The 288,358-nt window shown below is 37.8% G+C and overlaps 1 protein-coding gene, 1 non-coding gene and 2 pseudogenes across 2 annotated transcripts; 1 reads left to right on the forward strand and 3 right to left on the reverse strand.

Annotated features, from left to right (window-relative positions):
- Nucleotides 1–10,839: 10,839 nt before the first annotated feature.
- LOC132542902 (small nucleolar RNA SNORA36 family) lies at nt 10,840–10,961 on the reverse strand (annotated as a pseudogene).
- A 28,438-nt stretch (nt 10,962–39,399) lies between these two features.
- DOK5 (docking protein 5) lies at nt 39,400–226,158 on the forward strand. The gene is made up of 8 exons (XM_007532952.3): nt 39,400–39,894; nt 127,422–127,529; nt 158,872–158,986; nt 159,074–159,193; nt 162,936–163,125; nt 180,289–180,424; nt 216,749–216,869; nt 225,280–226,158. Exons 1-8 carry the CDS (start codon nt 39,829–39,831, stop codon nt 225,342–225,344), a joined length of 921 nt encoding a protein of 306 aa, XP_007533014.1. The 5' UTR covers nt 39,400–39,828; the 3' UTR covers nt 225,345–226,158.
- On the reverse strand, nt 45,425–46,038 carry LOC103122342 (large ribosomal subunit protein eL15-like; annotated as a pseudogene).
- LOC132542740 (U6 spliceosomal RNA) lies at nt 83,240–83,345 on the reverse strand. Its single transcript, XR_009553715.1, has one exon. It is a non-coding gene; the product is annotated as a U6 spliceosomal RNA (small nuclear RNA).
- Nucleotides 226,159–288,358: the final 62,200 nt, after the last annotated feature.

The raw sequence follows: 288,358 nt of genomic DNA on the forward strand, positions 1-288,358 counted from the left end.
CAGGACTTTATCATATAATTTGGAAGGATACAGGCTCAACCTTTAACAGCAGGGTTCCATATTTTCATTTTATTTATGATGATAAAATTTCTTTCTTAATAAGGGTGCTAAAGGGAGGATAATGAGATTCAACCTCTTTGAGAAAAAAATACTCTGTAATTATTAAACATATCACTACCAGATTGATCTAAAAGATGAGGACATATCCATAGGACAGTCTTTATGAAGTCTAGAGTTATTTTACTACGGATGAAATCAACTTCTTTTTTTTTTACAGGAACTGAGTATTTCTGATAAAGGGACACAGACCTTTGTGGTGTAAACTATACTCCCATTAATTTATACTCCTATTAATCTTATAAATCACTATTTATTCACTATTTCAGGAGACAAATAGGTTGAATGTTTCAAGTTTGTTAACTGCCTAGATTTTAGTTCTGAGAATATACTCCTTTAGTCTAAGTATTAAATGTATCATATTTGTAAACTGGTTGAGTTTGGACACTGGACTTAAGTTGTTAAAGAATTTCTTAAAATATTTTTCAGATAATAAGTTATCTATGACTTTAGACTAGAGAGATCAAAATAATCAGATACTATAAACACCTAAGATATAGTTATTTATTGATAACATTACATGACATAAATCAATAATGAGGTCAAGTATAATACAGTAAATATTTTTATTTATAAAAAGGAAACACTGAGAAAACCATAGGATAAGAGGGATGTAATTCTACACATTTCCTACCTCCCCCAATAGCTTTCTTATTTTTTAACAGTAAATCTCAACCATAGGATCTTCAAAGTAAACCAAACTCCCAAATAACTTGGCTATAGTAATAATAATATATTACCTTCTTAAACTCTAAAATTTCAAGGAACCTTTCTCATTCTGTTTAAAATTCATCTTTTTCCTAGTCCTGGAAATGCTGGGACTCTGCTTATATTTCTTGATACCTCTCCTCTTGATCCTTTACCCTGTTATACTGTCTCTGCTGACCTCAACTAAATCAGTGCAACCAGTGCTACCATGACACGCTGTGCCACTACTGCCTTCTTACTCTAGTTTGTACCCAGAGATGCCAAGCCTGAGATGTCAACTTTCCAACTCCAATAATCTGGTGAGTGTTTCCTAACACATGGGACTACCTAGTTCCATTTCAAATGATGCACTCTAACAAATTTACAGACTCTACAAGTGTATACATGTATCCATAAGTTAGGGGAAAGTATATACATCAAAGTAAAAGTACTTAATAGTCCTCTGTGATTAGACTTAGACTCAATAAGCTTGGCAATCAAGTAGAAAGGTCAAAATAAGACACCATAAATTGCCTATTCAAATATTTACTGCTTAGTCCTAGAAACCCTTCTCTCAAAGCCCCTATTTCACTCCCCTCAAACACTCTTATCCACTTAAATAGCTACACAAAAGAAAGTGATCAAGATCTATATGTCCTAATCTCTTCTGACAGTATCAGCAATATTGTCATACCTTGATAATCCTCAGAAGAAGCACTACATAAAATTTTCCAAGAGATATACTAGAAAAAATATATATCAACTAAAAGGCAATTATAGTCCCTATGAAAACCTTTATTAAAATCATCAAGCAAATGCAGTAAAATTTAAGGCTAATTTTGACCCCACTAAAATCCTAGGTGTAGTTTATTCCTAACTTGCAGCCAGACCTCATAAACCTAATATCAGTTCGGGTACAACAAATAACATTCAGCATTTCAACAACTGGAAGAAAGTCTAATTTCATCAATAAAGAAAGTACTACATAAGCTGGGAAAGGTCAAGAGACTGGCTTAGTTAATGATGGCCTTTTTGATCAATACCAAGCCACCGCATCATCTGGGGCCCTAGTCATAGAATCCTTATATTCCCCCATATGGGCCTAGACCTCTAATAGATCCTACTCTCTACCACTATTTGTCTCTCTACCATTAGGAATGTCATCTTTAATTTTTTCTATGTATATTTCCATATCATCTGATGGTACTGACAGTTTTTAATTCTTCATTTACAATATGTATCCCCTTAATTTATTTCTCTTGCCCAATTCTATGGCATCGGTTTTCCATCCTTATACTTTGAATCTATTTGTCCTGATGAGTTGTTGGATTCCTAAAGACAACATTTGTTTGGGTTGTGTTTTCTGGTCTTTCTAATCTGTTAATTTTTATGGCCAAATTCAGACCCTTGACATTTATTGATAAATAGATTTAAGAGGTTTTAATGCTATTATTCTTTTTTCTCATTTTTTAAATTTATTATTACTGGATGGAGGGAATTGAGAGGCTAGGGAAAGATAGAGAGGGAGAGAGAGAGAGAGAGAGAAACATCTGCAGCCCTCCTTTACCATTCATGAAACTTTCCCCCTGCAGGTGGGGACTAGGAGCAAACTACACACTGTGTGCTTAACCAGGTGTACCACCACTTGGCTTCATTTTAATGTCATTATTCTAAACTTGTCCTGAACTTGTTTCTTCTGATGTTGTTATTAGTTATAGGAGACCTTTTAGAACTTCTTATAGATCAAGACCTCTGTCCACAAATTTCTCTGAAAGCAGTGTACCAGTCAGGTGGGTTTTTCCACTCAATCCTGGGTCAGGTTTTAAATTCTGTGTATAGAAGTACAAGATGCTGCCATTATGCCAACCAAACCTCCCTGGGCAGACAACCCACCAATGTGTCCTGGAGCTCTGCTTCCCCAGAGCCCTGCCTCACTAGGGAAAGAGAGAGACAAGCTGGGAGTATAGATCCACTTGCCAATTCTTATGTTCAGCAGAAAAGCAATTACAGAAGCCAGAAACTTCCATGTTCTGTACTGTTGGTATGCTTCTAGTTCTGCTTCTGGGATCCCTTCTGTTACATTGCTTGACGTTGTGGTCTATCTACATGGTCATTCTGTTACATTGGTTTGGTCTCACTCCCCTTGCCTCTGGGAGATTTTAGTTTAGTCCTTGCTAGTTCCGCGCTTCTTACTTCTCCCTTCCCCCTATCTGACTTACTTCCTGGGTTCCTGACACTGCCACAGGAGGAGAGAGAGGAAGGAAAAAATTGTGTGGTGATTAGATTGGATTAGTTTCTTGAACCGGTCGCTCGTGAATAAAGAAATAGTGTTTCTCCGCTCAGCCGTGTGTCCCTGGTCATCTGTCTCCCGCCGCAAAGCTAGCTGGGCATACTGGCGCCCTGAACTTTGACGACACTGTACCCCTTAATCATGCTGGGTCCATACTCCCAGAGGGATACAGAATAGGGGAGCTCCATACCTCTGGACATCTAATCTTTTATAAGGGGGCCCAAAGTATTAAAGGAAGAAAGGCAGCTCTCTTTAATAAATGGTGCTGGGAAAACTGGGTTGAAATATGCAGAAGAATGAAACTGGACCACTTTATCTCACCAGAAACAAAAATCAACTCCAAAAGTATCAAGGACTCGGATGTTAGACCATAAACTATCAAATACTTAGAGGAAAACATTGGTAAAACTCTTTCCCACCTAAACCTCAAGAACATCTTTGATGATACAAACCCAACTGCAAGGAAGACTAAAGCAGAAACAAACCAATGGGACTACATCAAATTGAAAAGCTTCTGCACAGCAAAAAAACTATCACACAAAGAGACCCCCTCACAGAATGGCAGATCTTCACATGCCATACATCAGACAAGAGATTCATCAACAAAATATAAAAAAGCTCTGCAAGCTTAGCAACAAAAAAGTGTATGATCCCATCCAAAAAATGGGCAGAGGATATGAACAAAACTCACTACAGAAGAGAATCCAAAAGGCTAACAAACACATGAAATATTGCTCCAGGTTACTGATTGTCAGAGAAATGCAAATAAAGACAACATTGAGATACTACCTCACTCCTGTGAGAATGGCATACATCAATAAGTACAGCAGCAATAAATGTTGGAGAGGCTGTGGAAACAAAGGAACCCTTCTGCACTGCTGGTGGGAATGTAAATTGGCCAGCCTCTGTGGAGAGCAGTCTGGAGAACTCTCACAAGGCTAGACATGGACCTTCTATATGACCCAGTAATTCCCCTACTAGGGATATACCTCATGGACTCTATAACACCCAACCAAAAAGATATGTGTACACCTATGTTCATAGCAGCACAATTCATAATAGCTAAAACCTGGAAGCAACCCAGGTACCCAACAACAGATGAGTGGATGAGAAAGCTGTGGTATATATGCACAGTGAAATGTGTATGAAGCTATTAAGAACAATGAACCCACCTTCTCTGACCCATCTTGGATGGAGCTAGAAGGAATTATATTAAGTGAGCTAAGTCAGAAAGATAAAGATGAATGTGGGATGGTCCCACTCATCAGTGGAAGTTGAGAAAGAAGAACAGAAAGGGAAACTCAAAGCAGGGTTTGACTGAATTTGGAGTAGGGCACCAAAGTAAAAGGCCTCGGTTGAAGGTGAGGGTGGATGTTCAGATTTATGGGGTGGGGATGGGGGTCATAGAGGAGGGTGGGATGGGACAGAGTCTTTTGGTGGTGGGAATGATGTTTATGTACACTCCTATCAATTTGTAGTTATACAAATAAATAAATAACTATTTAATTAATAAGAGGCAAAAAACTGATTGAATGTCTCAAATTTTTAATGTACAGACTGAATCTTTTTAATGCATGGGCTGAGTCTTTGATGTGTTGAATCTCTTAAAAGCTTAGACCAGGGAGAACAGAAGCAACCAGTGGCACAGCTATATACAAATAATGTCAAAGAAAATAAATTATGGTGATGCTGTGTATGATACAGCAAATCCTAACAAAGGGATATTTCAAAGTTAACACAATTGTCAAATAGTGTGATCATAGCAATAACTATCTATTGTCTTCTTAAACCCTAAGACAGCCGGAACCTCCCACTACCTCTATAGAGCCTATATTTCCCCCAGTCCTGAGACCTCCAGGGTGGGGCTCACTTTCCCTCATGCTTCTATCAATTCATACCAAATGATATTGCATCTGCTGATCCCAACCTAGTAAATGCAACGAGTACCACCTCAGCATGTTTCACTTCACTGTGTCCAGAGAAGTCAGGCATGGAATGTCAACCCTTCACTCTGATTACTCGAGCGAGACCTTTCCTTTCATAGGATTCTCTAATTCCATTCTAGGAGGTTCACTTCCCAACAAAGTCCTAAAACCTAGATATAGACCAGGTCCTTTGAGATAGGGCATATGTTCACATGCATTCATAAATTAGGACAAAATATATACCTGAAAGTAAAAGTATACAATAGTCTGCAGTGAGTCAGTATAAAGTTCATAATGAAGTAGTGTCTAATTAGACTTAGATACCTTCCTCACCTACTCCCTATTACACTTCCCTCACTCAGTCCAAAGCTAATCTTATCAAAGCAAGTATTGCAAAATCTAAATAAGAGCAAGAGACTGGCATACATTAATGATGACTCTTTAGTTACTATCAGGCCACCCCATCAGCTGGGACCCTATTCTGGGAGTCCTGAGACAGACAGGATGGGTCTATACCTTGAATAAATCCCTCTCTCCATTGTTACTGGTCATCTCCATCAAGAACAACAAAATAGACCCCTTTGTTGGCCCCCCATAGGACCTTGCCCTCAACTTGGATCAACAACAGTAGAGAATGTTCCATCCTCCAAAGGGAGGATGGATAACATACTCAATGCTACACTTGAGGACTATGGGTAATATTGGGGCAGCTTGGAATGTTCCTACTCATGACCACAGAATATGAGCTCATATCTATAGGCCTAATAGCTATCTACAAAATGGAGACACCCCCAACTCTTCATCTGTATGAATCCAACCTTTAGGTTCATGATTAGTCAAAAATTTGTTTGGTTTTATATGTTAACTCTCTTTTCAGAGAGACTTCCCTGGACAGACAACCGCACCAATGTGGCCTGGAACTCCAATTTCCCAGAGCCCCACCCCACTGGGGAAAGAGAAGGCAGACTGGGAGTATGTATCTACCTGTCAACACCCATGTTCAGCAGGAAAGCACTTACCTTAAGCCAGACCTTCCACAAAAGACACTTTTTATGTCATGTTGCCAATCCATTTCATCACTGTATTCTATTTCTTTTCATACCAGAATCCTACAATGTTAAAATCCAGAATTAAATAAATTACAACTATTGATTTAGAAGGAAAAAAGAGATTTTATAAAAGCAAGACTTTGGGCCTAAGCATATAACTATTCCTGTTATATGGATAGTATATCCATATAACATATTCCTGTTATAGGATAGTAGGCAGATATTTTCCACCTGCAACAAAAATTCTGTAAACTTAATAACTTCTGCTATTACTATTTGACCCACTACTAGTGACAGGTCCTAGTTTTTGAAACCTGATGTTTTTACAAGTATGAGAACCCTCTTCCTAAGAAGAAATGATATGTAAAATTATGTGTATGTAATTAGGCACAGATAAATGCTTATTTTAAATGACAATATATCACAAAATGAATTATTCCTTTAAAATCATAGTAGTTCCAAAGCTGATAAAAGATATGTCATAAATTCCAAAAAAGAGTAATATATATATACATATATACATATAAATATATTTAACTGATTCACATCTCCATAATATCTTTTTCTCTACATGTTTTGTAGGCAAAGCATATAATATTTCTTTCATGTGATAATGACATTATAATATTGTTTTTAAAGAGAGAATTGAATGATAGATAACTCTTCTCTCTTCCACTTCGCTTAGTCGTTTCTGTTCTGGGAGAAATTGTATGTGTTGTTTAGTCTATATAACCAGATCATCAAGACAAAATGTGTCAAATCAAATAAGATGGAATTTGATATTCTGCTGCTAACTTTTTGCACATTATACACTTTGAGTTCAAAAAATTTGAAGGTTTTTTTTCCCCATGGTCTCTGTCAAAAAAGAAATGAAAATGTTTGTGGCTTTATTGTTAGTTATGCTGTATTATCAAGTAGAGTCTCAGTCATAAGAGAATTTTGGTGAAAGAATTTCCCTGCAGTGGGTTAAGTGCATGTGGCGCAAAGCACAGAGACCAGCACAGGAAAGCTATCAGGGGAGGGGATGGAATACGGAGATCTGGTGGTGGGAATTGCGTGGAGTTCTACCCCTCTTATCCTATGGTTTTGTTAATGTCTCCTTTCTTAAATAAATTTAAAAAAAAATTTTAAAAAGATCCCAGTTAGAGCCCCCAGTTCCCCACCTGCAGGGGAGTCACTTCACAGGCAGTGAAACAGGTCTGAAAGTATCTTTCTCTCCCCTTCTCTGTTTTCCCCTTCTCTCTCCATTTCTCTCTGTCCTATCTAACAACAGCATCAATAACAACAACAATAATAGCTACAACAACAGTAAAAAACAAGGGCAACAAAAGAGAAAATAACCATAAAAATTTTTAAAAAGAATTTCCCCACACCAAATATCAAAGCCTTCTTTTTATTCCATGACCCACATCCTTGTGCAATCAGAAATATATGTCTGTTGTACCCTTGTATCTTTGTATTATAATACCAGAAAAGTAAACACCACTGAGATTCTCTTAGGAAGTGATTCCTAAACCAGAACAGTTAGTAAAATTTAACTGAATGCATTAAAAACTATAATTCCCATGCATAAACACATCTGAAACCAAAAGTCACATTTCTTCTTTCCTTTAGCCATGTCCAAAACATCCATAACCACTCTAATACTACTGGATAAAAGCAGAAGTTGGTGGTGAAAAGAAGTTAGCAGTTTAAATTAATTGTACTTAGATATTTTTCTCTAAAAAATTTTATAAAATTGTGTGTCTATGTGAAAATATAGTGCAGTTCTCATTATATCTTCAGTACTTGCCCACGCCATGGATTATAAAAAGTACTTACTAAATCAGTGTTTAATGGTAAGATAAATGCTTGATGAAGCAACATGAAAGGAAGGATATATTTATGTGACGATTTTGCCTCCTAAAGGGTATTTGTGCACATAAAAATACTATTCAGGAAGTTTGTTTAAAAACTAGTTCTTGATTTAGTAAAGTTTAAGTGGAAAAACATTAAGTTTTCCTGTGGTTTTAAGTGTAACGCAAACATTAAATCCACTTATTCGAATGAATATATGACATTTATTTCATAAGTTTAAACACCTAAGTCATTTAAAATAATTTATTTTTCTTACATTTTTGTTATCTTTATTTGTTTATTAGATAGAAATAGAAATCGAGAAGAAAGGGGATGATAGAGAGGGAGAAAGAAGAGACACCTTCAACACTGCTTCACTGCCTGCAAAGCTTTCCCCTTGTAGGTGGGGACCAAGGGCTCAAACCATGGTCCTTGCACTTTGTAATATGTGTGCTTAACCAGGTGCACCACCACCCTAATTTATAAATTTTATATATTTTCTTTAAGTATTATAAGATGGTAAATTGAAAACAGCTTTCTGGAATATTTACCACTTTCTGTTTGCTAATGCTAAAAACCAAATATTTAATTTTCATTTTCTTAAAATATTTCAAATGCATAAATATAAAGTATGTACAAATATGTTATTTGAAGAAAATGTTCATACTGTGATTTTGCAATTTAAACATATTCTATTTGGGCCTGGGTGGTGGTACACCTGGTTAAGCACACGATTCAATGTGCAAGCACCCAGGTTCAAGCCCTCACTCCCCACAAGCAAGGGAAAAACTTCACAAGTGGTGAAGCAGGTCTGCAGGCATCTCTCTATCTCTTCCTCTCTATCTCCCCCTTACCTCTCAGTATCTGGCTATCTCTATCAAATAAATAAAGATAGTTAAAAATATATATGTATACTTAATTTTATTACCTTTATTTATTATTGGGAAGTTGATGGTTTACAGTGCAGTCATTGATGCATGGGTACAATTTCTCATCTCATTAAATAGACATCTTTAAAGCTCCCTTTACAGATGTAGATGTCTCCCAAAACCCCTCCTTCTCCATCGCCTTTCTGCCTTCCTTCACCAGAGTTCTTTGCTTTGATATAATATACCAGCAGTCCAAGTTTTACTATGTGTTTTCCATATGGCAGAAAAAAAATGAATTATATTTATTTAATTCTGAAGTTCAAAAGGTATGTTACCATATAAAAATGATAGCTGTTGTTCCAGTTTCATGGATCTATTCATGACCAGAAATTTCATCCAATTGATTGTCTGGATTTTTAGGGATTTTTGGAAATTACTGAATTTTTATTATATAGTTTCTCGGTCATGTTTTTATAATTTGATGACGTGGTCAATTAACCTAGTTCTCTAAATTCAGTTTATACATATATGCTAATTAATATGTGTATTTATAAATTTTGTAATTCTCACCAACCCAAGCTGGTCACTTTATTTGATTTTTGTTTTTGTTCTGGTCATCTTAAATCACATTATATTGATCCTTAGTAACTCAGAATTGTGAATTTTGTCAATTTTTAAAAGCATATAATAACTATAATTCCTACCACTAAGAGACTTGTCAGTATGAATATATACATATTTTTTCACATAATTGATTAAGATGTTAGAAATTATACTTAGATGAACTTTTATACCTCACGTAAGTTTTGTCTGTTGTGTATATAAAGTCAAATGATCATTCTACTAGCAGAAAAATATAAGTAATTTTAAAAAAAAGAGATAACCTACAGCTATTCATAAGAAAGTATCATAAGACCTGTTGATTCTGTGCTATCTGGTCTAACCATCCGTTCCACCCCGGTTCCATGGCTGCCAGTTCTTAGCAACATCGCCCCGCCAGATATTCGTCGGGATGCGGCATCATCTAAGTTCATTTCCCACGTCTACGCTCGACCGGACCTGCCAATATATGCGGATATCTTCGCCCACCCTGTCCAACGCTTGATGTCTCGTCACCCAATCTGGTCCCCTATGCCTACACTGAACTTCTCTGTTCCAGTCTTTTGGAAACAGAGTTGGCAGTCAGCTGAGGTAAAGAACAAACACCTCATCACAGACCCCTGCAAGCGTCAACCCGGCTTTGACCTAGCACATTATGATTGGGCCCTCCTCAATCGCTATCGAACAGGCCATGGCCAGTGCGCAGCTATGTTCCATCGCTGGGGAGCCAGAGATGACCCGAACTGCCCCTGCGGCTACAGACAGACTATGACCCACATAGTCAACGACTGCCACCTCTCCAGATTCAAAGGAGGTCTCGAAACTTTACATCAGGCTTAACCTGACGCTGTTTACTGGCTACGGAAGAAGGGCAAACGCTAGAAGAAGAAGAACCGTGTAGGTAACTTAGTATTTGGGGGGGGGAAAGTTATTTTTAGAAAAGCTTTAACAATTTAAGCCCACTATCAGAATTCAATCAGTTTACAGTTTTGAAACATTAGGTGCTTAGATTAAATAAATATATAATCAAACTGAAATCTAGGCAGTTAAAAAACTTGTGATATTCAATAAGGGGGTTGGGCAGTAGCACAGCTGGTTAAGTGCCAAGTGCAAGGAGATATTCAATATATTTTTCCCCTGATGTACTGAATAGTAATTTATAACATTATAAGTTAATGGGAGTATAGTTTGGTCCTGTCAGTATCCAAGATACAGTTATTTTGTAGAGGCTGAATATATAGCATAATGGTTATGCAAAAAAAAAAAAAAAAAACCCTTTCATTACTAAAGCAACAAGATACAGTTAAAGATATAGCATTAAATGACATAAATCATGGTAAGGTCACATATGGTATGGTAAATTCTAACTGTAGAATTTTCAAAGTAAGCCAAGCTCCCAAATAAGTTGGTTATAATAATAATAATATAATTATTATAATTATTATTATATATATTTTCTTTTTTATTGTAGTAGGCTGAGAAGTACATGAGTAGAGTAACATTTTCAACACAGTCATCCTCCCTAGCCTGTATTTCAATGTTCCAAAGTTTAATTAACAGAACAGGTAAAAAATAATTATTATTATAATTATAATATTATTATTGTCAATTGCATTCTTAGACTCTAAGACTGCAAGGAACCTTCTCCATTCTCTTCAAAAGCCACCATTCCACTGTTATACTGTCATCTTTGCATCAAATTGTATCCAGAGACACCAAGCCTGAGAATTCGTCTTTCCAACTCCAATAACCTGATGAGACGTTTCCTAACACATTGGACTACTTAGTTCTATTTCAAATGGTGTAATCTTTAATGAAGATACAGACCCTAGGTATAGGATAAGAATAATGGACTGGATTCATGTGTACACATACCCATAAGTTAGGGACAACTGTATACCTCAAAGTTAAAGTGATTAATAGTCCTCTGTAATTGGACTTTGACTTAATAAGCATGGCAAGCAAGAAGAAAGGCCTATAGAAGGCACATAAATTGTCTAATCAAATATCTGCTACATAGGATTAGACAACCTCATTGCATACCTCCTACTTCATTTCTCTCAAGCACTCCATCTACTCAACTAACTACATGAAAGAAAGTAATATATATCTCCTAATCTCTTCTGACAGCGTCAGCATTCTTGTCACCCCTTGATAATCTTTAGAAGAAATACTGTATACAATTGGCCAAGAGATACACTGGAATATATATATTAAAGGACAATTATTGTCTCTGTGGCAACTTTTATTAGAATCACCAAACAAGTAAATGAAGTAAAATTTAAGGTTAACTTAGACCACACCAAAACCCTTATTTCCTTCCTAACTTGAGGCCAGACTTCATAAACCAGTAACGATACAACAAATGACACTCAATGCTTTACTGGGAGAAAGTCCAAGAATGCAAGTGAACTCATTAGATAAAGAAAGGACTACAAAAGAGGGAAAAGGGGAAGAGACTGGTTCACTTTTTTGGTCTTTTTCGGCCATGATCAAGCCACACCATTATCTGGGCCCTTAGTCAGGGACTCCTTGGATTCCCCCATAGACAATATGGGCCAAACCCTCTAAATGGTAACTCTGTCTCCACCATCGGTGGTCACTTCCATCAGAAAAGTCATTATAAGACTTCTTTTGGGCCTCTTCAGGACCTTGCTTTCACTATAAAGCAGCAATGGGATGAATAGCCCCACTCTGAAGAGAGGCTGAGACATCCTACCCAAGGAAATCTGGTCCTGAAATGAGTACAGACTAGATTATTTCCAGTGACCATGGACTGTAAACTCAATCTGATAGGGACTCGGAGGTTACACAGGCTCCTGTGCTAAATATGAATATACATAGGCCCTGAGTCAGATCAATGGGATAAACAGATAATTGTATTTATATTCGTTCTTCAAGTTTGGGAGCTACTCTCTGCCTTAATTCTGCTTTCTAGTTCTATTCTTTTTTTAAAAAATTTTATATTTATTTTCCCTTTTTGTTGCCCTTTTTTAAATTGTTGTTGTAGTTAGTATTGTTGTTGTTATTGATGTCGTTGTCAGACAGGACAGAGAGAAATGGAGAAAGGAGGGGAAGACACAGAGGGGGAGAGAAAGAGAGACACCTGCAGACCTGCTTCACTGCCTGTGAAGTGACTCCCTTGAAGGTGGGGAGCCTGGGCCTCAAACCGGGATCCTTATGCAGGTCCTTGCGTTTTGCAGCACTTGTGCTTAACCCGCTGAGCTAACTCCCAACTCCCTTTTTAAATTTTTTATTATCTTTATTTATTTATTGAATAGAGACAGCCAGAAATTGAGAGGGAAGGGGTGATAGAGAGGGAGAGAAGCAGAAAGACACATGCAGCCCTGCTTCACCGTTTGTGAAGCTTTTCCCCTGTAGGTGGGGGTCAGGGGGCTCAAACCTGGGTCCTTGCACACTGTAATATGTGCACTCAACCAGGTGCTCCACCATCTGGCCCCTCTAGTTGTATTCTTAATTGTAACACTATCTTCCCAGACAAAATTTTTGTCACCTTCATGTAAGCTATCAAACTGAAGCAAAAATTACTAAAGACATGGCCCTTTAGGAAAACACCTAAAATTAACCTCCTAGCTTCTTTTTTATCCCAGAATTCCTAATCTCGTCATCTCTATTCCTTATTTTTAGTTCCTTGTTATTAAACACTTTTTCCTGATTTATATTTTACTGGCGTACAGCCATCAAGTTGCAGATGCTACTAGAATTCCACCGTGATATCTGTGGGCAGACAACCTCAGCAATGTGTTTTGGAATCTCACTTCCCCAGAGCCCTACCCCACTAGGGAAAGATGGAAATAGGCTGGGGGTATGGAGCCACCTGCCAGTGTCTATGTACAGCTGAGAAGCAGTTACAGAAGCCAGAAATCCCACCTTCTGCAACCCATAAAGAACTTTGTTCCGGGCAGTAGGGCGTTAGCGCAGTGGGTTAAGCACATGTGGCTTAAAGCTTAAGGATCGGGTAAGGCTCCTGGTTTGAGCCCCAGCTACCCACCTGCAGTGAAGTCTTTTCACAGGCGGTGAAGCACATCTGCAGGTGTCTATATTTCTCTCCCCCTCTCTGTCTTCCCCTCTTCTCTCCATTTCTCTCTGTCCTATCCAACAACGATGACATCAATAACAACAACAATAACTACAACAATAAAACAGCAAGGGCAACAAAAGGGAATAAATAAAATAAATATTAAAACAAAAGAACTTTGAGAGTCGGGCGGTAGCACAGCGGGTTAAGCGCAAGTGGCACAAAGTGCAAGGACCTGAGTAAGGATCCTGGTTCAAGACCCTGACTCCCCACCTGCAGGGAGTAGCTTCACAAGTGGTGAAGTAGGTCTGCAGGTGTCTTTCTCTCCCCCTCTCTGTCTTCTCTTCTCTCCATTTCTCTCTGTCCTATTCAACAACAATGACATCAATAACCACAACAATGTCAAACAACTAGGGCAACAAAAGGGAAAATAAATAAAATTTTAAAAAATGAAAAAAAAAAAACTTTGTTCCATACTTACAGAGGGAGAGAAATGTAAGGGGAACATTACCAGAGGGTTCAGAGCTCCAATTCCATCAAGACCCAGTAAGAGAAGAGGAAAATAGAATGACATTTAGAAAATAGGTGTAATTGTGATTTAGAAAGGAAGAGAAGGCAGAAATAAAGGGGGGGGAGAGAGAATATATATATATATATATATATATATATATATAGAGAGAGAGAGAGAGAGAGAGAGAGAGAGAGAGTTATAGAAATTATAATCAGCAACCCACACCAGTGATCTTGGGTGAACTACTGCAGTTTCCAATGGAAGGAATGAATGGTGTGGAATTATAGCCCTGTTATCCCATAATGTAGTATCTGAGCCAAATATCAGGCTCTTTAAAAATGAAAGTAAAGAATGGGGTAGATAGCATGATGGTTATACAGGGACTCTCATGCCTGAGGCTTCAAAGTCCCAGGTTCAGTCCCCTACACCTCCATAAGCCAGAGCTCTGGTTAAAAAAAAAAGTAAATATTAAAATCCATACAACAATATTTTATAGTTGAAATTAGAATAATCAATCAGTTTTTTTAAGCTTTTGCTTTGAAACCATTATTAGAACTACAAGAAAGGCAAAGAGATAGAGTAGTTCTTTATATCTTCCACCCAGTTTCTGCAGTGTTACCTACTTGGTTTCAAAATTTGTAATTTAAGAGGTCAGCAAGATGATTGTTAAGAATATACTAAGAAAATTGAGTGGTCAGGCGGTGGCACACCTGGTTATGCACATACATCACAGTGCAGAAAGACCCAAGGTTCAAACCCCTGGTTCCCACCTGTGGGGGGAGGGGGGGCTTCACAAATAGTGAAGCAGGGCTGTCTCTTTCCCTCTCTACCACTTCTCTTAATTTCTCTCTGTTTCTCTAAATAAATAAATTATATACATATATGGGCAGAGGTAGATAACATAATGTTTATGTAAAGAGTTTCTCAATCCTGAGGCTCCAAAGTCCCAAGTTCAATCCCCTGCACGACCATAAGTCAGAGTTGATGAGTGCTCTGATAAAATATTTTTTAAAAAATAAAATAATTAGGGATTTCCCAGAAGATGGCAGACTGAGAAGCTGCTAGTGGCTTGAGCTCTGACCACATCCTCTGGAAATGGTAGGATTTTCTGCCTTTAGTAGGCCACTCAATAAGGGGTCCTGGCGGTGACACCAAGGAGGTGACTAGAACTTAATTTGGGTTAAAAAATAGAGTAGAAAAAAGAGAAAAAAATTTTTTCTTTTAAATTATTATCTCCAAAGCACACCTCCTCTCCCTTCCACCCCCATAACTAGTCCCTGGGACCAGCTCCTAGCAGGCTCCCCTGCTGAGCTTCTTTCAATACCAAGATTCCTGTCCCACCAGAGAGTATCATTTATTCTAAGTCTAGTCCCTTCTGAAACCTCTGGCCTTTTTTCTTTCTAAGTAGCCAACCCCGCCCCCGCAAAGCTAATTAAATAATTTTTTAAATTTTTTAAATAAAAACTCTTTCCTTCCACCGCTCTTTTATTACTCTTCTTTTTCTTTTTTCTCTCTTTCTTTTTTTTTCTTTTTCTCATTCTTGTGATCCTTTCTTCCTTAATCCTACAGCTTCTATAGTCACAGGCCCCATCCTCCACACCACCAAACAGTGTGCTTTCACTGATTTTCACTGATACACCTGTGGGAATTATTTTGGGGAAGAATTCTGACTCAGAGTGGACTCTCACTGTGAGTATCTTTGCTCAAGTTACCTTCCTTCTTTAGCTACCCCTAGAATATACAGTGGATAGTAGATTTGCATAACTGTCTATTACAGCTGTCCTTGTCTAGTCCTGAGGTTTTTTTTGTTTGTTTGTTTGTTTGTTTTCTTTCTTAACAATCAGCTGCCACTGCTCACGAGGTTTGAGGTAATCTGGGACAGGGTTTTTTTTTTACCCTGCTCTATTTTACTATTAATATTATATAAAGGCATATATCTTCGCCCCCTTTAGGTTGATCAGGATTAACTCTTAGGGTATCTTTCATTACTAGGGTAGTGGGCATCTTATCTATTGTGGGAGGAACTTGTCTTGTTACTCCTACCTCCTCTACAGACTCTCCCCTTCCTCCTCCTAGCTAATTAAAAAAAAATACAATTAAATTAAATTAAATCAAACATAAAGTAATAAAAAAACTTTCCTTTCACTACTCTTTAATTAAAGCTCTTTTTCTTATCTTTTCCTTTTTCTCTCTCTTGTTTCTTTTTTTTTTATCTTGTCATAAACTTCTTCCTTCCTTCTTCTTTGCCTTTCTGAATTTGTGAATTATTTTGGGGAAGAAATCTGACTCAGAGTGGACTCTCTATGTGTGTATCTCTGCTCTACTTCCCTTTTCCCTCTAGTTACCCCTAGAATATACAGTGGATAGTAGATTTCCATAACTGTCTATTCTTGCTATCCATTCTTTCTTTTCTCTTTCTTCTTCACTGGGATTTGGTTACTATTTTTTTACAGACTGGAGACATTGTTTGGCTAACTGGTAGTGATTAAACTGCTTCAATACTTGCTTCAGTTGCTATTGTAATTCCTGAGGTTGGTGAGTGCAATTGTCATAAAGATATTTAGTACAGTGTTACTTGTACTCAGGACACAACAACTGAGGAACAAAAGAGCATAAAAAAAAAGAAACACATGAATCAAAAAAATGGGTAGATAAAAAACAAATAAAACTGCTACTCCAATGAATGAAGACAAGAGCCCAGAAGAAACTACAAATCAGTCAGAAGTAACCATAGATAAGAAAAGTATGCAAGCAATAATAAACTTATTAATCACAGAAAGGAAAACAACATTGAAGGAAAGGAATGGCAGTATTAGGGAAACAACAGTTGAGACCCCCAAGGATAATACTGATTATCTTGAGGCAATTAGAGAACTGAAAGCTGAAATAGCTGTAATGAAGAAAGAAGCTGAGGCAAGGGAAAGCAGAATAACAGAAGCAGAAAACAGAATTAGTCAGACAGAGGATGAGTTAGAGAAAATTAATAAAGAGGTGAAAGAGCTTAAAAAGAGATTGAGAGACACTGAAAACAACAACAGAGACATATGGGATGATCTGAAAAGAAGTAACATTCATATAATTGGTCTGCCAGAGGAAGAAAGAGAGGAAGGAGAAGCAAACATTCTAGAGGAAATAATAGAAGAAAATGTCCCAGACCTGAATAACAGAAAGGACATAAAGATTCAAGAGGCCCAGAGAGTTCCAAACAGAATCAACCCAGACCTGAAGACACAAAGAAACATCATAGTCACAATGAGAAGGAGTAAGGATAAAGAAAGGATCCTAAAGGCTGCAAGAGAGAACCAAAAAGTCACATACAAGGGAAAACCCATAAGATTATCAGCAGACTTCTCCACTCAAACTCTAAAAGCCAGAAGAGAATGGCAAGATATCTATCGAGCCCTGAATGAAAAAGGGTTTCAACCAAGGATAATATATCCCACTAGATTTTCATTCAAACTAGATGGAGGGATCAAAACCTTCTTAGACAAACAACAGTTAAAGGAAGCAACCATCACCAAACTGGCCCTGAAAGAGGTTCTAAAAGACCTCTTATAAACAAGAACATCACTACAATACTGGCAATATATCAGAGCAAACAAAAAAAATTTTTTTTGAATAATGGCACTACAATACATTAAATCCATAATATAAATAAATGTCAATGGCTTAAACTCACTAATCAAAAGGCAGAGTGGGGGGATGGATCAGAAAACATAGCCCAACCATATGCTGCTTGCAAGAATCCCATCTGTCAAAGCAAGATAAACACAGACTTAAAGTGAAAGGATGGAAAACTGTCATACAGGCTAATGGACCATAAAAAAGGGCAGGAACAGCCATTCTCATCTCAGACACAGTAGATTTTAAATTAAATCAAGTAATAAAAGATAGGCAAGGACATTACATAATGATTAGAGGATCAATCAGACAAGAAGACTTAACAATTATTAACATCTTTGACCCAATGAGGGAACATCTAAATACGTCAAGGACACACTGAAAGAATTTCAAAAATACATCAATAGTAATACAATAATAGTGGGAGACTTCAATACCCCACTCTCACACTTAGACAGATCAACAAAGCAGAGAACCCACAAAGATACAAGAGAATTGAACGAAGAGATTGACAGACTAGACCTCTTGGACATTTTCAGAGTACTTCACCCCCCAAAACTGGAATACACCTTCTTTTCATATCCACATAACACATACACAAGGATAGACCACACGTTAGGCCACAAAGACAGCATCAATAAATTCAAGAGCATTGAAATCATCCCAAGTATCTTCTCAGACCACAGTGGAGTAAAACTAACATTTAACAACAAACAGAAAATTATTAAAATTCACAGAATTTGGAAACTAAACAACATACTCCTTAAGAACCACTGGGTCAGAGATTCACTCCAGCAGGAAATTCAAATGTTCCTGGAAACAAATTAAAATGAAGACACAACCTATCAAAATATTTGGGACACAGCTAAAGCAGTACTGAGAGGGAAACTTATAGCCATACAATCACATATTAATCACCAAGAAAAAGCTCAAATGAACGACCTTACTGCACACATCAAGACTTAGAGGAAGAGGAACAAAGAAACCCTAAAGCAACCAGAAGGACAGAAATCACTAAAATTAGAGCAGAAATAAACAACATCAAAAATAAAAGAACCATACAAAAGATCAATGAAGCCAAATGTTGGTTCTTTGAAAGATTAAACAAAATTGACAAAACCCTAGCCAGACTCACAAAACAAAAAATAGAGAAGACTCAAATTAATAGAATTGTAAACGGTGGAGGAGATATTACAACTGACACCACAGAAATCCAGAGAATCCTGCAAAACTTCTATAAAGAACTATACTCCACCAAACTAGAGAATCTGGAAGAAATGGAACAATTCCTAGAAGCATATGTCCTTCCAAAACTGAACCAAGAAGAACTACAAAATCTAAATGCACCAATCACAGACAGAGAAATTGAAACCGTTATTAAGAATCTCCCTAACAACAAAAGTCCTGGACCAGATGGTTTCACAAACAAATTCTACAAAACTTTCAGGAAACAGTTAGTACCCATACTTCTTAAGCTTTTCCATAAGATTGAAGAAACAGGAATACTCCCCTTCTACCTTCTATGAAGCCAACATCACCCTGATACCAAAAGCAGATAGGGACAGAACAAAAAAGGAAAATTACAGACCAATATCTCTGATGAACATAGATGCCAAAATATTAAACAAGATCTTGGCCAACCGGATACAGCAACATATCAAAAAGATTGTTCATCACGACCAAGTGGGATTCATCCCAGAAATGCAAGGCTGGTTCAACATCCATAGTCAATCAATGTTATTCACCACATCAATAAAAGCAAAGCCAAAAACCACATGATTATCTCAATAGATGCAGAGAAAGCCTTTGACAAAATCCAATACCCATTCATGCTCAAAACTACAAAAAATGGGAATAGACGGGAAATTCCTCAAGATAGTGGAATCCATATATATTACAGCCAACATCATACTCAATGGAGAGAAGCTGAAAGCATTTCCCCTTAGATCGGGAACTAGACAGGGTTGTCCACTGTCACCATTACTCTTCAACATAGTATTGGAAGTTCTTGCCATAGCAATCAGGCAAGAGAAAGAAATCAAAGGAATACAGATGGGAAGGGAAGAAGTCAAGCACTCACTATTTGCAGATGATATGATAGTATACATAGAAAAACCTAATGAATCCAGTAGAAAACTACTGGAAGTTATTAGGCAATATAGCAAGGTGTCAGGCTACAAAATCAATGTACAAAAATCAGTGGCATTTCTTTATGCAAACACTAAATCTAAAGAAGAAGACATCCAGAAATCACTCCCCTTTACTGTTTCAGCAAAATCAATCAAATACCTAGGAATAAAGTTGACTAAAGAAGTGAAAGACTTGTATACTGAAAACTATGAGTTGCTACTCAAGGAAATAGAAACTGATACCAAGAAATGGAAAGATATCCCATGCTCATGGATTGGAAGAATAAATATCATCAAAATGAATATTCTCCCCAGAGCCATATACAAATTTATGCAATACCCATCAAAGTTCCACCAAGCTTCTTTAAGAAAATAGAACAAAAACTACATTCATTTATCTGGAACCTGAAAACACCTAGAATTGCCAAAACCATCTTAAGGAAAAGAAGCATAAATGGAGGCATCACACTCCCAGACCTTAAACTATATTATAGAGCCATCATCATCAAAACAGCATGGTACTGGAACAAAAATAGGCACACAGACCAGTGGAACAGAATTGAAAGCCCAGAAATAAATCCCCACACCTATGGACATCTAATCTTTGATAAGGGGGCCCAAAGGATTAAATGGAAGAAGGAGACTCTCTTCAATAAATGGTGCTGGGAAAACTGGGTTGTAACATGCAGAAGAATGAAATTGAACCACTTTATTTCACCAGAAACAAAAATCAACTCCAAATGGATCAAAGACCTGGATGTCAGACCAGAAACAATCAAATACTTAGAGGAAAACATTGGTAAAACTCTTTCCCACCTACACCTCAAGGACATCTTTGATGAATCAAACCCAATTGCAAGGAAGACTAAAGCAGAAACAAACCAATGGGACTACATCAAGTTGAAAAGCTTCTTCACATCCAAAGAAACTATCACACAAACAGAGAGATCCCTCACAGAATGGGAGAAGATCTTCACATGCTATACATCAGACAAGAAACTAATCACCAAAATATATAAAGAGCTCAGCAAACTTAGCACCAAAAAAGCAAATGACCCCATCCACAAATGGGCAGAGGATATGAACAAAACATGCACCTCAGAGGAGATCCAAAAGGCTAACAAACATATGAAAAACTGCTCTAGGTCACTAATTGTCAGAGAAATGCAAATTAAGATAACACTAAGATACCACCTCACTCCCTTAAGAATGGCATACATCAAAAAAGACAGCAGCAATAAATGCTGGAGAGGTTGTGGGGACAGAGGAACCCTTTTACATTGCTGGTGGGAATGTAAATTGGTCCAACCTCTGTGGAGAGCAGTCTGGAAAACTCTCACAAGGCTAGACATGGACCTTCCATATGATCCAGTAATTCCTCTCCTGCAGCTTCCTGGGCCAGTGGGGGGTGGGAGTGGGTGGGAGGGATGGGTCACAGTCTTTTGGTGGTGGGAATGGTGTAAAATGTAGTCATATAAATCACTAGTTAATTAATATGAGAGGGGGGAAATTAATTGTATGTCTGGAAGTTTTTTAAAACACAGACTGAATCTTCTTAATACATAGGCTGTGTATCTGATATGCGGACTCTCTCAAAAGCCTAGACCAAGTAGATCAGAAGTAACCAATAGCACAGCTATATTCAAGATACTGGGTACTGTACAGCAAACCATAACAAAAGGACTTTTCAAAGTTAACCCAATTACCAAATAATGCGATGATAACATTAACTATCGATTGTCTTTTTGAACCCTAAGACAGCAGGAACTTCACATCTCCACTATAGAGCCTCTACTTCCCCCAGTCCTGGAACCCTTGGATAGGGCCCACTTTCCTGTATGCCTCTCCCAATCCATATCAAATAATATTGCATCTGCCGATCATAACCTAATCAACACAATGATGGCCACCTCAACATGCTTCACTTCAGACTGTGTCCAGAGACCACCTGTGGAATGACAACCCTTCAGCTTCATTACTCCGGTGAGACCTTTCCTTTCATAGTATACTCTAATTCCATCTCAGGTGGTTCACTTTCTAACAAAGTCCCAAAACCTAGATATACACCAGTTTCTGTGAGAGAGAGCATATGTTCACAAGTATCCATAAACTAGTGCAAAACATATACCTGAAAGCAGAAGTACACTAGAGTTTGCAGTGAGTATCCCCCTAACACTTCCTCTCCACTTTGGGTCCATGATTGCTCAATAATTTGTTTGGCTTTATATGTTAACTCTCTTTTCAGTCACCAGGTTCTAGATGTCATCAGGATGCTGGCCAGGCTTCCCTGGACTGAAGACCCCACCAATGTGGCCTGGATCTCAGCTTCCCCAGAGACCCACCCTACTAGGGAAAGAGAGAGGCAGACTGGGAGTATGGACTGACCAGTCAATGCCCATGTTCAGCGGGAAAGCAATTACAGAAGCCAGACCTTCCACCTTCTTCAACCCACAAGGACCCTAGGCCCATGCTCCCAGAGGGATAGACAATGGGAAAGCTATCAGGGGAGGGGATGGGATATGGAGATTGGGTGGTGGGAATTGTGTGGAGTTGTACCCCTCCTACCCTATGGTTTTGTTAATTTATCCTTTCTTAAATAAATATAAATTTAAAAATAAATAAATAAAATAAGAAACTTGAGTGTGTACAGGGCAGGAATGATCGAAGGTATAAAATTAATTTTAAGACAGAGCTACAAAATGATCACAAATAAGACAAAAGTCTGTTGTATGCTTTACATTGGGTAAAGAACTACCCAATGTAAAGCATACAACAAAAGTCTAATAAACAAAATATATAAAGAACTCACCAAACTCAGCAATAAGAAATAAAATGGCCCCATTCAAAAATAGGGAGAGAATATAAAGAGAATATTCACCAGAGAAGAGATCCAAAGACCAAACACACATTTAAAAAATGCTCTAAATCATTGTCAGAGAATTGCAAATAAAGACCACATTGAGATACCACGTCAACCCTGTGAGAATGTCATACATCAGAAACAATAGCAACAACAAATGCTGGAGAGGTTGTATAGATAAAGGAACCCTCCCTTCTGCACTTCTGGTGGGAATGTAAATTGGTTCAGCCCCTGTGGAGAGTAGTCTGGAGAGCTCTCAGAAGGCTAGAGTTGGAGCTAGTTTATTATCCAGCAATCCTCCCCTTAGGGATATACCTGAAGGAAATAAAAACATCCATCAAAAATATCTGTGTACCTATGTTCATAGTAGCACAATTTTAGTATCCAAAACCTGGGAGCAACCCAAGTGTCCAACAAAGAATGAGTGGTTGAAAAAGTTCTGGTATATAAAATGTTCTGGTATATATTCACAGTGGAATTCCACTCAGCTGTGAAAAATGAATTCATCTTCTTCACCTCATCTTAGATGGAGCTTGAAAGAATCATATTATATGAGATACACCAGAAAGAAAATAATGAATATGGGATGATCTCACTCATAGACAGAAGTTGAAAAATAAAAACAGAAGCAGAAACACAGAGGAGAACTTGGACTGGACTCTGATTTGGAAGTATGGGGATTCAGATTCTAGAGCACGACAGTGGAGTAGCACCTAGATGGGTTACAGTGTTATGCAGAAAACTGAAAAAAAAACCTTATATGTATATCAACAACTGTATTTACTGTTCACTATAAACCATTAATTCCCCCCAATAAAAATTATAAAATGTTAGTTCAAATTTTACTTTAATTAATGAATTCAGACTGCATTTATTAAGCATATCCTAAATACTGAACCTATTCTGGGAACTGAGGATTTAAAGATGAAGAAAGGAAAAAAAATCTGACTTAGAAGTGACATGTCTTAATAAACAGAAACAAATAATAGTGGTATATACCAGTTTCCTGTAAAAGCTATTTTTCTGTAGACTTAACACACTCAGAGAACCAGTTCCTGGTGCTTTATACACATTTTTACTCTCACTTCCACAGTAATCTTACATGATTGCTACAATTTATTTCCAATTTACAGATGAAAAAAAAAAACTGAGCAGAGAAGACTAACTTGTTCATTGCAGAGTTTTCACTCAGGGTGCTGTTTGCATTCAGGATTATTTGTTCTGAGGATTTGTCCTGTGCATTGTAGGATGTTTAATAGCATCAGTGGCTTCCACCCACAAACTGCAAGTAGCTCCTCTATCTTCATAGGCAGGGCAACCAAAATGTCTCTAGACAAATATCTCATGGTTGACATAGTCACCTTGGTGGAGAACCACTGGTTTAGTGACAGAGCAAGCAGCAGGATGGGTATTTGAACCAAAGACTACAGTTGTTAGTAGTTTTTGCCTGTTTGTTAAGATTTCTTTCTTTAACTGGTATATGATACCTTTTATGAGCAGATTAAATGTGAACACTGTCTATTGGTAGTTATCTACATTCTGTTATGTGAGGAAATATTTTTACCTATAAAAAGTTTAGTGTAAAAGATATGGCTAAGATGCTGATGAGACATTATTTTAGCTTTTTACTAGTTTTTCAACACTGCAAGTCACATGTCATATCAAATAATATCTGGCAGTAACTGTCTATATTGCTTTAATTTCATTCATTCATTCCAGCCAGCCAGCCAGCCTTGCTAAGCATTGTCATAGACACTGAGAATCATAGGTGGACAAACCCCACACATGCAAGGTGCAGTAATGGTGGCGCATTCACAGCATCAAGAAGTCCGTTAATGATAGGGAGATGGATGAAGAAGGACTAGGCATGGATGACTTTGTAGGATAGAGTAAAAGTGGGGATTTCGTTCTCTGTGGAAACATAATGTGTGATCTTGTTGAACTAATTCCAAAAGGACATTCTGATGCTATTGTTCCTGAAGTTGAAATACTGATGTAATACCCTACATAGTCTTTTATTCTTTATTCGGTTATTTTTTTGCATTTACGTATATAGAATGACATGAAGCTTCTTGCTTACCGGAGAAATAAAAATATATTTAAAATATATCACATTAGTTTTGATTCTCCCTGCAGATGTTCTATAAATAGGGATTTTTTTATTGCTCTGACTCCTCTGATGGTTGGTTGGATAGTTTATTTTATTTAGGAAAACTCACACATATCTATAACCTTTTAAGGATCCTGACTTTTGAGTGTCAATGACTGGCATTTTAGAGATTTTTTTCAAAGGTATTATTACGGTGAAGCTCTTATTTAATATTTTAGACCTAACAATGTAATATATATTGCTTGCAACAGGATGATAGGAATGATTTAGATGTCTATTAGTGGAGAACAGGCATATAAAAATGTGTTCTTGCCAAATGACAGAATATGATTCAGCACAATAACGAACTAAATTCATGTTATTAATCTGTACGGGTTTACACAAATGAATAAAGGAGAAAGATAGTTTATAGTGTAATAAATGTAAAAAGCACAAATTTGTTGAGAGATAATTGACATGTAACACTGTGCATATTTAGGGTATTCATTTGTTGATTTGATATTTGTATATATTGAAAAATAGTTACCATAATAGTATAATGATATGACGTAGCAGGGGCATGAAAACTGTAGGAAGTATTGTCTGTGTACACTATTGTGAATATGGTGAAAACTTAACAGATATACACATAAATGACAACACCTAAAGTACAGTTTTATATGTCAATTATAATGCAATAAATTATGAGAAAATCGTTCTGGCTTGTTATTGACATGGAAAGTTAGGTTAGCAGTAATGTTTCTTCCTTATTTGTATATTAAACGGAAATGTATCTTAAAATTGATGGCATTTTAAATGTCATAGCCTACAGCAATAAATGTCTTTGATTTGAAATCCTGGTAACTGACTTTTAGATTCTTTTTAGATAGAATTATGCTGAGATAATGGGAAATATTAGCTGGGAATAATGTTTGGGAAACTGAATTTTCTTTTGTCATGTTAAAATTAGGATGTCTTGTTAGAGGCTGTAGCTACCCCCCACCAAAAAAAAAGCTTCCTAATTGGTCATTACATTATCTTATTTCCTTCAAATCTATTCCCCAACATTGCAAATGGATCAGTTGCATTGTATTTTAAGTGTGACTGGTGATTTTTTTTTTCCTGCCTTGCCTTGTAACTCTTCAACACAAATACTGTTCTCAATGTAAAAAAAAAAAAAAAAAACAAAAAAACCCCTAAGTGAGTTAAATGAATTTTATGAGTAAAGTTCAAATAGCTGATTCTTTAGAAGCCAATGCTGTCAATTGCTAATCCTCATTCTGAGCTGTTCCTTCTGCCTCTTTGGACAAGTCATTTAGTCTTTTTGCTTCAGGTCTCTCAGCTGTGAAATGTGGATTATATTACAGGGCTTGGGGATGCTGTGAGGATTAATTAACATTGGCAAAATACTTTGAACATAAGATTTTGTCCTCTTCACACATTTTTATCCAGGGACCTCAACAGATTGTACCAGTAAGGCTGGTCCTATTTATCTCTATTTTCCAGATCGGGTTATAAAGCAGGAGAAGTTAATGACTTGTCCAAAGTCACTCCCTGAACTAGCACTGAGAAGACCTATGGAATACTGATTTGTAATCTTTTTTGCAACAGTCACTGGCTATGTGTTTTATTTTGGGAAAAGGGTTTTGCAAGTGTCAAATATCTTTGTCGTCTAGTTACACCTCTGTGATCCTTTATTTTTCTGTTGACCTAGATTTTTGGAGTTGGCATTGAGTTGACCTCTACAGAGGAGGGTACTTTTCATCAGGAAAGAAATATGTGGGAATGCCTAATGATCCCTTATGGAACCATTTTATTTTTTAAGGTTTTGTTTACCTAATGAGAGAGGGAATCAGTCTGGCACATGCAATGCTGGGGATCAAACTTAGGATCTCATCATGAAAGTTCTTGGCTCCACTGCTGCGTCACTCTACTGACTGGACTACTTTTTTTTTTTAATTCTAATCAAGTATAAAAGTAATTTATGTTTGCTTTTGTGTCCTTGATTACAAAATTTCTGACAGGTGGCTACCTGTGTAAAAAGGTGTCTTTTTTTTAAAATCACATTTGGAATTTTATTCTTAAATAGCACAGAAGACAAAATTATGTTTTTCCAAAATACCTACCAACAAGTTATAATAGCCACTACTAACATTTTGGTGTAGATCTTTTTTTTTTTTTTTTAAAAAAGACTTTATTTTTTATTTTTAAAAAAAAAGACTTTCTTTTTTATTTATTTATTTATTATTTTGTTGACCTTGTTGTTTTATTGTTGTAATTATTGATGTCATCATTGTTGGATTGGACAGAGAGAAATGGAGAGAGGAGAGGAAGGCAGAGAGGAGGAGAGAAAGATAGACACCTGCAGACCTGCTTCATCACTTGTGAAATGACTTCCCTGCAGTGGAGAGCCCAGAGCTCAAACTGGGATCTTTATGTGGCTCCTTGCAATTTGCACCACGTGCGCTTAACCCACTGTGCTACTGCCCAACTCCCTTGGTGTAGATCTTTAACCCAGGATTTTTAAATTTATTAAATTACACAACACTACACAATCTTTTATAATATATTGATCATTGTGTTAAAATGTAGCCTCCTTGGCCTCTTCATATAGTTCAGTATTTTAAGTCTGTAAAATTTGGTCACTGTGACCATTTCATGTTATACATATACACATACTCTTCTGTCTACTACATCAACAGATGTTACCTGTCACTCTCTGAAACCTCACATAAGAAACAGTACTTTTTCCATCCTATTTTATTTTCCTAATTTCCCCATGTTCTAGCCCTCCATTTCCATAGAGGTCAAGTCCTTTATCTTTGTCACAACACTTTGTATCTCTCTTTTATGAGTACTCTTTTACTCATCTCAATATTTTCCTAATGTCTCTTTCTTCCAAATGGACTGTTATCTACATAAGGACAGATTCTGTCCTTATTCAATCTGTTTGATTGACTACTCCATGCTGAGCAAGTCTGGTTAAAAGATTTGTTGAATGAATAAACAAGAAGGATACTCAAAAATTTAAATTGTGGGGATGTGAATTTGTAGCAGAATGGTAAATGTAATAATGCTTGTTGAATCAATAAAAACCCAAGACTAAAAAATATATATATACTGGGAAAAATACCTAGAAAACATTCTAAAAGCAAAGTTTCAGGCAATCTTTGTAAAAAAACAAACAAAAATAACAGTACCTTGAAATTATTGTTTTCATGAGTTATTAATGCAAGTTTGGCCTAAATAAGACACTGCAGGACTCATGTGTTAAAAGTTTTTGGATAATTTAGATATTTATAACAATTGGGCTTAAAGGCATTAAGCCCCTAACAAAGTGGTATATATATATATATATATATATATTATATATTAAAGATAGCTGGAAATCAAGAGGGGAGAGGGCGATAGAGTGGAAGAGGGAAATAGAGAGACACCAGCAGCTCTGCTTCACCAGCAGCTCTGCTTTACCAATTGTCCCTGCAGGTGGGGGCCAGGGGCTTAAACCTGGGTCTTCGCACATTGTAACATGTGTGCTCAACCCGGTAGGTCACCACTGGCCCTACGAAATGATTTTTTAAAAAGACACTACATTTAAAAAAAAAAGACATGAGGGAGGTTCCTTGACAGGGAGTTGGTCTCTTTCCCGCAAGGCAAAGGGAGAAGTTTGGTTCTTATCTTAAAGCTAGGAAAGAATTTTCAGGAGAATCACTAGGAGACCTAGATAGAACTATCTTTACATGCAGAGGACCCTGGTACCCTACCCATTCCCCAAATTCCAAAGATGGAGGTCTGGTGACTAGTTGCTTTGACTTATTAGAGAGCTTAAACAATGCCCCAGGGATGACTCACTCTGTAAGGTGTATCTTCTACAGTGTACACCTTCCTGGTTTAAGCCTCAGAACTACATGTGAGCACCTTAGCACTCACTCTAGTCCTATGATGTCTCAGCAGGTGCATCTCTGTCTGATGAATTTGAAAAAACTGTTTGAAAATGCCGGTGTTTATACACCTGCTACACTGAGTATATCAACTCTAAGTTAAAATGTTGACAGAAACCAGACTTTGCTGTAATCAAATATCTTCATTCTCCCTAATTTCCAGTCTTGGCTATTCCAAAAGTATGTAGTTATTTGTGGGGAGAAAAAAAAAAGCCTCCACAATATTTTACTCCATTCTCAATTTGAACAGGTACAGGAAATAAAGGTAGAATTGAGGTTTTTTTTTTTTTTCAGGAAAACAACTGTTTATTAAAACTAAGTAGAAATAGAAAAGAGAGAGAACTATGCATTTATTGAAGCATGCAGACCAAAAATAGAGAAAGGAAGAGAGATATTTTGGGAGAAGAGAGTTTAATGGTTTACAGTACACTTGTTAACACATGCGCACAATATCCCACCTCTAAGATATATGTCTTCAAAACATTCTCACTCCCAACTAAGTCCTTTTTCATTAAAATGAGGTCATGTACCAGGACCTCAACCTCACACCCCATCCCTCCCACCAACCCTCTCCCTTTCCTCTTCTCCAGAGTCCTTTGGTGCAATATACTGAATTTTACTTTGTGTTTCATTTATGTGTTCTTGTTTCTTAAATTCTGCCTGTGAGTGAGATAATCCCATATTCATCATTATCTTTCTAGTTTTCCCATTTAACATGATTCCTTCAAGTTCTATCCAAGGTGAGGAGATTTAAACAATTTTTATGTTTGTGATTGTTAAGCTAAAAAGGAATCTTTAAATTTTTTAAATTTTTTATTGTCTTTATTTATTTATTAGATAGAGATAGCCAGATATCAAGAGAGAAGGTAATGATAGAGAGGGAAAGAGACAGAGAGACACCTGCAGCCCTGCTTCACCACTCATGAAATTTTCCCCCTACAGGTGGGGACTGAGGGCTTGAACCTGGGTCCTTATTCATTGTAACATGTACACTCAACCAGGTGCACCACCACCCACCCCCAGACTATTTAAAATTTGATGCTTACCAAAAGACAAGGGAACTGGCTAAAGATTTCATTCAAGTGTAGAGAAAAAGTTTTTTCTTTTTTTTTCATTATTTTATTTTATTTGCCTCCAGGGTTATTGCTAGGATTGGGGCTGGCACTACTGCTGCTGGAAGCCATTTTTTTTCTATTTTATTGGATAGGACAGAGAGAAATTGAGAGGGGAGGGGAAGATAGAGAGGGGAGAGAAAGATAGACACCTACAGACCTGCTTCACCTCTTGTGAAGTGAGCCCCTTGCAGGTGAGGAGCCAGGGCTTGAACACAGATTCCTGTGTGGGACATTACACTTTGCACTATGTGCACTTAATCCAGTGCACTACTGCCCAGTCCCAAAAGAGCTTTTCCATAAGCAAGGCATAATGAGGGGAATGAAAGTCTGATTGACCCTAACTCCTCCAGAGTTATCTGATTATATGTATGTACACAGTTCCATGTAAAATATGTTTAGATTTATACATACACATAAGCAACACTACAGTAAATATTATGGCAACTAAATATTTATGTCTAGTACATTCTTAGAATTAGAACTGTTGGAGATAAGTAATCACAGGTTTAGTTTTTTTGTTTTTGGCAGAGATTGCTTAAGGTGCAAAAGTTGTTATATGAATTGCAATACATTCACATTTTTATTCAGAAGTGTCATTCTATTTTCCTAAAGACTTTGGGTAAAGAACCTTAAGAAGGATTCTTATGTGACCTCACTATTTCTAGTCCGCTTTCTCCTAATTTATTTATTTTCAAGATTTACTTATTAATGAGGGGGGCGAGAAAGATAAACAGAATAGGAGAGGAGAGGGGAGGAAAGGGGAGGAGAGGAGAGGAGAGAAATAAAGCATGCCAGAGCATCAAATTATGCGATGTTAAGGATTAAACTCAGGACTTCATACTTGTAAGTCCAATACTTTATCCACAGTATTACCTCCTATGCTATTTCTAACTTATTTTTTATTCATCAGACAAAATGCTATTTTAAAATATAAACAAATCATATTCTGTTTCATAATTTTTCTCCTTTTTAATCAAATAAATCCCTTGCTGTAGCCTGCTAGAATGTGGATTCCATGGTACAGCCCTCTCTCCCTGCCTCAAACAAACAGCCCTTCCCCCCCCACACACACCATCAGCTTATCAAGTTTTATCCTGCATCAGCTATTTTTTTATTGAAGTGATTGATTATTTATAGTCAACAGTAAATACAGTTGTTGATAAATTTGTAAAATTTCTCAATTTCTACAAAACACTTTACCTGTCCCCTGCCCCCCCAGGCCCTCCTCCACCATCATACACCAGGACCTGAACCCCTTCCTCCCCCATCTTCCCCCCCACAGTCCTTTACTTTGGTGCAATACACCGAACCCAGTCCAAGTTTTGCTTTGTGTTTCCTCTTCTGTTTTTATTTCTCAGCCTCTGTTCATGAGTGAGATCATTATATATTCATCCTCTTTATAGGTTATCTCACTTAACATGATTCTCTCAAGTGCCATCCAAGATAGGCTGAGGAAGGTGAATTCACCATTTTTTAATAGCTGAATAGTATTCCATTGTGTATATATGCCACAATTTGATCAACTACTCATCCTTTTGGACACCTGGATTGCTTTCATGTTTTGGCTCTTACAAATTGTAATGCCATGAACATAATTATACACACATCATTTTGGATAGGTGTCTTTTGTTCCTTGGGATATATACCCAGGAGAGGAATTGCCAGGTCATAGGGTAGCTCCATTTATAGCCTTGTGAGAATTCCCTAGACTTCTCTCTACAGGGTTTGGGTCAATTTACATTCCCACCAACAGTGCAGGAGGGTTTCTTTGTCCCCACAACCTTTCCAGCATTGGTTGTTGTTATTTTTTCTGATGTATGACATTCTCACAGGGTTGAAGTGGTATCTCAGTGTGGTCTTTATTTGCATTTCTCTGACAATTACTTAGAGCATTTTTTTTTCACATATGTGTTAGCCTTTTGGATCTCTTCTTTGGCGAATATTCTGTTCATATCTTCTTCCCATGTTTGGATAGGGTCATTTATTTATTTATTTATTTTGTTGCTGAGTTTGGTGAGGTCTCTTTATATTTTGGTTATTAGCCTTTTGTCTGATGTATGGCGTGTAAGGATTTTCTTCTATTCTGTAAAGACTCTCTTTGGGGGAGTTGGGCGGTAGCGCAGTAGGTTAAGCGCAGGTGGAACAAAACACAAGGACCGGCATAAGGATCCCGGTTCAAGCCCCCAGCTTCCCAACTGCAAGGGGGTCACTTCACAGGTGGTGAAGCAGGTCTGCAGGTGTCTATCTTTCTCTACCCCTCTCTGTCTTCCCCTCCTCTCTCCATTTCTCTTTGTCCTATCCAACAATGACGACAACAATTAAAAAAAACAAGGGCAACAAGTGAATAAATAAATAAACATCTAAAAAAAAAGAATCTCTTTGGGTGGAGGTTTCTTTCACTTTCATCTGCTTTTTTAAAGACCTGAAACACATACCCCTTTACTTTCCAGTTTCTTCTCATATTTCAAGAGAAGTCTTTCCTGAATCTTGCTCTTGTCTAGTGTTGAACCATTTGTTACTCCTATACTACACACCACTCACTTATTTTACTACCAGCTATGTCACTTACTTGGTTACTTTTATTCACCCATGAGAGGGTAGGAACTCCATGGGAATAGGGACGCTATTTTTGTGTGGTGGTGTGTGTGTATGTGGTATGCTTATGAGTGTGCCTCTGTGTGAGTGGGGAATGAGGTGTCTATACGTGTCCCAAGGTTGACTCTGGACAGTATCTGCCTACCACAGGCCTTAGTATTTGCTGAAAGCACAAAGGAAACAAGGAAGCAATATCAGGCTCAGACCTGCTCCCTCTCCTGACCTAGTGTCATTTTCCATGTTATCTCTATTTCTCTAGGAGAGAGGCAGTGGTGGGAACAAGGCTTCAGAGCATACAACTGTTCCTCTTAGTGACTGCTGAATCATTTTCACTAGTGCTGTGTCACCTTGCCAGAGGAAAAAGACTGCATATGTTTCTGTGATGATCCCACAGACAGCAGCAGGTGATGTGATCAAGGCTCAAGTTATTTTTAGTAAAGTATACTTGTACTAGAAGTGAAAATAGCGACCCCTAATGGAACAACAACAAAAAGAACTTGGATGCTGACAAAACAAACATAAATGGATACTACAAATAAGTCAGTTCTGAGTATCAAAAATTTCTATGGAAATAGGGACTTTAAATAATTTTTTTGTTACATTTAGTTTTCAATGAAATTAAAGTGTGTGTGACTGTGTGTTTGTCAGTGTATGGTTGTGTTAGTTCTGCACTGTGCAACTCTTTTTTAAAAATATTTATTTATTTCCTTTTGGTTGCCCTTGTTGTTTTTATTGTTGTAGTAGTTATTATTGTTGTTGTTGTTGTCGTCATTGTTGGATAGGACAGAGAGAAATGGAGAGAAGAGGGGAAGACAGAGAAGAGGAGAGAAAGATAGATACCTGTAGACCTGCTTCATCGCCTGTGAAGTGACCCCCCTGCAGGTGGGGAGCCGGGGGCTCGAACCTGGATCCTCATGCTGGTCCTGGCGCTTTGTGCTACATGTGCTTAACCCGCTTCACTACTGCCCAACTGCCCCACTGTGCAACTCTTTAAGCACTACTTACATTGGCTATCTTTGAATTACTAACTTCCTTTTCTGCCATAGCTATGCTTTGTACATTTGGGCAGTCTGTCCTGTGGATAGTATCATTTGTATATTTTACATGTATACCAGTTTTATTTCATTGGAAATAAAACCACACACTGGATTCAACCTTGCAATTAAAAATTACTGGTTTTGTCACATCTATCTTGATACTTTCTCGCTTGTTACACACTTCATCACATCAAGCTTAATTATTTATGGTGGCTGATTATTAGCAACGTTAATCAAGAATGGATTTCTGAGTCTCAGGGTTTATCAGCAACTCTTTCTTTCTTTTGTGGAACTAGGGTTTCACACATGTGTGATTTCTCTGCGCCCAAGTCAACACTATACACAGAGAGAGAGAGAGAGAGAGAGAGATAGAGAGAGAGAGAGGGAGAAAGAGAGAGAAAGAGAGAGAGAGAGAGAGAAACACACACACACCACCACCACCACCACCATCACACCACCACCACCACCACCACCACCACCACCAGAGTTATCCCATAGCCTCCGGTACACGATGTGATACTGAACCATACATGTGAGCCATCTCTCTGTCTCAGTCAGCAACTATTTTTAAGTAGCAGTTCCTCTGAATGAGCAATGGCTCTGTAATGTTGCAGAATGTATGTGATGGTCACTTTAGCCAATCTGTAGTGACAGATTCACATCTGTCATGATGTTAACAAATCAGAGAAGCTGGTCAGGATACCCTGGTGAGTGGGGCTGCCACTTCTCCTTCCCTCCCTCCCTCCTTGCCACCTATCTTCCTTTCTTTTTCATTCTTTTCGGGTCACTTTTTCATATAAATATAAAGAGACTGAAGGAGTGAGGAAAAGACACCAGAGTTTCAAAGCTTCCCCTAGTGCCATAGGGACCAGACTTGACCTAGCCAAGCAGGCATCCTTCAGGTGAGTTATCTTTCTAACCTTAGTGGTGCTGCTTTGCTGCCAGTTTTAGTTTTATCTAATGATGTATTGTTTTCTGAGGTTTCACATCTTCATTTCTCATGGAGAAATGTTTTCTGTACAATTATCAAGATGCCAGCACAGAAGAAGAAAACTATACTGAACTGGAGGTCACAGCACTGTTCTCCTGGAGCCTAGTGCAGAATCAGAAGCCCTGGAGACAGACATTAAAGTTTGTGACCAAGCTTACAAGGCTGATGTAGCCCATAGTATTTCACAGGCTGCTAAAAAGGAACTCTGTTTTGAGTGGTGTCTGAAGCAGGATGAAAGACAAGTGACCAGCAGTGGTTGTGGTACTATTTATATCATCTGGGACTCTTATGATGATTGTGCATAGCAAAATGTTACTGAAAACTGGCTTGAATTGGTTTTTGCAAGGTGTTTATCTTTACCCATCTGGATTATTTCAAAAAGTTCATGCAATACCCTCTAAGTTCATCCTTATTGTTGCAAATGACAGTACTTCAACTTCTGTTAAACTCTTTTAAGCCTAAATTCCATTGTTCTTAGTCTCTATGATACTGTGGTATTGGTCTGCAAATGATATGTTGAACTTTGTCTTCCACAAATGTAACTGTCTCATGGCAACCATGGATAGTATTTTTTCTGTATTCCAACCCTTCAAAAATATTTCTTCAAGTGTCTTTCATCATTTTATCCTATTTTGACTAGATATTTAAACTGAAATGATCTACAACTGATGGCAAGAGAACACCAGAACTAATGGTTTACCATTGATAAAAAAAAAAAATCCTTCCAATCAGAATATTTATCTTTTGATTCAGACTAATCTAAACTTATTTTAACTAATCTGAACCTGCTTTAACGTTTATTTTGCACCATCTTTTCTTCTTGTTCAATCATGTTTCTTTTTTTCTTAGGTTAGATAGTGTAAGTTTTTAAATTTGTAGATAAATATACTTTTATTAATGTCAAGGTAATAATTTTCTAATTCACCAGCTTTCACAGGTAGATTCTTTCTTTCTTTCTTTCTTTCTTTCTTTCTTTCTCTTTTTCCTTCCTCTTCTATTTCCAGGTACTCAAGGAATTGAAGTTCAGAGCCTTCTGGTCATCTTTTCTAACACTTACCCCTCTGGGAATATGGACCATAATTCTTTATGGAGTGCAAAAGGTACAAGGTCTGGCTTCTTTAACTGCTTCTCCACTGGTCATGGTTGTTGTCAGGTCGATCTATACCCTCAACCTGTTTCTATATTTCTGTAGTGGGTAAAGCTCTGGAGAAGTAAGGTTCTGGGCCTCATTGGTGAGGTCATTTGTCCAGGGAATACAGAATGAATTCGTAGTAGCATCTACACTTTGGTGATTGTGGCTTAGTGAGTTTCTGGAGAGATCTTGGTTGTATTTTGTTGAGTTTTCAGGTGAGTTTTTTTTTTCTTTCTAGTTTATCAAGAGTGCAATCTGAAAAGTCTCCTACTCCGTAGCCATATCTCTGGAAGTCCTCACATTAGTTTTAACTGATAGATTCATCTGAATAACTCTGTAAAAGCTCAAATTGGCTTGAACTAGTTGGAATAGATTAGAATTGACTGGATCAATTTGATCTTTCTTGGACTTATTTAAACTGATTTGGACCAGTGTGGAAGATCTCAAATTGACTTGATTCATTCTCAACAGGACTAGATGGTTTTGAATTGGTTTGAGATAGCATGAACTAGTCTAAATTTTTTAAATTTGTTTGAACTAGTTTTCCCTTCTGGAACTTTTAAAAATTCTTTCGGCTATTTTGAACTATTTAGGATTGTCTGATTCAATTGGATCCTATTTTGAGTTAGTCTTGTACTAGTTTTGATTAATTAGTGTTTTTAAAATAGAAATGATCCATTATAACACATATGTTTCAGGCATGCACCACTGAAAATCAAAATACTCTTTCCTTTTGTCCTTGTCAACTCATGTCTTTTATTCTTCCCTTATGGTAACCACTAATTGATTATTTAGTGCAAAACTTTATTACAGATTATTTATGTCAGCTTTTTGTTGTAGTTGTTGTTTAAATCTAATGGCAAAAAAGTCCCTCCTGCCAGAATATTTGCTCTTTTATTATCCCAATTTAGTTTTGGTTCTCTTATGATACATTCTTGGGTGATTTTATTCTTTATTTTTTTCTTTAATTTTTTTAATTATAAAAAGGAAACACTGACGAAACCATAAGATAAGAGTGGTACAACTTCACACAGTTCCCACCACCAGAACTCTGTATCCCATCCCATCCCCTCATAGTTTTCCTATTCTTTAATCTTCTGGGAGTATGGACCCAAGATCATTGTGGGATGCAGAAAGCTGAAGGTCTGGCTTCTGTAATTGCTTCCCCGCTGAACATGGGCGTTGACTGGCCACTCCATACTCCCAGCCTGTCTCTCTCTTTCCCTAGTGGGGAAGAGCTCTGGGGAAGCAGAGCTCCAGGACACATTGGTGGGGTAGTCTGTCCAGGGAAGTCTGGTCGGCATCCTGGTGGCATCTGGAACCTGGTGGCTGAAAAGAGAGTTAACATACAAAGTGAAACAAATTGTTGACCAATCATGGACCTAAAGACTGGAATAGTGCAGATGAAAAGTTGGGGCCCCTCCATTTTGTAGATAGCTAGTCATCATATTTTAGTTGTATTCCAAAGGGCCTTTGGCTATACTAGTGTTTTTTTTTTTTTTTTTTGCCTGAGCATGAAATCTGTTTTTAAAACACAGACTGAGTCTTTTTAATATATAGGCTGTGTATTTGATATGCGGACTCTCTCAAAAGCCTAGACCAAGTAGATCAGAAGCAACCAATGGCACAGCTACATACAAGATACTGGGTACTATACAGCAAACTCTAACAAAAGGACTTTTCAAAGTTAACCCAATCACTAAATAATGTGATGATAACATTAACTATCCATTGTCTTTTTGAACCCTAAGACAACAGGAACCTCACATCTCCACTATAGAGCCTATATTTCCCCCAGTCCTGGAACCTTAGGATAGGGCCCACTTTCCTGCATGCCTCTCCCAATCCATATCAAATAATATTGCATCTGCCGATCACAACCTAATCAACACAATGATTGCCACCTCAACATGCTTCAGCTCAGACTGTGTCCAGAGACATCACGTGTGGAATGACAACCCTTCAGCTTCATTACTCGGGTGAGACCTTTCCTTTCATAGTATTCTCTAATTCCATCCCAGGTGGTTCACTTTCTAACAAAGTCCCAAAACCTAGATATACACCAGTTTCTGTGAGAGAGAGCATATGTTCACACGTATCCATAAACTACTGCAAAATATATACCTGAAAGCAGAAGTACACTAGAGTTTGCAGTGAGTACTCCCCTAACACTTCCTCTCCACTATTCCAAGCTTTGGGTCCATGATTGCTCAACAATTTGTTTGGCTTTGTATGTTAACTTTCTTTTCAGCCACCAGGTTCCAGATGCCATCAGGATGCCAGCCAGGCTTCCCTGGAGACCCCACCAATGTGTCCTGGAGCTCTGTTTCCCCAGAGACCCACCCTACTAGGGAAAGAGAGAGGCAGACTGGGAGTATGGATCAACCAGTCAACGTCCATGTTCAGCGGGGAAGCAATTACAGAAGCCAGACCTTCCACCTTTTGCAACCCACAAGGACCCTGGGTCCATGCTCCCAGAGGGATAGAGAATAGGAAAGCTATCAGGGGAGGGGATGGGATATGGAGATTGGGTGGTGGGAATTGTATGGAGTTGTACCCCTCCTACCCTATGGTTTTGTTAATTTATCCTTTCTTAAATAAAAAATAAATTAAAAAAATGTCATCTATTCAAGCTATATGACATATAAAAGTGTCCTTTTCTCAATAATTTAGACCAAAGTTCACTCAGATTCCTTTGGCCCACTACCAATGAACAAGAATTATCAAATTTCTGATGTCTTTGCCTTTTAAAAATATTATTTATTTATTTATTGGGTATATGTAGAGAGAAATTGAGAGAGGAGGGGAGACAGAAAGGGCAGTAGGCAGAGAGACACCTGCAGACCTGCTTCACCACTCATGAAGCTTTGTCCCTCCACTCCCAAAGGTCTGAACCAGAGGCTTGAACCTGGGTTCTTGTGCACTGTAATGAATTAACCAGGTACATCACCGCGTAGCCCCTGATCTTCATCTTTGTAACTAGTGCAAATGACTAGAAAAGTCTTCATTAGATACCAGCTAGTAGTCTTTCTTTCCCAAGGCATCATTCAAAAAGAGTAGAAGTAGTATTTAACAGTAAAATGTGTCACACACATCCCTTCAAGCCTACCCCTATACAGGAGCCAAATCTTTTAATTCTGTACTTCAGGATCAGAATAGTAGCTAACAGACTTTTGCCAAATAAATGTGGCTATCAACACAAGCATGTTCAAGGAGAGTAGTACAATTAGAGTTGGCTAAAGTAAAACATTATTCAATTTTATTTTATAGGCAGTGTTCCCTAGTGGTTTAAGCAGGTTGGTTCTATTACCAGATCATGGAGGCTTAAATTTGATTCAGGTTTTTACATAAGTGAGGGTGGCCCTACTTCATAAGGTACAAGAGAGTTTAAAGGGCTTAGAGTTACAATTGGCTTTGAGAATCAAGCTTCTGGAGTGCACACATTTAAAAGTCTTTGGGAAACTAACATTCAAAAGGGAAAACAGGAAAAAAAGAAAGAAACTGTGGCAAAGGAGACCAAGGGTTGGATCCTGGATGCCAAGGAAACCAGAGGAAGCACACAGCTTAATCCTTGGCATTATTCCTCCCCTCCTATGCCAAGGTCAAAGCAAACCATAGCAACATGACCTCCCCTGACACAAGCATAAGCAGAGGTAAAAATCAGTTCTTTTAGGAGAAAAGAAGGGTACAGGGGTTGAAAGAAGGCGGGGTGAATTTTCCTCTCCTAAAACAAGGCATGGGAGCTGAGCTGTGAGAGATGGAAGCAGGCTCTCTGTGGGGGTGGACTGGGCCTTTCTCAGGGTTTGGGAAGTGGGGGGGGGGGGGGAGGATCGGAAGGGGAAGCAGGTCGGGCCAGGTGGGTGGGACAAGAGGGGAAGAATATGAGCTCATTTAAGTGCATCAGCCTGCTTGTGGCCACAGCCAAACATTGGGAGCTGCTCTGCTCCTCCTCTTCGTCCCAACCTCTCCTTTCTCCTCCGCCTCCTTCTAAACCTCCTCCTCCTCCACCTCCTCCTCCTCTGGAGTCCGTGGAGGAGGCCGGGCTGGATCCCTGAGCAGCCGCTGCTCCTCCTCCTGGCAGGCCGGCTGATGAGTCAGCTGACGCGGGCGCTCCAACCTCGCCTCGCGGCGCTGAGCTCTCTGCGCTCCCCCAAAGTGTCTGCAAGCCTGCCGCCCACTTTCTGGGTTTGAGGACGGCGAAAGTGATGTGCGCTTTCTAAAGCCACGCCAAGCCGCAGCCGAAGAAGCTTCACCGCTTCAACTTCCTCGTCCCTCCCCTCACCCTCCCACCCCGCACCCTAACTCCTTCTCTGGACCCAGCCCTCAGTCTTACTCAAAGCCACAGAAGAGTGCCTGCGCTTAGGTGAGGGTGGGGGGGTCTACCGGCTGTCCGGGATGGCTTCCAATTTTAATGACATAGTGAAGCAAGGGTATGTGAGGATCCGGAGCAGACGCCTAGGGGTACGTATGGAGCCACGTATGGGGCCTTTCTTTTTCTCTGCCAGTTCGATTGTCTTCCTCCTTAGGCAGCATCCCAGGAGGGTGGAAGGAGGTTCCCTGGCAGCATGCTTCTCTATTGCGTGGTGGCTTTCTCCGCCGAAATCTGCCTCTTCTGGGCTGCCACTGTAAGGATAGGTCTAGGTATGTAATGTATCTATCTTTATCACGGATGACTTGGCTTTCTGAGGGTGGCCGCGTGTTCAGCTTCAGTGGCCACTGGAGCCCATCTCCTGGAAATAAATATTTCTTGGTAGCCATGGGAGTTAGAAACTGAGAAAGCCAGACAGAGGTGCTGAGCTTCCTGGATGCCCCCAGTTTCCCTCTCCCTACTACTGGTAGCCAACTTAACTTTTCCAGAGGATGGAAAGAGGCCATATGCTCTTGGTGAAAAAGGTCAGTGACCCTTGATCCAAGGGTGAAGCTTATGCCAAATGAAAGGTCTCCTAGGGTCCTAGACAGTGATCCACATCTACCTCAGGTGTTGGCCAGCAGCCAGCCAAGTTGGGGAGGATAACCAGATCTTATTTTTTTCATCATCTTTAGCCCGGATAGTGGTTTTCCTGTTTCTAAAATACACAGTGGAAACCTACTAGAAGATTATTTATGATAGAACGTAATACCAAGCACAAAGCAAGTGCTTCCTAAATATTTACTGAAATAATGAATGAATGAATGAATGAATGGAACTGAGGCTACTTGAAGAGGACAGATGTTGACACTGGAAGGACTGCTCAGTTAAATTTCCTTTCCCTCTCATTGTCAGACGTTTTTCATTGATAGGACTTATGAGAAAACTCATTCTTTTTTCTCTAGCTGGAGTGAAGTAATTCTTGGGGGTAGAGGGGGAGATACTGGAATGCTTTTAAAAAATTATTTAAACGATCTCTTTTTGTCTTATGTCTAGTGTTGCTATTTTTATTGTCTGAGTGTGTGGAAGTTTATTGATACCTGAAGCAATAATATCAGTAATGACGTGGGATGACCTCATAAGGAATAGAGTTATGGTGATGAATTGAATATCTTACTCTACAAATACATGTCATTGGCAGCTTTTTTTTTTTTTTTTAGTCTCTTGGACTTTTTATGTCAGATTAACTTTATGAAAATTGAGAGGAAGTTTTACAGTGGTAAACAGGGATGGAAGCCTGGTTGTAGGGGAACATCTGTAATTATTAAAACTCTTGCCTGATTTTGTTTTGGTCTTTTGTTGTCTTTTCCCTGCTGGTTACCATGTTTTAGTAATTATGTTAAGGTTTTTGTGAGTATATAAGTATATAATTAGGGACAAATGTAGCAGAACTAACTAATCCCAATAATTTCTACCTATATTTCCTTGATTATACTTCTTGCTATGAAAATATTCTCATAAGCAGGGACAACTATTGTTGGGGCATTTAACCAAGTGAGACATGCAAAATGGCAAGAAGTATAAAAAACTTCATATTTTTGATAAATTATGGGCTAGCCATATAGTCTAATTTTAAAGGGAACATTAAAAACACCATTCTAATTTTAGATTTACTCCATCATGTCAATTGAGGAAATTGATAAGAGAAATCCATTCTGTGTTAGAGAGCATTCCAGCAGGAAGAGCACATGCATTATTAATTCACAAAATGTGAATTATTCATGAGGATCGGAATTTATGCCAAATTGTGACACATGGTGATTCATTTGAGAGACTAGTTACCATAACTTTCAAGTTTATAGTAATTGAGATTATTTTACTATAATATACATCTGGCACAATATAGTTTATAACGTGTCAATTTCGTGAACACAGATTTGAAGCAGAAGAAAAGAAATATACTTTAGTTTGCATTCCTTTCCTATTTTTCAGTACTTTGGGTATAGTATATTTTCTAAGGATATGCTTATTTCATCTGTGTTAATTCAGATAAGTTTCAGAAAATATGTTGAATGACTTGATGCTAATGAGGGGAACATTCAAAATTATAGTTAAACAAATCTGGTTTTACTTGTTAACATTGGTTTATAATCATTTTTTTTTTTAAAAAGCACTGTTATGGTATAACCTATTTTCATAAACTAAGGAGTTTGATTACATAGTTGTTGGGAAACACAACAAATGAAAGTTTGAATGGAGGCTGTTAAAAATGGTGAAGAATACTTTAGGGAACTAGCATAGGAATACATCTGTTCAAAGTAAGAAATGTTAGTGGTATTAATCAAGGTTGCATATAGCATAGGACATGCATAAATTTGGAAAAGAGGTAGGGCAATAGGTCTGATCTGGATGGAGTAGGTACTCAGTTAAGTGGCATGTTGGAATGAACATTGAACTAAAGAGTGAAGTGTGATTTTTGCAATTCATACGCCTGCTTAGGAACTAATATGGCATAGTGGTTTTATTAACGGAATTCAGCCATGTGTCTGTGGATTAGAACCATGTTTGGAAGGGTTTAAAATTAAACAAGAAAACAGCATTTCATAGTAAGCAGCTGTTGTTCCAAGGAATGCTTCCTCTAATTTGTTAGAAGAGAGAAAAGGACAACTTCTGTTTCTTTATTAGTTCTATATCCCTTGGTGCTATGACCTCAGTTTTCTAGCCTGTACAGTAGGCTCTATTTGATTATGTTGGGAACAGTGACTATGATAATAGCTGTGAAAATGCAATGAAAATACACAACATTGATTCTGATGGTATTGCTTCTTTGGAAAATGAGTTGGGGGAATCCATGGAGGAATTTATATTTTTATTAAGAAGTATCTAGAAATAAGTGTTTAAAAAAGCATCTGTAGATGTTTTTTATTTGTTGAAGCTTTGACAGATTATATATACATATAAATGTTTACACTCATACATATAGTTGTCCAACAGGAAATCCAACATTCTAAGATTATCCCCATGCAAATGGGGCACAGAAAAAATATTTTTAGTTGAGATCTTCAGTAGTTCAAATGATTAGAATAACTACACACAGATTTACTTTTTTTCTCTACACATCAAATAGTTTAATGAAATTCAGTACATTTAACTCAAAAGTCTTCACATTTTTGTTTCCCACTATATTCTCTATTGTTTCAAAGTGGTCGAAGCTATGCCTTGGGACTAATATTCAGGAATGTGCATGTTACTATGGAAGGGTTATAGGAATATAAGAGGACCATCCATATACAATTATCTGGTTAACCCACAAAAAAAACACTAACACTTATTATGTGAATGGGAAATCAGGCAATTAGCACATTATTCACCTGAATGCTGTTTGAGAGTGCCATATATCTGCCCTCAGTTGGTGTCTTTCTTAACTGTGGAATTTCCTAATCAGTAATTGCCATGACTTGTTTACAGTGTGAGTCTCAGAGTTTAAACTCAAATAGCATCTATGTACACCTTTTTTTAGTTTAATAAAACATTTTTTTCTTTTTTTATATTTATTTATCCCCTTTCGTTGCCCTTGCTGTTTTATTGTTGTAGTTATTATTGATGTCGTCCTTGTTGGATAGAACAGAGAGAAATGAGAGACGAGAAGAAGACAGAGAGGCAGAGAGAAAGATACACACCTGTAGACCTGCTTCATTGCTTATGAAGCTACTCCTTTGCAGGTGGGGAGCTGGGGCTTCCAACCGTAACCCTTACGCTGGTTCTTGCGCTTTGTGAGTTTAACCTGCTGAGCTACCGCCCAACTCCTGAGACTTTTATTTCTTTAGCTGAACAACCTCAACACACAATCAAAATATATGGTCTAAGAAACTGAGTGTAGGGGCCAGGCTGTGATGCACTTGGTTAAGTGCACACATTCCAGTATGTGAGGACCCAGGTTCAAGCCCCTGTACCCACCTGTGAGGAGACAGCTTCATGAGTGGCAAAGCAGGGTTGCAGGTGTCTCTAGGGCTGGCTGTCTCTCTCTCTCTCCATATATATATATATATATATATATATATATATATATATATCCATCTCCCCTGTCACTCTCAGTTTCTCTCTGTCTCAATCCAACAATAAATAAATAAAAATAGTTAAGAAAAAGAAACTGAGTGAAAAGAAATTTAGGTCTCAAATTTAATAACCCTACTACAGATTTTTCTGGACATTATTTAACTGAGTCATTAAGACTGCAAAAGGGGAAAAATATTTTAAGGACACCTAGCAGATGAACTTTCCAAAAAAAAATTAATCTTTTTAAATTAACAACCCCAGGGCTGGTGAAGACTTGGGAAATACCTACTTCCTACAGATTCTCCTTTAAAACAGAATTCTAATTTACTAGATGAGATGCCAACAGAATCCAACTCAGTATGTTTAAGTAATGTTAAATTGGACAGTTGATAGTTTGGCTAATTTTTGGAATGGTAGGAGTTTGGCTATTCGAATGTAGTTAAGAATAACTGCACATAACACTTATAGTGAGACTGGAAACACTTATGTTACTATTTTCATAACTCTATGGGAAAGGACAATGGGGGTAGACCCAATAAATTTTGTTTGACACTGTCAGTTTACAATACTTAATCTCATTTAATATAAAAATCCCCGTGAGTTTCAGTAAACACCAGTATACATATCAGTTCACACAAAAGCTAGGACTTCCCATATCCTATTAAATCATAGCACTGACCCTGGAGCTTTCACCTTTTATTACTCCAATGGTACTGTGGAGATTAGAACTCTCAACCAGTGACTTCAAACTTTCACAAGCAAGAAATAGATGGAATGCTTGAACTAAATGTAAAAATGCAGACCCTTGTAAATAAATAAATACATTTAATTTTTGTATTTAATTAAATACAAAAAAATCTCCAAGCAAAACCTAATTTAAGTGACTGTTCTCACCAAGTGACCTCCCACAAAAAGCCACCTAAGGGTAAACCAGCAGGACACTGCATCACTCTAATAAAGCTGTAGGTTTCATCATATGCACCAACAAATAAATCAGGGCTAGTTTCTGCACTCCTTAGGATGTTACACCTATGCTACCAGACAGCATCCTAAACACTGACGGAACTCCCTAATAAAACAAAACAAAGACAGAAGGTATATTTTATTATTAGAAACAAGATAAACACCAGTTAAAGTCTCCAAATATTATTGCAATTTGAACTTTAATAATTTGACAATGCTTTCAGTTACAGACTAATTTTTATCATTTATTTATTTATTTTAATATTTATTTATTCCCTTTTGTTGCCCTTGTTATTTTTATTGTTATAGTTATTATTGTTGTTGTTATTGATGTCATTGTTGTTGGATAGGACAAAGAGTAATGGAGAGAGGAGGGAAAGACAGAGAGAAGGAGAGAAAGATAGACACCTACAGAACTGCTTCACTACTTGTGAAGCAACTCCCCTGCAGATGGAAAGCCGGGGGGCTCGAACCGGGATCTTTATGCTGTCCCTGGCGCTTTGTGCCACCTGTGCTTAATCTGCTGTGCTATCGCCCGACTCCCTGCACACTAATTTTTAACAAGTAAAGAACACCTTTAAGCAGACACGACTGTCCTAAATTGTTTATTAGATAAGCTTTTTTTTTTTTTTTTTTTTTTACACAAACAATACTTATTAGCGGTAACGGTGGAGCTATAGAGTACTGCGCCTTCTCCAAGCTGCACGGCAAGAACCACCAATAATGTGGCGGAACTAGTGGTCCTTTCCAAGGCCACTGTGGCCTGTGGATGTCAGCCCCGGCATCTCCCTGTGCTTGTGGACTGGTTTGGTGATCCATTGGATGTTGGGATTTCTTCTGATAGCTTTATGGACTGGATCAGTGAGGATAACCTCAAAGAACTTGTCTGTGGTGTCTTCACCCACCCAGTAAAAATTCAGTACTCTCAGATACTCACAGTGGCATGTAGCTGACTCCTCAGCAACAGACTGAAGGCTCCGTGCAAACTTTAGCTGGTTAGCACCACGATGGACAGGCTTGCCATTGATTGCATCCTTTGGAATTGGATGTTTGGGGCCACCAGCTCAGACAGGAATTCGTTATATAACATAACTTTGCTTGGCCTTGGAGCCCAGCCTGTGGGCTTTATCTGGCCCAGGGGGTGGGCGGGGTTGCCAACAGTGCACCTTGAGATGAAAGCAGATCACATCCAACTGCTTCTTCCTCCATAGCTCCTGGATATACTTATAAGCACCCATCTTGGCTTACCTGATGACTGCCGCCAGACCCTATGTACATCTTTTAATTATTCACATATAAGTAGCATCTCTGTCTCTATGCTCTAGTCTTTCAAGGATCTCTTCTCTCCAGTCCATATCTCTCCCTGGGTTTCTAACAGATTTCCAAACTTTAATGCATCAAAATTCTTGATTTTTATTCAAACTCACTTTTTATGGAGTTTGTATCTCAGTCATTGAAGGCCCCAAAATTTTAGTTGTCTGGGTAAAAATAAGTCAGCCAGTGGTCCAGGAGGTGGTGTAGTAGATTAAGCACTGGACTTTCAAGCATTGAGGTCCTGAGTTCAGTCCCTGGCAGCACATGTACCAGAGTGATGTCTGGTTCTTTCTTTCCTCTGATCTTTCTCATTAATAAATAAAATCTTAAAAAAAGATAATTCAGCCAAGAACAAGCAAATAAGCAAGCAGCAAATAATCAAACCTCTGCTATTTTTCCATCTTTTATCACCACCCTCTCAAACAATCCGTTGAGAGTTCTTGTTGACTTTATTTTGAAGTATACATTGAATACAACTTTTTCTCACATCACTCTGTCACTTTGGGCCAAGCCTCCATCATGTCCTCTCTGTAATAGTTCAATGAATTTCGTATTTGTCTTTCTGACTGAACAGACCATCAGTGTCCTTCTATGCACTTCAGAGTGATAACCTTACAACAAGATCTCAGGTCTTCTACTGACCTAGAAACTCATCACCCTTTGCTCAAAATGCTGTACTCTGTGCTTGCAATGACTGACTTCCTCTCCTCCTTTCACCTTTCTTCAGTTTCCATCTTGTCACTGAGGCTTTTTAGACACTTTATTTTTATTTCTTCCCTCTCCCTCCCCTTATGTTCCTTTACACTTCCCCCGCCCTCATGATTATGGCCCCTTTATTTATTGGTTTGTTTACTCAGTCCTTGCTTTCATCCATCAAGTTGCATATGAGGCTCCATGAAGGCTGGGAATTTTCTATGTCTAAATTATAGTTGAATCCCAGTATCAGAAACAGTGCTCACAACAAAGGGCACTTAATAAAGAAGAGACCTCCCCCTTAAGTTTCCTGTCTTTGCTATCTGCCATCATGCACACACATAACTGAAGACATGGAAGTCATCCTTGCTTTCTTGTTCTTTACTTGCTATGTAAAATTTACCACCAGGGTTCTACAGTCAAAACATTTATTTTTCTTTTCTTTCTTTTAAACTACTTACATGTTTATTTAATTTGATAGAACAGATAGGAATTGAGGAGGGAGTAGAGAGAGAGGGAAAGAAAGACATCTGCAATCCTACTTCATAGCTTGTGAAGCTACCCCACTGAAGGTAGAAACTAGAGACTTGAACATGGCTCTTAGTGCATAGTATTGTGCTCACTCAACCTGATATACCACTATTCAACCCCTTCTAAGCATTTCTTAATCTGTCCACTATTTTCCCTGTTACTGTCTTTCTAGACTGCTATTAAGTGAATGGATTAATTAATTAACGGCTCCATCATTTTATACTGTATTGAGGACATAGGCTTTGACATAATTCAGTGACTGAATATGTGACCTTTGTGAGTTATTTGACTTTTGTAAGCCTTCAACTTCTGCAAAAATAGGAGACTCATAATACCCACCTAATAGTCCTTGCAAAAAATTTAGAACAATATTTGACACAGTAGAAACCCAATCAGTGTGTATTACCACTGTCTTCTAATGGGATTAAAGAACAATAAACCTTATATTTTTCTATTGTTATTGTCTTTCTTATCCACAAAAATACTTGCTCTTTATTTAGGAAACCAAAATTAGTATCTGTGAAATAATTGGAAAGCACAACTACTACTTAGACCTGATACTAGAAATAGGTATAGGCCTTTGTAAGATTTTCTGGTATCCTTACATAAACAATAGAGATATTGGGGACAAAAGAATACTCTGAGTAACTTGGGTTTGAGTGTGTTAACTATAACTCCAAAATTAATAGGTATTGCTATTAATTTGGGGGCATTTTTCTTGGATGAAAGAGAATGAGCTAGAAAACTCGTTTGTTAATGTCCAGATTTTAGGAAGGAATATTTTTTCTTTCTCATTTACCTAGGCTGGTATGCTAAAGAGGCTTTCACATTTCATTTGGGGTTTTGGATTGATATATTATCATCAATGTATGTTTTTTTTTTAATTTTTTTATTGTGGGATTAATGTTTTACATTCAACAGTAAATATAATAGTTAGTACATACATAACATTTCTCAGTTTTCCATATAACAATACAATCCCCACTAGGCCCTCTGTCATCCTTTTTGGACCTGTACTCTCCTCTCCATCCACACCAGATTCTTTTATTTTGGTGCAACACACCAACTCCAGTTCAGGTTCTACCTGTGTTTTCTCTTCTGATCTTGTTTTTCAACTTCTACCCAAGAGTGAGATCATCCCATATTCTTCCTCCTGTTTCTGACTTATTTCACTTAACATAATATTTTCAAGGTCCATCCAAGATTGGCTGAAAATGGTGAAGTCACCATTTATAATAGCTGAGTAGTAAGTAGTCCATTGTGTATATATACCACAACTTGCTCAGCCACTCATCTGTTGTTGGACACCTGGGCTGCTTCCAGGTTTTGGCTATTACAAGTTGTGCTGCTAAGAACATAGGTATGCTCAAGTTCGTTTGGATAGGAGTGTTAGGCTTCTTAGGATATATCCCCAGGAGAGGAATTACAGGATCATAGATTAGGTCCATTTCTAGTCTTCTGAGAGTTCTCCATACTGCTCTTCACAGGGCTTGGACCAATTTACATTCCCACCAGCAGTGCAGGAGAGTTCCTTTGATGCCATAACCTCTCCAGCATTTGTTGCTGATACCTGATCTGAGGAGAAATGATTCCAGTTTTCCACCATTGAGTATGATGTTGGCGTTAGGTTTGCTATATATAGACTCCACTATATTGAGGAATTTTCCATCTATTTCTATTTTTTGTAATGTTTTGATCATAAAGGGGTGTTGGATTTTGTCAAAGGCATTCTCTGCATCTGTTGATATGACCATGTGGTTTTTGGTCTTGCTTTTATTGATGTGTTGGATCATGTTGATTGATTTACGTATATTAAACCAACCTTGCATTCCTGGGATGAAACCCCCTTGGTCATGATTAACAATCTTTTTAATATACTGCTGTATCAGGTTGGCTAGAATTTTGTCATTGACATTTCTTAATGAATTAATTAATAACAAATGTCACTGACATTTATTGATATCATATATCAAGATATTTAACACCATTATTGTAGATTGTTAGAGTGTTCTTATATATGGCATATTTATGGTTGTCTGACTGTTTATAGGAGACCTTTCAAAACTTCTTTCAGGGTAGACTTGGTGATAGTTGATTCTTTCAACTGTTGCTTGTCTGAGAAGGTTTTTATTACTCCATCTAGTCTGATGACAGTCTAGCAGGATACAGTTGTCTTGGTTGAAAACCTTTCTCATTGAGCACTTGATAGCTATCTTTCCATTCTCTTCTGGCCTGTGGTGTTTGTGTGGAGAAATCTGCTGCTAATCTTATGGGTTTTCCTCTGTAGGTGACTCTGTTTTTCTCTTGCAGCCTTCAGGATCCTTTTTCTTGCAGCCTTCAGGATCCTTTCTTTATCCTAATTCCTTTCCATTGTAAATATGATGTGTCTTGGTGTCTTGTAGTCTGGGTTAATTCTGTTGGGACCCTCTGGGCTTCTTGAACCCTTATGTCTTTTATTTTGTCTAGACTAGAGAAGGTCTCAGCTATTATATCTTGAAGAATGCTTTCTTCCCCTCCCTCTCTTTCTTCCTCTGGTAAATCATCCCATAGGTCTTTGTTGTTGTTTTCAGTATCTCTTAATCTCTTCTTGAGATCTCTTACTTCTTTTTCTAGTTGTCTCTAATTCATCCTTGTTCTTGCTAATTCTGTCTTCAGCCTCATTTATTCTATTCTCTCTCCCCTGTACTGTTTTCTGGAGCTCGTCTATTTTGTTACCATGTTCTGATTCTGTTTTAGCTTGTTCAGCTAGTTGTGTTCTTATCTCAGCTATTTCAGCTTTCAGCTCTCTAATAACCTTGAGATAATTAGTGTTTTCTTCTAGAGTCTCATTTTTTGGTTTTACATTTCTGTTGACAATTCTTTCAAACTCTTTACTCATTCCTGTGACTATTTCCTTAACAAGCATTTGGATGTTGACCTCACTGTTGTGTGTTTCTCCCTTTGGGGGGCTTTTAGCTGGACTCTTGTTTTGGTTCGTTTCTCTAACATTTCTTCTTCTTGTTTTAACCATTCTATATAGTGTGTTATGAGGTCCCTTTCTCAGTATTTTTCAAATTACTGATCACTCTTGCCTGGATTGACTTGTGCCTAAGTAAAGTACTTAAAGGGCTCACAGTTGCGGAAATTAACAGTTGTTTCAATATTGTTTCCATCCCTGAGTTGGAGCACAGAGGCTGCTAACAGCCTCTTTTGTTTTTTTTCTTCCCTGTAGGCTATGGGAGGCTGAGGGCTTTTAAACTATAAGTAGGCTTCTTAGCTTAATTACTGACTCCTGACCAAGAGATAAAGTAGGGTGGGGGAGAGATAGCACAGTGGTTATGCAAAAAGACTCCCACATCCCAAGGATCTAACACTCCAGGCTCAATACAGCTTCTCTGACAAGCCAGGTCTCACTGCTGGGCCCTGTGAGTTTCTAAACAAGTCCAGTTTTTGGTCTGTAGGTTCTGAGGCATTTATTCACCATGTTCTCATCTGCAGAACAATGTGGAAAGGCTTGCACTATATAGCAATGGTAGGCCATGGAGGTGTATCTCTTTTCCTGAGTTTCTTGGTCAGTTCTCTGTTCCCAGATGTCAGCACAGGCTTTCCCCTCTGGTGCTCCAGCCTCTGAGGGCAGTAACAATGGAGACTCACAATTGCATTTGGTTAGTCTTAGGGGAGTCTTCTCCTCCCTTCAGCAGTCTTTTTGTTGGTAAGGCAGACTGTAGGTGGTGCCTCAACTGGTAAACTGTTACCAGCTGCTCAATCTCTCCTTAGGTTCCTCTCTGTCCATGAGATACAAGTGTTTACATTCACTGGTGGTTTGGTGGGTTCCTAAAGTTGTTCTATTCCTGCCTTGCTGTGGTCCCAGATGATTTCTTTTGGTATTCCTAGTTGACCAGGGAGAGGAGAGGAGAGAAACACAGCTGCTGCTGCTCTGTAGCCCCAGCTCCCCAGTGGTCCAATGTATGCTTTTGACTGTGAATACAACCAAGTTATAATCATAACATGGAAATCATGGAACTAGAATAAATTCATCACATGCTAATATTACATAGGTATAGCAGTTTCTCTAGTACCTGGTATCCACAGAGATTAGTGGATATTTAGATCCTTTATATAAAATGGTATATAGCGTTTCTATATGATCTATTTACATCCTTCTATACATTTCAAGTATTATGCACAGTACTATGATATAAATGCTGTGTGAAAAGCTGCTATATTGCTTATGGAATAATAATGAGAAAATCAGTCTGTACATATTCAGTATAGCCACAGCCAGCATGAGCCTAACAACATGGTTGTAATTTTGGATCCAGTTGATTGGCTTTGAAGATTCAGAACCTGTTAATATGAGGGCAAACTTTATATGTAGACATGCATGCACAAAGACAAATGTATATAATCATTCAGTGAGATATATGAGTTGCTCTCTTATGAGAGTCTCTGGAGTGAAACTCATGGTCACATAGACTGAATACACATGCCTAAGTGAACAGCTTTCAGCCCCATTTGCATCAACTTCCCTGGTTTCTTTCTACTAAGAAGTGCTTTTCAGATGATATTTTAGTCTTCTTCATTTGCTGGTTCCTATGGATGATATGATCAATTATGTATAAAGACAACCTTTTGTCATTATCCACAAAACTGATTTGAGCAAAGCATGACCAGTTTAGTGACTTTGTGTAGAGCTATAAACCAGAATATTAATGTGATGATTTTTGCCACATCTGCCAATGTATTCTGTTACCACATTCATTTGATGACTAGAAATACTTCTTTTTAAATCACTCCCCAATTTTGTGTGGAATAATTATCTTTGGTATTTTATGAATTTAGTATTCACTTTAGATATATTCTATTTGACTTATTTTACCTTTCATTAGGTATTTATTTATTGAGGGCTTACTAGTGTAACACTAAGTCTATACTACCTTCACTAAAGACAGGTACAGTTTTCTTCTTTGAGGAATTGACAGTCAGATCTTAGATTTGTATTATTAACATGAGATTAACATACTCACTATTATGAGTGAATCTGTCACAGTTTTGAAGTGAAAAGATGTCTGCAGATAGTTGCTGTTTTACTTTTGAGAATTGAGGAAACATCTGTGTTCTGGTTTTTATGTGAACCTCTAGGTAAATGTCTGGGAATTCAGTTGCTTGAGTAGCAACACAGTTGCATATATAATAAGAAACTGCTAGGGTGCTGGGCGGTGGCACACCTGGTTAAGCTCAGGTAGTAGTACTAAAGGAAAGGACCCAGATTTAGGCTCCATCCTCCTACCCCCCCCCCCCCCGCCTGTGCCCCCTCCTGCTGCAGGGATGATTCATTGCATTTATCTCCTTTTCTATCTACTCCTTCCCTCTCAATTTCTGTCTGTCCTATAGAATGAAATAGAAGAAAAAAAAAAAAAAAAGGAAAAACATGGTTGCTATGAGTAGTGGCTTCATAGTGCTGTCACCGAGCCATAACCTTCAAGGCAAAACAAAAACAAAACAAACAATCAAACAAAACTGCCACAATTTTTTTTTCTTTTAATGGTACACAGTGGTTGTAGTATTTTGTATTCATGCCAGCAATGTCTGAGTCATTCCTGTCAGTGTTTGATGTTGTCAGTTTTTGGTATTGTCACTTTTTTTTTTTTACTTTAGACCTTCTGATATGTTTGAACTGGCTTCTCATGATGTTCATTTTTCCTTTCACTGATAATTGAAAGCAATACTAAGTACCTTTTCATGTTTTTATTTTCCATCTCTATACATTTGAGTAAAATGGATATTCATGTGTGCCTTTTTTTCCTGTTTTAATCGGATTGTTTGGTTTTTAGCTGTTGAGTTTTATGAGTTCTTTATGTAGTCTAGATATTAATCCTTTCTAGACATGTGGTTTGTAAATATTTTCTCTCAGTGTGTGACTTTTTATTATCTATTTAACAGGATCTTTCAGAAAACGTTTTAATTTCAATAGAATCCAGTCATGCTTTCAATACTAATGTTTAATTCAACCCATGAACCCAGAGATTTTTTTCTTCTTCTCTTTTCTGTTTTTCTACTTTACCTTGAAGTTCAGTGACCATTTTTGAGTTCTTTTTTTTTCTTTAAAAATATTTATTTACTTATTTATTTATATGTGGGAGTAGAGGACCAGGGCACTGCTTAGCTGTGACATAGTCTGGTTCTGGGCATTGAATTTACTGCTTCTGGGACCATGGACAAATAAATCAGTACTCTAACAGACTGAGCTATTTCCACAGCACTATTGCTCCAGCCCTATTTTTCTTTGAGTTCAGTGTGTGTGTGTGTGTGTGTGTGTGTGTGTGTGTGTGTGTGTGTGTGTATGCACGTGAGCCTATTAGTATGGGCATATCGTTTCTTCTCCAAAACAGAAGATTCCAGGTGCATCTGGGTGACAAGTCTAGCAGATGGAGACTTGTCTCAAGTGGCCTCCCCCAGGGCTCTGTTCTGGCTCCTACGCTATTTAATATTTACATCAATGACCTTCCAGAAACTTCTTCAAGGAAGTTCATCTATGCCGATGACATCTGCTGTGCAGCTCAGGCATCCAAGTTCAACATCCTCGAGGAAACACTCACGAAAGACATGTCTCTGATATCTGATTACTGTAAAAAATGGCGACTAATCCCTAGCACTGCAAAAACGGTATCATCTGTTTTCCATCTACACCATGCCTCGGCCTCGCGTGAGCTTAATGTGCAGCTTGGCGATACGAGAATCCAGCATGAAGCCCAGCCAGTCTATCTTGGTGTTACTCTCAATAGCACCCTGTCATTTCATGAACATCTCATAAAAACTGCAGCAAAGGTGGGCGCGAGGAATAACATCATTGCAAGACTGGCCAGCTCCTCATGGGGCGCGAGCGCTTCCACACTACGATCATCATCTCTGGCATTATGCTATTCCACTGCAAAATACTGTGCCCCAGTATGGTTCCGTAGCCCCCATGTCCACTTGGTCGATTCCAAATTATATTCCTCCATGAGGATAATTTCTGGAACCATCCATTCCACCCCGGTTCCATGGCTGCCAGTTCTTAGCAACATCGCCCCGCCAGATATTCGTCGGGATGCGGCATCATCTAAGTTCATTTCCCACGTCTACGCTCGACCGGACCTGCCAATATACGTGGATATCTTTGCCCACCCTGTCCAACGGTCCCCTATGCCTACACTGAACTTCTCTGTTCCAGTCTCTTGGAAACAGAGTTGGCAGTCAGCTGAGGTAAAGAACAAACACCTCATCACAGACCCCTGCAAGTGTCAACCCGGCTTTGACCTAGCACATTATGATTGGGCCCTCCTAAATCGCTATCGAACAGGCCATGGCCGGTGCGCTGCTATGTTCCACCGCTGGGGAGCCAGAGATGACCCAAACTGCCCCTGTGGCTACAGACAGACTATGACCCACATCAGGCTCAACCTGATGCTGTTGACTGACTACGGAAGAAGGGCAAATGCTAGAAGAAGAATTGTTTGCCTTTGGTTCTCTATTGTGTTCCACTGATTTGTCTACCTTTGCTTGTATAGCTATGTTAGTCTGTATTTGTAGTCATATAAGAAGCCTTATAATGGGGTAGATGGATGCTTCCCACTTTATCTTCTTTTTAAAAATTGTTTTCGCTAATCTAGTTACTTTGCATTTCAACATGAACTTTACAATGATTTTGTCTATACTACAAGTCTAAATGAGTCTTTTTATTATTGTATTTATTATTGTATTTATTATTATTATTAAAATTCATTTATTTATCTTATTTTAATGAGAAAGATACTAGTGAAAAGATACACACACGGGGAAGAGAGAGAGAGAGAGAGGGAGAGGGAGAGGGACAGGGAGAGGGAAAGGGAGAGAGAGAGAAACTACTACCAGAGCACTACTCAGCTCTGGGTTGATAGCCATAGTGGGGACTGAAAATCAGAGCTTCAGGCATGAAGGAAGGTCTTTTGCACAGCCATGGTGCTATCTCCGGTTCTTCCAGGCATGTGGTATATTGTCGAGCTCTCTCCATAGCTTACTGTCTATCCTTAAATAGTTGAACTGAGGCATTGTGTTTCCATGGTAGACATCAGGTAAATTTAGGACCTACACCATAAGTTTGAATTTCAGCATTGCCACTTATTAACAATGATCTTGGAGAAATCCCTTGCTCTGTCTTCCTCATATATTAAAGTAAGAATAATAATAATATACTTCTCATAAGAAATAAATATATTAAAATATTAACCCTCTGCCTAGATTATGGTAGGAAGTTAATGAATATTTATGACACTGGTTTTTATTTTTTAATGATTGAGACTGGGATGAAGTTTGTGAAAATCATAAACTGGTTGAAATTCTCAAAACTCACATCAGAAGAGTCATGACTTGGATAATGATAAAATGAGTAACATTTTTATTTTACTTTTACTGTTAGTTTTAGTGATATATATATTTCCTTCAGGGTTATTGCTGGGCTCCGTGCCTGCACCACAAATCCACCGCTCCTGGAGGCCATTTTTTCCCCTTTTGTTGCCCTTGTTATTGTAGCCTTGTCGTGGTTATTATTATTGCCATTGTTGATGTTGTTCGTTGTTGGATAGGACAGAGAGAAATGGAGAGAGGAGGGGAAGACAGAGAGGGGGAGAGAAAGATAGACACCTGCAGACCTGCTTCACCATAGATGAAGCGACTCCCTTGCAGGTGGGGAGCTGGGGGCTCGAACCGGGATCCTTATGCCGGTCCTTGCGCTTTGCACCACATGCGCTTAACCCACTGTGCCACTTCCCGACCCCCTTAGTGATATATTTTATAATTGGAGATTATTTCAGTTCCAGTAGTGAATATCTTAGGAAATGTATAATTGATTATATTTACCCAAATAACAGATTTCAATTAAAAGATTAACTGTAATACCTTTGCCTTTTAACTCTAGTTGTGTTCTCCAAAGATGAGAATTATCATCTTGAGATCATAATTAAAATCTAGATTTTAAGAGTGTAAACAACACTGAACCACAAAATGAGAGTATTGTTTCTTACTCAGCTTTTCACCAAACCAAAAACAAAGCTCGGTTATTAGTAGGTGTCTTAATAAAGAACAATATTTAGGCAGTCTTCTAGTAATAATATTTTATTGTATTCATTAAATTATATTGTATTAAGTTTTACATTTACCTTTAAGTAATGCTCATTTTTACTTAGATAAAAAGTTCAAAAATTCTTTAAATAAATTAATTAAGTTAAGGGGCCTGGGAAGTAGAGCAGTGGGTTAAGTGTAAGGACTGTCGTAAGGATTTGGGTTCGAGCCCCTGACTCCCCTTCTGCGGGCTGGGGGGTCACTTCACAAGCGGTGAAGCAGGTCTGCAGGTGTGTATCTTTCTCTCTCCCTCTCTGTCTTCCCCTCAATTTTTCTCTGTCCTAGCGAATAAAAGGAAAGCAAAACAACAACAACAACAACAACAAAATAGCCTCCAGGAGCAGTGGATTTGTAGTGCTATGAGCCCCAGCTAAAACCCTGGAGGCGAGAAGAGAAGAGAAGAGAAGAGAAGAGAAGAGAAGAGAAGAGAAGAGAAGAGAAGAGAAGAGAAGAGAAGAGAAAACAGTCAGCGTGAAGCAGTTAATCTTGGTGATGCAGAAAAAACAAAAACAAAAAAAAAGATTTTAAAAAAGTAAGATTTCCCCCAAGTCATCAATTTCTTTTCCCAGAAGTGGTCACTCCCAGTAGACTCTTATGAAAGTAGTCTATGGGCTAGAGAGACATCATTATAGTTATGCAAAAGTCTTTCATGCCAAAGGCACTGAGATCCCACTTTCAGTCCCCAGCATCATCATAAGCCAGAGCTGAGTAGTGCTCTGGTTAAATAAATAAATAAACAATAAATAAATAAATAAAACAATTCTTTGTATAAATAGCTTTGCCTGTGTGTTCGTCTTTGCAGAAGTACACGATATAGAATTCCTTGAACTTTTCAATAATGAAATTAGATTCCAGTGGGTGGTGGTAGCCACTTGCTTATTTATTCTTTATTTACTGCATTCCTTTTATTATTCCTGAATATGTATATATAGTAGGTTCTATCTTATTCCTGTTTTATAGATTACAAAACTCAGTAACTAAGAGATTAAACTTTTCCTTATTTAAATCTGATTAATATATGCAGGGTCTAAAGATATGTTTGGTGAACATATAATACATATTTTATTTTCTTTTTACAGATTGTACCTGGTGTATTTATTTATTTACTCATTTAATTATCTCACCACTCCCATCACCAAAGGTGATGAACAACTAGTTCTCTCACAGTCCTGGAAATAGATTAATATTTTGTTTTTTTCACATTCCATATTGTCTAATATTTTTTATTAATTTCGTCAGTTTCATAAGACATTTCAAGTGTATCTAACTGAGAGGAAGAAAGACTGAATCTCTACTCTCTGCTCCCCCCCTTTTTTTTCTATCCAATGCCAGGGAGTGAATCCGTGACAACACACAGACATATTACTGAGTGATCTCTGTGGTTCAATTTTTACTGTGTATTTCTGGAGAGAGAGGGGGGTTCAGAGTGGGGTGGGGATGGGGGGAGAAAAATTGAGATATGACACCTCTACTCTATCATTGATGGAGGTCTCATCTCTGTCCATGGTGCTCTCATGTAATTCTGGGCATCAAATACATGCTGTTACATATGGTAAGGCTTATACTTTATCTGCTGAACCATCTCCTGGACTCTGAAATGAATTTTACCAAAGGATAAATATTATTTCTGAATATTCTTTTAATATTAATCCCAAATATTGAAACTGTGAAAGCTTGCTTAATTAGGTGTTGCGAATTTCTCCTTTACTCTTTCAGCTTGGTCCCCTCTAGCTAGCTCCCCTCTGTTTTTAAAATGACAAGTTTATATTTTTTCGTTCTTGCTATTTGCATCTGATGCTTCTCATTATCTGTAATGGTCTTCCAGGGTTGACTGTCACTACAACTATCAGTTCAAAAATCAAGTCCTCGGGGAACTATTTGAGCATCTGTCTGAAGATGACCTCCTTATAGTACTGTCAGCCACATCTTCATGTTTCATCAGATCATTCTTCACAGCTGTAACAATTTTTTAAAATTATTCATTTCTTCACAGCTCATCCCCCCCCCCCCCCCCCCGCCTGTGAGCATCAAGAAGGGAAGCTCTTTATTTTTTCTTAATGGCTGAATTCTCAGTGTTTGGTTACCTAGTGGGGCTGAATGAATATTTAAGTAAATGAACAAAAATCTGAAATAACCAAAGGCATATGCAGTTGTGAAACAAACCATGACCTTAGCATACACAGATTCATAAAACCCACAGGTGTCAAGAGTTCTGTGGAATTCTTTTATTTGCTGTTAATTTACAGTCCTGTTAGGATCTCCAAACTTCAGTTCTGCTGTCTATCACACCGATGGGGAAGGGAAACCTAGTTGCTGTCAGAAAGGCTTGATTTTTACCCTGCCCTGTTTCTGACCATCTGCTGTGACTAGCGCCTGTCCAGTGACAGTTCAGAACTGCTCACACCTTTTATTGTGGCACAGTTGAGATGGAAATGTGTGACTTCCCTTCCTTGCCACCTGTCTTCCCTGAGCCAGAGGGGATGCGGATGTGAAGAGCATGCTTGAGCACACGAAATATTCCACTCAATCCTCTGGTGGCCTTCCCACTGCCCTGCTTCTCACCTCCAGGGTAAAAAAAAATAAATGGCAGTAACAATATGAAATCTGTAGTGCTGCTGTGACTTGTGCCTGATCCTAAATAAGAACAGATAACTTGGGGAGTCGGGCTGTAGTGCAGTGGGTTAAGCACAGGTGGCGCAAAGCACAAGGACCTGCATAAAGATCCCGGTTCAAACCCCGGCTCCCCACCTGCAGGGGAGTCGCTTCACAAGCGGTGAAGCAGGTCTGCAGGTGTCTAGCTTTCTCTCCTCCTCTCTGTCTTCCCCTCCTCTCTCCATTTCTCTCTGTCCTATCCAACAACGACAACAATAATAATAACTACAACAATAAAACAACAAAAGGGAATAAATAAATAAAATAAATATAAAAAAAGAACAGATAACTTTTAAAATTTATTATTTATTTTGGGTTACAAAAGGCAAGGCTTGATTTTTTAAGGGGAAAAGAAGGAATTATGAATTCATATGGATCCACTGCTTGTGATGACTATTATTCCCATTTTTCTATTTGATAAGAGAGAATAATTTAGAGAGAAGAGAGATATAGAGGGGGAGAGAGAAAAATAGAAAAGATAGACACCTGCACAGCTGCTTCACTGTTGTTCATAAAACCTCACCCCTACAGGTGGGGAGCTGATATAAGTTTAGTAATGAGCTAATAAATTAATGAGTGAGTTAGCTATGTTCTTCCAAGCTCTTAACTTTATTTTTGTATCTTATTGCTCAGTAGACCTAGGAAGGGTCTGTTTAGTGCTTTTAGGTTTTTCCATTCATTATTCTAGTTGACTATCTTAGCAGTACCCAAATTCTCACTATTATCCACTGGAGGTATTTAACTTTCCCGTTGGGTTTGACATTTCAGCATCTACTTCTGACTGTGATTGGGCTATACCTGTATTCTGATCATTCTGTTGTGTCTTCCATATCGGTAACCTATTGAGAATCTGCATCTGCTTCCTGTCTGGCCCGTTCCCCAGATAGAGGTCTAGAAGGGTTACAAGAATAAACCTATCTGGTCAAAAGTCAAACCTCTTTCATGGGAGTAGTCCAACTGAGACTGCTCTGATTTAGGACAATCTTGCCAGCATCCAAGTATGTTTGTGGGGAATAGAAATAGGGGGGTTGGGGGTAGGGAGGTAGCAATGGGAGGTCTTCTAGTGACATTGTTGAGAATGCAGCCACATGATGTGCCCTGTTGACTCTAAGCACAAAAGAAATCATTCTGCACCCTTCTGGGTTCTTTAGATACTGGACAAAGAAATCAAACAAGCATGAGACAATGTGTTAAGGAAAAGATTATTAATAACATATAATCCTCCTGTAAACATGGGAAACATCCAGCAAAGCTGATGCTATCTTTAAACAGCTGAGGTAATACAGAGGAATTTGGAAGAAGACAGAGAAGGTGAGTTAGGGAGCTTAGAAAAAAAAAAGGAAGAAAGAAATAAAGATGCAGTAAACTTATTTAAGTTTTCCCTTGCTTATTGATTTGCTATTTCCCTGGAAATGACCTTAGGAGAGATGTTTGCATGAAAATATATCTTGGGAAGGAGACCTCTACCTTGCTTTCAGGACTCCTCATGAAATTAACCTTTTGGAAAGCAAATATGGAAAGCTCATAGAAACTCTCAGCTAAGCTAAATTTTCTGAATATAAAGCTTGATAAAATCTGTGTTCTGGTAATTCAACTTGTAGTGACCTGATTTTTAATTAAAACAATTTTAGCTTTAGCTTCACTTTTCAATGATAAATCCACATCTGTTGTGAGAACGTGCTTTTCCTGATTTGCTGGCCATGGTTTTTCTTCTGTAATTTACTTACTGGTTGGAAACCAAGATGATGCTTTACTTTTTGCAAAATTAAAGTTTGGTGGCTTATTTTACTTCATTAACATCGTTGATGAAACACTCCTGCCTCTAGAGCAGATTCATCTAATGAATGAATGAAGAAAATACCTTACTGATTAATTATATTAATAACAACTATGATTTTCTTTGAGAGAAAGAGGCTCCACATTATTTGATGGACAAGATTTAATGCATATTGCGTTAGTTTTTCTTATATGAAAGGCCTAATTACACTGCTTTTTTGCTGAGTACCTGCTTATACTATCATGAAAAGGAAAATTCTGGTTTATACCCAGAGGGAAGGACAATGCTTTTGTTTTTGTATTTGATTCTACTTTAATCCTGAATAGGGTATTTGGCCATTAAGTAGCTCACTCATTGAGAGGAGAAAATTTGTTATTATTATTTATTATTATTATTTTGTAATTGTCAGATTCCATTGGGTGACTGTAAATTTCTGGGGAACATTTTTAAAATAAATGGGGTTACAGAAGATAGGCTGATTGTCAGATGTTTCAGGATTGATTAAAGATTTATAAGTACATTTCTCCCATGCTGCTGAATTACCTTTTAATGAGATTGACAGCCTTACACGGGTGAAAAAGTTCTTTATCATACAGAAAGACATTTTTAAAGTTAAATCCTTTTGAGAGATGTGGATGCATGATAAGATATATGTGAAGGAGATTGGGTCTTTTATTGAGATTTAACTTTTGAAGCTTATTTTTCATACGATGTAGATGAAATTGAATATTTTAGAGATGAAAAAAGTTATTTTGTTAGACTAATTGTTCTAATATTAATTCAAAGAATGGGTCAGATTCCTACAAGTTAAGGTCAGTCATTCCAGGGAATCATGGTTATAGATGAACACTAGGTATTTGGAGTGAGAAATGAACAATTTTTATTTTATCTTTTAAAGGCTCTGAGAAAGGCATTGACATATTAAAAGAGAATGACTAACAGAGAATGTAGAATCATTAAAATTCCTTTTTTTAAATTCTTTTCAGACTAGAAATTCTGCAAGATTATACTAAATTTAAAGGATAACATATAAAAGCAACATCAGTTCAAGTTTTGAAACCAGTGAAAAGGACCTGAATAAATTGGCATACATAGGCAAAGACAGTTGACATTAATCTATATGGACCCTGTATTTTACTGATGGGGTAATGAGACCAAAGAGGTTTCATGTTTTCTCCAAGACTCTGGCTCCTCAAAAAATCTATATATATAACATACATTTTTAATTTTATGAGGGAAGGACTAGAGCACTTCTTTGCTTTGTCAAATGTAGTCAGAGGGGCTGGAGCTGGGGCCTGCCTTATGTTTGCAATTCCTGAGCTCTACCCACTAAGAAACCTCTTGGGCTGCCAGGAGTTTTGTTTTGTAAATGATGAAGTCTACCACTATGTGCCTAAAAGCATCCACCTCTCTGAAGGGTGTCAAGCTGATCTTTCTACACCAGTGACTCACTGATAATTTGGACACATTATTTAACCTCTCAATTTGTTTCTTCATTTAACTGGTGTCAATAATTATGAGATTGTTTATCTTGTTCCATAGGAGTATTGTGGACATTGAGGGACATAATTGTCATATCACATTTTGTAGTCTATAAACTAATTAGAAGAGAAGATAATAGAGTTTGGGTCTCTGACTGATATTAACTTGTATTCATTTTTTAAAAACAGTGTATGCTTGTGATACACATGTGTATATATTTATTTGTTAGAAACAGAGAGAAACAAAGAGGGAAGGATTTGACAGAGAGATAGTGAGAGAGACATTTGGTCTCATTACCCCATCAGTAAAACACTCTTCACTGCTCATGAAGCTTTGCCCCTGCAGGTAGGGACTGGGGGTTAGAACCCTGGTCCTTGGGTATTGTAACATGTGAACTCAACCTGGTGTGCTACTACCTGACCCCTTCACCTAGATTCTTCAATCAAATACAATTACTCGCAGGCCTTTTCAAGAGTCAATTAAAGAAGAGCACATATCAAAGTGTGTAGAAACTGCTTTAGTTACTAGTAATACTAAAATTATCATTTGTTTAGAAAGTCATTCATTTAAGGAACTTACTAGTATGTCACTCTTTGAATATTTATTTCCATGCCCTTGTAATAAAGGTGTTTAGAAAATTAGGTAATTACAGTGCTGGTAAAGGGCATATTTTAAAGGTTATGAGTGGCTGATTAAAAGATGTTGTCGGGAGTCAGGCGGTAGCCCAGCGGGGGTTAACCGCAGGTGGCACAAAGCACAAGGATCAGCTCAAGGATCCCAGTTCTAGCCCCCGGCTCTCCACCTGCAGGGAAGTAGCTTCACAGGCAGTGAAGCAGGTCTGAAGATGTCTATCTTTCTCTCCCCTTCTCTGTCTTCCCCTCCTCTCTCCATTTCTCTCTGTCCTATCTAACAGTAATATAAATAAAAATAACTACAACAACAATAAAAAAGCAACAAGGGCAACAAAAGGGAAAATAAATAAATATTAAAAATAAAAAAAAGATGTTATCTGTTGCTGGGTGGAAAATCACCAGTGATTCATTTGAAGCTTTCAAGTTTTTTTTTTTCCTATTCTGTTTGCTCCATTTCTATGTTTTCTGAAAAATTGTCCTGTTATATTTTAAAGTGTGAAAAAAAAAAAGCACATGGCAGCAAAAAAGAGGGCAATTCTTATAAGTGTGTTTACCTATGTATTTCCATGTGGTAACAAAATGATGGTGAAAAGCATTGTCTTTGGTGATATCTACTATATAGTAACTATTCTTTCCTCTATGACATGAAACTGATGAAAGGAAGGTGAAGAAGGTGACCATTTGCATTTTACTTTTACACATAACTAATCTATTTGGTTGTTTATTTTTACAATATATAGCCCTACATTTTTTTAGTACTGTATAAACTAATATGGCTCTAGATGGGCAGAGAAAGAATAAAGGTTGTTGACTTAGACTTTCTAGTAAACTAAATTTATTTAAAATACATAGAAAATATTTTCTCTGCGTGATGATGGATTTTATTTATATACTTTGTGCTGAAAGATAACCTCCCATAATGCCACTGGTCTCTTGTCTTTTGGATCTGTTGGTGTTTTATAATGCAGCAACTCATGTTTATTCTTAAGTAGAGTTCTGCATTTGTCACTTTCTCTGTATATACTCAGTCTGAGTAGAATTTCTTCTCTTTGTAGAAGAGGTAGCTTGGTGGAATTACTTTTCTATACCTTAACATAATTATTAATGGCTTTGTCAAAACCATTGTGAAACAGCTTAACAATTACAATGAAAATATCATGGTCATTATTAACATTGTAACAAAGAACACTGAGGTTTTTTTTTTGTTGTTGTTGTTCACTTTCATGTTTTAAATCAGAGGATTAAGTGGCCTTTTTACAGGTAATTTTATGCTTAGTAAGGGAATAGCGGCAGCTGTATTTGCTCAGGAGAAATAAATTACATTTGGATTCATATGCTTAAATGTTTAAATATGGAAACTTCTTTAGTAAGAAATTCTACTCGACTGAGTTAATGGGAAAAAGAAGTTGGGTCAAATTTTCAGAGCAAATTTAATATTTGTAAATGAACTCAAATTTTAATATTCCTGAGCAACTTGCTCATTTCCACTTTTCAGTATTACTTTGCAAATGCCAATATTTATTAACAAAACTGCGCTGATTTTTTAAGATCCAAGTTTTTTTTTTTTTTTTTTTTTTTTTTTACCAGAGCACTGCTGGTGGTGCAGGGCACTGGTGGTGCAGGGGACTGAACTTGGGACTTTGGAGCCTCAGGCACAAGTGTCTCTTTGCATAACCATTATGCTATCTACCCCTGCCCAAGATCCAAGGTTTTTATGAATTTTATAAATTACATAATCAAGATGTTTTATTTAGGAAAACCATATAAAGTAGGGGAGACAGGGGGATATGCCTGCTGGGGCTGACTTTATAATTATTTTCCTCAAAGCTACTGTCTTTTTTAAAAAATATTTATTTATATATTTATTCCATTTTGTTGCCCTTGTTGTTTTTGATGTGGGTGTTCTTGGATGGGACAGAGAGAAATGGAGAGAGGAGGGGAAGAGAAAGACACCCACAGACCTGCTTCACTGCCTGTGAAGGCACACCCCTGCAGGTGGGGAGCCGGGGGCTCAAACTGGGATCCTTATGTCATTCCTTGTACTTTTCACCACATGCATTTAACCCGCTGCACTACTGCCTGACTCTCAGTTATTTCTTTTTTAGTCAAAGAAGAGTTATTTATTTATGTCTCTGGAAGTACAGAGTTACCTATCAATAATTATCATGCCAGTGTGGTTTATTGTAACATAGATGTAGAAATATCAACAAAGGCTATTCTGAACACTATTAATTACTATAATAAGAGGTAATACTATTAGACAAAACATTACATCCATGTACAGGGTAACTAGTTACTACTAAGGACCCATTGTATAGACGGAAAAAGAAATAGAGTAGCAACATGGCTTGCCCAAGGTCATGTGACAAGTGTCAATAAATCTGTATTGGGTTTGGGCAAATTTAATCAATTCTAGATTTAACTCTTGGGACAAAATATAGTCATCCATGCTACTCACTTTGAAGGCAGAGTGATGATTCTTATTGCTATATGAAATTTTCTGTATTCATCCTCTTTTTGTATATTTTTCTTCTCTGAAGCTCAAAGGCATGCATTTATTAAAAAAAAAAGCTTAAGGAAATACAGAATTCAAGGAATTGGAACTTGTTCAGAGCTGCAGAAAAGATGAAAGATTGATAGAATTAGAACCCTTATTGTGAGATGAGTATCACTCTTGAGTTCTGCTCCTTAAATAAGCACTGATGCAGACAGCCCTGAAACTCATTCAGATGTATAGATGAGAAAATATGTTGAAGCAGCATCACAAAGACTGTTTCTATGGATGGTCTAAGTCACCCGTGGTTACTAGGTCACTGCTGAGCAAATCTTGATGAAATATTAGTAGAATGACCATGTACATCTTCTTCTTGACTAATCAAAGAGCAGCTTCTTCTTCTCCTCCTCCTTCTTCTTCTGCGTTTTCTTCTTTTTCTCATTCTCCTTCCTCTTCTTCTCTTTCTCTTTCTCCTTCTCCTTCTCCTCATCCTCCTCGTCCTCGTCCTCCTCCTCCTTCTTCTTTTTCTCTTTCTCCTTCCTCTTCCTCTTCTTCTCTTTCTCCTTCTCCTTCTCCTCCTTCTCCTTCTCCTTGTCCTCCTCCCCCTTTTTTGCCTACAGGGTTATTGCTGGGGCTCAATGCCTGCACTACAAATCCACTGCTCCTGGAGGCTGTTTTTCCCATTTTGTTGCCCTTGTTATCACCCCTGTTGTTATTGGATAGGACAGAGAGAAATTGAGAGAAAAGGGGAAGACAGGGGGAGAGAAAGATAGACACCTGCAGACCTGATGAACCCCCTGCAGCTGGGGAGCAGGGGGTGTGTGTCAAACCAGGATCACTTTGCAATTCGCCATATGCGCTTAACCCGCTGTGCTACCACCAAGCCCCCTCAAAGAGTTTCTATACACATTGGCAAATTAAGAACCAAAGGTTCAATAATTTATCAGTATCTTACAAGACACGTGTACCGTATCTGTGGGTACCAAGTTGCTTGACAAATGCTAGTGTGCATAATGTTTAAATTCAGTCAAAGTTTCATTGTGCACATTTTATATATGAAAGAGTTGGTTTTTGAAGGAATGTATCATCCACTCAATAAGGGGAGTAAGGCATTCAGATCCATGCCATTTTCTGCTTAATCACAAGTGAACTATTCAGCTCCCTATATCCAACCCTCATGATTTTAAAATGAATAATGACTAACTCAATGTCTTGAGTTACTACTGTACTGTGAGTTTGATTCTTGTAAATATTTTATTGAGCTATATTATTTACCTAATTCTCTGAAAACATGAATAAACTTCAAATAGCTATAATGAAGAAAATAACTCAAAAATAGATTTGAAGAAAAACGAAGTGAATGTCATACAATTGACTTGAAAAGCAGTGAAAGATAATGGACTAAAGTGATCCTTTTTTAAGTTTATTTATTCCTTTCAAATATAAACCAGAAGCCTGCAGTGCAGTAGATAAAGAGTTGGCCGTTCTATGATGAGGTCTCAAGTTCGATCCCCAACATTGCATATGTCAGAGTGATGCTCTGGCTCTCTTATCTCCTTTTTCTCCCATAAATAAATAAATAAATAACTCCTGAAAAATGAAATATAGACTAATGGGCTTATGCTAGCTCACATAAATATAAAGACTTTTTTTTAATGCCATTGTAAAATCCAGATATCTATTTCTTTTTTACTAGAGCATTGCTCAGCTCTGGTTTATGGTGGGCATTGAAACTGGACTTCGGGGCCTCATCATGAGGCTTTGCATAACCAATCATTGGAGATCATGCAGGTTAAAACTGCACTGATACTCCATGTCACATCTGTGACAATGGCCTATATCAACAAAATAGGAAATGCCGGGTGTTGGCAAGGTTGTGGAGAAAAAGGGACTCTTCTGCTCTGTTGGTGGGAATGCAAACTTGTGCAGTCCCCTTTGAAAGATGATATGGAGATTTCTTAAACAAATCAAAATGGAATTATCTTATGACCCAGCAATACCACTCTCTTAGGCATTTGCCCAAATGACTTGTAAATACTTATCCATAGGAACATATGTAGCCCTATATTCATAGCTGCATTATTCACAGTGGTCAAAACAGGAAGCAGTTTAAATGCTTGTTGAAAGATGACTGGTTAAAGAAGTTATGGAATATATACTCTATGGAACACTGCTCTGCAGTAAAAAATGAGATATCATGTCCTTCTGGACAAAGTGGATGGAGTTAGTCATCATTATGCTTAGCAAAAATAATTAAAGAGATAAATGATTGCTATTTGTTGGTTTCACTCGTATGTGGAATCTAGAGAACTAGAATACATGCTTCCGGGGAAGAAAACAACAAAACCAGAAATGCAGTCTCTATGACTTTGTGAGACTATGTTGGTTACCATTGGGAGGGTAGGGGCACAGAATTTTTGTGGTGGGTGTGGTATGGAATTATATCCTATAATCTCAGTCTTTTAACCTATTATTAATTACAAGAAAAAAATTTTAAGTGCAGCATACCATAGGAAATACTGCTTGCTTTCTGCTTCATACTGGATTTTTTTCTCTTTAATTTCTATTTAAGTACACAATGATGCCAATCAAATACCAAAAAAAAAAAAAAAGTTAATGATTTGATAGGGTTATAGCACTCATGTGGGATGTTCCAGAGCATTTTTTCATGTATCTTACTGTGTTGCTGGGTAATATTCATACAGTCAGAAATACACACATATATAACGTACATACATACAGTCAGAAATTTGCATCCACCCTGAATGGACCTTATTTAGAAAGAATAAGCTATCTCTTTATCACCTTCCATAGTTTCATACGAGATGTAGATAGATTTATCAGTAGAATAAAATTAGTAAAGGGCATGAGCCACAAAACCAAATTCAATACTCTGTCTTAGCAAATATAGCATTTAAAATATTAACTGAGGTACTTCAATTTGCTCAAAATTCAGAAACACGTTTTCTTCTTTTTCTCATTCTTATTTTGTTTATTTCCCCCAGTTTTGGATTAAATGAAACCAAAGCTTTCACTGACATCATTTGGTAGCATTTATTAATGTACTGAGGATAGCTAAAGCCACTCACTGCAAGGAGCATATCTAATTTTTCTCTGGTTATAACAAATTCCTAAATGAATTCAGAATTTACAGAGGCCCTAAATTAAGGAATTCACCAAGTGCTGTATGTCTTCTCATGCTATGAGCTGAAACATGCACTAAAGACTGTAATATTACTTGATTTTTACTAGTACTGGCACATTAGCAGTTGAAGCCAAATATATGTCAGTGACCTAATCATTCTTGTAGTTTAAAATATTAAATGCACTTAAATTTGTTTGTGGGCCCATGCAATTCATCTACTCATTTGGCAAACACCTTTTGTGTACTTACTATGTGCAGGATTTAGCTCTTATCTAGAGCTTTATCTTTATCTCTTATCTTATCTAGCCAGATAAGTGGTTAGTCAAAAGATATCATCAAATATATTAATGATAAATATATTAATATAGCCAGTAATGTTAGTACTATCATAACAGTATAATTATTTAATGTTAGCATTCCTAGGCATTAATGATACTCAAAGTTTATGCATAAGAAGTTAAAAATGTGAGTACACATTGAAATTTCTCATCTTTTTTCTCAGAATTACTTCATACTAACCAAATAGGCAACCAGTGTTACAATTGACCTGAAGTGTGGAGAAACTAGTGTAAGTTTTGGACTGAAAATTAAGAATTCAGAATCAGGGCCAGGAGATAGATAACTCACCCAGTAGAATCCAGTCCAGTCATGCACATGGTCCTGAGTTTGAACCCGAACACTATAGTGGAGCATCCTGGATGACACCCAGGGGTCTTCATGGATGGTAGAGCAATGCTATGTTCCTCTTTGTCTTTCCCTCTCTCCATTCAAAAAATAGAAATTGGCCTGGGCAGATTACTCAGAGGTACTGCATATGTATGAGGTTCTGAGCTTGTTCCTTAGGACTATATTAAAAAAATCAAATCAAATCAAATCAAATCAAATCAAATCATAGGGTTGGGCGGTAGCACAGCGGGTTAAGCTCACATGGTGCAGAGAGCAAGGACCGGAGTAAGGATTAAGATTTGAGCTGCTGGCTCCCCACCTGCCAGGGTTTCACAGGTGGTGAAACATCTGTAGGTGTCTTTCTCTCCCCTTCTATATTCCCCTTCTCTCTCGATTTCTTTCTGTCCTGTCCAACAACAACTACAGCAACACCAACAATAATAACTATAAACAACAAGAGCAACAGAAGGAAAAAAAATAGCCTCCAGAAGCAGTGGATTCATAGTGCAGGCACTGAGCCCCAATGATAACTCTGGATACAAAGAAAAAAAAATTAGTATCAAACATGTTGGGCTTCAGAAGCTTATTAGACAACCAGGTTGAAAAGTGTATCTTAGAATGAACACTGGTGCATAGGACATAATGAAAAAATGTTAATTTTCTTTTACTGTAATTATTATTGAGGGCTCTTTTAACCTATCTATTTAATATCTATTGTGTGTCAGCACACACACACAAAAGTAATGACTCAGTGACCTTTTTTTTCCTTTTTAATAGAAAAAGAGAAATTGAGAGAGGAACAGAGAGAGAGAGAAATAGAGACACCTGCAGCATTGCTCCACCACTCCTAAATATTCCCTCCTAACAGGTGGGGATTGGGAGTTTGAACCCAGGTCCTTGAGCATGGTAATATATGTACTAAACTGTGCATACCACATCCGACTGCTAAATGAGTGAATTCTTTTTTCTTTCTTTTCTTTTCTTTCTCCTTTTCTTTCTTTTTTCTTTTTGCTTCTAGGGTTATTGCTGGGGTTCAGTGCCTGGACTACGAATCCACTGATCCTGGACACTATTTTTCCCTTTTCTTACTCTTGTTGTTATTATTATTGTTGTTGTTGCTGTCATTGTTGTTGGATAGGACAGAGAGAAATCAAGAGAGGACAGGAAGACAGAGAGGAGAGAAAGATAAACACTTGCAGACCTGCTTCACTGCTTGTGAAGTGACACCCCTGTAGGAGGGGAGCTGTGGGCTCGAACCGAGATTCTTATACCTGTCCTTGCGCTTTACGCAATGTGTGCATAAACCACTGTGCTACCACCTGGACCCCTTTTCCTTTTTTTTTTATGATACTGACCGGGAGACAGATAAATACTTGGTTCTGTTTGAGTTCACTGGTATAGATATTGTGACACTTTGAGGGGCACACCATGTCTGTCTGGGTCTAAGTCATGATTTCTATGAAATATGGTATTTGTAGTGTATTTAATTTCTCTATATCCTTCTCTTTGTCTGTAAATAGAAACATAAATTTTATTTTAAAATGCATGTAAGTGATTTATAACAGTTCAAAGACTGTTAAATAATTTATTTCATAATTATTTGTTGAATATTGCATATCAGGTCATCAATGATATCACCTGTATAGTGTGGGGAAAAAATGAAGATTTTTGTCTTCAAGGAGATTTTAGAGCAGTAGAATCTGGAAAAAAAAGTGAATAAATAAATAAAATAAATTTAAAAAGGTAAATAAGTGAGACTAGTCATATGAAAAACTAAACATGTTCAAGAACGTAATTTCACATAAATATAATGTGAGGTGCACATGTTAAGTATATACACAATTAAAAATAGTAAAATGAACGGATAGAATTTAATGATATAGTTTACTTAAGCATATGAAAAATGTTATTTTAGCATAAAATAAAAATAGATACATTTTATTTGATGAGTTTTTATTGAAGAGGAACTATTTTACAAGACCGTTGTTGCTTTAGGGGTATGATTTTGCTTCTACCCAAAATATTTGTTGACTCATCTCATCCAACCCCCTAAGTACCCTTCTTTCCAATGCAAGGAATTACAACTCCCCTACTTACCTTATAACTCTTTCTTTGTTCCCTTCACGTGACCTCACTGATCTGCAGACATAGGCTAAAAATTTATCCATGTTTTACTCTATTGGCTCCATTCTTTTTTTTCTTGAGTCCAACATACAAGTGACATTGTCTGGCGTTTGTCTTTTTCTTTATGACTTGTTTTACTCATCATAATTGCTCTCCAATATTATCCATTGTTGTAGCAAAAAAGCAAGGCTTCATCTTTTAAAAAAGGTGAGTAATATTCCATTGTGTATTTATATTACAATTTCCTTATCCACTCAGTTGTTGGACACTCAATGTGTTTCCAGGCCTTGGTAATTACAAATAGTACTACAATAAAAACAGATGTGCATATATCTTTTGTATTAATGCTTTTAGATACTTATATAAGAATTGCTGGAGCAAATGGCACATTTACTTTATTTAATTTTAAAAGATCAATACTGTTTTCCATTGAGGCTGCATAAGTTGACATTCCAGCAGCCAAAAGTTAGAAAAGGCCCCCTTTTCTCTGTACCTCTACACTAGCATTTGTTATTTCTAGTCTTTTTTAATGTACGTCATTCTTATAGGTGTACAGTGTTAGAGTGTTGTTTTGACTTGCATTTCTCTGATAATGGATAATGATGAGTAATGAGATATTTTAAACTATTTTTCCTACCAAGCCTTCAGCAACTGATATTTTTTAATTTGCTATAATACATTTAATTCCAATTTAGTCATATTACCTATTAGCGCTTGAAAGATACATGTGACTAATGACTGCCATCTTGGACAGGTCTAGAGTGACTGGGGATTCCTGCTTTAGGTTGACTAATTAGGGAAAAGTAAGATGTTATGGTATGGTGGATACAGCCATGTAGAAATCTAGAGGTAGCCTCTCTGTGTAGAAGATAAAATTTGGCAGAATTAGGGCAAGAATGAGATTTTTGTACTCCATGAGAACAGATCAACAAGGCTTGTTCAAGGGGTTATGGCCAAAGACAGAGGAGGTTATCTGACATATGATGACATCAGAGAGCTCTGTGGGGTGTATGTAAATTTAGTCCATAGTGAGGCATATGGATGAACACTGTTGAGAATCAACAAAAGGGCTTTAAATTGGAAGTGATATATTTAAGTTTTCACTAACAACTGTTTAGAGGCAAAGTATTTAGAGACAAGAAAGGAAACAGATGATGCTTTTATTAAACCAACAAAGGACCTTAGGACTTATGTTTTTTATTAAGGTCTCTCTCTGTGCCAGGAACAGTGTTTAACTTCATGGCCAAACAAACCCCAGGAGCATTATACTAAAGCAACGAAGAGTTACCACCTCATGTGTAAGTTCTAACATGATCGATGTCTTGGTATTGTTGCTTTTGTGGTCTACTTTCATGTACACGTAGGAGTATTTGAAACAAGAAGCCTCTGTATTTCTACCAAATACACAATAGGACTTGCCTTTGTCATGCATATAGCATTTCAAGTTTTAGTAGATGGGCCTTGCTATTTGTCAAAGGAAGACAGTGTAAAGATACAAGAATTGTGGCCAGCAGATAACATACCTGGTACAATATGTGTGAGGACCCAGATTCAAGCCACTATAACCACATGGAATTATTTTAGACAGGGGAGAATTCATGAGTGATGGAGAGGTGCTGTGCTGTCTCACTTCATCTTTCTCTACCCTTCTATTTATGTTTATCTGAGACTAAAATAAGAAAATAGAAGAATGAGTCTAGAGGAAAGTAGAATTGTTCAGACATAAAGACCTAGCAAGAAAAAAAAATAGTTCCAGATTCATTACAAGTGTCAGAAAGATCACTCATTAAATAAATTGTAGGCTATATATTTAATGGAATACTGATGTGTAATTGAAAAAAGATAATATTGTATAATTTTGGACAGATGGATGCAAGTGGAGGTGATTATACTAAGTGAAGAACACAAAGAAATGAAAGACAACTACAGTTTGATGGTTTCATTTGTATCTGGAATATAGATTGCCAAAGCAAATAAACTTTAAATATATAGAAACTCATGTCTCTTAGATTTTGTGAAAACTATTTTATTTATGGGAGACATAAGCACTTTCATGGTGGATACAGTGAGTTATACATATGCCTACCTAGGCATGAAACTATAACTTTGAAATTTCATAGTTTATAAACTACTTTTAAATTAATAATAAAATTATTGATCTGTGTATATACACACACATATCTCATTGTTGGATTAAAACACTGTGTGTAATTTTGTGTAAGGTTTTTATAAACTTTAAAATTAGTTCCAAATTAGACTAGATATTCATTTTTAAATTAACATTTAGTAGGATAGTGTTCTGTTAAGTAGTTGAGTGTAGTTTTTGTTGCCAGTGCTTTATAACTGTGTAACAACACTATTCCTGGTGGACTATATTTTTCTTTCAGTTGTTTTAAGTAAAAAGAGAGGGAAAGAGTGGGAAAGTCAGAAAGAAGAGACATCACAGCACTACTCCACTGTTCAGGAAACTTCCAGTTGTTGCCATGTAGTCCTGTGTGGTGCCAGGTATTTGGACTGAGGTCCTCACACATGGTAACATGTCCACTCTAGCGGGTTAGCTGTCTTTTGGTCCCATAAAGTTTTAATATTGATTCTTTCACTTCACTGTATTCTATTATGAAATGACTGTTATAGACAGAGGAATATGAGAAAGCAAAGGATTGAAGATATTGAAAATATAGTAAGGCTGGAGCTCAACACATCTGAAGGGAGGAGTAAAAATAGGGTGGCAGTGAGAGAGTGTATTGTCATTTCTGGGAAGCTGTGTAACTGTTAGATCATGAATAGCTTGTAGGTGGTAGGAATAATTTTTATATATTTCTATATATGATGAAAGGAGGCTATTAGGTGAGTTTGAAGTTAGGGAGGACATCTTGTGTTTTCATAAGCACTTTCCTTCATTATCTCATTTATCTTTAGCATGTGCAAAAGCAAGAACAAATGGAAGAGTTTTATGCAAGGTGGTGACAGGTGCATTTATTATTGACTGGGATATTCTTCTTTCTCTCTTCTCCACTTTCTGTAATTAATTCTGTAAGTTGAAAACTTATAATGGAAAAGACCATAACTTTAATCACAGGGAGAAATTGCATTCCTGGACAGACTTCACAAGAGCTCATCCCACTCCCTATCTGCACCCTACAGAAGATAAATGCTGCATAAGGGCTAATTCAATACAAACAGTTAAGCTATCTTGATAGAAATGCCTATTGAAAACATTAGACAGAAGCATAGATACTGTTTATAATACTGATTTACATTTTTTGAGTTGTGTTTTTTGCTCTTGTATATGAAATTACCTGGGATTGATACTACTATAAAAGACAACATATTTTTAAAAAGGTATTCATTTTATTTTGCTGTAGATTATCTTTTTTTTTCTTCTTTTGTGATTAGGCAAGCTGATTGTTTCTGTGTCCACAAATGCTTAGTAATTAAATCACAAGTTATACTTAATCCTAAACTGTATTTATATGAAATCGTATTTTCAAAGGTCAGTTTTAACCTTTGCACTTGTACAATTTTTACATCTTATTTGAATTAAGAGAGACTAACCCACATTTATTATGGTTAAGAGACTATTTGACTGCTCATTAAATCTCTTTAAACCACAGCCAGAGATATATTATCAGAAAATCACTTTATAGTAATGACTAATTAGAAAAAGTAACAACATTGGAGCACTGAAACACCAAGCAAGCTTTCGAAGTGGGTTCAGGATTCTATCACCTAGTTTGAGACAAACATTCCTCTTTTCTGATCTGCTGGATTCCACTTAGCCCATCTCCCTTTGCTTTGGTTGAATTCACTTATGCTCTTCCAAGTTCTGGGTTGTAGATTGGAAGGCTGCCTGGCAATGTGTGCTTACTGGGTCAGAATCAATCATTCTTGCTTGTCCATTGGGAGCATACTCTGTCTACAGAATCATCCACCTTATTTCACTTCTGGACTTCAAAGAGCACCCAGGGAGAATGAGAATGAACCAAAGGGTCCATCCAACAAGGCATAATCAATCAACAGTGCCTGCTCTTTGTGTTTAGAGTGATAATAGTGAGCAGTGATTATGTGTGAGGATATTCAAAGTCACCAAATGTCAACATCAACAGTGCTAAGTGCCATTTATTAGGCATTTTCAGTGTCCAGTACTGACTTAATCCTTTTTCATGTTTTTTAAAAAATATATTTATTTATTTTTTATTTAAGAAAGGATAAATTAACAAAACCATAGGGTAGGAGGGGTACAACCCCACACAATTCCCACCACCCAATCTCCATATCCTACCCCCTCCCCTGATAGCTTTCCCACTCTCTATCCCTCTGGGAGCATGGACCCAGGGTCATTGTGGGTTGTAGAAGGAGGAAGGTCTGGCTTCTGTAATTGCTTCCCCGCTGAACATGGACGTTGACTGGTCAGTCCATACTCCCAGTCTGCCTCTCTCTTTCCCTAGTAGGGTGGGTCTCTGGGGAAGCAGAGCTCCAGGACACATTGTTGGGGTCTTCAGTCCAGGGAAGCCTGGCCAGCATCCTGATGACATCTGGAACATGGTGACTGAAAAGAGAGTTAACATACAAAGCCAAACAAATTGTTGAGCAATCATGGACCCAAAGGTTGGAATAGTGGAGAGGAAGTGTTAGGGGGGTACTCACTGCAAACTCTAGTGTACTTCTGCTTTCAGGTATATATTTTACACTAGTTTATGGATACGTGTGAACATATGCTCTCTCTCACAGAACCTAGTGTGTATCTAGGTTTTGGGACTTGGGTAGAAAGTGAACCACCTGGGATGGAATTAGAGTATACTATGAAAGGAAAGGTCTCACCCGAGTAATGAAGCTGAAGGGTTGTCTTTCCACACATGAAGTCTCTGGACACAGTCTGAAGTGAAGCATGTTGAGGTGGCCATCGTTGCGTTGATTAGGTTGTGATCGGCAGATGCAATATTATTTGATATGGATTGGGAGAGGCATACAGGAAAGTGGGCCCTATCCAAGGGTTTCAGGACTGGGGGAAGTAGAGGCTCTATAGTGGAGATGTGAGGTTCCTGCTGTCTTAGGGTTCAAAAAGACAATGGATAGTTAATGTTATCATCACATTAATGGGTAATTGGGTTAACTTTGAAAAGTCCTTTTGTTAGGGTTTGCTGTACAGTACCCAGTATCTTGTATATAGCTGTGCTATTGGTTGCTTCTGATCTACTTGGTCTAGGCTTTTGAGAGAGTCTGAATATCGATTACACAGCCTATATATTAAAAAGATTCAGTCTGTGTTTTAAAAAACTTCCAGACATACAATTAATTTCCCCCCTCTCTATTAATTAACTAGTGACTTATATGACTACATTTTACTAGGAGTGTACATAAACACCATTCCCACCACCAAAAGACTGTGACCCATCACTCCCACCCACTCACACCCCCCACTGGCCCAGGAAGCTGCATGTCTATCCCTCATTGCAGGGTGTTTACTTTGGTGCCCTACTTACAATTTGGTGAGGTCCTGCTTTTAGTTTCCCTTTCAGATCTTCTTACTCAACTTCTGTTGATGAGTGGGATCATCCCATACTCATCTTTATCTTTCTGACTTAGATCACTTAACATAATTCCTCTAGCTCTGTCCAAGATGGGTCAGAGAGTGTGGGTTCATTATACTTGATAGCTGCATAGTATTGTGTATATATACCACAGCTTTCTCAGCCACTCATCTGTTGTTGGGCACCTGGGTTGCTTCTAGGTTTTAGCTATTATGAATTGTGCTGCTATGAACATAGGAATACACACCTCTTTTTGGTTGGGTGCTATGGAGTCCTTGGGGTATAACCCCAGGAGAAGAATTACTGGATCATATGGAAGGTCCATGTTTAGCCTTGTGAGAGTTTTCCAGACTGCTCTCCACAGAGGTTGGACCAATTTACATTCCCACCAGCAATGTAAAAGGGTTCCTCTGTCCCCACAACCTCTCCATCATTTGTTGCTGCTGTCCTTTTTGATGTATGCCATTCTTACAGGAGTGAGGTGGTATCTTAGTGTTGTCTTAATTTGCATTTCTCTGACAATCAGTGACCTAGAGCAGTTTTTCATATGTTTGTTAGCTTTTTGGATCTCCTCTGAGGTGAATGCTTTGTTCATATCCTCTGCGCATTTGTGGATGGGGTCATTTGCTTTTTTGGTGCTAAGTTTGCTGAGCTCTTTATATATTTTGGTGATTAGTTTCTTGTCTGATGTATGGCATGTGAAGATCTTCTCCCATTCTGTGAGGGGTGTCTTTGTTTGTTTAATAGTTTCTTTGGATGTGCAGAAGCTTTTCAATTTGATGTAGTCCCATTGGTTTGTTTCTGCTTTAGTCTTCCTTGCAATTGGGTTTGAATCATCAAAGATGTCCTTGAGGTGTAGGTTGGAAAGTGTTTTACCAATGTTTTCCTCTAAGTATTTGATTGTTTCTGGTCTGACATCTAGGTCTTTGATCCATTTGGAGTTGATTTTTGTTTCTGGTGAGGTAAAGTGGTTCAATTTCATTCTTCTGCATGTTCCAACCCAGTTTTCCAGCACCATTTATTGAAGAGAGGCTCCTTATTCCATTTAATCCTTTGGGCCCCCTTATCAAAGATTAGATGTCCATAGGTGTGGGGATTTATTTCTGGGTTTTCAATTCTGTTCCACTGGTCTGTGTACCTATTTTTGTTCCAGTACCATGCTATTTTGATGATGATGGTTTTATAATATAGTTTAAGGTCTGGGAGTGTGATGCCTCCATTTATGCTTCTTTTCCTTAAGATGGTTTTGGCAATTCTAGGTGTTTTCAGGTTCCAGATAAATGAATGTAGTTTTTGTTCTATTTTCTTAAAGAAGCTTGGTGGAACTTTGATGGGTATTGCATTAAATTTGTATACAGCTCTGGGGAGAATATTCATTTTGATGATATTTATTCTACCAATCCATGAGCATGGGATGTCTTTCCATTTCTTGGTATCAGTTTCTATTTCCTTGAGTAGCGACTCATAGTTTTCAGTATACAAGTCTTTCCCTTCTTTGGTCAGCTTTATTCCTAGGTATTTGATTGATTTTGCTGAAACAGTAAATGGGAGTGATTTCTGGATGTCTTTTTCTTCAGATTTAGTGTTTGCATAAATAAATGCCACTGATTTTTGTACACTGATTTTGTAGCCTGACACCTTGCTATATTGCCTAATAACTTCCAGTAGTTTTCTGCTGGATTCTTTAGGTTTTTCTATGTATACTATCATATCATCTGCAAATAGTGAGTGCTTGACTTCTTCCCTTCCAATCTGTATTCCTTTGATTGCTTTCTCTTGCCTAATTGCTATGGCAAGAACTTCCAATACTATGTTGATGAGTAACGGTGACAGTGGACAGTCCTGTCTAGTCCCCGATCTGAGGGGGAATGCTTTCAGCTTCTGTCCATTGAGTATGATGTTGGCTTTAGGTTTGCTATGTATAGACTCCACTATCTTGAGGAATTTCCCATCTATTTCCATTTTTTTTGTAGAGTTTGAGCATGAATGGGTGTTGGATTTTGTCAAAGGCTTTCTCTGCATCTATTGAGATAATCATGTGGTTTTTGGCTTTGCTTTTATTGATGTGGTGAATGACATTGATTGACTTACGGATGTTGAACCAGCCTTGCATTCTTGAGATGAATCCCACTTGGTCGTGATGAACAATCTTTTTGATATGTTGCTGTATCTGGTTGGCCAAGATCTTGTTTAATATTTTGGCATCTATGCTCATCAGAGATATTGGTCTGTAGTTTTCCTTTTTTGTTCTGTCCCTATCAGCTTTTGGTATCAGGGTGATGTTGGCTTCATAGAAGGTGGAAAGGAGTATTCCTGTTTCTTCAATCTTATGGAAAAGCTTAAGAAGTATGGGTACTAACTGTTTCCTGAAAGTTTTGTAGAATTTGTTTGTGAAACCATCTGGTCCAGGACTTTTGTTGTTGGGGAGATTCTTAATAACGGTTTCAATTTCTTTGTCTGTGATTGGTGCATTTAGATTTTGTAGTTCTTCTTGGTTCACTTTTGGAAGGGCATATGCTTCTAGGAATTGTTCCATTTCTTCCAGATTCTCTAGCTTGGTGTTGTATAGTTCTTTATAGAAGTTTTGCAGGATTCTTTGGATTTCTGTGGTGTCAGTTGTGATATCTCCTCCATCGTTTACAATTCTATTAATTTGAGTCTTCTCTCTTTTTTGTTTGGTGAGTCTGGCAAGGGGTTTGTCAATTTTGTTTAATCTTTCAAAGAACCAACATTTGGCTTCATTGATCTTTTGTATGGTTCTTTTATTTTCGATGTTGTTTATTTCTGCTCTAATTTTAGTGATTTCTGTCCTTCTGGTTGCTTTAGGGTTACTTTGTTCCTCTTCCTCTCATTCCTTGAGATGTGCAGTAAGGTCATTCATTTGAGCTTTTTCTTGGTGTTTATTTTATTTTTATGAAGCTTTGCTATGATTTTGTGAGATAGGTCTCTTGACTTTGGTGATTGTGTATATATTCTAATATTACACATTTCTTAAGTGTGGTTGTTGCATTGACTACATTTTAACTTTATGGCCTTGGACTAATGGGCTTACTCTTAGAGTCTCATGATTTTTCATATTTAAAATAAGGTTAACAATAGTAGCTGTTATCTAACACTTCTAGATTAATAAGGATAGTCTAGTGCCTGGTACATAGCAGGTTTTCAATAAAAGTAAATTAACAACAGAGCTAATTAGGATATTTAGGTTTAGTGATATGAAGAATTCCCTTTCACATGCTTATACAATCCATATTTCCTCTAACCATATTAAAAGGTGAAGCCAAAGTAAATAGAGTAGGAGAGGTGGTAGGTGGTAAGAGAGAATAAACTATATTTATTACAGTTAAGAGAAGTATTTGACTTCTCTTTAAATCTCTTTAAAAAAAATTTATTGTGGTCTTCCGGGAGGTGGCACAGTGGATAAAGCATTGGACTCTCAAGCATGTGGTCTTGAGTTCATTCCCGGCAGCACATGTACCAGAGTGATGTCTGGTTCTTTCTTTCTCTCCTCCTATCTTTCTCATGAATAGATAAAAATCTTTTAAAGACTTTATCATCTACATTTATTTATTGGATAGAGACAGCTAGAAATCGAGAAGAAGGGGAGCATAGGGAGAGAGACAGAGAGACACAGCAGTGCTGTCTCATCACTCCTAAAGCTTTCCTCCATTCAGGGGTTTGGGGACTTGAACCCAGGTCCTTGTGCATTGTAACGTGTGTTCAACCAGGTGTACCACCACCCAACCCCCTCTTCTTTAAATATCTTTAAACCACAGTGAACACACTGAACACAAAGAACAGGCAGTGTTGATTAATTAAGTCTTGTTGGGCCCTTTGTCTCATTCTCATTCTCACTGGGTGCTCTTTCAAGTCCAGAAGTGAAATCAGGTGGATGATTCTGTAGACAGGGCATGCTCCCAATGTCCAAGCAAGAAGAATTATTCTGACCCAGTAAGCACATATTGCCAGGCAGCTTTCCAATCTAACACAACCCAGAATTTGGAACAGCATAAGTGAATTCAACCAAAGCACAGGGAGATAGGCTAAGTGGATTCCAGTAGATCAGAAAGGAATCACATGATCTCAAACTAGATCATGGAATCTTTTGCTGAACCTATTTTGAAAAGTGTTTCAGCACTCCAATATTGTTATTTCTTCCAGTGAGTCATTAATATAAAGTGATTTCCTGAGAATACATCTCTAGCTGTGGTTTAAAAAGATTTAAAGAGCAGTCAAATACTCTCAACTATAATAAATATGGTTTATTCTCTTCTAATTCAAATTTTGCATATCTTAAATTTTATTTTTTTCTAATTATGGTAGTTCCTTAGGATATTTAACAAACATTATCTTAGTTTTTGATTGACTGTTGTGGATTGAACATAATACGTCAGGGCCTCAGGCATGAAAGTCTTTTGTATAAGCATTATGCTGTCTCCTCAACCCTACACTTTTTTTTTTTTATCATTTTACTGGGAACTTAAAGATTTACATTATATTTGTTGACACATGGGTAGACTTTCTGGTGATAGATGTCTGCAAAACACTCTCACCCCCAGTGTAGGCTCTTTACCACCATCATACAACCAAGACCCAGCACTCTCTCTACCTCCTCTCTGCTTCCTCTCTCCAAATACCCCATACCTAGTCTGAGATTCACTTTGTGTTTTCCTTTTCTATTCTTGTGTCTTAAATTCTAACTATAAGTGAGATTATCTAGTATTTGTCCTTCTCTTTTTTGGCTTATCTCACTTAACATGATTCTTTCAAGTTCTATCCAGGATGAAGCAAAGGAGATGATTTCATAATTTTTAAGAGCTGACTAATATTCTCTAATGATACTCTTTCATATGGAGATCTTGCAATAGGCTTTATTTTGTTCAAAACTGTATGCACTTTTAAAGCAAAGAGGTTTTCTGTGAAAGACAAATTCCATGTAAGTGGTATTTTCTAAATTTTGGCTTCAGTACCCTGTTCAGTGGTACTGGGGAGGTGAGCCACAGGGATATGTGGCAGCTAGAAGTAGAAAAATAGTGATGAAAAGGGCTAATGGAAGGTGAGCAAACAAAATATATGAATTCATAAAGTGCTTAATATCTTTCAAAAATTTACTTCAATTATTTCCTTATTACAAATTTATGATAGTATTTTTTTTCTTTCTTTTTTTTTTTTTTTTAGAATCTGTCTGAAATTCTGTTGTCCCTTTCTTATTATTTACCAATAGTAAGTTAAGTAGTAAGTAAATAAGTAATAAGTAGTTTGGGCTCATGGTATACCCAGGTAAACAGCTTTATCCCCCCCAACTTCTCAGTCTGGCCTTAGTTACCTGGTGGAACTTCTGATAAAACTGTTTAAAAAGCATAGAGTCAAGTAGCAGTTTTTTCCTTGTACTTTTTCTTAAGAGTTTAATGTAAAAATGTTACTAAATGTTGAAGTCTTCTTGGTATTCTGATTGAGCAAAACAATGATTTTTTTTTCCTGTGGTATTTAACTGATTAAATTCATAACAAGTAAAAACAATACTATCAATATTATAAAGAGATATTTTTAAAGCCAGATTTATTCAATCAGAAGAAAAAAGTTTTAAATGAATGTATGTGTCAAGCATGTGCCAAATGCTTTTTTTTTTGTCTTCAGGATTATCATTGGGGCTCAGTGCCTGCAATACCAATACACTGCTCCTTAAGGCTATTTTCCCCATATTGTAGTTGTTATAGTTGTTGTTGTTGTTGGATAGAACAGAGAGAAATTAAGAGAGGAAGGGAAGGCAGAGGGACATCTGCAGACCTGTTTCACCACTTGGGGAGCAGGGGCTTGGACTGGATGGGCTCCTTACTCTGGCTCTTGTGCTTTGCACCACTGCTCTACCGCCCAACCCCCACAATGTCTTTTTTTTTTTTTTTTAACATCTTAACCAACTTCCTGTTTATGACATCTTTTTTCCCCCTTATTTTTAATTATTTTTATTTGTGTTAGGGTTAATGATTTACAGTGCAGTCACTGACCCATGGTACCCTTTCAGTCTCTCTGTGAAAATCTCTGTGGAACACTCACCCACAGCCTAGGCACTTTTACATCATCATGCACCAGGACTCCACTGTTCTCTTCTGCTTCTCTTCCCTCGTCCCTCTCCAAAGTCCCCTCGTCCTTCTCCAGAGTCCTTTCCTTTGTTGCAATACACCAGGCCCAGTCCAGCTTTTACTTTGTGTTCTCCCTTTCTGTACCTATGTATTAAGTGCCACCTGTAAGCGAGATCATTCAGTATTCCTTTTGTTTTTGCCAAAAATTTGGAATGCTTCATGAATCTGTGTGCCATCCTTGTGCAGGGGGCATGCCAATTTCTCTGTATTTTTCTAATTTTAGTATATGTGCTGACAGAGCAAACACATCAAATATCTTGTAAACATTAGCTTATTTAATCCTTACATTAGCTATATACTTGCCATATTTGCAATAACATCCCTGCTTTACAAATGAGAAAACTAAAGTTTAATGATGATCAGTGACTTTTCTTTGAGTGGTCAACTGTGCTATTCTACGGGAAAGCGCTGATTTTGAGCAAGATAGAAGTTGTTTTTTTTCATAATGGGTTCCTGTCATTGAATGGACATAACAGGCTAAATAACACAGCAAAAAATTCTTTGCCTACTGGAAGTGTTTACTATTACATGTAGCTTCAAGAGAAACATGAAAATAATATATTCAGTTTACCAAAATACAGGAAAGTTAAATAACTTTGACCCAAATCTTTAAACTGGTCAACTTCTGTAGACAGAAATACCCTTCTACTAACTGTGAAATTGAATTCCGTTTCTTTACACACTTAACTAGCTGTGAATTAATTAACAAGCAGTGAGAATTAACTAAGCTGTTCCTTTTCAATGTTCATCATTAATTACTGATTGACCTTCTAAGTCTGTTCTCTTCACCAGTATATAGCTGACGTACATTTTATTATAGTTTTCCCTTATCTGTAGAGAATATATTCCAAGAACTTGAATAGATGAAATCATGAATATAACCAAATGGTACACATAACTGTGTTTTCTCCTATATAATCACATCTGTGATAACGTTTAATCTATAAATTAGTCACAGTAAGAGATTAACAGCAACAACTAATGAAAAGGTCATTTGTAATAATATGCTGTAATAGAAGTATTGTGTGGGAGTAGATAGCATAATGGTTATGCAAACAGACTCTCATGCCTGAGGCTCCCAAGTTCCAGGTTCAATCCCCTGCATCGCCATAAGCCCGAGTTGATCAGTGCTCTGATAAAAAAAAAAAAGTGTGTGGCTGTAGTCTCTCAAAACATTTATTTTTGTACCTACTATTTCAAACTTGCTAGAAAGCAAAATTTCAGATAATTTGGGGACTGCCCTTCTCAAGTTGAGATATGGCTCATGGTAAAGGAAAGACTTTTTTAATGTCATATATTCATGTATGTGCCACTTCACTTTGTGTTTGATTTCCCTAACTTAATTTTTTTATTTATATATATATTTATTTTATTTATTTTTTCCCTTTTGTTGCCTTTGTTGTTTTATTGTTGTAGTTATTATTGTTGTTGTTGTTGTTGTTGTTGGATAGGACAGAGAGAAATGGAGAGAGGGAGGGGAAGACAGAGAGGAGGAGAGAAAGATAGACACCTGCAGACCTGCTTCACCGCCTGTGAAGCGACTCTCCTGCAGGTGGGGAGCCTGGGTTTGAACCGGGATCTTTATGCCAGTCTTTGTGCTTTGCGCCACCTGCGCTTAGCCCGCTGTACTACAGCCCGACTCCCCGATTTCCCTAACTTTAGAACCTTAGCTCTGCATTGTGGAATGCAGTATGATAGCTTGACAATAGGGCTATTATAAACGTTATGTGAAATAATTGTCAATCAGCAAGTAGTGCATGGTTTTTAAATTATTATTCATTTTATACATGACTGACAGTACATACAGCAGGTGCTCAAAAACAAATTTTAGCTCTTAAAGACATAATTTTAAAGAGTTGAGTCCAAACTGAAAATATGCTTAAAGCAAGTTACTAATATAAATGAAGAAAGTACAAAATAGAGAGGCCTGTGTTCTTAGTCACTTATGTCTAGCTTATTTGTCGAGCTTTGTCCATCCCTTCAACTTTTAAAGCAAAATTGCATATCTGATTTAATGTGCAGCTTGATTTGGAAATTTTGGTTCATATCCATTTTCAGGCTGCTATTTTGCTGCCACTTACTGAGTTCTCATTCATTTTCTTTAGTCATTCAACAGACTAGAGAGGTTGAAGGTAATTCTGAAATGAGTCATAAGAGTCCTAGATAATAAAGCTTTGAAAAGAAAATTTAAGAAACAGATTATTAATGCTGGGGAAGATTGGGCTGTGAGTTGACTAATCATTTTCAAATAGATGAAGGGATTTTTAATAGATGAGGTTGACTAATCAATCTTCATCTTTTGGAGAATAGTTCATAAAGGAACTATATTCACTTTTAAGGAAAACGATTATGAAAAACTGTGAAAATATTTTTTTCTGCATACTGGGAATAACTATATTTTAGATGGAACAAGAGTAAAGGCTATGGATCTCTTGTGAAGCTTTAATGAACTAAGTCCTGTTATTGCACATATCTTTTTGCATGATTTGGGTGACCTTTGAATGAGCTACCCATCTGGAACCTCAGATGATTGTGATTAGTTATTCAGTTCATTATCTATACACAACTTTTTTTTTTTTTTTTTTTTTTGGTCCTTGCCCTACAAAGAGAGAGAAAAAGATATCACACTGAAGTTTCCTCCGGTTAGGTAGGAGCAAGTCTTGAAGCCAAGATGTGTATATCTCCAGGCATGCACCATCCTAGATGAATTATTCTTCCAAAAATTCCTGTGCTCAGCTGGCTGCATTCTATGTTCATGAGTGAGTTCAATGCAAGGAAGAACCCAGAAGTTGTTAGTGATTTGGGATTCTGATTACTTGAGATCCTCTTTTGCCCCTTTTATGCCATTACTTCTCCAGGTAGTGGACACAAACTTTTAATGCAGTACTCCTTTTGGAGTCATAGGAAAGGAGCTTCCTCTGGAGAAGTCACATCTTCCAGTGTTACAGATGCCAACTTGACTTTTACCTCCTCTTTCATTGTTTTAAATAGTTCTGCAAAGCCTTCCTTATTCCACAACTGTACTGAACAGGAGAATTTTCCTTTTGTACTTGTCAAAAGATGCAAAGAGTCTCTAGGAGTCTACTGTCATACTTGGGTTTTCAGAAGAAAAGTGGATTCCAACTAATGGTAGTAGGTCTCTTTTCTTACTGATTTTGGTTCAGGTGTGCATCAGAGTTTGGATTTTAACAGGGTTTTAAACATTTCTTTTTCCTTTTGAGGAATTTATTAAAGAATATATGAAGTTTGCCTAGTAACCATAGCATTACTAGCTCTAAGAAATCTGGGCAACAGTGAAAAAATATTGAAAGAATTAAGTAAATTAATATATTGTTTTTGAACATACACATGAGTAACAAATAAATCAGTAGATTTGTAAGATTTGGACAAAATCTAAATGTTTTCCACTGTATCCAAATGGGGGCATATATGGATTCATTTTTCAAAAGCAAGTAGTAATGTAAAAAGAGCATCTGAAGGTATACCTTTTGTAAACAAATAAATGGTCTATGTGTTACTTTCTAAAGATGCTTTAAACAAATTATCACAAACTTAGTGGTTTAATATGGCATAAATTAGTTTTCCTATAATTCTGGAGCTGGGATGTCTGTATTAAACCTAGTGGTACTAATGTCAAAGTTCTGACAGTGCATTTATTTGGGAGATTAAAAAATTTGAAAATTTTTTAAATTTTCAGGAGTTTTTCTACATCATGGACCTTTCCTTCTTTTTTAGAGCACATTGCTTCAAGCTGTTTCTATCACCTCATCTCTTATTTTTTTTCTCACTTTGTCTTTTTTACCTTATAAAAACATGCATGGTTCTTTTGCTGTCTTCCAGAGGTTTCTGTATAATTTATCTGTATCAAAACTCTTAACTTTATAACATCTGCACAATATTTTTTCCTTTATATAGTACCAACATTTCTCACTGTTCTAGATATTAGGACGTGAACAACTTTTAGAATGACCTTTTTTGTTTGTTTGTTTACCATATTGTATCTTGTTGCTATTGATTACTAAATCTTTTTTAAAAATATTTTATTTATTTATTAATGAGAAAGATAGGAAGAGAGAGAGAGAAAGAGCCAGATATTACTCTGGTACATGTGCTGCTGGGGATTGAATTGAAACCTTATTCTTGAGAATCCAGTGCTTTATCCACTGTGCTACCTTCTGCGCCACTTTGAGATGTCATAATGAGGAACATGGCTACCAGTTCTTCTTTAGATGCAAATCTGTAGAGGTTTAAGCTTGTGTTTTCTCTTTTTTATCCTATTTTAAAAAGTTGATATATTTTCAAATAGATAAATCAGCCTTTATAGCATTGGTTGACAATGACAGGAGACTTGGTTCAAAGAGGAGTATGCCAAGATGGGCATCGTATCCTCTCAGCTGCCTAGGGACATATGCTATTCATACATAGAAGTCAAGGTGCTGGCAAGCAGCCACTTTTGTCAGGCGATGGCACAAACGTCTAGAGTGTGCTTTTATGTTATTTCGTGATTCGGTAGTAATTGGGTAATAAATTAGCTGACAGCAATCTTTGATACAGTCAATCTATCTCTTCTACCTTGGTGATTTCTGGCACTTGTGGTGGACAGGAGAAGCATAAAAAATGTATACATAGTAGTAAAATGTTCACTTTCAGTGTGTCATTTACCCTCAGGCTAAAAATAGACAGCATCTCAGAATCCAGCCCCTGTATTCTGATTCCCCTGTATGGAATTCTTTAAGTGGGCAGAAACATGTTTGATTATATAACCCTGTTATAGTGGGAAGAAGAGCTATATTTAAATATGCATGTGGAGAACCCATTGTCAGGTATGGATACATATTTAATTACTGTAAGAAAAAAAAATCCATGAATTTGAATATGATGTGGGGGTTGATTTTATTTAAATTAGGGCTCTAATTCAGTCTAAAAGGAACTGAGCAGTGTTGTTTAAATGATTGCCTCTTAGGAGACAGTATGTGTCTATCTATCTATAGTCCTGTATTATTTAAAGAAGCTTTTTACAGCAGATGGAAAGACATAAGTGAAAGAAGAAAATAACTTAAATATAGCCCTTTGGAAATGCTCTAGTTTTAGAGACATTTTATTGTCTTCTCTGGGCTTGGTAGAGTATGCCATTATTTCTAAGTTATAGTATCTTTTTCTACTTTCCTGTGCTATAAACTCTGATCCCTCTGAGTGATAAAGATGAGAGTCAAACTCAAATGATTTGCTCCAAGAGGTGTGCTTGATACTAATCCAAGGTATACCCTAGCAATAAATGATGAAAACAGTTATAAAGGTATGCATTCATTCAGTTACTACATAAGCACTTTTTTTTTTAACATTTTCCCCTTTATTGGGGGACTAATGTTTTTTTTTATTTCTTTATTAGGGAATTAATGTTTTACATTCGACAGTAAATACAATAGTTTGTACATGCATAACATTTCTCAGTTTTCCGTATAACAATACAACCCCCACTAGGTCCTCTGTCATCCTTCTTAGACCTATATCTCCCCCCCCCCCACCCCCACCCCTCTGCCCAGAGTCTTTTACTTTGGTGCAATATGCGATTCTAGTTCAGGTTCTACTTGTATTTTCTCTTCTCATCTTGTTTTTCAACTTCTGCCTGACAGTGAGATCATCCCATTTTCATCCTTCTGTTTCTGACTTATTTCATTTAACATGAATTTTTCAAGATCCATCCAAGATCGGCTGAAAACAGTAAAGTCACCATTTTTTATAGCTGAGTAAGTAATTCATTGTGTATATATACCTCAATTTGCTCAGCTACTCATCTGTTGTTGGACACCTGAGTTGCTTCCAGGTTTTGGCTATTACAAATTGTGCTGCTAAGAACATGTGTACACAGATCTTCTTGGATGGCTGTGTTGGGTTTCTTAGGATATATTCCCAGGAGAGAAATTGCAGGATCATAGGATAGGTCCATTTCTATCCTTCTGAAAGTTCTCCATACTGCTCTCCACAGGGGTTGGACCAATTTACATTCCCACCAGCAGTGCAGGAGGGTCCCTTTGACCCCACAACCTCTCCAGCATTTGTTGCTGCTACCTTTTCTGTTCTATGACTTTCTCACAGGATTGAAATGGCATCTCATTGTTGTCTTTATTTGCATTTCTCTGACAATCAAAGATTTGGAGCATTTTTTCATGTGTTTCTCAGCCTTTTGGATCTCTTCTGTGGTGAGTATTCTGTCCATGTCTTCTCCCCATTTTTGAAAGGGGTTAGTTATTTTCTTGTTATTAAGTTTGGCAAGCTCTTTATATATTCTGGTTATTAGCCACTTGTCTGATGTATGACATGTAAAGATCTTCTCCCATTCTGTGAGGGGTCTCTTGGTTTGGGTAGTGGTTTCTTTAGCTGTGCAGAAGCTTTTTAATTTCATTTAGTCCCATAGTTTTATACTTGCCTTAGTCTTCTTTGTAATTGGATACATTTCATTGAAGATGTCTTTAAAATTTATGTGGAAAAGAGTTTTGCCAATATTTTCCTCTAAGTATCTGATAGTTTAGGTCTCACATTCAAGTCCTTGATCCACTTGGAATTTACTTTTGTATTTGGTGAAATATAGTGGTTCAGTTTCATTCTTCTGCATGTTTCAACCCATTTTTCCCAACACCATCTGTTGAAGAGACTCTGCTTTCCCCATTTAATAATCTGGGCACCTTTGTCAAAAATTAGATGTCCATAGCTGCGGGGGCTTACTTCTGGGCTCTCAATTCTGTTTCATTGGTCATTGTGTCTATTCATGTTACAGGACCAAGCAGTTTTGATGACAACAGCCCTATAATGCAATTTGAGATCTGGAAGTGTGGTGCCTCCAGTTCTGTTCTTTCTTCTCAAGATTGCTTTGGTAATTCTAGATCTTTTCTGGTTCCAGATAAATATTTGTAGCATTTGTTCTAGTCTCCTAAAAAATATGCTTGGGATCTTGATGGGAATAGCATTAAATTTGTATATGGCTCTGGACAGTATATTTATTTTGATGATGTTAATTCTTCCAATCCATGAACATGGACTATCTTTCCACTTCTTTGTGTCTTTTTCAATGTCCTTGAGTAGTGACTCATAATTTTAAGTATACAAGTATTTCACTTCTTTGGTTAGGTTTATTCCTAAATATTTTACTGTTTTTGTTGCTATAGTGAAAGGAATTGATTTCTGGATTCCAACTTCTAACTTAGTGTTTGCATAGAAGAATGCCACTGACTTTTGAATGTTAATTTTGTAGCCTGGCACCTTACTGTATTGCCTGATGATTTCCTAAAGCTTCCTGCTGGACTCCTTAGGTTTTTCTATGCATACTATCATGTCATCTGCAAATAGGGAGAGTTTGAATTCTTCTCTTCCAATCTGTATCCCTTTAATTCTTTGCTCCTACCTGATTGTTATGGCAAGAACTGCCAACACTATGCTGAATAGTAATGGTGATAATGGGCATCCCTGTCTAGTACCTAAGCTATGGGGAAATGCTTTCAGTTTTTCACCTTTGAGTATGATGGTGGCTGTAGGTTTGCTATATGTAGATTCCACTATCTGAGGAATTTTCCATATATTTTCATTTTTGTCGTCTTTTTTTAGATGATATTATTTTTATTTATAAAATGGAAACACTGACAAAAACCATAGGATAAGAGGTGTACAACTCCACACAGTTCCCACCAACAGAACTCTGTATCCCCTCCCCTCCCCTGATAGCTTTCTTATTCTTTTTTTTCTGTTTTTTTAATTTATAAAAAGGAAACATTGTTTTGTTGTATTTTGATCATAAATGGGTGTTGTATTTTCTCAAAGGCTTTCTCTGCATCTATTGATATGACCATGTGATTTTTGGTCTTGCTTTTGTTGATGTGGTGGATCACGCTAATTGATTTACATATATTAAACCAACCTTGCACGTCTGGGATAAACTCCACTTGGTCTTTTTAATATACTGATTTATCCTGTTGGCTATGATGTTGGCTTCATAGAAGCTTGAAGGGAGTATTCCAGTGTCATCGATCTTCTGGAAGACTTAAAAGTAGAGGTATTAGTTCTTTGAAGGTTTTGTAGAATTCATTTGTAAAACCATCTGGTTCAGGACTTTTATCTTTAGCAAGATTTTTGATAACTACTTCAATTTCATTAGCTGTGAAGGGCCTGTTCCTGTTATCTAGTTTGTCTTTACTTAGTTTTGGAAGTTCGTAGGTGTCGGACAGCTCCCCTGCTCTGCTCCATTGCTGATACTATGGTCTATTTACATAATCATTGTTTTGCCTGAGACCCATCCTGCCTACAGGGTATTAATTAATCCCACCTGTTAAAACCTTTGCCCTATTTGAAGTAGGACGCCATCTGGGATTCATAATGCAACATAGCAGGATCTAAATAATGTTTCACAGAGCCCAAAAACAAAACCTCCCTACCACTTCTCTCCCCTGCTTGTTCTCTCTGAATATCTTAAGTTTGCTGTCTACCCCTCTGCTTTCAGTTGTGTTTTGTAAGAGAGTGCTTTGAATGACTGAATTTTTGTATGACCCATTTTGCTCAGAGTACTCTGAAACTTAGCTATATATATATATATATAAATGCTGGACGCAGCCATGATTTCTGGGATGTCCAGAAACAATAATAATAAAAAAACAAAAAACATTATTACTAACATGTGTTAACTCTCTAACCTGAGTTTGTTTAGAATCTAAGGTAAAAATTAGTTAAAAATCAATATATTTTAACTAAATCTGGTCTGAAGATCCTGCACACACCTAGGGTGTGTCTTCATCTTAAGTGGGTGTAACCAAAGTTAGAAAAGATGATATTGATATGTAAAGCTCTCATATACCTTCTCAATTAAAGAGGTAGAACTAGCCTGAGTGAGTGATAGATCACACAATGGTTATGCTAATGATTCTCATGCCTGAGGCTTCTAACAATGGTTCTTCTCTTTACCGCTCCACATTTTACTGTGCTTAAATTGTTTAAACAACCTTAAAATCATACTAAAAAGGCATTCCAAAATTATAAAGATACCTAAAGCTATTATAATCAGATTCTGATGTCAGTAACAATGGAGACTCCCAGTTGCATTTGGTGAGTCTCGGGAGTCCTCTCCTCCCTTCAGTCATCTTTTTGTTGGTGAAACAGAGTGGAGGTGGTATCTCAAGTGGTAAACTGCCGGACTCTTACCAGCCACTTCATCTCCCCTTAGACTCCTCTCTGTCCACAAGCCACACCTGTTTGCACTCACTGGTGATTTGGTGGGTTCCTGAAGTTGTTCTAGCCCTGTCTTATTGAAATCCCAGGTGGTCTCCTTTGGTATTCCTAGATGACCTGGGAGAGAGGAGGAGAGAAACACAGCTGCTGCTCCGTTGCCTCGCCTCCCAGGGGGATTGTTTTACAGTCGCCAGTAAATACAATAGTTTGTACATGCATGACATTTCTCAGTTTTTCCATCTAACAATACAACCCCCACTAGGTCCTCTGTCATCCTTTTTCAGGATCTGTACTCTTTGCCCCCCATCCCCCACTCCAGAGTCTTTTACTTTGGTGCAATCCACCAACTCCATAAGCAACTTATTATCATGATCAGTGTCTACCTACCAAACAGTTCAGGATCTCTTGTCAAGGTTTTATTAGCATTTGGTTAACTCATTTGCCTCAGTGTCTCCATTTAAATAATGAACTGCTATGCATTCTTATAAGGATCTAGTGCTGTTTTTTTTTGTTTTTTTTCTTCTTCTTCTCCTAGAGCACTTTTTTGCTCTGGTTTAAGGCAGTGAGGTGGATTCAGTGTGGTACTTTTGAACCTCAGGCATGAGAGTCTATTTGCATAATCATTATACTATCTATCCCCACCCTGTAGCACACTTTTGTTAGAGTCACAGTTCTGTAATAAATTGGAAGAATAGGTAGTCTGGCGGTAGTGCAGTGGGTTTAGCTCAGGTGGAGCAAAGCACAAGGACAGGCATAAGGATCCCAGTTTGAGCCCACCGGCTCCCCACCTACAGGGGAGTCACTTCACAGATGGTGAAGCAGATCTGCAGGTGTCTATCTTTCTCTCCCCCTCTCTGTCTTCTCCTCCTCTCTCCATTTCTTTCTGTCCTATCCAACATCAACAACAATAATAACAACAGTATTAACTACAACAATAAAACAAGGAAATAAATAAATATTAAAAATTAAATTGGAAGAATTCGGATTTAGGCAACATAAAGTCCCTAAATAATGTAACCTCTATGTATGCTGGTATCTTACAAGTTGAATTTGAATCATCATTTGGAACTTGAAGTTCATATACCTAATTTAAGTACCTAGACTTAGTGCTGACTTTGGCTTTCTTAAGATGTATGAATTTATTTAGCGTCTCTGAACTTTACTTTCCTTATTAGTAAAACAGAACAATGCTATTTTTCCTTTATAGGATGATAATGATAGGGGTAATGGCATGAATGATAAAGTAAGAATATGGTGGTGACCTTGATGATAAAAGTTATTAAGCTTCATAGTTATTAAGCCCTTTTTGCCAGGTATCATACTGAATACATGCACCACCTTATACTCTTCCCATTGACCTTATGTGATAGATATTCTTACAGTCTCTCTGTCTCTTTTATGAGAAAGTTAATTTTAGTGAAGTTTATAAGCCTATCTATGTTCACCTTGGTAGGAATTAACACATCTAAAACACAAATATAGGGGGCTGAGTGGTGGCTCATGTGGTTGAGCACACATATTACAATTCAAAAGGACCTGGGTTTAAGCCCCCTGTCCCCACCTGCAGAGGAAAAGCTTTCGAGTTGTGAAGCAGGGATATGTGTCTGTCTCTCTTCCTTTCTATCTTCCCCTCTCCTCTCAATTTCTGACTGTCTCTATCCAATAAATAAATGAAAGTAATAAAAAAGTAAAATAAAACCCAAATCTTAAAAAAGTTTAAAATAAACAAATAAAATAAAACATCAATATAGACTTCATTGACTTTTAATTTTTTTTAATATTTATTTTATTTATTCCCTTTTGTTGCCCTTGTTGTTTTATTGTTGTAGTTATTATTGTTGTTGTCGTTGTTGGATAGGATGGAGAGAGGAGGGGAAGACAGAGAGGAGGAGAGTAAGATAGACACCTGCAGACCTGCTTCACCGCCTGTGAAGTGACTCCCCTGCAGGTGGCTGAGCCTGGGATTGAACCGGGATCCTTATGCTGGTCCTTGTGCTTTGCGCCACCTGCGCTTAACCCGCTGCGCTACAGCCCGGCTCCCGACTTTTAATTTTTATACTGTGTTTCATTTAGTATTTTTATTATACTCTAATGATTTGAATGCATCCTTTTTCATCAAGAGGGGTCAGATGTTATGAGGTTGTAGTATGGTAAACATTTATCATTTTTCAATAGAAATGCTAAATAAACACTTGATAAGAAATGTATTTATTTGTACTTATCATTTATCATCTTATTCTATTTCTATTGTTCCTTTTAGCATTTAAAATCATCTTGAAGTAGTACACCAAAGTAAAGGACTCTTGGGGTTGGGGGTAAAGGACTCTTGGGGTACATGATGTCAGAGGACTTAGAGGGGGTTCAATTGTTTTCTGGAAAACTGAGAAATGTTATACATATACAAACTACTGTACTTTATTGTTGACTGGAAACCATTAATCCTTCCAATTAAAAAAAGTAAAAGGAAATATATATGTGTTGTTGGAAAAATCATGAGGCATTTTTCCATTGAAAAACAGAAAAATGCCTCATGATTTTTCTGACAAACCACTATTTACTTTAAAAAACCTTGAAATGATTATGTATTCTCTTTTACGGCAATAAGAATATTGTCATTGTCCAGACCACTGAAAATGAAAGACAAGAACTCCACAGTGTCTACTCAATGGCCCTTAAAGTTTTGAGTCTGAATATAATTTGCACTCATTTTTTTTTCTCAAGTAGTTGGCTTATATTTTAAGTTGGCTTGTATTTTAAGCAAGCATTATTATGTCTGTAACACCATCCTCCTCATGTGATTCAGTTAAGAAAACAAGTTGTTTTTTTCTATACCAGCTCCTTTTGAAGTGAATGATGCATTTAGTAACTGTTTGTGTGAATTTGGATCTATGCTATGAAATATTCGATACGCTTTTATTTTTTGACTAAATCAAGAATATGTGATATATTAGAAATTAGAAGTTATCTTTGGCAAATCTGACTTACAAATTTCTAGTAAGACCCCTTTTCAAATAGTAGAAGAAAAGTCTTGTTATTTTAGCATCTTGGTCTTTGAAAATGCAGTATGTTCTATGTTCTATAGTGCATACATCATCTTCCTGCCAGTACTCTTAGATATACAAATTCTGTGGAGCATATGAACTCTCGTCATATGTATAGCTTATGTGATGCCTAGGTTCCTTTTTTTTTTTTTTTTCTTTCCAGTGGGTTGAACTAAAGGCATCTCAGTGGAACTTCTAATCTAACTTCTTCAGTTCTTCCCCCACCCCATCCCATTATAAGTCTTTCCTATATCAATAAAGGCAACTCCATCTTTCAGTTGCTTGGGTTACCAATCTTAGGGTGTTGATATTGTTGATATTGTTCTCTCGTACACATTTTTTAATTAGCAGTTCCTTAATATTTCCTATTAGTTCTATGAATAAAGTATGTTTAGGATTAAATTGTATCATTGTCCTTTTCTAAGAAAAAAATTCCATAGATTGGATCATTACCAACCTTCTTTCTAACTTGCTTCCTTTCTTCTAGCCTTGACTAACTTTGACTGAGATGAAATTTAAGACTTACAGCATATCATTAACTGGTTTTACATTCCAATAAATTAAAGTTTTCAAAGCAGGCTATATGGTATACCATCTGGGATATATGGTTGAAACCTGTTGGAACAGCTACTATATATGTGGTCCATCACTGACTGCGATGACTGTAGTTAACAAATGCATGTATTTAAGTTCAATTAGAGACTGAATCCATCTTGACCAAAGAACTGAACATTTAATACTCACTTGTACTCCAGGATTAAAATAACAGTGCTGGATTAAAGTTCTTGTGAATTAGGGTTTGCCATAGTTCACTCAGATCAGCCATGTACCTTGCTACATGTTTTCCTAGGTGTAACTCAACTTCAGTATCTTTCTTTTTGAGAAAGTGAGGGCTAAAGAGAGGAAAACAGTATGATGGGAGAGGAAAGAAAGCTGAGAAAGGGAAGTCTGAGACAGGAGAAGAATAATAATAGCATTAATGTTAAGGAAAGAATGTATTTTATCTATAGGTTAAGTTGCAACTTGGGCCTTTTGTCTATTTTTTTCCTTTGCTATCAGTCTTGGTCAGATTGTGGATGTAAATAGTACTTGTTGATAACTGCCCTTATTAGGATGCAGTGAAAATTAATAAGCCTTGTGATCTGAAGCCTCTATAGCTTCCAGAAATTCAGACTCTGCTTTACTTCCCATGTTCCCTCTTTGAGTTATTTCATTTTTAGAAATATTATACTAGCATGACTAACACTGAAGTAGTCCATTGTGGGCCCTGAAGACCTGCCCACTCTCATGTAACCTGTGGAGACACAGTGAAGACACTGGTTGTAAATTATTCATTATTAGTTGCAGAAACTAAAACTCAAGAGTAGTTAGGGAATTTACCCAGGAAGAGGACTGGGTTTCAAATTCAGTTCTGACTCTACAAAACAGTGTTAAAATATACATCAATTCTTGGATTTTTGGTATGTCCTTTTTGTCATTTTGTTTTACCTTTCATGGTTAAGATACAGAGAAAAATTGAGAGGGAAGAGGAGAGAGACAGAGGGAGAGGGAAAGGGAGAGGCTCACAGTGTTGCTTTCATGAAGCTTTCCTCAGGCATTTGGGAATTGGGGGCTTACACCCAGCTCCTTGTACCTGGTAATATGCTTGCTCAGTTTGTCATGCCCCCTTTTCTCTTTCTTAATAACTATTTTGTTGTTGTTAGGGATTTACTGCTCTGAGTCAGCATTTTTTCAGACAGAAAGAGGGAGAGAGGAAGGGAAAGAGATATGTGGAGGGAGGGAGGGAGGGAGGGAGAACAGTGCTAAAGCTTCCCCCAGTTTTGTGGAGGCAGGATAGCACAGCAGGTGCCTTTCTAGGTCAGCTAGCACAGCATGATTTAAATATTTAATGTTTAATTTTATTTATTTAAAATTTTATTATCTTTATTTATTTATTGGATAGAGACAGGCAGAAATCAAGAGGGAAGGTATAGAGAAGAAGAGAGACAGAGAGGAGCCTGCAGCACTGCCTCACCACTCATGAAGCTCTCCCCCTGCAGGTGGGGACCAGGGACTCAAACCTGAATCCTTGTGCATTGTAACATGTGCACTCAACCAGGTGCACTACCACCTGGCCCCTATAATATTTTATTTTATTTTGCCACTAGGATTATCATTGACACTCAATGCTTGAAAGATACCACCATTATCACTGTTCATTTCCCTCTTTCGTTTCTCTAGGACAACAGACAGAGAAGGAGAGATACTGCAGCACTTCTCATGTAGCTTCCCCTCTACCACTTGTCATGTGTGATCAGCCAGGTCTTCATACATGACAACATGGATGCTTTACCATGCCCTAATTAGTTTTATTTTATTTTTTATATTTATATTTATTTTTCCCTTTTGTTGCCCTTATTTTTTAATTTTTTAATTTTATTGTTGTTGTTGATGTCGTCGTTAGATAGGACAGAGAGAAATGGAGAGAGTAGGGGAAGACAGGGGGAGAGAAAGAAAGACATTTGCAGACCTGCTTCACCGCTTGTGAATCGACTTCCCTGCAGGTGTGGAGTGGGGGGGCTCCAACTGGGAACCTTCTGCAGGTCCTTGTGCTTCACGCCATGTGTGCTTAACCCGCTGTGCTACCACCCAACTCCCCCCCCATTTAGTTTTAATTCATATTAAATTCATATTAATTCATGTTCTCTGAACTTGTAGCTGAAATTAATCTATATCAGACCATTTTCCAGAGAAAATGAGACCTTACAAAGAGAACAGATAGACTAGGCTTTTATCATTATAACTTTTCAGTTGTGATACTTGGTTGCAATTTATTTTCAACCAGAGAACAGCCTTTGGAGAAAGTTCTGCTTAACTGATTCAAAGCAGGTAAATAGTCATTCTCTGGTGAGACAGCAGGCAAAGTTCTTCCTCTACTTATGTGCTCAGTATTCCAAGTGACACTCCTCTGGTCACTGGGTTATTTATAGTGGGTCTAATTATGAGTGTCCTTGTCCTGAAAGGAAACATGTTCCCCAAGATGGTAGTCTAGCTGAGGCACTCCTTCTGAACTCAGACAGGACAAGATGCAGTTCTTCTCTTTTGTTTGGAAATTTGGGGTGTAGGGAAACATTCTAACGTCAGTCTTGGTTTTTCTTGGGCTAGATAAGTAAATGAACATTAGACAGAATAGGAGGAGAAAATTATGAAATCTCATCTGCAGGTGGAAAATTGACATGACTTTGAATTTTCAAGTAAATCGAGCAAACCGGTGATATGTATCCTGACAGAACCTCCATTTCACCCTAATCCTACATGCCACAGTGGCATATCATGGAGAAGGTCTCTGTTGGACATCTTGAAAAATAAAAGCAAAACCAAAAAAGCCTCCCTTCAGGAGAAATCCATGCCACAGAAATCTTTATTATTCACCAGTTGATATGGGATACAGAGAGATATTAAGAGAGACCAGTGGAATCCTACCAAATAAGCTGAATAAATTCTTTTCATGCTCTTGTAAACTCATTGTTAAAATTCTCTTTTGAGGGGCTGGGGAGATAATAGAACAGGGTGTACAGGACTTGTAGGCACAAGGTCTCAGGTTTGATCACAACACTAGTAGCCAGAACTTAGGGGGGTACTCTGGCAAAAGTGAAAAAGAAAGAAAAAGAACATAAAATTCTTATCTTGCTTTCAGAGAGGCCTTCTTTGCCTACTTATGTAGCAAATACATATTGTCAGAAAGCATTCATTGACATGCCCAAAGAGCAGATAACACATCATATTTTTGTCAGTTTTTATTATTTAATTCCTTTGGGGTTTATAGTAATTGTGGGACTTTTTCCTGAAGTGATAGGAATTGTGGAAAAATCTGGATGCAAATCTGGTATGAGGATGTCAAATACAGTTATTTAATCTTGGGGAGTTTCTTCATCTATAAGATGAAACCAGTAATAATAAAATATACTTGTCTGGGGAGTTATAGACTACATTTATGTAGAAAGTCAGAATGACAGTTCTCATTAAATATTGTCAATTATCCACTTTAAAAAATAGTGCACTTTTGGGGGTGGGGCGGTAGTGCAGCAGGTTAAGCGCAAGTGGTGCAAGATGTGGGAACCTGCGTAAGGACCCCAGTTCACCCGGCTCCCCACCTGCAGGGGAGTCGCTTCACAGGTGGTGAAGCAGATCTGCAGGTGTCTCTTTCTCTCCACCTCTCTGTCTTCCCCTCCTCTCTCCATTTCTCTCTGTCCTATCCAACGACGAACGACATCAACAGCAACAATAATAATCACAACAAGACTACACCAACAAGGGCAACAAAGGGGGGAAAATGGCCTCCAGGAGCAGTGGCTTCATGGTGCAGGCACTGAGCCCCAGCAATATTCCTGGAGGCAAAAAAAAAAAATAGTGCTCTTTTGTAACTAAAATTATTAGGTTGATAATTTAAGCAATAATACAAGTATAATAATTGAGACGATCCTTTTCATCTTTAGTTAAATTACAGACGTATTTGTTAGAAGTTGCATTCTGGTTTTCTGATGTTTCCCATTTGGTGATTCAATTCATTTTGAGGATTAGTCTGCGGACTTAGGGCCAAACACTCAGAAACAAATAGCCTTTTTGTTTCAAATGTGGCACATGAGAGTGTAGTTTCTTCATGCCAATTCCCAGTCATAGATTGCATTGTCCATTCTGCGCTAAATACTTTACCTCATAAGTTTTACTCTTGAAATTTGCCTGCTTCTCTAAAAGTTCATGCTTCTCCGATCTCTGGCTCAGACTCCTGCATGAAAGCAAATTACAGGTTTTTTTTTTTTTTTTTTAAACCATTTCCCACATTCCTTCTTTTTAAATTTAGTGTGGTCAGATTTCAGAATTACCAACCTGACAGTTTCCTCCTTTCTCCTATTGATGATGTTGGATAAAGACCTTCTGTGTAGAGAAAACGTTGGGTCTGAGGGTGACTTTTCTTTGCATTGTGAAGAGGGAGGCCTCAAAGCTGGGATGCTGACAGTCTGGCGCCAGGATTCACAGAGTTTTAACTGGTGCATATTCAGGAAAGAAAATGTATTTGTTCTGTTTGATACAGAGCTGGCTGCCAAGGCTGCTGACTAGGAAAAGAAAGGAAATACAGAAGCTGACATCTTAGGTAGTAAGTACATTAGAAATAATGATCAGATCCTGATAGGGTTTGAACTTTCTTTCTGAGGGCTCCTGAATTAATTATAAACCAAAGGAGTGCCTAGTAGAAACCAGATAAGTTTGGTTGAAAAACGAACTAATAGAGAACACAAAATAGATGCCCAGTTTTGGGGTGCCTTTTAGAGCCTTGTAATTTAATTAAGCTTCTCCTTCTTCTCCCTCTCCCTCTTCTTCTTTTTCTCCTTCTTCTTCCCCTTCCCCTTCTCCTCCTCTGCCTCCTCCTCCTTCTTCGCCTTTTAGAGCCATGTAATTTAATTAAGCTGCTTCCCCTCCTCCACCTCCTCCTTCTTTTAAATACCTGGAGCAACTCCATCTTTCAGTAGTGTGTATCTCTTCATTTATTTGCCTGTGTATAGAACTCCCAGACGAAAGAAAATAACTGATACTAGAAAGTAGCCGCTTTCCTTGTTTCTGATTACCTTGTGAAAGACAAGTACAGTTTCTTACTCAGAGATAGATTTAAAAAATTATATTTATTTATTTTTTATTTTGTTGCCCTTGTTGTTTTTCATTGTTTTTGTAGTTATTGTTGTTGTTATTGATGTCATTGTTGTTAGGACAGAGAGACATGGAGAGAGGAGGGGAAGACAGAGAGGGGGAGAGAAAGACACCTGCAGACCTGCTTCACCAACTGTGAAGTGATTCTCCTGCAGGTGGGGAACCTGGACCTCGAACCGGGATCCTTACATAGGTCCTTGTGCTTTGCGCCACATGGGCTTAACCCACAGTGCCACCGCCGGACTCCGGATAGAGCGATTTTTTAATGTCAATTGCTTACCACGACCAGATAATAGCTATAAAATAGAGATTTTATATATCACAGCAACGTTTATTAAACTACAATTTGCTCATAATTTATTCTTCCTGATAAGTTGGTTAAAGTTTCTGTGTTGGTCTGTTAAGGGCTTTTAATTAATTGGCTCTTTTTTTTTTTGGCAGGAAAGGCAATTTAACAAATTTCTTTCATCATGATTTCATCTAAAATTGTATGGAAATATGGATTTGGTCACTGAATGATATATAGGATGTTTTTTACCTATATAAATTTCCCTACGACACAATTCAGGATCTGAGGCTTAGAATTTGCCTTCTTTTTGGAAATAATAGCTTTAAAATACTGTATTCATTTTATTCTCTAGCAATTAATAGTTCCTTTGTGGTCTGATGAATTTAAAGTGAATATTCCTATACTTAGAATTTTGTGTAGCTTCTTTATGCTTATAACTCCTTGTTTCCAAGAAACAGTCCTTAGCTCTTCTTTTCACAGAACCATATGTTGTCATGGCATCCACAGCAAAATTCAAATCCAAAAGCAAACTTTTCATGTTGGTGTTATTAAATGTATACGCTTTCGTACTCACTAAGGGTATTCTAACCCCCAAAGGACTTTTTGTCAGTTTCTAGAATGGAAGCTGGGAAACTTAAGTGGCCTACCCAAAAACCAAATAAAACTCAGTGTCACAGGAAGGTGTAACAACGTAGATTTATTTTTTCCAGAAAGATTGAGAAAAAAAATTAACGAGTGGCAAAAGAATACAGGGAAATACTTTTTTTTTTTAAACCAGAGTTTCATCACAGGGAATACTCTCATCCAGCCATTTTTATTCATACATATGAATATAGGTTATCTAAATTCCTGTAAGTAAAGTGACTGGGTCAAAATTTAATGTACAGTTTGGCAAATCACTTTTCAATTTGCTTTTTGTGGAGGTTGTTGTAACTGCATTCCTATCTCTTATGAAGGCCCTGGAGAAACATTTCTGTTTGGATCTGTTACAAGAATAGTTGTGACTTTCCTCAGCAATTTTTTTTTCTTTTTATCTTATGGAGAATGTAACTTATGAACCAAGTTGGTATTTCATTACTTGCTTAGAGCCAAATTTGTGATTTACCTTTAATAAGTATATGAAGTCATGTTATAGATTTTTTTATTTTTCTTCATTTTTTTGTACATCTTGTAGTATTAGAAAGAATTGCATTAGAAATTAAAATGTAAATGGGTCTGTAGTCAACTTTAGTTCCAATTGTGGGTCTTCAAGCTTAAAGAAAAATATCAAAACAAAAACAATCCCCCAATGAAACAAACAAAAATCAAAAACTAAAATTGCATTAGAACCAGAGAAAGTTTCAAAGTTTGTAATACATGTATGTAAAATAGTTAAGAATAAATATATATTATAGGGGGAGATAATAGCTATTTTTGCTTTAATTTGTAATGAATAACCAGTGTGAGAATCACATTTCCAACACAGCTCTTTTTCCTTCCTATAAGACAAGGAAGATGAAGACGAATGCCTCTTGCTTCTATACTGCAGATAAGGCCTTAGGGAAGTTGAGTTCTAATTAGTTGCTAATGAAAAAACTCCATTTTGCATCTTTTTTTTCTTTTAGAAAGCAAACATATTCCAGTGAAGCTTGATAAAATCAAAATGTAAGAAACCAAACAAGAAGGAATTTGCCAGTACCTGTGCAGGCGGGAGAGATGACCAGGGACTCACGGCTGAGCTGGGAAGCAGTATCTCTTTATTGACGAGCAGGGATGCAGTTCAACAATCTAATCTCTTCTAATCACAATTCTGTCCTATGTATCTCCTGAGGCGGAAGTGTCAAGAAGAGGAAGTACGTAGGATAGGGGGTGGGGAGAAGGAAAATAGAGTGCGAACCAGTGGGGATTAAACCAATGAAAACAATGATTATGAAAATAGACTACAATGTCAAGCAATGCAACAGAAGGGGTCTTAGAAGCAGAATTTAGAAGCATACCAACATGAATTTGTATGAATTCTATTGATTCTACTAACAATCTGATTTATTGTTTATTTATTTGCTTTGTCATTCCATTCCATATTGTGGTATACACCATGCTCTGATAATTAGTGTTACATAGTCCAGACAATACCTTACAGAACTTTGGAGTGTGATAATTAAACAAATCATTACCATGACTGGTTGGCCTCTCCATCTCTCAATCTCTCTCAATCTTTCTTTCTCTCTCCCTCTCTCCCTCTCCCTCCCTCCCTCTCTCTCTCTCTCTCTCTCCTTCTCTCTCTCTCTTTCTCTCTCTCTCTTTCTCTCTCTCTCATTCTGTGTGTGTTTGTGGTGATAGGTCAGGATGCTTTGAGTATACACAAAACAACATTTTGACATTTTTTCATTTACTTTTAAATTATTTTAAAAATTTTTTACAATGTAGGGAGCACTAAAACTGTGAATAAAATAATAGTTGCTATAAGCAAATTCCTTCAGCTACAGAGATTTCATTTAAGCATGTGTGCCCATTATTTATAAAAGGTCATTTTAATGTGTCAGGAGTTGTTTGAAGATATCTTAAATATAGTAATTCATTTGATCCTCTTGCCAGCCCAGCGAGGTAGGTAATATTATAATTATCCCATGAAATACAGAGAGGTTAGTAACTTGTCCAAGGCCACACATCCTGTATATTTTGGAATCAACAGTTGAATCTAGGCTGGTTGATTGTTGGGCCTGTGCTACTGACTTGTGTTGTGTGTGCTCCTTTGTATGTTCTATGTGGAGTGTATACTGACTTAGGAAGGTGACAGGAGGAAGGCGTAAGTGAAAGTTTCCAAGATGAAATAAAATGACACATGAAAAACAAAGAAGCAGACTGAAAGGCGTGAAAGAGGTTATTGTTTTGCATAAAGCCTGACATTCACATCCAAAGAAAGAATGTGGGGATGATTTCCATCCAAAAACCTGGTCATAGGAAGCTGTAGGTGAGTATGTATCTAGACTGAGAGCAAACTTCAAATTGCTTCAGATTGCTGCTGGTCATAGTCTGTGTTTCATTCTCTGCTAAGACTAAGTACATACCACTTTTTTCTATTGTTTGCCCCATCTTAGTTGGCAGTGACTTTTCTAGCTAGTCTCAAGTTTAGGCAAAACGCCAGGAGACTTGGAGATCTGTAGTCTGGGTGGTATTTCCTATGGCTTTGTCCTGATCTCCTGACCCAGAACTAATTGCTACAACTTGATTTATACAATTCTTTGAAGGTTTTAATCTTTTTTGGGGGGGGGACTATGAGCAGGTCTCAGCTTGTTTGGATGTGTGTTTACCTGCCCTCAGAAGACTGGCTCACATCAGCATTCATCTTGACGTTTTGTCTTCAACATGACAATTATTTTGGTTTTACTGCATTTTAAAATATTTTGGGATTAATTGCCTCATCTGGTAGGCCTAACTTTGATCAATGAGGCTTTTTTAAGTAGGTTAGAAAGGCTTTAATTTGGAGAAAATTCTTTTTATCTAACAACTACTTTTTCTTAATCTTAACCTTATTGACATTTGGGGTCACATGCTTCTTTGTAGTGGGAATCTGGTATGCTTCCTAGGTACTGAAAAACATCTCCCTAGTTGTGACAGGTACATATGTCTCTAGACATATAACTCCTGGGAGCAAACTTGCATCTGATGGAGAACTAATCAGGAGTAGCATTCATCAGCTACAGTCCTCTATTGCTCATAAGTAGATTGTTTTCACTATTTGGATAATATTTAGAAATAAGTCATTTCAAAACACTTTAATGATTTAGGGATTAGATATTTTTGTTAAAACTGAATTAATACTGATAATAATATTAGTTATACAATGTGCATTTAAGAAAATAATGTCTAAAGAATAAAATAAAAACTTCCCTTTACTGAGCAGTAGTTGTTCGATACCTAAGATGCAGACTTCTGAAATATATACCACTGTCATCACTTAGTGGATGCAATAGCTGAAAAACAAAATATTTCTCTTCCAGTTAGGCAATTAAGACCAGGTTTTAAAAAAAGTCAGGTTTTTTTCCTTTTAATTTTTAATCCTTGTTTTTATTCCAGGGTTCTCATTTCTAAACTATAAAGTGGATTTTTCTGATTATCAAATTAGTGACATAATATTTTTATTAGTATTATAATTTTAGGAAAAAACAAAGTCCCCTCAGCACTTCTTGAAAGCTGCAATACTCATGAACAACTCTACCTTATTTTTTTTGGACAGTCTGTTCAGTTGTTCTGCTGATAGCTTAGCTAAGTGTCATCTTATTGCTGGTACTAAATTCAATAACCAAAGAATGAATTTAAAAAAGAATGTGGTATGGCCATATGTAAAATCCTGAAAATCACTTTAACTCAGACATTGGAGATCTGAGCTCAATGTGAGGTCTTTGGTTGGGGAGGCAAACCAATCAGATATATATATATTCCCTTTTGTTACCCTTGTTTTTTTATTGTTGTAGTTATTATTATTGTCATCATTGTTGGATAGGACAGAGAGAAATGTACAGAGGAGGGGAAGACAGAGAGGGGGAGAGAAGGACACCTGCAGACCTGCTTCACCACTTGTGAAGCGACTCCTTTGCAGGTAGGGAGCTGGGGGCTCGAGCCAGGATCCTTGTGCAGGTCCTTGGGCTTTGCATCACATGCACTTAACCCACTGCGCTACCACCCGACTCCCACAGATCAGATTTCTAAACTGACTTTATTACCAACTATATTACTGTGACATCAGTGTGACACTGCTGAAGTTTCTGAGCCTTAGTTTTTTATCTGCATAAAAAAGGTGTTTGTAGGTAGATTCTAGCTCATACTTAATTGAGAGAACACTTAGAAAGTAGGTCAAACTTGGTTAAGGAAGTGCTTATAAGGGGCCCGGTGGTGGTGTGCCTGGTTGAGTGCACATGTTACAATGCACAAGGACCCAGGTTTGAGCCCCCGGTCCCCACCTTCAGGGGGAAAGCTTTGCAGGTGCTGAAGCAGTGCTGCAGGTGTTTATCTGTTGCTTTCCCTCACTATTTCCCTATTTCCTCTAGATTTCTGGCTGTCTCTATCCAATAAATAAATAAAGATAATAAAAATAAAATAAAATACTTAACAAGTACCTGTCACATAGTAATTGGTCAGGCAGTTTTAGAAGATAGTGATGATCTGCTATAACCATGTAGTGTGTTAAATGTGTGAATTCTGCTCATTATAAAGCAAAATAAAAGCTGAGCATATGTTGTTTTTGCCGGGCTGGCTTCACAGGCTGGTAACAGATGACCAGAAACACATGGCTGAGCTGAGAACGCAGTTTAATCTTTATTCACGAGCGGGCAAACAGTCCAACACCTAATCACCACACAATGTGCTCCTCCATCTTTCTCCTCCAGCGGCAGAGTCAAGAACTCAGGAAGTACATAGGATAGGGGGCGGGGAGAAGGGAGAAGTGAGAAAAGGCAAAGACTAAACCACAATCTCCCGGAGGCGCGGGGGGGTGTGTGCGAGACCAAACCAATGTGAAGCATACCAACGAGCATATATACAGAAAAACCAAGCCAAAACAAAAAAAAGTCACCAATCTTGCAGTTGCTGTCAATTTCGCATCTCCTTGCAACAGGAATAATTTCTGAAAATATGTTCCTTTGTTGGAATTTATCTGTGAAAAATTATAATTGGTTCTGCCATGACTATCCAGCTTTTCTTTTCTTTTTTTCACAGTTTCTTACAACATGATTCTTCTTCATCAATATGTCCTTTTCTGGAAACATCTGTTTTCTCATTCATATCCCCTCTCCCTCCTCTCTTTCACTCTGGAAGGCTATATGTATTGTGAGATCTTTCTTTCTTTTTTAACTCAGTCAAATATTTTCTTTTTTCTTTATAAAAGGGAAATACTGACAAAACCACAGGATAAGGGGGGTACAACTCCACAAAATCCCCACTACCAGAACTCCGTATCCACATTCCCTCCCCTGATAGCTTTCCTATTCTTTAACCCTTTGGGAGTATGGACCCAAGGTCATTGTGGGATGCAGAAGGTGGAAGGTCTGGGTTCTGTAATTGCTTCCCCGCTGAACATGGACATTGGTAGGTCAATCTGCCTGTCTCTCTCTTTCCCTAGTGGGGTGGAGTTCTGGGGAATTGGAGCTCCAGGACACATTGGTGGGGTTGTCTGTCCAGGGAAGTCTGATTGGCATCATGCTAGCATCTGGAACCTGGTGGCTGAAAAGAGAGTTAACATACAAAGCCAAACAAGTTATTGACTAATCATGAACCTAAAGGCCAGAGTAGTGCAGATGAAGAGTTGGGGAGGGGGTCTCCATTTTGTAGATAGCTATTATTAGGCATATTAGTTATATTCCAAAGGGTCTGTGGCTACACTAGTTTTTCTTTCCCCTGAGCCTGAAATCTGATATGCAGGTGGACCCAAGTTATTGTCTGGGGAGATAATGTCATGGCTCAAAAAAGGACCAGAAAGCTGGATCAGGGAAGAGAGTATCTCCCAAATATAGGAAAGGTGTATACATACTGTTGACTGTAAACCCCATTTGATATGATGTGGTCTGGGGCCCATATACAGTTTAGGAACCTATGTGACCTCTGTATCCCTCTGGATATGAGCTCACATTCTGTGGTCATGAGTAGGAATGTTCTAAGCTGCCTCAATATCAGGACCCATCATCCTTAGGTGTAACATAGAGTAAGTTGTCCAGCCTCCCTTCAGAGGACGGAACATTCTCTACCTTTTTTGATCCAAGTTGAGGGCAAGGTCCTATGGGATTAGAGCTTTCTTAGATATTGAGTTAATTTGTCTTACTTTTTCTGGGTTGAATTTTCTGTGTTGAATCCTCTTGCGAAATGCCTTGTACTCAGTGTTGCCCCAGTAATATGGAGGGGTAGAAGACTGCACCTTACTGAAATGTTTTCCTCTGAAATAGTGATTCACCTTCAAAATAGCATTTTTAAAAGTTTTTTTTTAATTATCTTTATTTATTGAATACAGACAGGCATAAATAGAGAGGATAGGGGGAGAGACAGACAGACACCTGCAACACTGCTTCACCACTCGCAAAGCTTTCCCCTTGCATGTGAGGACCTGGAGCCCGACTCCAGATTCTTGAGCACTGTAATGTGTGTACTCAACCAACTGTGCCACTGCTCAGCCCCCAGAATAGTTTTTTTTAAATTTTTTTATTTATAAAAAGGAAACATTGACAAAACCATAGGATAAGAGGAGTACAACTTCACACAATTCCCACCACGAGACCTTCGTATCCCATACCCTCCCCTGATGACTTTCCTATTCTTTAACCCTCTGGGAGTATGGACCCAAGATCATTGCGGGATGCAGAAGGTGGAAGGTCTGGCTTCTGTAATTGCTTCCCTGCTGAACATGGGCGTTGACAGGTTGATCCATACTACCAGCCTGTCTCTCTCTTTCCCTCTCTTCATTGTTACTGGTCATTTCTATCAGGGACAACAAAATAGACCCCTCTGTGGGCCCCCACAGGACCTTGCCCTCAACTTGGATCAACAGTGGTAGAGAATGTTCCATCCTCCGAAAGGAGGCTGGACAACATACTCTATGCTACACTTGAGTAAGATGGGTCAATACTGGGGCAGTATGGAATGTTCCTACTCGTGACCACAGAATAGTATTTTTAATAAACCCCCCTCTTCTTTGCCATGGATAATAGATGCTTCACCAAATTAATTACAGTCTTCTTATAGTTCCAGAAATTTATTTGCTTCTATCTAAAGAGAAATATAATCATCTTGAAATTCTGATATTAGAACAAAAACCAGTTGATAACACTGATGTGAGAAATGGTTACCAGGACCTTTCTCCATGGTCTATATAAACAGTGCTTTGTGGAATACACTGGTTAAGGAAAAATGTTTCTCATAAAATAATGCTTCTCAGTATAGTTTCAGTGTTTGTACTTACATAGAGGTCTATAATTTGAGTGTTTTGAATTATTTATTAAAATGATTTTTTGTATAAAGAAATTAAGACTGGTTTGAAAGTGTCAGGTTCATTCTGAGGTACTTTGATATTCAAGGACTTTATGAGATTCTGGAAATCCCACATGTTCTGAGCATGACTTTCATTCATTTATTTCTTTTTAATGATATTTTTAAAATATTTATTTGCTTATTGGATAGACAGCCAGAAATCGAGAGGAAAAGGGTGATAGAGAGGGCAAGAGACAGATAAAGACCTGCTAGAACCAGGATCCCTGAGCGGTTCCTTAAACTTAGCACCATGTGCGCTTAACCCAGCCCCAATTTTTTTTTCTTTGACCTATGAACAATATAAGGGATTTAGGGACACCATCCAGTCAAAATTTGATGTGTAGTTCTCTGTATGTATTGTAGCTTCTGCATCTGTGGATTGTTTAGTCTGTGAGTGCTGAATCTTGAATAGAAAAAAAGTGGGGAGTCGGGCTGTAGTACAGCGGGCTAAGCGCAGGTGGCACAAAGCACAAAGACCGGCATAAGGATCCCGGTTCGAACCCCGGCTCCCCACCTGCAGGGGAGTCGCTTCACAGGCGGTGAAGCAGGTCTGCAGGTGTCTATCTTTCTCTCCTCCTCTCTGTCTTCCCCTCCCTCTCTCCATTTCTCTCTGTCCTATCCAACAACAAAAATAACAATAATAACTACAACAATAAAACAACAAGGGCAACAAAAGGGAAAAAATAAATAAAATAAATATAAAAAAAAAGAAAAAAAAGTAACATATAAGTAGACCTATACAATTCAAACCCATGTTGCTTAAGAGTCAAATGTAATATGCCTTTTCTATAAAGCTATTTAAAACTTGAAGTTATATAATCTGCTATAACTTCCTCTTTCTACCTCTTCTTTTTTTTTTAAATTAGAAAACAGAAAAGAATTAGAGAGAGGGAGTCGGGTGGTAGCGCAGCAGGTTAAGTGCAAAGTGCAAGGACCAGCATTCGAATCCGGGTTCGAGCCCTTGGCTCCCCACCTGTAGGGGAGTCACTTCACAGGTGGTGAAGCAGGTCTGCAGGTGTCTATGTATCTCTCCCCCTGTCTTTCCCTCCTCTCTCCATTTTTCTCTGTCCTATCCAACAACAACGACATCAATAACAACAATAATAACCACAACAATAAAACAAAAAGGGCAACAAAAGGGAATAAATAAATAAATATTTTTTAAAATCTAAAAAAAAAAAGAATTAGAGAGAGAGGGAAAATGATATGCAATTTTCCTCCATACTGGTCAACTTCCAACTAAGTAGGTACAAATTTCCTATGAATGACACACATAATCTGAGAAATTTGCAGAAAATGTCAACTCCATGTGAATTATTATAAAATAGCATACTACTTGTTGATTATTAAAATAAACATTCACTATATAATGTATAAGTGAAGAATACTTACAGGGAACAAACAGCAAAGTAAGGTTAAAATGGCGTAAAGGGGCCACTTGTAATTTTTAGATTGTTTTGTAAATACTTGGTTTACATAATAAAGAGGACAGATAATAACAGCAAATATATATATCTTTATTGATTTAGTAATGATCAAAAAGACCATAGAATAAGAGGGGCACAGTTCCTACCACCAGAGTGTTGCATCCCACCTCCTCCATTCAAAGCTTTCCTATTCTTTATCCCTCTGGGATTATGGACCCAGGATCATTATGGGGTACAGAAGGTGCAAGGCCTGGCTTCTGTAGTTGCTTCTCTGCTGGACATGGATGTTGGTAGGTGGATCCATACTCCCAGCCTGTCTTTCTCTTTCCCCATTAGGGCCTAGCTCCAGAGACTTAGGGTTCCATTGATGACATTGGTGGGGTCATCTGCCAAGGGAGTCAGGTTGGTGTCATTGTAGCATCTGCAACTTGGTAGCTGAAAAGCATTAAGTTATCAAGCAGAACAAATTGCTTAGTAAGTAGGAACCTAAAGGTAAGAATATAGCAGATGAGCTTTGGGGGTCTCCATTTTGGAAAAAGCTAGTAGGGTTATTTTAGGTATATGGCAAGGGGCCCATGACTTTATTAATGTTTGCCTGAGTCTGACAGCTAACATGCAGGTGGACTCAAGGTATTGTCTGGGGAGATAGTGTCATAGTTGGAAAAAGGATGAGAAAGCTGGATCAGGGAAGAGAGTAGCTCCCAGATATGGGAAAAGTATATAAATACTATTAACTGTAAGCCCCATAGATTTGATCTGAGGCCCATATTCAGCAGAAGAGTCTATAACCTCTGCATTCCTATAGGTCTGAACTTGCATTTCATGGTCATGGCTAGGGACATTCTAGGCTGCACTCATTTCAGGACTCATCTTCCTTAAGTGGCAGAGTGTGTTGAACCAGCCTCCGTTTGGAGAATGGGGCAGTTTCTACCATTGTTGTTCCACACTAAGGGATAAGTGCTGTAGAGGCTCCCAAGATGGGCCATGATGCTAGGGACAGCAAATCTTACACTATGGTCTGATGTGGTCGGCTTAGTATTTTAAAGATCACTCTAGACATACTGCAGAAAATTGATTGAGAACAGGGAAACTCCAAAGACTGGGGAGCTTGTGGTTTAGAGGAGGTTGACAATACCCTGGACATAAAGTAACAAATAAGGCTGTTCTAGTCTTAGAAAGTAAAATACTGGTACTCGGGGCCTGGTGCTGGTATGCATGGTTGAGTGTACACGGACCTGGGTTCACACAGACCTGAGTTCAAGCCCATAGTCCCCACCTGCAGTGGGAAACCTTCACAAGTGCTGAAGCAGGAATTCAGGCGTCTCTTGTCTTTCTCGCTCTTTAACTCCCTCTTTATCAATTTCTCTAAGTCCTCTCACATATAAAATAAAAGTTTAAAAATGAATGAATAAAATTTAAAAAGAAAAATGTAAAATGTAGGCACTCTATGATGAAATATTAACGATAGCTTTCAAAAACATTAAAAAGTATGGCTCTATATAGACATAGAATGTTAAAATACTCTACTCAGTAATTAACTTAGGAAATAAAGCAGAACATTATAACTAATCCAAGGGTAACTTACAAGTGCCATCTCATACACCACTACCAGAACCACGCATTTATATATGCAACATGGTGCAATAACTGTTTAAAAGATGACAGAATTAATAGTTTCAGGACCAATGACAGAGGAGAGAAATCAACTGGTACTGACTGATCAGAATTTTCAAGTTCACAGATTTTGAATTTTCAGCAGTTATCTAACATTTAGAATTTTACAGTAGCTCACCTAGAATCTGAAGCAGCTAGCTCAGGTGGTATGTGTGCTAAAGAATGCATAGCTTTCTACTGAAGGGCAAACACTCCTGTATTGTCACTTACATGTTGTTGTGTGTATGTGTTGTATGTTTATGTGAGGGTGGTGGGAGAAAGATCAAATATAGCAATATAATTCATAATCTTTTAAAATATTTATTTATTTATTTATTCCCTTTTGTTGCCCTTGTTGTTTTATTGTTGTAGTTATTATTGTTGTTATTGATGTCATCGTTGTTGGATAGGACAGAGAGAAATGGAGAGAGGAGGGGAAGACAGAGAGGGGAGAGAAAGATAGACACCTGCAGACCTACCTCACCGCTTGTGAAGCGATTCCCCTTCAAGCGGGGAGTATAATTCATAATCTTGTATGAGAAGTTAGGCCCTGTTTCTGAATGAGTTTATATACTGAGGTATATATCAAACATTAAAAAGTAGTAAAGGCCTGCTTTAAGAAAATATTATTATTATTATTTACAAATAAGAGAAAAGGGGAGAAAATAAACTAGAACATCACTCTGGTGTCTGTGGTGCTGGGGATTGAACTCTGGGTCTCATGCTGGGGATACTGCTGCTTTATACATGGTGCTACCTCCTGGGCCATGGCTGCTTACTGAAAACATCCTGTAGTATAGACATTATTTTACAAAATCATTTTTTAGTGATGGAATTTTCTAGTCTACAAATGTGACATAATTAAACCCGTCTCCTAGAACATTTAGAATGTTTCCAATTTTTTGAGGAAGAATCTCATTCCCATATGTCTGCATATTTCCTTAATTATTTCCTCAGGGAGGAAGTTTCTAGAAGTAGTATTTTTGGGTCAGAGGTTAGGCATAATTCTGCCTCTGGAAAGGTTGTGCTAATTTATTTCACCATCAGCAAAGGAGTAGCACTGATAATTTATTGCCTGTGGATTTCTTCTTTTTTTTTTTAAAGGTATTTTAAATCCTATTTATACACATTTCATTTTATGATTAATTATCCTAATTTTACTGGCATTTTTCTTTGCAATAAATTTAAAATGTACCTTGCTACCCACTGTGCAACCTTCTCCAAATTAGCATTTTTTCCTACAAATGAAAGGTATATTACAAATGATAGTCCTAGATCCATGTTGTTTACTCAAGGAAATGATTTTTCCTTCATAAAACACATAATTCTGAACCTTCTCATTATTTTGGTAACTGGAATTGGTAGCAGCCTACAAGTTGTTATTCAAAAATACCTTTTTATCCTTTTTCTACCACTTTTTTGAAATTTCATAATGACTGTTATTCATAGGATCAGAAAATTATCATCTTAATGATTTCAGAGACCATTTATACAAAATCATTATGTTTTGTGAGAAGAAATTTGCAAAAAATATTGGATAGTAGGGTGCATTAGAAATTATTTTATGGATTGATTCTAATCTGTTCCTTCTTGGTCAAAGTGTCCTCCTTCTTCAGATTGAATCATTCAGTGCCATTTTTCTGTGGCTATTGAGGAATTCATGAATTGTAGCATTTTATCAGGTACAATGTAATAGAAAAGCTCAAAGCCTGAGGAGAACAACTCGTTACTATGAGCATGCCTCATTGGTCAAGGTGGCACACAGGACTCTTAGGAAAGTGACTGGTCAGTGCCAGGTAGCCAGCTTCACAGACTAGCAGGAAGCCAGTTAACCAGGGTATTAGTGTACTATAAACATAACTAATAAAGAACAAAAATCTGAGGTTAGATTGGAAAGGCAGGCCAAAATAAGCAAAGACATTATATGAGAGACTTTCAGTGTAGCTAGATATAGTAAGTGTACTTGGGTTTCTGGACCTTTGTCAAAGATATTATTGTCACATAAAGATAGGGAGTATGGAATCCTTTTCAAAGCAAACTCTTCTTTTAGGCTGCTGAGATACGATGGAGTCCTAGATTAGTGTCTTAAGACTTTAATTGCAGAAATACTCTTAAAGATGATCACTGTAAGAAAAAAAGTAAATTTATTTTTTCTATCACTGTGAATGAGGTTCAGTGGCTTGGAAAGCTTAAAAAATGGGTAACTTTAAAAAAAAAAATTATCACTGTAGGTAAAGCCTGATTACAGGATGTCTAGAGTCACAAATTCAAATGTCACACCAAAATAGCCAATAAAGTGAAAGATGAAAGAGCGTATGGTTACAGCTTAATGTCTTTTTTAAAGATTATGATATGTATAAAATTAAAATTCTTATGGAAGAAAATGTAATGGTCAGCTCACATTGTAGGGATCCACTTTTACTGGGAAAATGTAGGGGCAGTGGTTTAATGCTAATTATTAGAGTGGTTTAATGCTAATTATTATAGTCAGTGGTTTAATGCTAATTATTAATGCTAATTATTAGTGGTTTAATGTTAATTATTAGAGTCAGGCAAACTACAGTTAAATCCTGGTTTAGTCCTACTAACGTCACACTGTTAAGTAATAAAGAGTAACATTGTTAGCACTGACTTAAGGGGCTTTTAGAAGAGTTAACTGAAATAAAGGGCCAAGCATCCTTCAGTGCCCAGAAATAGTTTGGCTAATACTATGTGTAGATAGTAACATCCTAGTTTTCCCAAAACCAATTCCAATGAGAGAGAGAGAGAGGAGACTCCCCAATACCCCCTAGCATTTCAGATACCACCTGCAAGCCGAGGCAATTATCTGTGTTTCTGACCTACTGAGTATAGATTGGAGATTCCCATGACACTTTCACCTGCCCCCAAGATTTCTGGCATGAGTAGGAAGTTCAGGTTGTTAATTTTGCTTTTGACCAGCAGGGTATAAATCTCATGAGTTCCTTTTGCAGTTTGAGTAATTTGCTAGTATGACTCACAGAACACAGGAAACCTGTTTTCTCACTGGATCACCAGTTTTTCACAAAAGATATTAAAGGATGGAAATTAACCATCAGCTGAAGAGTAACATAGACCAAAGTCCTAAACAAAGGAGCTTTTGTTCTTTCAGAGTTGGATCTTGGCAATATAGCATATGGAAACACTCTAGTTCCCCAACCTGAAAATTCCCTGAAGGTCTTTCTGTGGAGCCTTTTTTTTAAAAAAAATGTATTTATAAAAAGGAAACAATGGCAAAACCATAGAATAGGAGGGGTTCGACTCCACACAGTTCCCACCACCAGAACTCCACATCCTATCCCATCCCCCGGTGGTCTTCTTATTCTTTAACCCTCTGGGAGTATGGACCCAAGGTCATTGTGGAATGTAGAAGGTGGAAGGTCTGGCTTCTGTAGTTGCGTCCCTGCTGAACATAGGCATTGGCAGGTCGATCCATACTCCCAGCCTGTCTCTCTTTTCCTTGTTGTATGGAATTCTGGGAAATCGGAGCTCCAGGACACATTGGTTATCTGTCCAGGGAAGTCTGGTTGGCATGATGCTAGCATCTGGAACTTGGTGGTTGAAAAGAGAGTTAACATATAAAGCCAAACAAGTTGTTGACTAATCATGTACCTAAAAGCCATAGTAGTGCAGATGAAGAGTTGGGAGGGATCTCCGTTCTGTAGATAGCTAGTAGGCATATTTTAGTTATATTCTAAAGGGCCTGTGGCTATACTTTTTTTCCCCTGAGCTTGAAATCTGATATGCAGGTGGATCCAAGTTATTGTCTGGAGAGATTATGTCATGGCTGGAAAAAGGACCAGAAAGCTGGATCACATGAGAGAGTAGCTCCCAAATATGGGAAAGGTATATAAATGTTGTTGATTATAAACCCCATCAATTTGATGTGATCTGGAGTCCATATTCAGCTGAGGCGCCTATGTGGCCTCTGCATCCCTGTAGATCTGAGTTCACATTCTGTGATCATGAGTAGGAATGTTCCAAGCTATCCCAATATCAGGACCCATCATCCTCAGGTGTAGCATAGAGTAAGTTGTCCAGCCTCCCTTTAGAGGATAGAACATTCTCTACCATTGTTGATCCAAGTTGAGAGCAAGGTCCTATGGGGGTCCATATAGGGGTCTGTTTTGTTGTTCCTGATAGAGATGACCAGTAGCAATGGAGAGAGGGATTTATTCAAGGTCTAGGCCCATCATGTCTGTTTGGGAATCTCAGGATTCCCCGAATAGGGCCCTAGTTGATGGGGTGGCCTGATAGTGACTAAAGAGTCATCATTAAAAGTATGCCAGTCTCTTGCCCTTATTCAGATTTGCAGTCCTTGTTTTTATAAGGATAGCTTGGGAGTGAGTGATAGAAGTATATTAGGAAATAGGTGAGGAGGGTATATAAGTCTAAGTAGACACTATTGCATTATGAACTTCATACTGACTCACTGTAGACTATTGTGTACTTTTGCTCTCAGGTATATATTTTGCCCTAGTTTATGGATGCATGTGAACATATGCCCTATCATGTGGAGCTTTTATAGATGCTGAGTGATATAGCTATGATAGATTAACTCGTGGACTATTGACAATTAAATTTAACCTTCATTCCCCTCTCTGGAAATCAATAAGAAACTCTAAGAACTCAATGCTCTAATTTTGTTGGCTTTCTTTACAGCCATTCCCCATCCTCAGGTGTTTTCCAAAACTTACCCATTTATTTATCAAAAAGCACATTTATCAAACTCTAAGAAAATTCCAAGGGTTATAGCAACTATGTGCCAGGAACTTGAATGAAGAGAAAACACATCTATGAAATACATTTTGATTTTTGAATGAACAAAGATATATTTCTTTTTTAAGTTTTTTATATTTATTTATTTTCCCTTTTTTTGCCCTTGTTTTTCATTGTTGTTGTAGTTATTTTTGTTATTGATGTCATTGTTGATGGATAGGACAGAGAGAAATAGAGAGAGGAGGGGAAGACAGACAGGGGGAGAGAAAGATAGAAACCTGTAGACCTGCTTCATCACCTGTGAAGCGACTCCCCTGCAGGTGGGGAACTGGGAGCTGGTACCAAAATCCTTCAGCTGGTCCTTGCACTTTGCGCCACATGCACTTAACACACTGCGCTACTGCCTGACTCCCCAAAGATATATTTCATATAAAGTATATTGTTGCAGGAATGTAAATAAAATAAGATTAGAGCATAAGAAATTAGAGTAATTTCAGCATATTTAACTAAGGATTCATGTTGAGAATTGGGAAGAGTGCTCTGAGAAGAAAGACAGTGGTTACAGAAAGGGAATGTTGGCAACATGGAAAACAATTTTAACCTATTTTTTTCTCTTTTGTCCCCAAAGAGCTTTTTCTTTATAGAGTAAAATCATTTAAAAACTATTACAAGGTTAATACAGGATTCTGTTGTCAATGGGTAAAAGAAATTCTTCATCCATCCTCCACCCTAGCTTCCTAGGGCTCTTGTGAACCTAGTTGAGTGATTACAACAGCATTAAATAGCAAAAGAAAAGTCAATTTCATAAATGACATGGCTGTAAATCCTAAATAATAAAAATAGGGCAGACCTGGGATTTTTGTGCTTTGTTAAGGAACCTGCAGCAGCTGAGAGAGGGAGACTTTACTTGACAGGAAAGGGACAACCTCTCTTTAGGCTGAAAATTTTAAAAAAAGATGTGTTTTTCAACTAGGGAGAGTCTGCTCATTGATAAATTTACATCTGGGTGATACTTCTGAAAATACCTTCTTACAGGTCAAAAAATGAGAAGCAGTAATTGTTTCTTCCATTAGGAAAAGGACAAAGTACTGAAGCAAGGACATGGACTTCATAGCTACTGGGACCTTTACAACTCCTGATTTAAAATAATTTATATTTCCAGGTCATAGTAACAATTTCTCTTGAGTCCTACAGGGACTTGATTGACCTTCAGCTGAACTATGACAACATAATGTTTATTGAAAGATAACTTATCTGGCATTGTTGAGAAAAGTCTATCTGACCCTGTTGGAAGGACTTATCCCACAGAGTCCTGACACATAACAGTATCCCTCAGGTCAATATCTATGTTCATTAGCCAGCAGAACTTCCGTCAAGTAGCCAGAGTGAGCAGCCTTGTGGTAGAAAGGCTTAAAAACCCACTAGGTTTCCCTAATCTAGCTTTCTAGTCCTTTTTCCAACTATGACACCATCTCCCCAGACAATAATCTGGGTCCACCTGCATATTAGTTGTCAGGCTCAGGCAAAAACTAGTAAAGTTGTGGGCCCCTTGTAATATACCTAAAATAGACCTGCTAGCTTTTTGCAAACAGAGACCTCAAATCTTCATTTGCAATATTCTTGCCTTTAGGTTCATGATTAGTCAAATTTTTTTTTTTCTGATTTATATCTTAACTCTTTTTCAGCCAGGAGGTTCCAAATGCTATCATGATACCAACTTGATTTCTCAGGACAAATGGCCCCACCAATGTGTCTAGGAACCCCACCTTCCCAGGTCCCTGCCCCACTAGGTCCCAGGTCCCAGGTCCCTGCCCTACTAGGGAAAGGAGAGACAGGCAGAGAGTATGGATTGACCTACCAATGTCCATGGTCAGTGGGGAAGCAATTACAGAAGCCAGACCTTCCACCTTCTGCAACTCACAATGATCCTGGGTCTATACTCCCAGAGGGATAAAGAATAGGGAAACTATCAAGGGAGGTGACTGGATACGTAGTTCTGGTAGTGGGAATTGTGTGGAAATCTACCCTTGTTAGCGACTGCAAATACTTGAATTATCATTATCTCATTGACTAACACTTTTTTCTTGATCTTACTTAGTGGCAGGAATTTCCAGGAATTTTATGACAAAATTTGCTCTTTCATATCTTTGTAACTGTTCATGCTGCCTCCCAAAGTTTAATTATGGCTTTTCTGTTCAAGACAGTTGTATTAGACTGCTAATGAAATTTGGAATCCTAGGTAGATTATTTCGGCTGCATTGGCACTGGAAATTTGAATTTACCTGAACAATCTTTCTCAGTGAATAAAGCTAGGAAAATGTCAGGAATTTGAAGCCAGGGGTAAATACCTATTACAGGTATTTTTAGAGAAAGAAAATCAGTATAGAACTAGCATAAATCATTTAAGGGTTAATAACATTTTAAGACTGAAAATTAAATATAATAAAAGCACCTCGAGTAACAGCATAATGCATACTGATTAAATGTTCATGTAACTGCTAATTTGGTGTATATACACCCAACTTGTCAGAATTATAGGATGTGCTTATCTTTTTAAGTTTCAGCAGTGACTTGTGTGAGCTTGTCCAAATCCAGGACTTTGAAGTTATTCACAAGGCCTTATAATCTTTAAATGAGCAAGCTCAAGTCAGCATGTAATCATCAACAGCAGTGGGTCTAACTTGGCCCTGGAAGGGACGTTTGGCAATGTCTACAGACAGTTTATGTTGTCAGCTAGAGCAAGGGAAGCATGCTGCTGGCATTTAATTGATGAGTGCCATGGATGCTACTAAACATCCTATAATGTACATGGTAGACACCCTCTATACAAAAACAAACAAGCAATTAGAAACAAAACATTCGCCTAAAAAGTCATTAGTGATGGGATTTTAAAACCCACTAAAATGGTGTATGCATGATATTTTAACTTAACTATTATTCTGTCCTCAGTTTTTCTTTTCTTTTCTTTTCCTTTCTTTTTTTCATTTCATTCATTCATTCATTCATTTGTTTACTTATTTATTTTTACCTCCAGGGTTGTCCCTGAGAAGAAGGGCAGCATTATGAATCCACTGCTCCTGGTGGCCATTTTCCCCACTTTATTGGATAGGATGGAGAGAAATTGAGAGAGAAAGGGTGAGAGAAGTCCACATAACTGCTTTGCATCTTATGAAGCATCTCCCCTGCAAGTCGGGAGCCAGGGACTTGAACCTGGATCCTTGAATGGGTCCTTTCCCTCAGTACTATGTGCACTTAACTGGGTGTTCCACCGCCTGGCTCCCTGTCCTCAGTTTTTCTATCAGTGTTTATAATTAATTAGGATCATCTGTTTCTTAAGACCAACAGTTGGAATGAAAGTCTACTTTTTAAATGAAAAAAATGAGTTAAAGCTTAATTTAAAAAGTTAGCTAAAGGTAAGAAGTTATGTTATATAAAATATAAAGGAGATGATTGAGTAAATTTAAAAAAGCATTACCCTGAACTATAAAATGAGTGTAATTATGCTTTAATTATCATATTTTAACAAGTTCAGTGTTAATACAGCTAATCTCTTTATAGTATCCTATTCATGGAGTCCTATTTTATTTCCTCTTATACAGTACTGAGAAAATTTTAATCTTCTTGTATTTGGTGGATCTTCCAGTTTTCTTAGGATTAAAAACAAATGTCAATTGGAATTGGGAGTTTACTCTTGGTTAATAGAATTGCCTTTGATCTTAGTTTGCCTCAAATTCCAGAGTTCAACAGTACCATTGTGTGCCCACTTGATAGAAACCTCCCATCAAAGAAACAGTCATTATGGTGCACATTTTGGAAATCTCTTTATTGACAGTCCCAAGTAGAAAGCATCATATTGCCAACAGCTTTTAAGAATATTTGTAACATTGGTTTTTGACTTTAATCAAAATATCTTAGGAAGATTTTATAGAGAAAATGTGCCTGGCCCCACTCCAGGAGTTTCTGATCAGTAGACGTTGACTAATCTCTAGGAACTTGCATATTCCACATTGTCATGAATAATGTTGACCTAATGTTCAGAATCACTAATATATGTGGTTTATGTCAGAAATGAATGGTCTCTCCTGCAAAATGTTCTCAGCTTTTGGCACTATCAAGTTTTGTACCATGTATTTGTATATTACAAAGATTCCCAGGACCAGCAGGTAACTCACCCGTTAGAGTGCACATTCTCCTATATGTAAGGACCCAGTTTTAGGGCCCTACTTACCATATCGGAGTGCCTGGAAGGGAAAGTTTTATAAGCTGTGAAACAGGGATGTGGTGTCTCTCATTCCCTCTCTGTCTCTTGCCCTCTATGTAGATGGAAGAAAAGGATAAAAAAATATGGCTGTCATGAGAGGTAGAGTCATGCAGGCACTGACATCCAGTGATATTAATTAACTCCTGAACTTTTTTAAAAACCTAATAGAGGTTTTCCATCTTTTTTTGGGGGGGGTTTCCTTATTTCTTGACGAATGAATATATTTAAATATATTTCATGATGACTTCCCAGCCAGTAGTTATAAGCAGCATTTTATATGCATTTGCATGATTGTACTTTCACAGTTATTTGATTGTAGCATTGTACATTTGATATTATTACTCAGCATGAAAAAAGAAAAAAAGGCATGTAAAATGAAAATTAGATGCAGCTAATAAAAAATGAAAATCATTAGGCATATTGAAATTGAGAGGTCTTTAAAAAGCATTCACTAACTGTTGGGTGTAAGCAAGTATTGGTTAGATTATGAAGAGAATGAATAGTTTAAAAAAAGTTAGAATTGGGTCTGAAAAGAGAGGTATCATTAGGAAATTTAAAATATCTCCAGAGAAAATATTTTTTATGTGGCGGTCATATTTCCCACATACATTCAGTGCACCCAAATTTAGAGCCAATTTTCAGGGATATGTACAAAAGGAAGAAGTTGACATGAATAGAATGGCAGGTAGAAACCCATTTTCCACAAACTTTTTCTTGTACAGTCAGATTTTGCAGTATTCTCACTGTAGTTATAGCTTCTGTTAGTGGTCACATTGTTAAAGGAGCTAGTTGTTTCATCCCTTGCTTACGCATAAGCTAAATGTTAGAAATATTTATATTTGCCAGTTATAATACTAAGAATGTTGAATTTTATTATTAGTTCTCCATCTTAAAAAGAATTTTGTGTTTGAACTTTTAGTAGTGATTCTTATCACTTGCCTTCCTAAAGTTACTTCATTTATTGGTTAATTACGTGATGGTCTGACAAAAACAAAGAAGAATGTGGGTAACAGACTTGACTATAATTTTAAAACCTTGACTGAATATCTGTCCATTATACCTTTAAAAATATAAACCTTTTATTTTGAGAGAATTGTCAATTCATATTCAGTCCAGACAGAGATCTCAAACATTTTCTTCTTATTTTCCTGGTTTTATTTTAAAGTGATTTTAATTTCATCTAGAAGATGAGAGTGATTCAGGCTTTTTTTCCCTGTAGATGCCTAAATTTCCCAGAACCACTGTTTTAAGGATTCAATTGAATTACTTTCTAATTTTCTAACTTTGTCTCCGTGTTTTTATATCTTCAGATAAGTTCAATACCTTTGCAAAATGAAAGCCAAAAGGAATTGATTTTTTTTTTATTGCCACCAGGGTTATTACTGGGGCTTTGTGCCTGCATGACAAATCTACTGATCCAGGTCGTCCTTTTCTTTTTACTTTTTGACAGAGACAGAGGAAAATTGAGAGGGAAGCAGGAGGTATAAGAGGGAGAAATAGACACCTATAGCTCAGTTTCTCCACTATTAAACTTTCCCTTCTGCAGGTGAAGGCTTGGGTCTTGAACTCAGGTTCTTGAGCATGGTGAATCACAGCCCAGCCCTCGCAATCATTTATTTTAATTTATTACAATTTTGCTGAACCTCTGGGTGGTTAAGAAATAAAAGTCTTTCATTTAACTTGTAATATTAATTTGAATAATGCAAAACAAAAATTAACACGCAGAAGCCAAAAGCCTGTTCTCATAACCCAGAAAATATATTTTGATATTTAGATCTATATTCTTCATCTTCATTAATGCATTTTAATATAGTGGGGATCATGACAATATTATAGTCTTTTTTTTCTTCATATAAAAGTTGATGAATACTTCCCATGTTATTAGCAGTTCTTTCTGAAACTTGTTTCTAAAGTTTTGTTATTCCATAGAGTGCAAGTACTACTTAAATAGTATATTTTTTCACATAGGTCATGTATCTACTTATATGATCATACTTTACTTTGACTAACTCTACTATCTGATAGATTCACACATAGGTGTGTACTCTATGTGTCACTACTACATATTACTATGTTTAGATATTTGCCATATATATGTATATATGTATCTGATGGATATCATATATTATACTATATGTTATATACTACAATTCACTTTGGCATTCCTTATTGTTGAATGTATAGTTGCTTCTAATGTTCATTATTATAGTCATGCTAAAATTATATGTTCAATTGAATCACATAAATAATTAGCCCTCTGAACTCAGAGCTAATGTTCAGAATAGGCTGGATTTCATTTTCTCTTTACAACCCAAACAAAACAATTGATGCATACTCAGTTGAATCAGAAAAGGAAAACAGAGTATACTGAGCATTGTTGACAAGGAGAAGTAAAGCTGATTCTCATCCACTTGTAACCAATTTTGGAAGCTTGGAACATTCCTACTTGTGACCACAGAATGTGAGCTCAGATCTACAGGGATGCAGAGGTTACATAGGCTCCGAAACTGAATATGTGCCCCAGATCACATCAAATCGATGGAGTTTACAGTCAACAATATTTATACACCTTTCCCATATTTGGGAGCTACTCTCTTCTGTGATCCAGCTTTCTGGTCCTTTTTCCAGATAATAACTTGGGTCCACCTGCATATCAGATTTCAGGCTCAGGGGAAAAAAAAAAAAGACTAGTATAGCCACAGGCCCTTTGGAATATAACTAAAACATGCCTACTAGCTATCTACAAAACGGAGAACCCTCCCAACTTTTCATCCCGGTCTTTAGGTTCATGATTAGTCAACAACTTGTTTGGCTTTGTATGTTAACTGTCTTTTCAGCTACCTGGTTCCAGATGCTAGCATAATGCCAATCAGACTTCCCTGGACAGACAAATGCACCAATGTGTCCTGGAACCCTGATTCCCCAGAACCCCATCCCACTAGGGAAAAAGAGAGGCAGACTGGGAGTATGTATTGACCTGTCAAAGTCCATGTTCAGCAGGGAAGCAGTTACAGAAGCCAGGCCTTCCACCTTCTGCACCAGAAAATGACCTTGAGTCTGTACTACCAGAAGGTTAAAGAATAGGAAAGCTATCAAGGGATGGGATGGGATACGTAGTTCTTGTGGTGAGAATTGTGTGGAGTTATACCCCTTTTAACCTATGGTGTTGTCAGTGTTTCCCTTTTATAAATAAAAAAAAAAGAGTTGTGGGAGCCATTTCAAGTTGAGTATGCTTTAAATTAATAAATGTTTGTTATGGACTTTGATATATAATGCCTCCACCAGGGTTATTTCTGGGACTCTGCTATTTGTGGAAGCCTTTTTTTTCCTTTTCTATAGATAAATGATAAGTAATACAGAGATAAAGAGGTAAAAAGAAACATAGACACCGTGACAGTACTCCACCACTCATGAAGCTTCCCTTCCTGTGGGTGTTCTCATGTGATGACCCTAGGCTTGAACTCAAGTCCTTGTGCATAGCAACATCTATGCTCTACCAGGTGAACCACCTTCCAGCTCCTATTAACACTATTTCTTAGGCAGAGCACTGTTCAAATGTGGCTTATGGTGTTTTCATAAGTGAACCTCAGACAAGAAAGTCTGTTGTATAAGCCAATGTACTATCTCCCTGGCTCTAGTTAAGACTCTTAGACTTTATAATGCATACAAATTATTTGTCAGCTTATATGTAAAAGCACATATAGATATTACTTTAAGATGCTTTAAAGACCACAAAAGGGAAAAAAATAGCCTCCTGGACAGTGGATTCATAGTACAGGCACTGAGCCCTAGCAATAACCCTGGATGCAAGAAAGAAAGGAAGGAAAGAAGGAAGAAAGAAAAAAGAAAGGAAAGAAGGAAGGAAGGAAGGAAGGAAGGAAGGAAGGAAGGAAGGAAGGAAGGAAGGAAGGAAGGAAGGAAGAAAGAAAGAAAGAAAGAAAGAAAGGCCAGGGAGGTTTGTCTTACTTGAATACTATTTACCTCTTTGTTGTGGAAAATAGAATTCCTCTCTTGTTGGTTGCACTTTATACTTTTCTTTGGGCTAGATTTCTTTATATATATATATATATTTTAATTTGTTTAATTTGGATAGAAACAGAGAAATTGAGAGGGGAGGAGGAGTTAGGGAGAGAGAACAACTGTAGCACTAATTCACCGCTTATGAAGCTTCCCTTCTGCAGGTGGGGACCATGTGCTTGAACCTGGGTCTTAATGTGTGTGTTCAACCAGGTGTGCCATCTCCAGCTCCTAGGATAGACAGACTTCTTGACAGTCCTTGATATATATTGATTTATTGATTATTGATTTATTGATTATTGTTTATTAATTAGAGACAGAGAGATCAAGAGGGAAAGGAAGGACAGGGAGAAAGAAAGAGACACACCTGGGGGGCAGGCGGTGGTGCAACCAGTTAAGCACACATTGTTCGAAGCGCAAGGACCCACGCAAGGATCTGGGTTCAAGTCCCTGGTATCCCACCTGAAGGGGTGGGGAGGTTGCTTCACAGCGGTGAAGCAGGTCTGCAGGTGTCATTTGTCTTCCCCTGTCTATCTATCCCTCCTCTCTCAATTTCTTTCTGTCCTATCCAATACTAATAAAACAAAATAGACCTGCAGGACTACTTCACTGCTAATTCCCCCTGCAGGTGAGGATTTAGAGTTTGAATTCTGACTCTTTCACTCTGTAATGCATGTGCTTAACCAAGGGTACTGGTTTATCAAGGACTGCCTGTCCCCAGTCCTTGATAAATTTTGTTAAATGATCTTTAGAACTCAGCAGCAAAAAGTGGTGACTCCAGTATTTGCTATCAGAGAACATTATAATTACTTTTATAATTTCCAGGTATTTTTCAACCTAAAATTAATTTTCTTTTATTTTGAAGAATTGATTTGGAGGGTTGTTTTTGCTTATGCTCACTAGCTTTTTGTGATTTTTATTCTTTGAATTATTAATATTTTGCTGTCTCATTTCCTTGTATTGATCATTCTGTATAGGGGGTTTTTGGTTTACAGGACCAGAATCCCATTTTTCTTTAGCTTAAATTTGAAGTTTTAGTTATAATGGCTGAGTGGTTGAATGCACATGTTATAATGCATAAGGACCCAGGTTCAAGCCCCTGGTTTCCACCTGTAGCGGGAAAGCTTCACAAGTGTTGAAATAGAGCTGCAGGTGTCTCTCTGTCTCTCTCCCTCTCTACCACTCCTTTCTTGACTTCTGACTGTCTCTATCCAATAAGTATTGATAATGTCAAAAAATCTTTTTAAAAAGTTGTAGTTATAGTGATGGTGGGAGATCCAAGGAAACCACTGATTCTCGAGCAATCCAGATGAATTGAATTATAGCCTTAGAAATTGAAAAGTGAAAAAGTGATAAAATGCCTCTTCTACCAGAAGAGATACTAGTTAGTTCTTTATATCAGTTTCCATTCATACTTATAATGCACATGATGATATGGTCAACAACTTCAGTTTATAGGCCAATATTGACCTCACCACTCAAACTGCACCCCAGTTCCATAGTTTCTTGGTTGAATTTTATCAGGTTAGCATTGATCAGCTAATTATTACCTAGTTCAGTGTCTGGCCAAGTTCTTTGCTATCAGTTGTGACGAATGTGACATGACACCCAGGAGCTGTCTTTTTCTCTCACTGCTTGATTTTGTCTGGTTTATTATTTCCATATTCAATTACATTTGAAATTATATAATGCTCCCAGAGTGTCTTAATTGCTTATGCTGAGGTGGGCTTTTTATCTCTGAGACTTTTTCTGAAATGTTTTATCAACATTCTTATTAAAACATGAAGACATTTTCCAAGCACTTGAACTCTTTGATTTCAGCAACTGTTTAAAATATATACTGTACCAATTGTGCAAATACTTTTGAGTTTTAAAATTTTATTTTTCACAGCAACAACATATTTCTCTCTGTCCGGTAGTGAATAGTTACAGTTGAAAATATCAAAAAGAAAACATTAAAATATGATATCTGAGTTAGTGGTGATGCTGAGATCCATCTTTGTATTCCTTCCAGATTTATCAGCGATGTTGGTTAGTATTCAAGAAAGCTTCAAGCAAAGGTCCAAAAAGACTGGAGAAATTTTCTGATGAACGTGCTGCGTATTTTAGGTGTTATCATAAGGTAAGACCTGATTGCTGTAGCTTTCTAGAAATCTATTTATAACTAAATTTCATTTGGTTTGATTATTTAGCAAAAGCTCAAGTAATGTATTTTTTTAACCTGGCCAAACAAGTTACTGTCTAGCTTATTATCATTCTCATTATAGTTATTATTAATTATTATTAATTGACAATTTTAAAGTTAATTTTTGGGTTTCTTATAATTTATTGTCATTTCTCCTTCTCTAATGTAGAATTTATTTTGCCTCTTGCTAAGTATTCAATTTGCATATTAGCTCCTACTCCCAACATTCTAGTCCACTGCAGATTAAGAATTGGAACTCACTATACTAGACTAGCGCTTTATGTCGAAGTGGTCCTTAAAATGTGGGGAAACAGTGATTAGTAAACAAGAAGGGAATCTACCTCTGGTTTATTTCTTTCAGTTTATAGACTAAATTTAATTCAGATTTCTACATTTTTAGTGCTAGATACTAATACAGTATATATGTAAATATGTAATCATATGTTTAAAGGACAGAAAGGGAAAACTCAAAGTGAAAATTGAACTGGCTGTGGTATATTGAATCGAAGTAAAGGACTGGGGAAGGAGAGGAAGGAAGGCTGAAGGGTTTTGGTGTTCAGGTGTTTGATGGTGGAAAGAACCCACACTGCGAGTGAGAGTGTCCTACAGATTCCTATCGATGTGAGATGAGAAAGTGTACCCATGTTTCAATAACCACACTATAAACTATTAATCCCCCAATAAAGAAAAAATCAGGAGTAGAAATTAAATAGGCAATATATACTTACCATTTGGGTTCATAAATAAACAAATCTTTCCTACTGTATGGTGATAAGTTTCATAGTCTTTGTCAATGAGCAACCTATGTGTTTTTTCTTTTTAATAAAAGTGAGTTAAGGGGGCTAGGCGGTAGCGCAGCGGGTTAAGCTCACATGCCACAAAGTGCAAGGACCAGCTGAAGGATTCTGGTTCAAGCTCCCCACCTGTAGGGGGTCACTTCACAAGTGGTGAAGCAGACCTACAGGTGTCTATCTTTCTCTCCCCCTCTCTGTCTTCCCCTCCTCTCTCAATTTCTCTCTGTCCTATCTAACAACAACAGCTAGAACAACAGTAACAACTACAAAAAGGGCACCAAAATGGGAAAAATGGCCACCAAGAGCAGTGGATTTGTAATGCAGGCACCCAGCCCCAGCAATAACCCTGGAGGCAAAAATAAAATAAAAAATAAAAATAAATTAATTAAACTACAGTATTGGCACTCCCCCCACCAAAAGACTCTAATTATCCCCATGCTGGAAAAATACTACTCTTTTGTCCGTGGGTGAGCTACACCTGCTTTTATGACAGAAATTTATATATATATATATATATATATATATATATATATATATATATATATATATTTTGGCTTTTTCTGTCTTGATGATTCTAATCCTTTTTAGATGAAAATTCACCAGTGCTTGGTTTACTTGCAATTTAAATTTTTACATAAAAACACTCGACCCATTGGCACAGGAATTTGGCTAGATGACGGAGAATTTTTCCTTCTGTGTAATTCTCCAGAAATGACTTTGCAGCATCTTATGAACACCTTGGTTATATAATAATGGAAATCAATAAGACATGCTATGTTCCTTTTTCAAATTAGAGAAATAAAGGATGAGCTCTACTTAAAGACACATCTACATATACATACATAGTGGAAGAAAAGACACAAAGCAAAATTGAGAAAAGTAGGAAAAGGAATGAGGAGGCAATAAACTTTGGTATGCTTTATTTTCCTACCATAGCATAAAGAAGTACTGTTTTCCAAGGCTGGCCCAATGTAGTCCATCTCTCCAAAGGTGAACTACACACACACACACACACACACACATACACACACACACACACCTTTATGTGTCCAGATTTCCTCTATCACTTATGTTCTATTTTTCAGTGTTCAAATAAGGTTTTCCCTCCTTTTAGGAAGGAGCTATTAGATTATAAATCTATTATGTTGGGATAGTGATCTATGAAACCAAAGATAACAAAATGTAGAGACCTTGCAAATAATAATTGTTTATTCTATTTCTGTAACATGCTAAATTATTGGGCTCTGACCATTTTGGACCAGGTATGTTATGTTCCAATTAGCTCATTACTTTCATAAAATACCACAAGCAATAATAGAGATATGACTTGTTTCATATTTGCTTGAGAAGTCTTACCTTGGACACATATGGCAGAATGTCCACTTGTTGTTTGGTTTACCTATATAGGACAAAAATGATGGCTTTCTAGTTTTTCCTTCCTCACCTATTATTGACCATCCCTTCCCAGATGCTCAAATCCTAGGATAAATCCTCTGTGGGTGATTTTTTTCCCCTGGCATCATTCCTCATTTTTTCACATAGTAATTATCAAGACTTCATCTTCAAGATAGTCAGAAATTGAACTAAGCATCAGCTCTTTTTCCTGAGAACAACTAGTCTCTATTTTGACAATTCATTGTCTGTTAGAGGATGGCTTTTGCTCCCCTGCCCCCAAGCACACAAAATTTACATGTTGAAACCTAATTCTCATCCAGCAGGATGTTGTTTGAGGTGGGTTCTTTGGAAGTTATTTGGACATGAGGATGTAATACTCATTAATGGAATAAGTACCTCTGTGAGACTTCAGAAAGCTCCTTAAGTCTTTGCACTATATGAGGACACAGCAATAAGGCAAGTGTCTATGAACCAAAAAGCAGCTCTTATAGACAATAAACTTCTTGCCAGTTACTAGATCTCAGATTTCTCAGAATAGTGAGAAATACAATTATGTTGTTTATGTGCCATCATATCTATAACAATTTGTTATATTGTCTTGAATACCTAGTCACCTAAGACTTTCTTTCTATCTGACTCCCTTTTTGTTGACTCAGTTTTTACTTGTTTCACTCAAGTGTAGATATATTCAGAAATATCTAATTCTTCACAATTCCTCAAGTCTACCTTTATGAATGCAGACAGATAAATAGGTTGTGTTTTATGTATAAATACAATATAGGGGGCTGGGCGGTGGCACACCTGGTTGAGCACACAGTGGTCCAAACCACGTGGATGCCTGAATCTTAGATTTTATTCATAGCACTTATCATCATAACACTCTAGCAAAACACTTAAATCCAGTGGTCTATTTGTATAATTTGATCCCATACTACCTGTTTAACTTTGTCTCTCAGTTTCCTCAGTTTTATTTTACTCTGCCTCAGATATCCTGGGTCCCTTGATATGACTCATTTTCTTTTTTTTTTCTTTCTGGTCATTGCTCATATTTCTTCCCCAAACAAGAACATTCCTGACCCCACTGTGTAAAATGGAACCCACTGGCTCACTTCATTATACCTCTCTCTCTCTTTTTAATACATCTCACTAGTAATAAATATATATTGTTGTTTCTATTACCCAACATAAAAGAGGTTCCCCAAGAATAGAGATTTTGGAGGTGGGGGAAACATGATTCACTAACAATTAATGCAGTTTAACACATAATAGACACTTTTAAAAGTATTGTTTGAAATGCAATGGAGATTACCAGTATGGGCAGAGGAACACTTCTAGATAGATGCCTTTGTGTCTCACCTTTATTGAGTAAACTGAAAAAAAAAAATCTGTACTTGGGAAATCTGAAACCAAGGAAAGAAATTGTTATTTAGAAGAAATGAGGTAGATGGTAAATAGAGACAGAAGAAGCAAGGATTAGAAGCTTTAGAGGACAGACTCAAATATAAAACCAAAATGGCTTGAAAAATTCTCTTCCTTGAATGTAAAACAATTAAGGGGGAACTTAAGGACAAACTTGTCCTATTTCTGACTTCTACCTACTGGCTTCAGAATTTCATATGTAAATCTTTGGGGAGCTTGGTAAGCCACATTCTCTTTTATCTATAATAATCATTAACCAAAGTTCAAAGCATTAGAATGGGAGAATTATCTGCATCAAGCCTTCAAGCCCTTGATGAGTTTCTGCAACCAATTCATTTTCCTTAGACTTTCAGATCTAATAGATTTAGTATTAATCTCCTGGGAGTATAAAAAGTCCTAGTAACTCAGAGATATGCATTTTTTTATCTAACTACTGTGTAATTTATGGATCTTGATAATAAAATACTGGGCTTATAAGTAGCACACTATGATCAGATTTCAGAGTTTATTCCAATATAAATAATTTCTAAACGAAATGAAGAATTGTGTAGTATGTTATTTGACCAATGCAAAGATGATCTGACATATAAGGTGTATCCTTCCTGTAGAAAATCTATAGCATTTGTGAGAGCATAGTAATTCATTTGTTTCATTTAAAAACATATTATTTAGAAAAAATGCAAGTTTAACTATTCTGATTCTTTTTGGAAGTTTTAAAAATGAGAAGTTGTGAAAATTTACTATGGTGCTTTCTTCACTGAAAATGTAGCTAAGATGCTCTCACTGAAATATTGGAAAATAAATAAATGAATAAATGAATAATGCACATAGAGAGCAATTCATCTTTACTTCTTCCATCAAGCACCCCTCAAGCACCATCAGCTGTCAGAGAAGGCTGTGATTTAGATTAACTGTAATTGCAACAACACTGAGACTCCAATGACTTTAAATATAGTTCCTGACCTTCTTATTAAATGCAGGTTCACTGCTTTCATTCAAGAAATCAAAAGTTGTTCACAGTAACCAGAAGGTATTGGGAGTTTCTATGCATAATTTTATTTTACTTTCTTGAGATGGGAAGAACTCTAAGTAAAAGGAAGACCATCTCTTGTTTTAGAGACCTAGCAAGTGAGGTGACAGGAGGTGCACTTGACCAGGATTTGGAAAACCAGTCTTATGATGCTGATAGTTTTGGATTCTTAGATTCTGAGTAAAAATGACCTCCAAAGCAAGTGATAGTGTGACTCTCCATCCTCACATGGTGCTAATGGCGCAGGATACATTTCATTTTGGGCTGGAACAATGATTCCTATAATTTTTCTAAGATAGTATTTTCTCGAATGTGTTCAACAGAGAGCAGCAAAGGAGATTTCTTGGAGGGATAGGGTTCTGCATTCAAAATGGTCCATTCTTAGTGCTGGGAGAGAGCTTACCTGGGAGAATGCACACTTTATCCTACGTGAGAACTTGGGTTCAAACCTCCTGATCACCAGGGTAGCACCATGCAAAAGGAAACTTTCAGAAGCATCAAAGCAGTGCTTTGTGTTTCTCTTCCTTCTCTGTCTTTCTTCTCCTCTGTATCTTATGATCTCTCTTAAAAAAAAAAAAAGAATCTGCAGCAAGTATTGGCATTTTGCAAGTGTGTAGCTCCAGTGAAAACCCTAGTGTCAAAAAAAAAAAAATTATTCCCATATCTTAGATGCACAATATCCAACAGTTTATCACAGGCTCTGGGATTCTTGCAATCAGGAAACCATAGTGCCACTATTTCTAAAACTGATTGAGCCATGAAATTATCTTCTTTGTAACCATGTGTTTCACAGAATTTAAGGCAATTGTAATTCTAAGAAACACTGTTTTTTGGGCATATTGTTATTAGGTCTTGCCTGGTTTCTTAAATGTCCAGTTGGTCCATTATTACTTAAAGAAGCATTAGTTTGTTGGTTTTAATTTTGTTTTAACTGTTCATCATTTTTCTATCCTACATCCAACAAACTAATGGATATTGATAGTAGACCTAAGGAGAAAGGGGAGGCAGACAAGATAAGAGGTGTGTGTAAGTAGTTTTTTGTTGTGTCTTTAATTCCCTGCTGATTCTTCTTGACTCTTCTGTCCTCTTAGATGCACTAGTCACACTGGAGGAAGATTACATCTGGTTGACCTCTCCACTTTTGATAATGAATTCTAGATTTTTAACTTGAACAGAAATCTACCCAAAGTAAGAAAAAGAAAAAGAAAGAAAGAAAGAAAGAAAGAAAGAAAGAAAGGAAGGAAGGAAGGAAGGAAGAAAGAAAGAAAGAAAGAAAGAAAGAAAGAAAGAAAGAAAGAAAAAGAAAGGAAGGAAGGAAGGAAGGAAGGAAGGAAGGAAGGAAGGAAGGAAGGAAGTATGTAGTAAAGTATGGCCATATTCCTTCAACTCTTTCTTGATGAATGGAAAATGGGCACCAACCCTCGTGGCCACAATATTGAAAAGACCATTGGGTCAGTATGGGACAGTACCAGGACATAGTTTCACTTATGACCTGATCATAAGTGAAACATAAAGGAAAGTGTCTGGGCCTGCTCGTTGCTATATGACACTATATTCCTTAATCAATTTAGGCTCCTGTAACAAAATAGCATAGACTGGGTGGTGCATAAACAACAGAAATGAAATTAGTTATTTTCCATTCTGGTGGTATAAGTCCAAGAACAGAGTGTCAGAATGACTGAATTCTGTTGGGAGCCCTTTTTCTCGTTGTCCATTCTCATAATTTCACTGTGCCCTCACTTAGCCAAAGGGGCAAAGAGTAACTTTCAGGAGACTTTTTTTATTACCACACTAATCTATTTATGAAGATTTCACCCTTGTGATCTAATCCCCTACCAAAGACTCCACTCTCCACTGTCCAATACCATCATCTACTAGGTTTCATTATATTGAATTTTAGGTAGATGTAACTATATAGCACTATCTAACCATATGGGTGAAATATTAATTTGTCTATCTCTGGGGTTCATTTATGTGAGGGAAATAAATATCACTATTAAGCTTTATAATTCTGGATTTTCTCCTGTGTGCAAAAGAGCTTATGCATAGTTAACAGAGATATAATAAATTTTCTCATTATCCAATGCAACGTAGGCAGGGAATTCTGTGTTTCAACATCGGGGTCATCCTGATATGCCCTTTCTGTTGAGTTGTGAGTTCCTTGAAGATAAGAGCTGTGCTTTATTCCATTTTGCTTTCTAAGGGCACAACAAAATCACACAAAGGAGATGCTTTCATTCCAGTGATACTTAAGTTCCCAAGACATGATCTGTGGTCTGGTCATAGTAATCATGCATAGTGGAAACATTAGACTACCTTTTTTTGAGATTCAAAAGGGTTATGTCAGTCAATCACATGCTGCTTTTTTTTTTTTTTTTTGGTCATATGAGCTTACTGTATGATTTTATCTTAGGGAGGAGAATATAAGATATCAGAGACAACACAGTCACATTTGAACACATTTAAATTTTCAAGATTTTAGAAAAAAACTATATAATCCTATATAAGATTTGAAAAACAATCAAATGATACCCAAGAATTTATAATGAAATTGCTATTTTATACACTTAATCCTTTATTTTGTGGGCTGAATTTGTGTCTCCTAGAAAAAGTAGATTTAAGTTCTAATATAGGACACATATGAATGTGGCCTAGTTTGGAAATAGGATCTTTGTAGATATCATGTGAATACAAGGTTACTGAATTTGGGTAGATTCATTGATTTGTGTCATGATAAGAAAACGCAGAATCTAGGATATGTCTCAGTGGTAGAACACATAATTTGTGTTCATATTGTCCAGTTCTGGTGTGGACACACACACACCAGAGATGAGACACAGACACCCAGGGAGAAGGCCATGAGAAGATGGAAGCAGACTTTGGAGCGATGATATTGACAAGCTGAAAAAAAAAAACAAGAAGCTTAGAGAGAAACATGAATAAGATTATCCTGCAGCACCTTGAATAGGAGCCATCCTTGCTGATAACTATCTTGCTTTTGGAGGTCAGGAAGAAAATAGAAATTTTGATTCTATAGAACTCATGGCACCCCATTCGTGGTATTTTGTTATGGCAGCCCTGTGAAACTATTGTATTTATTGTTGAATGTAAAACATTAATTCCCCAATAAAGAAATAAATTATTTAAAAAAAGAAACTAGCAAGCAACTCCTAATCATTGCCTTTATTACCTTTTTTTAAAATTTTACTTATTTTTTATTTTTTATATTTTTATATTACAGAATTACATGTCAACAGGGGTTTGAATCCACACCATTCCCACCACCAGAGTTCTGAATCTTCACTCTCCCCCCTGCAATCCACCACAGTTCCGATAACTATCTGCCATATTTATACATAGTTGCCCCTTCTTTTCCTAATTCAATCCTCTCTTCCTCTCTAAGCCACTCATGACATCATAAGTACCTCCATATGTCCCTCTCTTTTTTTCTTCTCTCTCTCTGGGTGCTATGGAGCTAGAGTGCAGAGTCCTCTTATCTTTACCCTACCACTTCTTCCCCTCAGGGAGTATGGATCAAAGTTGTTTATGGGGAGCAGAAGGTAGAAATTCTGGCTTCTATAGCTCTTTATTCACTGAGAATGGGCATGGACACGTTGATCCACACCCCAGCCTGTTTCTATCTTTTCCTAGTGGACCAGAGCTCTGGAGATGCAAGGATCCAAGACACATTGGTAGGGTCATCTGCCCAGAAAAGTTGGGGTGGGTTCATGGTAGCATCTGCATCCTGGTGTCTGGAAAGTGGCATGACCTAAGTTGAAACAAGATGGTTAATGAACAGGAACCAGAAAGTAGGATCAGAGCAGATGAGATTATGGATTTTAGGGTAGAAGAAAGCTAGGAGAACCATTTTAGGCATGTTCCCGAGGGCATACAACTATAGTAGTTTTGCTTGAGTTTGGTAGCTAGCCTGAGGTTGGATGGGAATATTGTCTGAGGAAATGGTGTCAGAGTGAAAAAAGGGCTAGAAAATTGGACTAGGGCAGGGAGTAGCTCCTATTCTTATAAAAAAACAATTGTGACTGAAATTAACTTTTTACCTCCATCCACCTGCTCCAGGGGCCCTATATAAATGCATATTTACATTTAGTGCTAGAGCCTGTGTAAAGTCTAAGTTTTTATTGGTTTGAGCTTATACCTCATGGTCACATCTGAGGAACATTGCAGTCTGCACTCATTTCAGGACCATTTTTTTTCAAGTGGCAGGGTAGGATACCCCCAGCTTCTCTTCAGAGGCAGGGGTTATCCCTACCATTATTGCTTTATGGTAGAGCCAAGGTCCTGAGAGGGCCCACAGTACGCTTATGGAAGCAACCAGTAGTAGTGGAGAGAGGGACCCTTTAGATGTTAAGGCCTATCATATGTGTATGGGAATCCAAGGATTCTCTAACTAGGACCCCAGATGATCAGATTATGTGATATTGACCAAACAGGCCAATCTCTTGCCCTTATTCCACTTTTGTAGTCTTTTAAGTGATTATCTTAGATTTTCTCTAAGTTGTTTAGGCATTGAGTATCCTTTGTTGAGCCCAACCAGATTTAGGTTTTGGGGATCTGTCTTTTTTGGGCCTTTCTGCTAGGCTGTTGTGCTAATTTGGTCTAAATCCAATCACAAAATTTATGATGCCTTCTTTAGGCACTTCAACCATTATTAAGCATTTTGAGTTATATGATTGACCCTTGTTTATGGGTATATGTACATCTGTATCCAGTACCCTAAACCCTAGCCTAATCTGGTATCTGTTACTTAGTTAAATTCACGAAAGGAGAAGGAATTGCAGCCACACATTTTGTATCCTGCAAAATTATCCTTCAAGTATGAGGGAGAAATAACTGTATTCCCAAATATTCAAAAACTGAAAGAACTTGCCACAATCAACCCCACCTTACAAGAAATACCTAATGGAGTCCTACAGGAAAGGAAGAAGCAAAGAAAAACAGGCTCTCAGCAAGGCGAACAGCAGTAGACTAGAAACAAAAACACAATAAAATAGGAAAAGAAAAATAAACAAACAAGCAATTGGGGAGGGAATTAAAAGACAAAGAATCCCTATCAAATGTTTGTTAATCAATATCAACTTAAAAAAGACTTTTCTAGATACACAATACTAGTTATTACACACATAGTAACCAAAAAACAAAACAGGGAACAGAGATTTACAGAAAACACAAGCAATATCAGTGAGGAATTCATTACAGAAACTCATCCACACATTAGGTTAGACAGAAACAAAAGGGCAAAGACTCAACAATTTAAAATAAACTCAAAACAAAAATCAGAATGGACATAAGTAAACCACATGTCACCTTAAATGTGAATGGCCTAAATTCACCTGTCAAAAGACTCAGAGTAGCTAAATGGATTAAAGAACAGGATCCATCCATTATTATTTCTTCAGGAAATACACATTCAAAGAAAGGAATACTTCTCTTCATCCTTATAATTATAGCAGAACTCACTGCCAATACCACAGACCAAATTCTTGCCTGATTCTGCTCCAACTTATACTCCAGACTCTTCCCTTCTCAATTTCTATCTTATCAAATTGAAAATAATAAACATTAAAAAAAAGTAATAGGAGCCCTGTAGTGGGCACACATGTTGCATTATGCAAGAATCTGGGTTCAAGCTCCTGGTACTCATCTGCAAAGAGGAAATCTTTTCAAAGGTTGAAGCAGGGTGGCAGGTGTCTCTCTATCTCTATCCAATAAAGAAAATTAAAAAAAAACATTTAAAAAAATAATTTACCACAACTCTCAATGACATGTATTCAGTTCTATGAAGTTCACTCTTCATAGGTTTCTGCTTCTACCATATTATTTAAGATACAGAACCAGTCTGATAGCAAAAGAATTCTTGTGTTGTTCAGTAATAGGTATGTTACTGATGCCTTTTGCCGACCAGTGTTGCTGTATTTTTTTAAATATAATTTAATTTTTTATAATCATGCAGTATGTTGTCTTTTCGGGCTGACTTTCTTCATTCAACATAATTCCCTTAGGATTGAGCTGTTGCATGTTTTAATAATTCAGTTTATTTAATGGCTAAAAAGTATTCCATACTATGTGTTATCATATCACAATTGGTTTACACTTACTCATTGAAGATATGGGTTGTTCCTCATTTGGGGTGATTACCAGTAAAACATATTGCTACATAATTGTTTCTGTGTGATAGATACCTTCTCTGTTCTTCTTTCTCAACTTCTGTTTATGAGTGGGATCATTCCATACTCATCTTTATCATTCTGATTTAGCTCACTTAACACAATTCCTTCTAGCTCTACTCAAATCTACTGTCCATTGTAAATTCTGGGGATAACAAGAGGAGAAAGGGAAATAGAAAACAGAGACATGCACACACACAGATAGTCCACTCTGAGTCAGATTTCTTCCACAATTTCTAAAAATTATCAGTGAATTCAGAAAGCAAAAGAAGGAAGAAAAGAAAAAGAAAAGAAAAAGCAGCAATGAAAGGAGGTAATTAGGTAGGAGGATAGAATAAGGAAAGTGGGGGGAAGAGGGAAGAAAATAAGTTCCTCTCACAATGGATAGGACACCCAGTAACCTATCAATTGAAAAATACAACAGTTGGTCAACCTTAGGAGGGAAAAGGGACACATGTATATAATAATAGTAATAATAATAAAATAATTTAGAGTAAAAACCCTAACAGTCAGTCTGCTACTTGGACTGCTCAGGCTTGGCAGCAGGTAGCCTGAACAAAGACAGCCAATTATAAGGAGAATCCAAAAAAAAAACAAACCCAAAAGCCTCCTGGTAGACTTTCCCAGAAAGGGCTGAGGCTCTGATTGGTCATGTATTTTGCCACTCAAATAGAGCTACAGCCACCTAGACAATAGAAGAGGAAAAGAAAAAGGGAAAAGCTTAGAATGACACCCCTGGTGAGCAAGGAATCTTGGAAAAGAAAATAGCTCAGTGGGAAGCCTGCTAGGAGTGGCTGCCCAGCCCCTGGGGGCTATTTCTTGGGTGTGTGGGGGGTTTGTAAGTTCAGAAATAATCAAGCCAAAAAGATTTTCCTTTGTTAGTCCTTTTGGCCTCTGTTTGCCAGCCCAAGAGTGGGTTATAAGATTCTTTTTTTTGGTGTCATCCTGACCATCCTTTGTTCACCCTCCTACAGAAAGCCCAGTATCCTACCCTATCCAGAGAAACCCAGGTTGTGAGCTGCTTCTATTTGGAGCTCATGACAGCTGTTGTTTCCAAGTTGACACCTTGGCTCCATTCCCATGAATAGCAGTCTTTTATGAGATGTTGCTGCAGGAATTTTTACCATTCAGGGTTTTAATTTATTTATTTATTTATTTATTTCTCCAGAGTTATTGCTGGGGTTCAGTGCCTGCACCACAAATCCACTGCTCCTGGAGTCCTTTTTTTTTTTTTTTTTTTTTGCCCTTGTTGTTTTATCATTGTTGTGGTTATTATTATTGTTGTTGTTGTTGATATCATTGTTGTTGGATAGGATAGAGAGAAATCAAGAGAGGAGGGGAAGAGAAAGACACCTGTAGACCTGCTTCACCACTTGAAATGACTTGCCCTGCAGGTGGGGAACCAGTGGCTTGAACTAGAATCTTTAAGCTGGTCCTTGCACTTGGTACTATGTGCGCTTAACCTGCTGCACCTGACCCCCCCCCACACGGTTTATCTTTTTATTCCCTTAATAGCATTGTTCAAAAGGAGCTTTTTTTTTTTTAATTTGATAAAGTTCATGCTTGAACCCTTGCTCTTTTGGATGATACTTTATTAACATTTATTTCCCTTTGTTGTCCTTTTTTATTGTTGTAGTTATTGTTATTGTTAATGGTGTTATTACTGTTGTATAGGACAGAGAGAAATGGAGAGAGCTGAGGGGAAGACAGAGAGGAGGAGAGAAAGATGGATACTTGCAGACCTGCTTCACCGCTTGTGAAGCGACTCCCCTGCAGGTAGAGAGCCAGAGGCTGGAACCAGGATCATTACACCAGCCCTTGCAGGTAGCACTCCTTGCGCTTGACCCGCTGTGCTACTGCCCGACTCCCTGGATCATACTTTTGACGTCAAGAAATATTTTTCTAATCTTGAATCTTTAGCATTTTTCCTTTTTAAAAAATTCTAGAAGTTTCATGTTTTGAAGCATTTCACTTAAGTTCATGATTCATTTTGAGTTTAGTTATTGTTTAAAATAGTAGTTGTACATTAGGTTGCATGCCCAATTATTCTAATAACATTTCTTGAAAGAAATGTCATTTATTTTCCATGGGATTGCTTTTGAACCTTTGCCAAGTCATTTGCTCATATTAATAGAGGTTTGTTTCTGGCTTCTCTGTTCTTTTCCATTGAATTGTATTATAATAATTATGGCAATAATCGCACATTCTTGGTTGCTGCCTTTTGCAAAGTTGTTTAGTCTTTGGTTCTTGTTCCTTTCTATAACATTTTAAAATGTGTTTATCTCTGTCTACAGATGCTATATTAACACTATGTTAATTACATTAACGAATTATATTAAATCTATAGATTACATTGTGTGAGACCTGACATCTCTTCTATGTTAAGTTTCAATTCATGAGCATAGTATGCTCCATTAATTTGACTATTTTTCTTTTTCTCATCATCATTTGCAATGTTTACTTACTACATTCTATATAAGTTATGCTAAATTTATGCTGTTATTTCATTTAATTTGGATTAAATATAAAACTCTTTCTGAATAAGTAGTTTGCAGATGTTACTTTGACCTATCTTACAACAGGGTGGTGATGTAAGTGATGCTTTGTCCTATACTCTAATAATTTCATTGTTATTTAAAATAATTATTTGCCCTTGATTTTGGAGACTCTCAGACTTGTGATGGTTGGTGACAATTTAATCTATTTACTCCATCACTACTCTTCTTGTTTGTTTGACTTAGTCATATTCCTAAGAACACACACAACGTAACAGGAACAAGACCTATAGAGAAATGCAAATAAAGACGAAAGTGAGATATCACTTCACTCCCATGAGAATGCCATGAATCAGAATGGATAGTAACAACAAGAATTGCAAAGTTTGCAAGGGTAAAGAAAACCTTATACACTACTTTTGGGAATGTAAATTGGTCCAACTTCTATGGAGAGTAGTATATAGAAGTCTCAGAAGGCTAGAATTGAACTATCCCTCTCCTGGGGATGTATCCTAAAGAATCAAACAAACCAATCCAAAAAGATCTCTGTATACTTATATTCATCATAGCACAATTTGTTATAATCAAAAATTGAAAACAACCTAGGTGTCTAACAATAGATGAGTGACTAAGAAAGCTATGGTATATATACACAATGAAGTAACTACTCAGTTATTAAGAATGATGAATTCACCTTCTTCACTTCATCTTGGATGGAGCTTGAAGGAATCATGTCATGTGAGGTAACCTAGAATGAATGAAAAAAAAAGTGGGAGTATAGCATAATGGTTATGCAAAGAGAAAGAGAAGAATGAATATGGGATGATCTCACACATGGACAGAAATTGAGAAGTAAAAACAGAAAGGGGAAACACAAAGTAAAACTTAGACTGAACTTGGTATATGGTACCAAACTAAAGGACTCCAGAGAGGATATGGGTAGGGCTGGGGGTTTTCAGGTCCTGGTATATGATGGTGGAGAGGGACTTAGGCTGGATGAGGGTGAGAGTGTTTAGCAGTCACCTATCATGGTGAGATGAGAAATTTTACCCGTATGTAAGACTTGGTTTATATGACTTTACTTTTGTGTATATGTGGGAACAGTTAAGATAAACTAAGTTTACATAAACTATAAGTTACATAACATGAAAAAGGACACCGTTTTCTTAAGTTACCTAAAAATAATCAAATTATTTTGGAGTATGAGAGAAATCACAGAACCTCACCCATTCAGCCAACTGAATTATTGGTCAACAAGTTGTGATGACAAAGGATGAAGATTGACTTACCGTATTTTACTATTTCTTCCTCATGTTTTCTCTTTCTTCCTTTTGGTACAGTCCTAAAACACAGTTTTTAAAATAATACTTCTTTATTAGTTAGCATTTGGTAGAGAAAAATGGAAAGGAGATTGAGAAAGAAGAATGAGCATTCCACTCTGGCACATGTGGTGCAATCCTGGGGCTCAAACTCAGATATTCTCATGCTTTCAAATGTAGCACTGTGCTCACTGTACCACATGCTAGGGCTGCTTCTTATGCATTTATTTATTTTTTATTCTTTTTTAAGACCTCTGAATCGTCCCTTTTAATGAGTCCAAATAGTTCTGAAGCATAGGGTATAAAATATAGTTAAATGATTTTATCTTGGATTATAATCCTAGTTCTCTAAAAAAATGTACTAGTTGGTAGGCATATATGTTTTTCTGACATTTTTTCTCTGCCTGTACAAATGGTGGCATGCTGTCAAATGTGTATAGTTCATGTTTTTAAAACAAAACTTGAGTGATTCCTTGCATGCTATTTATATGTTAGATCCTCCCAGGACATTTTTTTAAGAGTTAAACTTCTTTTACTTTCATGCATGATATCTCACAATTCTAGGAACTACTCATTTAAAATGAAATATTATCTAAAGTCATAAGCTTTAAAATGTCTTACAGGTTTAATTCTTTTTTATTAGTGATTCAATAATGATTAACAAGATTGTAAAATAAGATGGCTACAATTCCATATAATTCCTACCAGCAGAGTTCAATATCCCATCCCTTCCATTGGCAGCTTCCCTATTCTTTATCCCTCTGGAGGTATGGACCAAAATTCTTTATGAGGTGCAGATGGTAGAAGGTCTGGCTTCTATAATTGCATCTCCACTGGACATGAATGTTGACAGGCTCATATCTCTGTTTTTCCTTAGTGAGATAGGGGTCTGAGGTGGTGAGGTTTCAGGACTCATTGGTGAGGTCATTTGCCCAGGGAAGTCAAGAGGGCATCATGGTAGCATCTGCAACTTGGTGACTGAAAAATGGTAAGATATACATCAAGACAAACTGTTTAATAAATAGGAACCTAAAGGAATAGAGCAGATGGAACTTGATGTAGGAAGAAGCTAGGAAGTCCATTTTAGGTAAATTCCAAGAGACCCATGACTTCAGTAATTTTTCCCTGTGCCTGATTGCTAACATGAAGGTGGGCTGAAAGTACGCTGAAAGTACCGTCTGGGAAGATGGTGTCAGAGTTGAATATAAGACTAGAAAGCTAGATTAGGGCAGATGGTAGCTCCCAAGTATGAGGAAAGTCTCCCAGGACATTTTTGGTGAGCAGGTCTTTCTCATGACAATTTTAGAAAGATCCCTTTCATATTGAGAATATTCTAGATTATGAGAAAAATCAGCCACATTAACTATACATGCCCTCTTTCATATTTTTTACTATAATTCTAATTTCATAATTAGTGACTGAGATCCATTAATTTAACAGTCTAGGGCACTATTTGGTAGTGAGAGTCCATAACCTGCTTAAAAATTCCACTGATCGACAAAGAAGTTTAAGTTTTTGCTCATATTAATTCTGATGGAATTAATTGTGAAAAAATAAGAGCACTTGCTAGATATGAAGTTAACAGGTCATGTCTTTCTTAAAATTCTGTGGTTTCTACTAAATCGTCTCCAGATAGATTATGAAAATCACATATCCACTAACAACTTGGGAATGTGTCATTCACCCCAGAATCCATTCTCTTTAAATTTCATCTGCGAACTTTCCAATTTAAGCACATAATCACTGGGTGTATATGTGTGTTCATATTTAAGGAAGACACAATGAAAAGATTATTTCAGTTATTTCACAAGTACAAATAAAGATTCCCTCTTCAGGGAGATAGTCCAAAATTATAAGACAGACAGACGCTAGTCAAATTTATTTTAAGTGACCAAGGGCATGTAGATATTTTTGGAAAGAATGAAACTATCTCTGTGGAGGCTGGGAATATAATTGTCTAGACTGGTTCTTTCTTAAGAAATCTTTTTATAAAGTGTTTTCTTAAACTGCTATGTCTAGGGCTTTAAGGGGAGACTGTTCTACAGAAAGGTTTTGTGGTGACAGCTTTTGATTAGAACACATCTGTCCCTATTTGTCTGTGCCTGCTTACTGTCCTCTTCATGGGAAAACTGTAAAAGATATGAATGACACAATAGGTGTCATTTGAAAAATTTGAACAGAAATGTTTATTAGGGGATTTTGGAGTGTCCTGAATATCTTAATGGGTAATAAAATGTAATATTAGTAACCAATAGTACTCCAATTATTTCACTTTATCTTTTTGAAAAGTGTTAAGTAGTGCCATGAATTGAACCAGAAACCTGTTGCATGCATGTCCTGTGTACTATTTTTGCATTTCTCTCTGACCCCATAGTTAATTCTTTCACTATTAGTTGAGAAAATGTTAGATACCCAGGGCTTGATTGCTTCTGTATTACATTTATTTTTAAAGGCAAACTGTAAAAAATTAAAGGAGTTTATGATTCCTTGTACTCAGTAGAATAATGGCTTCAATTTTTTAAAAAATAAAGTAAATTGATGCTTCTTCAGAGTTTTGTGATTTGTACAAACAAGGTTAATTGCTCATTTAATTCAGTCAACCCCACAAGGGGGAAAATAATTAAGATACAATCTACAAAAGCAAGGTGGAAAATAGCCTTCTAAGTAGCAGCCTTATTTTCACCCAGAAAACATAAATCATCATTCTGTAAATGACCTTCAGCAAAACAAAAAATTGAAAATCAAGTCCTTGTTTTTTAATGGCTTTTTACTTTACAACACACCATAAAGATACTTAAATTACCACATAATGCAAACAGATTGCATAGCTCTGACCAATTCCTCAAGGGTATGTATTTTAAATGTTAGACTATATCAATATTCCCTTGAACCACTAGAAGAAATTTCAGTGGTTTCTTCATTTAGCTACAAGACAATCCTTTAGAAAATTGATTTTTTTTAAAAAAAATTGCAGATATAGTTTTCTGTAAAACTATACTGGTAGCAAGTTAAAAATTTGAAGTATGACCACTGTGATAATCACTGGCTATTTCAATGAATACTGTCATTTATGATGAATGCAAACATCTGAAGTACAGCTTTAAACAAGCAAATTAATCTGATAGTCCTTTTTGGAAGTGACTAACTGAATGGCATGCTTAAAAACTTTATCAGAAATTTAAGAGAATGTTGAATATTTCTTTCCTTTGATAGAGTCACAATACTTTGCTATTGTTTAGTTTGTCTAACTAGAGTACTGGTGTGCCTGGAATTGACTAGGGACTGAAACTGGGGCCTTGGATACTCAGACAAGAAAGTCCTTTGCATAATCATTATGCTACCCCTGGCCCACTTTGCTTTTTATATGCAGAAAGTTAAAAACTAGGTACTTTATAGTAATTAAGTAGATCTTAAACTTCACATTGTCTCTTAAACTTCACATTCCACATGAGCTAAAGTTGTAAACATTAATACCCAGTTGTCTGCTGTCTCTCCACTTCTTACCTGCACTCTTGGGCCATGTTTTCTAGTAGTGTATTGCCAAGTCAGGGCCACAGGGCTCCATTTCAAGAGGGTGTCAATCTCATTGAATCTATGCAAGTGGTTTCTATTTGCTTGATACATCAGTCTTATTCATTTCCAACTTTTTACTAAGACAATATCACAAAGTCAATGTGATTAAAATGTTATTGAGGAGAAGAAACCTTGTCCTTTGCATTGTAGGATATTTAGTAGTGAGTGTTTCTGCCTTCTACCCACCAGATGCCAGTAGCACCATCCCAGAAGTGACACCCTAAAAAAGTTGGGGACAAGATGGGTGCAAAATCTTCCCCAGATTGAGAGTCACCAGACTGAATACTATATATATAGTTAAGTCTATTTCATTTATCTGATTAAAAACCTATTGACAAAACTTCTTCAGACACAGTGATTCACAGTAAACCCATGAAGACAGTATGTGAAGCTCTTTAAGACCCAGTCCTCAATCACCTATGCCAGATAATGTTTCCCTTTACCACCTATACAACTATCGCTCTTACCAATTTTTTAATTTTATCAATACAGCAGTTTTATGACTGTGCACATATTGTTTCTGTTGCCTGAAAATTATTTTTAGCCTTATAAATTTAGGGCCAGGTGGTGGTGCACCCAGCTAAGCACACATAGTACTAGGTGCAAGGATTTGGGTTCAAGCCTCTACCTCCCAACCTGTAATGGAAGAGCAGGTCTGAAGATGTCTATCTTTCTCCTTCTGTATCTCCTCATGTTTTAATTTCTCTGTCTTATTCAATAAAATGGAAAAAAAATTGGCCACCAAGAGCAGTGAATTCATAGTCCCTGCCCTGAGCCCCAGCGATAACCTTGGAAACTAAATAAATAAACTTATAGTCATCTGATTCATGACCCACCTTAGAAGTAGCAAGCCCTACCTTTTCATTGTTGTCTACTTGGATTATTTTCTGTACACTTTTCAGTTTGGATTCCAGTTGCACTGCAACTGTGTGAACATAGTTACTTTTGTATACCTCAACATTTTTCTCTGCACAGTAAGTATTTAATAGTGACCATTAAAGTCTCTCCTGGGAGATGGTAGTTTCACTGAACACACACTTATTGAGGATCTACACTGCCTGAGGCACAATTCTGAGCACTGGAGATGTAGCAGTAGGCAAAGCTGGTGGCTTCCTACTCCTACTCTACTGGGCAAGAAGTAGACATAAAGGGGATCATAAATAAAGTAGATGGCATGTTGGCATGATATATGAATATTAAGGAGAAATTAGAGGTATAAGGGATAGAAAGCATGAAGTGAATGTGTTCTAATTTTAAATAATTAGGGATGGAGCAGTGAGAAGGTAATATATCAGAAGCTGAAGTTGAGACAAGACCAAATCATTATGAATCCACTACTACTGGTGGCCATTTCAGGGGGAAATAGAGAAGGAGAGAGAAAGATAAACAGCTGCAGACCTACTTGGCAGCTTGTGAAGTGCTCCCCCTTCCCTACAGCTGCGAGTTTGGGGCCTTGAACCTGGATTCTTAAGCAGGTCTTTCTTTGCACTTAGTACTATGTGTCTTTTACCAGGTGCGCCATTGCCTGGCACCTATGATTACGGGCTTCTGGTAGGTGTTTAAAACAAAGAAAGCAATGCATTGTATTCTGCTTTTGTTTTATATTTTCATTCTAATGAGCTCTGTCAACACACTAGGCTGTATATGCAGCAAATTTTGAAGGAACAGTCTGAAACACTAGATAAGCAGAGCCTTTGTGGAGATTATAATGTGCATCTTATTTCTTCCAGTCTCTTAGTAGAACACAGATTGTGTGGGGAAAAAAACATTTAGTTGGAATATATCTTGAGAAAAGTAAATCAGAGTTTGCTCAGATCGATTTCCAGGTTGTACCATTCAGCATACTCACATGCTAAAGCCAAAAAGTGTACCACCAACAAAGTAGCCTTCTGTCCTTCTCTGCATCGGTCCAGGAAAGGTGAATTAGACTGCCTTTGCCATCTGTCTCCAGTCTCTATTGAAGGAACTATTCTCTTATACATGGAGAATATTCAAAGTCCCCAATCACATGACATGAAAGTACCACCAAATAACTTTAAATCCCCAATATTTAATATTCAATTTCATTAAGATCTATAAATATAATACAAAATGACCTACACACTCATCTATGTGTGAGTTTCTTCAAATCTTAAAGAATTTCAATCAGGACATGTACTTGTTTAATATCCAGTTGCCTATCCCTGCTGAAATGTCCATGAAAAGCCTGATAATGGTGTCAAGACACAGATTTCATGGTTGTTATCCAGTAAGCAACCTTGGTATACAGCTGCCCAGATAGTGACAATTTTGAAAACTGAAGCTGAAGGTAACCACATGCATACATTTTTCCTATTTATATCACCTCAACTTATAGAATGAATTCCATTTGAACTTGTTCAATTGATTAAAAGAAATAGTTACACATTTTTGAAATTATAAGTGAATAATAATTGAGATTCTGGTAAATTCCAGGATTTGTATTTCTAAATTAGCTAAAAGCAGTGATATAGACACAATTAAAAACATTCTTGGTCAGTATTTATCTCAAACCTAGTAACAATAACCCAGTGGGATTATTTCACACTATTTTCTCTAAAGGAATATTTTTGCTTGTGTGTGAAAATGTAAATTGGTGCAATCACCTTGGTAAACTGTGGAATTTCACTTAAAAGTAAAATGAAAATAGAATTACATTATATAGCATTTCAGGTTATCTGAAGAATATGCAAACAACAACTTGAAAAGTTATAAAAGAAGATAATATAAAAGCACAAAATATCAATCATTGTTCTTAATGGATTAGACATTGGTTGTTCATTGTCATGGTCTTTCAACTTTTGTTTGAAAATCTTCAAAATAGTTTTTTGTGGGGGGGAAGATCAAAAGAAAAATTTTAGAGAAAAAAAAGCAGGTGGATGGCAAAGAGGAACTTTTTTTACATTTATTTATTTATTTATTATTTTTTTATTTATAAAAAGGAGATATTGACAAAACCATAGGAGAAGAGGGGCACAACTCCACACAATTCCCACCACCAGAACTCTGTATCCCATCCCTTCCCCTGATAACTTTCCTATTTTTTTTTCTAATTTTTATTTATAAAAAGGAAACATTGACAAAACCGCATAAGATAAGAGGGGTACAACTTCGCACAATCCCCACCACCAGACCTCCATATCCCATCCCCTTCTCTGATAGCTTTCCTACTCGTTAGCCCTCTGGGAGTATGGACCCAAGATCATTCTGGGATGCAGAAGGTTGAACGTCTGGCTTCTATAATTGCTTCCCCGCTGAACATAGACATTGACAAGTCGATCCATACTCCCAGCCTGTCTCTCTCTTTCCCTAGTGGGGAAGGGCTCTGGGGAGGTGGAGCTCCAGGACACATTGATGGGGTTGTCTTGTCCAGGGAAGTCTGGTTGGCATCATCCTAACACCTGGAACCTGGAGGCTGAAAAGAGAGTTAACATACAAAGCCAAACAAATTGTTGAACAATCATGGGTCTAAAGGCTGGAATAGTGCAGATGAAGAGTTGGGGGGTGGGGGTCCTCCATTTTGTAGATAGCTAGTAGGCATATTCTAGTTACATTCCAAAGGGCCTTTGGCTATATTAGTTTTTTTATTTTTGTTTTTTCTTTTTGGAGACTTCAGGTGTGGAATGTCAACCCTTCAGCTTCATTACTCAGGTGTGACCTTTCCTTTCATAGGATTCTCTAATTCCATTCCAGGCAGTTCACTTCCTAACAAAGTCCCAAAACCTAGATATAGACCAGGTCCTGTGAGATAGAGCATATGTTCACATGTATCCATGAACTAGGGCAAAATATATACCTGAAAGCAAAATACTCAATAGTCTGCAGTGAGTCAGTATATAGTTCATTATGAAATAGTATCTAATTAGACTTAGTTACCCTCCTCACCTACTTCCTATCACAGTTCTCTCACTCACTCCAAAGCTAACCTTAGAAAAGCAAGGACTGCAAAAGCTGAATAAGGGCAAGAGACTGGCATACTTTAATGATGACTCTTTGGTCACTATCAGGCCACCCCATCAGCTGGGGCCCTATTCGGGGATTCGTGAAATTCCGAAACAGACATGATGGGCCTAGACCTTAAATAAATCCCTCTCTCCATTGTTACTGGTCACCTTTATCAGGAACAACAAAAGAGACCCCTTTGTGGGCCCCCATAGGACCTTGCCCTCAACTTGGATCAACAATGGTAGAGAATGTTCCATCCCCTGAAGGGAGGATGGACGACCTACTCTATGCTACACCTGAAGAGGAACTTTTTTAAATGAAGCATGAAAGCATCAGAAAGAATAAAAGTGTGGACTAAAAATATTACCCAAATGCCAATCATGAAAAATTAATTTAGAAACTGACATGTAGAGTCCCCTTTTCACGTGAGCCCAGTCACCAAACAGACAAAACCAAAACAAACAAAACCATACTAATTTAATACCTGTGACTTAGTGGAAAAAAATATTAATCCCATTATATGTTTCTGACAATCAGGAATAATTCTATAAAAAATGCCTATAAGTGAAGACAAATATAAAATGATTATTTCCCGAAACTTTGTATGCTTTAGTAGGGATATTATGTTGGTTGATCTAGACGAAAGAATACATGAGATGTGATTTCATTTGTACAGTTTGTTTTTTAAGGCAGAACTAAGCAATGATAATAGAGTGGTGACTTCACTTGTGGTTGGTATTGATCTGGAAGAGGTAACAGTGATTGCAATTTGTTATGAATTGACCTAAGTGGTGAGTACACAGCTGTGTACAAAAAAATTCACTGGACTGAAATCATGAGGGTTTTTTTTTTATCTTAATTGTATGTGCATGTTATATGAGGCCTGATATTTAGATTACTGTTCTGAGAGTCCCAGGTATGACAACGCTAGGAACATAGGATAAAAGCCATGCTTCCTTGTTTATCCACATAAAAGGTAGTGCTTTTTTTGTTAACTCTATTGGGAGGTGGAAGTAGCTAATGCTTTTGTTTTTTCCTTCTATCTTTTTTATTTGATAGGGCAGAGATAAAGTGAGAGGGGGAATGGAGATAGAAAGCAAGAGAGAAAGACAGACATCTACATTAGTACTTATGGAGCTTCCCCGCTGCAGGTGGGGGCTTGATATTTGAACCCAGGTCTGTATGAATACATATGTGTTTAACCAGGTGCACCATTGCCCAGCCCTTTTGATGTCCTTTAGATAGAGGCCTGCTAGTGGTATCTCTAGATCATAAGATACTTGTATTTTTGGTTGTTCAAGGACTCTTCATACTATTTTCCATAGGGTTTATACTACTTTGCATTTCCACCAACTAATATATACCACTTTTAATAACAAAATTTTACTTGCCTTCTTTTCTATTAACAGAATTCTTCTGTTAGTAATGAATATTTATAGCAAAATTTCACATCAGGCTTCTCTTTGCAACAGTTATTTCACTCTTTAAATTCTGACTCTTACATGTATTTCAGATTTTGTTCATGAGATTTGAGATGCTCTGATTGCATTTCTCAGGTATGCAATGGACAGAAAGGACAGTAGGAAGCCAAATTATCCTATTTACACCAATAGCTTTGGAATATCAAGTTAAGATAAAATCTTTACCAAATCTATTGAGATGCACTGCCATTTTTCTGCAATGAAAATGAAAGTTAATCTGCATGACTGTATGACTTTTTGATTGACTAGTTATCACCTAGATTGTCGACTTAACGTTCACTTCAAATTTACTTAAGTACATTTTTGTTTAAAATTCATAATATTTTTGTCACTTTGGCTAAATTAATCTCAAAATATTATATTATTTTCATTTTTAGTGCAAGTAAGAATTATTTTTAAATTTTTTTCAAACTGTTCATCATTTGGTTTGGGGAGATCTCTCAGAAGAGCACAGTATTTGCATTCCTGACTTACTAGAGACCACAAGTTTGTTCACTGACATTCTTAGTTGCCAAAACTGCATGATACTTGGCCTCTCACTTTTTTCCATAAATGTAAAATTAATAAATCTTACCCCAAAATCAGATTTTTATTTTGAGTGTATAAAAACGCAACTGAGTTTCATGTGCCAGTTTTGCATATGTCACCTTGACTGCGATTAATTCCAACATTTCTTGTGAAAGATCTAGTATTTCCCTCATATAAAATTATGCCATCTGCAAATTGAAGTCAACTCATTTCTTTCTCCATAACTTGGACACGTACAATATAAATTTCAATAATATAAATAAACAATATACAGCAAATCAACACTCCATTATATATAAAAAGAACATGCATCTATAAACATATTTTAGTAGAAATTGAAACAAACTGCATATCACGATAATGCATTGAAACTGTTTTTAATAATGAGCTTTAGTATTTTATATGGCAAATTTTAACTTTGTTTCAGTTGAAAAAATGTGTATTATGAATTTAGCTTGATGTTAAAAACAGTTAATATGGCTCTTCTTGATTTTCATGCACATTTTTTGAGTATGAACTAAGTCCTAGCTCTGTTAAGGTGTGCAGAAAATAATTTCAGGTAACTGAATACAGAGTGAACACTTCCATCTCAAGAGCATAAAACCCTTTCTCATTCATTCTTTTCTTTAACTGGATTATTTCAAATAACTGCTTCCAAATTTGCTGACTCTTTATCAAATCTACTATTGAACCTCTCTAGTGACTGTTTGAATTCAGTTACTGTTTTCATTTCCATTATTTCTATTTGATTCTTTTTTTTCTTCAAATATGTGGATCTCAACACAAAATTACAGGAATATGAAGAAACAAAACAGAGGCCAATATCTAGAAACAAACCCTAAAGAAACAGATATTTCTGCATTATCTGAAAAAATAAATGAAAATAAACATCCAGGAAGATGTTCATTAGATCAGGGATGACAATAATTCCCCTGAACTCAGTTCTTTATCTTACTTTTATCTATTCTCAGAGTATTTCCCTATTCCTACCTGCTGAAATACTTCTGTTTACTTATTTTCTCCCTTAAACTTCAGAAGGGCAGACCTTTTCTGGTGAACTTCCTATCCTGAGAATAGAAAAATAATTGACACAAAATAAATGTTAAAATTAAGTTAATACATGAATGCATCAGTAAGTAATTATTAAATTTTTGTTGGATTCAAGAAATATTTTTGGTGAGGGAAAGAGTTTCTACTATAATTGTGTGTGATTCTGCCCTTGAATGTTGTTAGAAATCCTGAAGACATATTTGTATTTTATCTACAAATCTATACACAGATATATAAGAATTCATATGGTATGCATGTATACATATATATTTTTTTTATCATGAAAAAAATTAAGATATAAAACTTTAAAGATTCAGGAGGAAATTTTCTTAGTAAGTTTCAGGTTTCTGAAGACATAGTTTCTGATTGATCTTTGACATGAAGATAGACAAATTATTGCATACATAGAAATCTTTAGCCTCAGTGAGGCGGTATTGAGAATACAGCACAACAGGTCTTTGAGTAACATTTTGTTCAATATTATTTCCTTATAAACCTGAATAAGAAAAGGAATTTCTGGTTGACATTTAAGGAAACTACTTTATTTAATGATTTGCACTAGTTACACATTTATTTCACTTAAATTCACAGTTTCTAGTAATCTATTAATGGTGTTGTTTGAGGATCTACTGTACAGTACTTTTGAAATTTATTTATAAAATAAAAAATATCAACAAGCCTATAGGATAAGAGGGGTACTGAACAGTACCTTTGTTATTCAGGTATCTTTAGTGTAGCACCCAGTTAAATATTCTATTCAATGAAGATGTAAAACCTTATCAAATTTATCATTACTTTAGAAGTGACTTTTAAGGACAAACTTACTCCTTTGTAAAAGAACATGAAACAAATAGACACTGTCTTAATTTTTTTTTTTTTTTTTTGCCTCTAGGGTTATCACTGGGGCTCAGTACCTGCATTACAAATCCATTGTCCCTGTGGCCATTTTCTTCTATTTAAAAAATTGGGGGGGTGGGTGGGTAGGATAGAGAGAAATTGAGAGAGGCGGGAGATATACAAAGGAAGAAAGAAAGACAAAAGACACCTGCAGACCTGCTTAACAGCTTGTGAAGTGACCACCCCACCTCCACAGGTAGGGAGTCGGAGGCTCCAACCAGGATCCTTGAGCAGGTCCTTGCACTTTGTACTATGTTCACTTAACCCAGTGTACAACCACTGCCACCGTATTAGTTTTTTATGAAATAGAGTGATGATGAAAATAAATGTTTCATGAAGGTTTGTTAAGCTATCTATTCATTTTAGTTATAATGATCACTTTAATGTGTGTTTTGAGGAAAACTTTATTGTGGATTAAAACTAGTTGCAGTTATTTTTCAGTTAAGTATGTATGTGTGCCTGTGTACATGCTCATTGAGATGTGGTTCTGATTTGGAAAGGAACTTTCTCTAGAACCTGAAATCCTTCCACACCCCAAGCATAACCCTGAATATTCTGTGAATGCTGAAACCCTCCTGATTGGGGCCATTGAGCTGCTTATTATCTAAAACAATTTGCAGAACATGTGATTGTGTTCTGAGTCATGAAGTGCTCCCTATACTTCCTGACTGTCTCTGATGACTTATTCCTTCCACTTTGCCCTTAATGGATATGAAATGGCATATTTCAAAGTCTTTTCTGAGTTTCAGAGTGGAACACTCTAATGTTTTGTAGAAGGTCAGAAAAAAGAAAAAAAAAAAAACACCTGGGCACTCGAGCCCAGTAAAAGAAAATAGGTTCTCATATATGAAATGCTTTTCAAAGCTAAAGAATCTCTGAAACTGTGCAGAATTATCCATTAACATTTCAAGTGAGTGCAGGGCATAAGCTTCAGGATGAGTTCACCTCATTCAAAACATGGTTCTGCCATTTTTCTAGCTGTGAACTTAGGCACAGGACTTTAACCATCCTCAGTCTGTTTTTTTTTTTATTAAAGTTTTTAATGAGTTGTTCTATAAAAAATAATCTAAGCACAGTGTTTGTTTATAATGGAGGCTCAAAAACTATTCCCTCTTGAATGATTATTTTTCACTGATTCAGTCCATCAGTAAATCACTCTAGTGGGAGCTGGAGAGAGATAAATGGGTTAATCACAGGGACAAATACTAGAAGATAGCTTTATGAATCATATATGGATATAGGATTAAGGGACCATGTTGTATGCTTTACATTGGGTTGTTCTAGCTCTCCCCCTGCCAAGAAAATTGGATCAGTCCTGCTAGTTTTGCAGGCCTGCTTGGCCCCACCCCAAGGAACCCCGAGAGGATTCCAGAGTTCCAGAGTTCAAGAGTGCTTGGCGCTGCCGTGGGGGAAAGAGGCAGGAGAGTTCTGTTTGGTGATTAGTTTGGTTTAGTTTATGAATCGTTGTTCCTGAATAAAGAAATACAGCTTCCTGGCCCAGCTGTGTGTCCTTGAGTCTCTGTTACCCGCCCGTGAAGCTAGCCCGGCCAGCTAGAGCCACCAAATTTTAACAACAGGACCATTTAATTTACACTGAGATCAGGATAAGTTCCCAATGGAAGTGAGCTTTTTCCTTGGGTAAGGAGAGAGAAGGATTGACCTTGGAGAAGAACCACACAAGTAAATTAGTGGGTGATTTGCTATTATTTTTCACATTCATTAATACTAAGTACCCACAATGTGACAGGCACATAGGTAAGCAAAAGTTATGCTACCCCTCACCTATGCAGTCTTTGCTCTAGAAGGAAGACAGGCACTCAGGATAACCCAGATAGCTATTAGAAGACTGTATGGACAAATAAGCCAATGAACAGCAGAGCCTTGAATCTAATTTTAGTGATGTAGAAGAGTCACCTCAAATGATAACCGTGATTTAAACTAATGTCTACAGATGAAAGGGAGTGAAGTAGGCAGACAGTGCAGAGGGGTATGTGCCAGGAGAAGTGTGAGCCTTCTGACACTGAATAAAGACCATTGTGACTGGAATATGGGATGCACGTAGGATTATCAGAGAGGAGGTTATTGAGACAGCTTTGAAGTAGAACACAGAGGGAGGGCGGTGATAGTCATGCTCAAGATTTGGGCTTTTGTCCCAAGTGCAATGGGAAGCCGTTACAGTGTTCTGTTTTATAAAAAATACTTGACTCACACTGACATTGTTAAAAAGCTCTGGTAGATGCTGTGTTATTTATGAATTAGTGAGGTTAAGGTGGAAGTGAAGAAACCAACAACTTTGCGGTGATGCTAACTGATAGTGGCTTGCAATGGGAAGTCACATAAATAATTAAAAAGTAACCTACTTACATCTGCTAGACTCTGAGAGTCTTGGTATGCTAGAAAGTAACAAAGATACTGCTGAGTAACTGAACGACTAAAAAAGATAGCTTGAGGAACACTGATGTCTTGGTATTTGGGGGATAACATAGCAAAAGTAAAGTGGATATTCAATAAGCTTGCAGAATTTGCTACTTACAGTAATAGATGCTGGAAAATCCTAGGTCAAGGTTCCAACACACTCATTTCTGGTGAAAACTAGTTTTTTGGTTCACAGAGGCATCTTTCTGTGTCCCTCATATGGCAAAAGGGATGGTGGAACCCTGGGGTCTCTTTTCTAAGAACACTAATTCATGAGTGTCCATCTACTTTGGGGGGTTGGATTGCAACTTGTGGATTTTGGTAGCTATAAACATTTAGTCTGCAGCAATTATTATGATGTTTATGTTATGACATTACATTTCAACTATAAAAGAATCTATAGACATTAAGTATCAGAGAAATGTAGTAATCAGAATAGAGTTAGTGTAGAGAATATTTCTCTACCCACTCCTTTCTTTCCACTTTTTTTAAGAATCAGGCTTCTTTTCACTTTTTTAAAAATTATTTTAATGACAGAGATGCATGGTGAAAGATGGAAGGAGAAAGAAACGAGAGCACTGCTCAGCTCTGTTTTATGGTGGTGCTGGAGACTGAACCTAGGACCAGAACTTCAAGCATGAAAATCATTTACATAGCCAAATCCTATCTCCCCAGCAGTTTTTTTTTAAAGCTATTTATTTAACTATTTACTTGATAGGACAGACAGAACTTGAAAAGATGAAGGGACATAAAGAGAGAAAGAGACTTACAGTACTGCTTCAGGACTCATGAAGCTTCCTTCCTGCAGGTGGGGACTTAGGACTTGAACCTGGATCCTTGCTCATAGCAATATGTGCATTCAACCAAATGCACCATTGCCCAGTCCCCAGTTATTTCTGAGCCAGTGATTTTTAGACTAATACATGAAGAAACCGTACAGCATCTGTAAGGGCAGGTTGATGGTAGGCACATCTTTTAATAGAACAACATGAGCAAGATATACTAAAGGTAGGTAAACTTTGCAGTGTGAAGGATTTTTCTTAGTTATCCTATCCTAAAGTCACTTTAGCCTTCTCTGTTTCAGGACTAGATATCTTTCTTTAGGATTCAACATGGCATTCGAATCAAACAAAGGGTTGACTATTTTGGAAACACAGTAATCCAATATCTTGTGTGGGAGGATAGTGGATTATAAAAGTTTTAAGTGGACCAATAAATTGTGTGAAAGAGGAAGAAAGGACAGACTATCTAATGGGGAAATCTTTCACTACTTATGAGGAGAAAATGATATTCCATAGTTTTCTCAGGCTCTGAAACAAAACATATTTTTCTATTGAGAAGCTAACTATAAGTCAGGGAGAATAAGGAAATACTTTTTAAGATGACTCTTTGTATTGGAATATCTGACTTTGACCCCAAGTAGAAGGTCATTTTAACTATTTTTAATTTTATTTTTTAGAAGGATGCTTATACTTTCTTTTGAAAAATATTTTATTTTTTATTAATGAAAAACATAGGAGTAGAGAGAAATAACCAGGCATGTGGTACTTGTGCTGTGGGGGATTGAACTCAGGACCTCATGCTTGAGAGTCCGATGCTTTAGCCACTGCGCTACCTCCTGGACCACACTATTCTTTTTATTTTATTGATAGTGAGAGTGAGTGAAGCAGACCACAGCACTAAAACTTCCTTCAGTGCAGTGAGAACCAGGTAGCGCCATACCCAAGTGAGCTTTTTTTTGGCCTCCAGGGTTATCATTAGGGCTCAGTGCCTGCACTATGAATCCACTGCTCCTGGAGGCCATTTTCTCCATTTTGTTGCTCTTCTTGTTGTTGGATAGGAAAGAGAGAAATCAAGAGAGGAGACGGATACAGGGGGAGAGAAAGATAGACACCTGCAGACCAGCTTCACTGCCTGTGAAGTGATGACCCTGCATGTAGGGAGCTGGGAGCTCGAACTGGGATCTTTATGGTGGTCCTTAGGCTTCACACCATGTGCACTTAACCCACTGCGTACCACCCACCCACCATCAAGTGAGCTGTTTTATTGGACCTAAAACTCCTTACACCCTTTTGCTGATTGATAGAATGAATTAATTATTTTATTTTATTTTTTCCTTTATTGGGGGATTAATGCTTTACAGTAGACAGTAAATACAATAGTTTGTACATACATAACATTTCTCAGTGTTACACATAACAATACAACCCCCTACTAGGTCCTCTGTCATCCTTTTCTGGGACCTGTACTCTCCTCCCCCACCCAAACACCCCAGAGTCTTTTCCTCTGGTGCAATACACAAGAATGAATTCATTTAAGTATGAATTAGAAAGCCATTATTTTCTGTTAGGTCAGTGTTTACACTTACTCTAAAGAGATGACTTGAATTCAAAATACTAGCTAGAGTGATGGAGATAGACATGGCAACTGAGATAAAAATACGATCTTTGGGTATATCCGAAAACAAAAACAAATTTTCTCTATATATGACATGTTGAGCCTGTGCTACATGCATTGAGCCTATGCTTCATGCATTTTTAAAAGGAATGGTAACTTGTTATACCTTTCCTTGCAATACATCATGGCTAACACTAAAATGACTTGTAGCTTTCAAATATACTAACAAGCTGTATTTGTGATATGCCTTTTATTTTCTACACCTCACCTCAGTTTGTTGTGGGTTTGAAAAATTCATTCTGCGAGTGTGACCAAACTTCAAATTGTTCTTTTTCCAGGTTACAGAACTCAACAATGTGAAGAACGTAGCTCGATTGCCAAAGAGCACGAAGAAACACGCTTTAGGGATTTATTTCAATGATGATACCTCCAAGACCTTTGCTTGTGAATCAGGTTTGTTTGAAGCAGAAAGGACTTTTTCTTTTAGCTTTTATGGGGCAGCACTGCGCATGTGGGTTAATCTTGTGGACATTTCCGCAGATCTTGAGGCTGATGAATGGTGCAAAGTACTCCAGATGGAGTGTGTGGGCACACGGATCAATGACATTAGCCTTGGAGAGCCGGACTTACTGGCTACTGGGGTTGAGAGAGAACAGAGTGGTATGTAAAGAAAATTCTCTCCTTCAATCTCTTTTTTCAAAACTGTTTTTATCCCTGTATAAGACATTTTTATTATGTAAAACATTTAGAGGTTATAAAAGTATAGGGTTAAGTAAAGCGAGCTTTTATTTTACTAAAAATTGTGTCAATATTTCATGTGCATTCCTCCATGTATATTATGAATGGGTATAAAGTAGTAACATCAGCTCAGAATCTGGAGGAACCTAATACGTGCCAGTTTCTGTAAAATCTGTTTTGCCTGCATTAGATCATTTAATTTTCCCAGGAGTCCAATGGCATAGATACTATTACTTTCCTCAGTTATATAGGTGAACAACTAAAGCTTAGAAAAGCTAAAGAGCTTGTTGTAATTCCCATAGTTCCTATTTGATTCCAGACTCTACTCTTGGGCCTATTTCTTTTTTTTTTTTTTTTTTTTTTTAATTTTTTAATATTTATTTATTTTTGTTTCCCTTGATGTTTTATTGTTGTAGTTACTACTATTGTTGTTATTGCTGTCATCATTGTTGGATAGGACAGAGAGAAATAGAGAGAGGAGGGGAAGACAGAGAGGGGGAGAGAAAGACAGACACCTGCAGACCTGCTTCACCACCTGTGAAGCGACTCCCCTGCAGGTGGGGAGCCGGGGGCTCAAACCAGGATCCTTGCGCTGGTCCTTGCGCTTTGCGCCACGTTCGCTTAACCCGCTGCGCTACCGCCGAACCCCCTCTTGGGCCTATTTCTAATGTACAGATTTTATAGTACAATGGGGTTTTGTTTTGCCCTTTTTACTTAAGAATGTACTGAAATCTTTCTTTTTTCATCAGTTATCACTGGGCTCAGTGCCTGCATGACAACACACTCATTCTTGTGGCCATATTCTCCCCCTCTCTCATAAAGACAGAGATAAATAGAAAGGGAGAAAGAGGATGAGAAAGTGATCAGTAGCACTGCTCCACTGCTTTGCAAGCTTATCCCCTGCAACTGGGGCCTGGGACTTGAATCTGGGTCCTTGTGCATGGTACTATTTGTACTCTATGGTTGTGCCACCGTTTGCCCCTTCTGATGTTTTCATTATAATGCAAACATCACCAATATTTCACCATATTAAAATCCACCTAAATATTTGATTTTTAAAAAGCTAAGCATTTGAACCATCTGTTTGATCTCAGCACTCAACCTGGGAATGTATTATTTTAAGTAATAATGGCCAGAATACTCACTAATGCTTCAAGGACAAAAAAAAAAAGCATGTTGTCTTATAGCATGAGCCTAGAAAGAAGAAATGATTTCTTTGCCTCCAAATAACAGAGCCTTGTGACAGGGCAGATAGTTTCCTGGCATTCTCTTTTAGCTACTGACTTGATCTATGAGGATGTACCGCCACCAGAGACTCTGGGTTTCCTGGTATGATTAGGATATGACAGAGGTGGAATTACACTGACCCTTTCCACGAATGCTCATATGTCCCAATTGCCTGTGAAACAATGTCCACTTTCCCAGTTGAAGCTTTATCTAAATGACACTTTTACAATCTGGGACTATCAGGAATGCACTATATTGGCCATAATCCATTTTCATGGACTGTTATTGACAGAGACCTACAAGCCCTGGCTAATTCATAGGAGCTTTTTTCATAGATCTGGAAATTGAGCTACAGGGAGAAGTTATTTTACTACTGTCACAAAAGCTTGAGTTGCCTCCTTCTGTGCATCACTAAATCAAAGTGCTCCTGGGTTAAAAGTATGTGCATACACTGACAAATGAAGCCATGCCATAAAACCAACTAAAGATTAAAAATGCAACAGGACAGATGAAATTAGGGATCTTAGGGTGGAAGGAAGCTAGGAAGTCCATTATAGGCATGTTTCTAGGATCCCACAACTATGTTCAATTTTACTTGAGTTTTATAGGTATCATGACATTAGATAAAAATATTGTCTGTGAAAATGGTGCCATAGTAGAGAAAAGAACTAGAAAGTTGAATTTGGAAAGAGAATTGCTTCTATTATTGAAAAAGAAAATTCAGTGAATAATTTTAACTATTTACCTGTACCGACCCAAACCTGAGCATATATATTTAGGACAATAGCTTATGTAATAACTAAGTTCCTATTGGTCTGAGCTTTTAGCTCATGGTCACAGCTGGGAACACTGTAGGCTGCACTCATTTCGGGACCAGTCTTCTTTGAGGAACATCACGGGATAACCCAGGCTCCCTTCAGAGACTGAGGCAGCTCCAAAAAAAAAAAAATGCAACAGGTCTTGATATTTTTACCCATACGATGCTCAGATCAGCATTTCTTTATCATAAATTTCTGTTACTGCAGCTCTACTCTGATAGTGTTACAAACTGAATTTAAGAATTGGACAAGTCAAGCAATTACTGTTCCCGTATCAGTTTTCTGTGCCTTGGTTTCCTGTTCTGCCAAATTCAAATAAGAAAACCTTTGGTCTATAACTTAGGGGTTATTGGTATAAAGACATCAGTGTCTTCTAAGAAACTTTTCAATATTAATTTGTATGACATAAAGTAATTATATTTAAAGTGGCTCTTCCCATTATGATTTGCTGTTGTTATTTTGAGTACAGTAGAGTTGAAGAGCTTCTAAGAAAATAAATTGCCAATAGTCTCACTTACATTTTACTAAATAAATAACAGTCTTATTTGTTCTACAAATTTCCAAGGGCAAGTTTTATCTATGAACATATCCTTTTGAAATAATACTTATTCAAACAGAAAACATTTTGTTATTGGAAGTTTAAAATAATTTAAAAACTTTTCATGAACATGATCTTGATGTTATTGTCTTCCAAGTTCAATGAAAATTCCAGTTCTGTATTATAAGTGAATGTGTTTTCAATACCGCTAATATTAGTATCATACAATTTTGTCAGATGTAGGCAGTAAACCATAATGATAGATAGGTGAAAACATGTTTTCTGTAGTTGTAATGTTTTATTTAAATCTCACTTAAAGGTATCTAGCTACTTAACTTTTAAAATTAATGAATTTTCTAAAAATCAATAGAAATGTTATCCAGATATATGACTAGGATGGATATTTGATTGCAGTAATGTATCATCAAAGAAGTTCAAATTGGTTAGAATTTAGCAATTATGCAAATAAGCAGATGAAAATTTCTTTCCTGTATTTGACTAAAGACAGTCCTTTGTTAAAACTAGTTCATACATATCTATTTGCACAAGTTGTTGATCAGTTAAATGTATATTAATATGGAATATTATAATAATGTGAGGTGCAGTTTTATTCATCTAGTTATGGAAATGATAACTTGATGATCAATGGAGCTTTGCTATCAACAAGCCATGTATGTAGCCATTGTATTGCACCTGCATTTTTTGTGAACACAAAAATGTGGGCGTAATTAATATGTACTTGACAAGAAAAATTGTTTTTAACGGTTTCATTGCTTTAGTCTTTTACTGGTGTATAAGTTTTTTATCAAGCAAATTCAAATACTTCTAAATTGGTCTTTGCTCATGTATATTGTTTTGTGTATGCTGATAGCCAGTGTATCATTATAATATTATTTAATATAGTCTTCATTTAAAAATCACTTTCTGGAACTGCTAATTTATAACAAAGGTTTATTTTCTGTGTATTGAACCAAATTCTAGACTATGACCTTAACTTATTTTGAAATGACTCTTTATTCCTACAATGTCTGTGCTGTTTTGTTCCTGGGGATTTTAGACTAACCTTTTGTTTTTCTCCCAGAGAGATTCAATGTGTATTTGATGCCATCTCCTAACTTAGATGTACATGGCGAATGTGCCTTGCAGATTACCTATGAGCACATCTGTCTTTGGGACATCCAGAATCCCAGAGTCAAACTCATCTCTTGGCCGCTAAGTGCCCTGCGGCGGTATGGACGAGATGCTGCTTGGTTTACTTTTGAGGCAGGGAGGTGAGTTTTATGACTGTTTCTCTGCTTTTTCTTTCCTTTTTCTATATTCATGTCATTTGAGGTCTGAATTTTCATATTAGATCCAACTTCAACTACAAGTTGAGAAATGAGTGGTTATATCTATGAAATTCTAGTTGCATCATAAAATACTTATATATTCAGCATTATTTTCTTTCCCATAGAGGATACTAAGCTTTGTGAATGTGATAAGAATTTCAATTACACAGTAGTTTGGTAGCACGAATTGAAGCTGAATGAAGAAAGGTGGGGGAAAATGTGTCTTATACTGGGTTAGGTAAAACAGAGGTCAACTTATGTTTTTTTTTAATTATTTTTTAAAATTTTTATTTATTTATTTATTTTAGACAGGACAGAGAGAAATGGAGAGAGAAGAGGAAGACAGAGAGGGGGAGAGAAAGATAGACACCTGCAGATCTGCTTCACCACCTGTGAAGTGAACCCCCTGCAGGTGGGGAGCCGGGACTCAAACTGGGATCCTTATGCAGGTCCTTGCGCTTCTCACCACGTGCGCTTAACCCACTGCACTACTGCTCAACTCCCTACTCTTGGTTTTTAGAAGCTTTCACATTGTTATTCTATTTATATTTCCTCCAGTGAATTAACTATGGTAGATTACCAATACAAAAAGCCACTGATGTGTGACGTTACTGTTCATTGCAAAAATGTTGATTATTTTCAAGCTTGTTTAATGCAGTACTCAATAGGTGTTATTGTGACTTTTCTTCTTGAAGTTACATAGGAGAGAAGAGATGCTCTCAGCAGTATTGTGTCAATCACTAGCAACAAATAGATTGGATTAGGGCAGGTAAAATAGTTCACTTGGATACTGAACCCTGTTTTACCATACATTCAACCCATGTTCAAACCAGCCCCTACTGCACTAGTGGACACTTCAGTGCAATAGTGTCTTTCTCTGTCTTTTCTCTCTGTCTTTGTCTATGTGAAAATGTCCTTGTGTTATGAAGAAATAATGACAATAAAAAAATTCCTTCAGAATTTCGACATTCTTTTGTAGTCCTGTAGATCAATTTTATAGTTTATAATTTTAAATGACTAGATGTTAAGAATTTTAATATCAGAGGTCAGGTAGTGGCTTACCAGGTTAAGCACAGCACACATAGTACAAAGCACAAGGACCTGTGCAAGGATCTCTGTTCAAGCCCCCAGCCCCCCACCTGTAGGATGGGTCGCTTCACAGGCAGTGAAGCAGGTCTCTATCTTTATCTTTATCTCCCCCTCTCTTTTTTCTGCCCTGCTCTCAATTTCTTCCTGCCCTCTCCAATAAAATGGAAAAAAAAAATGACCACCAGCAATAGTGGATTCATGGTGCAGACACCAAGCCTCAGTGATAACCCTGGAAAGCAAAAAAAAAAAAAAAAAAATTGGAATATCTGCAGCCTGGATGGTGGTATATTGACTAGAGAGTTAGATTTGGGAACTTGAAGTCCTGAGTTTAATTCCAGGGATTACATTTACTAGTGTGATGCTCTGATTAATTTTTTTTGACATGTAAAGAAATAAATATTTTAAAAAATAATAAGAAACTTTGTATATTGTCTGGCATTATTGAAGATGAAAAATTAAATTTAGGAATAAAAATTATTTGTAAAAGTGAATGCAAAGATGATGCTTTATATATGAAGGATAAAAACAGAAACTCTGTAAACCTAAGATTATTATTTCATGTGACTATATGACAATATTGTTTCGCTGAAATTAATCTGCTCATTCCCATTGTAAACAAACCTTAGTTATTTAAAAATGTTTTCTTTTTTGCCTCCAGCATTATTGCTGGGGCTCGGTGCCTGCACTAAGAATCCACTGCTCCTGGAGGCCATTTTTTCCCACTTTGTTGCCCTTGTTGTAACCCTTGCTGGCGCCATTATTATTATTGTTGTCATTGCTGTTGTTGTTGTTGGATGAGACAGAGAGAAATCGAGAGAGGAGGGGCAACAGAGAAAGGGAGAGAAAGACACCTGCAGACATGCCTCACCACTTTTGAAGCGACCCCTCTGCAGGTGGGGAGCCAGGGTCTCGAATGAAGATCCTTACTCAGATCCTTGTGCTTTGCGCCATGTGCGCTTAACCCGCTGTGCTACCACAGGTCCCTAAAAATGCTTTTTAGATACTATCAATTCAAATCTCCTATATCTATCCTAAAATGTTTTTAATTTTTGTGCTACCACATGTCTCTAGTTGATTTTAATTTCAAGTTTGTGGAAATCAAAACACTATAAACAAGTCAGAGAATTTCCCAGATACTGCAAAGGTCCTCACTTTCAAGAATAAAACTGTAATCTTCAGAGCAGTGTTCCTTTGCAAAATTACTTATTTATGACTTTTATGGGTAAATCATCATAGATAATTCAAGAATTGGTTTGGGGTGTTTGGTATATTTCACCTTACTGTTTGATGAATAATATCCTTAAAATTATCCCTGATACTCAGTCTCTTATCATTATTTCAGTCCTTCCCAAATTCTCACTACTAAATAAGAATGATATTCAAAATAAGAAATAGTCCAAGTCTCTACAATACTTGTAGTACCACACTGTATATTATAGTTATGATTATCAAAACTAACTTACAATTGGAGTTTTGTAATAAAGTGCAAAAAATGGTAATACCAAAGAATGATAAAAGTTCTAGAATAAAACACCTTTCATTACTCAAGCCACTAATACTTTATGGGTTTTGGTCAAAGACCACTAGAATAATTCTGAAAATTATTTCTCATACACACACACACACACACGATTTTCAGTCACCACTTCTTTTGCTTAAGACACCAGTATTTTACAATATCCGTATGTGCCCTAACTATCCTATTGCAAACAAACCATCACACCCTCACCTATGTGGAATCAGTCTTGCTAAAACAGTCAGATGGGTTCTGCTCTATAGGTGCAGCAGGGCAGTTTTCTTCCAGTAAGTATTACCTTGGTAAGGGGGAAGTAAAGGTCAATAAAAGTCTTCTGGGCCTCAGGAGAAACTGTTATTATCTAAAAATACAGATTTTTTTTTTTTAAGTTTAAGGCAGTGAAAAACCTAGAGGCTGAGAAGTTTTTATCATATCTTAGTTCTTTGACCTTTTTACAATTGAAAAATGTACCACTATTCCTTGCACCTTATTAGTTAAAAAAATAATAAACATTCTAGGTTTATAATTATGAGAGGGCATGCCCCCTCCATCTATCTGAGAAACAGTTTTTTTTTCCCACTATCAGTGAAAAATAAAAGACAGAGAAAGGAAAGCCAAAACAGCACTGTTATATGCAGTACTAGAGATCAAATCCAATAGCTCAAGCTTGCAAGTTCATAGCTCTCCACTGCACCACCACCAGGGCTGCACCCTAAATAGCTTAACGCATAATCAGTCCCAGATCTAATATATGGATATATTAGAATTTGCAGTAGTGTGAGTTCTCCATATGGGTGTTGTTAAAACAGATTTTCTTTCTTTTGCTAGCTAGTCTGATTCTTATTTTGGTTACTAGTCCTGAATGAGAAAAATCCAAAAGGGTAGTAAATTTTCCCCTGTGCAGTGGCATAACAAACAACAACAACAACACACACACACACACACTCCTCCACTCTTTATCACTTATGAGGGATATGAAAGTCTTAAAATAATCTTCTATATCCCTAATAGTTCTACTAGGTTACAATAGGAATAAATTAATGTCTGACAAAATATGAATAGGGTTAAAAACTGGAACACGAGGCTAGGTGCTTGCCTAACTGGTTAAGTGCACACATTACAGTGAGCAAGGACCCAGGTTCAAACCCCTGGCTCCCACCTGCAGGGGGAAAGCTTCAAGAGTGGTGAAGCAGGTCTGCAGGTGTATGTTTCTCTCCATTTCTATCTCCCCTTTCTTCTCAATTTCTCTCTGTCTTTATCTAATAGTAAATAAATAAATATTATAAACTGAAAGATTATGTAATTTCAAACTGTGTTTCAAATAGTCACAAAATACTACAGAAGTTTACTGGGGTTTTAGCCTTCTAAAACTAAACATGAAAGTCTAGACATTTTTCCTATTACTACCTCTTGTAGTAAATCAGAGAGTAATTGAAAATATTAATTTTTGAATAGCTGCCCAAGTTTTAAGGAGTTCTGGTTAGGGAGGCAGAGATATTCTGGGTCTAACCTCTGTTTGTTACTTGTTGTTGAGAAAATTGTTCAAATTTGCCTTTTAAATTTATTCAGATAATAACTTCATTGTGGAGTTCTTTTAGGTAAAAGCAGCAATGCATATAGATGACTTAGCAAGGTGCTAGCATTCCCTTAAGAAATATCCTTGAAATTTTATTGTTATTTCTTTTGGAACTGGACTTAGGTTTTCAGGGTAACAGTGTTAAATGGAAGGTGATATTGCTATTTTATATTTTCTCTGAAACTGAAATGAAGATGAATCTTTATAGGTTCCATCAAGATGTTCTATATAGTAAGATCATTTGGGTTCCTCCAAGCATGAAGCTTTCCTATTTGCTTTGCTATATTAGTGAAGATATTTTTTTCTTTTGCTATTTTTGGATGTGTTTGAAACAAGGCAATTTCATATTAACTAAAATGATTTTATCCCAGTCTCAAATTGGTTAAAGAAAAAAAGACAGAAGGAAAGTCTCTCTAGGGAAAATATTTTCACATATCCAGCCTGTATATGCAAATGTTTCACAGTATTCTCCAGTAGAACATAAGGGATCTTCCCAAAGACATTGAGGAAAGTTCTACTCACCTTTAGCCTTTGTGTTGAAATTGAATATTATTCAGATAATAACTTCATTGTGGAGTTCTTTTAGGTAAAAGCAGCAATGCATATAGATGACTTAGCAAGGTGCTAGGATTCCCTTAAGAAATATCCTTGAAAAAGGGGGCATTGAACAGAAATAATATTTACATTTATTCATGAAATAAAAATAAATACCGACAAGGCCATAGGATAAGAGGAGTACAATTGCACATAATTCCCACTACCAGAGTTCCATATTCTGTCCCCTCCCTTGAAAGCTTTCCTATTCTTTATCCCTCTGGGAGCATGGACCCAGGGTCACTATAGGGTACAGAAGGTGGAATGCTCCCCCCCCCCTTAACCTCATGAACACTGACAAGAAGACTTGCACAATCAACTGAACTGGGCATTGGAGAAACTGAAATTAAATTACTGCTCTATCATGTACCATCTGTGGAACCTTGCCCATTGGGCTACTGACCATCTGTAAAATGATTATAATTTATTATGCTTCTCATAGGATCACCATGAAGATTAATAAAGGCACATCTTCAAGCACTTGGTAGACCATTGACTTAACCCCAACTGACACAAATAAAATGGAAATTCAGTGACTTACTAACTCAAAATCCATAAGATATGAGTGGTGTCAAGCTTGACTTGATTTCAGGATACAAATGATGATTCTAACTTCACCCAACAGTCCTATTTCTATTAGAATGACTTCACTCTGAGTTCACACATTTGCTTTTGGGAGTTTTGAAGCTTTCTCATATCATCTGCCAATAGAAGAGAAATAAATTCCTACTGCAGGTTGACTACTACATTTACTACTTGACATGTCTTGCACTAATCACTTTATACAAAACATTAGGAATAAAAATAGAATGAATATGGTTCTTCAGAAGCAGAATGGAGATACTGAAACCATCAGAAGGAGAATTATTAGGAAACTTTAAAAAATTGTCTTTATTTATGTATTGGATAGAGACAGCCAGATATCAAGAGGGAAGGAAATAATAGAGAAAGGAGTGAGATGCAGGCAACTGCCATTCAGCTTTCCCACTCACAAAATTTTCCCATCGCAGGTGGAGACTAGATCACTAGATCTAGATCAAACCCAGATCACTGGCACATTGCAACACATGTGCTCAACCTGGTGCTGTACCACCCGGCCCCAGTAGGAAACTTTAAAAAGAATTAACAAAATGTTTTCAAGATGGCATTTAATTGTCGCTCAAAGTAAATAAGATGCAGAAACTATTTGACTATAGTTAACAGTTACTCATAAAGGTTCTAAAATTCAAAACAGATGCGTTTGTTCATAGAATACATATGGTAATATCCACAAGTATTTTTGGTCGGGGTAGGAAGTACTAGAACTTTTGTCCGTGATGTTACTGGCATCTAGTGGGTACAAGGACCAGAACTGCTAAATGTATACTGCACCAAATAATTTTCCATATAAAGAATTATCAAATATAATTATCTGGTTATGAAATTGTTGCAGTAGGACTATTGACCACCACCACTGAAAATAATAATATTTATTGGATCCTTACTATATGAAAATCACATGCTATCTATCTCATTTAAGTCACTCAGGGATCATATGAACTAGGGAATGTTATTACTCCCAACTTAAAAGGAAATTTGCTCATCTGTGTTGACTGATCCAAACATGACTAATAGATGGTAGCTTCAGAAGTTATCTTTCCAAATCTTATAAATTTCTAATGCCATCATTATGTTAGTCTTGTTTGTAATTAACATCATGGAAACTAAGGAGGGGAGGCATATTCATATACACAAAGCTCCCTAAAACCATCTGGATGTCCTTGTCAAAATTACCTGTTGCCATTTAAGTTACTTATCATGATGAATGATCCATAAACTACAGACTTGCAAACATACTGGCCATTTGGGTGTGACTCTTGTGACACACACTGACAGCTATCATTACATGGTTGCTTTAACTCTGTAAATGTGCTAGCTAGTTCAGAGTGCAGCCACATCATCTCCCCCAGGAAGCAATATCCCCCTAAAGATGCAAATCTGACCATATCTCTGTTTTAACCTTGAAAATTTGTACTCAAAATACCAGCTTTTTGATAAGGTTATGATTGAATAGTTGATTTCCACTTGTTGTCCTAGGAGGTAAAAAAAAAAAATTAGTTTATCTGGGGAAGTCAAGAGATACGCTAATTATTTTATTTGAAGTTTTTCTTTTTTCTTTTTTTTTTTTTTGTTTGTTTGTTTGCTCTTTCCCACTTCAAAGCCCAGAGTCCTCAGTAAAGCCCATTAGACTGGCAGGAGCTCTGATACTTTATGTTAAGATCCAACTGGCATGAAGCTCTAACTGTGGCAACATTCCCCCTGGAACTTTTCTTGAAATGTTATTGTTTAAAGAAAGGTGGCAGGTGTCCAGTATGTTTCTCTGTTAATGTTGCAGCTGGCTGCTGGATGAGCAGACCCCTTCTTACCTCCTGACTGCTTTAAATTAACATCCCAGGTTTAGCACCTGCAGGAGTGTGAGACGCTCAGGTGACATTTGGCAGGAAGAACTGAATAATTATCATGCAACAGTGCCTCTCTTTGCCAGCACAAGAGAGGCTCTCTCATACTTTTTACATCATTTTAAGAGAAACTTTTAGGCATGCCAAGAATATGTTGAAATCTACATTGCATATATAAGTTCTTTTCCTTAAATGCTGTGCAAAAGTCTCAAGTTGTTTTTTTTTTTAATTTGAAACAAGTTGAATAGCTTTAGGAAAAAAGTCATCTATTTGTATGTGTCACTGAAAACATACGATCTGTGTGATAACCTTTTATTACAAAAGTGTGTCTGCCTCTAATTGGTGCCTTTGTAAGCAAATAATTATTGGGTTGTCGGAAAAGTCATGACGCATTTTTCTGTTTTTCAGTGCAATGTATGTCACAACTTTTCCGACAACCCAATATTATGAAAGAAACCTTTTGCTTGGAATTCAATATACTAAGATAGCTTAGTAGTCTCTCGTTTATGAATATTTATATAGTATATACTCATTCTTACCAAAAGATTTAAGTCTAAATAATAATTAAAATGCACTTCATTACCCCTATAATATCCAGTAGAGATTTTGAGTACAAATTCATTGGATTTCACATTCAGAGTTCTTCAGGAGAAGCAAAGCTATCTTTTTTTTTTTAATTTTTAAATTTTTTTTTTTTGCCTCCAGGGTTATCACTGGGGCTCGGTGCCTGCACCACAAATACACTGGGGGCCGTTATTTCCAATTTTTGTTGTCCTTGATGTTGTCATTACTGTTATTGTTAGCATTGATGTTGTTGTTGGATAGGATAGAGAGAAATCGATAGAGGAGAGGAGACAGAGATGGGGGAGACAAAGATAGATACCTACAGACCTGCTTTACCGCTTGTGAGACAACCCCCTTCCAGGTGGGGAGCTAGGGCTTGAACTCGGATCCTTACTCCAATCCTTGTATTTCATGCCATGTGCGCTTACCCCACTGTGCTAGTGCCCAACCCCCCCTTTTTTTTTTTTACAAGAAAACAGAATCTATAACTGCATTATTTATATGATCATTTGTTCTTGGTTAGCATTTATCTAAATGTAATTTTAATTAGAAAAATAAGGCTAATTTATTATAATATTCTGTTACTGAAGACATTTATGGAATCAGAAGAGAGTTTCCTTTTCTACTCCAAAGTCACATTTTAATAATGAGAGTTACTAGATCTTTCATTGTTGTGCCCCATCTCTTCCAGATATTAGGTCTCATATGGGGGTTGGGCTGGTAAAGTCACATTTGACGTCACTTAGGTCCTTTCTGCCTTCAGTTTCTGACTTTAGAATGTGGTTTTCTTTAAAAAAAAAAAAAGAAATAGGGAGTCGGGTGGTAGTGCAGCTGGTTAAGCACACGTGCTGTAAAGTGCAAGGACCGGCTTTAAGGATCCCGGTTCGAGCCCCTGTCTCCCCACCTGCAGGAGAGTCACTTCAGAAGTGGTGAAGCAGGTCTGCAGGTGTCTTTCTTTCTCTCCCCCTCTCTGTCTTCCCCTCCTCTCTCTATTTCTCTCTGTCCTATCCAACAACGATGACATCAATAACAATAATAACTATAACAATAAAAGTGAGGGCAACAAAAGGGAATAAATAAATTTTAAAAAACAAAGAAAGAAATAGCAATTAAAGAAAAAAGGAAGGATGGCTCTTTTAATGAACTTGGAAAAATATTAGATAAGGGGAGTCTCCTCTAAGTAACATTCAAGTTCTAGTCTAACTTTGATTCTAAAGGGTCTATCAGCAGATTCTGTGGCTACAGTGACCAGCAAGTTATACATAAGCTTATTCACATCAGACACCAGTTGGCAGGAGCCAGGCACTTTGGCACCCAGAACTTTGGCTCCATTGACATCTATCCATGTTTGAGCAGTTATAGTTCTTTGCTGATATACTTCTGTAATTATCCATGCATTATACAAGTTTGTGGCTGGTAAAGGCTTAGCATACTGAGATTTCTTTCCTAGACATTCTCCCACATTGAGAAACTGAACAAACACAGATTATTTCCCAGAAGCAAAGGTTAGACATACTTTTACACAAAGTTACATTCTTTTAAGGGAAGTATTATGTAAACAAATTACATTACCTGGTTTTGTTGTTTTCACTGATCACTTTCTGGCCAAAAGCCCACTCTAAGGGCATCATAATGCCCATAGGGAAGATAGGGGTGGTGACGGTGAACCATGGGCTTAAGTATGTGGATACTGACACATTTTGAAGCTAAACTGGAAAGGCTTTATTGAGTGATTGGATGTGTATTAAGGGAGAAAGAGAGGTTTCAAATCCTCTAGAAGCTGCTAAAACTATAAGGGAAGAGCAGAGTGGGGGCAGCTGAGGATGTTCACACTTTACTATTGGACTTATTAACTTCAAGGCTCCTTTAGCAACTTCTCTTACTTGCTACAGTGGCTTTTCATCTTGTCAGGGATTAGTAAAGCTACACATGGTGTTTGGGTTTAAAAACTGTGAAAAGCACTCATTTCCAGCCTGCTTCTTATAAACAGATACAGCAGGAAGAATGAGTGCAAATGCTTCCCCAATGGGAGGAATTAGTTCTGGATCAAGGCATCATATAAGAAAGCGAGAGAGGGAGGAAAAAAAAAAAAGCTATCTCCTTTGACTTTACTTAAACTTTAAGTGACTAAGAACATATACAATTAATGCATTACCACCATCTGCCGTTCTAGATATGACCAATGACTGAATAGGGATACCCACCCCACCCCCCAAACCTTCAGATTTACACACTTAAAGTTTAGAATCATATCAAAAATGTGATGTTGATGGTCTCAGTATGTATTTAAAGAGTTTGGCTCTTTGAAAACCTGGTGACACTGATGATGAAACTCACGGAAAAGGACAGCATGTGGCAGTGTGAACTGAGACCTTTAACTTCATTCAGCTAATAAGCTTTATCGAAGGTGTGGTTCACACTCCAGAAAAGAATAGACTTCACTGGAGCAGGAGAAATGAGACTCCCTAGAATTTGCATCATAGTTTTAATTTCAGAAAAACTGGTTCTCTTAATAAAGGGAAAACTCATAGTTTTCTGAATGTGTATCTCCATTCTCAAGGAAGAAATTTATATTATTGAGTTATTGGTGACCTCAAGCCTTAAACAAAAACAAAACCTTCCTCATCCACATACACTCCATTCCCAGGTCTGCTTTTAGGGTGTACTGATCCACATTTTCTTCATAACAAAAATATAGCTGCTGTACCTTCCTCATAAAACCAAGCACTGTGCATTCTTTTGGATTTAATATTTTGCAAGTTTTAAATAGGTCCAGGGAAATCTTCAGCCCTTAAGAGCACTGATTTACTTGCATGAGGTTCCTAAGGTCAAAAATTCAACCCCTGTCATCATTTTATACCAGAGCTGAACAGTGCACTTTTTTTTAAGTTCCCTCTCATTTTTTTTCTCTCCCTGATCTCTCAAAAATAATTAAATTAAAAACAAAAACTTTTTTCACTCTGAATGTGAATATGTATATTGACACAATATTTCCTTGAATGCAAAAGCTGCCTTCTATATGTAAACTATTACTGACTCCACCCTTCTCAACGTTATTCTTCTCAATACATTCATTCCACCCTTAGTTTCAGATTTGTTCACATATAAGTCTTGTCTAAGCACATAAATTTTAAATTTCTCAAAAAAGCATGCTCATACCTTTGTTCATATAATTTTCATCAGCTATTATGATTTGATTTATGCTAATCTGATAAGTACATATTCTTATAGTATGTTATTGTAAATGTGAAAGTTAGCACTGATTTAATGAATGCTTCTGCAGGAGTGAAGACAAGAAATTAGCACCTTACTTTAAATGTGCATATTGATTATAAGCTCTAAGTTGCTTTTAGCATTGTCCAAGAATTCTGAACACATACACATGCACGTATACACATACATTTCCATTCACAAAATGTATCTTGAAAGTAAAAGACGGAAACAACTCATTTACCAGTTTTATAACTTTATTTATTAATACTATTTGCAATTAGGCCATTGATTTACATTTTCATAATTTCAGCTCTATCAATAATTTTGTAATAAAATGTTCTGGTGTGCGTGGTAATTAGGGAAGAGAGAGAACAGACTTTCTAAATTTGGGCTTCCGGTGCCTGTAGGAATTATTACATTCACGTGGTGACCCCCACCATAGTGAAGACCATGATCTCAACTCTGATGTTTTCCTTACAGAGTCACACAGATTTCCCCTCTACCTCCTCCCCCTAATTAACGTCTGTCTTTGGGATTGAGCCCACCTCAGAGCATTGTATGTGCAGTTTCTTCTGTGGACTATTCTTGCTGTTTTCTCTTCTAAGTCATTTTCCTGCCTAGGGTGGTTCAGTAAATCATTCACTTAAGTAAAACTTACTTCAAGGAGCCTGGCTCAAGTTTCCTATTGTGCCATTTCCTACTGTTTTCGCTCTTTCTTAATTGAATCTACAATTTATTATTGGCACCAAATATAGACCAAGCCCTATTTAGGGAACTGGTGGGGAAGCTATAGTTAGTCAGAGAAAATATGCTTAAATATGCTTACATTCCCATGGAATAATGAAAATGCATATCAATTGATGATTACTTTGTGCACTCTGTATAGCTTATCTAATAGTTCGGATGTATCTAGTGAATGGTTACTCTTGTTAACATTGATTTTGCAAATTGAAATTATTACTTAGAGATGCTTAGTAAAATTTACCTGGTGATAATGCTGAGAAGGGTTTATCCCAGTCAAGCAATATTAAATCCAAGTCTTTTATATTACTACAACTACTACTGCTGCTGTTGTTGAGATTACAGTTGCTATTAATATCATCATCATCATCATCATCATTATTATGAAAGAGACACTTTATTGTTGACCTGTACCTCTGATCTCCTCAAGCTTTTCTTCTTACTTTGTGCTGTCTTTCTACACATACACATATAATCATGTGCATTATATTTAATATCTCAATATTCTCTGAGTTCCTGGTTTTCCTGTGTATTCTTGATCATGGTATAAGCCATGATTTAATGTGAAAGGTAAAGTATGTAGCACACTGATCATTGAAAAATTATAAGATATAAGCCCATCTGAACACAGTGGTCTTCCATTTGAATTTTTATTTTCATAAGAAACATAGGTAAGGTTAGATTTAAACTATTTTTTTTATGGTCTCTGGGTTTCCAAGCACTGTTTTGGCCATGAGGAAAGAGTGGTAAGGCATTTGGAACTGCTTTGGATGTTATTATTCAAGGTCAGTTGATATAGAGAAATAAAGTATTAGGAACCATTACAAGTCAAAACATGTGCGTTTTCAAATCTACCATAGATGGGTACATTAGAACATCTTTGTTTTGTGTTGTGTTTTCAGCAGAGATGAAAAGCAGACGTTGCTGTATTAGGTTATATAAGACCATTAGCTTTCTTGATGTGCTTTTTTATTTTCTTCCTTTTATTTTTTTTCTTTAATTTTCTTTTATATTTTATTCTTACTTGCCTTAGGAACTTCACCCATTGTAATATTTCAGTGAAGCCTTGTGGGAACATTTGTAATGGATTATAAAGCTGCTTCTAAAACTGCCAAACAAATCTGTAGAGAGAGATGAATGAGATCAGAGAATTTGTGGGTAGGGTTTAGTGGAAATTTTTGAAGGAGCATGTGAAGGTCAGTTTTTGTTTATCACCAGTTTTCTAGATCATGAAGTTCCTTTGAAGAACATGTGGTTTTGAACAATGTGAGGAAAAAGCCCAACAAAGTAAACAAAAGCTTCATTTCTGTACTAGTCAGGGATTCTAAGGTAACATTTTGTCTTTTTAATGCAATTTGGTTGCTTCCTGGCCTGATATGGTAATAGACATTTTGCCCCTCACAACTTAACAAAATAGAATAAAATTCAGGTTATTTCATATAAAAATCAGGATTACTAACTTGAACAGTCAGAAGCTTTGTATATATCAAATATGGGCTGAATTAAGGTCATTAACCAAACTCTTCACTCTATTAGTGAGTTCTGAGTCACTTCACTCAGTCATTTTCTTTATCTAAATGCCCACAGAATCTGAAGAATGACTCCTGGTCCATTCTTTAAGTGGTGTGTGTGTGTGTGTGTGTGTGTGTGTGTGTGTGTGTGTGTGTGTGTGTGTGTGTGTGTGAGAGAGAGAGAGAGAGAGAGGAGAGATTGATCCTGTCTGTGTGAGTACATAGTTGTAAGTGTATATGTGTCCTTTAGATATAAACTTCAGAGATATAAAGAAAGTCTTTGAACTTTAAAGAATATTTGACACTATGATTGTTTGATTTAGTTTGGTTTTGATCACAAAAATTAGAGACTCAAATATCATTAAAGAAAGTTTGAGGGTTTATAATGTTAATTGAAAGTAGGCATAAGATAAAAGTGATTTTAGTGTAAATCTTGTCAATTAATGGACCTAATATAGATGAAGCATATCATCACCAGTATTAAAACTTAAGATAGAAAATATTGACATCTTATAAACTGATGATTACTTGATAAGTAGGTGAAAGTTAGATTATAGATGAATAAATACTAGTATGATGTTAGGGTTTGATATTCATCAGCCTTCCTATAAATGGTTCTGAGTAACAGATATAGATTCTCTCTGGAACAAATGTAGACTCTAAACAAATAAATAATGAACATTTCCTTAGAGGGAACAGAACTCCACTTCTCACAGAGAATTGAATGAGGTTACTTCTTCCTCCTAAAAAATAAAGGGAGGTGATTGGATATGGAATACTGTGGTGAGCATTGTGTGAAAATATACCCCTCTTATCCTATTGTTTTGTCAATATTTCCATATTATAAATAAAAATTTTAAAAAGTTTCCCTGGAGAAAATCCAAATATTTCTGGCCTGAGTTATCACTCAGTGCCACATATGACACCACTTTGATTCTTCCAAACTGCTATCAGCTAACTATGTTCATGCAAACATATCCAGGGTTACTAGAGAGGATAGTTTGTTGTATGTCATGAGATAATTAAAATACATCTTTCCAAAAATAAAAAATAAATAAAATTATATTCATACATTGGATATAAAGAGGAGGTATACAAAATGTGGGACCTTGCAGAATTAGGCCCCAGTACTAAGTGCATATGGTAACTTAAATAACGATGGGGTGACAATAATAATTAACTTATTTTAGGAAGCCTTCAGGAAGAAAGTGAGACATAAATGAAAAATTGTTTTGAATTTTAATTTTTCATTGGATTGGAATGATTTAATTTAAATGGAATATCCAATCTTATGTATGGTTCTCTGTTAGCTTATTATAAGAGCTTTTTTTTTTCCTTGCACATAGCTCAAATTAACAAAATTCAAGCTCGACAGCTATACTATACATGTTGAAAACTGCCTTAGTTGCATATTGGGACAACTGTGGAAATTAAATAAGAACAATTCTTTATTTTTTATCATTATTTATTGGTTAGAGACAGCCAGAAATCAAGAGGGAAGGAGGTGATAGAGAAGGAGAGAGACTGAGAGACACCTGTAGCCTTGCTTAACCACTTGCAAAGCTTTCCCCCTGCAGGTGGGGGCTGGGGTCTTGAACCCAGGTCCTTGTGCATTGTAATAAGTGTGCTCGACCAGGTGCACCACCACGTGGCCCCAATCTTTATTTTTATTAAGTGTACAGAATGGCATACATTAAAATAGTAATGTTTGGGGTTGGAATATTGCTTGCTTTCCATATTATGTTAAATAGTTATTTAGATGTTACTAAAACTCAGATATTCAATCTTTTAGCAAGAGTTTCTGAGTTGGCAAGAATAGAACCATATCTTAGAATGATTGGTTATATAAAACAAACAAACAAAACAGCCTGTTAATTTATTATTGACAAACCTGTGTGTCAGTATTAGCCCTTAGAAAACACCTTTTGCATATTATTTTGTTCAAGGTCTTTAAAAATCCATCTGATCTATTCCACTGAGTATTTTTAGCCCTCTAGTGCCATCCATGTAGTTGCATGCATGGCATAGCACCTTTTGGCAGGATTTCATCTAAGTTTTGATAGCTGAGTAGCATACCATTGTATATGTGTGCTGCATCATCTTTACCATGTACCACTTACATGTGCTACACAGAGAAACAGAGTAAATTAGTATATTTATTGTTTTATTTATTCATTCATGTATTTTAAATAGAGATAGAAATTGAGAGTGAAGAAGAAGAAGAGAGAGAGAGAGACCTGTAATATTGCTTCATTGCTCATGAAACTTCTTCCTCTGTAGGTGGGAACTGGAGGCTTGAACATGGGTTCTTGTGCACTGTAATGTGTGTGCTCTACAAGGTGTGCCACCGCCTAGTCTCTAAATACGTGAATTTAATATAGCAAAAAATAAACTTTTAGAGTATAAAGTTAGATTATTGTTACCAGGAGTAAAGAAAGATGATTAATTAATTTAATGTAATATATATGCATATACACATATGATTTATAAGATTGTACTCATAAAACTGTCTTGTACTGGTATAATACTGTATTACTCCAATAAAATTTAAAAAATTTAGAATGATTATTGATGCCCATGTCCAGCAGAGAAGCAGTTACAGAAGTCAGACATCCCACCTTCATAAAGATCATTGGTCCATACTCCCAGAGGGATAAAAACTAGGGAAACTTTCAATGGAGGGAGTGGGATGTGGAACTCTGGTGGTGGGAATTGTGTGGAATTGTGCCCCTCTTATCCCATAATCTTGTCAGTCAATATTAAATCACTATAAAAAATTAAAAGAAGTATATAATAAAAAATAAATGTAAAAAACTTAGAATGATTAAGAATGCCAGGTAAATGTATATTTGTATATATTCTAAAAGGCATTTAGTAATTAGGGCACATTGTTTTTGCCCAAATATGTATAGTAATATTTCTGTATGACTGGAATCCATTACTTTTGTATAACATTAACATATTTGATCCTTAATATTAATTATTAAACACTTGTTTTGTGTTCTACATGTTAATGCAGCCCAGTCAAGCATACTGTTAAATATTAATTCTTATTGCCATTGATCTAGCGCATTGAGTGGAAGCAGGAGTAAAACCTAATCTATGATTTTGAAAATGGAAGAATCCTTAAAGTCATTGTCTATAGGAAAATTAGATAAAGTCTGAGAATAATAGAACCTTCCTTTCATTTGAGAGCTCAATAACAGTTTGCAATGAGTTTTCGGTTCCTGTACTATAATAGGAACTATGATTGCATAGGTCTCCTCTTTGATGATAGAAAAGTGAAGCACAGGGATTAGACTAAAAGTCAAGGAATTTTTTCCGTTAATCTTACATATTGATTCCTAATTAAAAATAAAATTGGAATCCTGCTAATAATGTAGTGAGTTGTTCCATGGTGATATTAAAATAAATAATTGAAAATGTTCTGGTTAATTTTATTTGGCAAATGTGAACAAGAATCCTAATCTCCACTTCCCCAGAGCCCCAACCTACTAGGGAAAGAGAGAGGCATGCCGGGAGTATGGATCGACCAGTCAACGTCCATGTTCAGTGGGGAAGCAATTACAGAAGCCAGAACTTCCACCTTCTGCATCCCACAATACCTTGGGTCCATACTCCCAGATGAATAAAGAAAAGGAAAGCTATCAGGGGAGGGAATGGGGAATGGAGACCTGGTAGTGGGAATTGTGTGGAATTTACCCCTCTTATCCTATGGTTTTGTTAATGTCTCCTTTTTAAAATAAATAATAATAAAAAAGAATCCTAACCTATTATGTAATAAATGCATCTGCTCTTGCAATAACCAGTACATTGAACTTCTCTAAGATGAATTCTCAGAAGTTTTTCTTTGTTCTTTCCCAGGATGTGTGAGACTGGTGAAGGACTGTTTATCTTTCAAACACGAGATGGGGAAGCTATCTACCAGAAAGTCCACTCTGCTGCCTTGGCAATAGCTGAGCAGCATGAACGTTTACTCCAGAGTGTGAAAAATTCAATGGTATGCTTGGTAATTTTTTCTTTATGACTCTACATATTACCATTGTAAAATGCAACCTTGGAATTTTGGTGCTTCAAAGTATGGCCAGCATTATGTGAACAGATGATTTATTCTTATACTTAACAATATACTACTTGGATTAGATAGCATCCTTGGAAAGTCCAAAGTGGTCGTTTGGTTAGACTGTAGTCATATGTCCCTGATCATTATTTATTTTGTGCCTCAGTTATTATATATGTATTTTACATATAGTCATGTGTTAACTACAAGAAAATACCACATGGTGGGTAGATTATAAGCAACAGAAATTTGTTCATTCCTCATTAAGATTTCAAGATTGAGGTTCCAGAAAAGTCAGTGTCTGGTCAGACTCATTCCTTGGTTCATAGATGGAAGTCTTTTTGTTGTCTGACATGATGAAAATGGGGAAGGATTTTGCTAGGTTCTTTCTTAAGAGTTTACTAATAAACTCCAGAAGATCTTGGCCTTCAAGTGACTTAATCATCATTGAAATCCCCAACCCTCTAAACAACATCTTGTAGGGTTAAGATATATAGCGTATAAATTTGGGAAGAATATAAACATTCATTTCTTTACAATGTTCATGCCTATTAAATCTATTTGGATATGTACAGACATCACTATATACAAGTTTATGGGATTATTTATCCAAATCCATCTTTTCATAGCTAACCCAAAATAAACTTGCAAATATCAATAAGGATCAGGTAGAAAATAATGAGAGATAACTGAGGGAAAGCTAGAGTAAAATGTCAGAAGCCCAAACTGGAAAAAAAAAAAAAAAAAAAGAAAAGAAAAGAAAAGAACTGTGGACAACGAGATTGTGATCTCCATGTAGGAAATCTATTGACCCCCACCACCAGGCAAGTCAAGGGAATTAATGCACAGGGTTTAAAGGAATTAAATCATGCATTATGGCTATAAATATAGGTATAGTTTCACATCTGGAAGTCTATAAGACCAAAAGGAATTTAGGTTGGCATAATATGATTAGGGTAGTTTGAAGTTTATGATTTATACATGTGGATGGTTGGAATTAAAGAGGGGTGAAAACATTCCAGTAATCTGACCTATGCAAAAACAGCCTAAGATTATTTCTAAATGATTTGTACATGTAGTACATGGGGCATTGGAGCAGAGATCAGTAAAAATTCTCTGTAAATGGCAAGATGATAAATGCTGTAGGCTTTATGGACTAAAAGGACTCTGTTGCAACTACAAATTAGTGTCTCAAGGGAGAAACAAAAGCTTTATAAATGGACACTGAAATTTAAATTTAATGTAATTTTTGTGTATCATGAGATACTCACTTTTGGTGATTTTTTCTCACTTTAAACCTTTTTTTGAACTAATATTGTCTTGGTACCTATTTCTCTGAATGTTTACCAATTCTGAGAAATATATTATGGATTAATAAATAGGTTGGTAAACGGAAAAAACACAGATTAGTTTGAATTTACAGAGCAACATATCATGACATTAAAACTATGTAATTGAGGCTGGGTGGTGGTGCACCTATTTGAGAACACATATTACAGTATGCAAAGACCCAGGTTCAAGCCCCGGGTTCCCAACTGCCAGTGTGTAGCTTCACAAGCTTCCCTTTCTCTCACCCCCTTCCTCTCAATATCGGGCTATCTCTATCCGACAAATAAATAAAGATACTTTAAAAAAAAAAAGGCTTCCAAACCTTGGGGTCACAGAAACTTTAGAAAATAAAATTATGTGATTATTTCATTAGATGCCTTTAAACATCTGAATAAGGTTTTCCAAGATTACTAGTAAAGCCATCTTAGCATAAATTATTTTATGCTTGAAAGCCAGGTCTGTGAACATGTTTTTTTCTATTTAAAATCTCTTTACTCCCACTAAAAAAATTAATCAAGAATATGAGTAATTTGTTCACATCATCCCTCTGCAAATTTAACTGGAAAATAATTTTGTTTGCTCTTAATCTGCTATATGTTTAATGAGTTCTATAAAATGAGTGTGATTTTTAAAGCATCAACATCCTGTTTTAGATGGAAATGAGTAAGCTTCAAAATGGATCTGAATTTCAAGGAAGCTAAACTGGGGATCATGAATCACTTGCTGAATAGTGGAGAAAAGGGACATCCAGACTGAGATGAAATTATAGAAGACATAAGTGGCTTCTCCTCTCTAGATGATAGTTTAAGGGGAGTAAGTGAATGAAATTCCACAGATCTGCCCATATGTTCAACTGAGAATTGCCATTATACAACCACTGGCTTACATCTCTGAGAGAGCCAAAGTCATAAATGAAGAAAGAGAATGAAAAGTTCATCTCTGGCTTGAGCCTCATTATTAAGAAGCCTTTATCCACTGTTTGCTACCATTGTAAACTTCCCAAGTTTGTTTCTCCATGTGACCTTGGATTTTCTTGGTTTGGGTCAGACATGCAACCCTGAGTCCCATCAATGGCATTCACAATCCAGTTTATGGATCAAATAGCAAGGACAACAACAGTAATAATAGTAACTATGATAGTGTGAATAATGGTTCTCCATAGACATCAACATCCTAATCTCTGACAGCTGTGAATGTTAATCTTAGATAGAACAAGGGACTTTACCATGGTAAGACTCTTGGGATGGGAGATTATCTAGGATGATCCCGGTGAGTATGACATAATCACAAGCATTGTTATAAAAAGGAAGCAAGAGATTCAGAATCAGATTGACAGTGCTGTGATGATGGACACAGAGACATTAAAAACACTAAGATAATATCTTTGAAGGAGGAAGATTGGCAAGTGAGTCTAAGTGTGCAAGCAGCCTGTAAAAGTGGAAGGAAAGATACAGCAATAGTTTCCTACTCCACTCCCATCCTCCACCACCAACCCCTCTCCTTCAGAGAAGGAGAGTGAGCTCTGCTGATTCCTTTACTTCAGCCACATGAAACTAATTTCCAAACTGTTGGTCTCCAGAGCCATAAGAGAGTAAGTGTGTGTTTTAAGTCACCAAGTTGTGGTATTTTGTTACAATGGGAAATAAGTACAACAATATCAATAAAATATTATCTTGTGTTATTACTGTGTGACAGAAACTATCTGAAGATGTTTCTGTGTACTTGATAACCTTTACAAACTCCCTTCAGTTGGATTATAAGGCCAACAGCTTGGAAACAACTCATCAAATATAGAGGAACTAGATGGGGATATCCTCCTTTTGCATTGCCTTTGAATCAAGCCCAGGCACACTTTCTTTTTCCTTCTTGAGATTAGCTGACTGCTCAATATGTAAAATTTCCATTTATATTTTATCTTGAAAAGTATGAAGGTGTGTCAATATTGATCCCCCATCTCCATGTGGCAACTACTCGACATGCCCCATCATGTCTCCCACCTCAGATAGAATGGAATCTTCACTCATCAACTCCTATATTATGAAGTTCAGTAGCTACCCCTCTGGTAGTCACATTGTGGATATTTTCTGCCCTGTTCTTATTACTACATGCTTAGTTTTCTTTGGCTATATATATAACAAAGAACCACAGACTTCACACTATTAAACATATATTGATGATCTGTAAGTCAGGATTTGGGCATGCCGTAGCTGGGCCTGCAGCTTCAATTTTGCGCAAAATGAGCATGTTCTAGTCTCAGTTCAATGTTGGCTATGAATCCATCTGCAAGCTGAAATAGTTTCTGGCGGAATGCATTTCTGCATTTCTGTATTACTGCAGGACTAAAGGCCTCAATTAGTTATTCTTAGCTTCCAGAAGTCCTTTCAGTTCTTAGCCACCCGGACCTTTTGAGTACAGCCACTTATATCATGGAAACCAGCAAGAGAGCATCTCCTCCCAAGGTTGGGGTTACACTCTTACGTGATGTAGACACAGAAGTCACACCCTGTCGCCCTATCTCTATCCATTGATTTAAAGCAAGTCACAAGTTCTGCCCCTATTCAATGGAAGGGAATCCCAAGGTATAATCACCTAGAGGCAGAGGACATGGTGTCTACCATTATGGTGTCTGTCCCCACACTATTCATACTTCCAAGAAAATATTTATTTAATGCTTTGTGACTTTACTTTTTTTTTTTCCTCCAGGGTTATTGCTGGGCTCGGTGCCTGCACCATGAATCCACCGCTCCTGGAGGCCATTTCCCCCCCTATTTTTGTTGCCCTTGTTGTTGTAGCCTCGTTGTAGTTATTATTATTACCATTGTTGATGTTGTTCGTTGTTGGATAGGACAGGGAGAAATGGAGAGAGGAAGGGAAGACAGAGAGGGGGAGAGAAAAACAGACACCTGCAGACTTTCTTCACCGCCTGTGAAGTGACTCCCCTGTAGGTGGGGAGTTGAGGGCACGAACCGGGATCCTAACGTCAGTCCCTGCGCTTTGCGCCACGTGCGCTTAACCCACTGCACCACCGCCTGACCCCCAATGACTTTACTTTTAAAAACATTTCATCTTTGAACCCAGGTGGTGAGGCACTTGGCTAAGCACATATCCTACATTGTGCGAGGACATGGGTTCAAGCCCCTGGTCCCTACCTGCAGGGAGAAAGATTTACAGAGTGGTTAAGCTGTGTTGAGGTTGTTCTTCTTTCTCGCTCCCTCTCTCCTTCTCTCTTCCCTCTTGAGTTCACTCTGTCTCTAGTCAATAAATAAAATAAATAAATATTTAAAATAAACTAAATATTTAAAAACAAATTAAACAAAAATATTTCATTTCTTTCTATAATATCATTTACTAGTTGAATATTTGCTGTACCCCATCTCCTTGCTTTGATTTCACTTGGTGGGGAGACAAGACCTCACACATGTGCAATTTATACCACTTCTAGACTTTTTTTTTTCAAAGATAGACACACAGATAAATAAAATAACACTCTTTCTGGTGCAGTTTCTTTCTCATCCCTATCCAGTTTTTCAGTGAAAACAACTGTTATCTGTCAAGCCTCTTACAATACACCAGTCATTTTATTTGATTTTCTCTAATTAAAAAAAAAAACTCTATCAAGTAGAGTCATTCATTTATTCCATTTCTTTGTCTGGTGAAGACCTAAATAATAGACTCTGTTATTTGCTATAAGACATATTATTGATTGACAGCCAGAAACATGCTATGCTGTTCTTACAAATATACAAGAGAGTTCATGGTATTAGATGGGACAGAATCTTTGTCCCTGGACTATAGAGAAAGAAATAAACAGTCAGACTATAGAGAAAGAAATAAACAGTCAAGTCATTTGTCTGCCATAACAGAGCTACGCATTACTGTTGGAGCCAGAAATTTGGGCCTTCAAAAAAACAAACAAACATTTTTTCCCTTTATTGGATCATTAATGTTTTACAGTCACCAGTAAATACAATAGTTTGTACACGCATAATATTTCTCAGTTTCCCACATAACAATACAACCCCCACTAGGTCCTCTGTTGTTTTTGCCGGGCTGGCTTCACGGGCGGGTAACAGATGACCCAGGACTCATGGCTGGGTTGTACACAGTATCTCTTTATTCATGCAGGACGCAGCGCAATCTATACCTAGCTAAGCTAAACTGAAAAACTACAAACAATCTTGTCCTTATAAATATACTAGCCCAGTAGGGTGGGAACAGGATGCTATGCAGAGAGGGTGGAGAGAAAAGTGACTGGTGAAAATCAGGGTATGACAAGGAGAGGGGGCGGAGCAGGTGAGAATTCTACCACTAAACCACCAATGCCCTGGAGGGAAGGTGGTGCTTGTTAACAGAGGTTATGTAAATAGAATGAAGTGGTTATGTAAATAGAATAGTGTTAAGCAGGGGGGATTTAAACCAAATGAAACAGAAAAGGTTTTTAGAAGTAGAATTAGAAACATACCAACACTCTGTCATTATTTTCCAGGACCTGTACTCTCCCTACCACCCACACACCCCAGATCTTTTACTTTGGTGTAATACACCAACTCCAGTCCACATTCTGCTTAGTGTTTTCTCTTCTGATCTTGCTTTTCAACTTCTGCCTGTGAATGATATCATCCCATAATCATCCTTCTGTTTCTGACTTATTTCATTTAACATGATTTCTTTAAGCTCCATCCAAGATGGGCTGAAAATGGTGAAATCACCATCTTTAATATCTGAGTAGTATTCCATTGTGGGACTTATTTATTTGGTTTTTAAACCCCTATCTTTGACCTCTCTTGAAGATTTTAAGGATCTTCTGTCTAGGTGTCAGTGGATGAAGGGGTCTTGTAGACTTTAGTAGAGAGAAAATGGTACTCTGGTGGTGTGTATGGTGTGGTAACATAGTTGGAGAATATATACATTTATACTTCTGGAACATTTATATTTATATTAACAACTTCATAAGCCAAGATTACCTTAAAAACAAATTGGATAAATAAAGAGTTTAGATCCTTATTAAGATTAGAGTTTTTAAGTTCTTTTGAATATCAGAGTATCTTTCAGATACATGTATAAACTTATAGGATATTTAAACCCATCACTATTACAAGACATCCTGTTTCCTTGGTAGATATGGCATGAGTTAGCAATCTTATAGCTCATAGATTCTTCCCCCACTTTCTCACTTTAAAAATCCAATGTAGTATTATCCTTCTTTCTAAAGGAGTGTTGGGAGTGGGTGGGAGTAGACCAGGAGGGTAAAGGGAAGGAGTAACCAAGTGGATGAGATGGGACAGGAGAAACATGTTTGCTCATCAGCTGTCAGCTGCCTTGCTGGAGAAGCTGCAGGGAGACTGCCTGGACCACTTGGGACTCCCTGAAGCAGTTAGCTATTTTTGTCACCTTTGAGATCAGTGTTTCTGACAGTCTAATTTTGGAACAAGGAGTGGCAGTATGTGGGATGTTCCTCATTCCACGATTGGAACTGTCAGTTTTAGAATTTCCTTCGAGGCAAGAGTGACAAGTTGGAGAATGACTCCAGTTTGGCAGACTCTCCAGAGACTTGAGGCTGACATTCAGGCCCTAGTGGGACTTCTCCACATTCTAGATCCTGATTGTACCCAGACTTTATGAGGAAATCTGAACTCTTCTTTTCCACCCCTTGTATTGCTAGTTTAGTTGATAAATTTATTTCCAGATAAATTTATTTAAAATCTCCTAATAATTGTGTAGAATCAAGATGAAATTCTTCCATAATTCTGAAATAAGAAGTAGTTTACATTCAACCAAATGTAAAAAAGCTATATGCTACACACTTTAATATAGGTAAATTAAATCAGCTTCATTAATATGTGAACACTGGGGGCAAAACCTTGCCCTTCAGATATTTATATGTATTAACACTCTTGTTACAACTCAAAATCTCCTTACTCTGCTTTTCCTTCTAAAAAAATAATATTTAACTTTTTTAAAAACATTTATTTATTTTCCCTTTTGTTGTCCTTGTTTTTGTTGTTGTAGTTATTGTTGTTGTTGATGTTGTCATCTTTAGATAGGACAGAGAGAAATGGAGAGAGGAGAGGAAGACAGAGGGGGGGAGAGAAAGATAGACACCTGCAGACCTGCTTCGCCGCCTATGAAGTGACTCCCCTTGCAGGTGGGGAGCCAGGGGCTCGAACTAGGACCCTTGGGCTGGTCCTTGTGCTTCACTCCATGTGTGCTTAACCCACTGTGCTACTGCCAGACTCCCTAGATTTGACTTTTTATATATATGGGCTCCAATTAATTGGGTTAAGTTAAATATTTATAAGAATATTTTGCCAGAGCAGTTATCAGCTTTTTTCCCTTCTGAATTAACTCCTGTTTTTATATCCTAGTCTATCAAATCATATGTTAAAAATTATCAAACTCCTCAGTACAGTTAGTAAAGCAATGTGGTGACTCCTATAGAGAATATAAAATAAAATGGGGAAAAGTTATCTGTATCTTTAAAGCAGCTTAAAATTTAGATGAAGAGCCAGCTTATAAATCTCAAAATATTCAACTCTGTAGTCGTATGAGTTCAACTTGCTACAGTATCTTTAGAAGGCAATTTGTCCTTTCTTATCAAAATGAAATTTACACTTCTTTATACAGCAATTGTACTTCTAGTATTGTAAAGATGTACTAAGAGGGGAGTTAGGTAGTAGTGCAGCTGGTTGCGTGCACATGGCTCCAAGCGCAAGGACCAGTGTAAGGATCCTGGTTCAAGCCCCCGCTCTCCACCTGCAGGGGAGTCGATTTACAGGCAGTGAAGCAAGTCTCCCCCTCTCTGTCTTCCCCTCCTCTCTCCATTTCTCTTTGTCCTATCTAACAGTGACGACATCAATAACAACAACAATAATAACTACAACAATAAAAAAGGGCAACCAAAGGGAAAATAAATTTAAAAATATACTAAGATAAGCAAAGATGATGTGAACATAAAAATCCTTGGAGGGAGCCTTTTCTTTATTTTCATATCCACCCATTTGATTTTTTTTTCCCACCAAGGTTGATGGGACTTGGTGTCAGTAGTATGTATCTACCAGAGCCTATGGCCATTTTTTTTCCTTTTTCTTTTTCTTTCTACTTTATTTGATAAGACAGAAAAATATCAAGGGAGGGAGGCAGGGGGAGGAGAAATGCCTGCAGCCTACTTCACCATTTGGAAAGTATCACTTCTGCAGATGGAAGGCTGGGGCTTGAACCGGGATCCTTGTGTATGGTAATATGTGTGCTCAACTGGGTGTGCCACTGCCCAGTGGTGGGAAATGATTCTGAAGATGAAATTTCCATCCTTGCAGAGCTTATTTACAATAACAGAAATAATAAGCACTATCTAAAATGTCTACTGAGAGGGGATAAATTGATAAATGATGGCACATGACACTGCAGGAAGTGTATATGGCTGTCAACTGTCCTGAGTGAGCAGGGGACCCGAAGTAGAGAGATGCTGAAAGAGTTGAGGCAGAGACCAAGAATAGACCCAAGCTGAAGTTTATTAAGATCACAATCCCTTTTATAATTAATTCAAGGAAAGCTGTTTTAGTTCAAAATTACTTGCATACCACTTATTCTATAATTAATCAAGACCACCCAGTTATCTCCTGGCTCTACATACCCACCATCTATTACTCATTAGAGTACACCAAGACTCTGTCCAGTTCTATGTGTGTTCTTGGCAAACAGTTTCATCTGACCAGAGTCCCTTTTAACTCTTTGACTGCTGGAGCTTAACCACAGCAATCTGGTCTTCATGTGTTTGCAAGCTGAGTTCTCTCACATATGGCAATTAAATATCATAGAAGGAATTGCACTTCATGATCTCATAGGTTTGTAAAGCCAGTGACTGAAGAAGGAAGAATAGGAAGAGCCTGACAGGATTATAAGAGCTTTGTAAACACAGATAGTCAACCTGAAATGATTGAGCCAACATTGAAAATCAGGTGGTGCTGACTACAGCATCCATACTTCAACCATCCTCTAAAATTAGATTAACTGAATTAAGTCATAAATCACTCTTCGTGCATTTATTAGAAATTAAGAGCTGCTAAATGTATTAAACTCTGCTTATCGGTAGACTTTTTTAAAATACTTATTTATTCCCTTTTGTTGCCCTTGTTGTTTTTTATTGTTGTAGTTATTATTGATGTTGTTGTTGGATAGGACAGAGAGAAATGGAGAGAGGAGGGGAAGACAGAGAGGGGAGTGAGAAAAATAGACACCTGTAGACCTGCTTCACCACTTGTGAAGCGACTCCCCTACAGGTAGGGGGCCGGGGCTCGAACTGGGATCCTTACACCAGTCCCTGCGCTTTGCGCCACATGTACTTAACTCGCTGCACTACTGCCCGACTCCCTTAGCAGTAGACTTTTAAGACAAGACTAAACTGTTCAGACAAGATAGATGATTCCAAAGCTTAGGGCATCTTTTATTTACTATGACATTTTTTCCCATGTATATTAGGGTGAAAGTCATTTTCTGAGCATATCACTATAGTCTTTTCTTGCTACATAATGTCCTGCAGCACACAGTAATCCATTTTAATAGTCATTTTACCTGATTGCTAAGTGTGACCCTAAATTGTAAATTCTCTCCCAGAGTCATGAATGCCAGTCACCTTGGTGTGAAATTTACTTAGCATAATATGTCTCTACAGGAAATGAAAACAAGTTGACTATTGCTAAAAGGTCGTGGCTTTGTTTGCAAACCCTGAAGTGAAATTTAATATTTCAGATGTTGACTTTGTAAGCCAACTGAAAGTCTGATGATGGCAACATAGCAAACTACAGCATGAACCAACGATGTGACGTATGAGCAAAGGATGCATTTGGTTTATCAATAGACAATGAGCAGTAAAAGTGGTTTTCTCAATGTCAATAATGGCAACGGTGGTAGAGATTGGTATTTTGATGAGAAATGAGATCAGTGAGTTTGTTCAATGCTGTTTTAAATCTATTTAAAAAGTTAGGAGATAGGTTTATCGGTCCAGTAGGGGTTGGCAAATATTTTCTGTAAGGGGTCAGATGGTAGCAGTTTAGGCTTGGGTCCTGGAATGGCATTCCTGGTAGAGGACACATGCTACCATGACCTTGGACTCGGGTTGAAGCCTCTGCTCCTCCACCTGTAAGGGGAAAGTTTTACAAGGGTTGACTTAGTGTTGCATGTGTCTCTCTGTCTTTCTCCCCCTACCCTCTCAATTTCTCTCATTTGTTACAGATTTTATTCATTTATTTTTATTATCTTCAATTATTTATTGGATAGAGACATCCAGAAATAGAGAGAGGAGAGGGTGAAAGAGAGAGGTAGAGAGAGAGACAGAGGGATACCTGCAGCACTGCTTCACTACTTGCAAAGATTTCTCCCTGAAGGTGGGGACCAGGTGCTTTAACCTGTTTCCTTGCACGTTGTAACATGTACACTCAACCAGATGCATCACTAACTGGTCCCAATTTCTCTCTCTATCCAAAAAGGAAAGAGCATTACAGCTACCAGGAGCACTGGTGAACCAAGCCCCAGTGATAACCCTGGTGACAATTTAAATAATGATAATTAATAATAATTTTTGTAAAATAACAATTTGGGTTGCTGCAGCAGCTTTTCTCCCCTTTCCTCTTTTCCATCTGCCTGCTTCTCCTATGTAACACTGCTCCACCATTTGTGAAACTCCTTTCCCTGCAAGTGGGGACCAGGGGCTTGAACCAGGGTTCTTGTGCATTGTAATATGTGAGCTCAATTGGAAGTACCACTGTCCAGCCCCTATATAAGCATTTTTAGCTGTGTTTGACTTTTTTTGTGTGTAGCCATAGTATAATTTACAGTATAATTTATTTCCTCTGTTTTATTACAGTACACTATTTCTATAGTTCACTACTATGAATGTTTAAAAATATATTTAAAATGGTATAGATGATGCAAATGTTACATTAAAGTATGCAAAGATAGTTGACAAACGCGCTAGTACAGTATAGTATAGTATGATATGCCTGAAATGCCAGTAAGGAGAAGCTTAACATTTATTGACAAATGCATTTATTGACCAGATTTCAAAGAGGTCACTAAGTGCCAGACTAGCTTTGTGGGAGGGAGAGAGACCAGGAACTCATGGGGGAGCGGGAATGCAAATCTTTATTCATGCAGACGTCCCAGAGTCTGGTGTGAACACAGTGGGTTTAGGCGAAGTAGAGCTAGCAAAATGGCCACCTCCCACTATGCACGCCAGCCCTTCTCCAGGTCGGGACATGGAAGAGATAAAAAGGGGTGAAACCAGGAACAACAACAGGTTTTATAGGGAAAAACGGAAGTGGCAAGTCGGGACAGAATTGGCTAGGGAAGAGGGTGGAGGAAAGAAAAAAAAGGCATTCTAGGAACTTCCTTAGTTGCTGTTGTTGTAGTTTAGCTGGCAGGAATTAGCAATACCCTGAGGGGATAACGTGGTGGGGGATATGTAAATAATACTTGCATGGAAATATAGTGGTTTGTGGGCCCTGCCAATGTTCAGTCACATTTGTACAATATCCCAACAACTAAGTAAGGACTACTTTTCATCATTTTTTGAGGTGGAACACATTTGAGAGTGAAAGGTGACCCTAGTGAGAGTAAGCTTGGCTATATATGACTCATACACCAGATGTGGATGTGAAATTATACCCCTGAAATCTTCTAATTATGTAAAAACACTGTTAAATTGCTAGTAAAAATGAAAAGAAAAAAGATTGGCTATGTAAATTGAAGTGAAAATGCATGATGCCTTGTTCAAAATCATTAAGATTTTCTTTTTTATAATTTCTTTATTGGGGATTAATGATTTACAGTCACTAGTAAAATAAAATAGTTTGTACATGCATAAAATTTTCATATAACAACACAACCCCCACTAGGTCCTCCTCTGCCATCATGTGGGGACCTGAACCCCCCACCCCCAGAATCTTTTACTTTGGTGCAATACACCAACTCCAGTCCAAGTTCAGCATACGTGAGATTTCATACCATTTCCCCTCTGATCTTGTTTTTTCAACTTCTGCCTGTGAGTGAGATCATCCCACATGAATCCTTCCGTTTCTGACTTATCTGACTTAACACGATTCCTTCAAGTTCCATAACATTTCAAAATGGCGGCAGCACAGGACCCTTCTAAGCATGAAACTAGAGCAGGTTGTATGACCCTGAAACCTGCCATAGTAAAAGTGTTATGTCTGAGCAGTTGTTATTAAAAGGTCTTAACCTTTTAATAACAACCAGGAAAGCTAGAATATATACTTATCTTAAAGGAGTGGTTCTCCCTCTGTGAGTAGCAATTTTGCCTCCCAGATGACATCTGGCAGTATTTTGGGGCCATAAGCGCATTTGGGATGGGGAATGTGGAATGGTGCAAGTGGGTAGAGACCAGGGATGCTACTAAACTTCCCACAATCCACAAGACACCCCACATCTCTGTTGCCCACCACCATCACCCACACACACAGGATCAAAGAGTAATCAAAGGATAGATCTTAAACATCACTATCCTAATCTCAATATGCAAGATTGAGAAACTGCTCTAAAGATAGGGCAGGTTCTGTTGCAAAGTTGAATGGGAATTTGATAGATTGGTGTATGTGAGATTGCATGCTATTTCTGAGCTATGGAATCTGACCTCCCTTTGTTTTATTTCTTTCCTATGTTCATACATGTCATCATAATAGCATCCATAAGTATTCTTACAAGGGTTTAGAGAACATATAGTAAGATTCAACAAATGTGGGCTATTGTAATAATCCTTTTTCCACTTATTAACTAATAATAGGTCAAGAGATAGGCACTTACCTTGAAGCCATGGCAACATCAATGAATTTGCTTGATGGGATTAAACATTGCTGCTTGTTGTTTCCTTAATGCACTGCTGGTGTTTGTGTAAATGTGTCAATATCAAATTTGGAGATAAAGTCCTGCATTCTGTGTATGGTTATCACTTGGCAGGAACTCTGTAAACATGCATAGAGTTTCTTCTACCTGCTCTGCAAAGCCAGCTGCAACAAAACAAAGCACAATGTATCTATGAGACCCAGGCAGTTTTGCCCACCAATACAGTGAACTTATGCTCCCAGTTAATATAGTACAGGACACATGAATCATCCCTTGTTCACTGGTTTCACTCCTAGCATTCATGTGGCACTTTATGAAAAGATCTCCTTCTTTACTGAGTGCAGGTAATGAGTTTCAAAAGTTCCATCTAATCATATGGAATTTTAGGCCCTATGCATTAACTTATAAAGCTGGCCTTCAAAAAGTGTCCTTTTACTTCAGGCTAGACGTCTCCTGGATAGAGACAAGACCCGTGTGTCTTATAACATACTTGGGGCCAAGCTGAGGCCCTAATAAAGCTTATCTGAATGAACAAATAGAAATTGAACAGATAATTTCCTAAGAATTTTTTTTATAAAAAAAAAGGAAAATAAAAGCCAGAATATCAAATCCATTTTTTCCCAACTTTGAAACAAGGCACATGTTATAAGTGGATCTTTCTTAAGACATCTTGGAAAACAGACCCCAAGGATGTCAATTTCCAGATACAGATAGGGAGAGGTTTTCCTTAGTAAGGAAACATGAAAGGAAGTAAAGGGAGGAGTGATTTTCTTGTAGGCATGTGGCAGAGAATTCAGATGTCTCTGACTAAATTGATGCAAATCATTTTCATTCCCCAGGAAAATAACCGTCTGAGTTCATCTGGTGCTCCACAAAATGCTACACTTGGAAATTTGGCCCCAAATGGTTGATTTCACTAACAGTCTGTTTTTATCAAGTCTGCAAGTGACAAAGGAGGCATTGTTTCAGCCAGAGTTCTGCTGCTCATTAAGCAGTGTCTCTGCTGTGTTTTTCCTTAACAGGAAAGTAATCTCTTTTTTTATTCAGTTGGATTTTTTTTTCTTTTCTGTCCACCACCCCTCCATCATGTTCAAGAAGTAAGCCTCCTTTTTCTCAATTTCCTGGATACTTCAATAATATGTGATATTTTCATATTGTTTTGATGATAAAAGCAATCGTCACTTTCCTTCCAGCTGTCAGTAAAAACAGCCCTTTGGATGACTCCTGCCAAACATCTGTTAAAGCTGGAATCAGGACTAGGCAGGTGCCTTTAGTAGTTACAGAGGATCATATGTTTGGTAGATAGTTAATTTCTTCTTTTTTAATTTTTATTATTTTTATTTAGTTACTGGATAGAGGCAATCAGAAATTGAGAGAAGGGAGGAGATAGAGGAGAAAGACAGAGAAACACTTATAGCTCTGCTTCATTTGTGAAGCTTTCCCCCTGCAGGTGGGGACCAAGGGCTGGAATCTGGGTCCTTGCATATTGTAATATGTACGCTCAGCCAAGTGCACCACCACCTAGCAGATAGTTTATTTCTAACTGAGAGGTTTCTAGGGGCCCAGGAGTCTAGAAAGACTTGATTCTAATACTCTGTTTCTCATGATGACAAATCATTCCTGTCTTTGCAGCCAATACTTTTAGAAATTTTATGTAATCTTATACTTTCTCTAAGCTTATGAAGTAAAATGCAGGCACCTTTTATTGTGTACAAGTTATGAGCCTTTGTTGACGTTTAATTGCCACCAGGGTTATCATTGGGGCTTGGTGCTTGTACCACAAATACACCATTTCCAGTGGCCATTTTTTAAAACTTTTCTTCCTTCCTTCCTTTCCTTCTTTCTCACTTCCTTCTTTTCTCTTTTTAATAGGGCAAAGAGAATTTGAGAGGAGTAAGGGGGTATAAAGAGAGAGAGAGACTAAGAAGCCCTTGTTTCACCACTCATGAAGCTTCCCCCTTGCAAGTGGGGGATCATGGGCTCAAACCTGGGTCCCTGAACATGGTCAAATGTGTAATTAACCAAGTGCACCATAACCTGGCCCCCATGGGCTATTTTATAAGGTATTTATAACATTGTCATCACTTTATATGAGAAATACATAAGAAAGAACTTTAGTCTCGATAATAAGCCAAGTCTTACATCCTTATCATGCATCAGAATTATCGTGCTCAGATTTCTTGGGAAAATCACTTCACATCCTTAGTACTTTTTCCCTCTCTATAAAGGGAGATGATATATTAAGACTTAGCTTGCCAAGCAAGGAACGCAAGTAATTTCTTGATGTTGTGTTCAGAACATACCAAATACAAAAGTAGCCAGAGTTAGTATTATCATTGAGATGAAGCAAACGAACATTAAATAAGAAGATCATTGGTGATTACGGTGGCTTCTTGTTCACTTAATGATGACTTCATTCATCCAAGTCAGTCAATTTTTCCATTACTTATTCTTTCAACCATTTGTTACTGTGTTTACAGTATTCCAGGAATCATGTCAGGTATGAAGTCTATGAGACCATGCAAAGAATGTGTTTTGCCTGAGAGAGCACTACTTGAAGAGGATTTCTTCTTTGTTGTAGACTGAGCAGTGCTTTTTGTTAAACAGTGATTTACTATTGATTTACAAAAATGGGATAGTAGTGGTACAATTTCAAACTGTTCCCACTATCAAGAGTTCTGTCTCCACTCCCTCCGTTGGAAACTGCAGTAGTTCTCCCAAGATTACAGATGGTGGTTTGACTATTATTTCTATGGGTATCAGTCTATATTTATATGTCTATTTGCCTATTTTTTTCTATGGTCCTCCCTCCTCTTCCTTTCTGAGTCACACTTAACACCTATTATTATTCCTGAATGTCCTTGCTTTTTTCTTCTCTCTCTGGGCCCTAATGGCATTGGAGTTCAAAGCCCTCTGGCCATCTTCCCCAAACATTTTTCCTCCTATGGGGTTACAAACAAAAATTCTTTATGGAGTGCAGAAGGTGTGTATTCTGGCTTCTGTAATTGCTTCTGCACTGGACATGGGCATTGGAAGGTCATATTTCTATCTTTACATAATGAAGTAGGGCTCTAGAGGGGTGAAGTTCCAAGGCACATTGGCAAAGTCATCTGCCCAAGGAAGTCAGGATGGAATCCTAGTATGATCTGCAACTTTTTGGTTCAAAGTCAGTAAGATATAAAGCAGGACACAGTGTTTAGTAAACAGGAACCAAAAAGTAGGAATAGAGAAGATGAGAATAGGAATATTGGGGTGGGGAGAAAAGCTAGGAAGTCTATTTTAGGTATGTCCCAAGTGGCCCATGTCTTTAGCAGTTTTTTGCCTAAGCTTGATAGCTAACATGCAGGTAGAGTAAAAGTACTGTCTGTGAAGATGGTGTCAGAGTTGAGAATAGAACTAGAAAGCTGAATTAACATAGAAAGTGGCTCCCAAATTTTAAGAAAGTATGTAAATACAATTAAATTTTTACTCAATCAATCTGACCTCCAGCCTGTTTATATATATACACATTGAGCACAGGAGCCTGTGTAACTTCTGAGTCCCTGTAAGCTCTTTTTAAAAAATTTTTATTTATAAAAAGGAAACACTGACAAAACCATAGGATAAGAGGGGTACAACTCCACACAATTCCCACCACCAGAACTCTGTATCCCATCCCCTCCCCCTGATAGTTTTCCTATTTTTTAACCCTCTGGGAATATAGACCCAGGGTCATTGTGGGGAGCAGAAGGTTGAAGGTCTGGCTTCTGTAATTGCTTCCCTGCTGAACATGGGCATTGGCAGGTTGATTCATACTCCTAGCCTGCCTCTCTCTTTCCCTAGTGGGGCAAGGATCTGGGGAGCAGGAATCCAGGACCCATTGATGGGGTCATGTAAGTTCTTTTTGAAAGGTACATGGTAGTTGATCAAAGCTGAGTTTTTAACTAGATCTCCAGTCATTCGCTGTAAAAATAAATAAATAAATAAAACATGGAAACAAAGTAGCTGCTTTATTCATCCTTTAAGTTTTTAACCCTGAGTATAATACATTGATTCTAAATGATGTCCAGAGCATGCAAGTGAATAGAGTGAGTGAGTGAATAAATTCAAGAACACCAAGGGCAAGATTCATTGAAAGATCTAAAGGAAAAGTCAGTTATTAGGGAGAAAACTGGTAGCAAGAAATCAAGTCAGGAAGCTTATCCTACTGAAGAGATAATTAGAGTTGGAGTGAGCAGCTTCATCTATCTCTGTGCTAAATGTGCATCATTTATAACATTTAAATGAGTTCTGTTTATTTTATATAGATATGTGTATGTAAAATTTAACCAGCTGCAAGAATATGATATAGCCAGTAGGTTCTATGTAACCTTTCTTATTTATTTGTCTTCAGACATCTTTTTTTCCTCCTTTATTAAATTTAGATAAATGTTTATATATACTTTCCCATGTCTTCCTCTCTAACCTTGCAAGTATATACAGAAATCTATATACACACATATATGTGGACAGAAACGCACATATAAAATTATACACAAGTGACTGAGAGAGCTTACCATTTCAGACATACATCCCACATTGGAGCTTCAGCACCACATGGGAAGTGGGGAGGTATTAAGTGTTGTGGTGTATCTCAAGCTCTCTGTCTCTCTTTCTGAGTGACAAGGTGAGCCCAAGCACAGTAAAATCATGCATACAAGAAGGCTAATCTGTTAAAGGAAAAAAAAAAAAAAGTCATACACAAGATGAGAATCAGAGCCACTGCTGATTTTATAAAGTTTTAGCCACATATTTTTTTAAACGAGTCCCTGCCTTCTTTCTCATTCAACAGTACATACATACTTAATGAAAAGTTAAAAGTCGTAAAATATTAGTCGGATTCAGGTGTTATCCACACTAGTGTTTTTGTAAGTAAAGCTTTATTAAAACTAGACACATTCATTTATATAGTGCTTGGTTACATTTACACTGAAGCAGTTGGATTCCCTCCCTACCTCTCCCATCCCTCTCAATTTCTCTGTCTTAACAAATAAAATAAGAAGAAAAACAAGGGGGGGAAATTTGAATAATTTCTGAAATTTAAATAGGTAATTCTATATTGCCTTTCAAAATATAGTGCCCTTCCTTTCCATTTTATTAGCATTATTGTCTGGTTCTTTTCCAAGTAGGGGAAACAAAGTCTCAGTGGCATACTAAGTGAAGAGCTCTGACTTGTATTTGGTCAAAACTGAGAGGAAGGAGCTAACTGGTGAGATTTAGTGGAGAAATGAGGGTGTCAGGTCCTGAGAGGTCTGGACAGAGGTGACCAGCTGAGGAAAGGGAGGCAGGGAAAGATAGGAACTGTGTGCATGTTTTCTCTTCTCTCTCTTCTCTCTCTCTCTCTCTCTCTCTCTCTCTCTCTCTGTCTCTCTCCTCTCTCTTTCATTCTTTTTAAATTTTATTTATTTAATTTGATAGGACAGAGAGAAACTGAGAGGGAAATGGTGTTGGAGAAGAGAAAGAGAGACACCTGCAGCACTGCTTCATGACTCAAGAAGCTTTCCCTCTGCAGGTGGGGACTGGGGGCTTGAGCCCAGGTCTTAGTGCATGGCAACACATATACACTTAACAAGGTGCACCACTTCCTGGCCTTGGACCTAATGCTCTCTATCATAGGGTGCAGCCTATGAAGCCAGAGGTGGCTCCACTTCAGTGTTTCAACAGGTAAACTTGAAATAACTTCCAGGTGCTGATAAAATTACTTTTTTGAGGACTGTGCTTTGAGAACGCTATAGTAACTTGACTGTGAATCTGATTCCTTGGTGCCTGGAAGAATCAAGACAGCTGGAGAACACAGAATGAGATGGTCACTTTGTTGCTCTTCGTAATTAATGGGAAATTTCAGTGAGAACTATTCTGGTTATTCAGTGAACTCCAGTGTGCTAAGAACAGATATGTCAGTGAAAGCATAATTTCCTGGTTATCTAATAACACTGAACAGTTTTTTTTTAATTTATGATTTTATCAAAATCACACAGCAAAAGATTTTCACATGAAAATTTTCATGTCTTACTTTGCTAAAACATGCTAATATTGAATAGTTTTTACCTGTAGATCAGCAATGTATATTTGTAGGAGTTTGTCTTTTTAAATGAGAGTTTTTAAGAATATATTTTTATTTGTTTTAATTAAATGAGAAAGAGTAGATGCAAAGGCAAAGATGCCAAGAGAGAAAAAGAGGCCAGAACACTGCTCCGTTCTGGCTTATGGTAGTGCTGGGAATTGAACATGGGACCTCAGAGCCTCAGGCTTAAAAGGCTTTTGTATAACCATTATGCTGTCCCCCAAGCCCTTTAAATAAGATTTTTAATGTCTTATTTTAAGAGAGTGAAACCGGAACTCTACTCTGGCATAGGGCTCCTATCATTTAGAAGACAGGAAGTTATTAAGCTTTCTCACTGCAGAAGCAAGTTTTTTTTGTTTTTTTTAATAATCTTTCCTATAACACCACAGGGAGCACACCTGTTGGGCAAGTGGAGGAAAGGGAATATAATTCACTAAGTACACATCCCTAGACCTCTAGAATGACTTGCCTCTTTCCATCAACTATGTACGTGGTTACCCACATTGATTGCAAAACTTGTTCAACAGTATTTGCATCCCTGTTCCAGAGACACTCCTGACTGCCAATTAGCTTAGCAATTAGCATTTTAAGCAGTTTGCGTTGATTAAATGAAACTGCTTCATCAAGCAGAAAGAAACTTAAAGAATGAAGCTAGTGTAGGTATCTCAATAAATTACTCTCAGCACTAAACCATAGATATGTTTGCTAGAATTTTGCAAGGTGTTTGATCAATTTTAGAGGTTAAGATTTATCAGGTTTGGTAAACTGTGTGCTGCACAAACACATGGTTAATTCTTATGTCTTGTTTATTTTGTGTTCATCAGAGCTTTACCACTCTGGGTTGAATTTTTCACATAGAAGGGGAGAGATAGTGAGAGAGGAGAGGCATCATAGCACCAATTTCATAGGCATGAGGAATTGAACCAGGGTCATGTGAATAGCAACAAAGGTGGCTTTCCAGATGATTTCTTGGGTTTTATTTCTTTTTCTCTTCTTCTTCTTTTTTAATTATTGTCTAAAACTACTATTCTTTTTTTTAAGGTAGACAGTAGGCCTTGGTTTTATAGGAATAAGCATAACATTGTAAGATTTAGTTCAAAGCTTTTAGCACGCATGAGATATTTGGGATACTTCTTTCTGCTCAGATATTCAGTACTATGTTTAGATTTCTTTGCTAATTCTTTTTTAGTCTTCTTTTTATTTTCATAGTTTTTTTTTTCTAGTAAGTTTGCATGGAGAAGATAAAAGAGTTCGGAGATGAGGAAGAATTCTACTAAACTACAGTGTATGAAGGTAGACTTCTCTGTGAACTTGTTTTTTGGAAGAGTGATTTATCCTCTCATAATCTTCAGTGTCCTATAGTCACCAAATTCTTTAAATTGTAAATAGTATATGTGCAAGTTAGTTATGATTTCTCTTTAATATACACTAAGTTTATAATAAGGCTTTTGGCTTAAAAGACTTGACTTGTACATGGTATAAAGTGAGAATTACAGGCAAAAGTATTTAGGGTGTAATGTAAATCTCTCTCCCACACTCAGTCATTTCAGGTTCCCAAGAGAAATTAATCTATCAGCTTCTTTTGTGTTCTTCCAAACTATTATGTCAAATCATAGATTAAAAATATCTCTTTATTAATACATGCATCTATTCTGCAGATAATGAGTGCCCACTTTGTGTTAGATCCTATTATAGGAAATAGAGAGAAATTCAGCCTTACCTTCATGGGGTTTATCAACAACAACAAAAATCAACATTTAAGTGTCTGAAAAAATTGATGATGGCATGAAAGAGACAGCAGTGTGAGGGATGAGAGGGTGATGGGGATTTATTGCTTTGACCAGATGATATTCTGAAAGACCTGCTAGAAGTGAGGAGAGAGCCTTGATAGTCCCTAATAGTTAATTGTTCCAGAGGGAAGACTGGAAGGCCCCAAGTCAGTTCTGTACATTACTTGTTCAAGCACAATAATGTCCTGAATTTAAGCAGATGAAATGAGAATCAAGGTTGTGAAGGTAATCTAGAAGTTAACTGGGAGCTAGATATTGATACTATATATATAACTTCATAGATATAGTGAGGAGTAAGGACCCTGGATTTTTTTTTTGTATCTCCTTGGGAGGTATTTTAAAAAGATGAGATAAGCTGACATTGCTTTTGAACGGATCACCTTGGCAGTTCTTTAGGAAAAATCACAAGTAAGGGAAAGCAAGATAGGTTGCCTAGGAGAGCACCTGCTTTGCTATGCACTTGGCCCATGTTCAAGCTCCTCCCACACACCACATAGGAGTACTACCTTGTAGTCTCTTTCTTCTTTTCTGAAAGTTGAACTGGTGCAGTGAAACCCTGGTAGTGACAAATATTAATTAATGACTCTTAGAATACGGAAGATAGGAATATTGGCAGTAAAGCAGGTTAGGATTATTTCAAGTCATTTAGGCATCTGGGTTAGTGATAGTGAAATGTATTAGGCTGGAAGGAGAAGTCCTGTATTCTCAATTCTGAAGACTGGAACAATAAAATTTGCTGATAACTGTGCTCTTGTAAAGTAGAGTAAGCAAGGTAGTCTCAGGGGTTTAGTTTTCTGTCTAGCTTTTTTTCTTCTTCAAGCAGAACAATAGATTGCAGAAAACATTTACCTAGAAGAAGACCAACTGAGGGAATCAAAGATGAAGAAAAATAGTTTGGTTGGTTACCTGTGGAATAAAATGTCTATTATGCATATAGATGGAAGTGAGGAGTTTGAGGTTAGGTGCACAAATCTGAGGAGTAGAAGTTACAGATCTGCATCAGAGAGTTGTGACTGGCTTGTATTTAAACCCACCTCTATAAGAGGTATAGTTCATATAAGCATGAGGACAAATTACTATAGCCCCTTGGTTTTAGAGCTGTTTTATTTCATGCCACAGTGACCTACTACTTCCTATTTAGTAGCTATAGATTAGTCAGTTAGGTAAATATACCCTGTATGAAAGTGAAACTATTTTAAGTTTAAAAATAATATGACCAGCTCATCTACTTTTCTAGTGTAGTAACATTTAAAAGTGATTCTTGATTAGATTCTTAGTCTAAAATTTAATTTGACTGTAAATTAAAATCAAATTTTAAAAGTCACTTAAAAACTGGCAAGTGGAATAATTGTTGACATAGTGATTTCCAGAATCAAAATTGTGGTTTAGGGGACTGGGCAGTGGTGCATTGGATTAAGCACTCATAGTATGAAGTGCAAGGACCCTCATAAGTATCCTGGTTGGAGCCCCAGCTTCCCACCTGCGAAGGTGGGGGGAAGGGGTCACTTCACAAATATTGAAGCAGGTCTGCAGATGTCTCTCTCCCTCTCAATCTCCCTTTCCCTCTCAATTTCTCTCTGTCCTATCTAATAAAATGAAAACATGGCCACCAGAAGTACTGTGGATTCATGGTACTGGCACTGAAGCCCCAGCCATAACCCTAGAGACAAAAAAAAAAAAAAAAAAGTGGTTTGGAAAAAAATGTGATATAAGGCAGAATTAATCATAATTTCATTTCATTTTTGCCTGATAAAGTAAGAATGGTTAGGGACTCTGACACAATCTTCCCAGATAATACTTTTAGCCAACCGGCATGCTAGCTGCTGGGCTCAGGCAAAAGTTAGTAAAGTCATGGGTCCCTTGCAAAATAACTAAAATAGACTTCCTAGCTTCTTCCAGCATAAGACCCCAAATCTCATCTGTTATATTCTTACCTTTTTGTTCCTGATTATTAAACAATTTGTTCTCCTTTATATCTTAATGCTTTTCATCCACCAAGGTGCAGATGCTACTATGACTTTCCTGGGCAGATGATTTCAATGTGTCCTGGAACCCCACCTCCTCAGAGCCCTACCCCATTAGAGAAAGAAAGAAACAGGCTGGGGGCATGGATTGACCCACCAATGCCCATGTCCAGTGGAAAAACAATTACAGAAGCCAGACCTTCTACCTTTTGTACCCCATAAAGATCTTTGGCCCATACACACAGAAGGTTAAAGAACAGGGAATCTTCCAATGGAGGGGACAGGATATGAAACTCTGGTAGTATGAACCATATGAATTGTACCCCTTTTATCCCATAATCTTGTTGATCATTGTTAAATTGCTAATAATATTTTTTTTTAATTTTAAGAAAGATAAATTAGATTAAACTTTAAAAAACAGTCAGGGAAATTAACAAGTGAGATGTGATATAGTAAAATAATGTGCAAAAATGCAGACATAGAAGATGATGGTATATGAGAATACTAAGATATGTTCTTAAGGTGTTAAATGAAAAAGAGATTAGTATGACAGTCCACTTACTATCTTGTGGCTTGAATTAAATATATATTGTATATTTATATTATATATATTATATATTTATATTATAATATATAATATATATTATATATTTTATGCACATAAAAACTGGAAGGAGACATATTAGTGTGTTAAAAGTACTTTGAATTTTGAATTTATTTTTTATTGTTTTCTTTTTGTTGAGGGGCTGAAAGAGATAGAGTAAGGTTTGGTCATGGCCAGACTCAAGAGTTTTTTTTTTTTTTAATTTAATTTTATTTTTTTAATATTTATTTATTCCCTTTTTGTTTTCCTTGTTGTTTTATTGTTGTAGTTACTATTGTCGTCGTTGTTGGATAGGACAGAAAGAAATGGAGAGAGGAGGGGAAGACAGAGAGGGGGAGAGAAAGATAGACACCTGCAGACCTGCTTCAACGCTTGTGAAGCGACTCCCCTGCAGGTGGGGAGCCTGGGCTCCAACTGGGATCCTTATGCCGGTCCTTGCACTTTGTGCCACCTTCGCTTAACCTGCGGCACTACTGCTGGACTCCCCTCAAGAATGTTTTTATCTTACCTTTTTTATCCGTTCCACCCTCTAGTAAGAAATTCATTCAGCTTACTCATTTAATTTGTGTATATCTACTGATACTAAATGCTGTCAACTACATGACTAAATATAATCTCTAAGTATATTTATTTATTTGATTTTATGTGTGGCTTTCTTGTTAGTGGTGTTTATTTGTTAATATTTTTATACATCTACCTTCAAATGAGCAATGTAGTCAAATAAAATTTAGATTTAAAAAATGTGAACGTCTCTTGGAGTGCTGGGAAAAGAAATTTCCTTTCTCTTTTGGGACTCATATTCCAAACACACTAACAGGTTAATGAAGGAGAATATTTATATTTTAATAATTATATACATGGAAAGAACGCCCTTAAATATAAGTCCCCGTATTACCGAAAAGTAATTACTTTATACTCAAAACTGGGCCTTCATGGAGAAGAGAGGATCTAGAAGTGGTAGTCAATTATAGGAAAGGGTATGCAATCAGTTCCTTTTAGAAAGAACTGAGACCAGGTTCAAGGCCCTAGTCTCCACTTGATGGGGATAAGGGGAGAGCTTCACCACTGGTGAAGCAGTATTAGATGTCTCTCTGTCTCTCCATCTCTCTCTCACCTACCTCCCTATCTATATCACCCCCCCCCAGTTTCTATCTCTATATAAAAGTAAATAAATAATAAAAAATCAGGGGAGTTGGGCTGTAGCACAATGGGTTAAGCGCACGTGGCGCAATGCGCAAGGACCAGCATAAGGATCCTGGTTGGAGCCCCTGGCTCCCCACCTGCAGGGGAGTCGCTTCACAAGCAGTGAAGCAGGTCTGCAGGTGTCTTTCTCTCCCCCTCTGTCTTCGCCTCCTCTCTCCATTTCTCTCTGTCCTATTCAACAACAATGACATTAACAACAATAATAACTACTACAACAATGGAAACAAGGGCAACAAAAAATAAATAAATAAATAATTTTAAACAAATCAGAAAAAAAGAAAAACACTGTTAAGTCTATGCTCACTTTTTTTGCTATATGCTCAAGCCAGCTTCAGTGCTCAAGCCCATCCACCCAGCACTGAAGGAAGTCTTCAGTGCTGTGGTCTCTTTGTCTCATTCTTTCTCTCTTATCCCCTCTGTCTCTATCTAAAAAATCAAAACAAAATCTATCATTCCTTCTATGAGGGAGACTGGGGGATGCAATGATTTTGGAGTGTACTTAAAGCCTACTTTTTTTCAGCTCAAAATAAACTACATATCATATAAGCGCTTCTTGAAAGTAGTAACATGGTATGTTACTTTCCCAAGTTCTGTTTACAACACCTTTAGTTCCTGTCAAGACTTTGCTCAGATTCTTGCTATAAGTAGTACTTTGATAGTGGACTAATTACAAATAATGCTCACATTTATGGAACCCCACAATGAGTCTTACGTGCTCTTTGGATTTAACTAAAAGCAGGAGCTTTTTTTTTTTTTTCCTTTCTTCTTCCTTTGAACTTAAAATATCAAGCACCAAAAGGGAGGTTAAATAGCTAGCCCAGAGTCAGAAAAGTTTTAGATTCCAAACTTTAGCCTCAGTTTTCTGCCTTTCAAGTTTGTACTCTTGCCATTATATCAACAGAAGATGATTTTCTCCAAGTGCCAATTCCTATGGTGACAGATAACATTACACAGTTGTTCTCAAAGTGATTCCTGAACTGATACAATTGCACTTATCTGAAAACATGGGAGAAGTGCAAATTTCTGGAACTTGTTCCCAGAAACTTGGAATGCAAGCCAGAAATCTGCATTTTAATGAGCTTTCTAATAATTCCTACATTTGCCACACCTTGTAGAACCACTGACCCATGTCCAAAAAGCACAGGAGGAACATATTTTTTTGTGTTGTTATTTTCACAAGAGTGAGCAGAATATGAAATCAATGTCAGAAAGCCAAGTAGAGAATGTCAGTGAACATGGATGGAGCTGAGTGAGAAGACAAAGAAATTACTGGTTGTTATAGAGCAGTTTTACATTTTCTTTCTCAAACTGAATTGTCTCTTCTGATTCAAATTAGCACTCATTTGGTGTTTTAAATATCCACAGAAAATAAGTTGGTGAGTATATACATATAAACTGAGAATAGTGTCAAATTTGTATGAACTTTGTTAGTCTTTCAGGTCAAGAAAATATTCAGGCATAGACATAGCTTCCAACTTACTGCTGAATCATATCCTCTAAACTGTCCTTGATTCTATGCCTCTGGGGCCAGGTGGAGTGAATGGGAAATTAACATATGATTTGCATATGCAGAGGTTTTTATTGACTGAGACACCCTCTCCTTAATTTGAATTACTTTAAGGAGCAATGTGCTAGAAGTTTAGGAGTCTGTTGAGGGTGAAATTAGGTCTTGAACTACTAATCTGTTTACCATTGTCATAATTTGTGCTCTTTTCTGAATGAATCCAGACTGATGTCACAAGCAGGACATATGGAACTCTTGACTGACTGGCACAGCAAACAGTTATTGATACATACTCTGCTGTAGAAGCATTTGCAATCTGGAGGACAATGTAGCATAGAAAAATCACATCTACACCAATGCTCTGAGATGTCTCCCACTCTTGAATGAATTACTTTTCCCACACTCTTGAAAGAATTTTACAGGCAGTAAACCAGTGTCATTCAGCTCAGATGAGGAAAGCAGAAATAAAACATGGTTACAGGTGTAGAAGGCAATTTTTCTTTTCTCTTTCACAAACTATTTAGTAGTACTTGTTAGATTTGTTCTCTTGTAGGAGGGTCAATATAATGTGCCTATCTCAGTGGTGAGAGGGCTTTGACAATGGGTACATCCCTCTTTATGAGTATTGAAACTGTTTAGAGGATTTGTCTGTGCTTATTACTGTAAGAGTGGCAAAGGATCATGCTTTGACCAGAAGTCACTCCAGTCTAAGTGTCATATTATTTGCAGCCAAATGACTGTGTTGGGGGCATAAAGGACATCATTTTGCTCTCTTGGCATTTCAGAGGTGAATCAAATAATCAAACAGGCATAAGGGAGATTAATAAAAGGAGCAGTCATAGGATTATCAGTAAATTATACGACTACTTATATACATTAAAAGACCTAGCAGTGCTGAGTAACTTACACAGCTTCAGATGTTCTCTCTAAATAACTTGGCTTAAGTGGGGACAGCAATGGGAGTAATAGAGGAAAACTATGTAACATAGAGCAACTATTAGAGGAAGGCATAGTAAACAGTGGTATCCGAATAAGATTCATGTTCACCATGGAAAAGTGCTAAAAAATAGTAGGTCTTCCTCCAAAGGGAGGCTGGATAACATACTCTATTTACTACCTGAGGAAGATGGGTGACGAAGTTGGGACAGCTTGGAACATTCCTACTCATGACCACAGAATGTGAGCTCAGACCTAAAGGGATGGAGAGGTCACATAGACTCCTAAGCTGAATATGGGCCCCAGATCAAATTGATGGGGCTTATAGTCAACAATATTTATATACCTTTCCCATATTTGGGAGCAACTCTCTTCCTTAATACAGCTTTCTAGCCCTTTTTCCAGCCATGACATAAGCTCCCCACACAATAACTTGGGTCCACCTACATATCAGAGGTCAGGCTCAGGAAAAAACTAGTATAGTCATGGGCCCTTTGGAATATAACTAAAATAGGCCTATTAACTATCTATAAAACAAAGACCCCAAATCTTCATCTGAATATTCTTGGCTTCAAGTTCATGATTACTCAACACTTTGTTTGGCTTTATATGTTAACTCTTTTTTCAGCCACCAGGTTCCAGATGCTAGCATGATGCCAACTGGGCCTCTCTGGGCAGACGACCCCACCAATGAGTCCTGGAACCCTGCTTCCCCAGAGCCCTGCCCCACTAGGGAAAGAGAGAGACAGGCTGGGAGTATGGATTGACCTGCTAATGCCCATGCTCAGTGGAGAAGTAATTACAAAAGCCAGACCTTCCGCCTTCTGCACAATGAGAAGTAGGAATATTCCATCCCATATCAAATCTACCTCACCCAAGACCTTTTTTTTTTTTCTTTTTTTTTTTTGCCTCCACATTATCATTGAGGCTTGGTGCCTGCACTGAGTCCACTGCTCCTGGAGGCCATTTTTTCCATTTTGTTGCCTTTGTTGTTATTGTTGTTGTTGGATAGGACAGAGAGAAATCAAGAAAGGAGGGAAGACGATGGTGGGGGGGAAATAAGACACCTGGAGACCTGCTTCACCGTTTGTGAAGTGACACTCCTGTAGGTGGGGAGCTAGGGGCTACACCAGGATCTTTGCTCGGTTCCTTGTGCTTGCCCTTAACCATCTGGACCCCACCTTTTTTTTTTTTTACTCCCATTTAAATGTTTTCCATATCCCTCCTCTAAGCAGTCTCAAGTCTATCCCAAGTCCTTATATTAATCACCTCATTGTTTTGAGGTGTGGAGGTTGGTGTGCTGGCGGTCCTTTTAAATTTTTCTTGCTAGTGTCTATTTTTGAGCCTGCAGGCCATTGAATTTTTTCTCTAGTGTCCATATCCCTGGAGTTGCTAAGGGCTAGTTGCTCTCCTGTGAATTACCTATTGTTTTTAAAATGCCTAAATTGGTTGTTTTATGGAAATCACCTTCCATTGTTTTTTAGATGTCCAGATTGGAAATGTCACTTTACAGTTCTACTGCCTGGCATTAGATCTTACTTAGGCTTGGAATGAGAGACTACACATGTCCCTGCTGTTTAGGAGGAAAGTTTGAGTGGTAAAGTACAAAAAAATAGTTGTTTCACTTTAAGGAAGTCTTTTCTTTCTTTTTTTCCCAGTGGGATCTTAGGCTATCACTGCTAAATAGAATGAATGAATGAATGAATGAATGGATAAATGGGTGAATGAAAACTGAATTTCTCTTCCTTGGGCTGTCATAGCAAATTGTGTATATGCACAAAAGCAGCTCATTCTCTGAGTACATACATCTCATCACTTGAATGACCAAGTTGAATGAAGTGGTATTGCTACTAAGTCCCCCACAAACAAAGACAGCCACCTTTATTTAACCTGGGCATGAAGCTTCAGTGGGAATTCATTCAGCTTTGGTCTAACAATGCTTCTTATTTGCTTGAATGGCTAGGATTTATTTCTGAAAATGGATTCCCTGATATTCGGGCAAATGCTGGACTGATTTATTTATTCTCATATATCTTACATCTATTAAGCCTACAAAAATGCTAGTGAGGTGCTAGGGTCTGCAATGAAGATGTAATCACTGCTTTCTAGGAATTCATAATTGTGGTAGGAGATGGCTTAGTTTAATAATACCACAAAGGCAAGGAATGACCAGAGTAGAAATTGTACTGTGAGAGATCTAATGGAATAACCTGAGGTCATAGTGAAAATATCAGATAGATGAATGGAAAATATAGACAGGAAGTGAGTTCCAGGAGGAATCCTGAAAAGATGACCAAGTGAGAAATGGATGACCCCTCAGGAATAGGGCATAGTGTTCGCATGGCATTGAGATATGCTATGTACTATTTACTATTGAAATGAAAAGTCCCTCAAGTAAGAATTCCACAGTGGACACACAGGTGAATCCTCCATGCCTGTGTTTCAGCAAACCTAGGTCACTAGAGTACAACTGATGAGATTGTCTCTTTCATTTTGTGTCCAATTGCACCTTGGAGGCCAGGATTGAACATGGAATGTAGCCACTTCCCCTTTTCATTTGCAGGGACCCACAATGAAACCAATCCATTTGTAGCTTACCCTTGTACCTGCACACACCTGACTGATGCACCTTGTAACCAATCGAAATGTACCTTTTCCAAGACCACCCAGTAACCAATCAGCTCATTCTGTGCACAGTTTAATGGGAATATAAGCGGTTTTCCAAAACCATGCAGTCAGTCTAGCATGGTAGGAGCCATCTAGATTCTGCTATCATAACCGGTCTCAGCCTCAATCTTGTCCTTTGGAGCTGCTGCACCCTAGATCTGTAACACCTTGGAGTGTAACATTTTGTAACACTCGGAGCTGTATCACAGATATTTACATAACACTATGGTTGGGATTGGCTGAACTGAAGATTATTATTTGGATCGTGGTGAAGCATGAGATTAGTGGGGTGGCAAAGTTTGAAACCTCAATTATAATAAATTTTCCATTTATCTGAGGATACTGGGGGAGCCACAAAAGGATATTGAAGAAGGGTAGGGTTGTGGGTGATGTAGGCCATAGAGACTAAACCAAGCAAATGTTTTATAGATGATGATCCATATTCCCTTTTTAATTTTGGTTGTAAAATAGTCAGACTAAGCATCGCTGGCTCATCTGCCCACCGTCCACAAAAGCTCACAACCTCATTTGTGCTGAGGAAAAATCAGTTATTTGAAAGTAAGCATTGGCCAATGCAAAGGGGGAAAAAATGCCATGATGCCTCCTAAGGCCCTCTCTTCGGTATCTTTTTCATCCCCTTTAAAAGCTTATAGGTTTCACTACATGCATTCAGGTAAGTCTTTTAGATGTCACCATGCAAAATATGTCTCATTATATTCCAGGTATAGGCATGGAGGTAAAAAGTGTCCATTTCCAGATCTAAAGGCAAGTTCCACAAACTTCCCACCACTAGAGTTCTCCATCCCACCCCCTCCATTGGAAGCTTTCCTATTCTTTATCCCTCTGGGAGTATGGACCCAGGATCATTATGGGGTGCAGAAGTAAATATTTCTTTTTTTTTTTTAAAGAAAGGAAGAAGACAACATTCCTCTCAAGTTACTGATGGTAACCAAATTTTAACTTATCCATAAACTCAAACTCTAAAAAATCAGCATTAGCTTCTTGCTTTTTTACAATGATGTACCTTAAACACCAGTAAACTTCAGAGTTAGTGTTATGACAAAAATAATGTGGAGAAAGCATTCAATCTTCCAGTTGGACTGTCTACCAATTGACCTCCTGCCACACCCCAATTCTTCTCACCCCTAGAGAATTCATATATTGTTGCAGGACTAAAGGTTTTTCTCAACACTGTTTTCCAAAGACAAATAAAATGCTCTTTTCAAAAAATTATGTCTGCACAGACTGGGAGTATGGATTGACCTGTCAATGCCCATGATCAGTGGGGAAACAATTACAGAAGCCAGACCTTCCACCTTCTGCACCTCCTAATAACCCTGGGTTCTGACTACCAGAGGGTTAAAGAATAGGAAAGCTATCAGAGGAGGGGATGGGACACAGAGTTTTGGTGGTGGGAATTGTGTGGAATTATACCCCCTTTTATCCTATGGTCTTGTCAGTGTTTCCATTTTACAAATGGTGTGTGTGTGTGTGTGTGTGTGTGTGTGTAAAATGAAAGAAAGAAAAGAAAAGCCAAGTTATTTGTTCACATTTTATTATTCCATCTACTTATTGTATGTAAGGAGGTGGAGCGTATCCATGACATGAAAATGAATGTTGGATCTTCTCATTGAAGATCAGGAAAATGAAGTTAAGACACTCAAAAAAAGAAAAATTGTGTCTCCATTCAAACAGTAGAGTATGAAATAGAGTCAGGCTTTGTAGTATTCTCTGTGAAACATGATACTGGTGTCATTTCATTCTTTTTCTTAAGTAAACATACTAAAAATAGACTCTCATCTTATGCTGAATTGTATAAATATATTCACATTAATCCATAGGATAATTTGAATTAATGGTTGCTTCTCAAGTGATTTCCTTGTATTCAGTCTTCCCATATTGCATATAATCTCTACTTAGGAATATCAAATAATCACTATTTTGACAATTCAGTTCTTTTCTCCTTTTACTGTCATGCATTACATGTAACTTGAAATGTCACCAGAAATCACTAGTAAATAGGTTATGTTGATTCATGTATACAGAAATAGAGAAATAGCCACAGAACTTTTCCACTCACTTTGTTCTCAAGTTTTTACACTTTAGATTTAATAGGACATATTTAGGGGAAAAATAGTTCATTGTTATGTTACCTAAGGGAAACTGATAATTGTGCTATTGTGCTATGGACAGGGAATTCGATTCATTTTCTGTAAATACAATATGGATAAATTAAGCTATTTTAGGAGTTAATTGTCACAGACTTTTTTCAAATTGATTCTTTTTCTATCTTTTTTTATTTTATTTTATTTAAGAAAGGATTAATTAACAAAACCATAAGGTAGGAGGGGTATAACTCCACACAATTCCCACCACCCAATCTCCATAACCCACCCCCTCCCCTGATAGCTTTCCCATTCTCTATCCCTCTGGGAGCATGGACCCAGGGTCGTTGAGGGTTGCAGAAGGTAGAAGGTCTGGCTTCTGTAATTGCTTCCCCACTGAATATGGGCATTGACTAGTTGGTCCATACTCCCAGTCTGCCTCTCTCTTTCCCTAGTAGGGTGTGTCTCTGGGGAAGCTGACTGGATACTGTACAAGTTGATTCTTATATCAACTATAATAAGTTTTGGTCTCCGGGGTATGAAACTCCATGTTATTTTGACTTATTGTGTGAATGAATAGAAATTATGTCTAACTGCTGTGACAGTGAGATATATCTAATATGGAATTTTCCTTTTTCAAACATCATCGAATGGGCATTGCAGTGCTTTATAATATCCTTCAGTTTTTCCCATACCCAGATTATGTTATGCAAGCACTAAGCAGGGTATCTTGTTCCCAAACTTTCATATAATCTAAATGGGTAGGTTTTTTATACTATTGCTTCATATCTGCGTATCTGAGCAATTAAAATGGCACCCCACTAGGCATATTGGTCTACACTTCACTGCTTCCTTAATAATACAGTATCATAAGATGTTTTCTCTTTAGCTGCTAGGAATTTGCCTTCCTCTGGTTTGCAGTTGCCAAGCATTCCATCCTGTCTGTGTATAGCTAACCAAGTCCTGATTGATTGAAAGTGAATTGCCTTCAGTTTTCCATAACTGCAAACAATATTCCAATGTGTCTGTGTATCACTGTGTGCATTTTAATAAGATGGGTGGGGTTAATATTCAAGTAACACAGAAAATAAAATATTAGATATTAATTATTCCAATTATAATAAAAAAAACTGTATCATGACTGTGGTTATCCAGACCTACACTTACATGAAAGAGTGCCTATAGAGTTGCTCAGACAACACTCTCATCTTGCATTCACACTCCTTTCTGCATACCTTGCTTCATTCACTTCCTCCTACCTAACATCTACCCATCCTACTTGGCCATCTTCTCCTAAAACTTCCCTCCTAAGGTGGGTTTCTCCAGTGTGGCCAGATAGACCATTAACTGCGATCTAAGATCTGGGATTACTTAAAACTTTTTTTTATTTGTAAAATGGAAACACTGACACAAATATAGAATAAGATGGGCACAATTCCACATGGTTACCACCACCAGAACTCTATATCACATCCCTCCCCTGATTGCTTTCTTATTCTTTAACTCTCTGGAAGTATGGACCCAGGGTCATTATGGGGTGCAGAAGATGGAAGGTCTGGCTTCTGTAATTGCTTCCCCACTGAACATGGGCATTGGCAGGTCGATCCATACTCCCAGCCTGTCTCTCTCTTGCCCTAGTGTGGCAGGGCTCTCGTGGGGGAAGGGGCAGGATTCCAGGACACATTGGTGGGGACATCACCCCAGGGAAGTCTGGCTGGTATCATGGTAGTATCTGGAACCTGGTGGCTGAAAAGGAGTTAACATATAAAGACAAACAGATTGTTGAATAAGCATGAACCTAAAGTCAAGAATATTGCAGATGAAGATTTAGGGTCTCTGTTTTGAAGATAGCTAATAGATCTATTTTAGGTTTATTCCAAAGGGCCCAGGACTATACTAAGTTTTTTCCTGAGCCTGACATCTGATATGCAGGTAGACCCAAGTTGTTTGGGGAGATAATATCATGGCTGTAAAAAAGGTCTAGAAAGCTGGATCAGGGAAGAGAGTAACTCCCAAATATGGGAAAGGTGTATACATATTGTTGACTGTAAACCCCATCAATTTGATCTGGGGCCCATATTCAGCTTAGGAGCCTGTGTAACATCTGCATCCCTGAAAGTCTGAGCTCACATTCTGTGGTCATGAGTAGGAACGTTCCAAGCTGCCCCAACTTCAGGACCTATCTTCCTCAAGTGGAGCAGAGTATGTTATCCAACCCCCCTTCAGAGGATGGAACGTTCTCTACCATTGTTGATCCACATTGAGGGCAAGGTCCTTTGGGGACCTCAAAGGAGTCCATTATGTTGTTCCTGATGGAGATGACCAGTGACAATGGAGAGAGGGATCTATTTGAGATCTAGGCCCATCATGTCTGTGTGGGAGTCCCAGGACTATGGCCCTAGATGATGGGGTTGCCTGACAGTGACTAAAGAGTCATCATAAAGTTTGTTTTTGTTCTTGGACTTAAACTGTGTTTTTGAGAATGATACTCTTAGCAGTCTGAGTTCACAGGCTACCCCTTCCCCTTTCTTAGGAGCAGAACAAAAATGAAACACCTGTAGGAGCAAATAGACTTTTTTTTTTTGAAGCTAGTGATAGAATATCTAAACTCACTCAGCTTAAACTGAAAAGGAGTATTAGAGAGTGTATTTGAGAATTCCACAGCTGTGCCCTGGGTTCAGGTGAGTACAGGGTCCCAGTGGAGCTTGGCAAGACTCTCACTCATTCTCTTGACATTTCCCTCTGAATACTGTCCTGGGTGGCATCTTTTCCTGTCATTGTTTCAAAAAAGGCTTCAGTCTCAATAACTCCAGAAGTAACCTCAAACCTTCAAGTCCATAAGTGTTTAACTGTGTACCTACTATGTGTCAGAAATGTTCTAAACTCTGAGGATGTCACAATAAGCAAAGCAAAACTTAAGGTGGTTCAATTTAAGGGTAGTTTCTTTGCTTGTTTTTGTTTTTTGTTTTACTCTATAGCAATATTCACAAAGCCATACATATTAAGGAGAAATTGCGCTTTGAATTCTGGTCTGTTTCCAAGGTAGTGAGACACAGTCATGACGATGGGCAGCTCTGGGATCATGAGAGGAAATGACTGACACTGTCGAGTGTGTTGTATTGTCAACATTTGGAAGAGAATGAGTTTGGGTTTTTTGCATCCCATCATGACTTCAAAAAATCATAGGCTTATATAATAGTGTTGAGAGCCCACCCAACCATTCTGTTTTTCATATTCAACATTCAATAAATTCCATGAGGTGTTTAACACTTTAGTATTAAAGATGCTTTGTATTAGATGAGCTTGTCCAACTGTAGGCTCATGTCAGAGCTCTTAGTACATTTAAGGCATGAAAGACCAAACTATGTTATCTAATAATTTAGGTGTTTTAAATGCATTTTTTATTTTTTATTTAAGAAAGGATTAATTAACAAAACCTTAGGGTTTTTTATTTAAGAAAGGATTAATGAACAAAAACATAAGGTAGGAGGGGTACAACTTCACACAATTCCCACCACCCAATCTCCATATCCCACCCCCTCCCCTGATAGCTTTCCCATTCTCCATCCCTCTGGGAGCATGGACCCAGGGTCATTGTGGGTTGCAGAAGGTAGAAGGTCTGGCTTCTGTAATTGCTTCCCCACTGAACATGGACATTGACTGGTCGGTCCATACTCCCAGCCTGCCTCTCTCTTTCCCTAGTAGGGTGTGTCTCTGGGGAAGCTGAGCTCCAGGACACATTGGTGGGATCTTCAATCCAGGGAAGCCTGGCCAGCATCCTGATGGCATCTGGAACCTGGTGACTGAAAAGAGAGTTAACATACGAAGCCAAACAAATTGTTGAGCATTAAATGCATTTTTTTAATTTAATTTAATTTAATTTTTATTTTTACCAGAGCACTGATCAACTCTGGTTTATGGTGGTGCAGGGGATTGAACCTGGGACATCGAAGCCTCAGGCATGACAGTCTGTTTGTATAACCATTATGCTATCTACCCCTGCCCTTAAATGCATTTTAATTAATAATATTCTCAGTGTGTGGTGATAATGACATAATCCCACATAAGAGGAGAAAGTGTCACAGCTGTCTTCCATCATAGGTAAATCCTACAACATGGGCTGAATCTTCCTGAGGGGTAAATACATTCGCAACCAAGTTCTGGGTCTCTCAAGTCCCTCAGTCAGGTCTTTCTGACCTAACATTGCTGACCATCTCTCTGATGCAGCTCCAGATGAAGATGAGTGAGCGGGCCGCCTCCTTGAGCACCATGGTGCCCCTGCCCCGCAGTGCCTACTGGCAGCATATCACAAGGCAGCACAGCACTGGGCAGCTCTATCGCCTGCAAGGTAAGGGGGAACTAGTAGGGACAAGATGGGGACAAGGCAGGTAGACTGAGTTGTCGCTTGGTAACATCCCCACTCCCACTCCTTTGAAAGAAGCTTGCCTTCCTACTACTGCAGTCTTGTTGATTCCTTCTGTCCCTCCTTCCTTCTGTCAGGATCTTCTGCTCTGTGTACTTTCTCTATCTCTGTGTTCTGGGGAAATTGTTTCATCTGCATGTTCTTGGGCTGCCAGCTCCAGAGACTATAGGTCTTAAGAGGTAGAATATGCTGAGTCATAGGAACTTGTAGCAAAGAGTCTGAAGCCCATGTTTCCAGAAATGTTCTAGTGGTTTGGTGCCTAATAGCATTAACATTCCTTGGGAACTTCCAGGAAATCAGACTTTCAGACCCCTCTCCAGATCCACAGACTCAGGAGTTCTGAAGGTGAGGCCTTACCCTTACCTTTACTAATTAATGACTAAGAAATTTGTAAGAAGCCCCTCTTTCAGAAAGGCAGGACAGAGAATGGTTCATAGGAAGACAACAGGTAGAATTTGAAGTTCTATTTCAAAATTCTCTTATCCTGTCAAATGCACCCATTTTTGTTTGTTTTGGCTTTATAGGGTATAAGAATAGTGTGTGCATATATATTTTGTTTTATTTATTTATTTATTTTTTACTAGAGCACTTGCTCAGCTGTGGCTTATGGCAGTGCAGGGGATTGAACCTGGGACTCTGGAGCCTCAGAAATGAGAGTTTCTTTGCATAACCATTATGCTATCTACCTCTGCCCTGTGCATATTTATTTTGTAAATCGCTGAGTATTCCTATGTGGGAAAATTTTCTAAAGTACTTTTCCCTGATGGGGGTCAAAAGCATCCCCTAGATTGCCTTGTTTTAATACAGACATCTGCAGAATGCATGACTATCAGAATGAATGAGTTGACTGCAAGGGAACTGTTTTTTTTTTTTTGGTCATAAATGTCTGCTTTCTACACACTGACACCCAGTTTTTATTTGAGGCTATACTGCTAATCATTTATTTCCTATTCCCAAAATGTTATCATGACCTTGGCTTATTTCCACAAACTCTCCAAGATTCTTATCATTGCTGATGGGGAACTCTTTGTGGGTAGTCATAAGATGAAGATGTAACAGTCTCCTCCACTGACTTTATTATAATTTTCACTTCCTATTTGATTGTGTGTCTAGTATATTCAGGATTAGCTCTTCCAAGAAGCAATAATACTAAGTCAGGCAAGGAGATGGTCTTATTTTAGGCTTCTTTTTTCTCCACTCAGGGCCTTGCAAGAAGTAGCTATCCCATGAACATTTGACATATGCTTCAAAAATTTTAGGAGTTTTTTTTTCTTATTTTTTCTCACTTTACTGTATTTTTATTTACCTTGGATAGAGACAGAGAGAAGCTGAGAAAAAAGGGAAAGATAGAGGAGACAGAGACACACACACCTATAGCACTGCTTCACCCCTTATGAGGCTTCCCCCACTGCACTGAGGGACCTGGAGCTTAAGCCAAGTCCCTGTGTACTGCAGTGTGTGTGCTCTATCAGATGTGCCTGGCTCATTCATTCATTCTTTCTTTCTTTTTTTTTTTTTTTTTTTTTGTCATTGGGGCAGCACCACTCTGGGGCTAACTTTTTCAGATAGAAAGAAAGAGACAGAGTAAGAGAGAAAAAGATACCAACCTACCAAAACTTCCCCAAGTGCAATGGATATCAGACTCTAACCTGGCTTATGTTCATGGCAAAACAAGTGCCTTCCTGGTGAGCTATCTTGCTGGCCCAATACTTTTTTTTTTTTTTTTTTTAAGACTTACTGATCTTTATGAGAGAGCAGAAACAGAAAACGATAAGCACTGTTCAACTCTAGCATATAGTGATGCTAGGGATAAAATTTTTGACCTCTGGGGTTTCTGGCATAAAAAAAAAGTTACCTCTGCTAGATCCTGGTCCCCCATATTTTTAGGGAGAGGAAGAAAAAGAGGGAAAAGGAGAGAGACATCACAATACTGAAGCTTCATTCAATATGATGGTGGCCAGGCTCAAACATAGGTCATACACAGCTCGCTATCCAAGTGAGATATTTAACTGACCCTGTCCAATCCTTTTATTTTTGCTTTATGTTTTGATCACCATCAATTTTATCAAATGTATTTGCCCTTAGTTTTGTTACCTGCTAGTAATACCTAGAAATTTATTTTATTTTTATACTTAATTTGCATCAAAACTCACTGAGCTATTTCCTTGCCCTTGTATATTCTGAGTCCTTTTGTCCACATTTAGTTTATCCACTTTATATTGTGGGTTGTTTTATAGTCTCACCAATACTCATTTTCAACTTGTATCCTATCTGTAGCATAAAGTTAGGTTTACCAGTAAACTTGTCACATCAAAAAATTATTCGCAGAGCCAGGAGATAGTTTACCCTGTATATATCCCATGAAAGAACCCGTGTGTTATTGACTCCATGGCACTGCAAAAATACTGTGGAGACTTCCTCTCATTATCTCTTTTTTTGTCTTTGTCTCTATTGCAGATAGAGACCTGACATAAAAAGGGAAAATTTCCTCAGGTCATTGGAATCCCGCAGATGTGAGGCCCCATGTGGGGGTGAGGTGGGGGGGGGGTGGAATAGCACTATCTCACTATCCCACCACCAGGATGGTGGCTTGGCAGGCTAGTGTATATACCTAATATTCTAACCACTGTCTCTTTTATGAAATAAATAAACCTTTTAAAATGTATTTGCAGAGTACCTTAAATAATTTGCTTATCAGAGGTGTTTTAGTTATGTGACAGGTAAATGGAACAATTTCATCTCTTCTTCCTTTTTTCTTACCCCTGCGGGATAAAAATGAAATTAGGCAAAATAAACATATCCTGGCCTGTGTGCATAAATTTGGATAGCACTTGATTTATTGTTTTAATGAGTTTCAATTCTTCTGTCCAATTTTATTTTTACCTACCTCAGACTGATTGATGTCAAATCTGGAAGTTACTCTTGTAAGGAAATTTATGCAACTGAGGAGAGAGTAAGTTCACTTCCTCCCTAAATTTAGTCCTACAGAGCCACCTGCTGGTTTCTTTGAGAATTAACACATTATTACTATTTCTCAGAGAGGAATTTTCTGACACATTTAATCTGCTTTTTTGCTCCTCTTTACCCAGTTTTTATGTAGAAATTCTCTTATACAGTTAGACTTGTGCAGGATAAACACATGAAAAAATTTATGAAAACTGTGTTGACATTTTCTTTTTTTATATTTATTTATTTATTTTCCCTTTTGTTGCCCTTGTTGTTTGACATTGTTGTGGTTATTGATGTCATTGTTGTTGGATAGGACAGAGAGAAATGGAGAGAGGAGGGGAAGACAGAGAGGGGGAGCCAAAGGCACCTGCAGACCTGCTTCCCTACTTGTGAAGCCACTCCCTTGCAGGTGGCAAGCCAGGATCCTGAAGCCTGAGTTTCGCACCACGTGCACTTAACCCGCTGTGCAATTAACCCGCCCAACTCCCTTTAACACATTTTCTAAAGAGAAACATTAGGCATGAACATTTTGAGTACACTATCTTCATAAGAATTCACTGCATGTAATAATTGCAGCATTATTATCATTTCTGTAATTATGTTTGGTGGAGTATTAACCCTAGTAGATATCACCATCATGCCTCCAAATAAATTAAAGAAGTTTTGGGGAAAATGTTACATGTTAAATTCTCCTTTTGGAGATTCAAATGGTCGATCAGTATTTTCAAGGTTCTGAGATGTTCAATCTGTTTAAACTAGAGTTCTATGAATTTATTTGAATGTGAAACTTCTCCTTTTTCATATGTAAAAAAACATAAACATGCCAGTGGTGAAGTGCTAGATTTATTTTTCATAAAGGTCATATGACACAGTCACTGCATATCTTTATAAAATTTGCCATTAATGGAAAGTTTCTATGTATGAGACTTTGCACGAGGTATTTAACATTCATGAGCACATTTAGTCCTCAAAAGAGCCATCTGAGTATTTTACTGTCATTTTCAGCTAAGAAACCGAGAAACTGTTAATTATATGACCACAATTACCTGTATAAGTAGTTGAGAGTTGCATGTCTTGTTCATATATCCAATTATTCTTCTGATAAATGTTTATTGAGCTTTTGGTTTTTGTCAAACTCTGTGCTAGATGATAGAGACACACTGGACTATGAAACAGTTGTGTTTCTGCCCTTTCTAGAGGTGAGTGTGAAGAAAAATCGAAGGCAATAATTAAATGTATTGTCTTCAACATCATACATGACACATTGAAAATTATGTGCTTATAACAGAACGGGGCAGGTGGTAGCTTGGCTGGGATGTTGATAAAAGGACTTCTTCAGGTGGGTAGCTATGGAATACTATAGCATTAACTTTAAATTATGGAATCTGAAAAGAGGCAGCTGCATTGAGAACTAGGGAAAAAGCATTCCTCATACGAGATCAGCATGTGTAAAGGCCTTAGGGCAGAAGTGAAAGAGAGCAACATGGCTATATATGCAACAGAGGAGACAACTGGGCATTTGCACGACTTTAGAGCCAAGCTCTTCTCTTATTCCTTTACTTCCTCCAAGTTTTTATCTCAGAAATCTTTACCTTTACACCAAAGGTGCTCCACTCCTCAAAAACATTCAGAACCCTTCCACTGGAATTGGCATGGATGACAGTTCCAAAACTGTGTCCTGTTTCATAACAAAACCAAGAAAAAAAAAGTACTGATAAATATATCAGATTTGACTAATGATAATTTTAGGAAATCCAACACTAACACTAAATGTTTAAATCACAGTCTACCAAACTTCTTATATTGCTTCATTTGATCCTCTACTAGCAGTCTGAGTCAGCAGGAGCATAACTATCTTTTGCACTGGGATGGTGGCAGAATCTGAGACCATCAGAAGTCAAAGGCATGTACATGATTACATGGAGGGCCCAATGTTAGAACTTCAGTGTTCTGATTCTCAGCTCAGGACGATTCTTTCTTTAATTACATAGTCTTATCTATAGGAGGAAATCCTGCTACTGAGTATTCAAAGTCATGGACCATGTGATGGAAATAACTCTTTAATTGTTTTATTATCTTTATTAGATAGAAATAGCAAGAAATCAAGAGGGAAGGAGAAGATAGAAAGGGAGAGAGACAGAGAGACACCTGCAAAAGTAATTCACCACTTGCAGAGCTTTCCCCCTGAAAGTTGGGACTGGGGCTTCGGACCTGGGTCCTTGCACATTGTAACATGTGCACTCAGCTAGGTGCACCACCACCCGGCCATTGGAAATAACTTTTTCAATAACTGAGTCCCAGCGTATATGGCTTACATGAATAAGGAGAGATTCTTGGAGCAGGTAGTTCCTTGGCAGAATTTAGTCTTGGTTTTTCAGTTTTGTTTCTAATGCAGTCACATATATTGAATGTGAAGCAGTTGGCACATAATACATGGAAATTTGAGTGGATGGCAAAAGATGACAAACAGGGACCTCAAATTACTGTGTCTATAGGCACAGTATAGGAACTGCTACAGAGTCAAGTAGGCAGGCAGGAAGTGGGGCTCCTGTGGAACCTTAAGTATAAGCAGCCCTCTTTTAAAGAAGGGCAGTCACCTCTGGTAGGACATGCAACAGCAGAATTTAGAGCCAGTTTGTCTCGGTTTTACAAGGGAAGAGAGTAGTTGACATTGTTTTGGTATGTTTACAGTAATTTAAATATAAACAAACTGTTCCTGATACTTTATGACCTGCCCAGTTTAGGTCTGAGCCCAGAAGAATTCTTCAGTTTAGTATCAATTTTTAACTTTTTTGTGAACTGCAAAAACATGGGGAACAGGGAAGAAAGTCAATCTTGACTTGAAGTCAATAAACATTCCAATCATTCCAGAAAGATTTTATGATTCAGTGTGATAGAAAATGCAGGTGTTTTCATTTCATCTTAATCGTCAGTGAATGCTGCCGGTGACTTTTTTTCCCCCTCAGATACATAGAATCTAGGCAGCTACAGTTGATGGTAAAATGATATATTTGCACTTACCCAATGATTTTGCATAATATTGTTAGTGTGTTTCCTGTTTCCTGTGGGAAATTGTATCAAACTATAATGAAGTTATATGAATGTTTTCACTTAGGATATGCAAATCCATTAGTGTAAGTACTGTATGTTTGTGCGTGCATGTGCACTGGGAGAACTGGAGAGAATGCAGTTTCAGAATGAGTGGAAGGCTGGAAAAAATGAATTCTAGTGTTTTGAGATAGTTTAATATCTATGACTTCAAATAAACATCAGTAACTATGAATGGCAACAATGTTTGCTTATGGTTTACATTTGAGATCCCTAAATGTCTGCAACCATAATTTCCCTTTTGGTTTTCCTTTGGAGCTGTGTCCTTAGTAAATTATCTAAGATTTCATGATTAGGGAACCCTTAAAGCACATGTTTTCTCCCGGTTTCATTGAAGTGGGAAATGAATAAAAGTTATCACTTAAGTTCAAGCCTCTGGTGGAGGCTGTTGATGGCAGTGTGGTAGGTCATAAGCTTAAAGTCTCAGGACAAATACGATACCTACACTAATTTGTTTGGGAATTTCACTTAGCTGAAATTCTGTCTCTGTATTGTGTCAGCTTGACCCAGTGTGTAGTAACTAGGGTTACTACAATTGTGCAGGGGTAGGTCAGCAGAGTCCTGCAACCCATCAGGATTTGTTCCCCTTGTTTTAACACTAAACCAGCAGGTGGCAGTACAGCCTCTAGGTTTGTTTTGTTTTGTTTTTTTTTTTAAATATAAAATCAAGGAATTCTGACAACTGGCTATCTAGTGGTTGTCTATTTTTTGACCAGTTTTTTTTCTTTTAATTTTTTAATGTTTTATTTATTTATTTATTATTGTATAGAGACAGAGAGAAATTGAGAGGAGAAGATAAAGAGGGAGAGAGACAGCAGCCCTACTTCACCACTCATGAAGCTTTTCTCCCTGCGGGTGGGGACCAGGGTCTTGAACCTGGATCCCTGTGCATTTCACTGTAATGTACGCACCTAACCAAGTGCGCCACTGCCTGGCCTTTTTTTTTTTTTCCCTTTTTCTTCCAGGGTTGTTATGCCAGCACTGTGAATCTACAACTCCTGGCAGCCATTTTTCCTCTTAAAAAAAATTCATAGGACACAGAGAAATTGAGAGAGTAGGGGGCAATAGGGAGAAAGATAGACACCTGCTGACCTGTTTCACTGCTTGTGAAGTATCCCCTCTGCAGGTGGGGAACAGGACTTGAACCCCTGTCCTTGTGCAGGTCCTTAAGCATAGAACTGTGTTGCATCACCTATTTCTGCTTGTCATTTACTAACTATGGTGGATCTTGTGCTACAGATAGTAGAGGTGAATTGTTGTGGTAAGACCACATAGTCTGCAAATCCTCAAATAGTTTACCCTTTATACAGAAGGCCTAATGTCACAGAAGAGGCTAACGATGACTTTGCTTGGTGTTTTCCTGACTTTCTTAACTTTTCTTGGTTTAGAATAAAAATCTAAATAATGAAGGCTAAGTGGATTTTTAAAAATTTCTTTATTGAGGGATTAATGGTTTACAGTCAACAGTAAAATACAGTAGTTTGAACAAGTGTAACATTTTCCACATAACAATTCAACCCCCACTAGGTCCTCCTCTGCCTTCATGCTCCAGGACCTGAACCCCACTCCTCCCCCCATACTAAATGGATTTTAAGAAATCCTCCTTTACAACAAGATGCTCTAGATGTAACTATAATATTGATTTATTTCTGATCAGCTTCCCAAAGAGTATCCTAATCCAAAGTTTCCACAGCCTTATGATTTCTAATTTCCATTGGATACCTCACTACAGTAGTTGATGAAGATGGAAAATCAAGGAAGGAAGTAACTGGTAGGGCTGTACTCAATTCAAAGACTTCATGCAAATAATCTTAATCATACAAATCTCTGCTGACTTTTTTGCATGTTAATGTGAGTGACCTTTGAAGGAAAGAATGCTTGTTGTTTATTAGTCACTTAAGTTATATAGTAATTTGTTAAGGAGTTGGGCAGTAGCGTAGCGGGTTAAGCTCACATGGCGCAAAGTGCAAGGACTGGAATAAGGATCCCAGTTTGAACCCCAGGGTCCCCACCTGCAGGGGAGTCGCTTCACAAACGGTGAAGCAGGTCTGCAGGTGTCTTATCTTTCCCTCTCCCTCTCTGTCTTCCCTTCCTCTCTCCATTTCTCTCTGTCCTATCCAACAATGATGACATCAATAACAACAACAATAAAACAACAAGGGCAACAAAAGGAATAAATATTTAATATATAGATATTTAAAAAGAGAAATGTGTTACTAATTTGATCATGGAGTTTCTTTAAATATAACTGCTGTTTTCAAATTATTTTTTGCAAAAGATGTCACCAGCCCTCTGAAGCTTCATCGAACAGAGACTTTTCCCGCCTACCGATCTGAACACTGACAGTAACTGAAAGAATGCTCATGTGATAAGCTGTGATATGACAGCCACCAGTCTACCCAGGTCCCAAGATGACAACTAGTGAACCAGGAAGAAAAGAAGTTTGAAGTCCTGGCTAATTGTATGCTCAATGGGAAAATGCAATACAACTTCTCTCTCTCTTTTCCCTTTATTTTCTTCTTTTTTAAAAATTTTAGTGTAATTGAGACATATTCTATAGATATCTACTTTTTGTTTCCTCTTTCTCAGCTGGAGAAACAGGAGTCAATACCACAGAATGATTTTCTATTGTAGATACCATGTCCCTTGCACTGCTCTGAATCGATCCTTTTGTGGATTCTTGTGATATTCCTTCTGAGTGTTTCAATTGTATGACAGTCAGTAATGACAATAAATGGCTCTTAATTATTTGTTATTTGTTTATACCATATTACTCCATTATCCTTATTATTGTTTTGGATAACTATTAGAAGTCATATTTTATTATATTACTTATTAGTTAAATCAGTACTTGGACTTATTCTTGTCTATTATATTAGGGATAACTTTCAAAGAACCCATTAGTATTGTTTATAGGATTATGGTTTCTCTCACACTCCGTCTCCCCCTCTCTCTTTTTTTAAAGTCTTTATTTTGTTTTGAGTAACTTCATACAACATTTTAAAATAAAAGATCATTCTTTAGCCATAATATCTCTGCATTCTGGGAATATGATTTTCTTTATATATTCAGTCTTTCTTAAGGTGTATATATCTTTTGTTGCTGAGCCATGGTGGTTTGGTATTGTCTGATGTAAATATAACTGTTTACACATTCACCTATTCTTTCCTAAAGTTGGTTTTCTTGTTGTTGTTGTTTATTTGTTTTATTGAGTATTTACTAGTTTCCAGCATCATGCTTGAGGCCAGAGGCACAGAGTTAAAAAAAAAAAAAAGACACGGGACTTGTCATTTTGCACACACTTACCAAAAACATGAAGTCCAGAGTAGTAATACATGGACATAGAGTTTCAATAACAACGAGTATCACACTGACTAATGGGCCCCCAGTGTGTGAATGTACTTATAAAGAGAAAATCACTCATTCTGTCCCCAGGTTTGCCCACTGGGCAGCTTCCAGATGGGAAATGGCTCTTGTAAGGATGTGAGATTAGAGACACTATAAAGCTGTATAGGAGCTTGGAAGTCGCCTGTCTTCATCCCTGTTCAATTGCTAGTTGTATCACCAGATAAAATGTAGACTACCCAATTAAATTTGAATCTTATTTTTATTTATTTATTTATTTATGGTGGTACAGGGGGGATTAAACCTGAGACTTCAGAACCTAAGGCACAAGAATCTTTTTGTATAACCATCATACTATCCACCCCGTCCAAATTTGAATTTTAGATATATACATACAATGCTTCTTGCTAGTATAAACATACTCCAATTATTGCATGGAACATAATTATACGATGCATACCTTAGTATAAAATTGAACTGGATTTATCTCTTTTTTAAAATTTTTAAATAAATCTGGTCATTCTCTTTCCCAGACCTAGAAACCATGTGTTAACACATGGTGCGTGCTTGGAAAATAAAATGTATACTAAATGAATAGACAGGTGAACAAACTACAATTGGAATAGAGTTTTTCTATGGAGGGAGTAGAATTAATGTTGATTACATACTTCATGCCAGGCACTGAGTTAGACCCTCCTAAAAGCATTATCTCCATCACAAAAATGCTATCCTGTGCTTTTGGGGGTAAATTGTAAGCCTCAAGAAAGGGAAATAACTGAGTTTGTTTTCAGTTGTGCTCCTTCAAAAGTATGTCTAGGGAGTCGGTCGGTAGCACAGCAGGTTAAGTGCCCAGAGTGTGAAGCACAAGGTCTGGCATAAGGATCCTGGTTCAAGCCCCTGGCTCCCCACCTACAGGGGGATTGCTTCACAAGCGGTGAAATAAGTCTGCAGGTGTCTTTCTCTCTCCCTCTCTGTCTTCCCATCCTCTCTCCATTTCTCTCTATCCTATCCAACAACAACTACAGCAATAACAATAATAATAACCACAACATTAAAACAATAAGGGCAACAAAAGGGGAAAAAAAGCCTCCAGGAACAGTGGATCTGAGGTGAAAGCACAGACCCCCAGCAATAACCTTGGAGGCAAAAAAAAAAAAAGCATGTATAATTTTCCAAAATAAATACTGACAAAACTTCAAAGACCCTGTTAAAAATCCTAATTTTCTTAGCCCAGATATCACTGAGTTTGAATCAGCTGGATTTCCAAGGACAGTACTGGCTAGAATGTGTTGTTCTCTGTGGTAAAGACTGTTGGTAGAAAGAGAGTTGACTTCAGCTAAGAATTGATTAAAGGTTTATAAATCATTTAGAGCTAATGATTTTGCTAGAATGATTCTTTTCTCTGTAGCTACTTTTCACGCCACTTTAGCTCATCTGCTTCTCCCAGATATATTCATACTCACTGTTTATAAAAGTTGAGATTGCCACATATATTTTAAACCTTTTTTTTTTGCCTCCAGGTTTATTGTGGGGGGGCTGCCTGCAGGGTGTATACACTACGAATCCACTGCTTCTGGAGGCTATTTTCCCCTTTTTGTTGCCCTTGTTGTTTATCACTGTTGTTATTAGATAGGACAGAGAGAAAGGGAGGGAGGATGGGAAGACAGAGAGGGGGAGAGAAAGAGTGACACCTGCAGACCTGCTTTACCACTTGTGAGGCAACTCCCCTGAAGTGCGGAGCTTGGGGCTCCATCTGAGAACTGAGATTCTTATGCAGGTGCTCTCGCTTCCCGCCATGTGTGTTTAACCAGCTGCGCCACCACCCAGCCCCACCACATACATTTTATGATTCTCTCCCAGTTCCTGTTTCTGACTCTCTCTAGCTCTTATTTTATTTCCTTCCTTTTCTAAAACTGTCTTTTGGTGGCTCTCTGGATTCCCGGAGTTTCCATAGACAACATGGAGATATGTTCAAGAAATAAAGGAAATGGAATTAAAATAATAGGCTTAATTGTAACGCCATCAGAATTGCTGAGACAAGTCTAAAGGCTAGTGAGTGTGTAAAGAAATGTTGCTGAATATAGCTAACCACAAGCAGAACCTGTTAGAACTTCTAAAAAGCATTGAGAAGAGAGTTCTATACTAGGGTATTTATATTTGAACATTTTTTATTTATTGTTATTCTCTATCATTTACCTGTATTATGTTATTTAATTATATCAGTTAATCATGAGGCTTCCCCAGAGCAACCCCATTGAGTATAACTAGTTATTGTTCTCTTTTATTTACATGTTTGTTTATTTATTTATTTGTTTATTTATCTACTAGAGACAGAAATAAAAAGGAAGGGAGAGATAGGGAGAATGAAAGGTACCTGCAGCATTGCTTCAACACTCATGAAGCTTGCCTCTTGCAGGTGTGGACAGGGGGTTGAACCTGGGTCTTTGAACATTGTAATACGTATATTCTACCAGGTGCGCCATGACCCAGACCCCTGTTATTGTTCCTTTTTACAAATGAGGATACTGAGCCTCGGGAGTCTGTGTTGGGAAGCAATATGCCTATAACCTTTAGCTCCAATAAAAAGTAAAAACTGAGGCACCTTAACATTTTCCAGTATTTTAGCATACACTGATTTAAATCAGGCAGCACCAAAAAACAAAGGTGTTTGAATGCTCCATGGACATTCACTTGTGGAGAAATATTTTTATAGACTTGAATGCAAAACCGGGAAAGTCTTTGATTGGTCAGAGCTTAGACAGTGAATTTATTTGAAGGTTGGGGGGAAGGGGAGGAACATCCCAGACTAGTTGGTTGTTTGTAGTTGTCTTTCTGTTTCCTTTACTCTGAGTCAAATTTATTGACTCTAGTGTAGATTTTGGTTTGCTTACTTGCCACAAAAGTATCAATACCACATCAATTAATGGAATTCTTGTTCAATACTTTACAGCTACTCATTTTTGAACTCATGTAGTCTCCTGACATTAGTTTGACATTTTCAGAAACAGAGAAAGAAGGAAAAAGGGAGGGAGTGAGAGAGGGAGAGAGAGCGAGAGAAAGAGAGAGATCTCACAGCACTTGTGCTACCTCAAGTACCATGGGGTTGTGGCTTGAGCCTGCATCACAGGCTTGGCAAAACAGTGACATACACAAATGAACCATCTGTTTTAATTATGTACTGAGAAAGGTCTTTTTTTTTTTTTTTTTAAAGTAGGCAATAAAGAAGGGAATTGCTTGTATGTTCACCCAGTATGGATAAGACATGAGGAGTGTGCTTGCCTTCACAATGGCTTATCCACACACTCAAGGTTTTAAAACTAATTACTTGAGAAACAGATGAAAAGCAAAGATAGAATATATATTTTTAAAGTCTCTCACACACACACCAGAGCACTGTTCAGTTCTGGCTTCTGGTGGAGCTGAGGATTGAACTTGGGACCTCAGAGCCTCAGGCATAAGAATCCTTTACATAGGGGAGGAGGTAAGATGGCGGCGGCCTGAGAAATCCTGACAGCGAGTGCTCTGATAGCATCGTCGGCAACGGTAGGATTTTCTGCCTTTAGCAGGCCAGTCAATAAGGGGGGGGCACCAAAGAAGTGATTACAGTTTAATTTGGGTTAACAATTAGAGCAAAGGTGACACGGACTAGCGGGGCTCCAGAATTCCCAGGCGGCGCCAGGCAAGGCGAGTGCGCCGGGCATTGTCCCCCGCCCGCCCGGGAAGGCGGCTCCTCCGCCGGTTGCAGAGCCCGGCGGGCAGAGGACCCGGAGAGAGCACTTTAGCTCGGGGGCTGCCTCTTGGGAGTCGCGAGGGTCCACCGCGACCCTGAGGGTGGATCCAAATACTTCTTGAGTATAGCTCTCATTGGATCAAAGGACTTGGAGCTAGTTTTCATTTTTGAGAAATCCTTTAAAAAAGTCTGGAGGGCGGGGTTTCCCGGAAGATGGCGCCCGGAGAAGCGGCCAGCCTTTGAGCTCCGGACACATCTCGTGTAAACAATAGGATTTTCTGCCTTTAGCAGGCCAGCCAATAAGGGGCCATAACGGTCATACCAAGGATGTGTCTATAACTTAATTTGGGTTAAGAATTAGAGTAGGGGGAAAAAATTCTTTTTTCTTCCTTTTAATTTTCAAGCATACATCCTTCCCGCCGCCCCCCCCCCCCCATAAGCAGTGCCTGGGACCAGCTACTAGCAGGATACCCCATACCACCTAACAGGGTTTTTTTTTTTTTTTTTTTTTTAATTCACTGATACACATTTGGGAAGTTCCTCGCACTGCTCTTTAATTACAACTCTTCTTCTTATCTTCTCCCTTTTCTCTCTCTTATCTCTCTCTATCTCTCTCTTTTTTTTTTTTTTTTTAATCTTGTCATACACTTCTTTCTTCTTTAGCTTTCTGAATTTGTGAATTACTTTGGGGAAGAAATCTGACCCAGAGTGGACTCTCTACGTGTGTATCTCTGCTCTAGTTCCCTTTACACTCTTGTTACCCTTAGAATATACACTGGATAGTAGATTTGCATAACTGTCTATTCTTGCTATCCTCTCTTCCTTTTCTCTTTCTTCACTGGGACTTGGTTACTATTTTTTCACGGACTGGAGAAATTGTTTGGCTAACTGGTAACGATTAAACGCCTTCAATACTTACTTCAGTTGCTACTGTTATTCCGGAGGTTGGTGAGTGCAATTGTCATAAAGGTATTTAGTACAGTGTTACTTGTGCTCAAAACACAACAACTGAGGAACAACAGAGCATTAAAAAAAAAAAAAAAAAAGAGAGAGAAACACATAAATTAAAAAAAAAAAAATGGGTAGATTAAAAACAAATAAAACTGCTACCCCAATGAATGAAGACAAGAGCCCAGAAGAAACCACAAATCAGTCAGAAGTAACCATAGATAAGAAAAGTATGCAAGCAATAATAAACTTATTAATCACAGAAATGAAAACAACATTGGAGGAAAGAAATGGCAGTATTAGGGAAACAACAGTTGAGACCCCCAAGGAAAATACTGATTATCTTGAGACAATTAGAGAACTGAAAGCTGAAATAGCTGTAATGAAGAAAGAAGCTGAGGCAAGGGAAAGCAGACTAACAGAAGCAGAAAACAGAATTAGTCAGACAGAGGATGAGTTAGAGAAAACTAAGAAAGAGGTGAAAGAGCTTAAAAAGAGATTGAGAGACACTGAAAACAACAACAGAGACATATGGGATGATCTCAAAAGAAGTAACATTCGTATAATTGGCCTGCCAGAGGAAGAAAGAGAGGAAGGGGAAGCAAACATCCTAGAGGAAATAATACAAGAAAATTTCCCAGACCTGAATAACAGAAAGGATATCAAGGTACAAGAGGCCCAGAGAGTACCAAACAGAACCAACCCAGACCTGAAAACACCAAGACACATCATAGTCACAATGAGAAGAAGTAAGGATAAAGAAAGGATCCTAAAGGCTGCAAGAGAGAAACAAAAAGTCACATACAGGGGAAAACCCATAAGACTTTCTGCAGATTTTTCAACTCAAACTCTAAAAGCCAGAAGGGAGTGGCAAGATATCTATCGAGCCCTGAATGAAAAAGGGTTTCAACCAAGGATTATGTATCCTGCTAGACTTTCATTCAAGCTAGATGGAGGGATCAAAACCTTCTTAGACAAACAACAGTTAAAGGAGGCAACTATCACCAAGCCGGCCCTGAAAGAGGTACTAAAAGACCTCTTATAAACAAGAACATCACTATAATACTTGTAATATATCAGAGTAAACAAATTGTTTTTTAGAACAATGGCACTACAATACATTAAATCCATAATATCAATAAATGTCAATGGCTTAAACTCACCCATCAAAAGGCACAGGGTGGGGGGATGGATCAGAAAACATAACCCAGCCATATGCTGCTTGCAAGAATCACATCTGTCACAACAAGATAAACACAGACTTAAAGTGAAAGGATGGAAAACTATCATACAGGCTAACGGTCCACAAAAAAGGGCAGGAACAGCCATTCTCATCTCAGACACGATAGATTTTAAATTGAATAAAGTAATAAAAGATAGGCAAGGACATTACATAATGATTAGAGGATCAATCAGCCAAGAAGACTTAACAATTATTAACATCTATGCACCCAACGAGGGACCATCTAAATACATTAAACACCTATTGAAAGAATTTCAAAAATACATCAATAGTAATACAATAATAGTGGGAGACTTCAATACCCCACTCTCACACTTAGACAGATCAACAAAGCAGAGAACCAATAAAGATACAAGAGAATTGAATGAAGAGATTGACAGACTAGACCTCTTGGACATTTTCAGACTCCTCCACCCCAAAAAACTGGAATACACCTTCTTTTCAAATCCACACAACACATACTCAAGGATAGACCACATGTTAGGCCACAAAGACAGCATCAATAAATTCAAGAGCATTGAAATCATCCCAAGTATCTTCTCAGACCACAGTGGAGTAAAACTAACTTTTAACAACAAACGGAAAATTATTAAAAGACATAGAATTTGGAAACTAAACAACATGCTCCTTAAGAACCACTGGGTCAGACACTCACTCAAACAGGAAATTCAAATGTTCCTGGAAACTAATGAAAATGAAGACACAACCTATCAAAATATTTGGGACACAGCTAAAGCAGTACTGAGAGGGAAACTTATAGCTATACAATCACATATTAAACACCAAGAAGAAGCCCAAATGAACGAACTTACTACACACCTCAAGGACTTAGAGGAAGAGGAACAAAGGAACCCTAAGGCAACCAGAAGGACAGAAATCACTAAAGTTAGAGCAGAAATAAACAACATCGAAAATAAAAGAACCATACAAAAGATCAATGAAGCCAAATGTTGGTTCTTTGAAAGATTAAACAAAATTGACAAACCCCTAGCCAGACTCACCAAACAAAAAAGAGAGAAGACTCAAATTAATAGAATTGTAAACGATACAGGAGATATCACAACTGACACCACAGAAATCCAGAGAATTCTGCGAAACTTCTATAAAGATCTATATGCCACCAAGCTAGAGAATCTGGAAGAAATGGAACAATTCCTAGAAACCTATGCACTTCCAAAACTGAACCAAGAAGAACTACAAAATCTAAATGCACCAATCACAGACAAAGAAATTGAAACCGTTATTAAGAATCTCCCCAACAACAAAAGTCCTGGACCAGATGGCTTCACAAACGAATTCTACAAAACTTTCAGGAAACAGTTAATACCCATACTTCTTAAGCTATTCCATAAGATTGAAGAAACAGGAATACTCCCTTCCACCTTTTATGAAGCCAACATCACCCTGATACCAAAAGCTGATAGGGACAGAACAAAAAAGGAAAACTACAGACCAATATCTCTGATGAACATAGATGCCAAAATATTAAACAAGATCTTGGCCAACCGGATACAGCAACACATCAAAAAGATTGTTCATCATGACCAAGTGGGATTCATCCCAGGAATGCAAGGCTGGTTCAACATCCGTAAATCAATCAATGTCATTCATCACATCAATAAAAGCAAAGCCAAAAACCACATGATTATCTCAATAGATGCAGAGAAAGCCTTTGACAAAATCCAACACCCATTCATGCTCAAAACTCTACAAAAAATGGGAATAGATGGGAAATTCCTCAAGATAGTGGAGTCTATATATAGCAAACCTACAGCCAATATCATACTCAATGGAGAGAAGCTGAAAGCATTCCCCCTCAGATCAGGGACTAGACAGGGCTGCCCACTGTCACCGTTACTCTTCAACATAGTATTGGAAGTTCTCGCCATAGCAATCAGGCAAGAGAAAGAAATCAAAGGGATACAGATTGGAAGGGAAGAAGTCAAGCTCTCACTATTTGCAGATGATATGATAGTATACATAGAAAGACCTAAAGAATCCAGTAGAAAATTACTGGAAGTTGTTAGGCAATATAGCAAGGTATCAGGCTACAAAATCAATGTACAAAAATCAGTGGCATTTCTTTATGCAAACACTAAATCTGAAGAAGAAGACATCCAGAAATCACTCCCATTTACTGTTTCAGCAAAATCAATCAAATACCTAGGAATAAAGTTGACCAAAGAAGTGAAAGACTTGTATGCTGAAAACTATGAGTCGCTACTCAAGGAGATAGAAACTGATACCAAGAAATGGAAAGATATCCCATGCTCATGGATTGGAAGAATAAATATCATCAAAATGAACATTCTCCCCAGAGCCATATACAAATTTAATGCAATACCCATCAAAGTTCCACCAAGCTTCTTTAAGAGAATAGAACAAACACTACAATCATTTATCTGGAACCTGAAAACACCTAGAATTGCCAAAACCATCCTAAGGAAAAGAAACAGAAATGGAGGCATCACACTCCCAGACCTTAAACTATATTATAAAGCCATCATCATCAAAACAGCATGGTACTGGAACAAAAATAGGCACACAGACCAGTGGAACAGAATTGAAAGCCCAGAAGTAAATCCCAACACCTATGGGCATCTAATCTTTGATAAGGGGGCCCAAAGGATTAAATGGAAGAAGGAGGCTCTCTTCAATAAATGGTGCTGGGAAAACTGGCTTGAAACATGCAGAAGAATGAAATTGAACCACTTTATCTCACCAGAAACAAAAATCAACTCCAAATGGATCAAAGACCTAGATGTCAGACCAGAAACAATCAAATACTTAGAGGAAAACATTGGTAAAACACTTTCCCATCTACACCTCAAGGATATCTTTGATGAATCAAACCCAATTGCAAGGAAGACCAAAGCAGAAACAAACCAATGGGACTACATCAAATTGAAAAGCTTCTGCACATCCAAAGAAACTATTAAACAAACAGAGAGACCCCTCACAGAATGGGAGAAGATCTTCACATGCCAGACATCAGACAAGAAACTAATCACCAAAATATATAAAGAGCTCAGCAAACTCAGCCGCAAAAAAGCAAATGACCCCATCCAAAAATGGGCAGAGGAAATGAACAAAACATTCACCACAGAGGAGATCCAAAAGGCTAACAAACATATGAAAAACTGCTCTAGGTCACTGATTGTCAGAGAAATGCAAATTAAGACAACACTAAGATACCACCTCACTCCTGTAAGAATGGCATACATCAAAAAGGACAGCAGCAACAAATGCTGGAGAGGATGTGGGGACAGAGGAACTCTTTTACATTGCTGGTGGGAATGTAAATTGGTACAGCCTCTGTGGAGAGCAGTCTGGAAAACTCTCACAAGGCTAGACATGGACCTTCCATATGACCCAATAATTCCTCTCCTGGGGTTATACCCCAAGGACTCCATAACACCCAACCAAAAAGAGGTGTGTACTCCTATGTTCATAGCAGCACAATTCATAATAGCTAAAACCTGGAAGCAACCCAGGTGCCCAACAACAGATGAATGGCTGAGAAAGCTGTGGTATATATACACAATGGAATACTATGCAGCTATCAAGAACAATGAACTCACCTTCTCTGACCCAGCTTGGACAGAGCTAGAAGGAATTATGTTAAGTGGACTAAGTCAGAAAGTTAAAGATGAGTATGGGATGATCCCACTCATCAACAGAAGCTGACTTAGAAGATCTGAAAGGGAAACTAAAAGCAGGACCTGATCAAATTGTAAGTAGGGCACCAAAGTAAAAACCCAGTGGTGAGGGGTAGACATGTAGCTTCCTGGGCCAGTGGGGGGTGGGAATGGGTGGGAGGGATGGGTCACGGTCCTTTGGTGATGGGAATGGTGTTTATGTACACTCCTAGCAAAATGTAGACATATAAATCAGTAGTTAATTAATATGAGAGGGGGAAATCAATTGTATGTCTCAAAGGTTCTCAAAAGACAAACTGAATCTTTTTAATAGATAGGCTACGTGTTTGATATGCGGACTCTCTCAAAAGCCTAGACCAAGTAGATCAGAAGCTTCCAATAGCACAGCTATATACAAGATACTGGGTACTGTACAGCAAACCATAACAAAGGGACTTTTCAAAGTTAACCCAATTAACAAATAATGTGATGATAATATTAACTATTGATTGTCTTTTTGAACCCTAAGACAGCAGGAACCTCACATCTTCACTATAGAGCCCCTACTTCCCCCAGTCCTGGCACCCTTGGATAGGGCTCACTTTCCCGTATGCTTCTCCCAATCCATACCAAATAATATTGCATCCGCCGATCACAACCTAACCAAAGCAACGATTGCCATCTCAACATGCTTCACCTCAGTGTGTATCCAGAGACTTCACGTGTGGAATGACAACCCTTCAGCTTCATTACTCGGGTGAGACCTTTCCTTTTATAGTACACTCTAATTTCATCTCAGGTAGTTCACTTTCTAACAAAGTCCCATAACCTAGACATACACCAGTTTCTGTGAGAGAGAGCGTATGTGCACACGTATCCATAAACTACTGCAAAATATATACCTGAAAGCAGGATTACACTAGAGTTTGCAGTGAGTATCTCCCTAACACTTCCTCTCCACTATTCCAATCTTGGGATCCATGATTGCTCAACAAATTGTTTGGCTTTGTATGTTAACTCTCTTTTCAATCACCAGGTTCCAGATGCCACCAGGATGCTGGCTAGGCTTCCCTGGATTGAAGACCCCACCAATGTGCCCTGGAGCTCAGCTTCCCCAGAGACACACCTTACTAGGGAAAGAGAGAGGCAGACTGGGAGTATGGACCGACCAGTCAACGCCCATGTTCAGTGGGGAAGCAATTACAGAAGCCAGACCCTCTACCTTCTGCAACCCTCAACGACCCTGGGTCCATGCTCCCAGAGGGCTAGAGAATGGGAAGGCTATCATGGGAGAGGGTGGGTTATGGGGATTGGGTGGTGGGAATTGTGTGGAGTTGTACCCCTCCTACCTTATGCTTTTGTTCACTAATCCTTTCTTAAATTAAAAATTTAAATAAAAAAAAAATTAAAAAAAAACAAAAAAAAGAAAAAAAAAAAACCTAAGAAATGAAAAAAAAAAAAAAAAAAAAGAATCCTTTACATAACTATTATGCTGTCTCCCCAGCTCCAATGATAGAATATATTTGTATAAAAAGACACTTTATGATTTCGTTTGAGGACAATCTTAACTTTTGACTTTACTCTCAGTAATAATGGGTTCATTTTCAGATTTCCATAAAAACAAACTCATTACTTTCCTTTCATGCTGAGGTTTGAATTATTTCAGTTAGACAGTGAGCTAAGATTCACCATCTTCAGAAGAAAGTCAACAGTTGGCTAACTTCTAAGTAAAATTATTGTCTCAGTCTACAGTGAACTGATTCAGCCAAGTGAGAACCAGGTGATATTTACAATTGCCTAAATCTGTACTGAATAGGAACCTCCACCAATGACCTTCATTTATGGATCTAAAGTTATAAAGTGTTGTCAGAAGATACCCCTTTAGTCACTTTGGAGTGAATCTACATTTTTATCAGCATTTCTAGGTAATTCCAGTATAGGAATTGAGAGAGCTTTCAGGTGAGCTTTGATCCCTGGAAACAATCAGCAAGACATCTTTCATTTTATTTTATTTGCAGTTACTCTATACTCAATTTGAATTATTTTTGTCACTTATTAGAAGGGGGTAATGGTTTACAGTACAATTGTTCACACATAGGTATGATTCCTCATCTCCCCATGATAGGTATCTGCAAAACACTCTCACCCACCCCACCCCCACCCCCCTACTTAGGTCATGCACCAAGTCTCATCATGCACAAAAAAAAAAACCTAAACAAACAAACAACAACAACAAAACTCCAAATGGATCAAAAATTTGGGTGTTAGACCAGAAACCATCAAATATTTAGGAAGAAATGTTGGCAGAACTCTTTTTGATCTAAACTTTAAAGGTATCTTTGATGACTCAAGTCCAATCACAAGGGGAAAAAAAAAAGCCGGAGACATTCTTAACAAGCTAGCTTCTGAGAGTCAACGGGAAGAACGGGTATACCTGGAACACAAATAGAAGGGAAATCCAGACATACAGGTAAGAGTAGATTATCTTTTATGAGGGCCCCCCAGGAAAGGGAGAAGCACTGCAAGTAAAGTTCTGGAAGAGATCTCTCAAGAATGGTCTTTTCAGAGATCCTGCAATGGTGTGTTTGTTGCTGTAACAGGTAACAAGAAAACTCAGTTTGACTTTTTTTTTTTTTTTTTTACTTCTCGGAGCAACCTGAAGTGCAAGAGTTTCCCAAGCTGCTCTACCTTTTTTTCTCCCCTCCAGGGTTATTGCTGGGACTCAGTGCCTACACCAGGAACCCACTGCTCCTGGAGACTATTTTTTCCCTTTTGTTGCCCTTGTTGTTTCATCATTGTTGTGGTTATTATTATTGTTGTGATTTATGTCATTGTTGTTGGATAGGACAGAGAGAAATGCAAAGAGGATGGGAAGATAGAGTGGGGGAGAGAAAGATAGATACCTGCAGACTTGCTTCACTGCTTGTGAAGCGACTACCCTGCAAGTGGGGAGGCGGGGGCTCCAATCCTTACACCGGTCCTTGTGCTTTGTGCCACTGGCGCTTAACCCACTGCGCTACCACCGGCCTCCTCCCGCCTCTCCCCCGCAAGCTGTTCTTTTCAAGAGAAAAAGTCACTTAGGAGGTGCTTGTAAAACCAAAGCAGAGAGCTTAGGGTGTGAGGGTGAGGATAGAATTAGAATCCAGTTATCTGCAATCCAGAACAGCAGTTAATGAGTCAGCACTGAGTAGCCAGTGTTTTCCACGCTCTTTGCTCTTTTTTCCTCCCAAGCTCCTTGTGATACCATCTTACTGTCTTTAGCTTCGAATGAGATGTACTCCCTCTCTTGTCCCCAAACAAGATGTGTTTTAAGGTGTTAGAAATGTTTAAGGACTGGCATTTTTTGCTCTGAGTTTTAACAAACTATGACTGTTCTTTTTATTTTTATTTATTTTATTTTCCCCTTTTGTTGCCCTTGTTTTATTGTTGTAGTTATTATTGTTGTTGTTATTGATTTCATCGTTGTTAGGACAGAGAGAAATGGAGAGAGGAGGAGAAGACAGAGGGGGGAGAGAAAGATAGACACCTGCAGGCCTGCTTCAAGGCCTGTGAAGTGACTTCCCTGCTGGTGGGGAACCGGGGGCTCGAATCCAGATCCTTATGTCGGTCCTTGTGCTTCACCATGTGCCCTTGACTCGCTGCGCTACCGCCCGACCCCCGACTGATCCTTTTTATGTTATATTTCTTTTCTGGTTGACACTGGATATTCTAAGAGATCAAACATTGCCTTTAGGCACTAGAGTTAGGAAATGAGTGAGATTAATGTCTACCTGATTTCCATGTGTGAGCACACACACTCTCATACACACACACACTTAGCAATTGTGGCTAGCCATGAATAAAATAAAAATATTACTTTCCAGGGAGTGGGGCCGTAGCGCAGCGGCTTAAGCGCACATGGCGCAAAGCGCAAGGGCCAGTTTAAGGATCTCAGTTCGAGCCCAGAGCTTCCCACCTGCAGGGGGGTCACTTCGCAAGTAGTGAAGCAGGTCTGCAGGTGTCTATCTTTCTCTCCTCTTCTCAGTCTTCCCCTCCCCTCTCCATTTCTCTCTGTCCTATCCAACAACAACAACAGCTATGACAACAATAACAACTACAACCAGCACAACAAGAAGGGCAACAAAATGGGAAAAATAGCCTCCAGGAGCAGTGGATTCGTAGTGCAGGCACCGAGCCCCAGCAGTAACCCTGGAGGCAAATAAAATAAAAATATTACTTTCCATTTGGTTAATTTATACTTTTTCAGTAGATATTTAATTCATCAGAACATCAATACTTAAGGTGTTTGGATTTAGGACATTGATAAAATAGGGTTGTTAGGTATTCCTTTAGCCTCAAGATGCTATAAAAAATATTAAGACAGTAAGAACATGAACCGCGGGTGTGTGAGGATCTCTGATGCACACTATCTGCTCCTGTCCTGCAGCAGCCTCAGATGTGGGCTTCATCAGAACCATTTTCACAGGTGCAACTCACAGTAGTCACACGATTCTCCGTAATTGGTTTACTGCTTTGCTGCTATGACTGGGAAATTCTTAGGACTTTGAACTTGTGTTTGTAAGTGTTGTCCAGAATTCACAGAGATAGCTGAATAGAAAAGAGGAGTTTTCTTGATGAGGAGACAACTTAAGCTGGGAAACTATAAAAGCTCTATAAGCTGGAGGGCAAATTTCAAAAAGTGGAAGTACCAATGTGGTTTTCTTTAGCTCATTAGAGGGGCATAATTGTCAATACATATTTACAAGTTCTTTAGGAAAATTCACTCACATTTGTGAGGTGGGAACTGGACATGCATGATTGAGAAGCAAAGAACACATAAGCATGTATCACATGCATAGAAAATGACAGATAAATGTCTTATGGGGCATTTTCTCCAAACATTTATTTTATTTATTACATATAAGAGTGAGAGTCACATGAAGCAGACAGAAGGAAAGAGATAGATATCTAGTACATGTGGTGCCATAGATTGCACTAGAAACCTCAGGCATGCAAGTCCTGTGCTCTACTAGTTGAGATATTTCTCTAGTCACAGGTAGGCATGTTTTTTTTTTTTTTTTTTTTTGTATAAGTAAATAGGTGATTGTTATCCAGAAAGGCTTCATTACACAGATTCCACTGCCTAGTTCTTATCAGTACAAAGTATTTCTTGCTATAATCAAAAAGCAAAAGAGTATCTTTCAAGGAGAGCTCATTACCCTGTCTAAATTACAGGGCTCACCCAGCATAATGGAATATTTTTAAATTCTTAATCCTGGGGACCATTTTCTCTATTTTGATGAAGAGGTAAGGGGGAACAATTACACCAAGGTTGATTACATGAGTTTTTTGATGGAACCATGTGAGCAGAGGAGCTATAGACAGTGTGCCTGTCTGTTCCCTTTTCACTGATGCCTTGTTTGTGTAGAGGATCTGAAATCTACCACTAGCCACCTGAAAATATGTCAATATGTCTTTGGTAAAAGAAAAAGAAGTTCTTAATTTAAATGGAGAAACCTTGAAGCAATCTCTGTTCAATGGAGAGATTTTGGGTCTACATAGACTTCCTGTGCCTTCTTGGAGGTGGGGGGCAACCTAACAGCACTTTATTCTACCCCCAAATCATCTGTATTAACTGAACTACTTAAAGGTGATGGCTAGCACCACATTATGAGTTACTCAGAATTTTTATCTATGTGGATAAGAAGTATATAGAGGGGTTGGGTGGTGGTGCACCTGGTTGAGCACACATGTTACAATGTGCTAGGATCCGGTTCAAGCCCCCAGTTTTGCAGTGGTAAAGCAGTGGTGCAGTTATCTCTCCTTCTTGCTCCCCCTCTATCATCTCCTTCCCTCTATATTTCTGGATGTCTCTATTCAATAAATAAATTAAAATAATAATAAAAAAGAAATATATATATATATATTACTGATAAATTTCCCTTTATTTTTTCTCTTGTCTGCTTCATACATTTTTAGTTACTCAACCTCAGAAGGACTTAGAGAGGCATAGAATGATTTATTTCCATGCTGACATGCCAGCCATGATGTGCTGGGGACACAGATTCTCAGAGGATCTGATACATGAGTGCATTCAGTGAGAGTGAAAACGCATGGGACATCATGCAAAAAGCTATGTCTCCCTGTCTCTCACCCTCTAACTGAAAGAAAGACTCCACTGGGAGTGGCGGGATAGTGCCAGAAAAAAGCCAGCCTCAGTGAAGCCCTAATGGCAAAAAGCAAATAAAATAAAATTTACTTTTTCTATACAGTAATATAATAGCAAATAAGAAATATAGTAGCAAGTTGAAGGACTAAGGGATAAAAGCAGTTTGTTTTTTGTTTTTTTTTTACAGAACACTTGTTTCTTGTTTGAAGTAGGAGCTCCATGCCGTCCATTTTCATGGGGGTTCAGAAATCCTGCTACCTATTATCCTATACAGAAGATGCTGATTAAAGGGAAGACAAGCTGACTGGGACTGGTGAAATTCTCTGCCTCTTTTCTGCTTCTACATCAGGCCCCTACCCTGAAATATTGCTCACCTTTATAGACTGTCCAGTCTGCTCATTTAATAAATGACCTCTATTGAAGGCAAGCCACACAATTCTATTTTAAGCCAATGCCCCAAGCTAGTCACAGTGGCTGCACAGAGCTAACTAAATACTGTAGAATTATTTTCCTCATCACTGAATTCCTTTTAAAGTTGTACCTTCAGAACAAAGAAAGAAAGAAGAGCATTTGGTTATCAAAGGAAGCCAGCCCCCAAATTTACTTTCCTATAGCTGTCATGTAAATTTCCAGCCAGAGGCCTCGCAGGACAGCTTTGAAGATAAAGATCACAGTACAGTCCTAGAAAGGCTTCAATAGGGATTCTGATCCTATGATTTACTTGGAGAAGGAAGAAAAGAGCAGAGAACAATAGAAAGAACTCATCTCTGAAGGCATAAAAGCCCAGTGTCTAATTCTGGGCCTCTCTTAGCCTGGAGGAAATGTCATTAATAGTGAAGGGGTCAGATGAGGCTACACCAGGATTTCCCCAAATGCCTTCCATGAGATGCTAAATGGGGGTGGGGGGATCAGTTCTCTGGAAAAAAAATAGATCTGTCCTAAAGGCAAATTCTGGTAAATGTTAAGTCAAATTGTTGCAGTGGGGGAGGAGGGGCACTGGGGGGTTACCAGGAGGGAATAGAGCAAAGAGCATAACAGTCCCCTTTAAGCTCATTTGGTAGGGTTCTAGACTGACTGCACAGAAGAAACACAAGAGGAGCCTCAGCCATATTTCATGGAGATGAGGGTTTACTGAAGATAATGTGTATACACATTAGGTGCTTGTAGACCCTGGAGAAGGTGTTCCCATCTTCTCTAGTGGGCTCACAGGATGTTGAAGCAGACCCTGAGGGGATTAACCTTCACCATTGTCTCCAGGTGCACACATCTGCATTCATATGCATTTTATGTCATTATCTGTCAGATGGAAAGGGAGATACTAGTACAGGATGAAGACATCTTTGGTGTCTGGACCCTCTTCCAGGCTACCTGCAAGGTGTAAGTGAGAGGAGTTGCTAATGTCCTTCCTCCAGGAGAACCTTTCCCTAAATAGCTGCTGATTACTGATAACCTTGCTTCCTCTTTCCTTTAACCTATTAAACTTCTTGCTCAGCAGATAGCCCCCTAACAAAACTAGTTTCTTTATAGGCTTCTTGAAGTCAACAATCACATCCAAGAAAGAGCTTTAGGTTACATAGCATCTCTGTAGCATCTCAGGATTGAGAGAGATTTACTTCAGACACCTTTAGTGATATTTGAAGATGTCTGGAGATGGACACAAGCATTACCCATAATGGGACTGTACCAAGTGTCTGACATCAACTAGAGCTCCCAACATCTTGTAACTTGACTTAAGTCAACTTGCCTATGTATTAATTGACTTAGTAAATTCCAGTGATAAAAGGTAGGTCAAGGCAGATATTCTCACCTCAAGATTAATCACTGGTTATTTATTGGGTTGTTGGATAAGTCATGATATATATATATTTCTTTTCTAAAAGTAGTGGTGAGTTGTTTATTAGTATTGCTATTATTATTTTTATTATCATTACTATTAATGAGAAAGGTAGGAAGAAAGAAAGAGAAAAAGAACCAGACATCACTCTGGTACATATGCTCTCAGGGATTGAACTCAGGACCTCATGCTCAAGAGTCCAATGTTTTATCCACTGCACCACCTCTGGGACCACTCATGATGTATTTTTCTGTGCAAAAACGCATGACTTTTCTGACAACCCCAGGCAACATACTTGGTTGCTCCACATTTCCAGTGGTGAATTAGTTGTGTATGATAGTATTACAGATTTCATCTTGCTCTCCACACCACATAAATACTTTTCCCAGTACTGAAGAAAAACAAAATTAAAAGTCTATCATGTAGACTTCTGGGGAAAAAAAACAAAAAACAGACCTGCTATTGCAGGGGAGAAGTGTGGCTTTAGAATTCTTTTTTGTTTTTTTCATTGTATTGCGGAATTAATAGTGTACAGTACAGTTGTTGACACATGGGTATTATTTCTGATCTTCCCATGATAGGTGTCTGGGGAATACTGTCTCTCAATGTAGGCCATTTTCCAGCATTATGCACCAGACTCCAAAGGTCTCCCCTGCCCCCCTCCTACACACTCTCCTTCCTTATGATTCTTTCTAAATTTTTATTATTTTTTTTGCCACCGGGAATATCACTGAGGTTCAGTCCTTGCATGATTTTATCATTTCTTACAGCCACTTTCATTTCCTTTTTTTTCCCCTTTGATCTTTCAAATAGAGGAAAAACAGGGAAGGAGAAAGAAAGAGGAGGGAACTTGCATTACTGCTTCATAGATTGTGGCACATTTCACAGCACCCCTCCCCCCCAGGTGAGGACCAGGGACTTGAACCTGGTTCCTTGGCCATAATAACATGTACTCTCCACTGCATGTGCTTCCACTCACACCCACTTGATGGTTTCTTCAAGTTTTTTAGGCCACAAGACCCTGGTGTTCCATTTTTCATGACAGCACCCCCTTCCAGTTACACAAACAACCTTAGGAAACCAACATCCTTACAGGATCCCTCTCAATTGGACTAACAGCCTCATGAAAAGACTCCCTCTATAGCTCAGTGGACAGCAATAACCAGACCTTTTTACTCCCACGGGGCTAATACCATAAACTCTGAATTCCAGCCTCAGAGTAAGTGAAACTCTTCTCAGGTTTAAGCTGGTTGATTAAATTTGCTTTCCTTACACTTGCCTAATGGTCTTTCTCAGCAGCCAAACACTAATCTTTGATTTGGTAACGTCTATACTTTCTCACTCTTCTAATTTATGGGACTTATTTCCTTGAAGTAAATGGCACAGTAAGCTAACAGCAAGATTCAACTAAGATTTTCGTTGGGACTGGGGACATACGACAGCTATCCATTGAAAAGTGAACCAGTTAGGGTCTCTAAGGCTACAGGGGCACTCACTGCCTTTGTCTCTTCTAAAATAAATAAATTATGGACGTCTTTACTTGAAAATGGAATCACTGTATAGATGGTAGTGTCTATAAGATGAAGATATCTCTGACTTAAGAAATAAAGGCACACCTGGGGAAGGGGCGGTGGCACAGCTGGTGAAGCACTCACAGTACTCTGGGCAAAAACCTGGGTTGGAGCCCCACTCCATACCTGTCGCAGGAATGCTTTATGAGTGGTGATACAGGTATCTATCTTCAGGTTTCTATCTGCCTCTCTCCCTCTTTGCCTCTCCCTCCTCTCTCAATTTCTCTCTGTCCAATCAAATAAAATATATAAAAAAAATTTTCTTAAAGGAAAAAAGTGGCCATTGGGAGTAGTGCCAGCACCAAGCCCCATTGTCAACCCAAGAGGCAAAAATAAAATAAAATGTTTAGAAGAGATAATGATGGTAAGTGTGTATTTAACTCATTAATATGTACAAGAGATTTTAGTCATTTTTATCTTCTTTCCATTGTCAGTAGTTATTATATTTTCGAAGAAACAAATACAGAGGCAGAAATGTTAAGGTCAGCTAGTAAGAGTGACTGTAAGATAGACAAATCCGAATTCCTAAATAAACATTATTTCTGCTATAGTGAGTGATCACGGTGCTGGGCTAGCCTTGGTGTTCCTGACTCTGCAATGGGGTGATGTTGGCTGCTCTTCCATAATGAGCCAGTGAGCATAACAAGAGATTTTCACTGTGTCAGCTCTGGCCTATCTATTGTTAAAGCAAACCATCAGAGATTTTAACAAACTGACAGCAAGAACAAACAAATCAAAAGCTGCATTTTGTGGGGGAGGTCTAAGAATACTAGTCATATTTTTAAACTGGTGATCAAATTCAAATGATGGTCAGAGTTTTATGGGTAAAATAAGTGAGTTAGGTGGAGCAGGTAAGGGCAATGGTAGATAAAGAGAAGACTATATCTAAGTACTACAGACCTAGCTTTTTTCTTTTTTTTTTTTTGGCATTGTAATATGAGCCATCATACACTGAGAACACCTATCCCTTAAGCTCCAGGTTTTCCTGTGCCATTCCTTAGCTCAAGATATATACAGTTGAGGGGTTGGGAGGTGGCACTCAACTTGTGGTTGAGTGCACAAGTTACAATGTGCAAGGACCTGGGTTCGAGCCCTTGGCCCCCACCTATAGGAGGATAGCTTCACAAGCGGTGAAGCAGGGCTGCAGGTGTCTCTCTGATTCTCTCCCTATCTCCCTTTCCCTCTAGATTTCTGGCTGTCTCTATACAGTAAATGAATAAAGATAATTATAAAAAAATTAAAAAAACTTAAAAAAAAGATATATACAGTTGCTTTGCCCATTGGCTATATTTTTAAAGATATTTATTACTACTACTACTACTACTACTACTACTACTACTATTATTTTACCAGAGCACTATTCAGCTCTTTCTTAAGGTGGTGCTGGGGATTAAACCTGTGACTTTGGAGTCTAAGCTATGAAAGTCTTTTTGCATAAAAAGGTTATCTCCCTGTCTCATACTGACTTTATAATTCATGCCTACACAATGAAAGTTGTTCCTAATATCTTAATTTGATTGCTTAGTTCTAGAAGAATCTATAGTGTTAGAAGACATAGCACCTGTCTGATGGGGCATTTTGCTCCATATTCCAGCTTTGCTCATTTCTAGTTAATTGCCATCACAAAAAGATACATCCCCAAATTGCTAGACTTTTGAAGGCAGGTGTTTGGTAAAGTTAAACTAGGTCTGGCTTTGTGAAGTTTCTCAATTTTTAGATGTTGAAAACTAATATAGAAAGAACCTGTCCTGGTTAATGTCTCCTAGATCAAATAATAGGGAGAAATAATGGATGAAAATAAGAGGAGGCCTTCCATTTTAAATGCTAAATTAAATCGGATTGCCATTCTTGAGATTAGATTGGTATTAGCCATGAGTTATTAGTAATACCATCTTATCAAGTGGTGAAAGAGACAAATTAGTGACATGAGTAAGGAGGTGGTCTCTCCTGGTTGATTGGTTCTCTTATTAGCTTCATTCCTATAATCATTTAATATCTTTGCCTTTATTTTTGTCTTGCATCTTTCTGAGATGTTTAAGTTCTAATCCCTTGATGTTTCACATTAAATGATAATAATGTGGGAAGTTTTATTATAGACTTGTTCATTTAGTAAATACCTTTGTCTGGAAATTGTCAGTGAGCTGATAGGTGTGATGAAACTTAACCACAGTTATCTAGACAGACTAAACATACTGTGACCTTGATTTTTTCATGAATGTTTCTTAACCTTAGTTTGTTTCATTATTGCTATGCATTAGCTTGTTATAAAATAAATGAACTGAATAATATTGTTTTAGAGCTACACTGTTATTTGATATGTAACATCTAACATCTGTCAAATCATGTAAGATAGATTTCTTCAAGTGGCAAAAGCAGATTGGATCTGACATCTAAGCAATAATAGACAGTTATTGAAACCAAATGACTTAGAGACCTTAAGGAAATAGAAAATGGAAATTGTCCTCACTAAGGGAGGTCATACCTGCCAAGAGTTAAAACTATGTATGGGCCATGAAATTGAACTGCTTTTTTTTTTTTTTTTTTCATTTATAACACTTCGGTCACCAAATATGTGATGCTTGTTTTAACTTACAAGTAGTTATGACATCATCTGGGTGTGCTATGACTAAATTCAATTCCAAAGCTAAACCATATAAATTGATAGACTCCACAAGCTAAGCATTCAGTCTCACAAGACACCCCACTTTCAGGTTTACACCTTATAGCTGAAAAACTGACTATGAATCAGGGGTTCTGACTATCCCCTCCTCTGACTCAAAAATTGGCTAAAACAGCTCACAAATTTCAGGAAATCACATTGTTTATTATTACAGGCTGAGTATAAAGGGTGCAACCCAGGGACAACTAGGTAGGAGAGATGCATAAAGCAAGGAAGAGAAAGGGGTAAGAAGCTTTCCTGTCCTCTCTGGGCACATTGTTTCTCAGCATCTTGATATGCATACCAACTCAGAAAGGACCTTTGGAATATAACTAAAATTTGCCCACTGGCTATCTACAAAATGGAGGACCCCCCCAACTTTTCATCTGTACTATTCCAGCCATTAGGTCCATGATTGGTCAACAATTTGTTTGGCTTTGTATGTTAACTCTCTTGTCAACCACCAGGTTCCAGATGCTAGCATGATGCCCACAGACTCCCATGTCCATATTCCCAGAGGGTTAAAGAATAGAAAAGCTATCAGGGGAGGAGATGGGATACAGAGTTCTGGTTGTGGGAATTGTGTGGAGTTGTATCCCTCTTACCCTATAGTTTAGTCAATGTTTCCTTTTTATAAATTAAAATTTAAAAGATAAAAATAATTTTAAAAAGTTCTCTAGAGAGCTTACAAGAGAGCTCAAGGTTTTTTTTTTTTTTGGAATTTTTATTTATAAAATGGAAATACTGACAAGATCATAGGGTAAGAGGGGCATGACTGCACACAATTCCCACAACCAGAACTCTCTATCACATCCCCTCCTTTGATAGCTTTCCAGTTCTTTTTTTTTCTTAATTTTAAAAAATTTTATTGTTGTTGTTATTATTGATATCCTCATTGTTGGATAGGAAAGAGAGAAATGAAGAGAGCAGGAGAAGACAGAGAGGGGAAGAGAAAGACACCTGCAGACCTGTTTCACGGCCTATGAAGTGACTCCCCTGCCAGTGGGGAGCCAAGGGCTCGAACTGGGATCCTCAGGCAGGTCCTTGTACTTTGCACCACATGTGCTTAATCCCTTGTACTACTGCCGGACCCCCTATAGCTTTCCCATTCTTTATCTCTCTAGGAGCATGGACCCAGTATCATTAGGGGGTACAGAAGCTAGAAGGTCTGGCTTCTGTAATTGCTTCCCCGCTGAACATGAGCATTTGCAGAACGATCCACACTCCCAACCTGTCTCTCTCTTTCCCTAGAGGGGCAGGGATCTGAGGAGGGAGGGCTCTAGGACACATTGGTGGGGTCGTGTGCCCAGGGAAGTAAGGTTGGCATCATGGTAGCATCTGGAACCTGGTGGCTGAAAAAGTTAAGATATAAAGCAAAACAAATTGTTGACTAATCATGAACCTAAAGGCTAGAGTATTTCAGATGAAAATTTGGGGTCTCTCTTTTGAAAAAAGCTAGTAGGTCTATTTTAGGTATATTCCAAGGGGCCTATGACCCTACTAGTTTTTGCCTGCACCTGATATTTAATGCACAGGTGACCTAAGTTATTGTCTGGGGGGATGGTGTCATAGTTGGAAAAAGGGCTAGAAAGCTGGATCAGGGAAGAGAGTAGCTCCCCAATATGGGAAAAGTTTTTAACTATTGTTAACTGTAAACCCCATTTGTTTGATCTGGGGCCCGTAGTCAGGACAGGAGCCTATGTAATCTCTGTATCACCATAGGTCGAGAGCTCAAGGATTTTAAGAGCTATGTGCCACAGAAACCTGTACAAAGAATATATATATAATTGTATCAAACAACCATAAAGTTGGAACTCACTTTCCTACACTTGCTACTTCTAAAAATTTGGACAGGGTGGCCTGGGAGCTGATATAGTGGCTAAAGTCTGGGACCTGAAGGCAAGAAGTTTTGAGTTTAGTTACCAGTATCACTTGCCCCAGAGTGATGCTCTGGTTCTCTCCTCCCTCTTTTCATATTAATCAATAAGTAAATCTTTTTTTAAAAAAATTGGACAGGTAACTTTTAACAGTGTCTGCCTCAGTTTCCCATCTCTAGAGTTAAAATGTTTCATTGAGTGAAACAAGAAAGTCTTGGGATAGAACCTTACATAAGCCAGGTTTCAGGAATGGGTAATGAATTTGAAGATTAATCTGTTAAGGTTCATGGTCCTTGACTTCTTAGGTGTTAATGTGAGTTTTCATGTAATAGGTAATCTGAAATCATACAGACTAAAACATTTACATTTTAATAACCACCATAGTGCTCTTCTATGCAGTCACTTTCATAGATTTCTATTGAACATAACACTCAGCTATTATTTGTAGTTTGATAAATTTTTGATAAGTATATTATTCTACCATATGCCCCCACTACCATCAAGATTTAAAATATTCCTCCACTTCCAAATTTCCATTTTGCCCTTTTCATTTAAGCCCTGGGAAACCACTTCATCTGCTGTCTCACTCTGCAGTCTTATCTTTTCTAAGATTTCATTACATGTAGAATATAACAATATATAGTAATTTTTGAACCAAAAATGGAATGCATTTAATATGTTTCAGCCAGTATTTAGAAAATCAAACTAGAAAATACTAGAACAGATCACATTCTGGTAAATATGTAATGTGCAACTTTAATTGTAGGGGCAAATATGTATATATATTATTTATTTTAATGAGATAGCTATGAGACAGAAGAGTACTTCTCAGCTCTGGTTTATGTGGTGCTGGGGATTAAACCTGGGACCTAAAAGTCTCAGGCATTAAAGTCTTTTTCATAACTGTTATGAGATCCTCCACAGCCCCTTATACCTGTGTGCCAGTGTCAACACCACCAGCAAGTAACAGCTCCAGTAGTTCAAGTAGTATAAGGGGATAATTTCCACTTTGCTAATTATGTGGACTAGTTTTTCACCCAATCTAGAGAGCAAACAATGGAGTTCATATATTCACGATTAACTCTGTTCTTCATTGCAGCAGGTCTGGAGTTCATATTTTATTTCATTTAGTCCTCCAACCACCAGCTTGTAAGAAGGATTAAATACCCTTTATTAGGTGTGCACAGTGAGGCTAAGAGAAGTTAAATTCCAGTTCCTACAACTGGCAAGAGCAGAAGTCAAAATTCAAATCACTGGAGATTAACTTAGCCGAAATGGGCTAAACAACTAATAGGATTTAAGAAGGAAAATCATAATTATACAAATCTCACTTAAGTTTCCTACAAATTGTACAGCTGACAGAGCACTGGACTTGTATGCAAGGGGGCCCAAGTTGAATTCCAGGCATCACTTATGCCAGAGTGATTCTCTGGCTCCCTCCCCCATCACCATTCTCTCTTGTAAATACATACATAAATATGTGTGTATTTTTAATTACATAGATAGGTGTTTTTTTTTTAATTCTCTTTCTGGCTGTTATTAGATTACCAAACTGCTAATGGACATCATAATGAACATAGTAAGTCCTCAGTGTGATCAATCCATTTTTGAAAACTTTGAATTTTAAGTGAAATAATGTGTAATGAGAGTGAGTCACTAAATAAAGAAGAGCATAATTTTGTTCAGTGTTGGCTTAAGTATTTTTCCTTATTGTCATATGTTAAAATAAATAGAGCTGAATGAAATGATGTTATTCCTGGGTTTTCTCTGCTAAACCCTAGGCAGGAAGCCGTGAGCACGAGCAGGAGAAAATAGAGATGCCTCCCTCCCACACAGGTAAAGCTTGATAGCACCCAATATTATGTGAGTGAAATTAAAGGACATTGTGTCACACCCAGATTTTAGTCTCTGATTTGCCATCTACAGCTTCACAGACTCCTTTTTTTTTTTTTTTTTTTTAGTTTGTTTGACTGTTGTTGTTTTTGCTTATTTGTTTTGTTGTTTGATTGAGACAGAGCAAAAGAGACCGTGGTACCAAAGCTTTCTCCAATGCAGTAGGAGCCAGGCTTAAACCTGGAGGTCACACAGATGGCAAAACAGCACAATATCTAAATGAACTTTTTTTTTTGCCTGCCCCTCACTGACTCTTAACTAATTCTTTAATTAAAATATTTAAGCTGAAGCGCCAGCATATTATAATATATATATATGTTGTTAAAATTCGGAGGCTCCAGCCGGCCGGGCTAGCTTCATGGGCGGGTGACAGAGACAACCAGAGACATATGGCTGGGCAGGGAAGCTGTATTTCTTTATTCAGGGACAACGATTCATAAACTAAGACAAACTAATCACCAAACAGAACTCTGCTGTCTCTTTGCGGCGGCGCAAGCACTCTCTCTTACTCTCGAACTCTCCAACTCTCTCTTACTCTCAAACTCTCCAACTCCGGAACTCTGAAACTCTGTAACTCTGGAACTCTGGCCCTCTCTCTCTGGCACTCTCGCGGGGTTCCTTCGGGGCGGGCCAAGCAGGCCCGCGAAACTAACTGGACTGATCTAATTCTCTCAGCGGGGGAGAACTACCCAATGTAAAGCATACAACATATATATTCCAGTTTTGTATTTTTGAAAATCATCCTGTGTGCCCACATTTATGGACCTCTCTTCCACCCTCAGTTTTACTGTCTTTCTGTCTGTAACTACTGGTCTTAGAGGCCAAAATTTGTTCTTCTATTATACTTAGTTCATGTGTTTAGTTGTTTTTCCTATTTGTCACACATGAGTATAATCACATGTTTACCTTCCTTTGTATGACTTATTTCATTTACTAGAATAATACTCTCTAAAAACCCTTGAGGGGGCCTGTTGGTGGTGCACCTGGTTGAGTGCACAGGTTACAGTGGGTTCAAGCCCCCAGTCCCCACCTGTAGGGGGAAACTTCACTAGTGGTGAAGTAGTGCTGTAGGTGTCTCTCTGTCTCTCACCCTCTCAATCTCCCCTTCCCTCTCGATTTCTGCCTGTTTCTATCCAATAAATCAATAAAGATAATTAAAAAATTAAAAACCTGGGATTATTATTCCTTTCTGAGGTTCAAGCCCCTATTTGAAATAGAATGAGCATGAGTTCTTTCTCACGTGATCATTCAAGTTTTCAAAGGTAGTTATGTGTCACTTAAGGAAAAAGATACATTCTGAGAAATACATCATTAGATGATTTTTTTTCATCATGAGTACAAAACTTTAGCAATGGGTTATATAGGCTTATGAGCTATGATGAACCAAACAATAGGAAACTAAGCACAAGAAGAAATGATGCTCTCAGAAGAGGTAAATATGGATTGAATGAGACTGTTTTCCAGAGAGAAAAGTGATGCTTAGACAACTATGGCATCACTAGGTAACAGGAGTTTGGGGAGCACTGTCCCATCATTGACTAAACATTTTCATGTGACACATACCTATACCACAGGGTTACTAAATTTTAACTCTGTGGATATTTTGAGCAGTCTTTCCATGTTGTGGAGCTTTCCTGTGCATTGTAAGGTGTTTGGCATAATTCCTAACCTCTACCTGCTAATAGTGCCCTCCCCCCATATATGTCACTAATGATTATCCAGTGTCCTCTGAGGGAAACTATATTTCTGGTTAAGCACCACAAAAATTAAGTATAGGTAAAATGCCCTAGCCCACAAATTCCTTCCTCCTCCCCCTGTTATATGACAGAAACTCTCATTAGACTGAGGATTTAGTGGATGACCCAAAGGCAGGCAGCAAATTTATCTCTGCTCCCACAGTCTATCATCCTCAGAGGGATACATTTGAGATATTGATAGGTCATGCGCAAGAACTCAAGTTTTAGAAACTAACATCCTGGACTTGAGTCTTAACTCTGTTTTTTTTTTTTTTAATTGTATCTCCTTGGATTTACAATGAGCACCTTTATTTCCCCATTTATAAAGTGGGATTTAACACTCATCCTTTCTTCTTCAGGTTTTTGTGAGGATGAAATAGTGTAATAATTTAACATCAACTATTTAAAATATCAGTTACCTTACTGAAGGATGTTAATAAGAATGATGTTATTTCAGATCATTTTTTAGTCAAAACTGCATGAGGATATGATGATGATCAGCTCATCATCCCAGCTTGCTCTGGATTTACCTGGTATGAGCATAAAAAGCCCCATGTCAGAGAGGAAGCCTGATTCCCTAGGACAATGGGAAGTTTGTCCTCCTGATCATACTCAGCAAAACACTTGAATATTTTGTTGGGTCTTGTTTCATAGTTCAGTTCACAGTCACTGGCTGTGTGCCTTACTTACCAAGACTTGTGCTTAGTTGTGAAGGTTCAATCTAGTCCGTATGCAGTGGGAGAGCTACCCGCAAGCTACATTTAGATGGCTAAGTCAAGAAAGCTTGAACGTCTGCATTTGATGTGTGTAGTGATTTTTTTTTCTTTAGATAATAGCACTTGAGGTCAAAATTAGTGAGCAGGGACTAGCAAAATATCTCACTTACTGCACTGCTTTGCTATGTGTGTGACCCAGGTCTGAGCCCTGCCTTCATTGTATTGGAGGCAGCTCAAGTGCTGTGCTGTGATGTCTTTCTTTCATTGTTTTTTCTACCTTGCTGTCTCTATCTATCTAAAAAGTCATCCTGGAGTGGTGAAACTCCAGTGATAACCAATAATAATGATAATAGTAATAATAAATTAGTAAACAGATAAGAGTTCATCAGACAAAATTAGATACAAATGATACATGCTTATTTTTAATTTTTTTTTTTAATTTATAAAAAGGAAACACTGACAAAACCACAGGATAAGAGGGGTACAACTTCACATAATTCCCACCACCAGAACTCCATATCCCATCTCTTTCCTTGCGAGCTTTCCTGTTCTCTAAGTATGGGAGTATGGACCCCAGGTCATTATGGGATGCAGAAAGGTGGAAGTATAGACCAAAGGTCATTGTGGGATGCAGAAAGGTGGAAGGTCTGGCTTCTGTAAATGGGCATTGACAGGTCACCTGATCCATACTCCCAGCCTGTCTCTCTCCCTAGTGGGGAATGGCTCTGGGGAAGCAGAGCTCCAGGACACATTGGTGGGGTTGTCTGTCCAGGGAAGTCTGATTGGCATCATGCTAGCATCTGAAACCTGGTGGCTGAAAAGAGAGTTAACATATAAAGCCAAACAAATTGTTCACCAGTCATGAACCTAAAGGCTGGAATAGTGCAGATGAACAGTTGGGAAGGTCTCAGTTTTTTGTAGATAGCTAGTAGGCATATTTTAGTTAAATTCCAAAGGGCCAGTGGGGGAGATAGCATAATGGTTATGCAAAGAGACTCTAATGCCTGGGGCTCCAAAGCCCTAGGTTCAATCCCCCTTATCACCATAAGCCAGAGCTGAGCAGTGCTTTGGTCTCTCAAAAAAAAAAAAATTAAAAAAAAATTCCTGTGGCTATACTAGTTGTTTTTTTTTTTTTCCCCTGAACCTGAAATCTGAAATGCAGGTAGATACAAGTTATTGTCTGGGGAAGATGATGTCATGGCTGGAAAAAGGACCAGAAAGCTGGATCAGGGAAGAGAATAGCTCCCAAATATGGGAAAGGGGTATAGATATTGTTGACCGTAAACCCCATAGATTTGATGTGATCTGGGGCCCATATTCAGCTTACCTATTTTCAGCATACCTATTTTTATGATCCTAGAAAGACATCTCTCAACACTTTGTTCCAGAAGTAAGTGAACTATAAAAAGAAATACAGCCAGAGACCGGGAAGTGGCCCACCTGGTTAAGTGCACATAATACTAAGGACCCACACAAGGATCTGGGTTCAAGCAGTGATGCAGATCTGCAGGTGTCTATATTTCTCTCACCCTTCCCTTTCAATTTCTTTCTATCCTATTCAATACAATTGGAAAACACACACACACACACACACACACACACACACACAGCCACCAGGAACACTGGATTCATATTGCTGGCATGGCACCAAGCTTCAGAGATAACACTGGAAGCAAAACAATCACCATCAACAAAAACTTAAAAATAAGAACAACCTGGGGAAATGGTTACTGCAGACAGGTTAGCAAATTGCAGGGTATCATGTCTGCGTCTCAGTTTGCTCAGGTGCTAACAGAAGGCAGAGTGATCTGAACTATCTCACTTTGGTGAAGACCTCAGGATCTTCCTGTTTTCTCTTATGTTGAAATTTCTTTAACTGAGCTCTTTGAAAGACTTGAGCATGCCCTGGGGACAGGAGTTATCTTGTTTTTAAAGGAATTAACTGCAGACTCAATCTTCATTTGTTTCTTTACTTTTTTCCTTTTTATTAACTACTCTGATTATGCGTGGAGAAAGCAATGATTCCACTCTAAATTAATTATAAATTCTAGACTCAGGGATTTCATACACACAGTTCTAGGAATGATGTAGGTAGGTGTGGAGAAACAAGGAGAATTTTTTCTATCAGTGTTTTAGGTTCTCAAAAAAGATGCCCCCCCCCACTTCTGAAATAGTAGATTAATTGGAGAAAAGTGAACAGAAATTTAATAGTACACCTCCTAGATAGATAAGAGAGGCCCAGAAAAACTGAGTATCTCTGCTCAAACACCCAATCCACTGTATCAAATATAATTTACAGTTGAAGAAAATATAGGGGAAAAGGCACATCAGTCATGGCAGATTGTCATGAAAAGTATGACTGTTGTGCAGATGTGAAATTATTGCCTTCTCCATTGATGTTGCTGGAAATGTTGTCATTCTCCACTTGATGGCAAAGTGAGAGGGATAGGGGCCAGACAGTGGCATGACAGGTTGAGAGCATATGTTATACTGTTCAAAGACCCAGGTTCAAGACACATCTGTAGGGGGAAAGCTTTACAAACAGTGAAGCAGGTTCTTCTCTTTTTCTCTACTCCTTTTTTCTACTCTGATCCTCTTAAGTTCTCTCTGTCTCTAGCAAATAAATTAATGTATAAGAGAAAGAGTAATATAATAATTATTTTGTACTTGTACAAAATAATAACTTTTACCCACTTTTAGGGTTTTTCCTATGTCCAGTGTTACTTAAAAATACTACCTCAAAATAACTCATGTCAAAGAGGTATATTTTAGGGTGACATATTCAACTCCCCTTCATAGGCTTTCCTCCTCTAGTAAAATAAAACTTCTAAAGGGGAACATTAAAAAAAATCTTTTTGTCATCATTGAGACCTTACTTATCAGGGTCAAGTTTTTTTTTTTTTTTTTTTTTTTTCATATAGATAGATAACCACGGCTGTATGTGTTGGATGAGGGACAGGTTCAAGCCTATGTTTGACTAACATGACAAAACAGATACAGAATCAGGTGAGTTATTTTGCTGCCTGAAGGAAAGGTTTTAATTCTTCATCCTTGACACTTTCCCTTTATCGAGTGTGAAATACAGTTGGGATGCCTGGTGATGAAGTCACCTTGTTCCCAGGGGAACAAATACACATAGTAAAGATAGCAGAAGAGAATCTAGAATAAGCCATATTTTTTTTATCACATACCATGAGTAGCTCAATGCTTTTATGCCTAAATTTATTTCAAATAAAAAACATTCTGGGCAGGGGTAGACAGCATAATGGTTATGCAAACAGACTTTTATGCCTGAGGCTCCAAAGTCCCAGGTTCAATCCCCTGTACTACCATAAGCCAGAGCTGAGTAGTACTCTGGTAAAAAAAAAAAAAAAAAAAATCCCATTTGTAATTGAAGTCTTAGTACAGTACAGGGCTTGTACACCTGTTGCTCTTGGTTCAGTTCTTTGATTCCTCATATACTAGTAGTACTCTGGTTTCTCTGTCTCTCACTTGCTCATGTGAAATTCTCTCTCATGTGAAATAAATCTTTAAAAAAATAAAAGGAGAATTCTTACTTGACTAAATCATTATAGATGGGTTATATAGTGGAAGAAGACTTTTCTTCACTTGTAGATTTTTGGCTGGTTTAATAATTGAACTGGCATAAGATGAATTAACAAGGAAAAAAGCAATTTAATTCTGCATATATAAGAATCTCAGAGATAAGGATCAAAAGGCAGACAATTTAGGTTTATGCATCAATCTAAGGAGATGAATGGAAGGTCTGAGATCTTTAAGTAGAACATGATTATTCACATAAAGAGAAGAGCAAAGGCTTGCTTAACAAATATTCTTAATGCCATGCAGAAAGTCGGGTGTGTGTGTGTGTGTTTTCTCTTACTAGTATATATACTGTGAGCCAGCATACACTTTTAAATGTATTTATTTTTATTTATTTTATTGTTACGATAAGTATTGACTGAAAAACTACTCAACTTTGGCTTATGGTACTGCCCAAGATTGAACCTGGGACCTCTGAGCCTCAAGCATGAAAGTCTATTGCATAAATAAATATTCTATATTCTGAGTATATCAGTTTATTTATTTACTTACTTTAATTAAAAATTCATTATCTTTATTAGATACAGAGAGCCTGATATCAAGAGGGAAGGGGGTGATAGAGAGGAAGATATACAGAGAGATACCTGTAACACTGTTTCATGATTCTCAAAGCTTTCCCCCTGCAGGTGGAACTGGGGTCTCAACCCAAGTCCTTGTGCATTTTAAGATATACACTCAATCAGGTGCACCACTACCAGCCCCCCACTCAGTTCTTTTTCTGGATAGAGACAAAGAGTAATTGAGAGGGAAAGGGGAGATAGAAAAGGAGAGAGAAAGAGAGACACCTGCAGCCCTGCCTCACTGGTTGTGAAGTTCCCCCCATGCAGTCAAGTTGCTAGAGTTTTGAAATGATAATGTCCTAACAACATTCTCTCTAATGCAGTAGGCCTGACACCTGTGATACTTTTATAGGCCCACAAAAATCTTTTACTTTCTTGTCAAGTCAGAGAATCCAACTAACATTACAATGTTTTTTTAATTATTATTTTAAAAAGGAGACATTAACAAAACCATAGGATAGGAGGGGTACAACTCCACACAATTCCCACCACCCGATCTCTATATCCCATCCCCTCCCCTGATAGCTTTCCTATTCTCTATCCCTCTGGGAGTATGAACCCAAGGTCATTGTGGGTTGCAGAAGGTGGAAGGTCTGGCTTCTGTAATTGCTTCCCTGCTGAACATGGGCATTGACTGGTCAATCCACACTCCCAGTCTGCCTCTCTCTTCCCCTAATAGGGTGAGTCTCTGGGGAATCGGAGCTCTAGGACACATTAGTGGGGTCGTCTGTCTAGGAAGTCTGGTCAGTATCATGTTGGCATGTGGAACCTGGTGGCCAAGTAATGAAGCTGAAGGGTTGTCATTCCACACCTGAAGTCTCTGGACATAGTCTGAGGTGAAGCATGCTGAGGTGGCACTTGTTGATTTGTTTGGGATCGGTGGATGCAAGATTATTTGGTATGAATTGAGAGAAGCATGCAGGGAAGTGTGTCCCACCCTAAGGTTCCAGGACTGGGGGAAATATAGGCTATAAAGTGGAAATATTTTTTTATACAAATTCATTCATATAATTGTAATAACCATTTTATGAAGGAAGAATGCCATGACAGTAAAAGTATTTATGATCCATGAAAGCCATTATACAATACAAGATACTTCTTTATCTCAAAAATGATACTGGTCTTATCTAGCTCAACCTCCATTCAAATTCATCCTTTTGTGGACAGAGGGAATACACACACATTTCATTCACAGAGAATAAAAGGGGTATGGGAAAGGCTTCGGTGTCTAACAGAAATGGGTTTGAACTTCAGTCTAACTTGAGAAATGTTTGCAGTAGGCCTGACACCTGTGATACTTTTATAGGCCCACAAAAATCTTTTACTTACTTGTCTAGTCAGAGAATCCAACTAACATTACAATGTTTTTTTAAATTATTATTTAAAAAAGGAGACATTAACAAAACCATAGGATAGGAGGGGTACGACTCCACACAATTCCCACCACCAGCTCTCCGTATCCCATCCCCTCCCCTGATAGCTTTCCTATTCTAATTAAACTGATTATTATGTCATGTATTCACCAATTGTTTTTTTTTTCTCACTGTAGTAAGGATCATATGCTTCAAGTGAATTTTTCAGGAGGAGAGAGAGACCACAGTACCAAAGATCCCTCCCCAGTGTAACAGGCTTTGGGTCAACAATGATTTGAAGACTCATAATGAAGCTGGCAGTGATATTTCTTTGTTAATAATTGCTATCAGGAGCTCAGTGCCAGCACAGTGAATCCAATGCTCCAGTTGACAGTGTTATTTTTTCCCCCTTCCTTTTGTTGGTAGAAACCAAGAGAAACTGAGAGGAGAGGGAGTGAGAGAAGGAGTGAGACACATATCTATAGGATTTCTGCATTGCTTGTGAAACGTCCCTCCTTGAGGAGGGGACCAAATCTGAACCCAGGTTCTTGCACATGGTAATATGTGCACTCTATCAGGTGCACTACCACCTAGATCCTGGACAGAAATTTATTAAACATCATAGCAACCGATTCACATGAAGCCCAATATTTAATTGCCTCCACTTGTCTGTGAGCTTCAAGCCTGTTGCACACTCAATCGGTATCTTCCCAGTTACTATGCAGAACATTGTGATTATAAAAATGACTTCTTCTCAAGATAGGATCCTTCTACTTTTTGCTGTAGAACAATGCTCTACACTTGAATTTAATTAAGACTCGGTCCTCCTTCCACAATCATTACTATGATGACCCAGCATCTCTTCTCTAAGGATTAGGTTTTGTGTAACAGTTTGTAAAGCTCATTCTCTAAGCACAGCTATCAGACGGCAATGTGGATTTGGATAATTCAGCAACCCAGGTAAGCACCTTTCATTGGAATAAGCTGTCACAATTTCAGACCTAGTTTAATTTTTTTGTTATGGAGGTTTTTCTTTTTCTTTGCTTTACTATCATTCCCTTATAGCTCCAACTATGGGGAAAAAAAAAACGCCAAAAAAAACAGTTGGTTATTAGAAAAACATATATCTCCCACATGATGATGTTATACAGTGCCACATCAGAGCACTTTGAAGATGCTGTTGTATGTTATGAAAGTGCCAGATACAATTTGTATGTAAATGTATTATGCAAAGGGTTCCTTTTTTATTGCATATGGAAAACACATCAAGGGAATGTGAGAAAAAACACACAGATAGATCCTGTTGTGATAAGAAAACATCTTAATGCAAAGATGCCTGTAGAGAAATTTCCCTTGCATGACCTTATTCAAATTCTGTAGAAGAAATAAGAGGGCAGCTTTCCTCCAGGAGACAGCCTAAAGATGCTGTTCCCTCTGCAGTCAAATGTGCCCATTTTCAGCTTCTTTGCTCCCTGCTGAGACCAGGAATTCTAAAGAGACCCCAGAGAGAAAGCCTGTGCCTCTGTAGTCTTTGCTGGAGTAGGAATGATTCCACTGAAGCTTCATTGATGTGGGAAATTAACTCACAAATTGCTGAAACTCCTCTTCTCTCCTGTTGTATAGAGAGGCAGCAGGCTAGGATGCGGCTTCCTGGACCTTCCTTTTGATGGAAATAGTCTTTTCCTTATTTGGTCCATGATCAGATGATGCCTATAATGTTCCCTGCAGTGTGCAGGGCACTTGCTTTAAGAAATCTAATAGTTTGAAGCAGTAGCCCTATTCCACACATTATTCAACTATGTATACAAATAATTCAGAGAAGCTAAAATTCATGGGTTCCCGCCCCCCCCGCCTCCATATATGCTCCTGTTGTGTCTTTCATTTCATCTTTTCTCAATGTACTTTTTGTTTAAAGCTATATTTTTGTGAGCAGGGAATGATAATTTATTGAGCTATCCAATTTGCTCAGAAAAAAAAAAAAAAGGCCAAGGTTTAGTTTTTCATTCCTTGAATGAAACTTACAGCTTTTCCATGTGTCAAGCATCTATTTGACTCTAAAAAACAGGAAGGGCTATACATAAATTGATTTTTCTTAAGCCTCTTTGTGGAAGAACTTGAGAGGATGGAAGTGAAAATGCAATGTCTTGGTAAGAGTGTGATGACAGGTGGGTTCTATGTGCATGGAGGCCTAGAGTAGAGAGAGCTAACACTAACTGAATGGCCATGGAGAGCTTCCTGGAGGAGGTGATGCCTGAAAACTTACTGAAGACCATTGAAATCAGTTCAATGCTCACTAAATAAGTAGATATAGCTGGAGAAAAAGGGACATTCTGCAGAAAGATAAAAAACACTGTACAGCAGTTTGAAGTCCCGGAGGATAGTGAGATCATGGTTGAAAAGGAAAATGTGAAAATAATGTAAAAGAATAGGAAGTTCTTTATCATTTACTCAACCCAGGTTCAAGCTTGGCACCCACCTCATTAAAAGAAGTTAAGGAGCCTCTCTCTCTCTCTCTATTTCTCTCTCTCTCTCTCTCCCTCTCTCTCTCTCCCTCTCCTATATTTCTATCTAAATTTTATTTAATTTTTTAAATAAATTTGTCTTTTTAAATTTTTTGTTATATTTATTTATTTATATATTGGATAGAGACAGTCAGAAGTTGAGAGGGAAAGGGGTGATAGAGAGGCAAAGAGACAGAGAGACACCTGCAGCACTGCTTCACCACTCGCAAAGCTTTCCCCCTGCAGGTGGGGACCGGGTCTTGAACCTGGGTCCTTGAACATTCTAACATGTGTGCCCAACCAGGTGCATCACTTCCTGGCCCCCTAAATTTGATTTTTAAAGAAGAAAGTTTAAAAGGTGATTTGGTAGACTTAAGTGTTTTACCTTATGATGTAAGAGCCCAGCATGGTATAGTTGATTAATATGCTGTCACCCATTGTCCCCTCTTGCATGTGCCATGTCCAAGTTCATCTATCTCAGTTCTATGCATGGAACAACCTTCTGCTCCTATTTCAAGGAATAGGGTTGAGATAGGTTGAAAGAGTACAAACTTGGATAGGTCTAACTCCTCCCTTGGTCATTTACTCATTCACCCATTGACCATTGCTGAGTGCTTCTTATAGGATTTTGACAGTGGAAACACAGCAATAAATAAAGTAAATCATTCTCTGCCCTTGGATTGCCTAATTCTAGTTGCTGTAAATAAAGAGTAGATACTATTTGTGTTATACCAGCTGTTTCAAGTCTCTGTTATGAAAACTGTACATTGATGAGTAAAGGGAATTTTGGGTAGGGTATTATAATTTTAAGTAGGTTGGTCAAGGGCGATATCAACTAAAGATCACTATTGAGGGGCTGGGAAGTGGTGCAGTGGTAGACCCTCCACATTACCATGCATGAGAACCCAGGTTCGAATTTCTGGTTCCTACCTGCAAGGGTGAATATTTTTCAGTGGTGGAGTTGGTTTTAGGCATCTCTATTTTTCTTTCCCTCACTGTCCTTCTCTATTTATTTATTTAAATTTTTATTTATAAAAATGGAAACACTGACAAGACCATATGATAAGAGGGGTAAAATTCCACACTCTATTTATTTTTATCCCTATTAGAAAAGAAAGAAAATGGGGAATTAAAAAAAAAAGATCACCAGGAATGATGGACTTGTTTTGCAGACACAAAGCCTCAGCTGTAACCCTAGCAGGAAAGAAAGAAAGAAAGAAAGAAAGAAAGAAAGAAAGAAAGAAAGAAAGGAAGGAAGGAAGGAAGGAAAAAATCATTTTCGAGCAAAAACTTACATGGGCCAATTTCATAACCTCATAGAGTCTAAGAAGAACATGCGAAGAAGTGAGTCCATGAGGACAAAGGGCATGAGACAGTGATGTACAAGGAACAAAAGGGGAAGTAGCATTTCTGAAGGGAAGTGAGTTTGGTGAGGGAGTGATGGGGTTTGAATCAGGCTGTAAAGGACCATCCAGGTTTGGAAAATGACTTGGGCAAAGCCTCAGGGGAGGAGAATGCAGATGGTGCCTTCTTTGTCTCTGGTTAGGACCAGAATTATGGAGCAGGTGGTAGCAAAGAAAGAAGTTCATTTCTAGTCCCAAACTGCTGAGTGATTTATACTTATTAGGAAAACACATGTGCCATCAGCTTTTCTCCAACTTCTATCCTGCATCCAAGGAAATCTTCTTGCTCAAAAAAAAAAAAAAAAAAAAGAAAGAAAGAAAAGAAAAGAAAAAGAAAAAGAAAAAAATCTTGTCCTAGTATGTTTGCATGTAATTGTCCATCCCTATATGCAAATAGCTAAATCTGTCCTTCAACGACTTGCTTGAAACACATATCAAAATACTCATTGTTTCCATCAAAGATATGAAATTGAAAAGACGTATTGTATAACTGTGGCACGGGTTTTCTTCCCATAAATAAGGCTGCTGGAGACTGTCTGATTTATACATATTATGTGTATAACGTGTACACACACACACACACACACACACACACACACACACACACACACACACACATTCAAAGAGGGTCTAAACAGACCAGACTCTTAGGGTAAGATTAAGTGTATTTGAATGAACATCTGTCTACATTGTATTCCATCTGTAGAGAAGAATAACACTTTTAAGATCAGGAAAAAGCCTGTGAAATAAAGGTTTGGGGCTTTTTTCTGAGATATTTGCTCTGACTCTAACTTTATTAAACAAGATGGTTGAAACTGAAAGTGTGATTGGCTTTCTTTTTATTTAATTTAATTTTATGTTATTGTTTTCATGCTATTGGAGAGGGCTAATGGTTTTACAGTATACTTGATGAAACATAGGTATAATTCCTTATGATAGGCATCTAGGTATCTGGGGCCATCCTGTTGCCTGAAACAGTAGTACTTTCTTATTTGATCTGTGATCAGACAATTCCTATAACGATCCCCTCAGTGGGCAGGGCACTTGCTTTAAGAAACTGAATAGGGCCACCTCCCCCATAATATATGAGAATCTTGATCACAGATCAGGGTTATCCCATCCCTTTTCTTCCTTGCCCAGAATCCTCTGTTTTGGTGTAATACACCACACCTCGTCCAAGTTTCATCTTATGTTTTCCATTACTGTCCTTTTTTTCTCTTCCTCTTAAGTTCTACCACTAGTGAACTGGCTTTGTTGCATTTCCACGAGGAAGCTGTGGAGGTCTGATCTGCAATGATATGCCAAGCCTTTACTTTGAAATACTTTTAGTTCTGAGGATCCAGCTGCTCCATTCAGAGGGAACAGTACTGAATTCAGAAGTTGTTTTCATTATGAAAACTGCAGTGAACACCAGATTAGCTAATTATTAGTTTGTCCCTAATTCTCTTTCATTTGAAAAACCTCACAGTTTAACTTTCATAGAATTATTAAACTCTATTTGTGTGTTGTTATTTATGTAAATGGCTCTTTTGTTTTCTAATTTTTTTGTATTATCTCTATTTATTTATTGGATAGAGACAGTCAGAAATAGAGAGGGAAGGGGGTGATACAGAGACAGAGAAACAGAGAAATACCTGAAGCCCTGCTTCACCACTTGCAAAGCTTTTCCCTGCAGGTGGGGACTTGGTGCTTGAGCCAAGGGTCCTTGCACATTGTAACATGTGGTACTTAACCAGGTGCGCCATTACCCGGCTCCCTCTTTTGTTTTATTATTCAAACATTCAAATAAGTGCTTTTTTGACAATACAAAAATGTGTGAGAATAAATAAAAGAAAACAAAGTGAGCCACAAGTATACCTTCTGCCTATGACCAATGTTAACATTTTGTTGCTCCCTTTGCCACTTCTGCACATATATGGAGAATCCTTTGGGTTTAAAAATTATAATTATGTTTTATAAAAATAGCTTTTTTCTCATCAAAATTATATTCTAGGGATGTTTTCATAATAAAATAATAAAGCTTTTTGTTGGATTCCTTATTTTTCAATATATGACTTTCCATGTATTAATTATTGGACTACACTTGAAAATTTCAGTTGTTTCTAAATTTTTCCCATTGTCAGTTATGTTGCAATGAGCATCCAAGAACATACAACTTTATATGTGAATCCTAGAAGTGGTTCCAGAGTGCATTTTACTAAGGGCACATTATTACCCTGGTTATTTAAAAAAAAAGGAACTAATTTGCATTCCTTCAATTACATTTCACCATTTGTATTTGACTTCCTCCTTGCTTTATTAATTTTCCTATAGAGACAGAAAGAGAGAGAGAAAGATAGACCATGGCATCAATGCCTCCTTCAATGAGTAGGAGCAGGGCTCAAACCCAGGTGTTCACATGGCAAAGCAACACACTATATAAGTGAACTGTATCTGTGGCATCTCCTTTTAAAAATAAACATAATAATTAGACAAAAATCAAAGAAACATTTTGAGTGAAAAATTTAATCATGAATAGATTATAAGATACCCACAATGTCCTTCCCAAACTTGTTTGATTGCTACTCTTCACCAGGAAGCAGACTTTGCATTTTAAAAATATTGCCTTGTTATTGTAAAAAGAATATGTAGGCAAAGGGTTAATAAATTTCTTTTTAATTATTTAGGGTGCATATTTAACCTTGGAGTAACTCTCTACCTTTGTCCTTCCGGAAACATGGATCAAGATGCTGTATCGGTTGTATTACAAGGAAATATTGGTCAAGATTAAAATATTGAGTTGGAAATAAATCATAAATGAACAGCAGTTACATGATGACAAACTACAGATTTGAGTTTTTCTGTGGCTTATGACTCCCATTATAAGCATCCCCCTCTCATAGAACCTCTTTTAAAAAATATTTATTTTATTTGATAGAATAGAGACGATCAAGAGGGGGAGAGGAGATAGAGAGGAAGAGAGAAAGGGAGACACCTGCAGCACTGCTTCACCACTTGTGAAGTTTCTCCCTTGCAGGACTTGAATCCAGGTCCTTGCACATGATAATATGTATGCTCTCCTGGGTGTGCCACCACCTGGCCCCTCATAGGATCTCTATAGCCTCTGAACATAATGCTCCACTCTGTCCTCTGGACTTGCTCTGTTCCCTCATCTAATACCCCTGAAATTTAAGTGTATCTTATAGCATTCTTATGCATCTAAGTATTTAGTTAAGTCTAAAAGGAAGATCCCTGTGAGTATCACAGTCTTAGAGGCAGAAAGATCTAGATGCAAAAACTGTGTTATTCACAGCAGTTCTCTCAATGGAAGCTTAACCCCTTGAAACTTGCTCTCATTTTTTTTTTTTTTTGTAAAATAGAGCAGTTAATACTATATATCCCCAAGATATCATGAATAGGGAATGAGATGATGTCCATAAAATCAAAATTTGACCCTGAATTAAAATATTTGCACAGTAGTTTTCCCCCTTATACTCAAGAACATTCTAAGACCTGAGTGGATGCCTAAAATGTGAATACTGAACCCTGTAAATACTGTGTATTTTAATGCATACCTAGAGTAAAGTTTAATAATAAGACAAAACAATTACGATAATATACTAAAATTTATGTGAGTGTGGCTTCTTGCTTTCAAAATATTTGATTCTATGTAATATTTTCTGGGCATAGTTGATTGTAACTGAAAATATTTAAAGAAAAAACACAGATAAGAGAGAACTGCTCTCAGTAATAGTAGTAGGAGTTGGGATCATTTCATAAAAATGTAACATTGGGATTGTTAATCTGCAGCTCCAGTCAAGACTGACTTTACGACCATATGACCCATGCAGTCACTTAACATGCTTTGAAGAATGCTGTACATATTTTAACGCTCTGGTGCCTTCTCCTGAAGTTTCAGTTAGTCTTGACCAAAGGGTTCTGCTGTTTGGTTTTGTACTGGACACTACCAGTCATATAACTGGTCCAGACTCAATGAAATGAATGCATCTTATTAGAAGCCTAAAGAGTGCTTTAGGAACTCCATAAGGAGTTGAAAAGGAGGTGAGTGAAATAAAGAGAGCAAAGAACTGGCAGTAGTTGACATGCACACAAAACATGTAATACATTCCTCATCAAAGTCAAGGGGAAGGTAATACTCTGATAGTAATTAAAACCTGAGAGACATGGTATTCAGATTGTGTATATTCACTGCTCTGGTAAGTACTACCTAATCCACAGAAGACTTCAGGGAAGACTCTTAAGAGGTCATGTGCTCTGGCCTGTATGTAATTACTCTCTCAGTGTGGTCCTTGTATGCTGTCGAAGGGGATCCTCTCATGCAAAACCTTTCCTGGGGGCTAGATAGTCTATTAAGCAAATAGTAAGCTCTCCAGGTCTGGGTCTCTGTAGATTTGATACAAATAAAATTACACTCACATGGAATGACAAAGAATGGTGGCAGCTTTGTTTCTGTAGAGTTCTGAGGTTGCATAATAATAGGACAGCTTCAGGCACTCAAAGATTGGGCCTTATGTAATAGTTTCATGTCCTCATTAACTTTCACTAGGACAGATTGCTCTTCTGTGATTTTAAACAATATAATAATGTGTCTTTGCACACACTGCTTGCTTAGTCTTATTTGGTGTTTTGACAATTGTCTAACATGGGCTTCTGGGAAAATGATTATTTCTGTTTCTCAGAAGAGATTTTGTTTTTTGGAGGGTGCATATGGTCTACTCACAGAGCTGTGCTTGGCCTACCAAGTAGGACCCATGTTATTTATTTATTTATTGCCATTCTTGGACAGGATCCAGTCTCATTCCTAGTTCAAATCGCTCTTTGCACATTCACTTCACTGGTGTCCACCATTGATTTTAAGGACTTTGTCACGGCCTTCTAACTGAGTTACCCCAACCTTACTTTGTGACTTTACATTTGACTTGAACCTTATTAAAGACAGTGATGGTTACTGTCCTATTCATCACTGAATATTCTTCATTTTAAAGCAAATCTGAGGAATATGTACATTTCTAGATTTTGTCCCTTTGAAAAAGTTAAACCATTCACATGGTTTTCTAATCTGGAGAATCTCAGATCCTTGGAGTTATTCATGCAGATGTCTATGGATCTCAAGATAGAAGGGCTTCCACTGATCTAGCATATCTAGTACCTGCTCTCCACTATGAAATTATGCCAACAACATATTAATGTCTTCAGTGATGGTGAGCTCCTATCTTTACTAATGACTCACCGACAATACTTAACATATCAGAAGGTAGGTGGGTAAGTGGAGAAGTTGGTGAATTCACTTACTGGGTGGCGTCTGTGGGGTTGCCTCTTTGTCAGAGAATTTTGTAGAGAAGCAACAAGCATAGACAAAACCAAGCCCATGCTCTCCAGTAGGCAGATTCAAATAAACCTTAAGGTATTATGGCAACAGAAGAAGTAAGGCAAACAGAGAATGTAGTCAAGATAGGAAGAAATGTCTATTTGAAACAAACAAGACATGAAAGTTCTTCTTGAAACATGAATAAAGTGAGGAAGAGAGTTATAGACATTTTTTAGATTTATTATTTTTATGGAACCAGGACTTGACACAGCATAATTTACTACGCTCAGTCACTTTTTTACCCTGATAGAAACAGAGAGAGGGAAAGAAGCCATTAGCCCCAAATTGCCTTCATTGCTATAGTACCTTGAATGTGGTGTTGGAGTTAAGACCTGGGAACATAAGCAATTTTGAGGGGGTAGGCTATTCAGGTAGAAGAGACACTGAGAACAAAGACCTAGGGCAGGATAAAGAGGACACTGCAGAAGGGAGAGTGCCAGCCATGAGATGCCATAAATAACTTGAAGGCCACAAATAAGGGATTTATTGTTCTCCAAATGGGAAACCACTAAAAGTTGTTTTTTTTTTTAATTTTTTAATATTTATTTATTTATTCCCTTTTGTTGCCTTTGCTGTTTTTTGTTTAATTGTTGTAGTTACTACTGTTGTTGTTAATGATGTTGTCGTTGTTGGATAGGACAAGAGAGAAATGGAGAGAGGAGGGGAAGACAGACAGGGTCTGCAGACCTGCTTCACAGCTTGTGAAGCGATTCTCCTGCAGGTGGGGAACCTGGGCTGGAACCCGGATCCTTACGCCAGTCCTTGTGCTTTGCGCCACGTGAGCTTAACCCGCTGCACTACTGCCCGACTCCCACCACTAGAAGTTTTACAGAAGGGTTACATTTTAGATGAGATTGGGTATGTTCAGGGTGGTATAGCTATATACCAGAATATTCCCATTTTATTTTATTAAAATATATTTTATTTATTTTGCGTGGAAACTGACACATTGAGGGGGCTGGGAGGTAGCACACAGGGTTAAGTGCACATGGAGCGAAGAGGAAGAGTTGGTGGAAGGATCCAGGTTTCAGTACCAGCTGTTCACCTGTGCGTGTGTGGGGGGGGGAGGGGTGAGCATCGCTTCACAAGTGGTAAAGCAGGTCTGCAGATGTCTACCCTTTTCTTCTCCTCTCTGTCTTCCCCTCTTCTCTCAATTTCTCTCTGTTCTATCCAACAACAATAGCAGCAGTAGCAGCAGCAGCAACAACAATGGAAAAAAAGATGGCTGCCTGGAGCAGTGGATTCATAGGGCAGGCACTGAGCCCCAGCGATAACCCTGGAGGGGAAAAAAAAAGAAACTGAGACATTGAGGGGCATGTGAATATAGAAAGGACGAGAGAAAGACATCTACAGCACTGTTTCACTACCTAACTATTGTAGCACCACCTTCTGAATTGTGCAAGGGTATAGACTTAAGTCAAAGGAATTAATCTCTGTGAACTATTGTTCACTTGCATTCAGTCAGCATTCTACTTACATCCTTTTGGGAAAGTCAGCATATAAATAAATAAATACTGTTGTCTTCATTAAGCATTAAGCTCAGTTCTCTAGTGTATGGACTGATGATTAAGAGATTGATCTATTCTGTTACAAGATAACAAAAGAGCAATCAAAAGAATCAGTACTTTAAACCAGGTTTGATGGGCAAAGACTCAGTTCAGTAGAGCTATTTCTCTTACTGTTAGAATCATAATAGACACTAACTCTGGACTCTACATTGTTTTCTGTTCGAATTAACTAAATGAGAATTTGTGTGTATTTTGTGTTCCTCACCATAGCCGTGACAGAAATGGCTCATTTATTGACCAAGATTTATTAAAGAACTACTAAGTACCAGAACTCTCCCATCTTCATGAAACTTGTACTCTGATCAGTGAGACAGATGGCAAGCAACAATACATACAGGCATGCTAGGATGTATGAAATTGTATAAATTGTATGAAAAAAATCACAGTAATTTGAGAGAGAATAGAAGTAGTTTAGCCTGTATGTGTGGGGGTTACATTTAATCTTAAATTATGTTCTAGATAGCAACAACAATGCAGAAGTCTGACGTAGCATGTGCTGAGTTTGATAGTACTTATCATTTTATTTATGTTTTGTTTAGTTTACTTATTACAAAAATGAGTCAGTACAATAAAATGGTTGTGTTCGAGTTTTATGATACAGTCTCATTCAGTTACTTCTGACACTAATGTTTTGAGAATCACACTCTTAAATTCAATCTTGTGTACAAACACAGTGCTGGAAGTAGGTACAGTTAACCAGACTCTGGATTTAAAAAGTATTTCTTTGGACAGAGAATGACAATTTAGAAGGAATAGGAATCCCGGAAACAGTGGGATCCCCATGTCAGTAATGAGATCCTTCTGCTAAATTCAGCTGAGGAAAGAGAAGCAATTGATTCCAAGTCGTTGTCTTCAAGTCTTTGTATAGCACTCACCTGCTATTCTTCATGGTCATTCTTTTTTTTTTTTTTTTTTAATTTCAAGACACTTTATTTTTAAAACAGGTCACAGCACCAAGCTTTTGGCCCAATCTGCCAATGCACAAGCTACAAATGCTTGCTTGGCAGCTGAGGGACATGCTGTAGTAGCATGTTTGAAAAGTGAATAAAAATCCACATAAAACAAATATTCAAATAGTTTCCATAGGAACAGTTAGGTGTGACCCCCTCTTCTAGTCTTTCATACTGTTGCATGTGTGCCAACCCTACTTAGAAAGATTTTTTCAACACTAGCAATAATTAAGTTAAACGGTCCCCCCAAATCCCTTAATTCAAGCTAAACTTGCAGTTAACAGCTACAAGAATGATCTCTACACATTAATACTAGCAGAAGCACAGGCTGCTGGGTCTCGCTTCATCCCACTTTCCCAAGCACAGGACAGGGGCAGAGCACTGATGTCCTGCTCCTCCACTTCCGGCAGGAAGTCGTGGCTCTGGATTTGCTGAATCAGTTGCCACGTTGGCCGTGACATCACATAGTAGATAGTCGGTCTCTGGAAACCATTGAAAGTAGAAGCAGCAGCAATAGTATAAGCACCCATGTTTTCAAAGAGCATCCAATCCCCCACGTGCATCTCAGGCAAGTCACAACGCTCAACAATCGCATCAAGGCCACACCACCCATAGGCATCATGGAACTCTGCAGAGAGCACAGGAGTAGCAGGAGTCCCTAGTGTTTGTTGTCTGTACTTTTAGCCTACTCAGAAGAAAAGATGTCCAGTGCAGAGTTCTCTAATTGAGCAGGCACCACAGGGGAGGTCTGACTCAGACTAGAGGAAGTGATGCAGTAGAAGGATAGAAAAATGGGCAGATATCCTACTGCGGGATTGACTACCTATTATCTGTTTACATAAACATGTATTTTTGACAGACAGTCGTGCCCGTCTCTTTCCATATTGTCTTTGGACCTTTTGTGCTTCAATGACAGTTAAATAATGTGATGGGGAATGCATGAACCCCCAGATTAAAGGTAGTTCATACCAGAATTACTAAAGCCATGATTTCCCAGTATTTGATATAGAGGCAAAAGGAGAGAAAGGCCTGGGCAAGGCTGTATGGGGTGAGCATTAGTTAATTACCAATTAATGTTTACAGAGTTCGAGTCTTTTGCTTTTTCATTCTGATAGAGAGAGGGAGAGATAGATCAGCACTGGAGTTTCCACTGGAGTGCTGGGGCTCCAACATGGACCGCACACATGGTGAGATATGTTTCCTACCTGGTAAGCTCCATTTCTGCCCTTCCTCCAGTCCTTCCCTGTGAACATGCTTTAAAAAAATCCATTTATTTATTTTATGAGAGGAAGAGATTGATGTCAAAGCATTGTTATGTTATGTGTGGTGCCTGGAGTCAAACTTGGGACCTCTTGGCTGCAACTTCTATGCTTTGCCCTCTGTGGAACATCACTATTCATGAGCATCTAGTGCAGAGTAAAGGCTGGTGAGAGATCTAGAGACTTTTAGTGTAGATCGGGCCTGCAAACTCAAATCTCACAAAGGCCAGAATATTGATAAAGATAAATAGCAGCCAGGAAGGTCACTCAGCAAGGGAAGAATAAGCCTTGTGTGCACGGAGCCCAATGTTGCATCACTAGCACCAGATATCCCAGAACATTGCTCTGGGATTCTCTCTCTCCCTCTCTGTTTCTCTCTCTCTTTCTCTCCGTCTAAGTGAACAAATCAGTAAATCTAAAATAAAAGAGGAAATGAATCGTTAATTTATGTATTAAATTAGTAACACAAGTAATACTTGGTTACAATTATGAAGAAATAAACTATCTGCCTCTTCTTGTTTTTTGCTCGACTTGGGCTATTATTTCTTTCCCAACTTTTAATGGAGATATGGATAGAAAATGTGCTTCTCAAACACAGGGAAAAAATCATAGTAAATATTATGATTAATGACAAATGAAATTCATATTTGGTGTTGGTTAATAGGGGATAGTGGGGGCAGCAGAAAAATAGGAATAGGTATGATCTATGTGGACCCAGCTCTGACAGATCATAAAATTGAAAAAACGATTTCATTCATTCTTTTTTTCCTCCCTCTCTCTCATTTGATAGGACAGAGAAATTATGAGGGGAGAGAGAGGTAAAGAGGGAGAGAAAAAATTAAAGACAACTGTTGTGCCACTTCATTATTCATGAAGCTTGCCTCTTACTGGTGGGGACCAGGGGCTTGAATCCTGGTCCTTATAACATGTGCACTCTGGGAGTCAGGCAGTAGTGCAGCGGGCTAAGCACACGTGGTCCAAAACGCAAGAACCCAGCTGCAGGAAAGTGGCTTCACAGGCAGTGAAACAGGTCTGCAGGAGTCTGTCTATCTTTCTCTCCCCCTCTCTGTCTTCTCCTCCTCTTTCCATTTCTCTCAGTCCTATCCAGCAATGACTGCATCAGTAACAACAATAATAACTACAACAACAATGAAAAACAATGGCAACAAAAGGGAAAATAAATAAATCTTAAAAAAAAAAAAACATGTGCACTCTACCAGGTACATCACCATCTGACCCCCCCCCTGCCCCCACATTCAGGAATTCTGAATATATTGATTAATATGTGATTTCTTTTTATGTGGAAACAATGGCTTTTGCTTTGTTTTCACAGTGTATATGCCCGAATCTACCCTACTTCCAGGCTAGTTCCTTTCTAGTTTCCAGTTTGAGACTTTGGCATAAAGGCTTAGGAAATTTTGAGGCTTCTACTTCAACTGAAGAGGAAGGTACTAGTCCCAGAGCAATAAGCACATGATTTCTTATCCAGTTGTTTTATCTTGTAGCACTCAAGGTGCACCTGAGACCAGAGGAGGGAGAAATCCAAACTGGCAGGAGTGGTCTCAGTGCACATTTTCAGATGTTGGATAGTGTAGTAGATATTAAACTATGGATAAAATGTGAGGGCATAGAAGCAAGGAGGAGTCAAAGAACTGGCAAACCATATCCAGGGAAGATGAGAGTTGTAGAAGAACAAAGGATTTGTTAAAGCTTTGGTCTCCTGGGAATAAGCCACATATAAGAGACTCTTAAAGGTCAGCAAGTAATTTGACATCTGTGCTCTTTCTATTATCTACAGTTATTTCTTTTGGCTGGTTCCTGACCTTGTGATCAGGTTTGGGTTTAAAATCTGTCGTTTCTAGAATTGATGTCAATAGCAACCCCCACTAGGTGGCGATGTTCTCATTTGGAAAAAAGGAAGCCGCTCAAAAGAATAAGCAACTTTTTGTTTAATGATGTCTGCTGGGTACTCTGATCCCTGCCTAAGCCTAGGTTTATAGCTAATAAAGTAAAAATAGCTTACACACTTTTCCTTTTTATTTATCTTATGGCACATCTCATATATCCTGCCACATCAAGCCCATAATATTTATTTTTGCAGCAATTGCTATGTAAACTGTATACAAGAGGAACATCTGTATTACTCTAGGCACTCTCTCTAGAGGCATAGCCACAAATGAGAAAGAGCAGAACAGAAACATGTGTTAACAGGTGGCTAGAGAACTGCAGCAGGGCTAAGAGGAGGAAAGAAACGTGGTCTTCCACTCTAGCTTTCTAAGACATGAACTTAGGCAAAAATGCCAAATATGCTGCCTAGGAGCCTGCTTTTATTAAAAACATTAATTTATAGGGGCCGGGTGGTGGCACACCTGATTGAGTGCACCTGTTACAATGCACAAGGACCCAGGTTCAAGCCCCTGGTCCCCACCTGCAGAAGGAAAGCTTCACTAGTGGTGAAGCAGTGCTGCAGGTGTCTCTCTGTCTCTCTATTTCCCCTTCCCCTCTCAATTTCTGGATGTCTCTATCCAATAAATAAATAAAGATAATTAAAATATTTTAAAATGTTTATTTATTTAAATATGAGAGAGAGAGAAATACAGAGAGCTAGAGAGCAGAACACTGCTCACTTTGGGTTTCTGGTGTTGCTGGAGATTGAAAGTAGGACTTCAGAGCCTAGGTGCAGCCCTGTAAGTCTTTTAAATGACAATTACGCTGTTTTTCTAGTACCTCTAGGGTCTGCTTTTGCGAAGTAGAATAAGAAAAGGTATTCTGGGTGGAAGAGTTAGCATAATGGTTATGCAAAGAACCTCTCTCAAGCCTGAGGTTTAGTCTGCATGCCACCACAATCAGAGGTGATCAATGCTCTGGTTAATTAATTAATTAATTAATTAATTAAAAATTCTTTCATCTTTCCATCTGGAGAAACTACATGTAAGACCACCCAACCAGAGGCCAAAGATTATTTCTGAGGGACAATAGCAGAGGGCCATTCCAGAGTCTAAAAGGGATTGTGAAGGATGGGCCACAGAAAAGGAACTACTAGTATCTTGGTGTAGAAAGTTCATTTAATTGTTTGACCCCAGGCATTGAGCCCTTTTGTAACTTTAAATTTATTGCAGTGTTAAATTAGGAGACTTCACTGGGAGGACATCAGGAATCCTGGCTGCAAGAAACAGTTGACATGGTTCTAATCATTCACTCCTTAAGACAATTATTTCTTTTCTTCCTTTCTTTCTTTCTTTCTTCCTTTTTTTTTTTTTTTTAACCAGAGCAGTGCTCAACTCTGGTTTATGGTGTGAGGGATTAAACCTGGGACTTTGGAGCCTCAGGCATGAGTCTCTTTGCATAACCATTATGTTAACTACTCTCCCCTCCCCCATGTTTCTTTTTCCTTTTCTTGCTCTCCTTTTTTTTTTGTTCTCTCTCTCCTTTCTCTCTCTCTACCTTTCTTCCTCCCTCCCTCCCTCCTTTCTTCCTCCCTCCCTCCCTCCTTTCTTCCTTCCTTCCTTCCTTCCTTTCTTTTTCTCTTTCTCTAACATTTGCACAGTTATTGCTTGGCTCCTTCTGTTCTTTCTTCCCCTCAACTTTGCTTTTCATAAAGAGAAATAGAACTGTTCTCTGTGCTTGGTTATTGGCTCCTTCTGACATCCTCCCCAACACCAGATAAAAAGCTGAAAGTGGCTAAGTGAACGAAAATGAATTTGGGAGATAGGAGAAAAGCACTTGGGATAATATTGTGTAGACACTGTTCTTTGAGACAGAGGCTGATCTTTCTACTATGTTTTTGGCTTGGCAAACACTAAATTCCTGTTGTGGTCTTTCTGAAGCTCTGGGGTTCGTTCCCAGGATGGGGTTTAGGATTTGATGGAATTGGGGTGCTTTCCTTGTTTTTCTTTTTTTTTTCTTTTTTCTGGCAGCCTCTATGTTTGCAAGTATAATATAAAGACAATGAAACATGTATATCAAATTCTTGGCCTACACCAACACAGGCAAAATGATTAGCAATTTTATCAGTAATGTCAGTAATTTTATCTTCCAGTTCAAGAAGGTATGTTATTATAATTTATTTATTTTGCCTAGACATATCTGATGATGTTGCTCACTGGGTGTTGGCATTGCTGAGTTCCTCCTCTCTCCACAGTTCTGTTTTCTTCTTCCATTCCTTTGCTTAGTTGTTTATCATTCTTATATGTGGATAATCTGCTGCTCCTTCTCTTGGGTGAATAAACACTTGCTTTCTTTTTCCTGGTGCATTTCTTGCCTTTCCCTACAACCCAGTCTCCTCTGAATTAGAAAAATAGTAATAAGCGTACTTGTAATCTGTAAATATCTGTGTACTTATTATGAAAGGTGAGGCAGTTCTGTACCTCTGCTACATAAAAAAGAGGTATACCAGATCTTGGTGGACTAAAATGGTGTGGGGTAGGAAAATGAGGACAGTGAGACAAATAGGCCGGGAACCCCATTCTCATTGCTAAATTCAACAGAAGTCAGATGCACAGCCTCCCTATTTTGTTTCTTTCCAGGAGGTCCTCTGGGCAGTCATAGTCTGAGTCCAGTATCCAGGACCTCTTCATTTAGGCTGCATTCTGCTCTGTGAATGTCAGCTGTGGACACAGGGCTCTTTCCCTTTGCAATGGGTTTATAAGATTCCACCTGACTGGTGAGTAGTTGGTTAAAATTGATTTCTAGTTTCTAGGTTTTTTTTTTTTATTTTATTGTTGGTTTGTCTGGCTCTTAGTGGTTTCTGCTGTCTTGCTCAGAGAGCTGCTAAGCATAAGCATAATGTATAAGTTTGCTATTAGAAAGGGATACAAGGATACTCTGTTCTGTCCAACAACATCAATGGCAACAAGAACAACAGCAACAAGAGCAACAAAATAGGAAAAAATGGCCTCCAGGAGCAGTGGATACATAGTGCAGGCACTTAGTCTCAGCAATCACCCTGGAGGAAAAAAGAAAAAAACAAAAACAAAAAACCAGGGATACACAGTCACAAGGCCAGAAAGCCCAGTGTGTTCCTCATGGGGCATGACTGCTTCAGTCTGCAGGTCTAAGACTCTCACTGACACTCTGGTAAGGATAAGGCTTCTAGAATCTTTACTACAGGAGGTGTTGAAAGGTCTCTTGGCTAATGGCTGGCTCTCTGAACTGTGTCATTTATAACTGCAATTTCACTTGATTTAGACTTTAGTCACTGGTTCTCCCCTTCCCTCTCATCAGGGGGCATAGATGACTTTGTCATTTGCAAAGCCCCTTCCCCCTACCCAGTTCTGAAATTTGTGATTGGCAGATCTCTTGACCAGTCTAATTCATTCAGCAAATATTTCAGAACTTCCCAACTCAACTCTGGGTAGGAAGTTTTGAGAGGAGAAACACATTTCCTGCCTATAGGAAGGATTAGAGTGGTATGTCAGTGCAGGCAACAGGTCAGATTGCAGTAAGGCTGGAAGGGAAAAAGAAAGGAATGAGAAGGGGTTATTAGGAAACCTATGTGATAGAAATGACATTTGGATGATAACTACAGAAGCGAGTCAAATAATTTATTGAGGGAAGAATGTTCTAAGCAGTAGAAATAGCACAGTACACTTACTAAGGTCCCGAGGTTGGTGTGGGAGGAATACATTGGAGGACCATCATGGGATCCAAAATGACTTTAATGAAGAAAAGACAAAGTAGTAGAAGAGAAGTTTGATAAATTAAGGGTAAAGATCATGAAGATTGTATAGGACTTTAGAGACTCTGATAAAATATTTGAATTTCATTCTGAGTGAAATTTGAGATTTCTAGAGTTTTGGAGAAGTGTCATCTAATATGTCTTCATTTAAAAAAAGTCATTTATATTCGTGTATTGCACCAAAGAAAAAGACTCTGGGGTGCGGGTGGAGGGGTTCAGTTCCTAGAACTTGATGGCAGAGGAGGACCTGATGGGGGTTGAATTGTTATGTGGAAATGTTATGCATGTACAAACTATTGTATTTCACTGTTGACTGTAAACCATTAGCCCTCCAATAAAGACATTTTTAAAAAATCATTCATATAACTCATTTTGTAGAGGCAAAGATGATATACAAAGTTACATGTGTAAAAGGGGAATATGGTGTATATAAAATTACATGTGTATAAATATATACACATACATAAACTATGTTCATATGGGCATACATGCTATCTGAATGCATTAGCATCTGTTTCTATAAACATTTCTTTCACTAAATCTTCACTGTGAACAGGCCCCCATCCCTCAGATAATTGCCTCTGAAAATAGGAAATTCACTGTGAAAGCAAAGATGGAACTGCAGAAACCTCACTGGGGTACTGATATACTGCAGAAGCTCTCTGGGACACTGTATCAGGGAGTAATAGAGCACATCTTCCCTTTTCTAAGTTGTTGTTATAAGTAAGTGTTTGGGGAAAAAGTTGGAGATGGAATATAAGATATAAGCAAAGGGAAATTACTTATTTGATGATATTGATAACTCTGCTCTTTGTGAATGTACCGACAAAAATTGGTGTTCATCTTATTGTTTCTCCACCAATGTAAAATGACTCAAGAGAGAGCCTTCTGGTGCTAATAAAACACATGTGTATTTTTAGAAGAATACAAAAGAATAAAAGGGGTGACTCACAATGAGAATGTGATATTTCAGATAGAATGTGTGTGTGTGTTAAACTGAAATTTCTTTGAAATTAGTGCTATTGAAAATAGATTTTCAAATTATCTTCAATTTAAATGGTTAGGTTTGTCTTTGACTAAGTCTGTGTATTAGATTTTTCTAAATTCAGGATCTACCCAGATATTATGTGTTCAGTATTCTGACTACAAACCTCCATACTCTCTCATTATTGTCCTCTTCATGAATATTTTAATTAATGTTAATTGTAATATTCTATTAGAACTGATTTATCTAAAATTATTTTTATAAGTGTGGGGGAATATTAGGATTCTTTCTCTGAAAGCTTTTAGCTAGGGAATGAAACTGAGCTTTCTCCAATGATGTTCACCTGGATTCAAATGTTTTATAAATTAGATTGATATAGCAGGACACTTTTCTGATTTCTTTGTAATGTGACTTGAATTACCAATATATGAGTTTTGGTCAAAGTTTCTGGGGAAACTACACATAAATCTATCTCTTTGACTAAACCCGATGGCGGAAGCCAAGGAAACTAAAAGTTGACTTTGAGGACAGCTTCCTCAGGAATTTTGGAGTTATTCTGCTCAGCTGAAAGCTAACATGTCCACACTTCAGTGTGGTGTTGCTAAAATATTTAAAAAGGGGCCTTTGAAATACCTCATGTAGGTGGTATGCTCCTTTGCCATGTATACTACCCGGGTTTGAGTCCTGTACCCATTGCATTGAAGGAAGCTTTAGTAGTGTCTCTTTTACTCTCTCCCTACCTTCCCTCTATCTCTATCTTAAACAAACAAATCTTTGTGCTGTTACCTCCATGCAGACGTTTCACCTCATTTTAGCACCTTTCCTCTGAGTAAACTCTACTCCAGTTGTACAGCTATCTCCCTCTTTCAGTCTCCTTTCCTCAGACAGTTCACACTTAGATTCCCATACCTAAGTTCCACACATACTGTGTCATCCACTCAAAAGGAATGTCTGCCTCCACCCATCAAAGCTGATTGTGAGCAGGTCTTTCTCAGAGAGATTTTTTGTGACTGCCACTTCCCAGGTGGCAGGATGTGGTAGAAAATGGTGACCTTGGGATGTACTTCTGGATTTATTACAACCTGAATCAAAAAAGATGTTGAGTCCTATATTGTCTGAGATTTCTTCTTCCACTTTAGTACTTGACTTAAAATAGCTAACTTATGTATTAGTAAAATATATTAAACATTTCCCCATTTTAATCAATCTGTAGAATATATATACATATACAGAGAGACAGAGTTAGAGAGGTGGGGAGACAGTATGACTGAAAGAGCTCACAGAATTGAAGCTTCCTACAAGCTTTAGAGGCTAGACCCCATATCTGGATCTTGCACTTGATAATGTAGCACTCTCTACAAATGAGCTATTTTGCCAGGCCAATTTGTAGAATCTTGCTATCATTATCATAATTAATTTTTAACTGCTCATCTACTTTTTATCTTTCCATATTTGCCTCTTCAGGTAATTTCACATGGATGGAATCATAGAACAGATACTCGTCTATTTCTGACTCCTTTCACTTTGTATTTGGCTGTTGGAAGACATTATGAATTTTTGCTTAAAAAAAACTTCACAACTTTTCCAGCAACCCATTTTATGGCTTCTGAAGTGCTTCTGTGTTGTATCTTACATCAGAAGTTTGTCCTTGAACTAGTGAGATATCTTATGGGTAGGAAGTACTCCTTGTCATGCCTGTGGTTCAGGTACAAACCCAAACATCAAGCATGGAGTATGCTGTGACAGGGAGATCTCAAGTGTTTTGGTGTCACTCCCTCTCTCTCTCTGTCTATCTGTACCTGAATGAAAAGTTGGCTTGGGATGGACACACACACACACACACACACACACACACACAGAGTTTATTCTTCACTAGAGTTTAACATCATTGAGAACTAGGACCTAGAGTGTTTCTCCAGTTCATAGTTATTTCTGGTATAGTATACCTACTATATGCTAAAGCTAAAATTCTGAATAGGTAATACCTACTTTGCCATGGATTACATATTCTTGTTGAGGGGCAGACTAAAAATCATCATCTATATTGTTTGGTGTCTCTTCCCCTGGTCATTGGCGTTGGCCTGACACTTCTATCGGACTTGCTGGTGGAACCCTTGGACATTCCCTTTACACTGCTTGACTTCACCAGGGCAGACTGTAGCAGTCCATGGACTTCATAGCCAGCTGTCTCAGGACCCTGCAACGCCAGATCACCCTATAAGGCCCCCTACTCCTCCACCTATCAGGCAGCACCCCCTTCCACCCATCAGTCTCTCTCTGCCTACCAGGCCTCCCCTCAGCCTCACACTGGCCCTTGCTACTCTTACTTATTGCTCCCTGTCTTATCCCAGTTCTTTTAAAAATGCCTGCACGATATCATTCAGGTTTCTGCCCAAAAGATTTCTGTTCACCCCTACACTGCTATTCCTCTGACATAAATGGAGTCTTTTACAGACATTGACCCATTTAAATATGGCCATTAGACAAAAAGAAAGGGAGAGATGTCAGGAAATTGTGAGGTTGTGGTAGATCCTGGCAGGGCTTCACCTGAGGAGTGCATCTATCCTGTCAGTCTTTTTCTCTACTGAGAGTTTGAGCAAGAAGGGACAGGAGTAATCCCAAAGGGTTACCCCATCTTATCACACTCCCTGTCTCACAAAGCACCCTGCATTCCTGATACTATGGCTATTAGATAAAAAGAAAGGGGGAGATGTTGGGAAATTGTGAGGATGTGGTTGAGCTTGGTAGGGCTTGACTTGAGGGGACATTCATCCTCTCTTCCTATCAGACTCCCTGTTTCACAAAGCACCCTGCATTCCTGATACTATGGCCTGCTCCCTTATTATCTACATAATCATTGTTTTGCCTGAAAGATCCCCACCCATTCCATTCCTTTGATCTATTTTCTCTATACCCTCAAGACCCTCCCTGCCTGTAAGGTATTATTAATCTTACCAGTTAAAACCCTTGCAACAGTTACTAAGGAAGTTCCTACCTTCCCAGCACCCTTTTGCCTTTCTCCACCTCTTTCCAAACCATGTCAATCCATTTCCGTTTCAGACTTGCCACTTCCGGGTCCAACCTTTAAAAGCCTGGGATCCCTGATCAATAAAAAATTGAACTGCCTAAAAAAAAAAAAATCTATAGACAAATGTTAAAATGATTACAAGTTGTGGTAAGTTATGATTAGAACTAGGGGAGGTCTGAAGGACAAAGGATGAGGATAACTCTAGCTGAGAGAAGGGTAGTACCTATTAGCAGTTCAGCAAATATTTATTTAAATGAATGTTAAGTGAGTGAATAATGATGTAAACTATCCTCAAAGGTACCAGAAAGTGTCTGCAAAGTTTTGTTTCCTTTACTAGTGTGTGTGACTGAGTTACTGCTTCTGTTGACACTGGTGAATGATGGTCCTGAGTGAGGCCTGGCCTAATGAATCCCAGCCAGAGAGAAGTGTGGTTCAGTACTGAATAGGAGAGACAGGCAAGAAATCAAATAACTGTAGTATAGTCTATTATATATACAAATGTCATTGGCATGTGACAGAATCCCTCAGCTTTACTCTGCTGATCAGTGGTGCTGTGCCTTTAAAATGGCATTGGCATGGGACAGAAAAATCTCAGTTTTACTCTGCTAGTAAATGGCTCTATGCCTTTGGCCAAAGCACTTAACTTTGCAATAATAACAGATAAAATTTTTGGAGTAATTTCCAGATGGTTTTCACTAAATAGTCCACATGAATTATTTATTTGATCTTCATAATAACCCCCTGATGTGGTGGTTTCTTGAATTGTTATTATTATTAAATAACAACAACAAAAATTATTGTTATTATAGCACTTTTATTGATGTTATTCTAAGAATTACATTACTGTCATCCCTTTATGATCATTATGATTGTATACCTGAAAACTGTAAGTAAGCACATAGTTTTCACAGCAACCTGAGATGATAAGCATTTAAATTGGATCTAGGAGGTATTTATGCATGTCAGAGCACAAGACTTGTATACCTGAGGGTGCAGTACAGCTCCTACCACTGGCAAAGAGTAAAGCTTAACAGTGGTCCAGTCCAGTAGCACCCTCTCTCATAAAAATAAATAACTAAGAAATATATATATATATATATATATATATATATATATATATATATATATATATTAGATAGAACAGAGAGAAATAGAGAGAGGAGGGGAAGGCAGAGGGGAGAGAGAAAGATAGACACCTGCAGACCTGCTTCACCGCCTGTGAAACAACTTCCCTGAAGGTGGGGAGCCAGGGCTCTAACTTGGATCTTTTTGCCAGTCCTTGAGCTTCGTGCCACAGGCACTTATTCCATTGCGCTAACGCCTGACTCCCCCTAAAGAAATATTTTAAAGAGAATCAGTCAGCACCCTAGCATCTAAGCTAGGTGTTATTTTTCACTCTAGCCCCAGTGCCAACACAGCATTTCATGCACATTTACTGATTTAAACCAAATCTGTGACTCCTTATTTAAAATACAAAGAAACTGAGCCACAGAGATTTACCCAATAACTCACCCAAGCTCATTTAAGTGATCAGTTCTGACACTAATGGTGGGGATTTGAATCCAAATATGCACTTAGTCTTTTAATCTCTTCTGCTTATTGAACTTTTGTTACACTATTAAGTGACTTTTGCCTATGATGCCCACCAGGGGGCTTTCTGACTCTAAATCTTTATATCAAAGTACATCACATTCCAGAATATGTGAATCTACTTATCTACATTTTGGGTAAATCAGGGAGAGAGAGAAAGAGATTTAGGGATGGAGTACTCACAGGTGCAGATCTAGAAAGGTATTCGTGAAGAAACATATGCCAGCAATCTATCTGACTCATTCCTAATAATCTCCCCAGGCAATAACTCGGATCCACCTGAATATCAGATGTCAGGATCGGAAAAAAACAAACAAACAAACAAACAAACAAACAAAACCTAGTATAGCCACAGGTCCTTTGGAATATAACTAAAATATGACTACTAGCTATCTACAAAATGGAGACCCCTCCCCCAACTCTTCATCTGCACTATTCCAGCCTTTAGGTCCATGATTAGTCAACAATTTGTTTGGCTTTGTATGTTAACTCTTTTTTCAGCCACCAGGTTCCAGATGCTAACATGATGCCAACTGGACTTCCCTGGGCAGAGAACCCCACCAATATGTCCTGGAGCACTGCTTCCCCAAAGCCCCACCCCTTTAAGGAAAGAGAGAGGCAGGCTGGGAGTATAGATTCACCTGTCAATACCCATGTTCAGAAGCAATTACAGAAGCCAGACCTTCCACCTCCTGCACCCCATAATGATTCTGGGTCCATACTCCTGGAGGATTAAAAAATAAGGAAGCTATCAAGGAAGAGGATGGGATACAGAGTCCTGGTGGTGGGAATTGTGTGGAGTTGTACCACTCCTATCCTATGGTTTTGTCAGACTTTCCTTTTTATAAATATATATATAAATATGCAAGAAAAAAAAAAGTGATCCATCTATACAGCTGCCAAACTAAAACCACAACCCATCACCCAACCTGTTTCACACATGTCTTCTCATGAGAATGAGGACAGAATATATGTAATTCTCCTATACCAATCTATGAATCAGAAAATACATTAGCCAGTCATTTCCAGGGTTCACATTTCTTTTCTCTTAACAACAAACACAACTCTCAAAAATGATCCATGTTCATCACATTTAGTGGCATGAAACAATGATCTCTTTCAGATAACTGCCAGTCAGAATCAAAGAATTCTGTGTGACTACTATAAATGCAAAACTTGAGTAGAGTGAAATTCTGTCTTCAATTCTGGGCTGTGTGTTTACACCTTTGGTGGACCTGAATTGCTTTTTTTTTTTTTTTAGAGAATTATTTATTTATTTATTTAAGAAAGGAGACATTAACAAAACCATAGAATAAGAGGGGTACAATTCCGCAAAATTCCCATAACCCGATCTCCATATCCCATCCCCTCTCCTGATAGCCTTCCCATTCTCTATCTCTCTGGGAGTATGGATCCAGGGTCGTTGTGGGTTGTAGAGGGTGGAAGGTCTGGCTTCTGTAATTGCTTCCCTGCTGAACATGGGCGTTGACTGGTCGATCCATACTCCCAGTCTGCCTCTCTCTTTCCCTAGTAGGGTGGGGCTCTGAGGAAGTGGTGCTCCAGTACACATCGATGGGGTCATCTGTCCGGGGAAGTCTGGTGAGCATCCGGAACCTGGTGGCTGAAAAGAGAGTTAACATACAAAGCCAAACAAATTGTTGAATAATCATGGACCCAAAGACTGGAATAGTGCAGATGAAGTGTTGGGGGTATTCCCTGCATGCTTTTGTGTACTTCTGCCTTAAGGTATATATATTTTTCCCCTAGTTTATGGGCACATGTGAACCTGTGCTCTATCTCAGGGGACCTGGACTATATCTAGGTTTGGGGACTTTACTGGGGAGTGGAACACCTGGGATGGAATTAGAGAATACTATGAAAGGAAAGGTCTCACCCGAGTGATGAAGCTAAAGGGTTGTCATTCCACACCTGAAGTCTCTGGACACAGTCTGAAGTGAAGCATGCTGGGGTGGCACTCGTTGTGTTGATTAGGCTTCGATCCGTGGATGCAATATTATTTGATTTGAATTGAGAGCAGCAAGAAGAAAAGTGGGCCCCACCCTAAGGTTCCAGGACTGGGGGAAATATAGGCTCTATAGTGGAAATGTGAGGTTCCTGTTGTCTTAGGGTTCAAGAAGACAATGGATAGTTATTGTTATCATCACATTATTTGGTGATAGGGTTAACTTTGGAAAGTCCCTTTGATAGGGTTTGGGGTATAGTACCCAGCATCTTGTATATAGCTGTCCTGTCGGTTGCTTCTGTTCTCCCTGGTCTAGGCTTTTGGGAGAGAACATATCAGAGACAGCCTATGTATTAAAAAGACTCAGTCTGTGTTTTAAGAAGTTCTAGACATATCATCAGTTTTTCGCCTCTCATATTAATTAAATAGTGGTTTATATAATGTTTACACTTTAATAGGATTGTACATAAACACCACTCCCATCACCAAAAGACTGTGTCCCTTCCCCCCCCACCCCTCCCCCCCACCCTACACCGTGCCGGGAAGCCCAATGGCCACCCTCCCCTTCACCACAGTGTTTTTACATTGGTGCCCTGCTCTCTGAATTGTGTTTTAAGGGTTGAAAACAAAACAACTCAAAGCCACAGAACTGATTGGTATCCCTTATTGACAGCTGAGCACCCAAGCATGCCTTGCAAGTGTTCTTGAATGACAGGAACTCAGCAAGATGGGGAGACCACAGAGTTAAGATCACAGTTTATGATATCACCTTGTTTATTTTCTCCGGAGCAACTGTTCTTGCCTGATGTGATTTTATTTATTTGTTATTTGATTGCCTGACTCTTACTATAGCTAGAGCAACCAAAGTTACCTCTATTAAATCGAACAGTGCACATTATAGATGTTTAGTAAATACCAGTTATCATGAACAAGTGGTGAAAATATACTTCCATATCCTGCTTCCTCTTACTATCTATTGGTCTCTCTCTAACTCAGATATATTACCAATATCAGTAAAATAAAATATATCCTTCAAATATTTATCTGAATATACAGATACACTTTTTTCTATAACCACATTATAAATCTTACCACAAATCTCTTCTTAAAACTAAATCACTATGGGGGGCCAGTTGGTGATACACCTGGTTAAGTGCATGTATTACTATGCACATGGACCCCTGGTTCAAACCCCATGTCCCCTCTGGCAGGGAGAAATCTTCATTAGTGTTGAAGCTGTGCTGCAGGTATCTTAATGTCTCTCTTTCTCTCTATCTTTCCACCTCTCAATTTCTCTGTTCTATCAAATAAAATAACTAAAGCTTTAAAAACTTGAAAAAAAAACACCTAGGGAGCTGGGCAGTGGCGTTAAGCGCATGTGGTGTAATGTGCAAAGACTGTTTTAAGGATCCCAGTTTGAGCTCCTGGTTCTGCTTCACAAGCGGTGAAGCAGGTCTGCGGGTGTCTATCATTCTCTCCCCTTCTCTATCTTCCCCTCCTCTCTCCATTTCTCTCTGTCCTATCCAACAACAACATCAATAACAACAATAATAACTATAATAGTAAAAAAAACAAGGGCAACAAAAGGAAATAAGTAAATATTAAAAAAAAAATTAAAAAACCTAAATTACTATGACATTGCTCAAAGTCAATAGATACTAGTGATTTATTGGTTTTTGATAAGTACAATAATGCACAATGTGAAAAAACACAAGTTACTGCTATTGATACACATTCAGATTATTTCTATTCTTTTGTTGTAAATTATGCCACAAATATCCTTGAACATACGTCCCCATGTACTCCTATTTCACTTTTATAGGCTAGAGTCCCTACAGAGGGTTTGTATTAATTTTCTGTTGCTGCATCACAAATTACATAGATGTGGCAGCTTAAAACATCATGCATTTATTATCTCAAAGTTTCTGTGGACAGCATGAGTTTCTTACCAGAGTAGCATAAAGCTGCAGTGAAGTGCTTTTTGGGGCTACATGAGTTTAAGTTTTTCTGGTTTTGTTTTTGTTTTGTTTTGCTGGGGGAAGGGGCTTCCTTCTCACTCAGGGCTTTTCTCCAAGGACAAAATCAGAAATAGTTTTCTGCTGTGTAGTCTTGTCCATTGTTCATGTTTACAACATGGCTGCTTATCTTTTCAGGTGAGCAGGAGACTCTTTCCTTACTCTTTTATAATGGAGCTTCATGTAGTATAATCCAA

This window comes from Erinaceus europaeus, chromosome 1 (genome assembly GCF_950295315.1).
Source record: "Erinaceus europaeus chromosome 1, mEriEur2.1, whole genome shotgun sequence".
NCBI lineage: Eukaryota > Metazoa > Chordata > Mammalia > Eulipotyphla > Erinaceidae > Erinaceus > Erinaceus europaeus.

Excerpts from the sequence above, each read along its gene's own strand:
- DOK5 (XM_007532952.3), top strand. The coding sequence starts at position 39,829 with ATGGCTTCCAATTTTAATGACATAGTGAAGCAAGGGTATGTGAGGATC. Across the intron at positions 39,895-127,421 it reads TCCGGAGCAGACGCCTAGGG|ATTTATCAGCGATGTTGGTT; the intron begins GTACGTATGGAG and ends TATTCCTTCCAG. Across the intron at positions 159,194-162,935 it reads GGTTGAGAGAGAACAGAGTG|AGAGATTCAATGTGTATTTG; the intron begins GTATGTAAAGAA and ends TTTTTCTCCCAG.